Genomic DNA, 264,924 nt, shown 5'->3' with positions numbered 1-264,924 from the left:
CTCTCACACCGAATGGTCTGAATGAGTTTAACAGCTACCTGGCATTCTTGTAAGTGTCACAAGGGTACTATTCTTTTTCTCCAACCGTCATATATTTCAGATAGCTTGAATGGATCTATGGGACACCAATAACCCACTGCTCTTTGTTAGATTTTTTATTATACTTTCCTTTTTTGGCTATTCCTCTATCCCATCAAGTATTAATCTATTATGATAAAATTACTTGTGATCTTTACCCCTTATACTTTATATATTCACTAATTAATCATAACACACAATTTTTTAGGTTATGTTTATCTTTATTCTCTTATATCAATCTTAGTTATCCAAATATTTTAGGCACTATAGTCTAGTAGTAAGGGCGGTTTTTTCACTGTTTGACTTAGTTGTAGTTTTACGCATATCACGGACATATGATTAGTTTAGTTTGCACACATCACATTTACTCGTAATATATTTTTGTCCCAAACTATATTTATAGGTAAATATTCACAGTTCAATTGAGCACATACACAATTATATTATAAATTATTTTACACATACATGACATTATTAAGTTCACTCACACCTGTCACTTTATCTCACACCTTATAAGCACCAACACTTAACATTACTTATTCACATCATTGTTCACTGTATTGAGGAGATTATAGTTTATACATTAATCACTATATGTAATTTGGGTTGTTTTATTTACTCAAATATAAATATGGTCAATACGGAGTGACTTAGACCATATTTTTTGATAATTTTTATTTGCATAGATTTATGAGAATATATATTATGGGGTAGGAGTGACCTACAAATATTATTACCTTTCCCAAAGAGTTTATATACGAGGTTATTGCTATTTGAAACAGTGACACTTTAAGGATGCGTGGGTGTTACTTAGGGATCACATTCCTTTATCATTAACTTCAATTATGGACGGTCAGTAGTGCAACTGACCTTCACATATACTAGCGCTTACATACTGATATGAGTATTAATTATTCCCTCTAGTGAAACTTTAGATAATTTTTATGTTACGCAATACTAATTTATTTATGTTCAGCTTTGGATTAATCTTAACAACTAAATAAGGTGTTGACAGCCCGGTATTAGTAAGGGTTAATTATTAAACAACTTGTCCCGACACTTTATCTTCCACAAACCGATACACTGATAAGCTGTACTACGAGTCAGTCCAAATCCTTGGAATTGATTGGTCAGCCAAACATACACACCTGTATTTAACAGGAACTGTGTCACATGTGATTACCCTCGTGACCAAGCTCTAGCGGCGAAACGCACGTCGGGACGGACGGGACGGATGGGTGCTCGTGGCTGTACGGCGCAGCATCCTCACCACAAGTTTGTACCCGATTCGGGAATCTATTGAATGTGGTTTATTTATTTATTTTGCTGGACAGTGCGCGCTTTTTTTATAATGGACACGCACGCTCCAAATCTGTCCCAATCCCAGGGACCATATTCCAAGTTATTACCCCCACAGACGCTATACCACTTGGATAGGAGCAGGATATTATTCTTATATAGCCTACATATTCTCTCTGCCTTAGAAATAGTCACGTTTACACTCTCTTCTTATGAAACGGCAGTCATGCTATGTACAACTTGTCATTGTTATTTTACATCGTAATAGTACTGCTGAGTTCAGTCCCTCATTCATTTTACAATCAGGCACCAGACTCATGCACTGTGGGGATTAGTACAATTTCCGTTTTCCCCTCCCATCCCCTTTTTTTTGGGTCTGTTTAAGTTAATTAATGACTTATTTATCTTGAATATATATTTTTTCTTTGTGTAATATATGTATCTTTATTTATGTGAAAATGATTCCCAATTTGCATCAGGGGATCCCCGCATATGCATAAATGTCTAATTTAATATAGTGAGTGGACATAAAAATACTCCTAATTTGCATCAGGGGAGTTCCCACATATGTATCAGTGTCGAATTTATTTTAGTGAGTGGATTGTTTATTTCTTGTTATTCTTGGGCTGAATGTCCAGACACTGCCAGTGAGGCGTTGATTTTGGGAAAGATAGACCATGTCAGCATAATATTTATATATTTTTAATGATGAATATTGAATATTATACATACAGCTGAGTTTTCATGTTTTTTTCATATATCACGTGACTTTTATGATGTGCTAAAAAGTATATAACATGATCTGATGGACAAATAATTCAATTTTGAACGTGACAACAGGAGATATAAAACATACTTATTGGATCTGCATACGGTCTGTCCGTATATTCCTATTGTCATTTTCCTTCAGTGTGTTGCTTTGCTTTATCTCTATTAACTGCGGACAATCTCTAGCCAGTAATTCTCTCATTGAGTGTCCAATGCGGGTAGTATGACACCCAAAAGCAGAAATGAAACCTGAGCAACGTCCCTGTTATTTCTGTTGTTTCTAAGGGTAAACTGCTTTCCGGTAATCTCTCACCCCTCACAAATAGCAATTTGCATAGGTGGGGAGCAGCAGAATGAGGAATACTAGGACTATACTTTCCTAATATTCTATGTTGGTTATGTCCTTATGTAATAAAACGATAGAGGGCTATACTCGGATATGTTCTATATGTCAGCGATTTATGTGCTGAATTGGTCAGAGACTACTATTTAGAGTGTTATAAAATATGAGGGTTCTGATTCAACACTAGATGTATTTGAATATATGACATCAAGGACACTCTATGTATCTACTTTGCATGTTCTAACAGTTCTGATGCCAGATACAAATATATGTATATATGTATGTCTTAAGTCTTGAATATTTCGTCCTCAATTTGGATGGATTAACAAATAATGATGTTTTCACAGTGACACTTTTTAGTTTACTGTTATATGCAGTAAACAAATCTTTCTGTTTTGTCTTATATGTATATTTTAATTTCTTGTGGATCTTTATCCGATGTTGTGTCTGTTTATACATGATCTATTCTCTATATTTTAATATATCCATTAAAAGTTAAGATTTAATTAATTATCTACAGAAGGAGTGCTCACCAAACAGAGTTTTTTCCATTTCTTTTTTTGACAGTCTTTAACCAACTCTAGTGAGCACCACCACTACCAATATAAATTTCTGAATTTTTTTTTTCCCTTACTACTCTTAGGAACAGTGGTTGTATTACATTTGTATAGATTTATCAATACATTACTGCCTGTGCGTCTTCACTTCCCAATTTTCCCTTCATTAACATTACATGGTCAATAAGTCGACATGCAAAATAGCCTTAAGGCTTCCATACACGGCACGATATCGGCACGATATAGGTGCTATAGCGTGCCGTGTATGGGCACGATATTGTACTTGATATTGTGCTGCACGCTCCTGCGATGTCGTACATCGCATCCCCAGATCTTCCTGCAGAACCATCTGATCTGGGATGCGATGTACGATTCCATTCAGATGAAGGAAGGGGAGGCCGGCGTATCGTGCGGTCTGCGGGGAAAGCACGATTGCCGGTGGTGACAGCACGATCCATCTGCCGACGGATCGGCACCTTTACCCTAATAATAAAAATAAATACCTGTCGATCTTTTGACCATGATGACCTTTTAAACCTGTCGACCTAAAGCACTACCCCTAATGACCCTGTCAACCCAATGCTTGTTTATCTTGTGGCTGTCTAGCTACCATCCAGATACCCATCCGACCATGAATGAGCTCATCAATAGTGCACTGAGCTCTCTTAGATAATAGTCTGTATCACCGTCATCTTGAAGAGCACGTAAGACATATGTAAGTAATTATATATAATATATATATATATAATCATTGGTTTTTTTAACTTGAATCTTTTCCCATCTTGATAACACGGTCACCTCTATGATGGTTCCGGCATGCGTGATAATTAATGGACGCCCAAAACAATTGAATTTCTCCGTCGGGCACCCATTAATTATCACAGCGCTAACAACAATTGAATTCCCCCCTATGTTTGTATAGTGTAAATAAACCATGAATAACATTAAACGAGTGAGGCGCCAATGGTTTTTTTTAAGTAAATTTCTAACCATTAATACCGATGGGACATACCCGTATCATTAATACCGATGGGACATACCCGGATCATTATTACCGATGGGACATACCCGGATCATTATTACCGATGGGACATACCCGGATCATTATTACCGATGGGACATACCCGGATCATTAATACCGATGGGACATACCCGTATCATTATTACCGATAGGACATACCCAGATCATTATTACCGATGGGACATACCCGGATCATTAATACCGATGGGACATTCCCGGATCATTAATACCGATGGGACATACCCGGGTCATTAATACCGATGGGAAAATACCCGGATCATTAATACCGTTGGGACATACCCGGATAATTATTACCGATGGGACATCTGCCTCTTGTCCTCCTGTAATCTCACAGGGATTGTGTTGACACTCTCTCATTTTCCCAAAGGACCCTACAGAGCTGCTACTGATCTGCCCCTTCTCTAACCATCCTCTTCCTGTAAAGATCACAAAACATATTCGAAGACGAGACTGGGATATTTATTAAAACAACTGGGTGTGGGGTATTTGTGGCTGATGACTGGAATAATGTTAAACTTCACCGTTTTAAATAATTTGCAGACTTTCCAAACCTTTGTTGGCTGCTCTGTGCCTTAAACTCATTAAGCAAAAGGCATTTCTTATAAAACACAAAGAGACTTGAGTGTGTACTGACTAGATATACTGTATGTAATAACTCACTTTAAAGGCGCCCATACGCAGAGCAGTTTGGCAGCTCTGCCTGACAGGCTGGGCATTTCTCAGTGAAATCTACCCATACACCTTTATACGTGGGTGTGACCAAATCCATTATCGAGTACTTTGTGTTGATTAGTGGGAATACATTTCAGGTAAATCCATTCTGATTCCATGTTATAACACAGCAAAATGTGAAAAAGCCCAAGGGGTGTGAATACTTTTATAGCCACTGTATGCTACCAGTTAATTAATACACCTATAGAACTGAAGGTCTGGTCTTCCCTATAGCAGCCTCTATTTTCCATAGAGCAACATATGGTCACCAGTACTCAGTTGCCTCCATTGTGTTATAGCATTAGATTATATTACTAGGCTAGTAATAATGGGGGGGTGCTACCACAGATCCAAAGTTATAATGGGGGGGTGCTACCACAGATCCTAATTATAATGGGGAGGTGCTACCACAGATCCAAAGTTATAATGGGGGGGTGCTACCACAGTTATAATGAAGGGATCGTAGCAGGTATCGGAGATACCTGCTGCGGTCCCTCCTTCATACATTCGGGGGATACTTAGTATTTCATTCGGGGGATACTTAGTATTTGAGGTAAACATGTGTTTTCGGGGATTTTACCTCAAATATTGAATGATAAATGGGCCCCTAATCTTTCAGAATATCCATAACATGCCTGTAGCATATCACTATTGTTTTAATATCAAGTCGACTTTTATTAGGTCACTTCTTTTTATCACATGAAATAATCTCGCTGCATCAATCCTATGTATCATGCCGCTATAATTATCATTGTATCACTGTGCCCTTATTATTAATTTTGGCCGCAGGAAAATACAAATCTCCCGTTATCAATCACATCGGGTTGTGTCCGCGGTATTTTAGAGAAAGGAAGTGATACCGTCTATATACTTTTAATCACAACATTGACCAGATTCATTACATTATTCAGACATGACAAACACTCGGCTACACGTGCCGACGTACGTTTCACATATACTGCTTTAACAAGGCAACCGGAGTCGGAATACAGGAAATCCTTAAAAAGGTCCTGCAACAAATCATTCTCTAGCATGGGTCATTTGAATTAAATTGGTCATAGTGTCCGTTAGTATCGATGTAATTAGCATTCCAATAGTTGTCCCTCACCTGTATCTCGGAGATTAACGGAAACACCCGAGCTGTTACTTATCCTTAGCTCATTTCAGCTCCTCTAATCTATTATATCCATTTTTGATTCCTATGGCTGAGTTCAGGACAAATAAATATCTATATTATGTGATGAAGAAAAAAGTTTTAATATATTATTATTAAAATTATCTCATCATATTCCCATTACATCTAATTGAATGATTGTTCATATATGAAGAACAGAAATTATAAATAGATCTTAAAATCGTCAATGCCATAACAATATTAATACTAATGTGTCACTCATATATAGATATATATAAACCACATAAATTTGTTGGAAGTGTGTGTTATGAATAAAGTGTATGTTATATGTGCAGAATAAATACAGAAAGTGAAAGTATACAATGTGCTAAAAAATAAAACAATGTGAATAACCTAACAAAGTGGAATAGTGTATATCTAATCCAAAAAAAAGAAATTATTGATTAGTGATATCAATTATAAATATTAATCAAGTAAATTATATAATATATAATAAAAACCCCATCAAATATTTATTAAATACTTCACTATACCACAATTAAAATGTGTAAGTGATCAGAATAATAATAAATAGAAAAAAATTAAATTTCTACTAAAGCATTATAAGTGAAGTGTAACGTGTATATATTTAATCAATAATTTTATAGTGAAAGTACAAAAAGTAGCAATGGGTTTTATTAAAAGTAAATAGATGTATAATAATTCATGTAGATTATATTCTTATGAGGGAAAATAATTGATTTACTGTCTCTTAAATTTATCCTAATGAAACAGACTAGGATTTGGTGGAATAAAACCACTTTTGAAAATAATCAGAAATTGGGGATTATTCCTAGAGGTTTTAGGCCTAAAGTTTTTCCGTCATATGAATTAGCAAATGACTCCCTGAAAGAAGCATGGGAAAAACTCTGACTCAATGTACAGTTGAATTAATATACATTCTTATAAAACACGATGAATTAACTTTGATTAAATGCAACCAAGAAATTACAACTTTTTGAGATAAACTGAAAAGATTTGAGAATCTGGAGAAGTTTTAACAGACCTATGAGAGATAAAAAAAGAAATAGAGCGATATGAAGGGACTATTATGGACATGAAGAGGAACAAAATAAAGAGAGACAAAAATTATTGCTCTAACAATAAGGTCTTTAAATGGAGAACAAAGCCATTAAGATGAGAATCCAAAAATGCATTCAATTATACTACATCAGAAGTTAAATCTTTTGAGGGAGAGGGATCTAGTAGTCATACCCAATATAAAAGTAGGATTTTTTTTAGACCTAAACCCAAGATATCTGAGAGCTGGTCCTGTAGGGAATTCAAAAGGACAAGGAGAGGTCAAGGGAGGAAGAAGGAAGCGAGAAGAAAGAGAATGGAAAAACGAACCGAGAGAGACAAAATTACAGGAAATAGAGATTGACACCAGTGATGCACTACGCATCATAAATTTAACAGAAAGAATTTTAAATAAAGATTAGACTAGTCTCCTCAACAAAGGTCTTTCCTACTCCCCTTTACAACATTTTGATCGCTTTGAAAGTGAGAAAGATCTACATCTATTTGGTCGTAAGATTCTTCTTAAAAAAATTACTTCAACAGAAAGAATATATAATAAATAAAACCCCCACTGTCTCAGAATATTAAAATATACAGGGATTCGGATTCTCTCAGGAAGATCTGATAGCTATATCTATCTTAGAAGAGCTAGAATCTGAAAATCAAATTGAGAAAGAACCTAATTCTTTTCGGACACAATTGAAAAAGAAATCTTAATTTTGTCCTGATGCCTCAATCTGTCCACAGGTGAAAATCTTTGTGGACTTAGGGCCTGATTCAGAGCCGGACGCTATTTGCGGACGCTCGTTCAGAAAAAGGGGCTGGCTATTTAAATTGAGCGCTCGCTCTTTGCGGTCTGTTGACGCCTCTATGTCTGAACGAGCGAACGAAACATGCGCTCGCTATTTTGTAAAGATGCCCCTTGGCCGCTCGCATCATACGTCATCTTCGCTATTTACTAGATTAATCGAGTATATCGAAAGGCGTATGAACTGCTTGCTATTCTTGTGGTAGCATTTTCCTACCGCAATCATGCGAGCAGTTCAGGCTAAAAGACAACCAAGTGACGTGGTCGATGATGCTGCTTTGTTAATTATGCACACCCTTAAAACGCCCGTTTTGACCGTTTGGCACGCCTGCGTTCGGATCTCCACTCCCCGTTTTCAAGCACCTTCCCCCCTGTTACCACCCCGCAAACGCCTCATGCTGTCACTCAAATTAGTAGGCATTCGCTATTTTTGCAAGCACACGATTTCTGACCGCACTGACTGGTTGGCGCATGCGCATTACAACCTATACGCATGTGCAGATGTGCGAACATCGCTCGGAGCGAACGAGCGGCCGCTTACGAGCGGCTCTGAATCAGGCCCTTAGTTTCCAAAGATTTGGATAGATTGAAAGAATCAAAGAGTGCTATATGTTTTCAAGATAATCTTACCAAAGGAGAATGTAAAGCCCTAAAATAGATCCAAGAATGGCAGGACATTATAGACAAGCCCTCGAACAAGGGGGGCAATATAGTCCTGTGGCCTAGGAAAATGTATATTGAGGAATTAAATAAACAATTACAAGATCCAACATGCTATAAACGCCTTATCTTTAATCCCTATAACAATTTTCTGAAAGCCTACACAAATCTACTACAAGGTGCATTCCAACAAGGAATCATAACAAAACATGACATGGAGTTCCTTACAGTAGAAGATCCTACAATTCCAACATTGTACTTACTTCCCGAAAGTACATAAAAAGGAAGTTACACCACCAGGAAGACCGATTGTTTCGGGCAATAACAGCTTGACAGAAAAAGCCAGCATCTTTGTGCATAGAAAATATGTTGTCTCATTACCATCATATATTAGGGACACCTTAGATGTCCTAAATAAGATACAAGACATTTCTCTTAATACGGATGTATGGCTAGCTAGTTGTGATGTGGAAAGTCTGTATACCAGTATAGATCTTGAGACAGGGATACAAGCTTCCAAGTACTTCCTTGATATGGATACTCCACAGGAGCTCAATGAATTCATTCTGACTCTATTGAGATTTGTATTGACGAAAAACTATTTTGTTTGCAATGAGTCTTACTACCTCCAGGTTAGAGGTACTGCAATGGGGACCACTTGTGCCCCCACATATACAAACCTCTACCTGGGGTGGTGGTAGAGAGAGAGAGTTTTTAATGACGTCAATGATATGTACATGGAGCACATTGCTATATGGCTCCATTACATAGACGACATTCTGATCATCTGGGAAGGTCCCAAACAACTCTTTGAAGAATTTATAGCTAAACTCAATTGCAATCAATTGAATCTCAAATTGACAATGGAAATGAGTCAAGATGAAATATACTTCCTGGATCTGAAGATCAAGTTAGATGGAGACGGCACTTTATCAACAGATCTGTTCCATAAAAATACTGCAACTAATAGCATTTTACATCCCAATAGTTTTCACTTACCTTCAACAAATAAAGGGGAATTTATGAGAATTAAGAGAAACTGTTCTAAACCAGATACCTACAGTATAAGTACCCAACTAACTAATAGATTCAAGTCCAAAGGTTATAGTAGTAAGACCATACAAAGAGCCAATAAAGAGACCGACATGAAGTCGAGAGACTCATTACTCATTCCTAAACAAAAAGGTAAGACCCGGGAAATGGAAAACAACATTAGATATGTAGGAACATTCAACCGGATCGGTATGAAATCCTGACACCAGAAGACCGGCACCAGTGAAGATCACGACAGCTGTATGTAAAGGTAAGTATTAACTATTCTAACCCCCCCTCCTAACCCTCCTTTAGGAAAGCCTAACCTCCCTCCCTAGTGCCTAAACCTAACCCCCCCTTCCCCGCAGCCTAAACCTAACCCTCCCAGGGGGGTGCCTAACCCTAAGTCCCCCCGGGAGCCCTAAAACCTAACCCTCCACCCTGCGGCTGTCCGCGCCCAGCCCAGCTTACCTTCATCCGTTATGCTGGGCTCCCGGCGTAGGTCTAATGACAGGCATCGGGATTTCGACGCCTGTCATTAGTACCTTGCCGGGATTTAACTGTCGGGAAGCCGGCGGTCGGCATTTCGACCGTCGGCTTCCTGACTGCAGCCCCTTTCAACAGTGAATGGAAATCTATCCATAAAATCCTGCAGCAACATTGGCATATTCTCATGACGGATTTAGATCTGAGACCGAAGAACATATAAATGAGTTGGAGAAGATCTAAAAACGTAAAAGATAAATTGGTCAGCAGTCATATGCAATCTCAAACTAAATCTTTGTACCATAGAAAAAAAGGACATTTTAAATGTGGTACCTGTAAGGCTTGCCAATACATGATAGAAGAAACTTCCTTTCATGATAAACTCCATAAAATCTGGAAGATCCAGAATTTTATTGATTGTAAATCTGCAGATGTCATTTACCATCTTGAATGCCCATGCATACTGGGATATATAGGCAAAACGATAAGACCACTAAAACAACGAATACTTGAACATGTTGGTTCAATCAGGAATGCCAAAGCTGATTCTATGAAATGTAAAAACGTAACCTCAGTAGCGAGGCATTTTTTGAGACAACATGAAGGTTCCCCGAAAGACATGAAGGCCTTTGCTCTTGAGAGAGTGAATTTTGCCAACAGACACTAGAGGACCAGCGGTACCTCTAGTCAGAGGTCTGACACGCCCCCTACAGAGGATTACCATCATCTGTACTGCTGCTGGTGTACAGGAAATTTTCCTGCTACAGCAGCCTGCTGACAGTGGCCATATCAGGCCTGGTCCCCAGACCGGGCCCTGCCCCCTGGCTTTGTGTGAAGAACTAGAAGTGTGGAGGAAGAGCAGCAGCGCGCTATTGCAGGAGCAGGGGAGGAGACCCAAATCAGCATTTTTTTCTTTGAAATCTTCTACTATCTACCCGACAGCTTTATATGTGCAGGGAGTTCTGTTCTCCAGGCAGTATATATATATATATATATATATATATATACATATATATATATAAATATATATATATATTCCCTGTATCTCCACCTCAGTGTCCCAGCCCTCACCCTCCCTGTAACCCCCAATCAGTGTTCCTACCCTCACTCTCCCTGTAATCCCCAATAAGAGTTCCCAGCCTCACCCTCCCTGTAATCCCTAACCAGTGTCCCCACCCTCACCCTCCCTGTGACTCCCCTCAGTGTCCCCGTCCTCAGCCTCCCTGTTACCCCCCTCAGTGTCCCCATCCTCAGCCTCCCTGTAACCTCCCTCAGTGTCCCTGTCCTCAGCCTCCCTGTAACCCCCCTCAGTGTCCCCATCCTCAGCCTCCCTGTAACCACCTCAGTGTCCCCGTCCTCAGCCTCCCTGTAACCCCCCTGAGTATCCCTGTCCTCAGCCTCCCTGTAACCCCCCTCAGTGTCCCCGTCCTCAGCCTCCCTGTAACTCCCCTCAGTGTCCCCATCCTCAGCCTCCCTGTAACCCCCCTCAGTGTCCCCGTCCTCAGCCTCCTGTAACCCCCTCCCTGTAACTCCCCTTAGTGTCCCCGTCCTCAGCCTCCCTGTAACTCCTCTCAGTGTCCCCATCCTCAGCCTCCCTGTAACACCCCTCAGTGTCCCTGTCCTCAGCCTCCCTGTACCTCTGGCATGTCTGACCATTCGAAATTTATTGATCGGTTGCTTGCAAACACTGTACAATTATCTGGCTGATCAGTTGATATTGAGTGGATTGGCCAGATATTTATATAGTAGCACAATCACCCTCAGTTTTCTCCATCACACAAAACGCCCAGTGTAAGTAACACAATCACCCTAATTTTTCTCCATCACACAAAATGAATAAGATAGAGGGGAACAAAGACATAGACATAGAAGGACAGGAGAGTGAGAGGGGGAAAAGACAAGGGATGGAAGAGACAAAGAAGCAGGATCAGAGAAAGAGGGTGAAGAAAATTATAGGAAGAAAGAGAAATAGTGATGGGGAGAGATATGGGAATGAGAGAACGGAAAGTGAGAGATGGAATAAAAAGAGGAATTAGAGGAGGAGAAACAGAGGAATTTCTATGAATTTAGTATGGATCCATCTTCTTCTATATTTCTACTGCAGGGTCCATAGGGTATCCACAGGATACCTTGGGGTATAGGCGATGGCGGCAGACATCTGGGCACCACAGAGTTAAGTTTTCAGCTTCCCAGGATGCACTGGGGTCCTTCTCCTATACCCAGCCCCCGAGCCTCAGGCATCTCAGTTTTCGTCGGTGCCTGGCTCGGAGTGGGAGGCACCTGTACAGATGGGGGTCTGTAAGGCCCCTGAAGTTTCTTCTAAGCAGCTGTGGCTGCACACTAATGAGTGTACAGCGTGGACAGTCAGTACTGACGTCCATGCCGTCACTCCTACACCCCGCTGGTACCAGAACGCCGGTACTGATCCGGGGATACTGGTAGGTAACTGGGGTCACAGCTAGCGGTGACCCCGGTTACCCGGACTGTGGCCGGATTTATGGGGGAATAAGGTAAGCGGCGGGGTCCCGCGGCGGGTCCCCGCTGAACTACACAGTCCAGAGTCCCCAGGCAGGGGGCTCCCTGGGGATTGGCTGCAGCGTGGAGCCAGGCCCTATACACCTGCGCTTCCACTACCCCCTGGGACAGCGGACCGGACGATGTCAGAAAACGTCTGGCGTCCTGGGCCTTAAATGCATGCCAGGGGAGCGCGCTTTCCCTGCATAGCAGCCGGCGCCTCCCCCGCTGCACATGGCCTTTCCACTGCGGTCTGGCATCTGCAAGCGCTCCTCCCCCAGACCAGCCTCCTTTTTGTTCTTTGCGGCCATTTTCTAGACTTGGCAAGCACTGCTGGACGCTGATAATGGCGGCATCGTGGTCTGGCTCCCCCTGCATACCTCTCCTCCGGCTACAAGGTCAGAGTATGCAGTGCTGTTTCCTACCAGGCTCATGTCTGTGTAGTTCATGAAGCGCTGATAGTGCAGGGTTTATTCTGCATTGTATGTGACTTAATGCTAGTACTGCTGTCTGTACTTTCACTTCTCTGTCAGCCATTTTAGCTATCCCTATCTTTTCTGCTAAAGCCCTTGCAGTGCGGTGTTGCAGGGTGTTATTACCTCACTATACATATATTTGTCAGTGTGGGGTGTCACATACAGCTCTGGTTCACTCATCATGTCTGACAGTGACCACGATTTTCCTCTTCAGCCAAAGTGTACTATACGTCTTGTACCACTGGTGGAGGGTGATGGCAACTCTGAGGGGCTATGTAAGGCGTGTTTTAGGCAAGCACGCCCTTTTTCTGTCACTGCACTTGTGCAGGAGCTGCCCTGGGCTTGTTTTACGAAGGCACTTACAATCCTAGTGGGCCAGCTGGCGACGCCACCTGCGTTTCCCCAAATGGGGCTTTCACAGCAGTCTATGGTGTTGTCCCCCATGCAGGGGTTCCCCAGACAGTTAGTAGTACCCCAGAGTCTCCCAATCTCGCCCCCTCAGGTCACTCAAGAGCCTGCGTGGGTTAGTTCATTGTCCACTTCGGTGCAACACCTGTCGGACGTTTTACAGGGGGAGCCATCATTGCGGCCGCACAAGCGACAGCTGCAATCTCAGACTGATCAGTATGATGGGTGACTAGAGCCATGGAGCGTTGGGCTGATACGTTGGAGGCGTCTCTGGACCCGGACTCATCACCGAACCAGGTGGAGTTGGCGGATAATCTCAGGGACTCAGCCACCTACATTAATGAGGCAGCCTTGGATATAGGCCTTCTGGCTTCTAGGATCTCCTCGGCAGCTGTGGCAGCTCGTCACACCCTGTGGTTGCGATCTTGGAAGGCGGATGCTGATTCCAAGAAGGGCTTGGAGGGTTAATCCTTTAATGGTGAAGTTCTTTTGGCCCTGATCTGGACAAAATTGTGGCTACGCTGGCGGCAGCTAAGTCTGCGTGCCTGCCATTGACTACAGTCCCATCAGGGTCGGGCTCTTCGTCCTTTCGGCCCTACAGAACCCAGAGTAAGCCCAGGGTGCAGTCCTTTCCGAGGCGGACTGCTGCCAAGAAAAAGACAAAGCCAAAGAAGCAGGCTTGGAGTACCAGACGTCCTGCTCCCAAGTCTGACGAGAAACCTTCGACCTGACGGGACGGGCCTCTCTTTGGGGGACCCCAAAGTGGGAGGCCGACTTCTGAAATTCGCCCAGAGCTGGTGTCTGACCACTTCAGACATGTGGGTAAGAGAAGTGGTTTCTCAGGGGTACGCCCTTTCCTTCTGCAGGAGGCCTCCCAGTCGGTTTTTCACCATGGGTCTTCAGTCCAACCAGGACAAGGCCCGGGAATTCAAGAAGGTATTGCGCTCTATGCTCCAGGCTGGGGTCATAGTGCCAGTTCCTTTGTCTCAGAGTGCATTGGGGTATTACTCCAATCTTTTTCTGGTACAGAAACCCAATGGGTCCTACCGGCCAATACTCAACCTCAAATCCCTCAACAAATTTTTGAGGGTTCCTCAGTTCAGGATGGAGACCCTGCATACCATCATTTTAGCAATGGAGCCTGGGGATTTCATGGTGTCGCTAGATATTCAGGATGCTTACCTGCATATTCCTATTGTCTCAGTGCACCAGCGTTTCCTCAGGTTTGCAGTGGTCAACGACCACTTCCAATTTCAGACTTTGCCCTTTGGTCTGGCCACAGCGCCTCATGTGTTTACCAAAGTTATGGCAGTTATGGCAGCTCACCTGCGGATGCAGGGGGTTCGCTTATTACTGGACGACCTCCTGTTGTTGGCGGAGTCTCCAGAGATACTTCAGCGCCATCTGCAACTGACAGTCTGTATTGCAGAATCACGGCTGGCTGATAAATTGGAAGAAGTCCTCCCTGGTACCATCACAGAGGATGCTCCACTTAGGAGCTCTGTTGGAATCCCAACATCAGAGGATCTTTGTGACGGAGGAAAAGATCTCTGTGTTACAGGAGAAGGTTCTCATCTGCCTGCGGAGTCGACGGGTGTCTATTCACTCGGCGATGAGGTTACTGGGTTCCATGGTGTCGATGTTTGACATGGTGGAGTTTGCCCAGTTTCACTCCAGACCTCTGCAGAAGTTGATCCTCTCCAGATGGAATGGGTTGCCCCAGCAGATAAAGACACAGACATTGGTGCTTTCCCCGGAGGTATGTCTGTCTCTGGCCTGGTGGCTACAGACTTCTCACCTGAACAGGGGGCGTCCCTTTTGGATAGCGGACTGGGTCCTTCTGATGACGGACACCAGTCTCCGTGGCTGGGGAGCGGTAATGAGTCCACACTTCTTCCAGGGAAGGTGGACCCCAGCAGAAACTGCTCTTCCAATAAACATATTGGAACTTCGGGCAGTGTTCAAGGCTCTCCAGCAAGCACGGAAGGTCCGTGCAGGTACAGTCAGACAGCGCCACCACAGTGGCTTACATAAACCGCCAAGGAGGGACACGCAGTCAGGCGGCTCTGACGGAAGTGTTCCGCATTCTGGCCTGGGCGGAAAAGCATCTCACTGCAATATCGACAGTGTTCATACCAGGAGTCCTCAACTGGGAAGCAGACTTTCTCTGCCGTCAAGACATGCATCCAGGAGAGTGGTCTCTTCATCAGGAGGTGTTTCAGCTACTGGTGAACAAGTGGGGCCTACCAGAGATAGATCTCATGGCCTCCCGACACAACAACAAACTGCCAGTGTTCGGGTCACGAACAAGAGACGCAAAAGCTTATCTGGTGGACGCCCTGTCGGTCAGTTGGACCTTCCAGTATGCATACCTCTTCCCGCCGTTCTCTCTTCTTCCTCGGGTACTACGCAAATTCAAGCAAGAAGGCGGCACGCTCCTGCTGATAGCTCCAGCGTGGCCCAGACGGCACTGGTACTCAGACCTTCGGAGTCTTTTGGTAGACACTCCGATGCTGTTGCCTCAACATCCGGACCTGTTATCTCAGGGTCCTTGTCATCATCCGGACCTGGGTCGGCTGTCTTTGACGGTGTGGCTATTGAGACTGCCCTCTTAAGGTCCAGAGGTTTTTCCAGCTCTGTGGTTAACACCATGCTACGAGCTCGGAAACCTTCTTCTGCCAGCATCTACCATCGAGTATGGCGTGCTTTCCTTCAATGGTGTCGCCCTAGAGGTTATGCTCCTCGGGTGTTTCGGTTATCAAGGGTGCTGGCTTTCCTACAAGCAGGTTTGGACCAAGGTCTTCGCCTTGCCTCTCTGAAGGTACAGGTGTCTGCCCTGTCTGTCTGGTTTCATCGTAGAATTGCTATGATTCCTGATGTCCGCACCTTTCTGCAAGGTGTATTACGTATCCAGCCTCCCTTTGTTCCACCTGTGGCGCCTTGGGATCTGGCTGTGGTCCTGAAAGCTCTTCAGGGGCCGCCATTTGAACCACTGGGCTCAGTGGATTTAAAGTGGCTTACTATTAAGACTGTATTCCTTCTGGCCATTGCCTCGGCCAGAAGGGTCTCAGAATTGGGGGCTCTTTCATGTCGACCTCCCTTTCTTATTTTTCATAGAAACAGGGCTGTGCTTCGCACTTGTCCTGATTTTTTTCCTAAGGTGGTATCTACTTTCCATATCAACGAGGAAATTATTGTGCCGGCCTTTAATTCACCGGACCTTTCGGCTGGTGAGGCCACCTTTTGACGTGGTGCAGGCCTTAAAACTTTATGTTGACCGCACTGCTTCTTTTAGGAAGTCGGACTCCTTGTTTGTCCTATATGGCTTCCGAAAGAAGGGTTGGCCTGCCACTAAGCAAACATTGGCAGGATGGATTCGCATGGCTATTTCTGAAGCTTATGTTCATGAAGGCCTTCCAGTTCCATCTTCTGTTAGGGCTCATTCCACGAGGTCTGTGGGTCCTTCGTGGGCAGCTAGACGTGGTGCCTTGGCGGTTCAGCTGTGCAAGGCTGCCACATGGTCATCTGTCCATACTTTCGAACGGTATTATGCATTTGATACCTACGCCTCTCAGGATGCTTCCTTCGGGCGGCGGATTCTCCTTTCAGCACAGGAGCGTCCCCACCCTTAAAGGATACTGCTTTGGGACATCCCCAAGGTATTCTGTGGATACCCTATGGACCCTGCAGTAGAAAATAAGAGATACGGTAAGAACTTACCCTTGTTATCTCTATTTCTACGAAGTCCATAGGGTTCCACAGGACTCCCGCCCTGTCGCGCCTGTACTGCAGATGGGCTTTGCTCTGGTCACCGGTTTTTCCGTCTCCTTCTGGTGAGAATGTGATTTCTTGTGTGTTCCAGACTTGCTTCTCTCTCTTTGTTCTCCTCCTCCGGCCTATGGCTTGTGACGTAAATGAGATGCCTTAGGCTCGGGGACGGGGTATAGTGGAGGGACCCTAGTGCATCCTGGGAGGCTGAAAACTTAACTCTGTGGTGCCCGGATGTCTGCCGCCATCGCCTATACCCCAAGGTATCCTGTGGAACCCTATGGACTTCGTAGAAATAGAGATAACAAGGGTAAGTTCTTACCATATCTCTTATTATTTTGGACCTGATTCTGAACCTGGGATGTAGTTATGAGACCGGCAGCTGCATGGCCACTGGTCTCAATCCCGACAGCGGAATGCCGGCAAGGAATTTAACATAGGCATTGAAATACCGACACCAGAACGCCGAGGACGCCAGCCCGAATGAAGGTAAGTCCGGGGCACCCTTAGCGTTAGCCACAGGGGGGAGGGTTAGAATTTTGGACTCTAGCGTGGTTAGGGTTAGGTTTGGGGGTGGGGAGATTAGGGTTAGGCACCCATAGGGGGGAGGGTTAGACACCCCCTGGGGGAGGTTAGGTTTAGGCACCCCCCCCGGGAGGGTTATGGTGTGCTGAGGGGGGTCAGGTTTAGGCACCCCTGGGGGGAAGTTAGGCACCACTAATGGAGGGTTAGGGAGGAGGACAGGGGAGGGTTAGGATACTTACTTGCCCCAGTCGGGATCTCCTCCTGTCAGGCATCCGCTGTCGGGATTTGAACCGGCGGCTAAACAGTCCCATTCCCTGAAACTGACACAGATACAGGTGCTCTTGTATCATTTGCTGCAACTATGTCTACGTCTTTATGCTGCTAAGTATCTCTTCCCTGGTGTACAAGTAAGCGCCCAAATTTACAAGGACTGAGACGCCCACTCGCAGCACCTGAAGTTGCTACATTACCTGTGGCAGGTGCAGTTTCTCCATCTGAGTAAGGCCATTGCCAGCGAGTCCACACCTGGGTTTTTGTCAGCGCTCGTCTTCGGCGCACACCCTCCGTGCTTCTATTATGGAGGGGGGCACCACTGCTCTTTATGTGCACAGGGCACCAAAATGTGTAGTAACAGCTCTGCTTTGGTGTGCACGGATGTGTCCTTCTCTGGGTTCAGCACCACTGCCCTAAAAAAATCCTACAGTGATCACTATCTAATCCTCTACAACTGCTAAGCTAGTGCTTGCGAAAATGCCTTCCCTTTTCTTTGGGTGTGATCTACACCAATGAAGTGCCAGCTTTACCTAACAGAACCAACCAAATACCAAATGTTTGACTATGGCACATGTTTAAATCCCCTGCAGGATGCACTCTTTTGTGTGTATTTTAATGCAGAGAATGCTGTACACTTTTATGTTGGTCTCATATTACTTATATGTGTAAGAACATAAACTAAACAGTGGGAAGAGTCTGGAATAGTAAGGGGAAGAGCCTATGCCAGGAGCCAGATGCTGACGTGAGGTGGGCCTGTGTGCTTTAAAATGCCAGGGCCTATTTATAGTCCCAGTCCGGCCCTGGCTTGTAGTGGTATTGGCATAAGAGGGGTTTCACAACTCTATCATCCCATGCTTTGATTTTTACTTATGGATCTTCTTTCTTCTCTCCCTAAAGTGCCATACACATACCTGTATCTGTTCTTTGATTTTATCTGATCAAGGTCCTTGCTCACCACGTTCATAAAATTCCAATCCTCCAGGCAAATATTATATGAGGGATAAAAATGAGATTTCTTCCTACATACCACTCCTTTGTTACTACTTACAGCCATGGTGGGGTTCTCTTCAGATAGGTCTTCAAGTGTCCTAAGGGCCTCATCATCCTCAGGTGTAAGCTGAACCCCAGGAATAGTTGTTAAATTCTCCTTTTTTTAAGATTCTTTCTGAGCTTAAAACTTGGTCAGTAATAATTTTTCATCTAGACAAATGTAGATTAGTTTCCCACTGAAACCTCTGGTGGGTGAGAAGGATGGACCTCTTTTCAGGGAATCAGTATGAAATACCGACAGTCAGGATCCTGACAAGGTTAATATACCGACACTTGTCAGTATGCTAACCCCCCCTCTCCCTACCCTAACCCTCCCCCCTATTGCCTGAAACTAACCTCCCCCTCCCTGCACCCTAACCCTCCCCCCTCTCCCTACCCGAACTCTCCCTCTTTGGTGCCTAACCCTAACCTCCCCGCACCCTAAACCTAACCCCTTAGTACCTAATCCTAACGCTCCCCCTAGTGCCTAAACCTAACCACCCCCCCCCCACCCCATTACTTAGCTTCAGCTTTCCGCCGGTTGAGATGCCAGTGCCAGGATTCTGACCGGTGTCGGTATTCTGGCGCCAGTAATGTAAGCGTCGGCACCCTGGCCACCGAGATGCCTAATGCATACCCTTTTCAGGATCTGAGCTTGTATGGGTGTCAGTAAATGATCTGAAGATTAATGATTTGTAAATTCTCTTCATTTTTCACATGTCCCTGTTGTTCCTGGTACAGTATCTGTTTCGTGTGTTAGTATTTCCCATTTTGGACCTTTCCTTGGCCCCAACCCCCACCCCCCTCATTTTCCTCTTGGTGGTCGACTTTGTGGATTACGAGTAACCCCTAAAAAAGGTACAAAATCAGTGTTGGAACTTGGATGTACTCCTGTGTGGTTCCCTTGTTGTCTTTGGTCAAAGAACTCTTCACCTCCTGATATCACTTCTGAGGATGTACAATATGGGTATCAGGGTTATCAAATGTGTACCTTCGTCCTATGAGACAATTCTATTTGAAAATGGGACCTCCAGTAAAGTCTTTTATCTCTGTGTGCAGTAGGGGAGAGAGCAGTGCTGGAGGAGAGAGCAGTGCTGGCAGTGCTGGGGGAGAGAGCAGTGCTGGGGGAGAGAGCAGTGCTGGGGGGAAAGAGCAGTGCGGGGGGGAGAGAGCAGTGCGGGGGGGAGAGAGCAGTGGTGGGGGAGAGAGCAGTGCTGGAGGAGAGAGCAGTGCTGGGGGAGAGAGCAGTGTTGGGGGAGAGAGCAGTGCTGGGGGAGGGAGCAGTGCTGGGGGAGGGAGCAGTGCTGGGGGAGACTGTGGTACTCAGATTTTTGTTTTTACAAGGGTGTTATTTGTACAGTATAGCCAGTATTTTATAGTTTCCTACCTTCTGTCTCCTGTCTAGGTTGCTGTGCAGGCTGCTTGTTGTTGCAGATGCAGATGCACACAGGGCAGACAGAGGTGGTCTTGGGAGAGGGCCGCGGATGTAATGGAGGCAGTCACCACCGACAGTCTCCGCAAAGGCTTATGGGAGGAGCTGCTGCGGCTGGGCATGTGCAGCAGCTCTCCCATCAGCCATTTTTCTTTAGCTTCAGTGAGCTTCTGCTCGTGCACAGAAGCTGTAATGCTGCCCGATTGGAGCCAGACTGGCGGCCATTAAAGGGAAACGGCCCAGCTGCCCAATCCGCCCCAGTCTGTCACCTACAGACACCCCCTGCTGCATTTTAGATGTATGGCATTGCACGGGCCCTTGTGTGCGGCTCTGCATTCCGTACCATCTCTGAATCAGGTCCTATATATGAACATACGTGTGACTAAAGCTGAGCACACACTTGTAGATACAGAATTTGTTCGAACGACAAACGATGTATCGGTAGCGAATCGGCAAGTGTGTACACCCAATATATCTGTGAACGATGTCATTCAGTCATATCAGATCGGCCCAGCAGCACAGCCAAGGCCGATATATATCTTGCCGATATATATCGTCACATCTGGCTGCCTGTCTTGGCGACCCACTGACTGCCCGCACATTGGCTGCAGGGAACGCCGATACTGACATCACAACTGCCCACATTTAAATGCCCGCCCAGTTGTGATGTATGTCCATTCATATCGAGCGGTCGATTGTCAAGTATCAGCGTGAGGGCCTGTCGCCTGCCCAGTATATTCAAGTCCAGTGAGTGATTTCAGCTTTAGCTGGTCCTGTAATGACAGATATAATAGTTAAAAGACAATTGCTACCTGCAGGGGGCGCTCCCTGACAAGAAACACAGCCTAATGTTTATTTCTCTATTTACTGCACTAGAAATTTCAGCTAAATCTACACTATAAGAGGCACAAGAGTTTATCCATGAGATATTCACCCTTATTTTTTATTAAAAAAATGTTGATTGAAAATCTAAACATGTCAGCAGGGAAATCTGGATATTCCATAATTGTCTAAAGACTGCTCCACAGAGCTTGCAATCAAATTTTATCTATGCCTAAACAGTTTAAATAATTGTTACAGTCACTTGCTAACTATGCCTATTGATAAATGGTGAGGAGGAGAATAAGAGGGAGGGTGGGATCTGGCTTGTTTTAGGGGGGGTCATTGGGGTTGGTAAGAGAGATTTTGGGGAGGGACCATGTACAGCTCACTATTAATATTGGGTCTGTATAGCTGATCTCTCTGCTTGCTCTGCGTTGGGCTTCCTGCCTCTGTCTGGGAAGTCTGTGTACAGTCGGTCACAATGTCCTCCTCGCAAAGACTGGTTTTGGTTCTTGGGGGCGCTGGCACGGTTGGATCAGGGATTGTGAAATGTCTTCTGGAAAAAGGTAAGAAAGACAGCATGGCGATAGGTAGTACTTGGCGAGCGCCCACCGATCTGGCCATAGGCGACAGTGTTGGGGGGACAGAGACGAATTCACAAACATGGGCAGCATTTGGCCAGGCAGTTTACTTGGACCATCTGCGTATTCGCTATTGTGTTTGTATTAAATCTGGTATTGATCTTTAGAGCACATTGTGACCCCGATATGATTCCTAATCCTCTTTGTGGCAGGGTTCCAGGTAGCTGTGATCTCTAGGGACAATTCCCGCTTGGAGAAGCTGATAAGTTTTGTGCCAGGAACCCACAGAGACAACCTTCTTACCCTGCTCGGAGATGTGGGTAAGAGATGGGGAGTAGAAGCCAAGGGACAATGTACCACTGGTGCCAACCTTTCTTGTGTTATGTACATTATGTGTATAAAAGGGAATAGAACTCTGAACCGCATCTTACAATACAATATTTTGTTAATGCACATTTCCCTGGCAGTTTCCCTGGGTCTAAGCTTTCCTACAGTATTTCATCCACCTTATGGCGCATCTGTTCCCCACGGTCAGATGATAGAGGACTTCCATCGCTGCTTCTCAGTGATAGGAATTATACTGTGATCTCTTCCCCTGTCTGTACTATACTGGGGGTGCCTGCGGAGCTGTCTGGCTATTTCACCCGTCTGTATTTGGGTTTTGTGCAGGCTCCGAGGAGGGGGCGCAGCAGGCGGCAGCTGCTCTGATCAGCCGAGTGGGAAAGGTGACAGATGTGGTGTCCTCGCTGGGGTTCAGCTGGTGGCAAGGAGGTCCACCCCACACGCAGTCATTGCTGGAGCTGCAGAGGGTAAGGTGGTAACACGCCGATAACAGAGTCAGCACATAGTGCACCTATGGCAATAGTCCTGTCTTGAGTCATGAAAAGTAAGCTGGTATTGACCATAACATCAGAGGAGTACTGTGAGTACTGAGCGTTCATAGCACAGCATGCCAGCGGCTTCACCTTACAATTTAAGGAGCTAATTCAGACCCGCTCGCATGATGCGATCGCTCGCAGGCAAAAAGTGGCCGGATAGTTAAATTACGCGCTCGCACTGCGTCGCGTGATGACGCCAACTGTGTGTTAGTGAGCTACGGCAAAGTGCGCTCGCAAGTGTCTGAAGGCGCCCCCTTGCCACTTGCAACACACGTCATCTCCGGGAAATGAAGGATTAATCGGGACCATCAAGAGCCATCGGAGCTGCTCGCAGCCCTTGGGGTTGCCTTTCCCCGCCGCAAGCACTGCGATCAGTGCGGGCTGAAATACATGCAGGTGACGTGTACCATGATGCTACATTGCTAATTATGCACGCCCTTTAAACGGCGTTTTGGTGGCCTGACACGCCTGCGTTTGCACATCCACTACCCCGTTCACAAGCACCTTCCCCTGTTACCACCCACAAACTGCGCTGTCTGTCACTCAAAGCAGCGACCTGATAGTGGCTTACGAGCAACCAAAATCAGATCGCAACGAATGGCCTGCGCATGCGCACTGCGAATTATATGCATGTGCAGATTGGCAAAATCCGCTAACAGCAAGCGATCGCAACTAAGCTAGCGGGTCTGAATCAGGTCCTAAGTGAGAGAAGACACTTGCAGAAAGGAGAGGCACATTGGGAGATGGGACATCCAGGACATAGAGTGCAGTCACATAATATGGTTTATAAGGGAGCCAGCTCTGCAGGCGATCAGAATGAATAATAAGATGCCAGGAACTCACTCTAGAGCAGAGGTTCCCAAACTCCGACCATTACAGTTCACGGTTTAAGAATATCCATGCTTGAGCACAGGTGACTTCATTAGAACCTCAGTCAATTTGATTTAACCATCTAGAGTCAAGCATGGATATCCTTAAAACCTGGACTGTAACTCTGAGTACCCTGGTCAATGTTTTGACAAAGGCGATTACATCTTGGAAAGTAAGATTGTGCCAATCATAAATCCCTTACCACAGCAGAACGCCATTGTTTTTGTCCCTGTCCTGGTAATCCTACTCACACACTAGGTTTGGGGGTAGGTGTAGGGGCATCTGCAGCAGGGTAACAGGACGTCATTACACTGGTTTCAAGGTCCAAAAGTCTAATAGACATCGAGCAAAAGAGAATATGTTTTTGCCTTCATATGTCCTGTATAGGTGCTGGAAACACTTCTCCTCAGTACATTCACCTCCTGGAAGGCCTTCTTCCCACTGGTAAAGGATAACCCAAGTGGCACATACACATTTATCACAGGTAAGGTGACTTATCAGCATTAAGGGGTCTATGTACTAAGCCTTGGAGAGAGATAAAGTACCAACCAATCAGCTCCTAACTGTCATGTTACAGGCTGTGTTTGAAAAATGTCAGTTAGGAGTTGATTGGTTGGTACTTTATCCCCATCCACTTTATCTCTCTCCAAAGCTAGTATATAGACCCCCCAGGTATCTTATTAAACTATTTGTCTACTGCAGTAAGACTAGAACCAGCTATTGTTCTCCCGTTGCCAGTAGAGTCACATGATACACACCCTGCCATATATTTATCATCTACCGCCCCATCACTTATAAACCCCTAATGCTGTGCCAATGTTTGTCTGAAGTTTATTACATCACCACAGGGGGCGCCGGTGAACGCTTACTTATGCCTGGTACGGGGTTCCTGACTCTGGGGGCGGCTGGGGCTCTGGCGTTTTCCCAGGTGGTCCGTGAGGAGTATCCTGATGTTGCTTGTAAACTAAACGAGGTTTGTGACATAATGGATGATATTATAATGGAGGTGAAGGAGAAGAGGGACTGAAGTGGACTAAGGGCCAAGACTCAGATATATATATATATATATATATATACGGTACTGCGCAGCCGCAGGGAAGTGCCTGAGCAATACCGTGCAGCTAATATGCTAAGGCAGCAGGAGGCGCCCGCGGGTAAAAAGACGCCTCCAGCCGGCATCTCAGGTCCGAGTGCTGCATCCGAAGATGCAGAATCGGATCAACATTGTGACCATTGGTTGCAATGTTTCCGGTATCGGCCACCAGAGTAATCTGCATTCTCCGATCCTGGCCTTGGCACACCCAGCAAACAGGAATGACACACAGGCTGGCACCTCCCCCTCCTCGCCCCCAAACGGCCGCAACATGGCAATCATGGTACGGCTTGGGGGCACTGCGTGCGATCACGCAGTATTCATTCTGCACATGCACAGAACGGGCCCTGCGCCTGCGCTCCACCGTCGGAAATCAGGCCCTAAATTGGATTCTTTAAAGGCCTGATCAGAGATGGACGCTAATGCGATCACAGCTCCGAAAATATTCTAATGGTTCCAAAGATCACCCGAGCATAGGGACGCCCACCGCTGCGTATGACGTCGCTTACCTGCGTAAATATCGGTAACATCGACGCACATCGAGCAGCCACTTTGCCCTTGCGGCAATGGTCTGACCACACAGAGGGCTCTCATGCTGCGTGTGCACTCGCATTGGCTAATTTATGCACGCCCATGTAACTGCGTTCAAACGTACAGACGCGCCTGTGTGTTTTCCTGACCACCCCTAAACGCTGACAACCTGTCACTCACTTTGCAATGGATTTCTCTGCGCATCCGTAAACGGAATGCAATCGCTGCACACACGTGGTGCGGATTATACGCAGGCGCAATGGGCAAACAATCGCTCGATCTACGTAAATATCGCCATTGCTTAAATCTTAGATTCTGTCCCTAAGTCACTATGGGCCAAATTCAGAATTATGAGTAAGAGCAAAAACAAAAAAAGAGAGCAATTTGCACCCTGGTAAAACCGAGGCAGGTGCAAGCCTACAGGGTCTACAGTAAGTCCCAGGTGTAAGCCTACAGGGTCTACAGAAAGTCAGAGGTGCAAGCCTACAGGGTCTACAGCAAGTCCCAGGTGTAAGCCTACATGGTCTACAGTAAGTTCCAGGTGTAAGCCTACAGGGTCTACAGCAAGTCCCAGGTGTAAGCCCACAGGGTCTTCAGCAAGTCCCAGGGGTAAGCCTACAGGGACTACAGCAAGTCCCAGGTGTAAGCCTACAGGGTCTTCAGCAAGTCTCAGGTGTAAGCCTACAGGGACTACAGCAAGTCCGAGGTGTAAACCTACAGGGTCTACAGCAAATCCCAGGTGTAAGCCTACAGGGTCTACAGCAAGTCCCAGGTGCAAGCCTACAGGGACTACAGCAAGTCCCAGGTGCAAGCCTACAGGGAGTACAGCAAGTCCCAGGTGCAAGCCTACAGGGAGTACAGCAAGTCCCAGGTGTAAGCCTACAGGGTCTTCAGCAAGTCCCAGGTGTAAGGCTACAGGGTCTTCAGCAAGTCCCAGGTGTAAGGCTACAGGGTCTTCAGCAAGTCCCAGGTGTAAGCCTACAGGGACTACAGCAAGTCCCAGGTGTAAGCCTACAGGGTCTACAGCAAGTCCCAGGTGTAAGCCTACAGGGTCTACAGCAAGTCCCAGGTGTAAGCCTACAGGGACTACAGCAAGTCCGAGGTGTAAGCCTACAGGGACTACAGCAAGTCCGAGGTGTAAGCCTACAGGGACTACAGCAAGTCCGAGGTGTTAGCCTACAGGGACTACAGCAAGTCCGAGGTGTAAGCCTACAGGGACTACAGCAAGTCCGAGGTGTAAGCCTACAGGGACTACAGCAAGTCCGAGGTGTAAGCCTACAGGGTGTACAGCAAGTCCAAGGTGTAAGCCTACAGGGTCTACAGTAAGTCCCAGGTGTAAGCCTACAGGGTCTACAGTAAGTCCCAGGTGCAAGCCTACAGGGTCTACAGTAAGTCCCAGGTGCAAGCCTACAGGGTCTACAGTAAGTCCCAGGTGTAAGCCTACAGGGTCTACAGTAAGTCCCAGGTGTAAGCCTACAGGGTCTACAGCAAGTCCCAGGTGTAAACCTACAGGGACTACAGCAAGTCCGAGGTGTAAGCCTACAGGGTCTACAGCAAGTCCCAGGTGTAAACCTACAGGGACTACAGCAAGTCCGAGGTGTAAGCCTACAGGGTCTACAGTAAGTCCCAGGTGTAAGCTGGGGTAATTGTAAGCCCCAAAACTAATGATAACAGTTGCAGCTGCGGATGGAAAAATAGTGGGCGGCGTGACCATATGGATAAAGATAGAAGGATGTTCGCATTAGCATATGGTACGACAGTATATACGGCTGCCATGGACGTCTGCAGTTTGCGGCAACCATTAAATAATCTTTTCCTATGAGAGATGTATCAAAGCATAGCGAGATAAAGTGGAGAAATTGACCATAGCAGCCAATCAGCTTTTAACTGTCATTTTGTAGACTGTACTAGAGAAATGATAGCTAGGAGTTGATTGGTTGCTATGATAGGCAATTTCTCCACTCTATCACTCTTGAAGGTTTGGCCCATCTCCCACTATTCCTCCAACAGAAGTCTTACTTAGGTTTCTTCTTTCTTTCCACTCACAGGTAAAAATCAATATGGGAGTGGCCCTGCCGGAGCGCCTCGGGCCAGGGTACGTGAGTCACTTAGAGGTGGGGGAGGCAATCGCTTCGCTAGTGGAAAAGAGGCGAGTGTCCCACTCAGTCCTGTGTGCCAACTCCACCACTGACCTCAAGACTCTTATCTTGGAAGGGAAGCTGTGAGCTTCGGGGCAGGTCCTGGTGTATAAACCTCTGGCACCCACCCTTCGTATACCGTGACAACCCCAATCACTGACCGTGCGCACATCTCCATTACTCAACATCCTGCCTGGACCACAAGCAGCATCAACAGGCACTTCACAAACCCAACCAGAGCTTCACTATACCACCACCTTCCACCTTCTGGTAATCATAAATAACTAATACTATAGCGCATAACATAGATCTACTTGGCTCAGAGTTTAAGCTTCAACTCATTGTGGAACCAAAACAAGATATTTCTCCTGGCAGGGCAGCAGTGTTTCAAACCAGTTTCTTGACTTGTGGAACTTAACTGAACGATCCGTTGAGGAATATCTCTAAGCCATTACTAGTCAGCCCTAACTATACTCATCTCTGGACGTACTGTGTACTAAATATCAATGTTAGAATTTTTTTTGTGTTTGTTTTGTAGCATTTTCCACACACTATTTATAAGTTCAGCCTGGACTTGCAGCCTGTATACCGGACAATCGAGTTGTGGATTGGCCTTTGTGTAGGCATTTAATAATATTTAGAAGCCATTCCACGACCCGCTGCTATAATCTCTTGACCTCTCCCACAGAGAGGCCTCATCTTTACCAGTCTCATCTCAGATGGATTATTCTGTGTCCCTAAAAACATACAAAGTAAAAAGTCACACTTCTCAATAAATATGTTACATGTCACGTGTACTTCCAGCGGTGTTACGGAGTTAGATAGTCTGTTTATTTGAGCCGTGATAGACTGCCCTGAAAGCCTCTGGTTGCTGTAGAATTCTGATGCATGGCAGTGCATGCTGGGACTTGTAGTCACAAAATAGAGCTGCAGGTCCTCTGAGTCTGCTTTAGATATGACTTCTATACCGAAAATTGTTTGGAGACTGGATGGGAATAAAATGAACAGCGACAGGAGATTTGTCAGAGTTTGGTTTTAGTGAGCCCCTCACCTGCCTCATCGCTCCCATCAGTCTGCAACCACAGCCTGGCCGGGAAAAAATTTGTACTTCACACACTGTACTCAGATCCAGGGGTATATTTCCGAAAGGTCGATTTTGTTCGAATTAAAATTGATTACAATCAATCGACATTGATGTTATGGTTCCGGGGCTAAATCACACATTCACTAACAGAAAATGTTTGATTTGGTTTTATAAGTATTAGTAAATGTGTGATTTAGCCCCAGAAGCACAACATCGATGTTGATTGATTTTAAATCGACCTTTAGTATATATACCTCTCAGTGTCTCTTCTAGAAGTCAGGATATATTGGATAAAAAAAAAAAAATTATATACCTTCATGTAGAGAAATGTATAAACCTATTAAATATATGTAGAAACCATGTACCCTTTTCAATGTACTTTTGCGAATTGAAAGTTTCTGACTTAATGAGAGTCTCAGCTATGGGACACATTCATTATTAATTGGAGAATGAAATGCACCAGGTGGGTACTACAGCCCTCTCTAGAGGTAACTAATCCTATAGCATAGAGCAGTGGTTCTCAAACTCAGGGCCTGATTCAGAGCCGCTCGTTCGCTATGAGCGATGTTCGCACAACTGCGCTTGCGTATGGGTCGTAATGCGCATGCGCAAACCAATCATTGTGGTCGGAAATCGTGCACTCGCAAAACAGCGAGGGGCTGCTAATTTGATTGACAGAATGTACCGTTTGTGGGTGGTAACAGGGGAAGGTGCTTGAAAACGGGGGAGTGGAGATCCGAATGCAGGCGTGCCTAACGGTAAAAAGGGTGTTTAATAGGAGTGCATAATTAGTAAAGGAGAGTCATCGACCACGTCACTTGGTTGTCTTTTACCCTGAACTGCTCGCAGTAATAGATCACGTGTGATGCGAACGGTAAAGGGGCGTCTTTACAAAATAGCGAGCGCATTTTTCGCTCGCTCAGACATAGAGGCATCAACAAACCGCAATGAGCGAGCGCTCAATTTAAATAGCCGGCCCCTTTTTTGGAACGACCGTGCGCAAATAGCGTCCGGCTCTGAATCAGGCCCTCGGTCCTCAGGACCCACTCAGGTCATGTTTTCCAGGTCACCCAGCAGGTGCACAGGTGTAGTCATTACTCTCTGACACATTTTTAAAAGATCCACAGGTGGAGCTAATTATTTCACTTGTGATTCTGTGAGGAGACCTGGAAAACATGCACTGTTTGGGGTCCCGAGGACCGAGTTTGAGAATTTAGCAGTGTGGATATGAGGGGACTAAGGATATCCCTGAATCAGGATATGCTTCACATACCGCTTATCACCCGTGATACTGATAGATGCTCTTATTCTGTCTTACTACCCTAGGAATAAACATGTAAGTGGATCCTGCTTAAGAACAGAGGAATTACTATGGGTGCCAGATAAAATATCGAAATTCACATAATTTCACAATGTGGCAGAACCCCCCACACCCTATAAAACAATACTTCCAGATATAGTAATGCAAACTTTCCTTAGACAAGAACAAAATAGTTCCTAATGCCCTAAAAAGTCTCAGCAGGAAGGAACCCATGGAATGTTCCCAAATAGTTCTATTGTCTTGTTGCTAAACACTGAGAAATTCTGAAATCCTTCATAAGAGAAAAAAGAAAATCACAAATAGTAAAAGAAATAAGTTTATTACAAGGACAAAAGTAACAAGCAGGCTCTCCAAGAACCTCATTCTTGAGAAAGGCAACACATAAGATCTCGAGAGTTTGTGGTACTACTAGTCCCAACAAGCCAGGACTTGCAATTCCACATGAGCCTGATAGCCGGAGGTTGCCCTGTTCATGCCCTAGACACCAAATTGAAGCAAAAATATAAATATTGTAGTGCTGTAGAGCTTTTACTTAAAACAGCTCTGGTAACGCATGTAATCATTACTAAATAATCATTATTAGTTGCTATTGTGTCCTTGTGACTTGCTAGCATCTTCAGAGTATGTCCAAGCTGGGTTCCGGACTGTAGATAGACAGTAAAAAGGTTGACACCAGATGTTAGACAGTCAATTGGTCGACAGTGACAAAAGGTAGACACACTAAAGGTCAACATGTAAGAAGGTCGACATGGTCAAAAGGTCGACACAGAAATGGATAACATGATTTTTTTTTTCTTTAGGGTTAGGCACTTGTCAGGCACATACCCCGACGTTTAGGGTTAGGCACTAGGAGGGAGGGTTAGGGTGCAGATTAGGGCTAGAAAAAAATAAATGTGTCGACCATTTTTTGTATGTGTCGACCTATTGACAATGTGTACATGTCGACCTTCTTACAAGTCGACCATTTGACTGTCTAACATATGTTGTCTACTGTATCTAGACACTGTCGACCTTTTTACTGTCCATCTCTTAATCCACAGCAGCCCAAGCTAACCCATTATAAAGCTCAGTGCCAGGGCAGTCCCATTATTATAGCAGTCTCAGCATATACAGCAGAGCGTGTAATGTAGGTGATCACAGCAGCCCCCGGTGTGGAAATGCTGAGATTCTAGAATGTATACTAAGTTTGTAAGTATACCTATGTATCAGACTCACGGACATGATCAAATGCATTGTATATGGAAATTAAATGAGTATTTATACTTTTTCTATTTCACATTTGCGGGTTTCAGACCAGCAGTTTCAGAATATCTTTATTTACAGAGATAAGGTGCCTAATACAGTTAGAATAGTCCACAGGACAGATGCAGCTGTAACATAAATAGTATTTTATCCTTCGGCAGTGAGAGGTGACAGCGGTACAGGAAGTGTCGCCAGATAGGCCAATGCGCTCTGCAGGGATGTCAGACAGTATCCCTCTTCTCCAATCAGAGAGCTGGGAAACAAAAGAAGGGGAAATGATGGTTAATGCTTCTCAAGTGATAATATAGACATTGAATAAAGGAGCTCTGTACAGACAGGTCAGCCAGTTTGCCGGGTGTGGTAAGTATTACCGCCGGACGCATGACCGGCAGTACAAATCCCGACAGCGGCTGCCCGGCAAGGGTGAAAATCCTGATTGTCCTAAGGTAAGTATCGCTAACCTAATTCCCTACCCTAACCCTCCCTTAGGGGTGCCTAACCCTAACCTCCCCCCCCCAAGTGCCTAACTCTAATCCCCCCTGTAAGTGCCTAAACCTAACCCCCCCCCTTCCCCGCCGCCTAAAACAAGAGATATGGTAAGAACTTACCTTTTGTTATCTCTGTTTCTACGAAGTCCACAGGGTTGACCTTGGGGTATAAGTTGGGAACCAAACCCGGGCACCACGCAGTTAAAGCTTTTAGCTCCCAGGATGCCCTTGGGTCCACTCTCCCTATAACCCCACCCCCCAAGCCAGAGGCACCTCAGTTTGTAAGTAGCCAAAGGCCGGAGGAGGAGAGAAAAAGAGAGAGAAAACTGGAACACTCAATAACCATACTCACAGAAATGGGAGACGGAAAACCGGTGACCAGCCACACAGCCCATATGAAGCAAGGTGCGTCAGGGCGGGCACCCTGTGGACCCTATGGACTTTGTAGAAACAGAGATAACAAAGGTAATTTCTTACCATATCTCTTGTTTTCTACTTCAGGGTCCACAGGGCTGACCTTGGGGATGTCCCAAAGCAGTTCAACCAAGGGTGGGGACGCTCCTGTGCTGAGAGGACAATCCGTAGCCAAAAAGGAAGCATCCTGAGAGACAAAGGAAACCAATGCCTAGAACCTTAAAAAGGTGTGGACAGAAGACCACGTGGCCGCCGAGTAAGGCGCCACAGCGAGCCGCCCACAAGGGTTACATGGCCCGAGAAAAAACAAGCATCAACAACAGAAAGGCCTACCCCTGGGTAGGCCCCTGAAGAAGACATACGAGGCCATCCAGCCAACATCTGGCTATAGGCCGGCCATCCGTTCCTGTTAAAACCAGAAATCTCAGACCACCAATAAGGAGTCCGATTTCCGTAAGGAACCTGAGCGGATCACATAAATCCACAGAGGCCGGACTACAATCAATGAGCCCACCCCAGTCGAGAGGACTGGGGACTGAATGGCCGTACCATAAGTTCCAGAATAATATGGAACCTAAAAATCACTAAGAAAAAACACAGGGTGAGAGCAACTCACACCCTGACATGATGCCCTCCAGAAGATGGAGCCACATGAGAACGCTCCCAATTCCGACACTCTGAGAGAAAGAAAGAGAGCCAAAGCAATAGACCATGTAATGGCTATCAAAACCAGCGGTTCCATGGACTGTCCCCGGAGGGAACGAAGAAACACTACTAACTCCCAAGGAGTCCCTAGGGAGGACAAATGGAGGCATAATCCAGAAAACACTCCAAAGGATGAACTGGATACCAGAGCGGAGCAATTCCATATCTTAATCATACTGACAGTGTAGAGATCCGCACTGACAGGAAGGCCAGGCCGAGGGTGCAACCCAAGCCAGCCGGAAGGAATGCCAGAATATCAGGAAATCCTGGACACCGGAGGATTGTACCGACAGGTACAATACCATAAGAATTATGGCTGCCACAGTTTGTGGTAGGTCCCAGCAAAAGCTGATCCATGTGCTCTAATCATTCCAACGATGACAAAGCCATTGAAGCCGTAAGACCACTATAGGGACGCAGTCAAAGACAAACGACCCAGGTCCAAGGCAAAACCAAGGACCCTGAGATAATAGGTCCGGGCAGTGAAGCATCAGGAATGGAGTATCGATGGAGAGACTCCGAAAATCCAAGTACCCCTGACATCTGGGGCAATCAGGAGCCACCATCAGGAAAGCATCTCCGTCACGATTGACAACTTCCCTCGAGGAAGAATGGAGACCGGAGAACACAGGTACTCAAATTGGAAGAACCACTTCACCGACAAAGAGTCACTGAAGGTTGCTTCAGAATCCCCAGAGTTGGACTGTAACACCATAGTGTGATAAAGTCAGAAGGCCAGGAGGGTCACCTCAGGGGGTCCCCCCCTGCTCACCAGGAGATGAAACCTCTCTTGGGGAAGAGACTAGTCCCCGGGATGCACGTCGTGACGGCTGAGGACTTGAAATGAACGCTGCAGAGATGGTCGGGAGGAGACCCTCGGACTATGTCCGAATGTGTGACATACCTGTCATTGCCACCCAACGAACAGTGTTGCCAAAAAGGAAGCCACTGCCCTGACCCTGTTGGACTGAACTTTTTCAGGTTCACCGGGAAACAAGAGTTATGCCAGAGTGAAGGCCCAAGACAGGCTAAAGTTCCAACAAGTTAATTGACAGGGTGGAATCGACAGACGTCCAACTGCACTGAAATGGATGCAACCCCGACACTGTCCTTAGCAAAGAATACCCTGGACGAGATGACCATAGCCACCCGGAAAGGGACAGACTTGCCTCCGGAGAGAGCATCATCGTTTGAACAGTGATCCGACAGAAAAAACTTGTTCTATCTGGAGATAAGCCAATTACAGAAAGGCCTGGAATGGTACTGAGCCCATTCCACCCTTCCAAAGGCAGACACTGAATAGTGGACCATGCATCCCAGAGTGTAAAGACATATGTCGACTGCGTAGACATCCATGTACTCTAATGGAAGAGTGGAGATGCCGTCTTACGCCAGAAGAATTCTCAGATTCTGAGAATCCAGCAGGGCTCCTAGGTGAAGAATACCCAGAGAGGGATGCAGGGAGGATTTTTTCCACGTTGATTAAACGTCTGCACCCTGAAGAAGCCACGGTCATCCTGACCTGGCTGTAAAGTACCCCGGCGATCCTGCTAAGAGCAGGAGGCCGTCCAGGTACAGGAGCATTGGGATATACTGAACAGGAGAACTGTCAGAAAATCCAAAACGCTGGTAAACCCCTGTGGGGCTGAGGACAGTTCCAACAGGCAGAGCCCGAAAAATTGTAAGTGCTGTGATACAGCAAACCTCAGTCCATGCTGAGGCAAGGTCTCTGTAAGTACCCGTAGGCACACGTCCTGTATATCCAGTGATACCATCAAGTCCCCAGGTTCCAAACATAGGGACTGCCTCCTGAGCCTAGGTAGCTTTAGGAACTGGTTCAGGGAATTGAGACAGAGAATAGGCCAAAGAGGACCATTCAGCCACTGCACCAGAAAGAAAGCAGAATAACCAGTCCCTCGCTGAGAAAGTGGGGATGGCCCAATTAGCTCCGCTTACTGCAACAACTGTATAGCTTTCTGGATTTGTTTGGCCCTGTTCGGGTCTGAATAAGGGCCTGCGTACCATCACCTGGAAAGAGGCCGCCTGAGCAAAGAGAGGGCGTACCCTCCTACCCACATAGCCGCGGCAACTTGACACTAGTACCGGGCGAACTGAGAAAATCGCCATCTCCCAGTGGTAGGCCTGTCTCGTCAGGCTGAAGATATATCCGTAGGCTCAGAAGCAGGATCAGCTGGCAGTCCAGGCCTGCTTGGTACTGGATATGTCGGCCCTCGTAGAGGCCGACAGTCTATGAAGAAACAGACCTGTAGGCTGACCCAGAGGACAAAAAGACTGAACAGACAGTCTGAGGCCTTGTAGTGGGCATGGCTGAAGGCGGTAAACTTGTACTGCCAATGTTACTACAATCCTTTCAAGGTCAGGACCGAACAAGATCTACCCTATAGATGGTATCTGCACCTCTGCATTCCCAGAGCGCAGCCATAGGGTATTACGGAGGATACAGTCGCAGCCGGAACTCTGAAAGTTAGGAGACTGATATCCAATATAGGCATTTCCACCTATGACAACTGCATATATTACGTGAGCGACCAAATACATTTGAACCCCAGACGTGTTGGAGGGGAAAAACATTACAAATGCATCAGCTCAGTATGCAATAGTATTAACCAACCATGCTATAACCATGGTAGGATGGGTCACAAGCCCTGAAAGCAAGTATACTGATTTCAGGCAGAGTTACCCCCCACGGATCCGAAGAATCCGACCACGCAGGAATGGGAGGTGTCAACGTCTGTAATCAGACGAGTAACACGCCCATCCACCCCAGGAGGGACTCGTGATGACCTTCAGGGAAATTGGGACAGGAGGCCAAACACTTTGCAATACCTCGTATCTGGCAACAGCCAGAGTCCCGCCATGCGATCCACCCGCTAGTCAGCAACAGAGAACCCCAAGGCACGCAAGACTGAGGGTGTATGATACAGGTGCAGGTCAACATTCACTCTAACCAGAATGGACCTGCTACCAGCCCCAAAGCAGGGATAATAATACCTGAAATAGGCTTCCCCCCGTGTAAGAGGGAAAGAGCCCAAAACAGTATCCAGTTCATGGCAGAGCCAACTGGGAAGTAACCACAGGGCGTCAACCATGCCACTTTGCGTGTCGTAGAAAACGACATCCACCCAGGGTGGCCGTGGGAATCCCTGTAAGGGGAATGACAGACTATGGTGGCACCAGGGGGAATTCATATACTGCGAAAAAAACCCTGTAGGGAGCGGTAGTCTGTGTCACAGGGGAAGAGTGCAAGAAACTGCGAGATACCCTGAGATGAAAAAGGGCAGCATGGTGAAGTAACCCCAACTGAGGTACAACAATGGGGCCCCGCCCGGCGATCCGCAATTGAGAGGATCCCGAGAAAACAAACCGCCCAAGGGGGTCGTGAAAGGGGCCGGCACCAGATGACGCCACACACAGAACCCTTTATGAAACAAATCCTCCGCACTAACACCTGCAGCACATGACTTGCAGGATAGTAAAAAAAAATGGGTGTAGTATAACACTCTATCTCCTGGTCAGACATATCTGACCAATCTTGCGGAAATATCAAGCAGCGCTATACTGGTCCTGACTGATGCCAAAATTAGCCGCAGGGACCCATTTTCAGCGTATGCAACACACAGTTCCATCTAAAATGTGGCAACGTGCAGCACGCAACAGTATGTGACAAACCTCACAAATATTAACGAGTATATAAATGTGAGGTCTCAGAACCACCCTAAGTACAGCTGTATTAGGGAAGATAAAGAAAAGGGATAGATATATACTGACAGGTGAGAGAATTAAGTACAGACAGTCAGCACTAGCATAAGTCACATACAATGCAGATATATATAGATATATACACACATAAGCATGACATACAATATACTGCATTATGTCACTGCATTCAACTTACCCAGATTCAGTGTCTGGGAAGGCTACAGCGCTGTGTACACTGACCTGATGGTGAGGTACGCAGGGGGACAGGACCAACTGCCATCTCCAGAGATTTCTGCTGCACCACAAGAAAATGGCCGCTGGAGACCTCAGAAGAAGCGTGGTCCGCGGAGGAAGCAGCTCAGCGACGCCAGACTATACATACTGAAAGGCGCGCTGAGCTGAGGGGAGGAGCCGCTGTAACAGGGAAAGCTTCCTCCCCTGGTTGGCTATTAACCCCCCGGGACGCCGGCTCCCAGCACCGATCAGTAAGTCCCTGGTGGTCTAGTGGACACACGGGGTATGGGGGGCCCGCCGCCACTGCCGGCGCCTCCGGTCTGTCCCCAGACCTTACCTGCTCCCCGTGGATCCGGCAGCAGTCCTGGGCGCCCGCAGAGTCCGGCTAGTACAGACTCTGGGGTCCCGCTGAGATCCCCAGATCTGTACTGGCGTCTCAGCGCCGGCGGGGTGACGGAGCGGCAGCTTAGACGTCCTATGGACAGTCCGACGCTGCCGCTCTAAAAGTCCAAAGTAAAAATAAAAAACTCTGTTCTTACAAAAAAATATAAAGCTTAGGGGCTGTTAATCAGCTCCCCACTGCACTAAACGGTGACCCAACTCCGGCCGGGCACCAACTTAAACTGAGGTGCCTCTGGCTTGGGGGGAGGGGTTATAGGGAGAGTGGACCCAAGTACATCCTGGGAGCTAAAAGCTTTAACTGCGTGGTGCCCGGATTTGGTTCCCAACCTATACCCCAAGGTCAACCCTGTGGACCCCCTATGGACCCTGAAGTAGAAACCTAAGTTTCCCAGGGGGGGGTGCCTAACCCTAACCTCCCACCGGGGGTGCCTAACCCTAACCCTCCCTTCCCCTAGCCTAACCCTCCCGGGGGTGTGCCGAGCCCTAAACCTAACCCTCCCCCCCGCGGCTGCCCACGCCCGGCTTACCTTCGTTTGGTATGACGGGCGTCGGTCTTCCGGCATACCGTCGAGTTTTCAACGCCTGTCATTAGTACCACGCCGGGATTACATTATCTTGAACCCGGTGGTCGGGATTTAGCCCGTCGGCTTCCGGACTACATCCCAGTTTGCCACATTCTGTGCTGTCCTATTAATATTAGAACGTAATGACAGATCCGGTAGCGCAGTACAATACTGAGTTACGCTGGAAGACGCAGACCAGTAGTGGGTCCTACGTGTGAACGCTGCGGAGGAAATCTATATTTTGTTCCTTCACTAATAAATCCATTGGCCAGGACTTCAGTTCCTGCATTTCTGAGTATTACCGCAAGTTTGGTCCTGTGAATGTAACTTCCCATTAGATTCTCTTTACAGCTCCATAAAAAGCAGATTTATTGTGAGAGGGAGCGAGCGGCAAAACCTGAAAAGGGCAGAGGTGTTCCGCGCCACCAAGGATTACGTACGATTATCATCAGCAGCTCGTATATATTTTCCTATGGGGCAATAATCTTCCACTCTGCTTTGTACAGATCTGCTGTCAATCCTGGTCAAAGTCAGGGTTTGGGGTGTACAGGGGGTGGGATGGGTAGCCCCGGTAAGCCGATGCAGCAGACAGATAGGAAGGACTGTACGATCAGCGCTCTGCAGTATTAATATCTCTGAGACAATTGGGAGAGAGGTACATAGAGGACGACACTCCAGCAGGGATGTAGTTTGGAAGCAGACGGTCTAAATCCTGACCGCCGGCTTCCAGACATTCTAATCCCGGGGTGGTACTAATGACAGGCGTCTAAATCTAGACGCCTGTCATTAACCAGACGCAGGAAGACTGACGCCCGGCATCCCGATCGAAGTGATGCCGGGTGCGGACAGCCGTTTTAGGTTTAGGGCTCCCGGGGGGATTTAGAGTTAGGCACCCCTCTGGGAGGGTTAGGGTTAGGCTAGGGGAAGGGAGGGTTAGGGTTAGGCACACCCGGGGGGAGGTTAGGGTTAGGCACCCCCCGGGAGACTTAGGTTAAGGCGGCGGGGAAGGGGGGGTTAGGTTTAGGGATCCCGGGGGGGGACTTAGGGTTAGGCACCCCTCTGGGAGGATTAGGCTAGGGGAAGGGGGGATTAGGGTTAGGCACCATCGGGGGGAGGTTAGGGTTAGGCACCCCCCTGGGGGACTTAGGTTTAGGCGGCGGGGAAGGGGGGGTTAGGTTTAGGCACTTACAGGGGGGATTAGGGTTAGGCACTTGGGAGGGGGAGGTTAGGGTTAGGCACCCCTAAGGGAGGTTTATGGGTAGAATTAGATTAGAACATACTTACCTTTTGACAATCAGGATTTTCACCCTTGCTGGGCTGCTGCTGTCAGGATTTGAACCGCTGGACGCATGTAATACCTACTACACCCCTCCAGCAAACTCCTAGTAATGGGCCATTAACCTTGGTGAAGAACCAGATTAAATTCACCAAATGGTCCCAGGCCCCACTGCTTGACTTTAAATAGTTAATTTCTTGCCCTTTAATAGTATTTATTGCGGTCTAAACATTCGGCACATGACGTTTGGGCTATGGCCAACGGACAATAAAAACAATTTGTCTATTGCAAATATAAAACTTGTCTCAACCGTTTAGTAACAGCCAATAACCACAAGCAGAGGATTAGTGGCATCACAATGAGTCTGTTATAGAGCACTTGTCTGTAATTGAAAGCAAATGTATAATAAGCTAAAAGAAAGGAGACAATTTCATGCCTGTTTTTTTTATTTTAATGAAGGAGAACAAAGAAAAGATAGAGGGGGGGATAAGGAAGAACGCTTGAGGTTCTCTTATGTCTTTTGGACCACGGCAGGAATGTAATGTTATGAGGTTTAAAGCAGCGAAAACTAGCCGGATCGTGCCTTTATCTAATTGCCCATTTTCAATCAGGCAGCAAAATCCCCGAAAAAACAAGAGATATGGTAAGAACTTACCTTTGTTATCTCTGTTTCTACGAAGTCCATAGGGTCCACAGGGTTGACCTTGGGGTATAGGTTGGGAACCAAATCCGGGCACCACGCAGTTAAAGCTTTTAGCTCCCAGGATGCACTTGGGTCCACTCTCCCTATAACCCCGCCCCCCAGCCAGAGGCACCTCAGATTGTAAGTAGCCAAAGGCCGGAGGAGGAGAGAAAAAGAGAGAGAAAACTGGAACACTCTAGAACCATACTCACAGAAAAGGAGACGGGAAGCCGGTGACCAGTAACACAGCCCATATGAAGCCAGGTGCGTCAGGGCGGGCGCCCTGTGGACCCTATGGACTTCGTAGAAACAGAGATAACAAAGGTAAGTTCTTACCATATCTCTTGTTTTCTACTTCAGGGTCCATAGGGGGTCCACAGGGTTGACCTTGGGGATGTCCCAAAGCAGTTCAACCAAGGGTGGGGACGCTCCTGTGCTGAGAGGAGAATCCGTCGCCAAAAAGGAAGCATCCTGAGAGGCAAAGGAAACCAATGCCTAGAACCTTAAAAAGGTATGGACAGAAGACCACGTGGACACCTAGTAAGGCAAAACAGCCGAGGCGCCACGACGAGCCGCCCACGAGGGTTACACGGCCCGAGAAAAAAACAAGCCTCAACGACAGAAATGCCCACCCATGGGTAGGCCCCTGAGGAAGACATACGAGGCCATCCAGTCAACATTTCATTATAGGCCGGCCATCGTTTCCTGTTAAAACCAGAAACCGCAGACCACCAATAAGGAGTCCGCTTACCATAAGGAACTTGAACGGATCACATAAAGCCAAAGAGGCCGGACCACAGTCCATGAGGCCACAACAGCCGAGAGGACTGGGAACTGAATGGCCATACCATAAGTTCCAGAATAATATGGAACCTAAAAACCACTTTAAGAAGAAACACAGGGCGAGAGCAACTCACACCCTGACATGATGCCCTCCAGAAGAGGGAGCCACATGAGAACGCTCCCCATTCAGACACTCTCCTGGTTGATTTAAACACCCTGAGAGAGAGAGAGAGAGAGAGAGCTTAAACAATAGACCATGTAATGGCTATCACAACCAGCGGTTCCATTGACTGTCCCCGGAGGGAACAAAGAACCACTACTAACTCCCCAGGAGTCCCTAGGGAGGATAAGTGGAGACATAATCCAGAAAACACTCCAAAGGATGAACTGGATACCAGAGCGGAGCAATTCCATATCTTAACCATACCGACAGTGTAGAGATCTGCACTGTCAGGAAGGCCAGGCCAAGGGTGAAACCCAAGCCAGCTGGAAGGAATGCCAGAATATCTGGAAATCCTGGACACCGGAGGATCGTATCGACAGGTACGATACCATAAGAATTATGTATGCCACAGTCCGTGGCAGATCCCAGCAAAGTCTGGCCTATCTGCTCTAAACATCTCAATGAAGACAGAGCCAGGGAAGCCCGAGGACCACAGTAGGGGCGCAGTTAAAGACAAGCGATCCAGATCCAGGGAAAAACAAGGACCCTGAGACAACAGGTCCAGATAGTGAAGCAGTAGGAACGGAGCATCGAGGAGGAGACTCCGAAAATCTTAGTACCAGTGATGTCTGGGACGACCTGGAGCCCCCAGAAGGAAAGCCCCTCCGTCTCGAATTAAACTTCCGAAGACCTCGAGGAAGAAGGGAGACCGGAGGACACAGGTACACAAAGTGGAAGGACCACTTCACTGACAAAGAGTCACTGAAGGTAGCTTCAGTACTCCTAGAGCTGGACTGTAACACCGGTAATGTGTGATCGAGTCAGAAGGCCACGGGGATCAATCCCCTCAGGGAGGCCCCCTCTGCTCACCAGGAGTTGAAACCTCTCTTGGAGAAGAGACTAGTCCCCGGGATGCACGCCGTGACGGCTGAGGAAGCCCGCTTCCCAATGGAGAGCTCCGGGAATAAACACCGCAGAGTTGGCCAGGAGAAGACCCTTGGACTATGTCAGAATGGGTGACATTCCTAACATTGCCACCCAACTACCAGTGTTGCCTAGATGGAAGCCACTGTTGTGACACTGTCGGACTGAACCTATTCAGGTTAACCGTGACAAATGGGTTAGGCCAGAGTGAAAGTCCAAGACAGCTTAAAGTATCAACAAGGTAAGTGGCAGGGCAGAAGCGACAGACGTCCAACTGCCCCGAAATGAATGCGGACCAGACACTGTCTTTAGCAAAGAACACCCTGGACGAGATGGCCATAGCCACCCGGACAGAGACCAACTCGCCTCCGTAGAAAGTATCATCGTTCGAACAGTGATCCGATGGAAAAAACTCGATCCATCTGGAGGGGAGTCAATTATGGCAAGGCCTGGAATGGAACTGAGCACATTCCACCCTACCAAAAGGTAGACACTCTGGTAGACCGCGCATCACAAAGAGTAATGACATATGTCGACTGCGTAGATATCCGCACCCTCGAAGTTGAAGAGTGGAGATCTTGTCTTACGCCAGAAAAATTCTCAGATTCTGAGAATCCAGCAGTGCTCCCAGATGAAGAAAACCCTGTGAGGGATGCAGGGAGGACTTTTCTGTGACGAGAAGAAGCCCCGGTTATCCTGACCTGGCGGTAAAGTACCTTGGTGATCCTGCTAAAAGTAGGAGACCGTCCAGAGAAAGGAGCATTCGGATACACTGAACAGGTGAACTGTCAGAAAATCCATAAAGCTGGTAAACCCCGGTGGAGTTGAGGACAGCCCCAAAAGGCAGAGCCCGAAACTTACAAGTGTTGCTGTGGCACAGCAAACCTGAACCCATGCTGATGAGAGGGCTCTGTATGTACCCGTAGGTACGTATCCTGAATACTCGGATATACCATAAAATCCCCAGGTTCCAAACATCGGATGATGGAGCATGGACGATTCCACCTGAGTCAAGGCACCGTTGGAATCTGATTCAGGGATTTGAGACAGAGTATAGGCAAAGGAGGACCAGTCGGTCACCGCCCCAAAAAGAAAGTAGAACAACCAGTCCCTCACTGAGATAGTGAGGTTGGCCGAAATAGCTCTGCTTACCACAAAGACTGTATAGCTTTCTGGGATTGTAAGGCCCTGATCAGTTCTGAAGAAGGGCCCGTGTACCAATGCCTGTGAGGAGGCTGCATGAGCAATGAGAGGCCGTTGAGAATCAGTACCTCACTCTGGAAATTCCCCAGATGTAGACCTGTCCCGTCAGGCTGAGGGTATATCCTCAGGTGTAGAAACAGGGTTGTCCGGAAGTCCAGGACTGCTCGGTACTGGATATGGTGGCCCCCGTGGAGGCCGACAGCCTAGGAAAAAACAGGCCTTTAGGCTGACCCTGAGGACAAAAAGACTTAACAGAGTTAGTCCGAATGTAGTGGGAGTAGCTAAAGACGGTATCTCCCCATTAGTGATACTGCCAATGATGCAACGATCTTGTCAAGGTCAGGACCAAACAAGAACTTCCCCCTGGAAGGAGTGTGCACCTCTGCTTTCCCATAACGCAGCCATAGGGTACTGCGGCGGATACAGATGCCGCCGAAACCCTGAAAGTTAGAAGACCGGCATCCCATGAGGTAATCCCACATATGACCACTGCATATTTTGTGAGCGGCAAAAAGATATTTGAACCTCAGACGTGTTGGAGGGGAAAAACGTCACAAAAGCATCACCATGCGATGGCCATGGTAGGACGGGCAACAGGCCCTGAAAACGAGTACATTGATTTCAGGCAAAGTTACCACCTACGGATCCGTAAAATCCGTCCAGGCCGGGATGGGAGGCGTATTAATGCCTGTAACCCGATGATTAACATACAAATCCATCCCAGAAGGGGATTTCCATTACTTGTGAGGACCCTCAGGGAATGGGAAACAGGAGGCCTTTGTGACTCCTCGTATCTGGGGACAGCCAGACTCCCGCTATGAGATCCACCCGCTGGGCAGAAAACGGGAGATGTATGATACAGGTGCAGGATCGACATTCTCTATATCCAGAATGAGCCTGGCTACCAGCCCCAAAGCAGGGATAATAATACTTGAGATCGGCTCCCCCCCATGTGAGAGGGAAAGAGCCGAATATACCATCCAGTTCACGGCAGAGCCACTGGTCAGTAACCACAGGGCGTATATCACGCCAATTAGTATTTCGTATAAAACGACATCCACCAGGGTGGCCGTTGTGGTAATCCCTGCAAGGGGAATGACAGACCGATGTGGTATCGGAGGTAATTCATGTACTGTGAAAAACCCCGGCAGGGAGCGATAGTCTGTGACACAGGGGTAAATTGCAAGAAATTGCGAGATACCCCGAGTTCAAAAGGGCAGTATGGTGAAGTAACTCCAAGCGAGTGACGACAATGGGGCCCGCCCGGCGATCCTCAAAGGAGAGGATCCTGAGAAACAACGCCCTTTAAGGGGGTCGTGCAAGGGGCCCGGCACCAGATGGTGCCGCATACGTAAACCTTTCTGAGTTAAAATCCTCCGCACTAATTCCTGCAGGCTATGACTTGCAGGATAGCAATAATGGGTGCAGTATCGTGTGCAATCTCCTGGTCAGATATATCTGACTATCTTGACGGAAATATTAAGCAGCGCCATACCGGTCCTGACTGACGCTAAGATTAGCTGCAGGAACCCATTATCAGCGTACGCAACTCACAGTTCCATCTAAAATATGGCAACGTGCAGCACGCAACAGTATGTGACAAACCTCACAGATATTAACAAATATATATATGTGAGGTCTCAGAACCACCCCAGGTACACCTGTATTAGGGCAGATAAAGAAAAGGGATAGATATACACTGACAGGTGAGAGAAAAAGCAGACAGTCAGCACTAGCATAAGTCACATACAATGCAGAAAAATATATATATACATACATAAGCATGACATATAATATACTGCACAATGTCGCTACATTCAACTGCCCAGATTCAGTGTCTGGGAAGGCTATAGCGCTGTGTACACTCACCCAAAATGGCCAGGTACGCAGGGGGACTGGGCTCACTGACATCCTAAGAGTTCTGCAGCACCACAGAGAGAAAATGGCCGCTGGAGACCTCAGAAGAAGCGTGGCCCGCGGAGGAAGCAGCTCAGCGATGCCAGACTGTATTATTGAAAGGCGCGCTGAGCTGAGGGGAGGAGCCGCTAGACAGGGAAGGCTTCCTCCCCTGGCTAGCAATTAACCCCCCGGGATGCCGGCTCCCGCTGCCGCTATAATCCCTGGTGGGCTGTGGACACGCGGGGTATGCCTCCATGGAGGGGGAGCCCGCCGCCACCGCTAGCGCCTCCGGTCTGTCCCCAGAGACCGGAGGCATAAGGCTGCATGTACACGCGGGTCACCGCAAGCGGTGACCACGCGACTTACCTGTCCCCGTCGATCCGGCAGCAGCCCAGGGATTCCTCCAGAGCCCGGCTAGTACAGACTCTGGGGTCCCGCTGCGATCCCCAGATCTGTACTGGCGTCGCAGCGCCGGCGGGGTGTAGGAGCGGCAGCTCAGACGTCCATTGGACAGTCTGATGCTGCCGCTCTGAAGAGTAGTAAAAAAAAAATAATAAAATAAAACTCTTTTAAGCTTAGGGGCTGCTAAGCAGCCCCCCTGCAGTAACGGTGACCCGACTCCGGCCGGGCACCAACTTAAACTGAGGTGCCTCTGGCTGGGGGGCGGGGTTATAGGGAGAGTGGACCCAAGTGCATCCTGGGAGCTAAAAGCTTTAACTGCGTGGTGCCCGGATTTGGTTCCCAACCTATACCCCAAGGTCAACCCTGTGGACCCCCTATGGACCCTGAAGTAGAAACAGGGATTTCTAAGGACTCGTACCCGATTATTTCCCCCCATATTGAAAGAATGTTATAGGTTCCACATGTGCTTCCTCAATATGTGGTTATGGGGATGAAGAGTTGAGGCGGCAAACTATTAAAGGGAGGTGCAGACGCCCCAGGTTTATAGAAAGAAGCAGCGCTAACAGGACTGGCGGGTAACAATTACCCTGGATGATAAATACCAGAGAGGTCTAATAATGCTCCAGGAACTAATGGGAAGAGAATCGCGGCTCACCAACTAATGTCTATAGGGGAATAGCTCTAGCTAAGGTAAGCTTCATTAGACGTATAATGCAAGAGGAATCAGTATGCAAGGTGGTAGTAATGCAGGATAGTAAATATTAAGAAAATAAAGCATTAAGACAATAGAACAATGAGAAGTATTATAAGGGACAGACCAGCAAACCTACAGCACTATTTCAAAAACAACTGAAATCTTTTGTGAAGTTCCTCTGGAAAAAATACAATTTGCTGAGCAGTCACTAAACTAAAATCCATCATACACTTAAGGTGGGTACACACTATACAGCTATATCTGCAGATGATGGTCATTCATACACACTGACCGGCCATCATCTGTGTCTTGCTGAGGGTCCTGGCGGGCGGGGGCGTGTCCCACTCCCCCCCTCATGGCTGCCGCTGTGTGTGTACGGGCAGGTACTGACATATCGCAGGTACACACTGGTACATCAATTGATCGGCCAATGAATCTGTCAGTGTGTACCCAGCTTAAATGAGCCTCCAGGGCATCCAATAATTCCTGGATTGGGTTTTACCAGGGCCGAAACTAGGATTTTTGTCACCAGGGCAAGGCCATAATTTGGCATCAATTCCCCCCCCCCCCCCCCCCCCAAGAAAAAACAACAACAAAGAGGACAAAAAGGGTGTGTGGTTTCATGACATATTAATGCCCCTTACAACACATTATACCACACAGTAATGCCCCTTACAACACATTATGCCACACAGTAATGCCCCTTACACATTATGCCACAGTAAGGCCCCCCAGAACAGACAAATGTAACACACTGGATTGGGTGCGCAATAAGAACTATTAAAAAACTGACTTTCACATTACTTGGACATCTCCCAATAAGCCAGCTCCCTTCTCTTATCTGCCGGGGTTACAAGGTGGGCGAGCTTAGGGCGGCGCAGGACGGGGCTGCCAAATGCCGGAGAGTGGCGTCGGTTGCGAACCAATCGGAGCTCGTGGACTGAAAACCGCTGCCGGTCCGTGAGCTCTGATTGGCCCGCGTCTGGCGCCACATTAGACTGACAGCGGCGCTGTGTCTCTAAGGGCTGGGCTGCAGCCGGCTGCCTGAAGGTCCCAGCGTGCGGCTCCAAACCCACATGTGCAGCTACTTGGCAACACACACACAACCCCCCACCCCACCTTGTCAGCCTCTCCATGGCGCCCCTTCAGTCCGGCGCCCAAGGCACATGCCCCCTTTGAGTCGACCATTTATGTGTCTACCATTCCCTGCCGACTTACATCTATGCCAACCTTTTGTGTGTCTACCATTCCCATGTCGACCTTTTGCACTTGCCGACCTACATCTATGCCAACCTTTTGTGTGTCGATCTTGGGTACATGGAATGATTCACAACCAAATAGAGATCAGATATTAAGACGGGTCAGGGAAATGGGAGTCTGTGCAACTAGCTCAGGACAACAAAGGTCAGACAATAAAGCTGTCACAACAGCGGACATGTCGCACAGCTTGCTATGCGCTAATGACATCACGCTTATTACTTACTGGTAGTACAGAATCAGTAACAAATAACCTGTCACACTAACAAACATATAAAAGCCGGAGAGAGAAGAGATGAGGCAGGTAGTAATAGTAGTAGGGACTCACCCCTCATGTATAAACTCCTCCAGCGCGGCACACTCAGACAGCAAATGGGACATGCGGCTTCTCAGCACTACAAATGCCAGGATGGGCAATAGGTCATCCGCTCCACTGGAAAAGGTCATAGGTTAAATGTCACAGCTTAGAACCAGTTTAATGACTTATACATAAGACAATGCTCAGTGCATGATGGGTCAGAAAGTAAGATTGACAAATTTAAAGTGGTCTCCTTTGTGTTACTATTGGATGTTGATAGCTGGAAATAGAGCCAATTATAATCGTGTACACGACTGAGTGCCCGAAAGTTTCCCTAAATTGAACACTGTGCAGTTTCCGGTTGATCCTGAAAGAGCCACTGCAGGGGGCAAGATGAGATCATTGCTACCTGAAACACATATTACAAAAGTAAGTGCCCTGTTTAGTTCTGTTGTTTATGATTTGTGCTTGTTGTGGCTATGCCCTCACCACATGTGCCCCGCTGGATGGCATCGCTATGTATGTGTGCGCATGGAGGCGGGTGGAGAGAAGGGCTTATGGGGAGTCGTATTGGGCACAGGGAGATGCGGAGAGGTTCTTTTGTGTCTGTGTTTGGGGTCACGACATGTCTGCCTTGCTGTGGAGGAGGGACGGGACACACACAGCTCTGATGCTCAGGTGGGGAGGGGGCTGGATTATGGAGAGGTCCTCGTGTCTGAGAACAGAGAGGCTACATCAGGAATTAGGTCTTCAATGTTTCTGGGGATAAAGCACATAACAGTGTCCTGTGTGTCTGGGGTCACCACCCCAAAGCTATGTCCTGCTGTCTGGGGTCACTGAGGGGCTGCTCGCGATGCTGATGTGTCTGGATGTTCGGGTCTTCCAGTCTCATTATGAGCTGACAGTTGCCCTCAGCGACAGAGGCTGCTGTCTGCGTTTACCCCTCCCACCGCGAGGGACTTGTCTGTGTTCCTCTGTGTTACCACAGTCCTATGCTATCACGTGTTGTGTCTGCAGCTTCTGGCTGCTCCTAACCATCCCGGCCCCCCTCCTCCCGCTCACTGTATGTAACCCTGCTCATCAGCTCTCCTGCTCCATTCTTCTCTAGGCACTCTCTCCATGGCCAATATCGGTCTGGCCAATACATCAGTATATTTCTATTCTCCATGTACATTTGAGCGCTCTCTTTTTCTCTATTCCCTAGCTTCTATGGACTGTCCTAGAAGTGCCTGCAGCTCCCATACTAGAGCCTCCCGCTCACATCAGCCTGACTGCTCTCTCCTGCTGACTCATTCACTTCTCTCACTTCCACTCCAGGTCCTATCTATAATGCCAAGTGTCCTATACATCAAAAATATCCTGCAACTGTGGAACTACACAACTCAGCATGGCCGGCCACAGTTTCGCTATTAGGGCATGCTAAACCTCTGGCAGGGCATGCTGGGATGTGTAGTTCTGCAGCAACTGGAAGGCTACATGTTGAATACCCCCTTCTTATATCACCAGCCAGCTGCTGTTACTCTTCAGCCACCTCTGCTCTGTAACTATTTAACCTCTTCTAGACCCAATCTCCCACTCTGATCGCACTCTCTGCCCTATACCAAGTCCTATTTAGTAGCTCAAAGCCGTGATCACCAACTTTACTCTTCCTCTCCCGAGTCTGCCTCACTGACGACTCCCTTCCTGGTCTGACGACTCAGAAATGACCAAGGATCTGAGACTATAGCCTCAATCTTATAGAGTCCACTGTGCCCTGCACAACACAACCTTTCCCTCTCTCCTTTATCTAGTGCACAACACTACTAATCCTGCTCTGTGTCCTCCCCTTTCCCTGCAATGTAAGGATGTATATCTGACAGCTGATCAGGAAGAGATATAAGCCCACATAGATTCTCTTTAGAGAGACGGATTTGCGCAGGGCCGTCTATCCTAGGCGGATAATAGAACGGGCTGATGGAAAGTAGAACATCCTCCACCGTCCCCCTTTCCCTGCTCTGTAATCTGCCTTAATAAACCCCTTTTACTCCCCCTCCCCATAGCGATCAGAGATCTGCACATCGGCTTTTAGCTCTCCTCCGTTCAGCATAAAGGGAACACAGTAGAAGAGGAATGACAGAAGAGGAATGACAGAAGAGGAATGACAGCCCGTTTGCACAGACCCTTATATGATTTTATTTATGTAAACTAGGAGCTGCCTGTAATTATTATTTCCCTCTTTCCCGTTTATATTGCTCCCCATCGGAAAGTTTTACACCCTCAGGAAACTTTGTGCTTCTGACCCCTCATTCATAAAGACTGACCTGCGGATTCCTTATAAGCTCACCCCAAATTCCCCGACCCCTCTGTTTATTTCTTCCTTTGCTAGTAAACTGCCGTGCCCTCTCCCCCCCACTACCTCACTGGCTGCTCCCTTCCCCTGCCCATTCCTTTACATGGTTCCATTTCTTCCCCATCTTTTGTCTCTCTGTGCTAATTGGAGCAGACAGCCGCTGTGCTTGGGAGCTGCTGCTCTGCAGAGTAACGCAGCCCCCTGTGCTCTGCAGGACGAGCCATGTTGTGCTCGAGACTGTCACATCTCATCCATCTGTAAGGATCCCTGCGGTGCCTCTTATCTGTACCCAGTAAACATCATGGACTTGGCACAACCTGTGCGCACGAGGAGGGAGAGAGAAACAGGAGAGCGAGACACAAATATACAGACACAGGACAGGTCACACAAGAGATAGGGAACGCCATGGCTGCTTCATCTCACACCGTGTGGTCCGGACGACCCTTGACATGACCTTTGCTCTTAAGCTATGCCCAAACGGCAGATACTCACATGGCAGTAGTTCCGGGAGTGGTGCTGTACTCCTCTGTGCACTCACAGATCCCTCGCAGGGTCTTCACTAACAAATACAAAAGCATGTACATATTATATCATCCCCGTCCTGCCCAGATATCCTTACTTACAGCACTACCCAATGCAAGTCTCTCCTCTAGATTGGTTGGCTTTCTGGATTTCACTGAGAGAGTATCGCTGTTATCTTTCACACATGTGGTTTATGGTTTATATACTGTATACTGCACAGTGCAGGTCTCCCTTATGGTTAGTAGCCAGTATTGGGGTAATCAGTACCTAATGGGACCAGTCCGTGAAGCTCAGTACGCAATACAGTAGACCGTGAAACTACTGAAGATGTACATTCACCTCCGAATGGGATGAATAGGAAGTTACAGTACCAATATTTTAATGCAGCCATAGATCAGTAACAGTCATCTATTAATTATACAGGTCATTAAAGTCAACTCCGTGGACTTCTTAAACTTTGGTCTACTGTTGTCATCTAGCAGTTGGGTGCTGCCCTTTGCCAGCTATGAGCCAACTGAAAGGCTAAAGGTGCCCACACACATAGCGATATTTTACGCGATCTGGCCGATTCCGATGCATTGGAACGACAGATCGTGTAAAATATGTATAAATCGTGAGGAAATCGTGAGTCCCCACTCACGATCATGATGCGATGCGCGTCCCTGCAGGTCGCACATCGCATCTTCAGATCTGCCATGCTGAAGGGCAGATCTGACAATCTCAAGTCAGGATGCCCTGGAGTAGTTAGGAGGCACGATAGATCGTATGTCACATTGGCAGCTTTTTCAGACCAAATCGTGTGCAGGACTGCCGGGGAGCTCCCGGGGAGTGTTCAGGGGGAAATCGTGTACATTGGGAACACATCGGTATGTGTGTGGGCACCTTTAAACTTCTTATTAGTAACCATCCAGCAAAAGTGGAAGTTCATCTGTGGCCTACACTCAATAGGTGAAGTCATTCTGTGGTGGGCTGCAGTTATAGCTATGAGAAGGAGACTGTAAATTCAGTACTAGTAACTGCTGACATCGCCAGGGGGCACTCCGTTGGGACACAGAGGAGGGAGCCATCTGGTACACCCTGAAGTTACCAGTTACTAGGGACCTGTGTGTAGGTGAAAGACGAGCTCACTATGAAGGGGTAAAATGTGGATCGTTACCGATGCATTCCAGCTTCCGCTGTGGAGTCCGCTGGTGGCACACTTGTTCTAGATCTTCTACTGCCGCTCTGTAGGGCTCCTTCATGTCTTGGTGGTACAGCTTCTTTGAGACCCCTACCACAGACGGCCCAGCCGTGCTGTATAACTCCATGATGTGGAGGAGGGATTCCTCCTGGGCAGACAGCACCTGCCTGAGAGAATGAGAAACGCATTAATAACTTAATATTGTTCCATATAACCTATTTAACAGCAGGGATCATTTTCATTTTTGCTATGCTCCAAATTACCATACTACACGTTATAGTGTAATATCGGCACCTCACAGTGATCTAGTCAACCAGTGATCCACCAAGGAGCTTATCGCAATGAGGGATCCACTGCTGAGAATAGGTCACGGTAATCTTTAACACCTAGCAGTGGTCTAATCAAATGCAACGGACCATCACTAATCATACTCGGAGTGGATCTACTTGTCTGCACATGGCAGTGATCCACTAGTGAGCTTCTCAGAGTGATCTACTCCCCTACACAATGCACTCAGGGCAGGAGACGCTCTCTGCCCGTCACCGTTTTCAGGCCTTTGGAAGACATGTGCCCAGTGTTCATGGAGTTTATGGGAAACCTGGCAGGGATGGTTACCTGTAGAGGGACACTAGCGCTGGCCACAGAGCTGGGAAGAAGCCTTCTTCTAAGCATTCCAGACACACGTCCTTAATGTTCGGGGTTGAAGGAAGATCCAGAGAGACCAGAAAGGAAGACAGCAGCAGTTCTGTGTATAGGGGGAAGAAGCAACAATGGGATGTAATGTAATACTATGACCAATACATCAAAGGACACAACCAGTCGTCAACATTTGGCAAGCAACACATTTAGTAAATTGCTGGTAACGCAAACAGCATTACCCCCCTAGACCGCACGTTACATAATACACATAAATGATCATTCTAAATTGATCAATTTCAAATTTATAGCATGGGAATAGCTATAGTACGGGATGTAGATAAAATGCCGACCATCGGCATGCTGGGTGATGAAATCTCTGCGCCGGAATCACAACAAGAGGAGAGATGCCGACGCCGGGATACCGACAGCCGGCATGCCTATGGTAAGTACAGTGGGAGCCCTTAGGTCTTAGCAGCGGGGGGGAAGGTTAGGTTTAGGCACGCCGGGGGGTTTAGGGTTAGGCTACGGGAGGGGGGAGGTTAGGTTAGGGTTAGGCTATGGACAGGGGTGGGTTAGGCACCACTGGTGGGGGGGTTAGGTTTAGGCACTATGGGAGTAGGGTTACATTTAGGCACTAACCAGGAGGGTTAGGCGGTTAAGGAGGGAAGGTTAGAGTACTTACCTCTCCCCTGTCGGGATTCTCAGCATGAGGATGCCGCTGTCGGTCTTTTGACAGCTGGCATCCTGAGTGCCGGGCTCCCATACCCAGCCCTATAGTACAGCTACATGATATAAGCAGCCCTGCAGCACCATTTATTTTCTCAATGATGAATTCAAAACAGATAGTGTGTTTCTCTCCCAAATGGTGCAGCTTATGCGGCAATCACCCACCACCAAAATTCAATATCCATACAAAATAAAAGAAAAAGTGCAGTCAAGTCAGGGTAGATTTAATGCTTCCACCAATAAATGTCCAACCGGAAAAGTCGATGAATTATTCCAGTCTACCAACTGTACCGTAACTTCAAACTAAAGAGAATTCTCGTGTGTAGCAATCCAGAAACTGTATGATCATTAATCCTTTACAAGGTGTACACCTTGCTAAAGACTTATGTTGAAACGCGTCGGTGGAGGTTTGTGACTGCTGTCTGTCTGGGACCTGTAGAAGGGGGGGTTGGGGGTTGGCAGATGTAACATGTGCAAAGAGATTAGATTTGGGAGGGGTGTGTCCTAACGCCAATCTAAATTGCAGTGTACAAATAAAGCCTTTCCAGCGTTTGTGGGCTACATGCAGGAGCAGCCGCTATTTACCCTGCATGCAATAACAATAAATATATTTGCACCCTTTGCATTGCTGCATGATTAGTTCCAGATACAGATTTTTAAAACATTACTAACTATCCTATTATCTATCGGGGCATAAGTTTCACAATGGCCGTCCATCACCTTTACATCATACTTGCCAATTCTCCCTCATTGTCAGAGAGACTCCCTGATATAGCAGCAATCTCCCTGAAGAGTCTAGTAATCTCCCTGATGGCACCTTACCCCCATTATGTAGCTGTTATGTTAAAAAAATAACAGAGCTATACATTCAAATGGGATCATTAGTATCATTTCCCTGTATTGGTCATAAGACACAATGATCCCTATGGCTACATGTGTTTTCTGTAATGTATCAGTGTGTTTTCATGAATAGATCTTACTAACTACTTTGGGGCTAATTTACATGTGGATGTAAGTCAGTGTCAGGACACGCCTCTCAGATGTAGCCGTACACGCCCACCTTATCACCACGCTCATAGGTGCTGCTTTCACAATCTCCCTGACAAGCTTTATCAGAAGTAGGCAAGTATGGGTTACATTTTTGTAAAAATTACGTTTGAGACTTTTTACGGGTGTCCAGAATAAAACTTGAAAATAATTTCTAGATTTTACTTTAAAATGTCCTCAACATATGCCCGTCCATGTGTACATAACCTTGTGACTATACTGCCCGTCTTCCCCTGTAGGATGTACCAGTGGCAGATTGCCCCCGCACCACGCACACGGCTTAAATTCTCACTTTCACACACTGTCAAGTCATCGCCGGGATCCTGTGCTGCCCCCTGATGGTAGATCATGGTAATGCCTTGGCCTGATCTATGATCACTCACATGCTCTCCTGTTACAATTTTGCCTGTCTGTGATACTGTTAAAATGAAATTGAGCCTTTCAGAGCCTAAAAGGTTAATGGAAAAGAAAGACAATTTTTAGGGAAAAAGAAGTAAAAATAAAAAAACAACACCCTGGTTGCATAAGTGTGCACACCCCTAAGCTAATAATTTGTGGAAGCACTTTTTGCTTTTTTTAGAGAAGTGAAAGTCTTTGAACAAGTCTCTATGAGGGTTTTTTGCAACAAACACAACTGTTATAATAAGGCCATAAAGTCTCATCAGACTATGGGGGAGATGTATCAAATCTTCTAAAGAGGAGGAGTTACCCACAGCAACCGATCAGAGTCGGGATGTCGGCAGCCGGCATCTCAATAGTAGGTTTATTAACTACATCCCCCCAGTGCACCAAGGCGATCCGAGAGAGGATGCAGCAAAAAACACTGCAATGAAATCCTACAGGAACAGCCGACCTTTATTTTGTGTCCATCCCAATCACTGCCATTGCTGGCAGGGGTATGCCAATGACCCTCATGTTCTTCCCTAAGCACACTCCATGTCACCAGTGCTCCGCTCCCTGGTCTACTTCTCCCATACAGCCAATCCTCTCAGCCATACTTTGGGTACAAGATCACAGGGTGCTGAATGAATTCCCATTCACCTGTGATCTGTCCCACCCAGTCTCTGGCGCTATGTAAATGTTGAGTACTTATGCTACTGTCTTCCGCTGTGTATTGTGCTTATGCTCTGATACAATGTTACTTTTAAATGTTTCTAGGTTCACCCTGTACGGCGCTGTGGACACTTTGTGGCGCCTTATAAATGAAAACTAATAATAATACTTGCAAATATTATTTTCAAGATGTTTGGGTAACTCTGAACAAACCGGGAGCCCCATTATGACAGGGTGGGCACACTTGCGCAACCAAGGTTTTATAGTCTGTTATTATCACTTGCGCTTGGTGGCCAGGTCACACTGGCGCTTGGTGGCCAGGTCACACTGGCGCTTGGTGGCCAGGTCACACTGGCGCTTGGTGGCCAGGTCACACTGGCGCTTGGTGGCCAGGTCACACATGCTTTTGGTGGCCAGGTCACACATGCTTTTGGTGGCCAGGTCACACTTGGGTTTGGTGGCCAGGTCACACTTGGGTTTGGTGGCCAGGTCACACTTGGGTTTGGTGGCCAGGTCACACTTGGGTTTGGTGGCCAGGTCACACTTGCTTTTGGTGGTAAGGTCACACTTGATTTCAGTCTGCACATCACAAACAATGTTAATATGGGTGCGTGGACCTTGTATATACTGTACATGGGTTGCAGTTACAAAATGTACAGTTTCTATTTGATCAAATTTACTTTTAGTGGCCCTATATAGATCTATCGCTAAACTAAGAGCCAGCAAAATAAACTAGAGGCCTGCAGGTCCAAGGGCAAATTTTGGGCCTGGGCCCTACTCCCTTAACCGGCGGGATCGCATGTGATGCGACTCGAGCCAGCAGTGCCTCAGTTGGGAACGCCACTTCCCCCGGTTTTTGCAGAAGAGATCTGTTCTGCACTTGTGCCGAACGGATCTCCCCCCCCGACTTCGCGGACCCCCCTTAAGTGATGCAGCAGTCTGTGACCGCTGACATTGTGCCCCAGAATGCTGTGTGAACGGCACTCTAGGATGCATGTGCCAGTTATCACAGTGCGAGGACGGGAAATGAGTTCCCCTCTAAGCACTATGTGGCTGATCTCTGCAAGTGCTTCAGCAGGAGGGACGGATTATCAGTCCCCCCGACACACACTCCGATGTGCTCTGCATATGGGGGCTGGGGTGGGGGTAACATGGATCTAACATCAGTGGGAGTGGGGCTAATAAAGAGAAATATGACTCTGGAAGGGGGTAGAATAATAATTAAAAAAAAATTATACTGGTCATAGGGAAGGAGGCGGAGGAGGGGGGACAAAGAAGAAGGGTCTTTTACAGGGGGGAGGGTTGGTTTAGAAAACAGTGATTTTTTTTACTATTAATGGGGTGTGGGGGGGTATTATTCTTAGGATTTATAACCACTGGAGGGGTCTATTGCCTATAGGGGGTGGGCAGTCATTTTATATTGAGGCCCAATTTTTAAATAAAATATTTAAATATATTATTACAAATAATTTGTAAACTTTATTAAATAATAATAAAAAAAAATAACAACCATTTCTGAGCGGTTTTATGGAGGGTGGGTGGGGGAGAATGTCAGTTAAGGGGTTAAAGAATGACCAAGATGTAAATGATCTAAAATGAACCCTAAAGCTAAAATACATCATTCAAAGGAAGCTGATCCCATATATATTTATATTAGGCCTGTCCCCTCTGCTGCTCCGTCCCCGTTCTCTGCCACCCCCCTACCATCTCTGCTACTGTCACCCACCGCTTCATCTGTACCACCCCCTTCTCCATCATCTGTGGGCATGTTGGAGTTGGCACGGGACAATTGCTATATAGAGAACAGGCTTTGCCTCATAGTATGAATCCTCATCAGAGGTTTTCTGCGGAGCAGGTCCTCCTACCTGTCAGTCACTCTGTCTATGCTGCTAGAGAAGCACCTTCCCCTAAACATTATGGTGAATGATCTCTTCAAACAAACCAGATGTCGCCTGTATATTCTTCACCTCATCATGGTATATTCTGATGACTAGTACTCAACACATATGCCAGGGGTGGTAACGAGAGGCACTTTCAGTAGCTGTGGAACTACATATCCCAGCATGCCGTGCCCCAGTTTTGCTCTTAGGGCATGCTGTGATGTGTAGTTCAACAGTAGCTGGAATGCCACAGGTTTATGCTGTTGAATAGAATACAGACCAGTGGTTAGAGAGAAATGCCAGGCCCAACTTGATTCATAATGAGCTACCTTAGGTCCAACCTGGTGGTTAGTGGCCAAAGCCTGGCCTAACATGCTGCAGACACACGCTTACAACACATACCTCTGGCATTGTGAACCTCTTTCACCACGACCTTTAAGTGCTGTGATGCCGTCAGTCTCTGCAGTGCCTCTGGGCCCGTGAGGTGTGTAGGGGACAGTAACAATTCCAAGTCCTCAAAAGAGCTGTCAATGTTTTTATTCTCCTTATCCCCGTCTGTCTGGCTGCTCCAAGGCCGTACTCTGCTCTCCAGCCCCTCTCCTACCGAGCGGCTGTGCTGGATGGAGGGTCGGGGAGATTCGGGGAGGCAGTGTAAACTCTGCGACGCTCTCAGAGGAGAAGTGCTGGGGGCTGGGAAGGAGACACAGTCCGCAGGGAGAGACCGGCGACAAAGCTTGGAGGCTGATTTTTCCTGAGTGACGTTACTGATAGCTGGGTATATGTGGCTGTATATTTGGCACTGGAGACGTATTAATAGTTTGGCAATCGGATGATCTGCGGTGCTGTGATATCGGAAGACACAGAACACAGAGCAAACACGTGAGACCGTTACATTCTTCACCTGACGCAATAACCCAGCATACATCAGCCAACCATTCTGTGACAGTGTTCTCCCCAGAAATTTTTCCCAGCCGGGTGGCATCCAAAAGTAGCCAGGTGGGGGCCTTCGCAATTATGCGCGCGCCGGGAAAGGGGGTATCTCCCTTACCAATCCAGCCCGACAGGTCTCAGGCTGCTCCCCCACTGGCACTCAGTCAAAAGTGCCCATTATGCAGTGCCCCCTGTAGTTTTCCCCTTTATGCATTGCCCCCTGTAGTTTAACTTTGCCCTTATGAATTGCCCTCTGGCTGAAGTAGTGCTCCTATGTAGTGCCCCCAGACTGGTCCCTTATATAGTGCCCCCAGGCTTAAATAGTGTCCCTTATGCAGTGCCCCCAGGCTGGCCCCTTATGCAGTGCCCCCAGGCTGGCCCCTTATGCAGTGCCCCCAGGCTGGCCCCTTATGCAGTGCCCCCCAGGTTTAATAGTGTCCCTTATGCAGTGCCCCCAGGCTGGCCCCTTATGCAGTGCCCCCAGGTTTAATAGTGACCCTTAGGCAGTGCCCCCAGACTGGTCCTGGCCCCAGCCCCAGCCCAGTACTTACCTTTACTTGCTGGCCGCTCGCGCTCCCGCTGCCTCGCGCTGACTGGATCTAAATAGATCCAGCAGGCGCGCGTGGCAGGCTCCTCACGTCGCGGGTGACGTCATGACGTCACCCGCGCAGTGCATCACTGTAAACGCTGGCCTCTGAAGCGATCAGAGGCTTCTTTAGCCTCCGGTCACTTCAGAGGCCAGCGTTCCACAGCGGGGGTCAGCGGGGAAAAGTGCCGGACGGCAGGCTGTTTCTGCCGGGTGATGCGCCCGCAGAAAACAGCCTGGGGAGAACACTGTGTGGTAACGTGACAAGCATGTAGAGGACACAGGATTTTCACTAAAGGGTATTCAACAAGCGTCCCCCCCCAATCTGCTGTGAAACTACACATCCCAGCATGCCCTACCACAGTCTTAGCATGCCCTAATAGCAAAAATGTGGCAGGGCATGCTGGGAAGTGCAGTTCCACTGTAGCTGGAAGTCTGCACGTTGAGTATCCCTGCTCTATGCCTCAAGGCAGGCAAATGATAGACAGAGTCTATTTCACAATTTGCCCCAGTGCTAAAGAGAACTAAATATTTGATACTCAACAGAGGAAGATGAACAGTACGGTCTTGCCTTTAAAATGTAGTTCTGTGGGAACTGCTTTGTTTACTGAGAAAATGAGACGTTGCTCACTACATGCTGCCATATATGTGTAAATATCCATACATTTCTTGTGAACACAGATTTCACTTTCTCTATCCAGGGTGCGGTCAAGGCTGCAATCGCTCCACAAATGTGGTGTAAACTAATATGATTAAAGGGGCTGACTGCCAACAGCCAAACTGCTAGATACAGACCAACTTTACTGGCTTTACAGTGGTGTTGACAGAGATCAGAGATGTTTAGCAGCTTTGATTTTGCATATCTACAGGTGGGAATGTGCCTCTGTCCCTATCAATGCACTGTAACACAATGGACAATTGCCTTACAATCAGCTAGCGGCAGAGGTGTAATACGTCCTATTCTGAACAGATTTACTCCCATCCCATGAATGACAGAAACTGCACAACAGCCAATGGCTGCACAGCAAAATATAAACAAAATCCAGTAAAAAAAAAAAAAAAAAGAGAAAGTTAAACTGGGAAGATTGTTCAGCGTTCCCAAGCCCAAGGAGTGCTGCCCCCAGTGCAACAGGCAGCCGTGACCACACCTCATCTCAAGCAGTGAGTACAAGTATCAGTTCACACCATGCAAGGGTTTATTACCTGAGGATCTGGTACATGTAGCTGGAAAGCAGGTCTGGGTCACTGGGATTGCTCTTAATCTTCGCCTTGCAGAGCTTTGGCCACTCCTGTCGTATAGAATCACAAAGAACACTTTTGGCTTTTGGGGTAGAGAGGTGCACTTAAACTTTTAAGGTAAACTGTGGGAAGATTATTATTATTCATTTACAAACCATGGAGGAAGCCACTTTATGGGCTGAACCGATAACCGGTCTATCAATTCACTAGGAACAAGGTGCTCAGTGAGTTCTCTGGTTCTTAGTGAACCCGACTGGCTGCCTCAGTGAGTTCTCTGGTTCTTAGTGAACCCGACTGGCTGCCTCAGTGAGTTCTCTGGTTCTTAGTGAACCCGACTGGCTGCCTCAGTGAGTTCTCTGGTTCTTAGTGAAACCGATTGGCTGCCTCAGTGAGTTCTCTGATTCTTATTGAACCCGACTGGCTGCCTCAGTGAGTTCTCTGGTTCTTAGTGAAACCGATTGGCTGCCTCAGTAAGTTCTCTGGTTCTTAGTGAAACCGATTGGCTGCCTCAGTGAGTTCTCTGATTCTTAGTGAACCCGATTGGCTGCCTCAGTGAGGTCTCTGGTTCTTAGTGAAACTGATTGGCTGCCTCAGTGAGTTCTCTGATTCTTAGTGAAACCGATTGGCTGCCTCAGTGAATTATCTAGTTCTTATTGAACCCGACTGGCTGCCTCAGTGAGGTCTCTGGTTCTTAGTGAAACTGATTGGCTGCCTCAGGGAGTTCTCTGGTTCTTAGTGAAACCGACTGGCTGCCTCAGTAAGTTCTCTGGTTCTTAGTGAAACTGATTGGCTGCCTTCACTGCGAAAAGGGACTGGTACAGTTTAAACTCACATGAACTAACACACACAACCACCATGTCACTGGTGCAGTTAGAAGCTTTCCAAGAGCTTCAGAATCCAAATCACTTCCTGACTCCCAAACTTTGTACAAGTTCTCCGGACTGACACGAAAAGGACATTTAACCCATTATCAGTTGTACTCACATAATCCTGTTCATATTCCAGGACGGCCGTGTACAGCCTCTTCTGCTCTTCCTCCTCTGGGGTCATCCGCTTGTTTTTGGAGAACCGTCTGCAGGTAAAACAGAGGCATAAGGAGGAGATGGCGGAGGACACTCTCCGGAGAACCATCTCTCACGTACCTGTTTGACTCTTCTTGAAGTCGCAGCCTGCGTTCCTCTGCTTTTCTCTGCAGCTGGGGAAGGGGGAGGTTAAGGAATTAACATATCTTAGCCTGAACCCAGTGCCCTGTAAAAAAAACTTCATTTAAATGAATGTAAATAGAAGGTAACACCCTATACCAGCAGCTCTCCCCCCTCCACCCCACAACACCTTTGAGCCAAAAGGATACAGTCTCTCCTCTGGCCTTAGCAATCACCAGATTCTCCATCATCTTTCGCTGAAGAGATAGTGTCTAGAGAGAAAGAATTATGATCACAATGAGCAGTCATGGACTATGGGCCTGATCTAATTAACTTAACAAAACTTTTCTCAGTAATCACCGTACATCTGCCGCTATTAGGGAACGGTCAAATCTAAAAGCTTTGAATGTGCTTCTTGGCCGCTTTGTATCACAAGACAATCTACAACAAATTTACGGTCTACGGCGTAATTCGCATTGTCGCATTCTGAAGTCTTCATACATTAATTACTGCTTAATGCTCTTCAAATGCATATTTAGGGGTAAATTTACTAAAGTGAGAGTTTTTAGAAGTGAGTTTTAAAAGTGATGTTGCCCATAGCAACCAATCAGATTCTACTTAACATTTAACGAGCACCTTCTAGAAGATAATAGCTAGAATCTGATTGGTTGCTATGGGCAACATGACTTTTAAAACTCACTTCTAAAAACTCTCACTTTAGTAAATTTACCCCTTAGTCTTAGGCTGTCCATACTAAAGGAACATTTCTCTCATGTTCTTCCACCGATCAGAATTGTACTGGGAACAGATGAGTCCATGCACGCCTATCCTCAAATTGCGCCAAATAAACCCATTTGGCGCTCCATGGAGTTTGCGACTAAGCTGCGGCCACGCCTCTTGCCACAGTATTTATCACAATTTATGCACCTCAGTCACATGGCCAAAATGGCAACGCACGGGTACCCTGGACAATGGCGCTGGCACTGCGTGCAGCTGCTGTGTGGGCCTCAGACACCCCTCTCCCTGTGACACTTTCCCTCCTATTGCCCACGATGACAAGTCATTAAAATGATACATTACTTAGCTCTTCATCTTTAGGATTGTTTGTTGCATGTTGCACTGATAACCAGCAAAAGTTTATTATTTCCAGCCTTACAAGTTCTCCATGTCTGTGTGTATTTGCTGGATTCCAAAAATGTGCATTTAAGGCCCCCTCCTCCCAGCTTCACGGCTCTGTCCTGCCTGCATGTCGTATCACAGAAGAAGGTTCAGGCTTATGCACCATCTAATCCTCCCCCTATGATTTCAATGTGATCTCTTTGGAAAGTGCAAAGAGAAAAAAAAAATTCCCTATGGGCTAAATGGGATGCAGTCAGGAGGCCGACGGTCGAAATGCCGTCCGCTAGCTTCCCGACTGTCAAATCCCGGCAGGGGTCTAATGAAAGGTGTCAAAAACCGACGCCTGTCATTAGACCTACGCCGGGAGCCCGACATAACGAACGAAGGTAAGCTGGGCGTCGAGCGCAGACAGCCGCGGGAGGGGGGGGGAGGGGAAGAGGGTTAGGTTTCAGGGCTCCCGGGGGGACTTAGGGTTATGCACCCCTCCGGGAGGGTTAGGCTAGGGAAAGGGGGGGTTACGGTTAGGCACCCCCAGGAGCCTTAGGTTTAGGCTGTAGGGGCAGGGGGGGGTTAGGTTTAGGCACTATGGGGGAGGTTAGGGTTAGGCACCCCCTAAGGGAGGGTTAAGGTTAGGGCGGTGGTAGGGTTATAGCATTACTTACCTAAATCCGCTGTCGGGATCTTCACCCAAGCTTGGCTTCCAGTGTCGGGATTTGAATACATACTGATTCTGGCTAAATGTGGCGATTTTCAAAGCTGCCGCATCTTCAGCGGTTTCGGTTGCTGGATTTAAAGGGGCAATTACAATGAATGCAAAACACGCCTAGAATTGTATGGACTACAATTGCCTCTTTAAATGCAGCATTCGAATAAGCTGAAGATGCGGCGGGTTTGAAAAGTGCCGACAGCCAGTTAAGTTATAAAGGAAGAATATGGGGGTTGGGGAACAAGATGTTGCTATAATAAGTTTTCTTTATCCATCTCTCATCTACACCTGTCGCCTTCCAACATGTAGCTGTACAGGACCCAACGTCATTCATGGAACCTTAGATGAGCACCCTCGCTCTGTCACCTACTGTCCACGGTCCACAGTATATAATATAGCACTTGCCAGTGACGTTTTCTGAGCCGCCTGCCTGGGGTTTAGTCTGGCCAGTCGGACCTCGTATGCTGCTCTAAGCTTCTGGTTTTCTATCGAGGCCTCCTCCAGGGGTGTAAGCTCCCTGTGGATAAAGGACAGGCACCACCAGTGAGCGGCTTTGCCCTCGGCCAGCTAGAAGGTGAATTCGATGGCTGACGACTCACTTTCTGTAGCTTTGAGCCTCGGCTGCTCGGAGCATTTGGAAAACCTCCGGACTTGGAAAAGAGTCCAGCTTCTGGACCTCGTCTGAGCAAGCTCTGCGGTGACCCCACATACGGCCGAGGGAAGGACGAGACCTTGTGGAGGTAGATGTTGTGCTAGTAGCAGGTGCGGTATTAGGAACATCGGTAGTGGCTGGAGGATCAGGGACTTCAATGATATGATTTTTCAGTGGAATTACGTCCACATCAGTTTTGCCTATAACAGGAATCAGAATCACACAACACAACGTGAATATACAACACACAGCAGGCAGAAAATTAAAAGTATGTCGCTTGATCTGATCATGCAACACACAGTCTGCAGTATTTTATAGATGATCGGATGCCAATTAATTACTTATTACACAATAAAATACAAAAGGTTTATTTTGCCACATCAAATACTTTACTTTGGAAAGGAATTCACTATCATAACTTCCTGCTTTTGTATAAAGTCCGAGATCAAGGTCTGCGGTTGTGATGTCCCTGCCGTCTGGGATGTGGATCCCCCTTAAAGGACCTCAAGCCACGATATACCTTGACTTGTATGAACAAACCACTAAAAATACTCGCAATCACATATTTAAATGTTCCAGCTGCTTAGAAGAACATAAGAGGTGGGGAAAGGGGTATGTACTATGTAGCCCTAGCACTGGAATGAATGAATCGGTTATCAGGAAGCAGGGTGTTCTCAGGAGTAAGACAATTGTGGACAGTGGAACACACAAGTGTGGTGCAAAGTACTTCTAAAGCGGGGCACACTAGACATCAAACATGTAAGAGCTCTATTACATTAAATCGTATTAGTTTATCTACAAACGTTTAGACCTACATCACAATTATGGCATACAAACAAAGAGACAGAGGGCCTGATTCAGCACTCCACTGCGATCGGAACTGCGATTCAGACCCATCGCAGAGTGGCTGGCAGGAAGTACCATTTGGGGGCAGGCGTGCCAGTGCATTTGAGCTCTGTTACAGGGGCGTGCATAAATTAGCCAATGCGATGCCATACGCAGCCTGTGCACTCACTGCGTGCGATGAGGTTAGCAATTCCTGAGTAAGGTCAGAGCTTGTGGAAGTGTGCGTGAGGCTACGATGGCACTCGATGGTTTCGCAGTCTAGATAAGTATTACGGATGTGTGTAAGGTAAGGTGTAGTGCTATGACGGCATAGCGATCGCAGAGGATTAGCATACTATTGCCGTGAGACTGCGTGCGTAATCGCTATAGCAATCGCATTTGTGATCCTTGCTAAATCAGACCCGAAGAGGACAAACTGTCCTGCTGGGTTATAACTTAATGCAATAATTTAAACAAGAACATGGATGTCAGTAGAACCCCCTGCAGATTGCCCTCAAAAAAAGATAAAACAAATAGGATTCTCTTAATATCAGTGTTCTGACAATATAAGAGATTAATGAAAGAAGGTGAAAAAATAAGTGAAAATAACGTAAGGACCTAGAGAAGACAAAAGGACACTCAGTTTAAAATAAAGGACACCCACTCACTAATAAACAATATGTTTTACATATGAATAATTATTCTATCTCTAGGGGGTATATTTACTTAAGTGCGAGTTTTTAGAAGTGGAGATGTTGCTAGTTAAATGAGAAGTAGAATCTGATTGGTTGTTATGGACAACATCTCCACTTCTAAAAACTCGCACTTAAGTAAATATACCCCTAAGGGTCAAACAACATAAGTCAAAGTATAATAATCTGTTTCAATTAAAGCACAAACAAGGTGTGCACTGCTGAAAACACTACTAGGTGTAATGTAATGAAATGCTTAATGAGAATGCATAAAGCTTATTCAGTCATAAATATAAAACAATTGAAACACAAAAAAGAACATGCACTGCTGAAGGCACTAATTAATGTAATCAGGGTGATTTCTTAATAAGCAAGCATAAAAAGGTTATTCAGCAGTATAGGGTCATCAATACAACACAGGTAAATGGCCTGATTCAGAGCCGCGTGCAAAAAGCGAGCGCTCGCTCTGAATCAGGGCGGCCGCATGTTTTTTAAAACCGGCCTCCTGGCCGCTCGCATAGCCGTGGGTTACCACCCACAGCTTTTGCGAGCGGCCAGGTGATGGTCGCAATGGTCGTGACCAATGAACTTCTGGGTCTAATAGAGCCGGAAGCTCACCACTGACATCACTCGTGATGTCAGTGGGGCCGCCCCGAAACAGCAGGCGTTCCTTTCGGGAACGCCTCCGTTTGGCCAGCCACCCCCCCCACCCGCCTACCAAACGGGGCGAGCTGTCGATCAACATCGGCAGCCGCCCCTTTTGGATGCGAGCGCCGGAGCGAGTGATTTCTCGCTCGCTCCGGGGCTCGCGCACGCCGCATGTGCGCACTGCACGGCCATCGACCCACTTGCGAGCGGGTCTGAATCAGGCCCATAGTTCATATATTTACAGATAAGGCATGTTTTCAGTATATCCCAGATTTTGGCCCATTATAATACATTTTATAATCAGGGTCTGTTCTAAATAAAATGCTTAATGGAAACACATTGTTCCTTATCTGTTTAAACCCTTGTTGTATTTGACAGAATTATGATAGGTACAAACATTCAGTGGTATAGCCTTATACTGTCCACCTCTGTATCAGGCCAAGAGAGAGAGAGAGAGAGAGGCAGCCCCTTCACTTGTATTTTACCCCCCCCACGGACTGGGTCCCACGGACTGTGTGGAGAGCCCCACGGTGGACAGACCATCAGGCTGTGGTTCAGGGGTCAGCACTCAGCACTGGATGGGAGAAGGGGCATAGGTGTCGGCAACTGAAGAACTTGTCTTGAAGCCGATGCGCCGCCCTCTGGCAGACTAGAGGCAGAGCGGCCGTGGGCCAGCCAGTGACACAGTGACGTACCCAGCTGCTGCAGCTTGATTCCCGCAGCTTTCACTGTGTGTTTTTTTCTTGCCTTCTCTGGGGGGCGGGTGTAGATGGGTTCCACTGCTGGGGGTCAGCAGGTATTACCAGGTGGAGATACAAGACCAGGCCCCCTCTCCAGGACAGCCTCAGCGGGCTGCCCCTCAGGTCCCGGCGCCCTTAGGCAGCTGCCTAATGGAAGCGCTGGCCCTGAGGACATTGTATAGAGTGGAAATGGTGTCCTTCAAAATATACAACTCAACTTGTTGAAGTTGAAATCCAGGATCTGAGGGCGAGGCCTCCAGTGGGAATCGGTATGAAATCCTGGCAGTCGGGATGCCTGCGGTCAATATACCGACAGCGGCATCCCGATGCTCAGGAACCCGATAAGGGTCCGGTAAGTATGGCAACCTTCCACCCCTGATCCTCTGTTCCTGCACCCTAACAATAATCCTCCCCCACCGTAACCCTCCCCCTTGGTGCCTAAACCTAACCCTCCCCCCTTGGTGCCTATACCTAACCCTCCCCCCTTGGTGTCTAACCCTAACCTCCCCCTCCCCTAGTCTAACCCCCCTTGTGATGCCTAAACCTAATGCTACTCCCCCACGGCTAAGACTGAACCAGCCCCGCTATAAATTTGATCGGCATCTCGGCTGTTGGGATTCCGGCGTCAGCATCTCCATTACTGATGGTATTCCAGCACCGGTCTTCTGGCCGGGTAGTGGCATCCGGCACCGGGATTTCGTCAGCCGGAATGCCGGCTGTAGGTATAATAACTGCATCCCCTCCAGTGGATGGGCGTGGCATCATGGTGCTCCCCTGCTTTCAGCACTATAAGGGCATGGCCAGCCTCCCGGACATGCCGGGCTGACCCCAGGCTCTCCCAGCACAGATGCCGTCTGCATGCGGTTGGCATTTATTTATCCGCTGGATAAAAGTGCGTCCCCCCATCCCCACAGGACACAGCGACAGGACAGTCCCCGAAAGGCAGGAAATATGCTAATAAACCAACAATCTATTCTAGACAATATCTGTGATATGTAACAAAACATCTGGGGGAACGGAATCTTCTATATCAAGTGGAATCCTGGAACAATATATTATCTGCGCCTTAGCAATGAGATCTTGCCATGCAGTTGCTAAGACAATGTTGGTACTCACCTAGTTTATCAGCGGTCATCCGTGCCCTCTCCAGACACTGCTCTGCCAACTTCAGCATCTTGTGGGAGTCTGAGTTCAGAGCGTCACTCGCTGCCAGAAAGAGAAGAGATTTAAAACAAAACAAAAAAATACAGAGGGAATATGAAGCTCTTTGGCCTGATTCTGAGCTGCACATAATGACGCGGCACTCCGGACGTCCATCATGAACAGAATGTGAATTACATTCCAATGCGACTATACGTACACCCTAATGCACACACATCTATGCGATCGTACCACCCCACTCTGAAGTACGCCACGGCAGCCGCCATCATCCACACTTACACCATGCCATGTGCAGGAGACCAATCTAAGTTTGGCGCCCAGAATTCATACGCAGTAACTCTGGCAACGCGCCCGCGGCATACCCACGAAACAGTCCTCTGGCGTGTGTTCACATTGCTGCAGCCCAGTAACCACCCAGAAATGACCACTTAGCGCCTTCAAAGAAACGGTTTAGATGTGTACAACCGTGAGTCACGTGTACCTTCACATTGTACGCAGCCCCCGACGCACGCGAGAAATCGCAGCCGTATTCTAAGTATTCGTGCGACTCACAATCAGGACTCCTGTCTGGAACCAATCCTAAAACAAACATTACCCTGAGATAATAGAGTACAGATGTTCAATAGCAACAGTTCCCAAACTCGGCCCTCAAGACACATTAACAGCCCAGGGGCTGAATTGAATTGTTTCCAGCCCGACGGAGCTATTCAATTGTTGCTCCTGACGGGCGCGATCAGCTGACAGCGCTCCAATTCAGCTCGCAGCCCCAGGGGGGTGCGAGCTGAAATGGGCGAAAAGTGACCTGTTTGTGCGCCCATACAGCACTTTTCGCAATTGCGCCCAGCACTTTGGTAGGGGGAATTCCAATTTACACGGCTAAACCCGACCACTTTGGGTGCGATCAGCGCAAAAAAATAGCGCTCCGCGATCTCCCGTCACTTTAGACAGGAGATCCGGACTGCGAAAACAATTGAATAACACCCCAGGTGTTAAAGTTATACATGCTTGAGCACAGGTGACATATTTAGTACCTCATTCATTTTAATTTAACCAGACATAGATATCCGAAAAACCTGGACTGTTAGAGTGCCATGAAGACCGAGTCAATTACGGTAGGCTGATCCTGCTCGCGCCTCTATAGGCTGCGAGCTGAACAGCCGTCTGCGAGTTTACGCGCGTAGCCTGCTGGCTTCTGTGCTTGATTGAATACGCCCCCATGACTGCGATTGTGTGACAGCAAGCGCTACGTTGTGATCTTGCAAAGAGAGGACATTGTGTAACCTCTGCTGTGTCTGACGAAGCTGCAGGAAAACTAGTAACACATGAAATGGACAATACAAAGCTTCTAAGTGATGGTAATAACTGCGCGGCTGAGGGATTCCCAATAACTCCCATCTGTCACACTTAGGGAGATAACAACAAAACTAGACGGGGTCAGTATTGCTGTACAAGATATAGTTAAGGTACCACAGCGAGGATGAGAACAGCATGATGTACAACCATACCGTATAGCAATCTGCAACACAATAACAGGCAGATGATATCAGCTAATAACCACTGAATGCGCTATTTAACTCTGCAAGTAAACTGAATAACAAGAGCATGATCCTGGCTATCTGTATAACAAAAAAAGGGATGCAGTTATCATACCTACAGACGAAATCCCTAATGCCACTACCCGGCCAGAAGACCGGCACCAGAATCCCGACAGTAGTGGAGATGCCAACACCGGAATCCCGACAGCCGGGATGCCGATCGTAGGTCTTAGCCGCGGAGGAGGGGGGGGGGGGGTGTTTTAGGGTTAGCCTTAGGCGTAATGGGGGGGGTAGGGTTAGGCACCAAGGGGGGAGGATTAGGCACTAACAGGGAGGGTTAGGATCCAGGGTGGGGGTTAGTGTTAGGATGCAGGAACAGAGGATTAGGGGGAGAAGGGGGAGGGCTACCATACTTACCGGACCCTTGTTGGGATCCTGAGCATATCGGTATATTGACAGCAGGCATTCCGACTGCCGGGATTTGATTCTGATTCCCATAGAAACATTAGCGTATGGTATATGGAGGTTTGGAAAAGTGTGACCCCCTGGGGCTCCCATAGTAATACTTAGAGGTGATGCGAGTACTCGGGGCATTCCCATTGTGAGACAATGCAGGCGTATTGAGGCTAGATGTATGAGGAGACATGGTCACAGGGCGGTGTAGGTCTAATGAGGTCTATGCAATATGCAGAGGAGCAAGGTTGTGTGTACAGAACACGACCACACGTTTTACCGGACAGAAAACAAGAGGAGCCACAAAGTCACCTGTATGCTCAGCTTCCTCAGCCAGCACCTGAGAAATAAAGTTCACACTCCTCAAATATCCCATATAGGCCTCCTATAGGAAACAAAGAGCTCAGGTTAGTTTACAGACTAGACCTGATCATACACATGCATGGGAACCTCAGGTACAGGGCAATGACAGCCGATTTACAGAAAGGGTCACTGATATGTCTATTTCCATAAACCCTAAGGGGTAAATTTACTAAGGTGCGGGTCTATAAAAGTGGGGGTGTTGCCCAAAGCAACCAATCAGATAGCGGCTGACATTTATCTTGTACAATCTAGAAAATTATAGCTAGTAAGAGGTCGCCTCTATACCTCATCCTGGGTGGTGGTTTGCATCATACTGTGCTGACACAATGTCCTGGAGGCACCATATGTGATGTTCTGACATCCCAAACACATACTGACCTGTCATGACATCCTTCACATATGCTGTCCTGACAACCCTCACATATAAATATGCCTTCATAGTGTTCATTCTAGCACCCTGCACCTGTCACAACCCATGCAGTTCTTCTTTCCTGCCGTCCGACATCTCTCACATCTGCTGTCCCGACATCCCTCACATCTGCTGTCCCGACATCCCTCACATCTGCTGTCCCGACATCTCTCTCATCTGCTGTCCCGACATCCCTCTCATCTGCTGTCCCGACATCCCTCTCATCTGCTGTCCCGATATCCCTCACATCTGCTGTCCCGACATCCCTCACATCTGCTGTCCCGACATCTCTCTCATCTGCTGTCCTGACATCTCTCTCATCTGCTGTCCTGACATCCCTCTCATCTGCTGTCCTGACATCCCTCTCATCTGCTGTTCTGACATCCCTCTCATCTGCTGTTCTGACATCCCTCACATCTGCGGTCCCGACATCCCTCACATCTACTGTCCCGACATCCCTCACATCTGCGGTCCCGACATCCCTCTCATCTGCGGTCCTGACATCCCTCTCATCTGCTGTCCTGACATCCCTCTCATCTGCTGTCCTGACATCCCTCTCATCTGCTGTCCTGACATCCCTCTCATCTGCTGTCCTGACATCCCTCTCATCTGCTGTTCTGACATCCCTCTCATCTGCTGTTCTGACATCCCTCACATCTGCGGTCCTGACATCCCTCACATCTACTGACCTGACATCCCTGTCATCTGCTGTCCTGACATCCCTGTCATCTGCTGTCCTGACATCCCTCACATCAGCTGTCCTGACATCCCTGTCATCTGCTGTCCTGACATCCCTCACATCTGCTGTCCTGACATCCCTCTCATCTGCTGTCCTGACATCCCTCACATCTGCGGTCCTGACATCCCTCACATCTACTGACCTGACATCCCTGTCATCTGCTGTCCTGACATCTCTCACATCTACTGACCTGACATCCCTCACATCAGCTGTCCTGACATCCCTGTCATCTGCTGTCCTGACATCCCTCACATCTGCTGTCCTGACATCCCTCACATCTGCGGTCCTGACATCCCTCACATCTACTGACCTGACATCCCTGTCATCTGCTGTCCTGACATCCCTCACATCAGCTGTCCTGACATCCCTGTCATCTGCTGTCCTGACATCCCTCACATCTGCGGTCCTGACATCCCTCACATCTACTGACCTGACATCCCTGTCATCTGCTGTCCTGACATCCCTCACATCTGCTGTCCTGACAACCCTCACATATAAATACGCTGTTCTGACAACCCTAACTATTGCTGACCCCCACCCTCATTCAGCACCCTGTGCTCACCCGGTGCCGGTTCCCAGTGTCCATTTGGATGGCTCTGTTTGCCAGCTGCATGGCTCTCTGCAGCGGCCTCAGAGCCCCGTCACCGGCCGAGCAAGCCATCACTGAGACGGGAACTGACAGAAAAAAAATATTCGAACAAAAACCTTCCGGAACCTTTGGATCGGAGCCATGCTGCACACCCGGAGTGTAAACACAGCGTACACCGCACGGAGCTAATCACTCATGGACCTAGAGAACGACCACAGAGACGGGAAAGTTGCCCACAGCGCCCTTTACTGGCGTTTGTGTATAATGGCAGCTATTTCACAATCACCACTTCTTATTATAATTAATTAGTTTATATTTACTTTTTGCCTGAGAATGTTGTAGTAATCAGTCAGAGTGACCACAGGACACTTCTCATGCCATTTGCTAATTAGAGCCTAATTCAAACCCAGTGGGGCACTTAGGTAACACATTTGTTTGGAACTCCTTAAGGCCCCCATACATCAGCAATCTGAAAACCACAATTGAACAATTTGAAGTTTTATTGCCCGATCTAAGGATTTCCCAATCGAGCAATCTGCGCCCATACACTACAGATCTTTTTCAGTGATTTGCAGATCGATTGCAGCAAACACAGATCTGGCAATCTTGAAAGGTCCATCATTTAAAGGCCCCCATACATCAGAGATGGATTGCAGCAATCGTGCAATTTGCAATCGATTGTGTATAAAAATCTGAAATGTATGGGCTTCACAGATCGCAGATTGCAACCAAAAAGTGATTGGAATTGTTTAATCAGATTGTCCAACATGTTGGATTTCACAGAGGGATTGGGGCTGTAGATTGCTAGTGTATGGACATGATCAGCAGATTTGAAGACTGTTTCTAGCAAAATGATGGGCCTTTCAAGATTGCCAGATCTGTGTTTGCTGCAATCGATCTGCAAATCACTGAAAAAGATCTGTAGTGTATGGGCGCAGATTGCTTGATTGGAAAATCCTAAGATCGGGCAATAAATCTTCAAATTGTTCAATTGTGGTTTTCAGATTGCTGATGTATGGGGGCCTTTACTGGTAACGGTCTTCAAATCTGCTGATCATGTCCATACACTAGCAATCTACAGCCCCAATCGATCTGTGAAATCCAACATGTTGAACAATCTGATTAAACAATTTCAATCACTTTTTGGTTGTAATCTGCAATCTGTGAAGCCCATACATTGCAGATTTTTATACACAATCGATTGCAAATTGCACGATTGCTGCAATCCATCTCTGATGTATGGGGGTCTTTAGACCAGGCTGAGCGATCTCCCGACATGCCTGGTGTGCTGGATGAACGATATTGTTCATCCACACACCAAAGATATCACCAACGATGAACAACCAACGATCGCAAACCCCTATGGAAAATGCACAATATCGTCCAGATTGGCCTGCATGCATGCCCGATGGTCGATATCGTTATCATCCAGCGGGAGCGCGCATCGTTGGTCGTTCATTGCATACATAAAGAACAATATGAATGATATATATCGTTGAACGTTATCGTTCATATTGTAACAATATATCGTTCTTTGTGTACGCACCTTAACAGTCCAGGTCTAAAGAATAGCCATACTTGAGCACAGGTGACTTAATTAGTGCCTTAGTTATTTTGATTTAACCATCTGTGCTTTAAGCATAGATATCACTATAAACCTGGACTGTTATACCCCTTTTCCACCAAAATTCCGGGTCTGACCCGGAGTTGGAACAGGGTTCCTATCCGGATCAGACCTTGAATTTGACCCTGAATTCCCAAGTCGGCGCCGCTCACACTGCAGTCGGGTCTGCATAGACCCGGCTTTTTGGCGTGAAAGTGGATGCTTAGAAATTACGTCATCTCCAAGCGCCACTGAAGCCGGACCAATCGGCCGGCTTGCGGCGCACTGCAGGTCATCAAGACCCGAAGTGCACGGTACACACAGCAGGGTTTCACGGGTTACTCCCGTGTTAAACCCTGCTATTTACTTGGGTTGGATTGCCGGGTCACTCGACCCGGCGATCCAACCCTCACCCCTTTTACACCAGGGAGATGCCCGGGTTAACCCTGCAATAACCCGGGTTTTAGCTCCGGTGTAAAAGGTGTATAAGTGTACCTTGAGGGCCGAGGTTGGGAACCACTGCCTTAGACAAAAAAAAAAAAAGTACAAATCTGGTTAGACTGCAGAGGTTCCCAACCATGGTCCTCAAGGCTCCCCAACAGTTCAGGTTTTAGAGATATCCATGGTTGATCACAGGTGACTTAATTAGTTCCTCAGCCAATTCGATTTAACCACCTGTGCCATACTTCTCCCGATTTTTCGGGTAACCCCCGCACCCCCGAAAGAGTTGGCAAATCTCCCGCATCCCGCCTACTTCCTAGTGAAGTGGGCAGGATGGGGAGATTTTCCGAGCAATTTGTAGGTCCGTAGGGGGAGGGCAGGGGTAAATGACGCGAATCGTGGATTTTAGCCCCGCCCCCTCCTCACGGACCCACAAATCACGGGGTTTTCCTGTAAAGGGGCAGGGCCTACTGGCAACTATAGTCAGGCTCCGCCCCCCCCCCTCCCCCCCGAAGATGAGAGCAGCAGGTCCTCCCCGGCTGCTCCCGGAAAGGTGCAGTGAAAAGTCAGTGAGTATGACCTGTGCTCTGAAACCTGGACTGTTGGGGAGTCTTGAGGACCACGTTTGGAAAGCTCTGGGTTAGAGTAACCCTGGCCTCCACTGAGCCCTAAGCAGGAGTCTAACTCTAAACTGTACAATGGATACTCTGGTTCTGCGTGAAGCTTGAAAGTTGTGGATCAGGTACTTATTGCAGGGTCGTAAATGGCAGTATTTGCGCTCTGCTCTTCGCTATGTTTTGATAAACCTCACAGCAGCAAAGTATTATAATGATCGGCAACACTAGCACCACAACAGCGGCTAATGAGCTAACGCAGGCAGCGCTCGTGTATCTGAGCTCTGACAGTGACCATGTCAGTATATTGCACCGGGGGTGAGATGTGTGTAGTATAGGCGATGATGTCATCATGTCCAGCATTTACAGCGTCTACAATCATAATGTCCAGACAACAATGTTGATAGTTATGATACCGACATTGTTGAAATGTCGACATAGAACAAGTTGACGTGCGGAATGTCAATATGTTCGCAATGTCGAAATCTGAAATGTTAAATGCCGACATTCTCAGAATAACGACAGTTACGATTAGGCTGTGGCAGGTGAGATTAGGGTTAGGCAGCGGGGGGGGTTAAACTGCAGGTAGGGCGGGTTAGTGTTAGGCTGCGGGGGTAGGGTTAGGCTGTGGCAGGTGAGATTAGGATTAAGCTGTGGGGGGGGGTATGCTGCAGGTAGGGCGGGTTAGTGTTAGGCTGCGGGGGTAGGGTTAGGCTGTGACAGGTGAGATTAGGGTTAGGCTGCAGGGGGGATTAGGCTGCAGGAAGAAAAGCTAGGGTTAGGCTGCAGAGGGGGAGTTAGCCACTAGGAGGGGGGTTAGGGGCATTACTCACCGCTGGATGCCAGAAGTCATCATTGTGTCATTGAAGAACCCGGAAGACACCCCTGGAGGTGTCGGACCCACCGAATAAAGTATTTCACAGCTGGACCATCAGGAACTTTTTGACGACATTTGGATCATGTCAACATTTCATCTGTGTCAACATGACGAATGTCTAGGTGGTCAATGTCGACATGACACCGATGTCGACATGCTGTATGTCGACAAAACATACCAAACCCAGATCCAGCCCAGTTAGTTAACAACTGAAAGGAAGATTAGTCCATGCATAACCCTTATCAAATTATTACATATTCAAGGGTGTAGCCGACATCATGAAAATTATAATTATAATAATAATTTTATTTATATAGCTCCTTTCTCCAAAAGGACTCAATGCTCAATGTGCTTTGGGACCATGATGCAGGGACCATGATGCCGTTGGGGTAGTTTAGAGAGATATGAAAAGCAGTCAGCATATTGCTGGTAGAAAGCACATGATAACAGATTGATAATATGGAAGCAAAAATGGAACACTTTAAACTTCTTTAAAATGAATGAGAGTGATAAACTTGTAATTAGACTAGCAATAGTAATTGATTATGCTAATTATCCTTCACAGTATCATACTGGCGCACTAATGACGTCTTCTCTGGTGATATTCATGGCAGCATAGTTAGTTTTCGAGGCGATAAGGTCCTTTTGTGTCGTGCTGTGTAGGAAACTGGTAGACAATACCATACAATGGGGGTCATTGTCTGGAAAGTTTACAGCTCCTTCTATATACTTTGCTGTTCAAGTTATCACCTTTAGTGGCCAATTTATCATTGGTGGCAGCGAGGTCTGAAAATGAACATTCATTATTGCTGCGTATCACAGAGTTTAGAAGGACGGATATTCTGATAAATAGCTGTCCCGGCGAATGCTAAACCCAGTAGACTCACTGCTGACCACAGCGGCGAAAGTCTACTCTGAGTGTTCCTGAGCATCCGCAGTAAAAGAGCCGGTGGGATCCCTCTTTGCAGTCTGACAGACATTTTTCCATTAGAAAGAGCGTACTATCCCCATCTTAAGGGGTTAGCTGTCAGAGACGAGCTGTGAAAACTTTTGGGAGCTTGATAATTACGTTATTGCTATGTCTCCATAGATTAGGCAGGGACAGCAGTAAGCTGCAAATTTGACAAGAACGCAGGGGATATCTATGCTGATATTACTTAAATAATGCGGAAACAATTGTTTCTGCATTTTTTAAGTATTTTCACCATTTAGAAATGGGTTAACGGAGAGGATAACATGATTATCTCTCCATTCATTTCTATTCAGCAAGCATAAAAAACATTAACATATTCTATAAATCTTTACTTTGTATAATGCCATCTCAGAATGGCGTTAAAATAAGAAAATCCTTAAATATCTTGAAAACTGCAGGTACAGAAGGAAATATTCCCATCAGTCCCAGCAGGATCTTGAAAATCCGCCCCAATCTCCTCGCCTATTTCACCCTGACTTAAGGCCCCCATACATGGTGCGATATGCACCTTGCGATACGACGGCCGACATATGAGGTGGTCCCCACACACGGAGCGACGGGTGGCCTACCGCCCAATATGCCGGCACCCCTCACTCACCCGCATAGCACTGCATGGGATTGTACATCGCTCCCCCCAGATCAACTGAACATGCAGTAAGATCTGGAGGAGCGATATACGATCTCACGGGATCGCACACTGGCCGATATAATAACCGCACACAGAACGATATAGCAGCGATATTGTTCCAATACGTCGGATCGGCTGCTATATCGCACCCTGTATGGGGAGCTGACCGTGCGACGTGACGAGGGATCCGACGTCCAACATATTGTGCGGTCCCCACACACGATGAGATCGGGTGGCCGACCGCCCGATATGACGGCTCTCCCCCTCCCCCACACAGCTGCATGGGATCGCACATCGTATCCCCAGATCAAATGAACCTGTAGTAAGTTCTGGAGGAGCGATGTACGAACCCATCATGCCCATGCACGGAACGATATAGCAGCGATATCTAACCAATCTGCTTGATCGCACCGTGTATGTCTTTTTTTTTGTCATTCATATAGATTCTATTTTTGGCCTCTGACTTTATAGGCACAGAGCTCCCTGCAGTATTACTCGGCCCGGGCCGCTAGGGGGAGACATGTCCGCCAGTCCTCCCATTGCTGCTGATCTGAGGCCTCGGGCTGGATGGCGGCTCCCAGGCTCCCGCTGGGGGGGTGAAGCCGCGGGATGAAGCGGGACAGGCGTGGGCAGAGCACGGCCTGTCATCGGAGGACCTCACGGAGTGTCCCCAAGGAAGTGGTCGGAGCCCTAAAGCCGCCGCCGACCTTGGAGCCGACAGCAGGTGAGAGCCATAGAGAAAACTGGGTGTGATTAGGATAACCATCAGTAACTTTCCCAGGGACCTCCAGGCGGAACTGATAGGTGGGAGCTGCTTCAGAACCTCTTGCCATGCAATCCCCTTCATCCCTCCAGTCCCTTGCAGCAGTGACTGATGAATGACAGCACAGTAGGTTCTGCAGCACTGGTAGATTGACAGCAGAGCATGTTCTGCAACAGCTGTATGGTTTATTTGCACAGCAAATGCCCTCTGTTATTAATCCTAAAGCCCTCCCTGCCCACCTCTGGGTTATAGGGGCCTATTTGTTACCTGATAGCCCCATGTTAATTATGAGTCTTAGGGGTCTATTTACTAAGCTTTGTTAGGAGATAAAGTGACTGGTGATAAGGTACCGGCTAATCAGCTCCTAACTGCCACTCTTCAAATACAGCCTGTGACATGGCAGTTAGGAGCTGATTGCCTGGTACCTTATCAAAGTTTACCTTTATCTCCTATCACAGCTTAGTAAATAGACCCCTAATTTGTGAGCTGTAGCGGCAGATATAAATGCAACCGAACATCTCAGTATTGCTCGGCTTCCAGGACAGATGCTGTGAAACGCCGCTGTCCCGTGATCCTTAAAGGTCTCACTTTCGCCGCTACTTATTTGTGGTGAAAGTTTACACTAACGGGCAGTTTTAATGCAGAGCAAGGCCTGGCGGAGGCAGATCCCCCTTCACACTCCAAATCTCCGGACCCCTAACAGTGCATGTCTTACAGATCTCCTAGTTGGTGCCCTTGTGTATTTATTACTGTCTGACACATTTTAAAAAGATCCACAGGTGGAGCTAATTATTTAAATTGCGATCCTGAGGAGATCTGGAAAACATGCACTGCTAGCGGTCCCTGAGGACTGGAGTTTGGAATAATTACTTAAACAGTCAATGAATCATTACAAAAACAGAAGTGTGTAAATGCAGTTTTATAATATTAGCAACATTTCTACAGAATTCATAAACACGTTGTGGTCCTTCTACCTCCGTACAGGAAACTTAATACAGACAAATGTAACTTATTTCTGTGTCTTTCCGCTCAGGTATTGGAAGAACCTTAAGCACTGGTTATTGCCGGCTTTGCCATGGGAAATTCTCCTCCCGTAGCCTGCGCCAGGCCTTCGGTAAGGTGCCGGTTACTTGTCGGAGCTCAGAGAAGCAGAGACGGACCGACCAGGTGTTCTTTGCCGACTTTCATCAGCTGGTTGGGGTGTCAGTCCGACAAGACCCCAGACTGCCCCAGTTTGTGTGCAAGGACTGCCACGCTCAGTTCTACAAGTGTCGCAACGTGCTAAGGACCTTCATCCAAAGAGTCAACCTCTCTCCCACCACCCCTCACAGCAACATGACAGGGTGGGTCATTCCCTTCTTGTTTTTCCTGCATTAAACAACAGCTGAACGCAGACAGTGCAATTTTCTTACAACTGTTAATGTACAATGTGCTATTTAGTCTTATCTCTCATTCTGTTCTTTACCTATAAAGCAGATCATATGTAGAAAAATGAAGGGGGCTTATGCAGATTTGGATGTGCGTCTGTTTGCACATCACATGCGTGTTCTCGCTCTGCACGTGACCCGGGTTATAGTATACGCAAGTACAAGCAATGCAGTCATACGCGTTTTAGTTACATCTACACTTGTGACTGAAGCAGAGAGAGTGTGATGGCTATATAGGGTCCTATGGTTACTTGGATGGAAGCATAAATATTTCTACTTCAGGGTCCATAGGGTATCCACAGGATACCTTGGGGGTATAGGTGTGACGTCAGTCGCAGGGCACCAAAGAGTTAAGCTTTCAGCCTCCCAGGATGCACTAGGTCCCCCTCCTATACCCCGCCCCCGGGCCAAGGCACCTCAGTTTAGTTTGGTGCCCGGCCGGAGTCGGGTGCACCTGTTGGAGTGGGGGCTAGAAGAGCCCCTGAAGCTTATTCTTCATGCAGCTGTGGCTGCACATCTGGATGAACAGCATGGACAGTCAGTCCTGACGTCCATGCTGTCTTCCCTACACCCCGCCGGTACCAGAACGCCGGTACTGATCCGGGGATGCTGGTGGGCGTCTGGGGTCACAGCTAGCGGTGACCCCAGATGCTCCGGACCATGGCCGGATTCAAGGGGGACAGAGGTAAGCAGCGGGGTCCCGCGGTGGGTCCCCGCTGATCACATGGTCCTAAGTCCCCAGGCAGGGGGCTCCCTGGGGACTGGCTGCAGCGTGGAGCCAGGCGACCAACCTGCGCTTCCACTACCCCCTGGGACAGCGGACCGCAGCAGAGCGGTAGCGCTGCGGCGTCCCAGGGGTTAAATGCATGCCAGGGGAGCGCGCCTTCCCTGTCTCACAGCCGGCGCCTCCCCCGCTGCACACAGCCCTCTCTGCATGCTGCCGACTGGTCCTGTGGCAGCGCTCCTCCCCCAGGCCAGCCTCCTCTCTGCTCCTCGGCGGCCATCTTCTCCAGAACGCATGGTGAACGCTGCTGGAAGCGCTGGACGGAAGCATCGTGGTCTGGGTCCCCCCGCATACCTCTCCTCCGCTGTGGTCAGGTCTGTGTATGCAGCGCTGTGTCCTACCAGGCCCTGTGTCTGTGTAGTTGAGTGATCAGCGCTGTTAGTGCAGGAATTGTTATTTTTCTGCATTGTATGTGACTGTGCTAGCGCTGCTGCCTGTAATCTTTTCTTCTCTAAACTGTTAGCTTTATTACTGTCCCTGTTCTTTCTGCTAAAGCCCTTGCGGTGCGGTGCTGCAGGGTGGTCTCTCGCCTATTTAATACTTAATTGGTGAGAGAGGTCACATACGTGGTGCCATCATGTCTGAAAGTGATTTTCCCCTCCGGCTACAGTGTACCACGTGCAAAGTACCGTTAGCGGAGGGGGAGGGTAGCGCGGAGGGCCTTTGCCGGCAGTGTTTGTCCATGGCGCGGCCTATTACGGTTACAGCACCGGTACAGGAGCCGCCCTGGGCTTGTTTCGCTCAGGCGTTAACAGCTTTAGTGGGCCAGTTAGCTCCGCAGCCCGCGTTTACTCCGATGGGTTTGTCCCAGCAGTCTGTGGTGTCGTCACCCATGCAGGGGTTCCCACGACAATTGGTGGTACCCCACAGTCTCCCTATTTCCCCGCTCCCGGGTTCTCAGGAGCCAGCGTGGGTTAACTCCCTGACAAGTTCTGTACAGCACTTGTCGGATGTGTTGTAAGGGGAGTCTGTGATGCGGTCTCATAAAAGGCCGGTGGCGTCTCTGTCCGCTCCTTATGAGGATGACGAAGGGACGTCTGATGATGGGGAGATTCTAGATCCTTACGATCAGGAACCTCTCCATACTAAGGACGCTGATGCTAAGTCCAAAGTATATATTCCTGGACTTATTCGGGCGGTCCGCACAGCCTTGGTGATTGAGGACGAAGTTCCCCCAGCGGCTAAATCTAAGTATGCCTTTTTCAAAGATGTGAAGGGCGATGCCACAGTCTTTCCTCTTTCGGGTCAGTTGGTGGACCATTTAGAGGAGGCGTGGAAACAACCTGGCAAAAGATACCAGCCGCAGAGACGCCTGGCGGTGGCTTATCCGTTCGCGGATAATTATTTTGCTAAGTGGGAATCCCCTCCACAGGTGGATTCTCACGTGACCCGTCTTGTCCGTAGTGCCACATTGCCGATGCCATCCATGTCCTCCCTTAAGGATGCTACGGACCGCAAGGTAGAAATCTGCCTGAAGTCCGCTTATTCCCTTGCAGGGGGGGCAGCACGGCCGGCTATGGCCATTTGCTGGGTTGCCAGAGCGATGGAGCGCTGGGCGGATTCATTAGAGGCTTCTTTTGAATCCGACTGTCCGGCCGATCAGGCGGAGTTGATTGGCAATCTCCGTGATTCGGCCACCTACATCAACGAGGCGGCTCTAGACATTAGTACTCTGGTGTCTAGAATTTCTTCAGCAGCGGTAGCTGCTCGTCGCACCTTGTGGCTGCGATCCTGGAAGGCGGACGCAGATTCCAAGAAAGGTCTGGAAGCGTTGCCGTTTACCGGAGAAGTTCTCTTCGGTCCGGATCTGGATAAGATTGTGGCCACGCTGGCGGCAGCCAAATCTGCCTGTCTCCCGTCGGCCGCTGCTCCTTCTGGTTCGGGACCATCGTCCTTTCGGTCATCTAGGGCCCAGGGCAGGCCCAAACCACAGTCGTTTCCTCGACAGGCTGGCCCTAAGAAATCGGTCAAGCCCCGGAAGCAGGCATGGAGTACCAGACGTCCGGCCCCCAAGCCAGATGACAAGCCTGCGGCCTGACGGTCCGGGCCTCCCTTTGGGGGATCCCAGGGTGGGAGGCCGCCTGCTACAGTTCGCCCAGTGTTGGTCGACCACTACGACAGACACTTGGGTTCTGGAGGTGGTTTCCCACGGATACGCCCTCTCCTTCCGGCACAGACCCCCGGCTCGCTTCTTCACCACGGGTCTCCCATCAGACCGGAACAAGGCTACGGAGCTGCGGAAGGTATTGCACACTATGCTCCAGGCTGGAGTTATAGTGGCGGTTCCATTCTCCCAGAGGGGCCAGGGTTTCTATTCAAATCTATTTTTGGTACAGAAACCCAATGGGTCATATCGTCCGATACTCAACCTCAAAGCACTCAACAAGTCTTTGCGGGTCCCGAAGTTTCGGATGGAGACCCTACGGTCCATCATTCTGGCGCTGGAACCTGGGGACTACTTGGTGTCATTGGACATACAGGACGCTTACCTGCATGTCCCTATTCTTTGGCGCCATCAACAGTTCCTCAGGTTTGCAATCAGCAGCGACCACTTCCAGTTTCGGGCGTTACCTTTTGGCCTGGCAACAGCACCACGTGTTTTCACCAAGGTGATGGCGGTCATGGCGGCTTCTCTGCGGCTGCAGGGAGTCCGCATGTTGCCGTATTTGGACGACCTGTTATTGGTGGCAGGATCTCCAGAGCTCCTGTTACGCCACTTGGACCTGACCATTGCACTGCTGCAACGGCACGGCTGGCTAATCAACTGGCAGAAGTCCACTCTAATCCCGTCTCGGAGGATTCTGCATCTTGGAGCCTTATTGGACTCGGGACAGCAAAGGATCTTCGTGACGGAGGACAAGATCTCTGCTTTACAGTCAAGGGTGCGCAGTTGTCTGCACAGCCGCCGGGTGTCCTTACACTCGGCGATGAGGTTACTGGGCTCCATGGTGTCGGTGTTCGACATGGTGGAATACGCCCAGTTTCACTCCAGACCTCTGCAGCACCTGATCCTGTCCAAGTGGAACGGGCTGACTCAGTCTCTGAAGTCCCAGACGATTGTGCTCACCCAGGAGGTTCGCCTGTCCCTTACGTGGTGGTTACAGACGACCCACCTCAACAAGGGACGTCCGTTCTGGGTTCCAAATTGGGTCCTGTTGACAACGGACGCCAGTCTTCGGGGCTGGGGAGCAGTTTCGGGTCCACACTTGTTCCAGGGCAGGTGGACGCCGACAGAAGCGGAGCTTCCAATAAATATCTTGGAACTCCGTGCGGTCTTCAATGCTCTCCAGCAGGCACAGCGGTTTCTCCAGGGTCGCCCGGTGCAGGTCCAGTCGGACAACGCTACCACCGTGGCCTACATAAACAGGCAAGGAGGAACTCGCAGTCGGGCGGCTCTCGTAGAGGTCTCTCGGATCCTGGTTTGGGCGGAGCGCAATCTTCCGGCCATATCAGCGGTCTTCATCCCGGGAGTGCTCAATTGGGAGGCGGACTTTCTAAGTCGCCAGGACGTTCATCCGGGGGAATGGTCCCTGCACCCGGACGTTTTTCAACTACTGGTGGACAGGTGGGGTCTTCCAGAAATCGACCTCATGGCGTCCCGGCACAACAACAAGTTGCCGGTGTACGGGTCTCGCACAAGAGACAAAGGGGCGTCTCTGGTGGATGCTCTGTCCGTCCGGTGGACGTTCCGGTTCGCATACCTGTTCCCTCCGGTCTCCCTTCTTCCACGGGTAATCCGGAAATTCAAACAGGAAGGAGGGACGCTCCTGTTGATAGCTCCCGCGTGGCCCAGACGGCACTGGTTCTCAGACCTTCAGGGTCTGTCCGTGGACATTCCTCTGCGGTTGCCGCTACGACCGGACCTTCTGTCTCAGGGTCCTTGCCTTCACCCGGACCTGACTCGGCTGTCTTTGACGGCGTGGCTGTTGAGACGGCCATGCTGAGGTCCCGGGGGTTTTCCAGCTCTGTGGTGCGTACCATGTTACGAGCTCGGAAACCGTCTTCCGCGAGGATATACCATCGCGTGTGGCATACGTTCTTCCAGTGGTGTCGACCGAGAGGTTATGCACCGCGGGAGTTTCGTCTGTCTCGGATTCTCGCCTTCCTGCAAGCGGGACTAGATCATGGGCTTCGCCTTGCTTCTTTGAAGGTACAGGTTTCGGCCCTATCTGTCTGGTTTCACCGTAGGATTGCTACAATCCCGGATGTGCGCACCTTTATGCAGGGTGTTCTCCGCATTCAGCCGCCCTTTGTTCCACCTGTGGCGCCTTGGGATTTGGCTGTGGTCCTGAGGGCTCTCCAAGGACCGCCGTTTGAACCACTGGGCTCAGTGGATCTTAAATGGCTAACAGCTAAGACTGTTTTCCTTCTGGCTATTGCTTCGGCCAGACGTGTTTCTGAGTTAGGGGCTCTTTCTTGTAGACCCCCTTTCTTGGTTTTTTATGGGAACAGGGCAGTGCTCCGCACTCGGCCCGAGTTTCTTCCCAAAGTTATTTCCCAGTTTCATATTAACGAGGAAATAGTTGTTCCGGCCTTTAACTCACCGGGTCTTTCCGTGGGTGAGGCCTCATTGGATGTTGTGCGGGCCTTAAGGACTTATGTTGACCGCACTTCTTCGTTTAGGAAGTCGGACGCTTTGTTTGTCCTCTTTGGCTTCCGTAAAAAGGGTTGGCCTGCTTCAAAGCAAACTTTGGCAGCCTGGATCCGTATGGCTATTTCTGAAGCTTATCTTCATGAAGGCCTACCGGTCCCTCCTTCTCTGAAGGCTCATTCCACTAGGTCTGTGGGTCCTTCGTGGGCAGCTCGACGTGGTGCCTCGGCAGTTCAGATCTGCAAGGCTGCTACGTGGTCTTCTGTCCATACCTTCGTGAGGTATTACAGGTTTGACACCTTCGCCTCTCAGGATGCTTCCTTCGGGCGGCGGATTCTCCTTTCTGCACAGGAGCGTCCCCACCCTTAAAGGATACTGCTTTGGGACATCCCCAAGGTATCCTGTGGATACCCTATGGACCCTGAAGTAGAAAATATGAGATATGGTAAGAACTTACCCTTGTTATCTCTATTTCTACGAAGTCCATAGGGTTCCACAGGACTCCCGCCCTGTCGCACCTGTGCTGCAGATGGGCTTTGCTCTGGTCACCGGTTTTCCGTCTCCCTCTGGTGAGAATGTGATTCTTGTATGTGTCCAGATCTTTGTTCTCTCTCTTCCTTCTCCTCCTCCGGCCTATGGCTTGGTAACTAACTGAGGTGCCTTGGCCCGGGGGCGGGGTATAGGAGGGGGACCTAGTGCATCCTGGGAGGCTGAAAGCTTAACTCTTTGGTGCCCTGCGACTGACGTCACACCTATACCCCCAAGGTATCCTGTGGAACCCTATGGACTTCGTAGAAATAGAGATAACAAGGGTAAGTTCTTACCATATCTCATATTATTGTATGTTTCTAGGTGTATCATGTGCAACAACTATAGGTTTGTGCAGTTGTAACCTGTTCATGATTACAAGTAGTAAACCAGGCGTGCCCAGATGCCATCCCTTCTTTAGCGTCCATCTTTGCACATGGCGAATGTGCCCATTTTTCTATGCATGCTTCTTTGGAACGACCTACGCCCGATTTACTTCCAACTTTTTGTATCTGGCCCTTTGTGTTGTATTCAATGCATTTGACCTGGGTAAATGCAATGGGGAATCCTGTATTAGAGAAAATGGAAGTAACAATCGTTAGTGACGGCATAGATGCGTGTACAACTCTGTATATGGGCAGATATACCCATCGAGTTCTATGCACGAATACAGGGGTAACTGAGGCCGACGAGTGTTCAACTCCACGATGCCTTTACGTTAGTAGCTCAGGAATATCCTCAAGAACTGCCCAATTCTATGGCCAGTAACTTGTTTGTATTCCAATCTCCTGACCTCCCGTCTTTATAGTAACGATGAATGCTCCAGCTTTATCTGTATGTTATAGTAGCCGATTACTGACATGAAATAAGGGCCTGATTCAGAGCCGCTCGTAAGCGGCCGCTCGATCGCTCCGAGCGATGTTTGCCCAACTGCGCATGCGTACGGATCGTTATACGCATGCGCGAACCAGTCAGTGCGGTCGAAATTCATGTGCTCGCAAAATAGCGAATGCCTGATAATTTGAGTGACAGAATGAGGCGTATGTGGGTGGTAACAGGGGAAGGTGCTTGAAAACGGGGAGTGGAGATCAGAACGCAGTCGTGCTTAAAGGTCAAAACGGGCGTTTTATGGGTGTGCATAATTAAAACAGCAGCGTCATTGACCACGTCACTGGGTTATTTTATAGCCAGAACTGCTCGCAAGATTGTGGTAGCAAACACCAGCCACAAGAATAGCGAGCAGGTCATACGCTGGTCAATGTACTCGATTAATCTAATAAATAGCGGACATGACGTAGGATGCGAGCGGCCAGGGGGCATAGTTTCCCAAAAAACTGCCGCAAGTTTGGTTCGCTCGTTCAGACCTAGAGGCGTGAACAGACCGCAAAGAGCGAACGGTTCATTTGAATAGCCACCCCTTTTTGTTGAACGACCGTCCGCAAATAGCGACCGGCTCTGACTCAGGCCCTAAGGCTACAATCCTTTTTATAAACTACTTGTTGTATTTTATTTTTCTTTGGGTTCAGTACAGTTGGCTTTGCAATCTATGCAGTGATCTATGGAAGGGTGGGGTGAGCGATATATTGAGAGTGAAGTAAAGCTGTACTGCAGTAATAATACGTGTAGCTGGAGTATAATAGTATCGTTCTGTGACCATAATGATCAGCGTTTCTCATTGTGTAAACTTGTGTTTCCGCAGCAGAATTCACAACCCTGAAGGTGTTACCACAGGTCTGTGTTCAGGTAAGAGGGTGGAGTATTACATAGAACCATTTTCCAACTAGATACCTGTTTATGTCAGTAAATATGACCCGCCTCGTGCATTCCTTCTGTGTATGTGAGATAGTACATGCCCCTAATAACTAGCTCCAACAACTTCAGGCAAAACTTGGAAGTGCTGACACTAAGCAGCTGATGGTCTCCGGTATATAGTATTACCATTGCTCTATGTAGTATTACCATTGCTCTATGTAGTATTACCATTGCTCTATGTGGTATTACCATTGCTCTATGTGGTATTACCATTGCTCTATGTGGTATTACCATTGCTCTATGTGGTATTACCATTGCTCTATGTGGTATTACCATTGCTCTATGTGGTATTACCATTGCTCTATGTGGTATTACCATTGCTCTATGTGGTATTACCATTGCTCTATGTGGTATTACCATTGCTCTATGTGGTATTACCATTGCTCTATGTGGTATTACCATTGCTCTATGTGGTATTACCATTGCTCTATGTGGTATTACCATTGCTCTATGTGGTATTACCATTGCTCTATGTGGTATTACCATTGCTCTATGTGGTATTACCATTGCTCTATGTGGTATTACCATTGCTCTATGTGGTATTACCATCGCTCTATGTGGTATTACCATCGCTCTATGTGGTATTACCATCGCTCTATGTGGTATTACCATCGCTCTATGTGGTATTACCATCGCTCTATGTGGTATTACCATCGCTCTATGTAGTATTACCATTGCTCTATGTAGTATTACCATTGCTCTATGTAGTATTACCATTGCTCTATGTAGTATTACCATTGCTCTATGTAGTATTACCATTGCTCTATGTAGTATTACCATCGCTCTATGTAGTATTACCATCGCTCTATGTGGTATTACCATCGCTCTATGTGGTATTACCATCGCTCTATGTGGTATTACCATTGCTCTATGTGGTATTACCATTGCTCTATGTAGTATTACCATCGCTCTATGTAGTATTACCATCGCTCTATGTAGTATTACCATCGCTCTATGTAGTATTACCATCGCTCTATGTAGTATTACCATCGCTCTATGTAGTATTACCATTGCTCTATGTAGTATTACCATTGCTCTATGTAGTATTACCATTGCTCTATGTAGTATTACCATCGCTCTATGTAGAAGTTAGAGATCAGCAGTTTTTATATTGTTTGAATTATTTAAAGCTGCCCAACCACCGACATAACGGTAGTCAACCTGTGGCATCCTAACATGCGTTGCCAAGGTTTAGCGTGCCCAAACAGCAAAACTGTGGCAAGGCATGCTGGGATGTGTAGTTCCACAGCAGCTGGTGTGCCACAGGCTGACTACCCCTGTACTAACATATCCCCTCCCCGTAAGTCTGAGTCCTGGGGGCTGCTTGGTGTTTTCTTTCTTGGGTTACAGACCCAGCCGAAAACTAAAGTGAAGATGGAGGACCAAATGCAAGTTGTTTAGGATTGGTCCTTCTGATAACTTCGCCCCCCAATTTCCAGATGGTTCACCTGATTGGCTGCACATAGCAGACCCCAGGGCTCCGACTAGGGGTGAAGTGCATGTTATAACTATATTTTCCTAGGTGGTAGTACAGCTTTAATATGTCGCCAACATTTTACTATGTATAAGCTTTCAAATATAAGCCCATTTAATCTGTCCTTGGAGATATATAGGGCCTCATTCAGAGGCGGTCGTTAGATGCAAGCGGTCGCTCTGAATCAGGGCGGCCGCTTGCATCCTGAATGGCCGCCTCCTTGTCGATCGTTAAGCTGTGGGTTAACACCCACAGCTCTAACGACCGACATGGGTGATGGTCGCGATGGTCAAGACCATCGTGGCTTAACGACCAGACCCTAGGGTAGGGTCTGGGCACTCGTAAGCCCCAGGGAGCTTCCTGCTCTGTTTGAGCAGGAAGTTCCCCACTGACATCAGCAATGATGTCAGTGGGGCTGCCCCCAAACGGCAAGCGTTCCGATTGCAACCCCTCCGTTTGGCCGGGAACGCCCCCAGCCCGCCCAGCAAACGGGGCGATCTGTCACTCAACATCGACGGCTCGCCCTGTCTGCTACGAGACCCCTAACGACGGAGCGCCTGTCGTTAGCCGGGTCTAGCACATGAGCACGACGGAGCTGGCTTCGTCGTGCGCATGCGCTGTGGGGCAACATGGAGTCGGTTGTGAGCGCAGACTCTGAATGAGCTCCATAGTTCCCTTGTCCTCTGTGTTAATCTAGAAGTTGGGAGAGGGGGGTTATTTAGTTCAGTGAGCATGCACAGAACGTTCTCTAACTTAATTTGTTTTATATAAGACAAAACGGGTTGTTTAAATACAATTGTGTAATTAGGGAGTGAGGGGAGGCGGAAACCAAGAGTAGGGGAATACCCCAGTAAGCACGAGCCATGAATACGTATATTGCATATTTGAATTAAATAAAAAACAGAAAAACTCTTTTGGTAGTTTAATGTGTTACCAGTCTGACACCGCTTTGTACTTCCAGATCTGATCACCTCAAGCCCTGACTGCCTACATAGCCTGCTAAACTGGACCCATAGCCATGCTGGCGGCTGTTCATCCGTGCCCAGCTTGCAGCGGGTACTTTCCACACAGTACTGTGGCATCATTCGGGCAGTGTGGGGATGTGGAGAGGGTCACGATTACATTATGGAAACAGACTCTGAGTGCACCACTCCTGATGCCCAGCACGATGCTGATATTCCAAAGGTGCCCAGTGGTAATGGAATACACCCAGCCAGCACAGATACAGACATCGTTCCCTTGGAATACACCCTACCAGATACAATGGATGCCACTCCTCCTCTTCCTGATACCGGCAGGGCAGGTACTCCTCCTGCAGCCCAGAGCAGGTCACCGGCTCAGTTCCCGGAGTCCGCAGCACCACTGTGTCCTGAACCGGACTCTGTGCATGGTAAGAGTTGTCTCTTGTGGCTTTTATAATAAATGATAGCTAAAATCTGATTAGTTATCTAGCACATTCTGTACAAAGATGGCTATAATCTGATAGGTTGCTATGAGCAACACCTTCATTTGTCGCTTTAAAAGTTTGATAAATCTCTACCTATGCATTCATTCCTTTCTTAGGTGCGATCTTGATTATCAGCAAGATGGTAGCAGTAGGAGGGCGCAGGGCTCTTTGGGCGTCACTTTTGCCACCCCACGGGCCCTGCTTCTGACTTCAGGGTGCCTGGAAACAGCACCCTGCACTAATAGATACGGGCATCGCTCGTTTCCTGACCCGGCCCTTTGCTCATGGTTGGGATGGCCATTGCCCCTCAATGGCTTCCTCCCGATGATTAAGAGTTACCATCAATGGGGGAGGTCTGATGGCAAAATCCCATCGCCTGTGAGTACTGCGTATGCGGAGACCCGAACCTGGTTTCCATTCAATGGCTAAAAGCCATCGATTGGTTAACTTGTCTATGGCTATCCCTAGCCTATGATTTTCTGTAGAAGCTGTAAAATGCTAACTTGTCCTAAGTATTATATGACCGTTGCCCTCCTGTTCCCAGTTTATTATCTTCATATGGGAGGAATGATCTATAAATAGCCCTTTCAGTCCAGCGCACTGCAGAGTGCAAGCTCTGACACACAGCTCAGCCGCGAATGCATCTAACGATCTTTATCGATGCTGTGTTGAAGCTCTGCCAATTTCCATGAACCTGTCTCCGTTCCGAGCACTGACGGCGTGGGTGGTGAGCATAACGAGAAGCAGAGAATATTCTGTCGGGTGTAAACACATCACCAGGTTCAATCAGATTTGAATAGAAATATTTGTCACTATTTATGCTATAAATCAAAAGGGCATGAATTATTTCTAGGCCTATTTACTAACCTGCATGGGAGATATTAGACTGACTTTTTTTTTTTTTTTTTTAAATGAAAGTTCAATTCTCCATTTGCCGAAAAATTAGAATGGAACGTTACTATGGTTTAACCCATATTCACTGCTAGTTGTTCAGGGGCATTTTGTCACTTAGGCCTCATACCTATTGCCATTGGTTTCATGCGTTTTTAGAACCAGTGCGTGCTGATTGGTTTAATAGTAGAACCTGTACCCACTTATGTGTTACGGGCATTTGGGTACGTTGCACTTGGCACAACACAATATGTTCTACTCAGTGTGTTTGGAAGGTGGATCACTTAGGGGGCTCAACCGCAAGTTACTTAAGGTGCCCACACACATAGCGACATTTTAAACGATTAGGCCGATTTCGACGAATCGTGACGACGAATCGGGTAAAAAAAGTACAAATCGTGAGTTTATACTCACGAGCATGATGCCGATGCGCGTCCCTGCTCGTCGTACATCGCATCTTCTGATCTGCTGTGCTGTAGGGCAGATTAGCCAATCTGGGATACAATGCATTGGCTGCAAGATAGATCTTTAGTCTGATTGGACATTTTTAACTCCAAATCGTGATCACGACGGCAAGGGAGCTCCCGTGAAAGTTCATGAGGAAATTGGCCATAAAATCGTATCGTGAGGACATCGGTATGTGTGTGGGCACCAGCTGCCGCATACATCACCGGTCGTAGTCATCATTGTCGGGTGTGATCAGACTGTTAGATAGCAGCTTCCTACTCTGTTCCATTCTGTATTCCTTGATTCCTCCAGTGTCCCCTGCGCTGAGCTACCCGGGAAGCAGGGTGGAGAGGTGCAGGAGGTTCTTGAGCAGCTCATTATCGGCTGGTTGCCAGAGGTAAAGCTGATGGCCTCAAGATTTCTCTTTAACGTCGCTCAGGGGTGGAAGGTGGACACAATGATTCACTCAGCCTCATTCTATCTGCTGGACCTTTTACCTCTTCCGTCACTACTTTACTAACAAAAGACCAGGAGAGTGCTCTGCTGATCTGTCAGCACCGGATTGGACCAAGTGATGGTCATGTGATCCATGGTTGCATATAATCTGTGGCGACTGCCACTCTGTTAAGGTGGGAAAGTCACCCCTTGCCATGGCTCACAGCTCACATAGTGCAGACTGCAGGTCCTTTGGGTTCCTGACTGTAGATAGACAGTAATTAGACTGACAATGTCTAGGTAGATACCAGATATTAGACAGACAAAATTTCGACAGGGTCAAAAGACTGACACACAGAAGGTCGACATGTAAGAAGGTCGACACATGATTTTTTGGGGGGAGAGGGGTTGGGGGTTAGGTACTAGAAGGGACGGTTAGGATTAGGCATCGGGAGGGAGGGAGGGTTAGGGTGGAGATTAGGGCTAGAATTGTTTTTTTTTTTCTTTTTTAAATCATGTGCCGACCATTTTTTTTTCCTTTTTGTCGACCTTTTGACCCTGTCGTCAATTTGTACCTGTTGACCTTCCTACATGTCGACCTAACATCTGGTGTCTACCTAATTACTGTCTCTTATACCTCACCGAGGTCCTTTATGGGACAGGACGCATGGGGCTGAGGCCCAAACTCTGTAGGACGACTACATGATCCTATTTACACAGCATCCGAGCAAACACTGTGTTCTCTGATTGGAGGAAATGACTACGTAGAGATTGGAAGGATCCACCTGTTCTGGCCCTGACTTCTCTGGATGTCGCTTAACCCCAGCGAGCCTTTGGCTTCAGGGAAAATTAATTATTGGTACAGATTTACCTACCCAATAATAATGATAGTAATATTTAAAAATAAATTTATTAAAGGCATGCAAATAATTTCATGTGTTCCTGAGCGGTGCCAGTTACCTGGGAGGTGTGTTCTGTTGTAATCGTGCAGGGACGTTCCTGGTCTTGCACCTCAGAGGATTTACATTAACACAACCATTTTTCAAGTTTTGGCAGACATAGAGAATACATTGGATGGTTTTCTGAGAAACTTTTTTTTTTTTTTTTTTTTTTTAAGCTGTTCACATTAAATATATATATGGACACTACTTATCACATGTATGGTGGTGGTTTGCCCGGTGTTTGTTTAACATGGGAAGATGCATAGGTTTTACATTGCCTTTGGCTAAATTGCAAAAGACACATGGCCTGATTCAGACGCGCTCGCAAGCGGGTCGATGGTGGCCCAGTGCGCACGCGCGGCGTGTGCGAGCCCCGGAGCGAGCGCAAAAAGCACTCGCTCCGTGGCTCACTACAAAAGGGGTGGCTGTCGATGTTGATTGACAGCTCGCCCCGTTTTGTAGGCGTGGCCGGGGGGTGGCTTCACAAACGGAGGCGTTCCCAAGCGAACGCCTGCCGTTTGTAGGTGGCCTCACTGACATCACCAATGATGTCAGTGAGAGAGCTTCCGGCTCTATTAGAGCCAGAAGCTCTCTGGGGCTTGCGGCCACGAGACCCTACCACAAGGGTCTAGTCGCAAGCCCGATGGTCGCCCCAGCGCCCGCACTGATTCAGAGCAAGCGCTCGCTTTTTGCGAGCGCCTCTGAATCAGGCCCACAGTACATTATTTCTCAGCAGAATAAGAAGTCATTGAATATAGTAACATAATATATGAAATGACAGAATTACAGCCTAGTTTGCCTATTGATGCAGATGAGCATTGCAAAGAGCCGCTATCACAGACGACACGTTGAGGTGTAACTTTTTGTGTTTCTTACTAAAGCACAAAGTGGAAGAACATCTCCGACATGTAATGATCTGGCGAAGGAGGAAGGCAGCGACCTGTCAGATGGGTGAGGATTGGCTTGTGTGTGCCAGACTGGTGTGTGGTGGTCAAGGTTGTGTTATCCAGGTAAAAGGAAGATGTTCGTGTCTGAGGAACTGTCTCTCTCTTTTACACAGTGACTCCCAGAGCAAAGATGACGGCGAGGAGAGGGGAGACCTGCTGTCTTCAGACGACTCCTTTGAACCGTACACGGAGAAGAGGTAATGCCTAAACCCTGTATTTGTTTTATATTCTCATCATAAAGATTATTTCCATGTATTTCTGAGAGGTGCCGCTTATCTGGGCGTTGTGTTCTGTTGTCATCGTGCAGTGACGCTCCTGGTCCTGCACCACAGACCATGGATTACGCTTAGGTTTCCTTGTTCATAACTGCAGACAAACACTTTGGGGGTATATGTATTCAGCCTTGGAGAGAGAGATTAAGTGGATGGAGATAAAGTACCTACCAATCGGCTCCTGTCACATTACAGGTTGTGTTTGAAAAATGACAGGAGCTGATTGCTTAGTACTTTATCACTAAGGCTTAGCACACTTTGCTCATAAAGAAACCAATATCACAAGGCACAGAAAATGTTTCTTCTCTTCACTGAAAAGCCCTGGTGGCAGAATGCCCATGTACTGTGGCATAGAGTGCAGGCCAGGGGTATACCATACTATAAAATGACAAATGGCACACCTCAGTCTCCTGGCTGGAAGACCTTGGCATCATGCAGGCCTGTGTGCCACAGCCATAAAGGAAATAACCTGTGTATAAATTTCTGATATAGGTTCCTTTTACTCGTTCTTGTTGGCTGTAGGGGTGGGTGAGTGGTGCCATTGTCAGCAAGGACTAGGGGGTTGCACTGTTGCAGCCCGGTGGTACCTGCATTTGGCTTGCAGCATCCCTAGAGACGGCATCCTGCAGCCTAGAGAGCTGCCATAGAGCCACGCTCTCCGCTTCTTCTAGGTCCTGTGCGGTCCCACCCCCTCGCCATGACATCACATGTCGGAGGGAGGAGCTGCAGCCCTGTATTCACATTCTGAAATCTTACCCTGAAAACTAGCCTACGGACATCTGAGGGCTCTGGATGCTGAGATAGAAACCAATCGTCACATCGATTCAAGCAGTAAACTTGGTGTCTCTTCAGCATCTCCGGGCCAAGGCTCCCCACTCTAGCAGCATGAATTGATATGGACCTGTCTTTGTACGTTACAGAGTTCAATGCAGGTGGGCTGTAATTGCTCCCCCATTGCGTGCGCAGAACTAATTGCATACGGTATGCAGAGTTGTATGTATCTGTCCGGTGTCATCATCAGTGTGCACTATTCATGTTGCAAAAGGAGGGCTGTGTGGAAAACTGGCATATTTACACTTCTATGGGGTTGATTATATTGTTTGTCAGTGCAGGGAGACAATGTGTAATGCGTTTCTGTAGTGCTGCACTCATAGGAGATCATATACAGATGGTGGTTCCATCTCCGTTATAGAAATCGGTCACTGTCTATATGCACGTAGGCCCATGAGAACGTATTGTCATTGGCGTTACTCATGTTTTGTCAATTGTCTGACTTGGTTCTCTTGTAGGCTTCCTCTTAGAAGGAGCACCCCTAGAGGGGGCAGGAAGGCACAAGAGCCCAGGGAAAGGAAGAAGCCGGGGCCCAAACCGGGCTGGAAGAAGATTAAACGAGAACGGTTTGTGTTTCATCTCTTTTCCTCAACATTTTAGCAGTGACTAATTGGACAAAAGTCTTTGTTACCAGAGAGGATGTAAATGTAGGGTAAGGCATGACAAGTGCCGTCATTGATCGTTGATATAATAAATGGAAATAGTCTTAGACCTCTATGCTCATTGGGTTCATCCCCACTTTAGGGTCAACATCTGTTGATTCTAGATTAGCTGTTTTGCAGTTCAGCTCCTAGTGCCCCAAGTATTAATGCTTGTAAGGGCACAAGGTTTGTACAAGTAAATGGTTTCACCTGCGCAATGGGGAAGTGTATAAGGGAGCCCTGGTGTGCAGCAGCACACTCGCTCCAAGAGGAACCATAGCTGCTTCTAAGCACTCAGCCAGCGACCATTTGATTGACGCACTGTATGTGATGTTGTGGGAAGCTGTTGATCAGGGACAGTGGGTGGGTCAGAGCTCCAGTAACACTGTACCCATGGCCGCTCGTGACTGAGTCTCACCAGAGATCTGTCCTGTTTTGCAGGGAGGAGCTGCCTACCATATACAAGTGTCCTTACCAGGGCTGCACTGCAGTGTACCGAGGCGCAGATGGCATGAAGGTAAAATGAATGGGGAAATGTTTCATTACAGGCATCATGAGATGACCAACTGAAATGTTAACACCACCAGTCACTTTGTTAAAGTTGCATTTAACAGTAAATCACAAGTCAAAATTATAAAATGTTCTCTTAAAGGTCCATTTAATATTGCAAAAAATTTGATTTTTACTCACTGTAAAATCTCTTCCTTGGCGTCCTCCTCTGGGAGATGACATTACTTCTGGGTTATGCGTAGTGAGGCGTGGAGTTGGGCACTAACTAATTAAGACTGGCTCCCAACCCCTATATAACCCCACGTCTTCCACTAGAACCTCAGTCTATGTTTAACAAAGTCGGAGAAAGACCCACGGGAGAACTGAGAAACTAGAATCCAACAGGTATCTAGTATGAAACCAAACAAGGGAGGGGTCCCGGCATCCCCCAGATGGACTCCAAGGGAGAGATTTTACGGTGAGTGAAAATCGAATTTCCTTTTTCATCCATCTGGGGGATGCCATTACTTCTGCGATATATCAAAGCAAGTCAATTAAGGAGGGGGGAGCTTTGAAACTGACCTCTAGGAATTTTCCGACGAATATTGGCGTCCCTTGCACCAAATGTATGAAAGCGGTAAAAGTATGTACAGATGACCAGGTAGCTGCTTTGCAGAGCTGCTCAACTGCAGCACCATGCCGTACAGCCCAAGAAGCCCCGACAGCACAAGTCGAGTGGGCCGGAACCGTCACATTTAAGAACAAATATGCTTGCCGAGTGGCAGAAGTGACCCATCTAGTGATGGATCCTTTCGAGGCTGGCCAGCATATTTTTGGTGCATCAATCAACACCAACAGGGAATCAGTACGCCTCAAAGACGCAGTACGGTCCAAGTAAATGCGTAACACACGTACCACATCCAACAGTGTTAAGGAAGAAGCTACAGTGATCACTGAATACTGCCGAAAAGCCGGAAGGACAATATCCTGGTTAATGTGGAAAGCCGATACCACCTTCAGAAGAAAGGAAGGTTTAGTGTATAACACTACCCTATCCTCATGAGAGAAGCGGAGATTTACAGGAAAGAGCCGCTAAGTCAGATACTCTTCTGCCCGAGGCAATGGCTAAAAGAAAAACAACCTTCAAAGTGAGATCGCAATTCTACAGATTCCAAAGGCTCAAATGGTGCCTTTTCAAGTGTCTTCAAAACTAAATTCAGGTCCCAAGGAGGAACCGGTGGGACATAAGGAGGCTGTATGCAAAGAACCCCCTGCATGAAGGTTTGAACTTCAGGAATGGAGGCCAATTTTCTCTGAAACAGGATCAATAGGGCTGAAATTTGTCCCTTAAGAGAGGACAATCTAAGACCCTTAACCAACTCCTCTAGCAGAAAAGACGAGATGAGACACCCTGAACCTTTCAGGTTTCAGCTTGTGTTGTTCACATCAAGAAATATCTCTTCCATATTCCATGATAAATCTGGGAAGTAACTGGTTTGCACAACAGATTCTGAAAACCCTTTGGCCCTCAAGATATTAGATTCAAAAACCATGCTGTCAAAGCCAAGCGAGGCAAATCTGGGTGACTGGCATGGACCCTGAAGCATCCGCCAGCATGTTCCGAAGAACTGTGTACAAACGACAGCGCAGTCAGTCTGGATCCACCAGAATGACCGACCGTGCCACTAATCAAATCCGCAAAATTAACCAACTGTAACATTACCAGAGGAGGAAAGATTTATCCCAGCTGGAACACCCAAGGTGCCATCATGGCATCCATCAGAGATGCCTGAGGATCCCGGGACAGAGATCGGTACCTTGGAAGTTTCTTGTTGAGACGAGAAGCCATTAGATCTATGTCTGGAGATCCCCATCTAGAAACTAATTCCGCAAACTTCCTGGTGTAATTCCCATTCCCCTGGATGCACACTGTGGCGATTTAAGAAGTCTGCCTCCCAGTTGTCCACCCCTGGAATGTAAATTGCCGAAATAGCTGGAACCCAATTTTCTGCCCAATGAAGGATGTGAGAAACCTCCCTCATTGCTTGTTTATGTAAACAACTGCTGTGGCATTGTCGGATTTGGATTCGCACTGGTAAGATTCTTATAAGGGATTGAGACAGATCTATTGCATCTGCAGAGATAATCTGAACATCTGCCTATTTAATTGAAGGTCTGGTTTCACCCATCGATGAAGCAATTGGTTTTGCAGTGGTCGGGCATGAAATTTAGTGAAAGGAACGGCTTTGAATGAAGCCACAATTTTCCCAATAGCTGCATATAACTCTGAGGACTGCGATATGAGACATCTGTAAAAAGACATTAAACCTACCTCAATATTCCTATATGAGGTGTGGGGTCATCAACATCTTCTGCAGTAGGGCATCGACATTTTCAGTTCCAGGCTCTGCCATTTGGTTTGCCTATCGCTCCGAGTCTTTACAAAGGTTGTGGCACACATGATCTCCCTACTCAGGAGTGGGGGGGATAAATGTGTTGGCTTATCTGGACGATTTGTTGCTAAGGGCACCTGCAATAGCCCTATTGCAACAACATCTTCAGATTACCTGTCATGCTCTAGAGATTTTGCTGGTCCATCATCAATTTTCCCAAATCAAAATTATTTCCATTTTGGGATGGTATTTTTTGGGTCTTCTCTTCGACACCAAGTGTCAGAGTGTTTCTTCTGCAGGCAAAGATTCAGGATCTTCAATCCAAGATAAGGACCATATCAAGGATGCCTAACTAAAAGCTAGGACCTAGCTAGTGCCTTACTCCAAGGCACTAAAAACAAGACTTATCCAATAATCTGGATTGGAATGAATCCAAGTTTCCCTACTAAAAACAAGACTGAGGTTATGGTGAAAGGGGAGGGGTTATATAGGGGGTGGGAGCTAGTTTAAATTCGTTAGTGCCCGACTCCACATAACCCAGAAGTAATGGCATCCCCCAGATGGATGGAAAAGGAATAAATAGTGTTTGCTCATTCTCTCAATATTTACAGCTTTCTGTATACCTTTTTATACTTAGGCAGTGATCTGTAACCATATTTAAACCAACAAACAGAAGTTTGTATGTAACTAGTATAAAGCATGTAAGAGATGTGATCTATACAAGTCTGATGAAAAGGTGCCAATGTGATATATTCTCCTTTGCTACCCCAGCATAACGGCACACTGATACTTGGCTTCCCTGCTGGAAATGGTTGAGCACCATCGATTTAGATATCAGACAAGTGTTTAGACTTCTTTATGAATTTGGGTATACCTGTATATTGTATTCAGTAATCTTTTAGATTCCATTTCTTTTAAACAAAGAAAAATTGTAATCTGACTAATCTGCTTCCGTCTTCTATAGAAACACATCAAGGAGCATCATGAGGAAGTGCGAGAACGTCCATGTCCTCATCCCGGCTGTAACAAGGTGTTCATGATAGACCGTTACCTGCAGCGGCACGTCAAGCTCATCCACACGGGTGATTTGCAGTTTGTGTGACTTACTAAGGACCCTTATAGCACCATTGGGCAGGTGTACGTAACATGACTTGTTTAATTCTCTTACCTAGAGGAGAGGAATTACATCTGCGACCAGTGTGGACAGGCGTTCAAGCAGAGGAAACACTTATCTGTGCATCAGATGAGGCACTCAGGAGCTAAACCCCTACAGTAAGTGCATCAGATGATGAGGCACGCGGGAGCTATACCCCTACAGTAAGGGCAGATCTGTGCATCAGGTGAGGCACTTGGGAGCTAAACCCCTACAGTAAGGGCAGACCTGTGCATCAGTTGAGGCATGTGGGAGCTATACCCCTACATTAAGGGCAGATGGTGAGGCACATGGGAGCTAAACCCCTACATTAACAGCAGATGGTGAGGCACGTGGGAGCTAAACCCCTACAGTAAGGGCAGATCTGTGCATCAGGTGAGGCACACGTGAGCTATACCCCTACATTAACGGCAGATGGTGAGGCACGTGGGAGCTAAACCCCTACAGTAAGGGCAGACCTGTGCATCAGGTGAGGCACGTGGGAGCTATACCCCTACAGTAAGGGCAGATCTGTGCATCAGGTGAGGCACGCGGGAGCTATACCCCTACATTAAGGGCAGATGGTGAGGCACGTGGGAGCTAAACCCCTACATTAAAAGCAGATGGTGAGGCACGTGGGAGCTAAACCCCTACAGTAAGGGCAGACCTGTGCATCAGGTGAGGCACGTGGGAGCTATACCCCTACAGTAAGGGCAGATCTGTGCATCAGGTGAGGCACAGGGGAGCTATACCCCTACATTAAGGGCAGATGGTGAGGCACGTGGGAGCTAAACCCCTACATTAACAGCAGATGGTGAGGCACGTGGGAGCTAAACCCCTACAGTAAGGGCAGATCTGTGCATCAGGTGAGGCACACGGAAGCTATACCCCTACAGTAAGGGCAGATCTGTGCATCAGGTGAGGCACGTGGGAGCTAAACCCCTACATTAACAGCAGATGGTGAGGCACGTGGGAGCTAAACCCCTACAGTAAGGGCAGATCTGTGCATCAGGTGAGGCACACGGGAGCTATACCCCTACAGTAAGGGCAGATCTGTGCATCAGGTGAGGCACGTGGGAGCTAAACCCCTACAGTAAGGGCAGACCTGTGCATCAGTTGAGGCATGTGGGAGCTATACTCCTACAGTAAGGGCAGACCTGTGCATCAGTTGAGGCATGTGGGAGCTATACTCCTACAGTAAGGGCAGATCTGTGCATCAGGTGAGGCACGTGGGAGCTAAATCTCTACAGTAAGGGCAGATGGTGAGACACGTAGGAGCTAAACCCCTATAGTAAGTGCAGATCTGTGCATCAGGTGAGGCAGGCGGGAGCTATACCCCTACAGTAAGTGCAGGTTGGGCTTAATTCTGGCCGAATATACTATTACACCCTCATAGTAACGAGAACTGCACGTATACATTCCCCTATGATGGGTAGCTGGGCAATGACCCTAACCTATAAATTATGGCGATTGCTTTGTGCAAGGAGTACACGCAGTAATTAGGGTTGAGTTTTTGGCTAACTCCTATGACGTGGAAAGTTAATCACTGGCCTCATTATGTTACCATAGGAGCAGCTATCCAACCATGAAAATGTTGCACTTTTATTTTTAGTTCTAGCTCTGAATGGTAATCTAACCTCAGAAAAACTGTAACTAGCACACGCAGATCACCATGACGAAACGTAATATTGTGATGGCACCCATCCCTGTTGTTGGACTGAAGAGGCATTTGCCCGCCAAACTTTTTCTAAACAGGGCACAACATTACCATTGGTATCTGTGCCAGCATCCCTCTTCTACAGTGAAAGCTACATATTATGCTGCTGGATCTAGTTCCAGCAGGGTTTCAAGGTGGGTGGAGCAGAAATGTCTAAATTGGGTGCTGTGTCTACCAATCATATGTAGAGTGGTTACAAGGGGCATGGTCTAATCCACTTTCTTCCCTCACCAGATGTGAAGTGTGTGGTTTCCAGTGCAGGCAGAGGGCGTCACTGAAGTACCACATGACCAAGCACAAGGCCGAGGCAGATCTGGAATTTGCATGTGACCAGTGCGGGAAAAGATTTGAGAAGGCGCACAACCTCAATGTGCACATGTCTATGGTACATCCACTCACCCAGAGCCCTGCAAAGCCCCCGGAAACAGAACCCGACACCCCCTCAGGGACTACGGAAACATTAAAGCCAGAACTGGCACAACAGCTCCCCAGCTGAGAACGCTGTGGAAAAAAATAATAATTGTAGAACTTTACACTTTTTATATTGTTTTTAAAGGTTTTATTGTACAGGGCATAGAGTGCATCCACCACTTGCATTGTTCTTACACAGTGAACTTAGAACAGGCTCTAGTCCCTTGGGGGAGTGTCCTCTGCTTTTTATCTGAAGTGTAGCCCCAGAGGAGAAACAATTCGCTGCAGAGCAGTGCTAACGTCTCTTCTGGGAGCTTAAGGGTCACTTACCATTCTAACATAACCACAGGTAGATAATTTATGATATTAATAGGTATGGAATTATTTGAATAAATTATTTACACAATAAACAGTTGCTGGGTTAGTCCTCCTTTCAGCAGAACATTATAACTGTTTACGTGCAGGAATAAAACATGCACCACTCCAAACGGCAGCCCTTAGAAGAGGTCGGGCTCATCATATAAGTCGTCGTCATCATGTGATGGTTGGAGAAAGTTCTTCAGCAGCGCAGCTAGCTCAGGGTCCTTCTCCTCCCAAGACTCTGCAACCTACAGATAGATCAGGTCACTTACACTTCAATCAGTAGTAAGCAAAACATGGGTATATAGAAGATTGTAGGGAAAAGCTGTAGGGCCATATAAAAGGAACATGTCATCAGCAGGAAACAGGGTTCCAAACTCTCAACTAGAAACGGTATCTACAGAATACAGGAGCATCCAGAATATCTCCCTTAAGAGAGTTCTCAGGGGGCTTTAAAGTTACACTAAAAACAAGAGATATGGTAAGAACTTACCTTTGTTATCTCTGTTTCTACGAAGTCCATAGGGTCCACAGGGTTGACCTTGGGGTATAGCTGGATCTGGATCCACGGGCACCACGCAGTTAAAGCTTTGCTGCTCCCAGGATGCACTTGGGTCCGTCCTCCTCTATACCCCGCCCCGGCCACAGGCACCTCAGTTGGTAAGCAGCTAAGGCCGGAGGAGGAGACTAAACAGAGAGAAGGAAGACTGGAACACACAAGAAACCATACTCACAGAAATGGGAGACGGAAAACCGGTGACCAGCCACACAGCCCATTTGAAGCCAGGTGCGTCAGGGCGGGCGCCCTGTGGACCCTATGGACTTCGTAGAAACAGAGATAACAAAGGTAAGTTCTTACCATATCTCTTGTTTTCTACTTCAGGGTCCATAGGGGGTCCACAGGGTTGACCTTGGGGATGTCCCAAAGCAGTTCAACTAAGGGCGGGGACGCTCCTGTGCTGAAAGGAGTACCCGGCGCCCAAAGGATGCATCCTGAGAGGCGAAGGTGTCAAACGCATAAAACCTCAAAAACGTCTGAATTGAAGACCAAGTAGCCGCCTTACACAGCTGAACAGCGGAGGCGCCACGTCTAGCAGCCCAAGAGGGACCCACAGAACGAGTGGAATGAGCCTTAACAGAGGCTGGCACAGGTAAACCCTCCTGCGCATAAGCCTCACAAATAACTGAACGAAGCCAACGGGCTAACGTTTGCTTGTTGGCAGGCCAACCCCTCTTGTGAAAACCGAAGAGGACAAACAAAGAATCCGACTTCCTAACCGAAGCAGTCCGGTCCACATAGATTCTAAGTGCCCGGACCACATCCAAGGAAGCCTCACCAGCAGAAAGATCAGGTGACTGAAAAGCTGGCACAACAAGTTCCTGATTAATGTGGAACTTTGAAACCACTTTGGGCAAAAACTCAGGACGCGTGCGGAGCACTGCCCTGTCCTGGTGAAAAATCAGAAAAGGAGGGCGACAGGAAAGCGCCCCCAATTCTGAAACCCTCCTGGCCGAAGCAATTGCCAGGAGAAAAATGGTCTTAAACGTCAGCCACTTGAGCTCCACCGACTCAAGCGGCTCAAAAGGAGGACCCTGCAAGACCCTCAGTACCACCGTCAAGTCCCACGGAGCCACCGGAGGCACGAAGGGAGGCTGGATCCTGAGAACACCTTGGAAAAAGGTGTAAACATCTGGCAGTGTAGCAATCCGTCGCTGAAACCACACGGACAAAGCAGACACATGAACCTTCAGAGAGGCCAGGCGTAAGCCGAGGTCCAAACCCGATTGAAGAAATTCCAAGATTCTGGAAACCCGGAACACCTGCGGATCATAGTTTCTGGATTCACACCACTGAAAATAAGTGCGCCACACCCTGTGGTAAATCCGCGCGGAAGCAGGCTTGCGTGCCCTAAGCATGGTACCAATCACTGAACTGGAGAAACCCCTAGACCTCAAGACGGCTGTCTCAAGAGCCACGCCGTCAAAGACAGCCGACCCAGATCCGGGTAAAGGCAGGGCCCCTGAGACAACAGGTCCCGATGCTGAGGAAGAAGGTACGGAGCGTCGATGGAGAGGCACCTCAGATCGGAGTACCAAGGACGTCTGGGCCACGCCGGAGCCACCAGCACGAGCGTGCCGCCGTCCTGCTTGAATTTCCGCAGAACCCGAGGAAGTAAGGATATCGGAGGAAACAGATACGCCAGGTGAAACGTCCATTTCACCGACAGAGCGTCTACCAGACAGGCGCCTGCGTCTCTTGTCCTTGACCCGTAAACGGGCAACTTGTGATTGTGACGGGAGGCCATCAAGTCCAGCTCCGGCAGCCCCCACCTGTCCACGAGTAGCTGAAACACCTCTGGGTGAAGCGACCATTCCCCGGGATGCACATCGTGACGGCTGAGGAAGTCCGCCTCCCAATTGAGGACTCCGGGAATGAAGACTGCCGAGATCGCTGGAACGTGACACTCCGCCCAAGCAAGAATGCGAGACACCTCCGACATTGCTGCCCGACTGCGAGTTCCCCCTTGGTGGTTGATGTACGCCACCGTGGTGGCGTTGTCGGACTGCACCTGAACCGCCCTTCCGTGAAGAGCGGGGCCGGACGACTGCAGGGCCCTGTACACAGCCCGCAGTTCCAGGATGTTGATGGGGAGAAGTGCTTCTTCCGCGGACCAACGACCCTGAAGCGATAATGAGCCGGTCACTGCCCCCCAACCCCGAAGACTGGCATCCGTCGTGAGTAGGACCCAGTCCGGGATCCAAAAGGGGCGCCCCTCGACCAGATGCGCCGTCTGAAGCCACCAAGCCAAAGACTGCCGAACCTCCGCGGACAACACCAGCATCTGAGAGCGGATCCGGTGAGGTAACCCGTTCCATTCCGATAGAATCAGCCCCTGCAGGGGCCGGGAATGGAACTGGGCAAATTCCACCATGTCGAATGTCGACACCATGGACCCCAGAACTCTCATAGCTGAATGGACCGACAGGCGGCAACTGCTCAGGCAACTGTGTATCTGCAGCTGCAGGGAGGAGACCTTCTCTGGAGTCAGGAAAATCCGCTGCTGACGAGAATCCAGCAGGGCTCCCAAATGAGCCATCCGCTGTGATGGAATCAGGGAGGACTTCCAGTTTATCAACCACCCGTGTGCTTGAAGACAAGCAATGGTCAGGTGGAGATGTCGAAGAAGCACCTCCGGGGAGCTCGCCAGCAGCAGAAGATCGTCCAGGTACGGCAACAGACGTAGACCCTGACCCCGAAGGTGGGCAGCCATAACCGCCATCACCTTGGTGAACACCCTCGGAGCCGTGGAAAGGCCAAAAGGCAACGCCCGAAATTGGTAGTGATGGTTCAGGATAGCAAACCTCAGATACCGCTGATGTGCCGGTGCTATGGGCACATGGAGATAGGCGTCCTGGATATCGAGGGAGACCATATAATCCCCGGGTTCCATCGCCAGAATGATGGAACGTATCGTTTCCATCCTGAACCTGGAAACTCTGAGGTATCTGTTCAGAGACTTCAAATTCAGGATAGGGCGATGAGAACCATTGGGTTTCTGTACCAGAAACAGAGTAGAATAGTACCCCGTCCCGCGCTGAGACTGCGGAACGGGAACAATGACCCCTGCTTGTAGCAAGGATTCTATAGCTACCTGAATCTGACCAGCTTTGGTCTTGTCCAGAGAAGGACTCGCACAGAAAAACTGGTGGGGCGGCCTGAACCGAAAAGACAGGGCGTACCCCTGAGAGACTACTTCTCGAACCCAGGCATCCGTGGTGGTATTGTGCCAACACTGGGCGAATTGGAGAAGTCGGCCTCCCACTCTGGGGTCCCCCAGAGAGAGGCCCGTCCCATCAGGCAGCAGGCTTATCCTCCTGCTTGGAAGAAGGGCGCCGAGCACTCCATGCCTGCTTCTTGGGCTTGGGTGCGGCCTTGGTCGCCGAATGTCTCGGGAAGGACTGGCCCTTGGCCTTACCCTGAACCCGAAAGGACCGAAAGGCAGAGCTCCTCACTTTAGCCGGCGCAGAGGCCGAAGGGAGAAAAGCCGACTTGGACTTAGCCAAAGTATCCACTATTTTGTCCAAATCCGGACCAAGTAGTAAATCACCATTAAAAGGCAAGGCCTCCAGACCCTTTTTTTAATCTGCATCAGCCCTCCAGGACCTCAGCCACAGGGAGCGCCGAGCAGACACCGCTGCAGCCGACACCCTAGAAGTGAGCAGGCTGGCATCCAAAGACGCTTCCCCAATATAGGAAGCTGCATCCCGCATCTGTCCCACTAACGCTCTCTGGATATCCGGAGCCTCATCAGGAAAGGTATCCTCCAAGGCATTGGCCCATGCCTCAATGGCTTTAGCCACCCAGGAGATAGCCATGGACGGGCGAGCCACCGCCCCGGAAAGAGAATAAATGGACTTTAAACAAGTCTCCACCTTCCTGTCCGTGGGATCCTTCAAAGAGGAGATAGACGGCAATGGCAGCGTCGCGCTTTTGATCAAGCGGGTAACGTGGGAATCCACCGCCGGCGGAGTTTCCCATTTCCTGCAATGAGCTTCAGGAAAAGGATAGTTCGCCGCCAACCTCTTCTGTGGATGGAACCTCTTACTAGGTAATTGCCAGGCCGCCGCCATATGATCCGATAATTGATCAGACAGGGGGAACACAGTTGAGGTCACCTTGGCCTTTTTAAAATTAGGAAACTTCGACCTAGGAGCCGGCGCATCATCCTCAACATGTAGGATAGCCCGCACCGCCCTAACTAAGGCTGGAACATTAATGGAGGACTTAGCTTCCACCTCCTGCCCCATGACATCAGAGTCAGAGTCCTCATGGATTTCTCCATCATCTGAGGACACTTCCGAGTCCGACAACTGCGCAGCTAGTGAACTCACAACCGGACATTTAGACACCCTTGGTGGCACATCACCTTGCAACATGGACTGAAACGCCGAGGATGAAGCCGCCAGACTCTGTACGGAGCTGGATAGAACATCCACCCAAGGCGGAGGAGCCGTCGGAGCAAAACTCTGCAAAGGCACTACAGACTGACGCGTCCCTGGGGAAGACTGCACATACACAGGCAGTCCCGAGTAAGGACCCACAGTCTGGGCCCCGGGGGAAGACCGCAACATTTGTGGAACCCTCGGGGAATGGGGGATGGTGGGCTGCGGTAACGCCCTAGAAGGGACCGCTGATGGGACCGATAACCGGTCCGCAATAGACGCCAGCACCTGTGAAAACATCGCCCAAGGAGGGTCCTGTGATACAGGGGGGTTGGAGGGGTCCGGTACCAGCTGGCACCGCCCGCACAGACCATCCTGAGATAAGTCCTCCCCATCAACTCCAGCAGCACAACGTCTGCAGGAAAATAGCACAGGAGCCACAGAGCGCTCAGTCTCCTCATCAGACATGATACCGTAAATCACAAGAAATAGGTATCACCAGAGGAATTACGGTTTTAACACCCGCGCACTCACCAGTATGCGACACAACAGCCCAGATATGGTACTGTGTAGCACACAACAGTATGTGACTGACCCCACAAATACGTGTTTTATATAAGTGAGGGTCTCAGAAAAACGCCCTTCCCCCACACACCTGCCGGGCCGTAGGAGAAGGAAAGGGATAGTTATAAGCTGACAGTAAGGAGAATAAGTCACAGACAGGCAGCACTAGCAATAGTCACATACAATGCAGAAAAGTTAGTACTCACTGCATCTTCCGCTACAATCAACCGCCCAGATTCAGTGTCTGGGAGGGCTATAGCGCTGTGTACACTGTCCTTTTGCAGGGAAGAGGTACACAGGGGGACCGGTCCACTTGATACCGCCTGGGAGTCTGCGATGTGCCAGTAAAGATGGCCGCCGGAGACCTCAGAGGAGGAGTGGCCGAGAGATAAGAGCAGCTCAGCGACGCCAGACTGCTTGTTGAAAGGCGCGCTGAGCTGAGGGGAGGAGCCGCTAGACAGGGAAGGCTGCCTCCCCTGGCTAGCAATTAACCCCCGGGTTGCCGGTCCCGCTACCAGCCTGATACCCTGGTGGTCTAGCGGACACGCGGGGTATTCCTCAATTGAGGGGGAGCCCGCCGCCGCCGCTAGCGCCTCCGGTCTGTCCCCAGAGACCGGAGGCTCCTGACTGCATTGAAGTATCCGCGGCCCGCCGCACGCGGCGACCCGCGGCTTACCTGATCCCCGTCGCGTCCGGCAGCAGTCAAGGGAGTCCCCAGAGCCCGGCTAGTACAGGCTCTGGGGTCCCGCCGCGATCCCCAGAGCTGTACTGGCGTCGCGGCGCCAGCGGGGAGAAGGAGCGGCAGCGTGGACGTCCTAAAGGACAGTCTGATGCTGCCGCTCTAACAGTGTAAAAAAAGTAGAAAAAAATAAAAAATTTCTCTTTTAAAATAAAGCTTAGGGGCTGCTCCTGCAGCCCCACTGCGACAGGGTGACCCGACTCCGGCCGGGCACCAACTAAAACTGAGGTGCCTGTGGCCGGGGCGGGGTATAGAGGAGGACGGACCCAAGTGCATCCTGGGAGCAGCAAAGCTTTAACTGCGTGGTGCCCGTGGATCCAGATCCAGCTATACCCCAAGGTCAACCCTGTGGACCCTGAAGTAGAAACATACATTGCAACACATTCCTGCCTCTACTATGGCCACTAAGAGCATCCCACACTGATCCTACCACCAGTACTGAAGGCACTTCATAACTACCAGTAGGGTCAGACCTCTACCGCCTCCTTCCTTGGATTCAAAGCATGAATTACATGCTCTATACACTACACCCTTCTGCTAAAAGAGATACTGACAGTATTTGAATGAAAGGACACCCATCTCCCTTTTACTACCGAAGGAATCTCATCTGCTTTTTAGGAAAGAAGAGGACGGGACTATGGTTTGCTACTTCTATCTTCTAAGTCACGCCTTCATTTCCACTTTCTAGATCTGAAGCACAAATTAAAAAGGCCCTGCCTCAAACCATTAAACAACGTCCACTCCACTGGTGGACTAGAAAAAAAATAAATCTCATTGATAAATGAGGCTGGTTTGGCTTCCACAATTCTAGACTAGTCCTAAGGATGGATACCAGTGCACTTGGCTAGGGACAGAGGTGCATCCCTAACATGTCAAGGTCTCCGTGTTCCCAGCAAGAATACAATATTCCCATAAATATCTTTGAGGTACGAGTGGTGTTCTGAGCTCCTAGTTCATTGGCTAAGAATAAAATGGTGCCTCCCCAGACAAGAAGGATAGGGCCTTGGTAAGGTTTGCTCTTTTTTGAAAAAGGATCATGAAATCTGCCCTTACATATACACAGCAGAAGTGTCAGATTGAATAGATCTCTCAGGAGGAAGGCGAGGTGGCAAAGGATTCCGTCCAACAGGAATTTTTATTCCTGGTTTTTGGGGAAGATTCCAATAACCGAGAAAGGGATTTAAATAGAGCAGAGGTTCTCAAACTCAGTCCTCAGGACCCCACACTGGTCACATTTTCCAGATCACCCAGCAAGTGCACAGGTGTATTCACTACTCATTGACACATTTTAAAAGATCTACGGGTGGAGCTCATTCTGTTAGGAGACATGGAAAACATATCCTGTTTGGGGTCCTGAGGACAGAGTTTGAGATCCTGTTATCTATGGTTATTCTGTGTCCTAGTGGAGACATATACACCATTGTTCTATACACTGACATTAAAGGCCTCTAAGAAAACTGCAAGTGATGAAGAAAAAATCTCTCCTTTTCCTTGCACTTGTATAGTATTGTATTCATAGGGGGCGATTCAAATGTTTCTCACACCCCCTTCTGGTCGTCTATACAAATAGGCGCCCAACAGAGCAATTTGGTTGTTTCGCTGTTTGCCCATTAGTACTTAACGTGGCTACAAGCACCGGGTTTAGCCGCTCAAGGTGGCTAAACCAGTCTAAAGAAGTGGTCAGAGCACCCAAAAAATAAGTTATGGTGATCCAGCTCCCAGGATGCCTCACCATTCTCCACATATACGCCGGCCACAGGCATTCAGTTCTGTAAACAAGCCCAGGCAGGAGAAGGAAAGAGGAGAAGGAAGAACAATCGTACACCAAACACACTCTCAGCAAATGAGGGAATTTGTGACCGAAAAAAAAATTACCCAATGAAGCCAGGTGCATCATAGTGGGTGCCCTGTGGACCCTATGGACTACCAAAACTCTTTTTTTCTTCAGGGTCCATAGGGATCCACAGGAATACCATGGGGATGTCCTAAAGCAGTTCCCCTAAGGGTGAGGGATGCTCCTGAGCAGAAAAGAGAACTAGTCGCCCAAAGGAAGCATCCTGAGAGACAAAAGTATCAAAGGCGTAAAACATAAGAAAAGTGTTGACAGAAGACCACGTGGCTACCTTGCACAATTGTTCAGAAGAGGCACCATTACTAATCGCTCACGATGGCCCCACAGATCAGGCAGAATGTGCTGTCGCCATGTTTGGGACAGGGAGATCAGCCTGTGTGTACACCTGAGAGATAGTCATACAGTGCATCCGGAAAGTATTCACAACGCTTCACCTTTTCCACATTTTGTTATGTTACAGCCTTATTCCAAAATGGAATAAATTGTATTTAACCATCAAGCCAGAGTCTGTTTGTTAGCTGGCCATCCTCGTTTGTGAAAACCATATAGCACAAAAAGTGCATCTGATTTTCTGACAGTTTGTACACACCACAAATATATATGGAGAAAACGAACCACATCCAGGGAGGCTTCAACTACAGAAAGGTCTGAAAACTGAAAAGCTGGAGCCACAATCTCTTCATTCACATGAAAACGGGACACTACCTTAGGAAGGTAACCCTTCCTTGTACAGAGAATAGCTCTATCCTGGCGAAAAATCAAAAATGGGGAGCGACAAAGAAACGCTGCCAAATCAGAGATTCTGCGTGCAGAAGAGATAGTGAGGAGAAAAAGTGTCTTCGCTGTCAACCATTCCAAATCAACAGAGTCCAGAGGTTCAAATGGAGAAGCTTGTAGCCCCTTGAGAACTAAAGACAAATCCCACGGTGCTACCGGTGGGACAAAGGGTGGCTGAACTCTGAGTACCCCCTGAAAAAAAATTATACCATCCGGCAAAGAAGCAATCTTTCTCTGGAACCAGACTGACAGTGCAGAAACCTGCACTCTCAGGGTGGCCAGGTGGAGATCAAGGTCTAACCCAGCCTGGAGAAAAGCAAGTGCCCGGGAAACCCTAAAAACCTTAGGGTCATACTCTCTGTGTGAATACCATTTACCAAAAGAATGCCAAACTCTGTAATAGATGCGGGCAGAGGAAGGTTTTCGTGCCCTAATCATCGTTTGAATCACAGAACTGGAGAAACCTTTGGCTCTTAAGATGGAAGATTCAAGAGCCACACCGTCAAAGACAGACTGGGTAAGTCCGGATGTAGACAGGGACCCTGCACTAACAGATCTGGCCACAGAGGAAGAGGAAACGGAGCGTCTATGGATAGATTCCGTATGTCGGTGAAACAATGACATCTGGACCAAGCAGCAGCCACTAGTATTACAGTTCCGCCTTCCTCCTTGAATTTCCTGAGGACCCTTGGAAGGAGGGAATCGAAGGAAAGAGATATGCCAGTTTGAACTCCCAATTTACTGCCAATGCTTCCACTAAGGCGGCTGAGGGGTCTCTGGTCCTGAACCTGTAACTGAGGACCTTGTGGTTGTGATGCGATGTCATGAGGTCTATGTCCGGTAGGCCCCATTTGTTCACTAGGAGTTGAAAAATCCCCAGGTGAAGAACCCACTCTCCGGCGTGTATATCCTGACGACTTGGGAAGTCCGCTTCCCAGTTGAGGACTCCGGAGATTAATATTGCAGAGATAGCCGGAAGATGACGTTCTGCCCAGATCAGAATGTTTGTCACTTCCCTCATGGCTGCGTGACATTGTGTGTCTACTTGATGATTGAGATAGGCTACTGTGGTCACGTTGTAGGACTGAATTTGGACCGGCCTGCCCTGGAGCAGGTCCTGTGCCATGATGTGTGCTTTGTATACTGCTCAAAGCTCCAGAATGTTTATGGGCAGATGACTTTCCTTATTTTTCCATCTTCCCTGAAAGGTGTGATGACCAGTCACTGCCCCCATCCGCTAAGACTGGCGTCCGTGGTGATAAGCACCCATTTTGGAATCCAATGGGTGCCCTTTGTCTAGATGATCCTTTTGTAGCCACCACAAGAGAGAGACGAACCTCCGGAGTGAGAAGGATCCTCTGGGACTTTATTAGATGATACTATCCGTTCCACCGGGAGATGAATCAATTTTTGCAGAGGCCTGGAGTGGAACTGAACATATTCCACCATGTCGAAGGTGGATACCATTGACCCCAGGACCTGCATCGCTTATAGAATGGATACCCTTCGATTGTGTAGCATTTTCCGAATTTGCAATGATAGGGCCGCAATCTTGTAATCTGGCAGAAAAACACTTTGTGTCTGAGAATCCCAAAATGCCCCCAGATGTACCATCCGCTGGGTTGGAGAAAGAGAGGATTTCTTCCAATTGATGATCTAGCCGTGCATCTATAGACAGGCCATGGTCAGTTGGAGATGGTGTTGTAGAACAGCTGGAGACTGTGCCAAATATCAGGTGTCCAGATATGGTAGTATTCTGATTCCCTGACGCCTGAGGTAGGCCGTCATAACTGCCATTATTTTGGTGAAGACCTGAGGGGCCGTTGATAGACCAAAGGACAGTGCCTGAAATCTGTAATGTTGTTGCAGGACAGCAAACCGTAGAAATTGTTGGTGGGATGATGTAATAGGCACATGCAGATACACATCCTGAATGTCCAGGGAAGCCATAAAATCCCCAGGTTCCATTGCCAAAATAATTGATCGAAGAGTCTCCATATGGAACTTGGGTACACGGATGAACTCTTTGAGGGTTTTCAGATTTAGAATAGGGCGATAAGACCCATTCGGTTTCTGAACTAAAAATAGATTGGAATAATATCCACTTCTTTGTTGACCCACAGGAACCGGGATTATCACCCCAGCCCACAGCAGGGAGTAAATAGCCTCCTGGAGGGCCAAGGCCTTTATATAATCTGATGGAGGATCTGTGCAAAAGAACTCTGGGGAGGATGCCTCCAAAAAGTGAGGGCATACCCCTGAGAGACCACTTCTTGGACCTAGGCGTCTGTTGTTGTTTGATGTCAGTAGTCCGCAAATTGAGGAAGTCGGCCTCCCTCCATATGATCCCAGGAGTTGGCCTGCCCCATCAGGCAGAGGGTTTGTCATCCATCTTAGAAGCTGGACGTCTGGCCGGCCAGGACCTTTTAGTTTGCTGCTTGGTTGTCCTATGAGAACTAGACGGCCTAGAGGAAGACTGTCCTTTTGCTCGTCCCTGAGAACTAAAGGACTGAAAAGAAGACTGCCTAGACTACAACGTAGCTGTTGATGGCAGACTTGCAGATTTTGAAGCTGCCAGAGTAGCTATTATCTTATCTATTCTACTCCAAAAAGTATATTCCCCCCCCAAAAAATGTAAGGATTCCAGAGCCTTCTTTGACCCTGTATCTGCTTTCCAGGACCTTAACCAAAAGGGCCCTACGCGCAACAACCAAAGGTGCCGATGCTTTAGAAGCCAGGAGCCCAGCATCTATTGCAGCTTCTCCCAAATAGGAGGCCGCTTCCCGTATGTGGGAGATATGTGTCAGCTGTTCTCTGGTAGCATTTGTTCCTCAACAGCCTTGGCTACCCAAGCCCCAGCCATAGCTGGTCGAGTAACAGCTCCAGATGATGAAAATACTGCTTTAAGACATGTTTCAAATTTTCCTATCTGTAGGATCTATAAGTGAAGATGCTAACGGAATAGGCAACATAGCATTCCTGACTAAATGTGTCACATGAGCATCCACAGTAGGAGGGATTTCCCACTTAGTACATTCAGTAACATTAAACCGTTTATCCAGGTTACTCCACGCCTCTTCCATAAGTTCAGTGAACTGCTCAGATTTAGGAAACTCAGCTTTTACCACCTTCTGGTGTTTAAACACTGGAGTCTGCTTTCCAGGAAAGATATCTAACCGCCCTCACCAAAGAAGTAACATCCTCTGTAGAAGGATGGTCCTCCTCTCCTGAGCTAGACCCCGGAGAAAAACCCTGCGCATCATCTGATTCCTCCGATGATGTGTCTGATTCTATATGCTGAGCAGACTGATAAAAAGATAACCTCCGCTTAGGCGCCTTAGTGACTACTGGTCTGTTCGCCGACTGAGCCATACTCTGACTTGAGTGGGCATAAACATCCACCCAGGAAGGATGTATAGGGGGAGCAAACATAGCATGCTGTGGGTATCCCATTAACGGAGGGGGATGCAGTCAGGAAACCGACAGTCAAAACGCCGACCACCGCCTTCCCGACTGTCAAATCCCAGCAGGGTGCTAATGACAGGTCGACGTTTCAGGGCTCCCGGGGGGACTTAGGGTTAGGCATCCCCCGGCAGGGTTAGGCTAGGGGAAGTTAGGCACCCCCGGGGGAGGTTAGGGTTAAGCACCCCCCCTGGGAGACTTAGGTTTAGGCTGTGGGGACATGGGGGATTTGAACTGCCGGTCAGACGCCCGGCGGTAATACATACTGATTCCAACGGAGGCAGTGTGGGAGTAGCCAAAAGATCCACTAGCTGCGTCATCACCTGAGACAAGGAGGACACCCAAGATGGCTCCTGCACAGGGCTGGTATACTGGACTGGTGAAGTGCTTCTTTAGAACAGACAGGGCACAAACCATCCTTTATAAAGTCCTGAGGGTATAAGCTTGCCAAACATTACATAAAACCAGCACAGGGACCTCTGCCTCCTTGTTTCCCTTTTGACATATCAATAATAAAGGTAACAGTGCAATGTAATGCGACAGCCTTCACGGATAACAAGTAAATGTGAAGTACCAAGGAAAACCCCCCACACACCTGTAACAGACGGATGAGGAGAATAAACATTGATAGTTATAACTGACAGTCAGAAGATACTGCCATCAACACAGCAGCTAGCAAATAGTCACATACAATGCATATATAACTAAGTTGCCATAGAACCTGTATCAACTACTCAAACGCGAGGCTTGGTAGGATATATATACCTGACCTGCTTCAACAGTGCACCGATAATGAACGGTGAGCGTGTTATATGCACGAGGAGGGTAGGAGGAGCGGACCCAGACGCGGGAAAACCTTTGATGGGTCGGGGGAGGAGCTGCCGGGGGAGAGCCTACCTCCCCTAAGCTGCATCAACCGGCAAGGTACGCTGGCCTCAAGGCATCAGTAGCATCTGCTGCCGATCCACTGTGTCAGACGATAAGGCCCTGTGGTCTAGTGATGGCGCGAACGGCCCCGGGTCCTCACTGCAGCAGCTTCCGGTGTGTCTCTAGCGCTAGAAGCAAGGACTGCCACGCGCGATTCCCCGTAAGCGAGGAATCACCTTACCTGACATCTCCGTGCATCCGGTTGCAGACTGGGCCCCAGCATCGCTGCTAGCAAGCTCTGCCGTGACCCGCCAAAATCACCAGAGACGTTACTGGTGGTGCGGCCCAGTGGAGGTAGACTGAGTCGCAGTGCATGCGTCTTAATTCAGACGCTTAGCACTGCTAACTCAAAAACAAAAGTAAAACAAAATAAAAGCTTGGGACTGCCTGAGCAGTCCCGTGACAAAGGTGCGTCTGAATCCCGTCGCACCAAACAAACAACTGAATGCCTGTGACCAGGGGCGGGGTATATGTGGAGGAGGACCGTAAGGAATCTTGGGAGCTGAAAGCTTAACTGTTTGGTGCCTGAATCACTCCAACCACATTATCCCCATGGTATTCCTGTGGATCCCTAAAGGACCCTGAAGAAGAAAAAACAGACTTTCTTTTTCAGGGTCCATAGGGCTCGACAGGGAGACAATGTGGTGTAGGTGGTACTTGGAGGACCGGACACCAACAGCAAAGCTTTTTTCTATCCCAGGATGCTCCGGTCCTTCCCCTTATACCCCGCCCAGAGCCTAAAGGCAACTCAGTTTAGTTGGTGTTCAGTGGGAGCTGGATCACCGTTAGAACAGCGGGGCTGCTTTTAAGTTTTATGATCTATTTTTTACTACAGAGCAAGCAGTGCTAGACAGTCCCCTGGACATCTGCACTGCTGCTCCATCACCCCTCTGCGGTGGCGAGACTCCAGCCATTGGCTAGGTACTCTCGACAGGGCTCCGAGGGGACCTAGCTAGCATGGCTCCTCGGACCCCAGCCGGGACTCAAAAAGACAGGTAGGGCGGGCTCCGCATCTATGTGCAGTCTTAACTCCAGTCTCAGGAGACAGACCGGAGGCACTGATGTGGACACTGGTTCATCCGGGACTCCACGAGACCACCAGGGCATAACCTATACTGGCGCAGAGGACCACTATGGCAAGGGACCCTGTGGTTAATGTCAGCATAAGGGAGAAGGTTCTCTCTCAGCGGCCCCTCCCCCAGCTCAGGGTGCCATTCCACTGCGGTCTTGCTGCTCCTCCCTCACCCTCCGCCCCCTCAGAGACTCAAGGCAGCCATTTTCTGCAACAGCCTCAGGTCTCCGGGAACGCAGGGTACGGTCTCCCTGTATACCCCTCCCAGGAGATAGGTTATACAGCGCTATTTCCTACCAGCCACTGCGGTCTGTGTAGTTGAATTTAGTGCCCACTGCAGATAACTTGTATGCTCTGCATTGTATGTGACTTGTGCTAGCGCTGCTGTATGTTTATTTTCCTTAACTGTTAGCGAATACCTTTCCCTTTCTTTCATTATAACCCTGGAATACTAAGGTATAGGGGGTTCACTGTACCTCACATCTACCTGTATTTGTGGGAGCTGTCACATACTGTATTTCTACTTCAGGGTCCATAGGGGGTCCACAGGGTTGACCTTGGGGTATAGCTGGATCTGGATCCATGGGCACCACGCAGTTAAAGCTTTAGCTGCTCCCAGGATGCACTTGGGTCCGTCCTCCTCTATACCCCGCCCCCGGCCACAGCACCTCAGTTTGAGTTGGTGCCCGGCCGGAGTCGGGTCACCTGCGCAGGGGGGCTGCAGGAGCAGCCCCCAAAAGCTTTCTATTTTTATTTAAAATAAAAAAAAAGAAGAGCCTGTTAGATTTTTATTTTAAAACAGAGGCTCTAGTGTGGCAGCGACGGGCTGTCTATGCAGACGCCCACGCTGCCGCTCTCTTTCCCCGCTGGCGCCGCTGGCCTCCCGCCGCTGGGGATCGCGGCGGGAGGCCAGAGTCCGTACTAGCCGGACTCTGGGTCCCTCCCTGGACTGCTGCCGGAGTCGCCGGGGACAAGGTAAGCCGCGAGTCGCCGATTAGCGGCGGCTCGCGGGTTTTGCCTGCAGATGCAGTCCTTTGCCCCCGGTCCTAGGGGACAGACCGGGGGACGCTAGCGGCGGGCTCCCCCTCTGAGGAGGAATAACCCGTGGGACCACTAGACCACCAGGGATATATGGCAAGCGGGATGCCGGCAAGCCCTGGGGTTAATATGCTAGCCAGGGGAGGAAGCCTTCCCTGTTTAGCGGCTCCTCCCCTCAGCTCAGCGCGCCTTTCAGCACGGAGTCTGGCGTCACTGAGCTGCAGCTACTCGGCCACTCCTCCTCTGAGGTCTCCAGCGGCCATTTTCTCACAGTGGCAGCGCAGATCTTCCGGTCCCCCTGTGTACCTCTCCCCTGATTAAGGACAGCGTACATAGCACTATAGCCCTCCCAGACATTGAATCTGGGCAGGTTGATTGTAGTGGAAAGGTGCAGTGAGTATATCTTCCTGCATGGTATGTGACTTTTGCTAGTGCTGCCTGTCTGTGCTTATTTTCCGCTTACTGTCAGTTTATACCTATCCCTTTACTTCTCCTACAAGCCCTACAGGTGTGTGGGGGAGGGGCGTTTCTACTGACCTCACTTATATAGATCACGTATTTGTGAGGTCCGTCACATACAGTTGTGTGCTACACAGTGCCGTATTGTGGGCTGTTGTTTAGCACACCGGTGAGTGCGTTTTCTTCTGCCCTGTTGCCAGATATATTTTTTGACTATATAATATATTCTGTCATGTCAGACGAGGAGGTTGAGCGCTCAGTGGCTCCGGTGTTGGCCTCCTGCGGACGCTGTTCTGCAGGAGTAGATAGGGAGGATTTGTCACAGGATGGCCTGTGTAGTCGATGCCAGGTGGCTCCTGGTCCATCCAGACCTTCTCTGGCGCAGGAACCACCGTGGGCGATGTTTTCTCAAGTGCTGGTGTCTATTGCGGACCGTCTGTCGGTCCCGACTGCTCTCCCTACTAGGTCGTTGCCCCAGCCGACCATCCCCCATTCCCCGGGTGTCCCGCAGTTATTGCGGAGTCCTCCTGGGTCTCAGTCGGTGGGTCCCTATGCGGGGTTGCCTATGTATATACAGGCTTCCCCTGTGCCGCAGCAGCCTGTGGTACCTTTTCAGGCCCCTATGGTGACTCCTCCACCCTGGGTGGATGTGCTCTCCAACTCCGTGCAAAATTTGGCGGCCGCTTCCTCGGCTTTTCAGTCAATGTTGCAGACTGACATGCCTTCTAGGATTTCAAAACGCCCACTCATGACACGGGCTGCTCAGGTATCGGACTCAGAGGGTTCCTCAGATGATGGGGAGGTCCCTGATGACACTGACTCGGACGCCTCGGTCCAGGAAATGGATACCAAGTCGTCCATTAATGTGCGAGCACTAGTTAGGGCGGTGCGAGCTATTCTTCTTATAGAGGATGAGGCACCGGTTCCTAAGTCGAAGTTTCCTAGTTTCAAAAAAAACTAAGGTGGCTTCTGCGGTGTTTCCCCTGTCGGATCAGTTGACGGATCATATGGCGGTAGCTTGGCAGGCGCCCAGTAAGAGATTCCTTCCTCAGAAGCGGTTGGTTTCTAATTACCCCTTCCCTGAGGCACATTGTAAAAAATGGGAAACTCCACCGGCGGTGGATTCCCATGTCACCCGTTTAACTCGGGGCGCCACCTTACCATTACCGCCGATATCCTCGCTGAAGGATCCCACGGACAGGAAAGTTGAGACTTGCTTAAAGTCTATTTACTCCCTCTCCGGGGCGGTGGCCCGACCGTCCATGGCCATCTCCTGGGTGGCCAAGGCCATTGAGGGGTGGGCCAATGCATTGGAAGATACCTTCCCGGACGACGCTCCGGATGTCCAGCGGGCGTTGTTGGGACAAATGAGGGACGCTGCTTCTTACATTGGAGAAGCTTCTTTAGATGCTAGTCTGCTGACCTCGAGGGTATCGGCTGCAGCGGTGTCTGCCCGCCGATCCTTATGGTTGCGGTCCTGGAGAGCGGACTCTGATTCAAAGAAAGGTCTGGAGGCCTTACCTTTCAATGGGGAATTACTATTTGGTCCGGACTTGGACAAAATAGTGGACACCCTGGCTAAATCCAAGTCGGCCTTCCTCCCTTCGGCGGCACTGCCTGCTAAGGTTCGGAGTTCGGCTTTTCGTTCCTTTCGGGTTCAGGGTAAGGCGAAAGGTCAGTCCTTCCCGAGACAGTCTGCGAGTAAGACGGCCTCTAAACCCAAGAAGCAAGCCTGGAGTGCTCGGCGCCCTTCTTCCAAGCAGGAAGATAAACCTGCGGCCTGATGGGACGGGCCTCCCTCTGGGGGACCTCAGAGTGGGAGGCCGACTTCTTCTATTTGCCCAGTGCTGGCACAATACCACCACGGATGCCTGGGTTCGAGAAGTGGTCTCCCAGGGGTACGCCCTGTCTTTTCGGCACAGACAACCCCACCAGTTTTTCTGCACAAGTCCTTCTCAGGACAAGACCAAGGCGTTACAGGTTCAGGAGGCTATAGAGTCCTTGCTGAAAGCAGGGGTCATTGTTCCCGTTCCTCATTCACAACGAGGGACGGGGTATTATTCGTCTCTGTTTCTGGTGCAGAAACCCAATGGTTCTCATCGCCCTATCCTCAACTTGAAGTCTCTGAACAAATTCCTCAGAGTTCCCAAGTTCAGGATGGAAACGTTACGTTCCATCATTCTGGCGATGGAACCGGGGGATTACATGGTGTCCCTGGACATCCAGGACGCCTACCTCCATGTTCCGATAGCATCTTCACACCAGCGGTATCTGAGGTTCGCTATCCTTCAACACCACTATCAGTTCCGGGCGCTACCCTTTGGTCTCTCCACGGCACCGAGGGTGTTCACGAAGATTATGGCGGTCATGGCCGCACATCTTCGGAACCAGAATGTACGGCTGCTGCCGTACCTGGACGACCTCCTGTTGCTGGCGAGCTCCCCGGAGGTACTGCTTCAACATCTCCACCTGACGATCGCTTGCCTGCAAGCACACGGGTGGTTGATAAATTGGAAAAAGTCCTCCCTGATTCCATCACAGCGGATGGTTCATTTGGGAGCCCTGCTGGATTCGCGTCAGCAAAGGATCTTCCTGACTCCGGAGAAGGTCGCCTCCCTACAGCTGCGGATACGCAGTTGCCTGAGCCGTTGCCGCCTGTCGGTCCATTCGGCTATGAGAGTTCTGGGGTCCATGGTGTCGACATTCGACATGGTGGAATTTGCCCAGTTCCATTCCCGGCCCCTGCAGGGGCTGATTCTATCAGAATGGAACGGGTTACCTCACCGGATCCGCTCTCAGGTGCTGGTGTTGTCTCCGGACGTTCGGCTATCTTTGGCTTGGTGGCTTCAGACAGCTCATCTGGTCGAGGGGCGCCCCATTTTGGATCCCGGACTGGGTCCTGCTCACGACGGATGCCAGTCTCCGGGGTTGGGGGGCAGTGACCGGCTCTTTGTCGCTTCAGGGTCGTTGGTCAGCGGAAGAAGCACTTCTCCCCATCAACATCCTGGAACTGCGGGCAGTATACAGGGCCCTGCAGTCGTCCGGCCCCGCTCTTCACGGAAGGGCGGTACAGGTGCAGTCCGACAACGCCACCACGGTGGCGTATATCAATCACCAAGGCGGAACTCGCAGTCAGGCAGCGATGTCGGAGGTGTCTCGTATCCTGACTTGGGCGGAGGGTCACATTCCAGCGATCTCGGCGGTCTTCATCCCCGGAGTCCTCAATTGGGAGGCGGACTTCCTCAGCCGTCACGACGTGCATCCCGGGGAATGGTCGCTTCACCCAGAGGTGTTTCAGCTACTCGTGGACAGGTGGGGACTGCCGGAGCTGGACTTGATGGCCTCCCGTCACAATCACAAGTTGCCCGTTTACGGGTCAAGGACAAGAGACGCAGGTGCAAGTCTGGTGGACGCGCTGTCGGTGAAATGGACGTTTCACCTGGCGTATCTGTTTCCTCCGATATCCCTGCTTCCTCGGGTTCTGCGGAAATTCAAGCAGGACGGCGGCATGCTCGTGCTGGTAGCTCTGGCGTGGCCCAGACGTCCTTGGTACTCCGATCTCAGGAGTCTCTCCATCGACGCTCCGTACCTTCTTCCTCAGCGTCGGGACCTGTTGTCTCAAGGGCCCTGCCTTTACCCGGATCTGGGTCGGCTGTCTTTGACGGCGTGGCTCTTGAGACAGCCGTCTTGAGGTCTCGGGGCTTCTCCAGTTCGGTTATTGGTACCATGCTCAGGGCACGCAAGCCTGCTTCAGCACGGATTTATCACAGAGTGTGGCACACTTACTTTCAGTGGTGTGAGTCCAGACATTATGATCCTCAGGTGTTCCGAGTTTCTAGGATCTTGGAATTTCTTCAGTCAAGATTGGATCTCGGCTTACGCCTTGCATCTCTGAAGGTTCATGTGTCCGCCTTGTCCGTGTGGTTTCAATGGCGGATTGCAATATTACCAGACGTTCACACCTTTTTCCAAGGTGTTCTCAGGATCCAGCCTCCCTTTGTGCCTCCTGTGGCTCCTTGGGACTTGGCGATGGTGCTACGGGTCCTGCAGGGTCCTCCGTTTGAGCCTCTTGAGGCGGTGGAGCTCAAGTGGCTGACATTTAAGACGGTTTTTCTCCTGGCAATTGCTTCGGCCAGGAGGGTGTCTGAATTGGGGGCGCTTTCCTGTCGCCCTCCTTTCCTGATTTTTCACCAGGACAGAGCGGTGCTCCGCACTCGTCCTGAGTTTTTGCCCAAAGTGGTCTCGAAGTTCCATATTAATCAGGAACTTGTTGTGCCAGCTTTTCAGTCCCCTGATCTTTCAGCTGGTGAGACTTCCTTAGATGTGGTCCGGGCGCTTAGAATTTATGTAGACCGGACGGCTTCGGTTAGGAAGTCTGATTCCTTGTTTATCCTCTTTGGTTTTCACAAGAGGGGTTGGCCTGCCAACAAACAAACGTTAGCCCGTTGGCTTCGTTCCGTTATTTGTGAGGCTTATGCACAGGAGGGCTTACCTGTGCCAGCCTCTGTTAAGGCTCATTCCACTCGTTCTGTGGGTCCCTCTTGGGCTGCTAGACGTGGCGCTTCTGCTGTTCAGCTGTGTAAGGCGGCCACTTGGTCTTCAATTCAAACGTTTTTGAGGTTCTATGCGTTTGACACCTTTGCCTCTCAGGATGCATCCTTTGGGCGCCGGGTACTCCTTTCAGCACAGGAGCGTCCCCGCCCTTAGTTGTACTGCTTTGGGACATCCCCAAGGTCAACCCTGTGGACCCCCTATGGACCCTGAAGTAGAAAACAAGAGATATGGTAAGAACTTACCTTTGTTATCTCTGTTTCTACGAAGTCCATAGGGTCCACAGGGCGCCCGCCCTGACGCACCTGGCTTCAAATGGGCTGTGTGGCTGGTCACCGGTTTTCCGTCTCCCATTTCTGTGAGTATGGTTTCTTGTGTGTTCCAGTCTTCCTTCTCTCTGTTTAGTCTCCTCCTCCGGCCTTGGCTGCTTACCAACTGAGGTGCTGTGGCCGGGGGCGGGGTATAGAGGAGGACGGACCCAAGTGCATCCTGGGAGCAGCTAAAGCTTTAACTGCGTGGTGCCCATGGATCCAGATCCAGCTATACCCCAAGGTCAACCCTGTGGACCCTATGGACTTCGTAGAAACAGAGATAACAAAGGTAAGTTCTTACCATATCTCTTGTTATCTGTGTTCCGCACTACACTGTGCCATATTGTACATTTATCTGGGTTGCTCACTGCACTGTGCCAGATTGTGTGCTATATTATCCTTGCAGCTATGTCTAGCAAAGGCAAGAACAACAAGCACAAACAAAAATCCGGAGAATACCACTCTGCGCTCACCCAAGATATAGAATTTACTTATCTTCAATATGAAGTCCTGATCTTGGGACCTCAAATCCTTTTTATATTGGACACTTTATATGATAGGTGTGGGATGTATGTTCCAATGTTGATGAATATGTGGGAACATAAAACATAGAAAACAATCTAGTGCAGACAAAAAACCAGAGAGACAAAATTTCCCAAAAAATAAAAGTGTTTTAATTGGTATATTAAAACACTTTTATTTTTTTGGAAATTTTGTCTCTTTGGTTTTTAAATGTGCCTTTTTTTCCATTTTAATATGGACATATGGAGAGCATATACCTGAATGGACTATATATGTATTAATTTGGGGTAGATCATATACACCCCTATATGTGAATTATTGTGTACTCAAGTGAATTCTTATACGTCTGCACTAGATTGTTTTCTATGTTTTATGTTCCCACATATTCATCAACATTGGAACATACATCCCACACCTATCATATAAAGTGTCCAATATAAAAAGGATTTGAGGTCCCAAGATCAGGACTTCATATTGAAGATAAGTAAATTCTATATCTTGGGTGAGCGCAGAGTGGTATTCTCCGGATTTTTGTTTGTGTTAATGTAATTTTGGTGAGGATAACACCAAGGAGATTTACCCTTTAGCAGCCTTTGTAGCGCAATTGTTGGCAGATATCACCTTCTACATTCTTCTAAGAACAACAAGCAGCCTGCTGCTACCACTCTGGTTTCTTGTAAGTCCTGTTTAGCAGGCTTAGCTTCAGAGGATCTCATTCAAGATGGTCTGTGTGCATCTTGTTATACGGCACCTAGTCCATCAGCCCCTGCATCCTCTCCTCAGGACCCCCCCGGGCTTCTTTTTCACAGGTGTTGGCAAAAATTGCAGACCACCTAGTGGTCCCTGTGGTAGCTCCCCCTATGGGATGGCCACAGCAGTTACTCCCTGCAAACCCTTTGCCTCCCCCATGGGTAGATGTACTCTCTACCTCAGTGCAGAGTCTGGCGACAGCCTTTCAACAAATGTTGCAAAAGGAGAGACCCTTACCTAGTAAACCTACTAAGCGTGCTGTGTTATCTTCCTAGTCCACCCAGCTATTAGATTCTGAGTTATCATCTGGGGAGGCAGAAGGCCAGATCTCTCTCACTCTGGCTCCCCATCGGGACATGAGGAGCCCCCCTCTAAATTGAATATACCTGCACTTGTGAGAGCTGTAAAATCTACTCTTCAAATAGAAGAGGTAGAACCCACTCCTCGGGCTAAAGAGACACTCTTTAAGCGACAGAAGGTAGTTTTGACAGAGTTTCCTCACTCTGATCACCTATCTGATCTAATGAGTGAAGAATGGAATATGCCCAGTAAAAGGTTTCAGATGACTAAATGCTTGATTTCTTTTTACCCTCTTCCAGCTACTGATTGCACTAAATGGGAAGTTCCCCCTGCAGTGGATTCCCACGTGACAGGCCTGGTTAGGAACGCTACCTTACCTATCTATATCCTTAAAGGAGACTACGGATAGAAGGATTGAAGCTTGCCTGAAGTCTATATGCTCTCTTACAGGAGCTATTACTCGTCCTGCTCAGGGCTACGGCCTGGGTGGCAAAAGCCATTGAGAGTTGGGCAGAGGCCCTAGATGATACATTTCCCTCTGATGCTTCGAGGGAACACTGTTCTACATCTCTCACATTAGGGATGCAGCCTCCTATTTAAGAGAAGCGACTTTGGATACTGGTCTCCTAGCTTCCAAGGCATCTGATACTTCCGTGGTAGCCCGCCGTATTGTTTGGCTTCACTCATGGAAGGCAGACTCAGACTCTAAAAAGGCTTTGGAGTCGCTGCCCTACTCTGGGAAGATCCTGTTTGGCCCAGAATTGGACAAGATTGTGACTACCTTGGCAGCTTCTAAGACGGCGTTCTTGCCCTCTGCATCTACTATGATGCCTCGGATGTCATCCCCAGAGGAAAGCTAAAGGTCAGTCCTTTCCACAGCAGTCGGGATCCACAAAGGCCTCCAAGCCTAGGACCAAACAGGCCTCCAAGCCTAGAACCAAACAGGCCTGGGCTACTAGATGTCCACCTACCAAATCTTAATACAAGCCTTCAGCCTATCGGGGGGGGCCTTTCAATGGGGGCTCAGAGGATGAGAGGCCGACTTCTTCAGTTCGCTCAGTTCTGGAGTCAAACCACCACAGATGCCTGGGTACAAGAAGTGGTCTCCCACGGATACGCCGTCTCATTCCTGGGGCGGCCCCCCCAGCAGTACTTTTGCACAGGACCTCCATCGGACCCCTGCTCCTCCAGAAGGCCATTCAGTCCTTGTTGCTCTCGGGGGTAATAATTACGGCCCCCTCATCACAGCGAGGGATGGGTTATTATTCTACCCTTTTCTTGGTTCAAAAGCCCAATGGGTCTCATCGGCCTATCAACCTCAGGTATCTGAACAAGTTTCACCTCCTAGCGCTTCCCCAACACCACATGCAGATAGGTAATGAGGCAAAAAAACTTATAATCACCATAAAACAACTCCACTTGTTATGGGACCATATAACCATGTAGATAAATCTTGCAGTCTCTAGTTATAATAAGACTTGAGTTTCCTTATCCTCCAATGTTTAGTGCGCTGGTCACAGCAAAGTGTCACATATGGGGATATAAAAAGAATACAAACATAGTGTAGATCCAAATAAAATGAGATATACTTTTAATTATAAATTGCACTCACAAATGACAAATAAAAATAGAGCATGTAAAGATCCATACAACATGGCACAGCAGCAGCATGTACATGAACTCCCTCCTTGGATTCCTTAGATGGTAAAAAAGGGGGGGCAAAGATACCTGCTCCGGATGCAGTACTATGCCTAAGGTAAAACAGGTACAGCCAAACCTCTGCCAGTGATAGATATTGTCCTTAGAGCCCATGCTTAACGCGTTTCAGACCTCTTGGTCCTTCCTCAGAAGCGTATTAGGGGCTCATTCTTGCAGCATATATATACCCTACCTAATCAACCTAACATGGTAACACACTACCGCTAAATCGGCACTCAGTGTGTGCGCATGCGCACTCGCAAACATGTCCCGGGGTTAAGGATTTTTAAACCCCCATCCTTTGATTCATCAGGAAGTAGCTTTAAAAAAGAGTGGGAACCTATCCTTGAGACATGTTCTTTTTCTTTAATTGATTTAATTATCAAGGAAAGGAGGAATATATTATCCAAATTAAATGAGGAGATAACCATACTACAGACTATGGTACATCCTTATAAGGACTCAAAGGATTTTAGGGCACTAGAGAATGTCCTGATGTCAAAAATAAATAGAAGCACTGGATAAAAAACAAAAGAAATATATGAGGGATATGAACCTGACACCTAAAGAAAATAAACTAACTGCGATTACTTTAGATGATAATAATACTATGGAAAATAGAAAGAACTATGGGAGATTTAAAGAGAGGATACCATTGGTAAAAAGGAAATTCTATGAGAAATATCCATTAAAAGCGAATGATTTTCCCTTTAGTAATGAAGGAATTCCACATGGAGAAGGGTAGGGAAAGAGCAAAGACCCCAAAGGAATAGATGGAGAAAAGATAATGGTAACAACAGATATAATATGGAGTCTAATAGAAATTTAAACATAAATACGTTTAACCATTATACACCCTTGGAAGACCTTGAGACTAATGGTCCCTCTTTTTTAGGGTGGGAAACGAGAACACTGAGGAGACACAGGTTTTAGTGAATAAGAAGAATAAAAATAAAAAATCACAGAGGGAAGAGAGCCGGTAATCATAGGCGAAACAAAATTATTGATAAAAATAAATCATTAGGGCTGAATTTGAATAAAAATAATGAAAGTAAGATTTTTAATTTGTCAGGTAGAACATTAACAAAATATGAGGAACAAGTCCTTAAAAAGGGCTTCAAATTTGCACCGTCGAATCGACCAACTTCATTTAATTTGTTTTTAGATGTACAAAAATATACTCGTAAGCTTGCTATTAAACGTTTCTTTTTGAATAAAGAAAAGGAAGGGGACTTGGGTCCTACGCAAAATATAGATGAGCAATCAAATTTTAAACCCCCATCCACGTTCAATCCAGTGCACTCGAGAGGGAGTTTTGTGGAGTGTTTTAACAAATTGGTATGTGAAGGGATTGAGAAAATTATAGAAAAACCTAATAAAAGTGCTAAACAGAAATTAAATCTCACTAAAAAAGAATTTGAAGCTTTACGTTCTTTGAAAGAGGATAATGAGCTTATCATCAAACCAGCCGATAAGGGTGGGGTGTGGTCCTTATGAACAAAGAAACTTATATGGAAGAAGTGCTTAAACAATTAAATAATGGTATAACATATAAAAAGCTAAAAAGTGATCCTACATTAAGGATCCAACAAGCTCGCAGTGAATTAGTTTTAAAAGCACTCAATGATAATGTTATTACAAAAAAAGAATCAGAATTTATAATAATTAAAGATCTTTCTATACCTACAATATATATATTGCCGAAAGTTCATAAGGACCCCCTCTACCCTCCAGGCCGGCCTATAGTCTCTGGCTGTAATAGTATTACAAGCAATTTATCAGCCATGATTGACTTTTATTTGCAGCCTTTGGTCCAAGTGACCAAAGCATATTTAAAAGATACCAGTGATGTGTTACGTAAGGTTTCAAATTTAAAGTGGCAGGAGGGAGATATTTTATGTAGTGCGGATGTAAGCACTTTATATACCATTATCGATTTGCAAAAAGGATTAGAAGCTGTTATTTTTAAAATTTTAGTAATTACAGTGAACATTTGAAGTCTTTTATGGTGGATGGTATAAAATTTATTTTAACTAATAATTATTTTTATTTTAATGGGGTGTTCTATCTCCAAGTCGTCGGCACTGCCATGGGCACCAGGTTCGCCCCCAGTTACGCTAAATTGTTCATGGCGTACTGGGAGGACCAACACATTTGGATTGATGGTGTTATGGTGGCGGGCCTGGTGTCATGGCAGCGCTACATAGACTACGTATTTTTTATTTGGAGAGGAGGTGAGGAACCCCTTTTAAAATTTTGCACAGAGTTGAACATTAATACTTTTTCCTTTAAGTTTACATTTGCACATAGCACTTTAGAAGTCTCTTTTTTAGTTCTCCTTATTTACATAAAAAATTGATCTATTAATACTAGGAACTTTAGGAAACTAACTGACTCAAATGGATACATTGAAAAAACTAGTGAACATCATCCCAATTGGTTGGATGGCCTCCCCTTCGGTCAGTTCCTAAGAGTTAAAAGGAACTGTACAGAGGATGAGATTTGCCAACAACAGCTGGATGAACTCTCAGATCGCTTTAAAGTAAAAGGATACTCGGAGGAACTTTTAGAAAAAGCAAGAGATAGAGTAGAAGCGATCCAGAGAGCTGACTTAATTAAGGAAAAAGAAAAGGATAATTCAAAAGAAAATTTTCAATGGGCCTTCATCACAATACAGTTCCTCTTATAAAGAGATCGAAAAAGTTGTAAAAAAACATTGGAATATACTGAAACAAGACCCGATTATTGGGGATAAAATACCAGAGACCAAAATTTATATATAGGAAGGCTCCCTCTTTAAAGGACAAACTGGTCAAAAGTAGTATAGAGATGGAGTTGAGACAAAGTATAAGAACTAAGGGCTTCCATCGTTGTGGAAGCTGTCTTATGTGTAAAACTGTAAGATCAAGTGCAAAAAAAGTTACTGATTTTACAGTTAATGGTATAAAGTATCCTATTAATGAATTCGTCACATGCCATTCTAAAAATGCAATATATATTTTGGAATGTTCTTGCGGCCTATTCTATGTAGGTAAAACGAGTAGAAATCTGAAAACGAGATGGTCAGAACATATTTATAATATCCGTAAGGGATTGGAGACCCATATAGTCTCTAAACATTTTAAACAATTGCATAACTCACAGGAATGCCATATAAAGAATGTCTTAGGCATACAGGTTATTATGCCTAAATGGCGTACTAGAGATTTAGAAAAAAGGTTGTCCCAATCCGAGATGAAATGGATTCATCAATTAAAGACCCTTGTACCCAGGGGATTGAATGGTGATTTCGAATTGAAGTGTTTTTTTATATTGATATTATTCTGGTATATGTTTTATTACTCGTTTTAATTCTCTGCAATTTTTTATTTAACTTATATATTTTTTCTTTTTTTTACATATTTATATTTATCTCATCTATGTATGGACGTTATTTATGGACCCAATGTCATCTCCCTGATGGGATTGATGAGTGAGGACGTTTTTAATACAATATGGAGGTCATCCTGATCGTAAGATGGGATAATCATGAGGATTATTAATTTTTATATTCTATGACTCTGGAATGCATGATACGCATCACTTCTAGCTATATGGAGGCTATGGAATGTATAAATCTGGTATCCGCGTGAAGTGCTACTTTAAAAGCAGCTTGGAAAGCAAGGAATCTGTTACTTCCGGGTCCGCGGAGGCTGTGGAACGCACGACATGACGATTTCCTGCTGTGTGGAACGCACGGCCATCTTACTTCCGGGACATGTTTGCGAGTGCGCATGTGCACACACTAATGAGTGCCGATTAGCGGTAGTGTGTTACCATGATAGGTTGATTAGGTAGGGTATATATATGCTGCAAGAATGAGCCCCTAATACGCTTCTGAGGAAGGACCAAGAGGTCTGAAACGCGTTAAGCGTGGGCTCGAAGGACGATATCTATCACTGGCAGAGGTTTGGCTGTACCTGTTTTACCTTAGGCATAGTACTGCATCCGGAGCAGGAATCTTTGCCCCCCCTTTTTTACCATCTAAGGAATCCAAGGAGGGAGTTCATGTACATGCTGCTGCTGTGCCATGTTGTATGGATTTTTACATGCTTGATTTTTATTTGTCATTTGTGAGTGCAACTTATAATTAAAAGTATATCTATATATTTATTTGGATCTACACTATGTTTGTATTCTTTTTATATCCCCATATGTGACACTTTGCTGTGACCAGCGCACTAAACATTGGAGGATAAGGAAACTCAAGTCTTATTATAACTAGAGACTGCAAGATTTATCTACATGGTTATATGGTCCCATAACAAGTGGAGTTGTTTTATGGTGATTATAAGTTTTTTTTGCCTCATTACCTATCTGCATGTGGTGTTGGGGAAGCGCTAGGAGGTGAAATACACCTTTTCTCTATTGTGTATGATCTTTTGAGTAGTGGGTGTTTACTCGATTGTATTTTCACCATTGCTGCATCCCTGATTTTATTGCGCACTTACGATCAATATTTTTTTCTATATCTGAACAAGTTTATCAGGGTGCCCAGGTTTCGTATGGAAACCCTACGCTCTATTGTCCTAGCTATGGAGCCTTGGGACTTTATGGTGTCTCTGGACATTCAGGACGCTTACCTACATGTACCTATAACACCCTCTCATCAACAATATCTCCAGTTTGCTGTCCTACAGCAACATTACCAATTTCAAGCACTGCCTTTTGGGCTTTCTACAGCTCCTCGGGTCTTTACCAAGATCATGGCAGTTATGATGGCCTATTTTCGTCATCAGGGGCTCAGACTGCTCCCGCATCTCTTGCTCTTAGCAAGCTCCCCAGAGATTCTTCACGGCCATCTACAAGTAACCATTGCCTTTCTACAAACGCACGGTTGGCAGATCAACTGGAAAAAGTTTTTCCTGACCCCTTCCCAAAGAATGGTACATATCAGAGCCTTCCTGGAGAGAATCTTCCTAACAGCAGAAAAAATCTCTGCACTACAGCACAAAGTATGCAGGTTACTCAAAAGTCACCTAGTGTTAATTCACTTTGAAATGCAGACCTTGGGATTTATGGTGTCCACCATCGATATGGTGAAGTTTGCTCAGTTCCACTCCAGGGCCCTACAACACCTGATCCTCTCCAGGTGGAATGGCCTGCACCATCTGCTCAGATCCCAAACGATGGGCCTCTCTCCGGAGGTCCGTCTGTCCCTATCCTGGTGGCTACAGACGTTCCACTTAAACAAGAGTCGCCCCTTTTGTATCCCGGACTGGGCACTCCTCACCACGGACACAAGCCTCCACAGGTGGGGCGCAGTGACCGGCTAGCACTCCTTCAAAGGACGCTGGACTCCAGCCGAAGCGATCTTACCAATCAATGTCCTGGACCTCCAAGCCATCTACAAAGCCCTCACCCTGGCTCAGGATATTCTTCAGGGCAGGCCAGTACAAGTATAATCCGACAATGCCACAGCAGTGGCCTACCTCAATCACCAAGGAGGCACTCAAAGTCAGTCAGCGATGGCAGAAGTGTCACGCATTCTCACATGGGCCGAACGCCATCTCCGCAGTGTTCATCCTGGGGACTCTCAATTGGGAAGCGGATTTCCTCAGCAGTCACGACGTGCATGCAGGGGAGTGGTCTCTACATCCAGAAGTCTTTCAGTTCCTGGTGGACAAATGGGGTCTACTGGACATGGACCTCATGGCCTCACGACACAACCACAAGCTTCCAGTGTACGGGGCCAGGACAAGGGACCCCGACGCAGCCTTAGTGGACGCATTATCTGTGAGGTGGAACTTCCATTTAGGGTACCTCTTTCCTCCTGTCTCCCTTCTTCCTCGGAAGTTCAAGCAAGGAGGGGGCACGGTCCTGTTGGTAACTCTGGCTTGGCCCAGACGCTATTGGTACTCCGACCTTCAATGTCTCTCCATAGAGACGCTCCTCTCCAACTTTCTCTACGACCAGACCTGTTGTCTCAGGGTCTCTGTCTACATCCGAACCTAGCCCATCTGTCTTTAACGTCTTGGCTCTTGAGACATCCCTCCTAAGGTCTAATGGGTTTCCTAGCTCTGTGGTCCAGACCGTGCTCAGAGCGTGTAAACCGGCCTCTGCCAGGATTTATCACCTGGTATGGCATACATATTTCCAGTGGTGTGCTACTAGAAACTATGACCCTCAGGTTTTTAGGGTTTCTCGAATCCTTGCCTTTCTTCAAGCTGGTTTGGATCTCGGACTCAGTCTAGCCTCTCTGAAAGTGAACATCTCTACTCTGTCCATCTGGTTCCAGCACAGAATTACTCCTCTGCCAGATGTTCACACCTTCCTGCAGGGTGTTGTCCGTATACAACCTCCTTTTGTCCCTCCTGTGGCTTCATGGGATTTGTCAGTAATTCTCCACGTACTTCAGGAACCTCCATTTGAACCCCTGGATTCAGTAGACATCAAATGGCTCACTATAAAGACTCTTTTTCTTCTGGCTAAAGCATCTGCCCGTAGGGTATTGGATTTAGGGGCACTCTCCTGTCGCTCCCCAATTCTGATATTGCATCCGGACAAGGCTGTTCTTCGAACGCGCCCTGGCTTCCTTCCCAAGGTTGTTTCTCGATTCCACCTTAATGAGGAAATCGTGGTTCCGGCCTTTCAATCACCAGACCTCTTGGCAGGTGAGGCCTCTTTGGATGTGGTCCATGCTCTGAAGATCTACGTAGACCATACTAGTTCCATCAGAAAATTGGACTCCCTCTTTGTCCTATATGGATTCCACAAGAAGGGATGGCCAGCTAACAAACAGACTCTGGCCAGATGGCTTCGCATGACTATCTCACAGGCTTACACACAGATTGTCTTTCCTGTGCCGACTACAGTATCTGCTCATTCTACTAGCTCTGTGGGTCCATTGTGGGCAGCCCAACGTGGCACGTCTGCCAAACAACTACGCAAGGTGGCCACATGGTCTTCTGTCCACACCTTTCTTAGGTTCTATGCCTTTGGTACATTTGCCTCTCATGCTTCCTTGGGGCACCGGGTTCTCCTCTCGGCTCAGGAGCGTCCCCGCCCTTGAACAACTGCTTTGGGACATCCCCATTGTCTTCCTGTGGAGCCCTATTGACCCTGATGAAGAAAATGAGTTATGGCAAAACTTACACTTGTTAACTCTCTTTCTACGAAGTCCATAGGATCCACAGGGCACCCACCCTCACGCACCTGGCTTCTATAGATTTCTTCTCTTGGTCACTTGTTCCCTTCTCTGTGTGAGAGTGTGATTCTTCAGTGTATCAGTCCTCCTCCTCCCCTATCCTGCCTTGGGCTTGTTAACAAAACTGAGTTGCCTTCAGGCTGTGGGCGGGGAATAGGGGGAAGGACCGGAGCATCCTAGGATAGAAAAAAGCTTTGCCGTTGGTGTCCGGTGCTCCAAGTACCACCTACGCCCCATTGTCTTCCTGTGGACCCAATGGATATTGAAGAAATAGAGTTAACAAGGGTAAGTTTTACCATAGCTCTCCTTTTCTCCTTCTTCCACTAGAGTACACTAGCGTTACACTGGAGTATAGACGGGTGATCAGTGGAGCCTATAACTTTAAATCAGAAACTACAGTCAGGTGCATAAATATTGGGACATTGACAGAATTTTCATATTTTGGCCTCTATTCACCACCACAATGGCTTTGAAATGAAACAAACAAGATGTGCTTTAACTGCAGACTTTCAGATTTAATTTGAGGGTAATTACATCCAAATCAGGTGAACGGTGTAGGAATTACAACGGTTTCTATATGTGCCCCCCACTTTTTAAGGGGCCAAAAGTAATGGGACAAACTAAACAATCCTAAATCTAACTTTCCCATTTTTTTATACTTTGTTACAAATCCTTTGCAGGCAATTACAGCCTGAAGTCTGGAATGCACAGACATCACCAGACGCTGGGTTTCATCCCTGGTGATGCTCTGCCAGGCCTCTACTGCAAATGTCTTCAGTTCCTGCTTGTTCTTGGGGCATTTTCCCTTCAGTTTTGTCTTCATCAAGTGAAATGCATGCTCAATCGGATTCAGGTCAGGGGATTGACTTGGCCATTGCATAACATTCCACTTTTTAGCCTTAAAAAACTCTTTGGTTGCTTTTGCAGTATGCTTCGGGTCATTGTCCATCTGCACTGTGAAGCGTCGTCCAATGAGTTCTAAAGCATTTGACTGAATATGAGCATATAATATTGCCCGAAACACTTCAGAATTAATTCTGCTGCTTTTGTCAGCAGTCATATCATCAATAAATACAAGGGAACCAGTTCCATTGGCAGCCATACATGCCCACGCCATGACACTACCACCACCATGCTTCACTGATGAGGTGGTATGTTTTGGATCATGAGCAGTTCCTTTCCTTCTCCATACTCTTCTCTTCCCATCACTCTGGTACATGTTGATCTTTGTCTCATCTGTCCATAGGATGTTGTTCCAGAACTGTAATGGCTTTTTTAGATGTTGTTTGGCAAACGCTAATCTGGTATTCCTGTTTTTGTGGCTCACCAATGGTTTACATCTTGTGGTGAACCCTCTATATTCACTCTTGTGAAGTCTTCTCTTGATTGTTGACTTTGACACATATACACCTACCTCCTGGAGAGTGTTCTTGATTTGGCCAACTGTTTTTGAAGGGGTTTTTCTTCACCAGGGAAATAATTCTTCTGTCATCCACCACAGTTGTATTCCGTGGTCTTCAGGTCTTTTGGTGTTGCTGAGCTCTCCGATGCACGTTCTTTCTTTTTAAGAATGTTCCAAACAGTTGATTTGGCCACACCTAATGTTTTTGCTATCTCTCTGATGGGTTTGTTTTGATTTTTCAGCCTAATGATGGCTTGCGTCACTGATAGTGATAAGGTCTTTGGATCTCATATTGAGTCGACAGCAACTGATTCCAAATGCAAATGTCACACCTAGAATAAACTCCAGACCTTTTACCTGCTTAATTGATAATGAAATAACGAGGGAATAGCCCACACCTGTCCATGAAATAGCTTTTGAGTTGATAGTCCCATTACTTTTGGCCCCTTAAAAAGTGGGAGGCACATATAGAAACCGTTGTAATTCCTACACCGTTCACCTGATTTAGATGTAATTACCCTCAAATTAAATCTGAAAGTCTGCAGTTAAAGCACATCTTGTTTGTTTCATTTCAAAGCCATTGTGGTGGTGAACAGAGGCCAAAATATGAAAATTCTGTCAATGTCCCAATATTTATGCACCTGACTGTAGGTGTCTCCCCGTAGCTGTAGGCGTCCGAATGGAGCAACCATTGAATTGCTCCATCCAGCGCCTATTCGTATAGACGCCCAGTGGGGGGCGTCTAAAACAATTGAATCGCTCCCATAGTGTTTTATTTTATGTTCAATTTATTACTAATTTGAAGAGTACTGTTACAAGTAACCAAACCAGAATAGATGCACACGTGTTCTTATACACTACTACTGCATTCCTGCCAAATAGCCCTTAATGCGACAGGTCCTGTCTAACTCTGCTTGCATCAAGCGTCTTTTTTGCCCGATAACACGTCCTAGTCGCTAACAGATGCGACAAACCGCTCCCTGAGACTGCACTGATTAATTTGATATGCGACACTTGTATACCTGTCTATGAATGAGTCTGAATCTATGGGCCTGATTCAGACCCGGTCGCTATCTGCTACGCTCGCTAGATGCGTATGCAAATTTTTCAAAGTGACGCCACGGAACGCGATCGCTCGCCAAGACATAAGCACGCCCACCATGTCTTAGCGTGAGGCCACTTTGTGTATGCGTACGCCCAATCGCACAGGCAGAGATGCCCACCAGCAACACGTCATCTCCAGGAAGTGTATTAAAACATTGGTACATCGAGCACCATCGGATGTGAACGCAGTGCTTGTGAGGTTGCCTTACCCTACCGCAAGCATTGCGAGCAAATCAGTGTAAAAAAATGGCAAGTGACGTGTACTATGACGCTGCCTGTTAATTATGCGCCCCTCTAAAACGGCGTTGAAACACCCGGGCACGCCTGCGTTCGCATCTCCAATTCCCCGTTATTAGTGTCCTGCCCCTGTTACCACCCACAAACGGCCTCTACTGTCACTCATTACCCTGGGCTGCCTTTGCTGGGCGAGCAAGCGGTATGCGATCGCAGTGATTGTTCGCGCACGCGCAGAATGAAGCGTGCGCATGCGTGTACGCAGAACATCGGGCCGCTTGCGAGCACACGCATATAGCGAACGGGTCTGAATCAGGCCCTATATACGAAGTGCTACGATGCAACGGCCACAGGTTATTTTTTTCCACGCCAAGGACTGATCGGCTTCGTATACAAATACAGTTGCACACAAATATACAAGTGTCAAATTAATCAGTGCTCTCTCAGGATGTGGTTAGTCGCATCCGTTAGCGACTAATGGCCGTATTCAATTAGAGGCGAAAAGTGCACTTTGGAGATAAGTTTCCGCGGATTCGGACTTTCCACTTGTTTTCAAAGTATCTCCATAATCAATTCCAGGTCGATTTCGCTTAAGCAGAAACTCAATGCAATGTAATATACAGAAAAGTATCTCCTAAGAATAGTAGGTGAAAAAAAGTGCAAAATCTTTATTTTGGGGTGCAAACGTGGGGAAACGACTCAGAACCCTTGGGGCAGCCCCCAAAGGGCAAATCAACAAAAAATAAAAAACAAAATTACCTCAGAACACCCCAAAGAAGTACTTTTGTTTTGGGGGCGAAAAATTAAAAAGTGGGGGGACAAGCATAAAAACTAGCGAAATAGACTTCTTGGGGGTCTGCATGGATGGGTCAGGTGTTTTAGGGATTACAGGTGCATGTAGCAGGTGCGTTTCTGGCGTTTTTTAAAAGTTCACTTTAGAGACATAAAAACATGCTAGCACCCATTTTCAAGTACCCCAAATTTGACAGGACTACTTATTTTCACCAAAAATACAGCTTTATGCCATTCTTCACCACTTGTGCAAACATGCGAATAAGAAACAATTTAAATTAGTTAAGTACCCCAAACACTTTTATTTAGGGATATTAGTACACATCTACATTGATTCCCTATGTTAGTGCATATTTTATTGGGGTACAGACCGATTTCCCCACTTCTGACAGTACTTTCCGCCTGTTCCGCATTCGCCGCTTTCCGTTTTCGCGTTTAGGAATTGAATAGGGAGAAAAGCGGGGACGCGTGCGTAGTTTCCGCCTCTGAAACAGGCGAAGGAGGCGGAAAGTCGGACAGGCAAAACTTTTCCAACTTTTCGCCTCTAATTGAATACGGGCCTAAGACGCATTTTGCTCGGCACAAGCTGAGCTACACGGGACCTGGCGGCTCACTCGTGCCAGGCGAATTGAAGCGAGCTGCATGAGAACGCATCTGTACAACTCTTCCAGTTCAGGCCTGAAGTATGTAGTGACAGCAATGCAAACAAAGAGTAATTTATTCTAAGGACATTGGGGAAAAAACAAGAGATATGGTAAGAACTTACCTTTGTTATCTCTGTTTCTACGAAGTCCATAGGGTCCACAGGGTTGACCTTGGGGTTATAGCTGGAACAGGATCCATGGGCACCACACAGTTAAGCTTTTAGCTCCCAGGATGCACTTGGGTCCTCCTCTATACCCCGCCCCCGAGCCACAGGCACCCCAGTTGGTAAGCAGCCTAGGCCGGAGGAGAATATGGAACAGAGAGAAGGAAGACTGGAACACACAAGAAACCATACTCACAGCAATAGGAGACGGAAAACCGGTGACCAGCCACACAGCCCATTTGAAGCCAGGTGCGTCAGGGCGGGCGCCCTGTGGACCCTATGGACTTCGTAGAAACAGAGATAACAAAGGTAAGTTCTTACCATATCTCTTGTTTTCTACTTCAGGGTCCATAGGGGGTCCACAGGGTTGACCTTGGGGATGTCCCAAAGCAGTACAACTAAGGGCGGGGACGCTCCTGTGCTGAAAGGAGTACCCGGCGCCCAAAGGATGCATCCTGATAGGCAAAGGTGTCAAACGCATAGAACCTCAAAAACGTTTGAATTGAAGACCAAGTGGCCGCCCTACACAGCTGAACAGCAGAAGCGCCACGTCTAGCAGCCCAAGAGGGACCCACAGAACGAGTGGAATGAGCCTTAACAGAGGCTGGCACAGGTAAGCCCTCCTGTGCATAAGCCTCACAAATAACGGAACGAAGCCAACGGGCTAACGTTTGTTTGTTGGCAGGCCAACCCCTCTTGTGAAAACCAAAGAGGATAAACAAGGAATCAGACTTCCTAACCGAAGCCGTCCGGTCTACATAAATTCTAAGCGCCCGGACCACATCTAAGGAAGTCTCACCAGCTGAAAGATCAGGGGACTGAAAAGCTGGCACAACAAGTTCCTGATTAATATGGAACTTCGAGACCACTTTGGGCAAAAACTCAGGACGAGTGCGGAGCACCGCTCTGTCCTGGTGAAAAATTAGGAAAGGAGGGCGACAGGAAAGCGCCCCCAATTCAGACACCCTCCTGGCCGAAGCAATTGCCAGGAGAAAAACCGTCTTAAATGTCAGCCACTTGAGCTCCACCGCCTCAAGAGGCTCAAACGGAGGACCCTGCAGGACCCGTAGCACCACCGCCAAGTCCCAAGGAGCCACCGGAGGCACAAAGGGAGGCTGGATCCTGATAACACCTTGGAAAAAGGTGTGAACGTCTGGTAGTATTGCAATCCGCCGTTGAAACCACACGGACAAGGCGGACACATGAACCTTCAGAGATGCAAGGCGTAAGCCGAGATCCAATCCTGACTGAAGAAATTCCAAGATCCTAGAAACTCGGAACACCTGAGGATCATAAAGTCTGGACTCACACCACTGAAAGTAAGTGTGCCACACTCTGTGATAAATCCGTGCTGAAGCAGGCTTGCGTGCCCTGAGCATCGTACCAATAACCGAACTGGAGAAGCCCCGAGACCTCAAGACGGCTGTCTCAAGAGCCACGCCGTCAAAGACAGCCGACCCAGATCCGGGTAAAGGCAGGGCCCCTGAGACAACAGGTCCCGACGTTGAGGAAGAAGGTACGGAACGTCGATGGAGAGGCTCCTCAGATCGGAGTACCAAGGACGTCTGGGCCAGGCCGGAGCTACCAGCACGAGCATGCCGCCGTCCTGCTTGAATTTCCGCAGAACCCGAGGAAGCAGGGATATCGGAGGAAACAGATACGCCAGGTGAAACGTCCATGTCAGCGACAGCGCGTCCACCAGACTTGCACCTGCGTCTCTTGTCCTTGACCCGTAAACGGGCAACTTGTGATTGTGACGGGAGGCCATCAAGTCCAGCTCCGGCAGTCCCCACCTGTCCACGAGTAGCTGAAACACCTCTGGGTGAAGCGACCATTCCCCGGGATGCACGTCGTGACGGCTGAGGAAGTCCGCCTCCCAATTGAGGACTCCGGGGATGAAGACCGCCGAGATCACTGGAATGTGACCCTCCGCCCAAGACAGGATACGAGACACCTCCGACATCGCTGCCTGACTGCGAGTTCCGCCTTGGTGATTGATATACGCCACCGTGGTGGCGTTGTCGGACTGCACCTGTACCGCCCTTCCGTGAAGAGCGGGGCCGGACGACTGCAGGGCCTTGTATACTGCCCGCAGTTCCAGGATGTTGATGGGGAGAAGTGCTTCTTCCGCTGACCAACGACCCTGAAGCGACAAAGAGCCGGTCACTGCCCCCCAACCCCGGAGACTGGCATCCGTCGTGAGCAGGACCCAGTCCGGGACCCAAAATGGGCGCCCCTCGACCAGATGAGCTGTCTGAAGCCACCAAGCCAAAGATAGCCGAACGTCCGGAGACAACACCAGCACCTGAGAGCGGATCCGGTGAGGTAACCCGTTCCATTCTGATAGAATCAGCCCCTGCAGGGGCCGGGAATGGAACTGGGCAAATTCCACCATGTCGAATGTCGACACCATGGACCCCAGAACTCTCATAGCCGAATGGACCGACAGGCGGCAACGGCTCAGGCAACTGCGTATCCGCAGCTGTAGTGAGGCGACCTTCTCCGGAGTCAGGAAGATCCTTTGCTGACGCGAATCCAGCAGGGCTCCCAAATGAACCATCCGCTGTGATGGAATCAGGGAGGACTTTTTCCAATTTATCAACCACCCGTGTGCTTGCAGGCAAGCGATCGTCAGGTGGAGATGTTGAAGCAGTACCTCCGGGGAGCTCGCCAGCAACAGGAGGTCGTCCAGGTACGGCAGCAGCCGTACATTCTGGTTCCGAAGATGTGCGGCCATGACCGCCATAATCTTCGTGAACACCCTCGGTGCCGTGGAGAGACCAAAGGGTAGCGCCCGGAACTGATAGTGGTGTTGAAGGATAGCGAACCTCAGATACCGCTGGTGTGAAGATGCTATCGGAACATGGAGGTAGGCGTCCTGGATGTCCAGGGACACCATGTAATCCCCCGGTTCCATCGCCAGAATGATGGAACGTAACGTTTCCATCCTGAACTTGGGAACTCTGAGGAATTTGTTCAGAGACTTCAAGTTGAGGATAGGGCGATGAGAACCATTGGGTTTCTGCACCAGAAACAGAGACGAATAATACCCCGTCCCTCGTTGTGATAGAGGAACGGGAACAATGACCCCTGCTTTCAGCAAGGACTCTATAGCCTCCTGAACCTGTAACGCCTTGGTCTTGTCCTGAGAAGGACTTGTGCAGAAAAACTGGTGGGGTGGTCTGTGCCGAAAAGACAGGGCGTACCCCTGGGAGACCACTTCTCGAACCCAGGCATCCGTGGTGGTATTGTGCCAGCACTGGGCAAATAGAAGAAGTCGGCCTCCCACTCTGAGGTCCCCCAGAGGGAGGCCCGTCCCATCAGGCCGCAGGTTTATCTTCCTGCTTGGAAGAAGGGCGCCAAGCACTCCAGGCTTGCTTCTTGGGTTTAGAGGCCGTCTTACTCGCAGACTGTCTCGGGAAGGACTGACCTTTCGCCTTACCCTGAACCCGAAAGGAACGAAAAGCCGAACTCCGAACCTTAGCAGGCAGTGCCGCCGAAGGGAGGAAGGCCGACTTGGATTTAGCCAGGGTGTCCACTATTTTGTCCAAGTCCGGACCAAATAGTAATTCCCCATTGAAAGGTAAGGCCTCCAGACCTTTCTTTGAATCAGAGTCCGCTCTCCAGGACCGCAACCATAAGGATCGGCGGGCAGACACCGCTGCAGCCGATACCCGCGAGGTCAGCAGACTAGCATCTAAAGAAGCTTCTCCAATGTAAGAAGCGGCGTCCCTCATTTGTCCCAACAACGCCCGCTGGACATCCGGAGCGTCGTCCGGGAAGGTATCTTCCAATGCATTGGCCCACCCCTCAATGGCCTTGGCCACCCAGGAAATGGCCATGGACGGTCGGGCCACCGCCCCGGAGAGGGAGTAAATAGACTTTAAGCAAGTCTCAACTTTCCTGTCCGTGGGATCCTTCAGCGAGGATATCGACGGTAATGGTAAGGTGGCGCCCCGAGTTAAACGGGTGACATGGGAATCCACCGCCGGTGGAGTTTCCCATTTTTTACAATGTGCCTCAGGGAAGGGGTAATTAGAAGCCAACCGCTTCTGAGGAAGGAATCTCTTACTGGGCGCCTGCCAAGCTACCGCCATATGATCCGTCAACTGATCAGACAGGGGAAACACCGCAGAAGCCACCTTAGTTTTTTTGAAACTAGGAAACTTCGACCTAGGAACCGGTGCCTCATCCTCTATAAGAAGAATAGCTCGCACCGCCCTAACTAGTGCTCGCACATTAATGGACGACTTGGTATCCATTTCCTGGACCGAGGCGTCCGAGTCAGTGTCATCAGGGACCTCCCCATCATCTGAGGAACCCTCTGAGTCCGATACCTGAGCAGCCCGTGCCATGAGTGGGCGTTTAGAAATCCTAGAAGGCATGTCAGTCTGCAACATTGACTGAAAAGCCGAGGAAGCGGCCGCCAAATTTTGCACGGAGTTGGAGAGCACATCCACCCATGGTGGAGGCGTCGCCATAGGGGCCTGAAAAGGTACCACAGGCTGCTGCGGCACAGGGGAAGCCTGTATATACATAGGCAACCCCCCAAAGGGACCAACTGATTGAGACCCAGGAGGACTCCGCAATAACTGCGGGACACCCGGGGAATGGGGGATGGTCGGCTGGGGCACCGCCCTAGTAGGGAGAGCAGTCGGGACCGACAGACGGTCCGCAATAGACACCAGCACTTGAGAAAACATCGCCCACGGTGGTTCCTGCGCCAGAGAAGGTCTGGATGGGCCAGGAGCCACCTGGCATCGACTACACAGGCCATCCTGTGACAAATCCTCCCTATCTACTCCTGCAGAACAGCGTCCGCAGGAGGCCAACACCGGAGCCACTGAGCGCTCAACCTCCTCGTCTGACATGACAGAATATATTATATATCTGGCACCAGGGTAGAAGTAAAACGCACTCACCGGTGTGCTGAACAACAGCCCACAATATGGCACTGAGTAGCACACAACTGTATGTGACGGACCTCACAAATACGTGATCTATATAAGTGAGGTCAGTAGAAACGCCCCTCCCCCACACACCTGCAGGGCTTGTAGGAGAAGTAAAGGGATAGGTATAAGCTGACAGTAAGCGGAAAATAAGCACAGACAGGCAGCACTAGCAAAAAGTCACATACCATGCAGGAAGATATACTCACTGCACCTTTACACTACAATCAACCTGCCCAGATTCAGTGTCTGGGAGGGCTATAGTGCTGTGTACGCTGTCCTTAATCAGGGGAGAGGTACACAGGGGGACCGGTCCGCGTGCTCCCTGAGATCTGCGCTGCCACTGGGAAAATGGCCGCTGGAGACCTCAGAGGAGGAGTGGCCGAGGAATCTGCAGCTCAGCGACGCCAGACTGCGTGCTGAAAGGCGCGCTGAGCTGAGGGGAGGAGCCGCTGACAGGGAAGGCTTCCTCCCCTGGCTGGCCATTAACCCCAGGGATGCTGGCTTCCCGCTTGCCGGTTATCCCTGGTGGTCTAGTGGTCCCACGGGTTATGGGGGGGGCCCGCCGCCACTGCCAGCAGCCTCCGGTCTGTCCCCCGGACCGGAGGCTAAAGGACTGCATTTAAGGCATTCCGCGCGCCGCCGCTAGCCAGCGACGCGCGGCTTACCTGAATCCCCGGCGACTCCGGCAGCAGTCCTGGGAGGTAGACAGAGTCCGGCTAGTACGGACTCTGCCCTCCCGCCGCGATCCCCAGATCAGTACTGGCGTCGCGGCGCCAGTCGGGGATCAGAGCGGCAGCGTGGGCGTCTGTACAGACAGCCCTTCGCTGCCGTCTGTAGTAAAAATAGATTAAAAATAAATAAAATTTAACTTAAAATAAAAGCTTTTGGGGGCTGCTCCTGCAGCCCCCCTGCGCGGTGACCGACTCCGGCCGGGCACCAGCTTACACTGGGGTGCCTGTGGCTCGGGGGCGGGGTATAGAGGAGGACCCAAGTGCATCCTGGGAGCTAAAAGCTTAACTGTGTGGTGCCCATGGATCCTGTTCCAGCTATAACCCCAAGGTCAACCCTGTGGACCCCCTATGGACCCTGAAGTAGAAATTAAGAATATATATGGCTGGCAAGAAAGAAAACGAATATCAGTAAAGGATGATACGATCTAAACACAGGTTTACGTGCAAGCAGAGGAGTATACTGTACTGAGTCAACATATTGTAAGGATTGCTGTGTCTCACCTGGGGCAGCTGGTTCCTGAGTACAGTGCTGGGCTGTGGGGACTGCAGAATGCATCTGAGCAGGAACTGGCGGCCACTGCTGAAGATATCATGGCTATCCATCTGGGTAGAGAACATGAGGAGTCAGTTCTAGGACTCAGTAGCTAGACATTATAATTGTTATATATTGCTGTCCCAACTATCTGAAAGATCTACCTGTAGGGGATCAGCGAGAGGACTGCCGTCTAGAAAGAGCTGAACGAGCTTGGCATACATCTTTAGCGCCACAGACAAAAAGTCATGCTGCTTGACAGCACTTTCTAATGGAAGAGATGGGGCCAGACTGCAGACAAAATCGGATATGGTAAGATGCGGTGATGGCTGATAGTAAATGAATTAACAGTTTGGCAGAGTTATTGACAGCACAACTATTTGTGTTATTGTTCCAGCATGCAAGCTCTTCACATTACCTGAAGAAAGCCAGGGGAAGGAGACGGAGACACTGGTCAGACGCAGTTTGGTGAAGGCTGTTTGTGATGGAGCCTGGCAGACACAAAAAAAACAAAAAGGCTTAAATTATTATTCCTTACCCTGCCCATAATGAGCAGAAGTGTGGCGATTCCACAAGTAGATCTGTTATGCCTTACCCTGCCCATAATGAGCAGAAGTGTGGCGATTCCACAAGTAGATCTGCTATGCCTTACCCTGCCCATAATGAGCAGAAGTGTGGCGATTCCACAAGTAGATCTGTTATGACTTACCCTGCCCATAATGAGCAGAAGTGTGGCAATTCCGCAAGTAGATCTGCTATGCCTTACCCTGCCCATAATGAGCAGAAGTGTGGCGATTCCGCAAGTAGATCTGCTATGCCTTACCCTGCCCATAATGAGCAGAAGTGTGGCGATTCCACAAGTAGATCTGCTATGCCTTACCCTGCCCATAATGAGCAGAAGTGTGGCGATTCCGCAAGTAGATCTGCGATGCCTTACCCTGCCCATAATGAGCAGAAGTGTGGCGATTCCACAAGTAGATCTGCTATGCCTTACCCTGCCCATAATGAGCAGAAGTGTGGCGATTCCGCAAGTAGATCTGCTATGCCTTACCCTGCCCATAATGAGCAGAAGTGTGGCGATTCCACAAGTAGATCTGCTATGCCTTACCCTGCCCATAATGAGCAGAAGTGTGGCGATTCCACAAGTAGATCTGCTATGCCTTACCCTGCCCATAATGAGCAGAAGTGTGGCGATTCCGCAAGTAGATCTGCGATGCCTTACCCTGCCCATAATGAGCAGAAGTGTGGCGATTCCACAAGTAGATCTGCTATGCCTTACCCTGCCCATAATGAGCAGAAGTGTGGCGATTCCGCAAGTAGATCTGCTATGCCTTACCCTGCCCATAATGAGCAGAAGTGTGGCGATTCCACAAGTAGATCTGCTATGCCTTACCCTGCCCATAAAGAGAAGTGTGGAGATTCCACAAGCAGATCTGCTTATGCCTTCATTTTGTTTATTAATTAACCATTATTAGTGTGATATAGCGCATGCATACACATCAGTCCCTGCCGCAGTGGAGCTTAGAAGCTATATTCTACCACATGGACACGCACAAGGTTCATTTTGGTCAGAAGCCAATCAGAGCCATAACTAGACTTTCTGGTCCCCTGTGCCAGAAGGAGCATTGCCCCCCCCCCACCCCCCCTCCTTTTTCAAACAGGGACATAAGATAGTGCACCTGAAAAAGGGCCATGGCCTCATGGGGAAGGGCCAGGGAAGAGATAGGAGAGGCCAGGAGATGCTGGGGATAAAAGAAGAGGAAGCTACAAGTGAGAATGATAATAAACACGAAAAGTGACAGGCCCGAACAGTGCCCCCTGCCCTGCGCCATGGCACAGGCCGCACCACCCTAGTAACGTCCCTGAAGCCAATAAACCTACCAGTATGTTTTTGGAGTATGGGAGGAAACTGAAACATCCGATGGAAAGCCACACAAAAATGGGAAGAACATACAAATTCCACATAGAACTGAACTCATGACCTCAGTGCTGTAATACTGACCACTATGCCACTGTACTGTCCATAGAAACCTTATCACTACTGCTGGTAAAGAGATAACAACGGAATTGGAGCACCAAAATCTCATTAGATGGAGAACGTGACAGATTGTGCAATGTGATGATCCCTCAACTCCATTTCTCTGCAATCACGTTTTCTACCCACTCACGTTTTTCCTCGGACAGCTGGAAGGTTGTTACCCAATCGCTTCCCCTTTCTTCCAAACAGCGGATAATTCGCAAACAGTTTTCCACCGCCCCCTTGTGTTCAGCTGAGCGTCCCTAACCAGCAGTCACACAAAAAAGTTACACAGAATGGTCAGTTTTGTGACATGCAGAACATAATACATTGTAACCGTTCTAGAGCAGGAATTATTTCAGTAGCCTAAATGAAGATATTCACCTTTAGTATAACCGGGATGAGATCCAGGACGGAAAAAAAGAGGGAGGAATCCAACAGCTGCAACACAAAGGTGGAAGTTCACACTTAAAGCAAGCGCACAATACTGTTTGTAGCAGTGGTTTCAAAACTGGGTGCCGCGGGTTGGTGGTCCAGGACCAAATTAAATTATCTATCGTTAACGTGAGAGGCAAAACCAGTGCTGAGACTGCCAGTCATAAATTATGTGGACTTGCAGAACCCTGTCCACCACCACATAACTGACCCTAAGTATGACAGGTAAGCACACAGCACCCATGGGTGCTGTGAAAAAAATGCTCATACTCTAGGGCGCCGCGATTCAAGAAAGTTTTGGAAGCACTGGTCTGTAGCATCCAGGCACAATATGCAATACAAACACAGAGAACGAGATCATATTGTGTCGGATATTCTCAATGGCTCACACTGAGCTTTTTGCTTCCTACTAATTTCCCAAAACAATTTGCAATCACTAGGGTTTTCCATGGATTATCAAAACAATGAACCACAACACCCATCCGCTCCCTTATTGTATAGCCTACTGGATAAATAAAAATAACGCTTTCATTTGCCCTGCGTCAGACTAACAACCCCCCCCCCCCTCCCCCCAGTCATCGCTTTCCCCTCACCTGCACAGACTGTTTACTAAAGCTACTGAGTACTTCTACAATCTTCTTGTGTGAGGTTCTCTTCCTCCAGCAGGTGAAATGCAGGAAGGCAGCAGAGAGCCAGATGGTGTCAGTGAGTGGCAGCGATCTTCCATCAGAGAGGCAGCTGGGGAACAAAGATATACAGTTCAGTATACATGTATGAGATAGTTCTTGTCCATCACTGGCAGACCTGTGTATTTCACACATAACCATGGCTAAATAGAATGAGGAAGCCAAGTAAACCGGTCTAACCTATCCACATCAGCTTGTATTGTCCTTAGCGTCTCAATTTCCTTAGGCAAGTCACCTCCAAGCAGGTGGTTCCACTGACACCTGATGGCTGGTTCCAGTTGTGGCCACCAAAGCTTTAGAAGAGAAAGAAATCCTTCGTTAGCTTCTTTGCGAATATTTAATTAACCCATACATGACAAGGATGGAAGAAGGCATACCGCGGCAGAGGTTAGGATGATGGGGCACCGTGAATAAGCTGCAGTGAAGATGGAATTCACCGCTTCACTAGGATCCTCGCAGTGCGCACTGGAGCCCAATACGCCCTGTCAAACAGCAAAGAGGCATGTAATCTGTGAGCGTCCGCAACAGTGGTATGCAATTAATAAAAACAAGAGATATGGTAAGAACTTACCTTTGTTATCTCTGTTTCTACGAAGTCCATAGGGTCCACAGGGTTGACCTTGGGGTATAGCTGGATCTGGATCCATAGGCACCACGCAGTTAAAGCTTTAGCTGCTCCCAGGATGCACTTGGGTCCGTCCTCCTCTATACCCCGCCCCCGGCCACAGCACCTCAGTTGGTAAGCAGCCAAGGCCAGAGGAGGAGACTAAACAGAGAGAAGGAAGACTGGAACACACAAGAAACCATACTCACAGAAATGGGAGACGGAAAACCGGTGACCAGCCACACAGCCCATTTGAAGCCAGGTGCGTCAGGGCGGGCGCCCTGTGGACCCTATGGACTTCGTAGAAACAGAGATAACAAAGGTAAGTTCTTACCATATCTCTTGTTTTCTACTTCAGGGTCCATAGGGGGTCCACAGGGTTGACCTTGGGGATGTCCCAAAGCAGTACAACTAAGGGCGGGGACGCTCCTGTGCTGAAAGGAGTACCCGGCGCCCAAAGGATGCATCCTGAGAGGCAAAGGTGACAAACGCATAGAACCTCAAAAACGTTTGAATTGAAGACCAAGTGGCCGCCTTACACAGCTGAACAGCAGAAGCGCCACGTCTAGCAGCCCAAGAGGGACCCACAGAACGAGTGGAATGAGCCTTAACAGAGGCTGGCACAGGTAAGCCCTCCTGTGCATAAGCCTCACAAATAACGGAACGAAGCCAACGGGCTAACGTTTGTTTGTTGGCAGGCCAACCCCTCTTGTGAAAACCAAAGAGGATAAACAAGGAATCAGACTTCCTAACCGAAGCCGTCCGGTCTACATAAATTCTAAGCGCCCGGACCACATCTAAGGAAGTCTCACCAGCTGAAAGATCAGGGGACTGAAAAGCTGGCACAACAAGTTCCTGATTAATATGGAACTTCGAGACCACTTTGGGCAAAAACTCAGGACGAGTGCGGAGCACCGCTCTGTCCTGGTGAAAAATCAGGAAAGGAGGGCGACAGGAAAGCGCCCCCAATTCAGACACCCTCCTGGCCGAAGCAATTGCCAGGAGAAAAACCGTCTTAAATGTCAGCCACTTGAGCTCCACCGCCTCAAGAGGCTCAAACGGAGGACCCTGCAGGACCCGTAGCACAACCGCCAAGTCCCAAGGAGCCACAGGAGGCACAAAGGGAGGCTGGATCCTGAGAACACCTTGGAAAAAGGTGTGAACGTCTGGTAGTATTGCAATCCGCCGTTGAAACCACACGGACAAGGCGGACACATGAACCTTCAGAGATGCAAGGCGTAAGCCGAGATCCAATCCTGACTGAAGAAATTCCAAGATCCTAGAAACTCGGAACACCTGAGGATCATAATGTCTGGACTCACACCACTGAAAGTAAGTGTGCCACACTCTGTGATAAATCCGTGCTGAAGCAGGCTTGCGTGCCCTGAGCATGGTACCAATAACCGAACTGGAGAAGCCCCGAGACCTCAAGACGGCTGTCTCAAGAGCCACGCCGTCAAAGACAGCCAACCCAGATCCGGGTAAAGGCAGGGCCCCTGAGACAACAGGTCCCGACGCTGAGGAAGAGGGTACGGAGCGTCGATGGAGAGGCTCCTGAGACCGGAGCACCAAGGACGTCTGGGCCACGCCGGAGCTACCAGCACGAGCATGCCGCCGTCCTGCTTGAATTTCCGCAGAACCCGAGGAAGCAGGGATATCGGAGGAAACAGATACGCCAGGTGAAACGTCCATTTCACCGACAGCGCGTCCACCAGACTTGCACCTGCGTCTCTTGTCCTTGACCCGTAAACGGGCAACTTGTGATTGTGACGGGAGGCCATCAAGTCCAGCTCCGGCAGTCCCCACCTGTCCACGAGTAGCTGAAACACCTCTGGGTGAATCGACCATTCCCCGGGATGCACGTCGTGACGGCTGAGGAAGTCCGCCTCCCAATTGAGGACTCCGGGGATGAAGACCGCCGAGATCGCTGGAATGTGACCCTCCGCCCAAGTCAGGATACGAGACACCTCCGACATCACTGTCTGACTGCGAGTTCCGCCTTGGTGATTGATATACGCCACCGTGGTGGCATTGTCGGACTGCACCTGTACCGCCCTTCCGTGAAGAGCGGGGCCGGACGACTGCAGGGCCCTGAATACTGCCCGCAGTTCCAGGATGTTGATGGGGAGAAGTGCTTCTTCCGCTGACCAACGACCCTGAAGCGACAAAGAGCCGGTCACTGCCCCCCAACCCCGGAGACTGGCATCCGTCGTGAGCAGAACCCAGTCCGGGATCCAAAATGGGCGCCCCTCGACCAGATGAGCTGTCTGAAGCCACCAAGCCAAAGATAGCCGAACGTCCGGAGACAACACCAGCACCTGAGAGCGGATCCGGTGAGGTAACCCGTTCCATTCTGATAGAATCAGCCCCTGCAGGGGCCGGGAATGGAACTGGGCAAATTCCACCATGTCGAATGTCGACACCATGGACCCCAGAACTCTCATAGCCGAATGGACCGACAGGCGGCAACGGCTCAGGCAACTGCGTATCCGCAGCTGTAGGGAGGCGACCTTCTCCGGAGTCAGAAAGATCCTTTGCTGACGCGAATCCAGCAGGGCTCCCAAATGAACCATCCGCTGTGATGGAATCAGGGAGGACTTTTTCCAATTTATCAACCACCCATGTGCTTGCAGGCAAGCGATCGTCAGGTGGAGATGTTGAAGCAGTACCTCTGGGGAGCTCGCCAGCAACAGGAGGTCGTCCAGGTACGGCAGCAGCCGTACATTCTGGTTCCGAAGATGTGCGGCCATGACCGCCATAATCTTCGTGAACACCCTCGGTGCCGTGGAGAGACCAAAGGGTAGCGCCCGGAACTGATAGTGGTGTTGAAGGATAGCGAACCTCAGATACCGCTGGTGTGAAGATGCTATCGGAACATGGAGGTAGGCGTCCTGGATGTCCAGGGACACCATGTAATCCCCCGGTTCCATCGCCAGAATGATGGAACGTAACGTTTCCATCCTGAACTTGGGAACTCTGAGGAATTTGTTCAGAGACTTCAAGTTGAGGATAGGGCGATGAGAACCATTGGGTTTCTGCACCAGAAACAGAGACGAATAATACCCCGTCCCTCGTTGTGAATGAGGAACGGGAACAATGACCCCTGCTTTCAGCAAGGACTCTATAGCCTCCTGAACCTGTAACGCCTTGGTCTTGTCCTGAGAAGGACTTGTGCAGAAAAACTGGTGGGGTGGTCTGTGCCGAAAAGACAGGGCGTACCCCTGGGAGACCACTTCTCGAACCCAGGCATCCGTGGTGGTATTGTGCCAGCACTGGGCAAATAGAAGAAGTCGGCCTCCCACTCTGAGGTCCCCCAGAGGGAGGCCCGTCCCATCAGGCCGCAGGTTTATCTTCCTGCTTGGAAGAAGGGCGCCGAGCACTCCAGGCTTGCTTCTTGGGTTTAGAGGCCGTCTTACTCGCAGACTGTCTCGGGAAGGACTGACCTTTCGCCTTACCCTGAACCCGAAAGGAACGAAAAGCCGAACTCCGAACCTTAGCAGGCAGTGCCGCCGAAGGGAGGAAGGCCGACTTGGATTTAGCCAGGGTGTCCACTATTTTGTCCAAGTCCGGACCAAATAGTAATTCCCCATTGAAAGGTAAGGCCTCCAGACCTTTCTTTGAATCAGAGTCCGCTCTCCAGGACCGCAACCATAAGGATCGGCGGGCAGACACCGCTGCAGCCGATACCCTCGAGGTCAGCAGACTAGCATCTAAAGAAGCTTCTCCAATGTAAGAAGCAGCGTCCCTCATTTGTCCCAACAACGCCCGCTGGACATCCGGAGCGTCGTCCGGGAAGGTATCTTCCAATGCATTGGCCCACCCCTCAATGGCCTTGGCCACCCAGGAGATGGCCATGGACGGTCGGGCCACCGCCCCGGAGAGGGAGTAAACAGACTTTAAGCAAGTCTCAACTTTCCTGTCCGTGGGATCCTTCAGCGAGGATATCTCCGACAGGGGAAACACCGCAGAAGCCACCTTAGTTTTTTTGAAACTAGGAAACTTCGACTTAGGAACCGGTGCCTCATCCTCTATAAGAAGAATAGCTCGCACCGCCCTAACTAGTGCTCGCACATTAATGGACGACTTGGTATCCATTTCCTGGACCGAGGCGTCCGAGTCAGTGTCATCAGGGACCTCCCCATCATCTGAGGAACCCTCTGAGTCCGATACCTGAGCAGCCCGTGCCATGAGTGAGCGTTTTGAAACCCTAGAAGGCATGTCAGTCTGCAACATTGACTGAAAAACCGAGGAAGCGGCCGCCAAATTTTGTACTGAGTTGGAGAGCACATCCACCCAGGGTGGAGGAGTCACCATAGGGGCCTGAAAAGGTACCACAGGCTGCTGCGGCACAGGGGAAGCCTGTATATACATAGGCAACCCCGCATAGGGACCCACCGACTGAGACCCAGGAGGACTCCGCAATAACTGCGGGACACCCGGGGAATGGGGGATGGTCGGCTGGGGCAACGACCTAGTAGGGAGAGCAGTCGGGACCGACAGACGGTCCGCAATAGACACCAGCACTTGAGAAAACATCGCCCACGGTGGTTCCTGCGCCAGAGAAGGTCTGGATGGGCCAGGAGCCACCTGGCATCGACTACACAGGCCATCCTGTGACAAATCCTCCCTATCTACTCCTGCAGAACAGCGTCCGCAGGAGGCCAACACCGGAGCCACTGAGCGCTCAACCTCCTTGTCTGACATGACAGAATATATTATATATCTGGCACCAGGGTAGAAGTAAAACGCACTCACCAGTGTGCTGAACAACAGCCCACAATATGGCACTGAGTAGCACACAACTGTATGTGACGGACCTCACAAATACGTGATCTATATAAGTGAGGTCAGTAGAAACGCCCCTCCCCCACACACCTGTAGGGCTTGTAGGAGAAGTAAAGGGATAGGTATAAGCTGACAGTAAGCGGAAAATAAGCACAGACAGGCAGCACTAGCAAAAGTCACATACCATGCAGGAAGATATACTCACTGCACCTTTCCACTACAATCAACCTGCCCAGATTCAGTGTCTGGGAGGGCTATAGTGCTGTGTACGCTGTCCTTAATCAGGGGAGAGGTACACAGGGGGACCGGTCCGCGTGCTCCCTGAGATCTGCGCTGCCACTGTGAGAAAATGGCCGCTGGAGACCTCAGAGGAGGAGTGGCCGAGTAGATGCAGCTCAGCGACGCCAGACTCCGTGCTGAAAGGCGCGCTGAGCTGAGGGGAGGAGCCGCTGACAGGGAAGGCTTCCTCCCCTGGCTAGCATATTAACCCCAGGGCTTGCCGGCATCCCGCTTGCCATATATCCCTGGTGGTCTAGTGGTCCCACGGGTTATACCTCCTCAGAGGGGGAGCCCGCCGCCACCGCTAGCGGCCCCCGGTCTGTCCCCTAGGACCGGGGGCAAAGGACTGCATCTGCAGGCAAAACCCGCGAGCCGCCGCTAATCGGCGACTCGCGGCTTACCTTGTCCCCGTCGACTCCGGCAGCAGTCCAGGGAGGGACCCAGAGTCCGGCTAGTACGGACTCTGGCCTCCCGCCGCGATCCCCAGTGCAGTACTGGCGTCGCGGCGCCAGCGGGGAAGGAGAGCGGCAGCGTGGGCGTCTGCATAGACAGCCCGTCGCTGCCACACTAGAGCCTCTGTTTTTAAAAAAAAAAATCTAACAGGCTCTTTTTTTTTTTTTAAATAGAAAGCTTTTGGGGGCTGCTCCTGCAGCCCCCCTGCGCAGGTGACCCGACTCCGGCCGGGCACCAACTCAAACTGAGGTGCTGTGGCCGGGGGCGGGGTATAGAGGAGGACGGACCCAAGTGCATCCTGGGAGCAGCTAAAGCTTTAACTGCGTGGTGCCCATGGATCCAGATCCAGCTATACCCCAAGGTCAACCCTGTGGACCCCCTATGGACCCTGAAGTAGAAATGCCCGTGATAATGTGGCTCTAGCGGACTGCCTTACCCGGAAAAAGTGAGTGGTGATGTCATACGGAAGAGCATATCCCCTGTGGCCGATGTTTTTCTGCAATATAAAAAGGAGAGGTGCGTACTACAGCCCAGAGATAATTCATTTATGTGACCTCCTCCAAATCAGAATATACTAACTGCCTTCTACACACTAGAACCTTCATTCCTCACCAATGCATTGTTGACAAATTTGAAGAAATCCTCGCAGCTCAGAGTAGTGTCGCCTCCTACATCGGAGCATCTGCTGACCAGCAATGTGGAAGGGAGTCCAAGAAGAATCCTATACAAAGTCACGAGCAGGTTAAGTAGAAATGAAGTACAAACTCAAACTAACCAGATAGCGCTTTGGCACGTCAGCTCCACTGTGATTAAACCAGGGCATTTATTAATCACTGAGGAGACACAATTAAAATGATAAAAACATACAGACACCATACAGATAGCTTATCACCTGAAACCAATAGCTGCAAACCAACATCGGCTTACAGCGCTTACCTTGAGAAAGCCCAGAAAGGTGATGTGCTATGTATTAGGTTTTTATTGTTCCTCATCTCTTAAACCATATAAACAGAATGAAAACACAACGGAGAATGCACTTGAGATCAGCTTTATAACATACTAGCTGGAGTACCCGGCGTTGCCCGGGATTTTAAGAATGTTTGTTTACACATCATCCTCCAACCAACCTCTCCTTAGGCAGGCCTCACGAAAAGTGTGACAAACTCCTAAGGTCTTCGAAGGAAGTAGGACCTGTAACGGTGTAAAGCAAACTTCGGAGATAGAAGCATTCAAAATTTGTCGGATGTACAGTGTAAACACGGCCAAGAGCTTCTGTTGCTCTGATACCAGGATGACCATCTACAGCGACTCCCTGTTTTCTGCGCATAAAAACTTTTCGAGAAGCATTCCATATGTAATATTTTGGCAGCTCACAGTACAGCAGGGTCTTTATCATATTGTCACAGTTGGAAGAAAGAGGTCAATGTTGTTGCGTAATTTGGTATAGTCAGAGAGCTGAGAATGCTGGCAAAGCCTGCTAAAGCTCTCTTCGATAATAAACATTAAGAACATGACAAACATGACCAAACAAAACGCTCGCTCCAAGGCCCTAGCCTTATGCTGCGAGGCCCGACAATGAGCGTACAGCAAAAACAGGATTTTGGTACTTACCGATAAATCCCTTTCTCCGATTCCACAGGGGACACTGGAGTTCAAGACAATGGGGTATAGACGGTGGTAGAGTAGAGCCTGGCACCTTAAATAATTTAGAAGTGTGACTGGCTCCTCCCCCTCTATGCCCCATCAGCCCCAGTTTAAGAACTGAGCCCGAGAAGAGACGGAGGACAACAGGAAAACGAGGAGAAGGAGAAGACCACAGAACAAGACCGACTGAAGGAGAACAGAGGAAACCACTGCAGGGAATCATGCAGTCACACAACCATAGAAGGAACGAAACAACTGGCAGGTATGCAGCGCTGGGCGGGCGTCCAGTGTCCCCTGTGGAATCGGAGAAAGGGATTTATCGGTAAGTACCAAAATCCTGTTTTCTCCTTCATCCACTAGGGGACACTGGAGTTTAAGACAGTGGGGACGTCCCAAAGCCAACCTCCTGGGTGGGAAGCGCGGAGAACATGCCAACCCTTTGGCCAACCGAACAGGGACCGCCAAGAACCAGAGGTTCAACGGAAAGGCAAGAGCTGAGGATCAAGTGTCGTGAGCCAGGAGACAATCAGAACTCCCTGCGGAACAGACACAGAAATACCACAACTTACAGCGTAAATAGAATGGAATAAGCGGCTGGCGAGAAAACACCCTCAGGTGAGAAGCATCATAACGCTGTAAGCTCAGCTGAAAACAGACCAAGCCGGACTGTTGGGAGCAGAGAACTCCAACCCGAATCCATATGAGAAGGGCAGTAACCCGAGAACAAAACTCGAGAAAACCGTACCAGATTCGGAAACAGAAAGCTGCAACAGTCGCAGATAGCAGAATACCAGCACTGTTGGACATAGTCATAAAGATACAAGTATAACGATACCAATCTACAGAAACAGAGCTGATCCTGTCCACAGACTCCTAACAGAGTATGCAGAGAGGTAAAAGTCAAGGCCGAACAGTCACCATCAACCATTCTGGAAGTCCAACTACTACAAAGTTGTAAACCAGCGGAAGGGAGAGACCATAGAAGTCTCCAACGAGTGGAGATCACACTGGGAATGAGGCCGAGGCAGCTTCGAGAGGATTGAGATTACAATACCTGTCAGAGGGTCAGACAGCAGAACAACCCATTCTGAAAACAGAGTAGAAAACAGCGACTGAACACCTGCAGTCGAAAAGCAAATCACAGCCACAAACTCCAAAACAACAAACAACTTCCAACATGATGGAAGTGCGTAGTCAGTACCAACCGCTGGCCTGAACATAGGGTGAACAACCAGGATACCCTAGTAGTTATAGAGCACGGATGCAACAGCCACGCAGGAAGCTACCAATATAGGGAAGCATTCCATACCACAAGGCTAGAGCACTAGGACAACCCTGAAGGTACCAGTCAGGTACCCGTCAATGTGATGAAAACATCCACAGAGACTGAACAGGAAATCCACCAGGCCCCCTGCGTAGGACATATTGACTGTCACACTTTAATGTAAAGATGTGCACTAGACCCTCAAAGCGCTTCAGTCCATAATCCCAACCGATCTAGTAGAAGAGTGTCACTAATCTCAATGTTGAAACTATGCATCAGGGAAGCTCTAAAGTGTAGAGCCAACTGATTAAAAGAGCAGATGGCTGCTAGGACCGCAGCTAGGGTGCATAAGGGAGAAAGCGGCTATGCAATGACAGGTTGAGCATTAGTGGGGTAAGCCCGCTTACCTGTGAGCGGCCAAAAGCCCTCTGGACGCTATGTAGAATGTCACTGACCTTTTTCATCTCACAGCAACCTGCCCCGTCAGGTATAGGGAATAGCTTCAGTGGGCTAAGACCCAATGCTCTACAGCACGGACTTCAGTCTGGAGATGTTGCAGTAGAAAACACTGTATAAACTAGCAAAATGTTAGTGGAGGCAGGAAGGTCGTTCAACAGGACTCTATACCTGAGCTTGTTATATTAGGGATGTGTATCCATATAGACATTATACCTATACCACAAAATGGTCTACTAGTTTAAGTATCAGTACATTAACACTTATAATGGAGAAGTGTGTATTACGCCCATCAATCTAATAAAATCCAGGCCTGACCCTGCCTATATCGGCGGGGGCCCTAGGCCTTCATGTAATTTAACAAATGAATCCCTGATTACAGAACAGAACCTGGATTCTCTATGTACAGATAGAATGTACCTAGGGGCCCTTTAGAGACTCATGTTATTGAGATATGTGACAAGACAATAATATGGAGTACCGGAATCTATACTGAGAAGGGTACCTGTACATAGACAGAGTGCATTAGTTATCCCGAGAAAGGAAGGGACATATCTGTAGTGATAACCAATAGGGTTAAAAACCAGGTTTTGCCAATTATTAGAAAAACAAGAGATATGGTAAGAACTTACCTTTGTTATCTCTGTTTCTACGAAGTCCATAGGGTCCACAGGGTTGACCTTGGGGTATAGGTTGGGAACCAAATCCGGGCACCACGCAGTTAAAGCTTTTAGCTCCCAGGATGCACTGGGTCCACTCTCCCTATAACCCCACCCCCAAGCCAGAGGCACCTCAGTTTGTAAGTAGCCAAAGGCCGGAGGAGGAGAGAAAAAGAGAGAGAAAACTGGAACACTCAATAACCATACTCACCGAAATGGGAGACGGAAAACCGGTGACCAGCCACACAGCCCATATGAAGCCAGGTGCGTCAGGGCGGGCGCCCTGTGGACCCTATGGACTTCGTAGAAACAGAGATAACAAAGGTAAGTTCTTACCATATCTCTTGTTTTCTACTTCAGGGTCCATAGGGGGTCCACAGGGTTGACCTTGGGGATGTCCCAAAGCAGTTCAACCAAGGGTGGGGACGCTCCTGTGCTGAGAGGAGAATCCGTCGCCAAAAAGGAAGCATCCTGAGAGGCAAAGGAAACCAATGCCTAGAACCTTAAAAAGGTGTGGACAGAAGACCACGTGGCCACCTAGTAAGGCAAAACAGCCGAGGCGCCACAGCGAGCCGCACACGAGGGTCACATGGCCCGAGAAAAAACAAGCATCAACAACAGGAAGGCCTACCCATGGGTAGGCCCCTGAGGAAGACCTACGAGGCCATCCAAGCCAACATTTGGTTATAGGCCGGCCATCCTTTCCTGTGAAAACCAGAAATCTCAGACCACCAATAAGGAGTCCGATTTCCGTAAGGAACCTGAACGGATCACATAAATCCAAAGAGGCCAGACCACAGTCAATGAGGCCACACCAGCCGAGAGGACTGGGGACAGAATGGCCGTACCATAAGTTCCAGAATAATATGGAACCTGAAAACCACTAAGAAGAAACACAGGGCGAGAGCAACTCCCACCCTGACATGATGCCCTCCAGAAGAGGGAGCCACATGAGAACGCTCCCAATTCAGACACTCTCCTGGTTGATATAAACACCCTGAGAGAAAGAGAGAGCCTAAGCAATAGACCATGTAATGGCTATCACAACCAGCGGTTCCATTGACTGTCCCCGGAGGTAACGAAGAACCACTACTTACTCCCAAGGAGTCCCTAGGGAGGACAAATGGAGGCATAATCAAGAAAACACTCCAAAGGATGAACTGGATACCAGAGTGAAGCCATTCCATATCTTAACCATACTGACAGTGTAGAGATCCGCACTGTCAGGAAGACCAGGCCAAGTGTGAAACCCAAGCCAGCCGGAAGGAATGCCAGAATATCTGGAAATCCTGGACACCGGAGGATTGTATCGACAGGTACAATACCATAAGATTTATGGCTGCCACAGTTTGTGGTAGGTCCCAGCAAAAGCTGATCCATGTGCTCTAATCATTCCAACGATGACAAAGCCAGGGAAGCCGTAAGACCACTGTAAGGACACAATCAAAGACAAACGACCCAGGTCCAAGGCAAAACCAAGGACCCTGAGACAACAGGTCCGGGCAGTGAAGCATCAGGGATGGAGTATCGATGTAGAGACTCCGAAGATCCAAGTACCCCTGACATCTGGGGCAATCAGGAGCCACCAGCAGGAAAGCATCTCCGTCTCGATTGAAAACACTTCCAAAGGCCTCGAGGAAGAAGGGAGACCGGAGAACACAGGTACACAAAGTGGAAGGACCACTTCACCGACAAAGAGTCGCTGAAGTTTGCTTCAGAATCCCCAGAGCTGAACTGTAACACCATAGTGTGATAAAGTCAGAAGGCCATGAGGGTCACCTCAGGGGGGCCCCCCCTGCTCACCAGGAGATGAAACCTCTCTTGGGGAAGAGACTAGTCCCCGGGATGCACGTCGTGACGGCTGAGGACTCCCGCTTCCCAATGGAGAGCTCCTGAAATGAACGCTGCCGAGATGGTCGGGAGGAGACCCTCGGACTATGTCCGAATATGTGACATACCTGTCATTGCCACCCAACGAACAGTGTTGCTAAAAAGGAAGCCACTGTCCTGACCCTGTCGGACTGAACCTTTTCAGGTTCACCGGGAAACAAGAGTTATGCCAGAGTAAGTTAATTGACAGGGTGGAATCGACAGACGTCCAACTGCACTGAAAAGGATTCGATCCAGACACTGTCCCTAGCAAAGAAAACCCTGGACGAGATGGCCATAGCCACCCGGACAGGGACCGACTTGCCTCCGGAGAGAGCATCATCGTTTGAACAGTTATCCGACATAAAAAACTCATTCCATCTGGAGATGAGCCAATTATGGAAAGGCCTGGAATGGAACTGAGCCCATTCCACCATGCATCCCAGAGTGTAAAGACATCTGTCGACTGCGCAGACAACCATGTACTCCTAATGGAAGAGAGGAGATTCCGTCTTACGCCAGAAGAATTCTCAGATTCTGAGAATCCAGCAGGGATCCTAGATGAAGAATACCCAGAGAGGGATGCAGGGAGGACTTTTTCCCCGTTGATTAAACGTCTGCACCCTGAAGAAGCCACAGTCATCCTGACCTGGCCGTAAAGTACCCCGGTGATCCCGCTAAGAGCAGGAGGCCGTCCAGGTACAGGAGCATTGGGATATACTGAACAGAAGAACTGTCAGAAAATCCAAAACGCTGGTAAACCCCTGTGGGGACAGTCCCAACAGGCAGAGCCCGAAAAATTGTAAGTGTTGCTGTGATACAGCAAACCTCAGCCCATGCTGAGGAAAGGTCTCTGTAAGTACCCGTAGGCACGCGTCCTGTATATCCAGTGATACCCTAAAGTCCCCAGGTTCCAAACATCGTATGATGGAGCATAGGGATTTCCTCCTGAGCCCAGGTAGCTTTAGGAACTGGTTCAGGGAATTGAGACAGAGAATAGGCCAAAGAGGACCATTCAGCCACCGCACCAGAAAGAAAACAGAACAATCAGTCCCTCACTGCGATAGTAGGGATGGCCTAATTAGCTCCGCTTACCGCAACAACTGCATAGCTTTCTGGATCTGTAAGGCCCTTGTAAAGAGGGCGTACCCTCCTACCCACGTAGCCGCGGCAACTTGACACTAATACCGGGCGAACTGAGAAAATCGGTATCTCCCAGTTGTAGGCCTGTCCCGTCAGACTGAAGAGATATCCGTAGGTTCAGAAGCAGGATCGGCTGGCAGTCCAGGCCTGCTCGGTACTGGATATGTCGGCCCTTGTAGATGCCGACAGTCTACGAAGAAACAGACCTTTAGGCTGACCCAGAGGACAAAAAAGACTTAACAGACTTAGTCTGAGGCCTTGTAGTGGGCATAGCTGAAAGCGGTAAACTTGTCGTTAGTAATACTGCCAATGTTACTATAATCTTGTCAAGGTCAGGACCAAACAATATCAACCCTAAAGATGGTATCTGCACCTCTGCATTCCCAGAGCGCAGCCATAGGGTATTACGGAGGATACAGTCGCAGCCGGAACTCTGAAAGTTAGGAGACTGGTATCCAATATAGGCATTTCCACCTATGACAACAGCATATATTACGTGAGCGACCAAATACATTTGAACCCCCGACGTGTTGGAGGGGAAAAAACGTTACAAATGCATCAACCCAATATGCAATAGTATTAACCAACCATGCTATAGCCATGGTAGGATGGGTAACAACTCCTGAAAGCAAGTATACTGATTTCAGGCAGAGTTACCACCTACGGATCCGAAGAATCCGACCACGCAGGAATGGGAGGCGTAGTAACGTCTGTAATCAGACGAGTAACACGCCCATCCCCCCCAGGAGGGGCTCGTGATGACCCTCAGGGAATTTGGGACAGGAGGCCAAACACTGTTGTAACACCTCCTATCTGGCAACAGCCAGAGTCCCGCTATGCGATCCACCCGCTAGTCAGCAACAGGTAACCCGAAGGCACGCAATACTGAGGGTGTATGATACAGGTGCAGGTCAACATTCACTCTAACCAGAATGGACCTGCTACCAGCCCTAAAGCAGGGATAATAATACCTGAAATAGGCTTCCCCCCGTGTAAGAGGGAAAGAGCCCCGAACAGTACCCAGTTCACGGCAGAGCCAACTGGGAAGTAACCACAGGGCGTCAACCACGCCAATTAGCTTTTCGTAGAAAACGACATCCACCCAGGGTGGCTGTTGTGGTAATCCCTGCAAGGGGAATGACAGACTATTGTGGCACCAGGGGGAATTCATATACTGCGAAAAACCCCTGCAGGGAGCGGTAGTCTGTGTCACAGGGGAAGAGTGCAAGAAGCTGCGAGATACCCTGACATGAAAAGGGCAGTATGGTGAAGTAACCCCAAGTGAGGTACAACAATGGGGCCCGCCCGGCGATCCGCAATTGAGAGGATCCCGAGAAAACAAACCGCCCAAGGGGGTCGTGAAAGAGGCCGGCACCAGATGACGCCACATACAGAACCCTTTATGAGTCAAATCCTCCGCACTAACACCTGCAGCACATGACTTGCAGGATAGTAAAAATGGGTGCAGTATAACGCTCTATCTCCTGGTCAGACATATCTGACCAATCTTGGCGGAAATATTAAGCAGCACTATACTGGTCCTGACTGATGCCAAAAATTAGCTGCAGGGACCCATTTTCAGCGTATGCAACACACAGTTCCATCTAAAATATGGCAACGTGCAGCACGCAACAGTATGTGACAAACCACACAAATATTAACAAGTATATAATTGTGAGGTCTCAGAACCACCCCAAGTACAGCTGTATTAGGGCAGATAAAGAAAAGGGATAGATATACACTGACAGGTGAGAGAATAAAGTACAGTCAGCACTAGCATAAGTCACATACAATGCAGATATATACATATATACATAAACATGTCATATAATATACTGCACTATTACACTGCATTCAACTGCCCAGATTCAGTGTCTGGGAAGGCTACAGCGCTGTGTACACTGACCTGATGGTGAGGTACGCAGGGGGACTGGACTCACTGCCATCCTGAGAGATTTCTGCTGCACCACAGAGATAAAATGGCTGCTGGAGACCTCAGAGGAAGCGTGGCCCGCGGAGGAAGCAGCTCAGCGACGCCAGACTATGGATACTGAAAGGCGCGCTGAGCTGAGGGGAGGAGCCGCTGTAACAGGGAAGGCTGCCTCCCCTGGCCGGCTATTAACCCCCGGGACGCCGGCTCCCTGCACCGATCGTTAAGTCCCTGGTGGTCTAGTGGACACACGGGGTATGGGGGGCCCGCCGCCACTGCCGGCGCCTCCGGTCTGTCCCCTGAGACCGGAGGCACAGGACTGCATTTGAAATGCGCGGATCACCGCAAGCGGTGATCCGCGACCTTACCTGCTCCCCGTGGATCCGGCAGCAGTCCTGGGCGCCCGCAGAGTCCGGCTAGTACCGGCAGCTTAGACGTCCTATGGACAGTCCGACGCTGCCGCTCTGAAGAGTCCAAAGTCCATGAAAAAACTTTGTCCCTAAAAAAATAAAATAAGCTTAGGGGCTGCTAATCAGCTCCCCCTGCGCTAACGGTGACCCGACTCCGGCCGGGCACCAACTTAAACTGAGGTGCCTCTGGCTTGGGGGTGGGGTTATAGGGAGAGTGGACCCAGTGCATCCTGGGAGCTAAAAGCTTTAACTGCGTGGTGCCCGGATTTGGTTCCCAACCTATACCCCAAGGTCAACCCTGTGGACCCCCTATGGACCCTGAAGTAGAAATATGCATACAAGTAATGGGAATATATCAGTATATATACACCCGTACATACAGATAAACATAGTTGCATAAGAAGGCCATCTCTTTGAAAGGAAGAGTAGTGCCAACATAGCAAGTTAACTTGTCAGACTCCGGCATCGGGAGATCAGCATGCTATATTTATATATGTCCTGCTATATCCTGCATTCTCAGTGTCTTATAAGTTTGCTACCAAGTGCAAAGTTAAAATAATCATAGATCACCCTAAAGGGGGGCGCCATAGATAGGGACTAACAAGAAGGAACTATAACCCCAGGAGGATGTAAGTACATATCTTTATATACAAGAAGGCCCCAGTCATGTATAGGGTTCATAATAGAAGCAATGTCTATCACTATGTAAGCTGCAGAACATGACTCTAGTCTACAGAACCACCATTTAATATATATATATACACACATATATATGGATAAGCTGACAGCTTTGGTAATCGCAGGCGGCTTCCCATCCGTGGAAATATAGGTACGTACACACACACACATACAAATCCTTAGGGAGAGATGGTGTAAAGCGGAGTTATTGTACCAACTACTGGATGAGGAGAGTCCAGACTTCAATTGCAGAATCCTTCTTTTAAATAAGCTAGGTACCAGACATAAAACTGATAACAGATCCTACCTCTGCCTTATAAGGATAAGAAGCGATATATATATCTCCACATATGCATACCTACATACAAGATTAGTAGGTGACGATAATATTTAAAATTAGAACATGAGCAATACACGTATATGTTCTATAGCAGGGCTTAGTATAATTACATGTGGCTTACCTCAACGCAGGGAGACTGCTCAAGTGTTGCGTGTAGCCATCAGCCTGCTACGGTGTAATGGGCAGGATATTTTATCAGCGTGCTGTCCCAGACTGGTATCGAACCTGGGACCCTTCTGTTACTGGAGTGCTCGCCTTAATCAGTTGAGCTATATATGTGTGCAGAAGAGTAACAATCCACAAATTTAAGGGATTACTGTCCCCAAAAAGTGAGCTGTATTCTAACAGAGCCTTCCCAACATATTAAAAGGGAGACCTGTCCCTTGGGAAAAACCACAGCGCAATCCCCCCATCTAAACAGGGGATAAAGGCCTGCTGTTGTTATTAACACAGCTAAAGAAGTGGCCGTCCCGGCCTCTAATGCTGGGCCACAGGGATGGTAAGCCCAATATGGGATTCTCGCTCCTGAGAATGGATGGTTCGGGAGGACCTGACCCAAGGCCTGCCCCCTCAGCCAACGCTGGGTTGAGATCCAACCCAATGGAGAGTTCTCCTCACCCACAGATATCGTTTCAATATTTTTGTATATGTGCTGCCAAAGCGTGCACTGGAACGCTTGTCACCCTTGCGCAGTGTGCTAATTAACCTCTCTGGAATAAGGCTTGTCCATAGACCACCTGATTAGCAGAGTAGAAAAAAGGTATACACATACATACACTATTATATATACACACATATATATATATATATATATATATACATACACACACACCCTATATGGGATTACATATACATCTACATACACACACACAACACGTACATTATAGGCGCCGGGACACGGGGAGCGATCTGCAGAAGTGACAGAGATGACTCTTACACTGCGCTAGGGTAAAGTTATACCGCGCTGTGTGCGCAAAATGTCCACGCTAGCCTGGAAGAGTCCCGGCTAACATAAGCTGTCCCCTCAACAGAACCGCATAAAGCGGAGTCATAGTGCACCTGCTAAGCGCAAGGTTGAGGGAGGGGCAGCAAAAGGCTAGACATATCCATCAGAGCAGCAGGTGTTAGGGCAATGAGCTATACTGCTGTGGAGGGCGCCGAAGCGGCTTATACACAAGTGCCCCGAAGTAGCTAGCGCCGGAGCTTATACATTAAAGCACCGCCTCAGCAGGCTAACAGCTACGCTGTTATAAAACACACACAAGCACAGGGAGAATATACAAACTCCACACAGGGCCATAGTGGGAAACAAACCCATGACCTCAGTGCTGTGAGGCAGCAATGCTAACCATTACACAGTCTGTGCTGCCCTGTTAAATATATACAGGCTGCCTCAGTGCGACTGGCGCTGTACCTACAGTGAGAGCTCCAGCGCTTTTTGTAAGTGATAGCGCAGTCAGCCGTCTGTCACTTACCTGACCTACAGTTAACGGAGCTTCAATACACATCTCCCCCTTGTGGGGGGAGGGGCAGGAGACCCGGACTCAGCCGGCTACACCTAGCGGCGGGACCCTTTTCTTCCCCGAGCAGGAGTGAGTCAGCGCTGTGCTACACAACGGACCACTCTTAATAAAAGAGGGAGTTGTTTATATTGTAAGCTGTCCCCTCTCCTTAAGAGGGAAGCGCGCTCCCTTGCAGGCGCTGGTCCGCGCTGCATACTCTTAAAAGGACACCTCTCCTGCTAAGCAGGAGAGGAGAGTGTCAGCTGATGTCCACTGCTCCAGTGAAATGACTCAGCGCTGTGCTTGCCGGCTATTGCTGCTGCGGAGCAATAAGGGGGAGAACCATTACAAATGGCGCCGCTGTTGCAGGACGCGCCATAAGTGTTTGTTTAGGGCGGGTCTCGACGCCGGGTCCGTGCGCTGATTAAGACAGCGGGACTTATTAGCCACAGCAGCCCGCCTTGTGTGAGGAGGGCAAGCGCGATCGGCGCTGCTAACGAGCTCTCCTATGCAGCAGCGCCGACAGCCACGCGGTGCACACAGCGCGGCAGTGAGGAGGGAGCCCGACTATAATAGGCGCCGCTAGATTGCATGACGCGCCTCCAGCAGCCCCAGCGACGACCGGGGCTGTAATTTGCGCCCTCGTGACTACAGCACCTGGTGACCCCCTTGACCTGAAGATCCGAAGTCGGGGAGAGGGTGGTGCGGGGGGAGGGGAAAGTCGGGCCCTCCTAACAGTGACAGTGTCACTGAGCCCAGCTATACTTCCACTGCTCCTGCTAATCAGGAGCAGTGGTCATACTTACAGCTGCTGCGGCCGGGATGCTGGGCTGAGGGGGCGGAGAGGAACACATGCCGGTGTCAGCAGTGGCGGGTCTTCTCGGGGTCCGATGACTCCTTTGTGTGTGCCCCCTCCTCAGGGTCACCGGACACAGGCTGCAGTAGCCGTGTGGTGCCCTTCCCGGCGGCTCCCACGTAGCAGGCAGACTGCCACAGCAAGCAGCCTGCCTGTCCTCAGTGTTAAATAAAAATTAAAAAATATGAAAAAGGCTGGAGACAGCCTGATGTGCGACCGGCTCTCTCGGGCACATTCTAAAAACTGGGGCTGATGGGGCATAGAGGGGGAGGAGCCAATCACACTTCTAAATTATTTAAGGTGCCAGGCTCTACTCTACCACCGTCTATACCCCACTGTCTTGAACTCCAGTGTCCCCTAGTGGATGAAGGAGAAAATTGTGTTTTTAAATTAATTAAAAATGAACAGTAATTAATTTAAATTTCAAATTTTTTTAGTTGCCTTGGACGCGTTTTAAACGCTCGTATGTAAAATTTCACAATCTTGGATTGTAAACTGTGGATTTGTATAGAAAGACAGAAGGACACATTTTCGCTTTTATATAGTAGACTAATGTGAGGTTCCGTAATGTGTAGCATAGACCTCATTTCAGATTGATTATGTATACCAATAAGCTGCTGTCTTCTTCTAGTTCATAAATTACCCAACACAGAAAAGTAAATTGCAGGAGCGTGAATTTTCAGACCACCAAACAGAAGCAAAATGTGTCTTGCTATTTTCTGCAAATTGTAACCTTTCCATTAAAGGTAAAATCATACCTGTAACACGTTGCAAGGTCACCTTGCGTTCTAAGTCGGGCACTTGTGTCCATGATGTTAGACGAGGATTCTAACTTCCGATAAAACACTTTCAACAGGAAACTAAGGCAGCTGACCTTGCCCGAACGCGATGGACTCATCATCATGTCACAGACTAACTCCTAAGAATTGGAAAAGAAACATATGAGATTAGCAGGAGTATACAAACAGGAGAAATACAGGCAGAGGGGATGATATTTTTTGTTTAGGACACTTGGAAAATGAAGCCTTATCCACAATCTGTGTCTCCCTACTGAAGAAAAAGACAAGATCTCTGTACCAGACTCCTTTAGCAATTGGAAGTCATAAGCAGATTAAGTGCTAGAAACGTTTGTATTTGTCAGTTTAATGACTTACCTGTAATCGGCAAAGGATATCTGCAATGCCTGTGTGACTGCCAGGTGGATTGCCAAAGCTAAGCTCAGTTCTGAAAGAAGATATTACTGCATTACATTTGCACTTATATGTAAGATGCTAGTTACTAAATTGTGTCTGCTGTAGAAACTGATGGTTGATGATAGTGATACCAGGTGAAATTCTTACTTGCAGCAGAACTGTAGCACAGCATCAACGACCACGGAACAGGCCCTCTCCAAATCGCTGCCACATCCATCAGCAGCAGCAGAGAACTCTGGCAGAAAGCAGTAGTTGATAGCCCAGCGTTGGTATTCCTGTCTGCATAGTAAAACCACATTGTAAGAAAGGTTTACAACAATTGCTAAAGATTAAAACAGATATGGGCTCACCTCTCCGTGTCACTCAGAGGGTCTCTCTCAGGACTGAGAGCCATCTCCCACAGCAGCCAATCAGACAAGGAAAACTAAAACAGAACATTGGTATGAAAAGGTTTAGGTTCATAAAATCCTACTTAATACCGCAGTGTAATCTTTTACTGGTGTGTTACTGTGTTTTGTAATAATGACATGCTAACTATCTCTCTGTTTTCCCCTATCTACTTAGCTCGATCAATAACATCTTGGCACAACCACGTTAAAAAAGCTGCACTGCCATCTCGGTAACAGATTTTATGAAGGTGCCCACTTCTCCCACTAGTCGGAGCACCATGTTTTCCAAGGCTGTGCCAGATCAATAACATGTAAATCGGCAAATCTATTTTCTATGACACTTTTACAATGAGGGTTTGTGATTGGTACAAGCTACCGCCTGTTATCATCCAGGGCTGTAAAGGAGATTAGGAACCCCAGATAAATTAGCTGCACTGCGGAGCACACTGAGGATAAGGGCCCTTTAATAGTGCGGCTTTAATGACTCTCCAATAAAAGCCACTATATATTTGCTTTGTCATTACTACATACTTCAAGCCTAACCTGGAAGGGTTGCTGTCTCAGCAGTTGCTGCAAGCGACTCTGACGCCACAGGGTGATCGCTGCTTCTTTCCAGCCGGCCGAAGGAAGGTGCAATGAACGGAAAAGATGCGGAGTATCCATCTCCTCCTCTGTCATCACCTCTTCTCTGGTTTCCAGGATCAATCTGGGAGAAAGGTGCTGCAGCTGGGAGCCGGGAAGACAAACACTTCAGGACTCATGTATGCAAATGAGAGGGACCATGTGTTTAGCGCCATTCTAGCTGCATAACAAGCAGGCGGTCCCCATGGCTTTTGGTAAAATGATAGAAAATGTAATTGAACCACAAAGTCATCTAGATAACTCTTATCTGATATTATGAAGGTAACAGCACAGGTTTGTATGGAGAATCTCTTTAATCAAAAGTAAGGGAGGGTTTTACAAAGTACTAATTAATCTACACACCTGCAGTTCCAAACAACTTTAACTACTTGCCTAATGTGGTCGCATCACTTGCGACCACGCCAAGCTGTGCGCTGTATGTCAGTCAGAAACGCACACTGGGTGGATGCCGGAAGATAATCTTCCAGCAGTCGCCAGCGGCAGAGGGACCTCCTGGCCCCTCTGCATCCCTGTACCCTCCCTCATTATCTGCTATGCTGCCAATCACTGCGAATTGGGCAGCCCGGTAGGGGTGTGGATTAACAGATAGACAGTAAAAAGCCCTAAACTTCACCCTAACTCTAACCCTCCCCTTGATGCCTGACCCTAACCCTCCCTTCCTGGTGCCTAACCCTAACAGTCGGGGTAGGTGCCTGACCCTAACCATCCCTTCTAGTGCCTAACCCTCCAGTAAGTGCCTAACCCTAACCCTCCCTCCTGGTACCTAAACCCTAACCATTGGGGTAAGTGCCTAACACTAATCCTCCGGTAAGTGCCTAACTCTAACAAAATAAATAAATCATGTGTTGACCATTTTCATGTCAACCTTTTGTAATAGTCGACCAATTGACTGTCTAACATCTGGTGTCTATCTAGACACTGTCGACCTTTTTACTGTCTATCTATAGACCGGAACCCGCCCGGCAGTACAGTCCACCATGCGGGTACAGAGAGAAGCAACCGCCGGGGAAATGTAAAAGAACTAGCCCTCAGCTACTCCAGTGTATACACGTCAGCTGTATAGAGGAGAAATGTAAAGTCGCAATGGTCCGATGTTTGTTATTCCGATATATCGCCTGTCAATTTTTTTTTTTCTAAATCTATAAAAATAAAATTGTGTTGGATAAGTTTAAAATAGATGTTCTTGACCAAATTCAATCATAAAAAAAAAACAATTTCCAAAGCATTATTTGGAAAACATATTAGCCAGCTAAGTGGTTAAGGGCATCCCCAATACGTATGCCATCATTATAGAATTGAACCCAGTAACCAAGTTAAATAAAAGTAAAAATTCTTTAGCTCTATCTAATAGTTATTACAGAGCTACTGGTTTTAGAAATGTTCTATTTCGACAAAACTCTACCTAGACATCGAATTTATTTCTAGAGGATTTGTGTAAGGAAAAAAGAATTACCTTACGCAGGAAGAGCGGAGGAATGAAGTCAGAGGAGGCCCCTGGAGAAAGCAACATAAACCTGGCGCAGGCGTAGGAAATGGCCACTGTACAGAACCTGAAGAACAGAAGAATATGAAGAGGTAAAGCAGGGACTCGTGTGGTACGTACTCATCTGTATCTACCATTATATTCCGTAACAGCTATCAGGGAAAATTATGGAGCACATGTAACCTGCCAATCAATCTCAAAGCCCCAAGCAATTGTGAGATCTCACCTGAGAACTACACAGACGGAATCTAAGCACCGAGGGCTGAGTAATATTACCCAGAACTTCTCCAGAGACTGGACATTGGTGCTAAGAGACGCAAGTGATGTCCGACACTCGTGTAAATGTACGGCGAAAGCGGCAAGTCCAACCACGTGGGGGTCTTTCAGATGCGGAGCCTAAAAAAAACCCACCAGGATCATATGATGGGAAAGAAAATAGTCTTCTTCTTCTGAATACTAATAGGTCAAGTTGTCTTTTCCGAAATCTCTACGGCTAAGGAAACACACCTGGTGACGCAACAGCTGTAGGGTTCTGCTGAGCACTACAAAAAGGGTCCTGCGGTGCCCACACAGCATCTTCACATACAAGGTGGGCCAGGGTCCCTGCCTGTGGGAGAGAAACCAGCCACATGTATTACGCTAGCACACATACAGGCCACTACAGAACGGCAGCAAAGTGCGAGATGATTACCGGTCAGGCTGATTGGTACTGGAGGCCGCCATTATACACTGGCAAAAGGATGTGAGAAGCAAATCAGCAACCTGGATAAAAAAATAAAAAAAAAACTTCATTATAGGATGCAAAGTAAATGGCAGAATAATGAGGTGTTCTAAACCTGTATTGAAAAATTCAGAATCACCGTCAGTTCCTGTGGCTCCAGCTTTTCTGCAGTTTCAGAGAAGAGAGACTCTGACGTCACCGGAAACGCATCTCCATCGCTGCTCCCCATTACTGACGCCAGTCTGTCGGAGATCACAGCCACTTGAGAGGAGACCTCTGAGCGGAGAACAATTTATTACACATAGATGTAAACAAAGTTCTCACAAGACGGGAAGATAATGGTGTTTAGCCTGGTGTCATTCATCTGTTCGTTACGTGTTGTGCTATCAGAAGCCAGCCGATCACTGTCCTGTGTTTAGGAATGTGGTTCTGTTGATGGAAGACTCTGAATAGTGATATTTAGAAATTATTTCGTACCATCATATCCTTTTGCATCTGTGACGAAGGACCTCAGTTCCCACAGTGCGGATTGCAATCTCGCCATGGGTTCCTCATTCATAGACACATCCATCTTCTCATTTCCTAATGGATAGCATTCATGAGCATTAGGTGTCAAACCCAGTGAAACATTATATTTACATTGTGCATCTTTAGGTCACAGAGCCCATAGCGGCTAGGGAATAGGCATGAGAATTATGCCACATACTGTTCTATACCTCATTCCCCCGTCAGCTTTCTTATTACATCATATATTCTCACACATCGCGAGCACTCGCCAGGCCAGGACACGGAAACAAGGGCACGACTAAGAAGTCAGTATACAGCAATATCCAGGACAAGGCAACCTTATTCACTTTGACCTCTAACCTTCCAAAGGGCTGCACGTTACTGTTAATATCATTGGTTATTTACAGAAATACATTTGATCAATTAAAGAAACACCTATCTATAATAAGATGAGTTGGGTATGAAATGCTGACACCGGAAGCCCGACAGAGGAGAATATCGGTGGAGCATGTAAGTACCCTAACTCTACCCTTCTCCCCCCTTAACCCTCCCTTAGGGGTGCCTTACTCTAAAACTCCCGAATTGGTGGCTAACCCTAAATCCCCTAACCCTAACCCCGCACTCTAAACCTAACCCTCCCGGTGGCTGCCTAGCCCTAACATCCCCCCAGTGGCACCTAACTACCCCTTCCCCTAGCCTAACCCTAAGTCCCCCCCGGGAGTGACTAAACCTAAAGCCCCCCCCCCCGCAGCTGTGAGCTAAGGACGGCCGCACTTACCTCGATCGGTCTGGCATCGGGATTAAGATAGGCATCAGTATTTCGACACCGATCTTAAGTCCCTTGTCGGGCTTCTGCTGTTGGGATATAGACCGGTGGCCTTTAGTCCGTCGGCCTATAAACTACTTCCCAATAAGATAACAGCAGGACATTTAAATAAGCCTTACAAGCTATAACAAACAAATATGACAACAAGCAGAAAGGAGCTGGGGGACGCAGGTGAGGGCTTGGAGGGATGCCCATCACTGATCTAGGATGACTCTCATGCCGTTCCTTATATCTGCGCGCGAGGCATGCACTTATACTTAGCATTCCCTTCTCCAAGTGTCACGCTTGGCGCTGGGGGAGTGGAAACTATGGGTCCGGGTTGCGGGAGGAAACGAAGGCGAGGGGCCTGGATATATGTTCTCCTCATCCACAGCTCTCGAGTGTTGACGAGACCTGGGCAATGGTGCGGAGTCTAACCCACAGGATGGTGTTCGCCAGTGACCCCTCCAATCGGGATTTGGGCTTAGCTGCACCCTGTGAGCAGGTCGCGGTCCTTTGACCAGGTACCCGAGCTCAGTGGGAATTGGAGACACAAATAACCGTGGCCCTAATAAGAGATGCCTAAGGTTTAAGGCACTGTGGAGTGATCCACAAACAATGTAAAGAAGTCTGGCAATACTGTAGCACAAAGTTCACTAGTGACACGTTTAACACACAGGCAGATATGGTAATTCACTGTTGTATGAAGTTCACTAGAGGCTCGTTTAGCACACAGGCAGATGGTAATTTAACTGTTGCACCTGGTTCACTAGAGACTTGTTTAGCACACAGGCAGATGGTAATACACTATTGCATGAAGTTCACTAGAGACACGTTTAGCACACAGGCAGATGGTAATACACTGTTGCATGAAGTTCACTAGAGACACGTTTAGCACACAGGCAGATGGTAATTCACTGTTTCACAAGGTTCACTAGAGACACGTTTTAGCACACAGGCAGATGGTAATTCACTGTTGCACAAAGTTCACTAGAGACACGTTTAGCACACAGGCAGATGGTAATTCACTGTTGCACACGGTTCACTAGAGACACGTTTTAGCACACAGGCAGATGGTAATTCACTGTTGCACAAGGTTCACTAGAGACACGTTTAGCACACAGGCAGATGGTAATACACTTTTGCAAGAAGTTCACTAGAGACATGTTTAACACACAGGCAGATGGTAACTCACTGTTGCACAGGGATCACAGTAACGTCTTGGCACACAGGCAGAGATGGAACACACTGTAGAGGAAATAGAACGCCAGGAACCTGGACCGGAACTCAACTAGGGACTAGGAGACATCCGTTGTTCAGGCAGTTTGCAGAAAGGTGGAAGCAGGCTATATACCCCACAGAACCCTTTGATAGGTGCACAGCGATCAGCTGACGCTCACCTATCCCAGGCCAGAAGTACAGTCACATGGGCCGACTGACATGGCGGCGCCCATGCCGGGAACCCCGAGTCCAGACACCGGACCGCCCGCAGTCCCCTACGCACGGGGAGAATGCTCAGCGTCCTCTCAGCCGCCGCGCCAGCTGCCCGACCGCCCGGGAGATCAAAGGAAGCCGGCGAGGAGGTAAGGCCGCGCTGATCCCCGGCAGAGCACTGACACCAAGGCTGTAGAGACAGTCAAACAAACACTGCTTTATGTTTCACCCCCAAGACGGACTGAGCCTCAGCCATGCCATCCAATACACAATTATGTTTAATTAAATAATGATATATTTGAAAGGAAACTGGACCTTAGGGATACAGGGCCTGATGTAGAGTTGTACGCTATCCTCATCGTTCCTGCGTCTTTGGACGCAGCAACAATGTAATATTTGAATGCTGCTGGAGACAAAAGACGCCTGCTGACAGCATCGCAGATCCGAGAGCTGCTTCCAAAGATGCAGCATCAGATTACCATGGCGACCATCGGTCACGATGGTCGCAGTCGTCATCATCTGAGTAAGCTTAAACTCACTCAGAATGGGCTGACCGTGCTCCTAAACGGCCACAGCATGTCCATCAGACCCAAAAACCCCCAACAAGGAGTTTGCCACTTAATTCAAGACCTGCACTATATCTGACATTCCTCTACTTCTATATGCCCGCAGGTGGCTCAGCCCACAGGAGTAGGGTGATTCTGCCCTATGGTGCCTCTAGTGGGCATTGGTTATTTTTTTTATGTTTACATTTTTAAGTTTCTCTTTAACGTTTCAACCACTGCAGCAATTGGCAGCATACATACAGATATACCATCCCAGGAGCTGGCTAAGGAGGTGCCATTCCAGTACTTCCAACTGCCTCCTAAACCTGTCCCCTACAAGGCATTGTCACCAGTGAAAAGCCAGTCACTGCCATCGCAGGTAGTGACTATGGACCCGAGCTGTGGTGCTATTGGGAACTGTGGCACAGAAATCACTGAGAGAGGAGATTATAGTCCCAGTAAGAACCCTGTAACCGAGGTCCATGCACACCGTTAACATACAGAGTCTATACCAATGCAATGGATAGGACTGTGCCTCGGGGAGGGTGCTAATCCACTGACACCAGCACCCCCTCCTTGTTACTCACAGACGCAATCCCCTAAAATCTGCAGCTCTCTCTGTGTGAAAGTAATAGAATAGACATTTGCTTCTGCATGCCTTCATCCTTCGAGTTATCGGTGGGTATCCTGCTCTATCATTGTAGGTTCACTCTTTCTTTCTATGTGCTGGGGCGTCATCCGTTATGGTTTTACTGGTTCAAAATGTCAAGCTAAATTGACTAATGAAGAGTCCAGCATGCCCTATGTACAGCATGCAAGGCTGAGGGACACACATGTCCATGGTTTGCACAACTGACCTAGCAGAACCACCCTCAGCTAAATCTTTGTTTCAGTCTGTTGTGAGAATACCCTTTGCTAGTTCCCCTCGGGACAGGCTGAAACCTGGTAAACCAGGGATTTTCTCTTTCATTCAAATACTTTTGGCCAGGAGTCTTCGGTACAGCAGTGACGCCACTGGTGGGGATGCAGTTTATAGACCGGTGAACTAAATGCCGCCGGTCTATATCCCGATGCGAGAAGCCCGATGGGGGACTTCAGATGGGCGTCAAAATACTGACGCCTATCTGACTCCCGACGCCAGAATGCCGAAGGACAGCCCGGACGAGGATATAAGTCTAGGGCATCCTTAGCGTTAGCCACGAGGGGGGTTCGGGGCTAGGTTTAGGGAGTGTAGCAGGGTTAGGTTTTGGGAGGGGAAGGTTAGGGTTAGGCACCCCACCAGGAGAGTTAGGTTTAGAGTGCGGGAAGGGGGGATAAGTTTAGGCACCCCCAGGGGAGAGTTAGGTTTAGGCACTACCCTGGGAGTTTGAGAGTTAGGCACCCCTAAGGGAGGGTTGGGGGGGTTAGGGTACTTATCAGCCGGCGTCGGGATCTTCTGCTGTCGGGCTTCTCGTGTCAGGATTTGAACCGGCGGCTAAACAGCCCCTTGGAGGACCTTGGGCACAATGCTTGGCAAAATCAGTGCATGGTAAAGGGTACCTAGTCTGTACCAAGGATTTTAGAGTCCGTCTGTACAGTTTGGCTGCATAAACAGCAGAGAACTGCATTTGTCACTCCACTCCTAGTAATGGTGAAACTCGAGTTTCCTCTTGAAGTGGTTGAGGATTTTGAGGATACCTTATAAACGGACAAGGATCCCTCTGGAGAGTGAGGTGGAGACACTTCAGTGTGGGTCATGCAACAGGCTCTTAACTTTCAGGATATCATGGAAGCCGACGTTTCAGAGGAAGACGTTCCTGTGTATTTCTATCTTCTCACCAGACCAGCTACATGCTAAAAGCAGACAGTATTTACCCTGCATGCAAATAAATGTATTTGCCCCCCTGAATTGTACCATGGTTTGTTCCAGGAGCAAGGTAACTCCTATTTTTAGCTTTCCTTCCAAATCTGAAACAAGGCCTTCATTCTCAAAGGGTTCCGATCTCGGCCCTCTCAGAAAAGAGTGGCACTTTTTACCGGAAGCGCCGACAGACCTGAAACTTCCATACAGTCCACTTCTTGTGAATGTAACACTATCATCATTACTAAACACCCCAGTTATACCCTGATTACCATACAAAGTCATCACTTCACAAATACATTAACATAATCTCACCTTCCAGCTTCCGGTGTTTCTCCAGCTCACAAGCATCTAGATAAGCATTCAGCAGAGCTGTGGGAATCTTATCGGCTCTGTAGCAAAACAGATGCAAAAACCGATGTGACTGAGCAAACACCCTCTTTATAGGGCTGCATTATATATTAGTGCTATATCATTAAAAGGTGCATAAATATAAGCAATGCAAGCAACAGGAAATGTAACGTCCATAGGGTTATTTTGTTCCCATACTATTAATATGTACATAATCCTGAACATCCCATGAAAACAAGAGATATGGTAAGAACTTACCTTTGTTATCTCTGTTTCTACGAAGTCCATAGGGTCCACAGGGTTGACCTTGGGGTATAGCTGGATCTGGATCCACGGGCACCACGCAGTTAAAGCTTTGCTGCTCCCAGGATGCACTTGGGTCCGTCCTCCTCTATACCCCGCCCCGGCCACAGGCACCTCAGTTGGTAAGCAGCTAAGGCCGGAGGAGGAGACTAAACAGAGAGAAGGAAGACTGGAACACACAAGAAACCATACTCACAGAAATGGGAGACGGAAAACCGGTGACCAGCCACACAGCCCATTTGAAGCCAGGTGCGTCAGGGCGGGCGCCCTGTGGACCCTATGGACTTCGTAGAAACAGAGATAACAAAGGTAAGTTCTTACCATATCTCTTGTTTTCTACTTCAGGGTCCATAGGGGGTCCACAGGGTTGACCTTGGGGATGTCCCAAAGCAGTTCAACTAAGGGCGGGGACGCTCCTGTGCTGAAAGGAGTACCCGGCGCCCAAAGGATGCATCCTGAGAGGCGAAGGTGTCAAACGCATAAAACCTCAAAAACGTCTGAATTGAAGACCAAGTAGCCGCCTTACACAGCTGAACAGCGGAGGCGCCACGTCTAGCAGCCCAAGAGGGACCCACAGAACGAGTGGAATGAGCCTTAACAGAGGCTGGCACAGGTAAACCCTCCTGCGCATAAGCCTCACAAATGACTGAACAAAGCCAACGGGCTATCGTTTGCTTGTTGGCAGGCCAACCCCTCTTGTGAAAACCAAAGAGGACAAACAAAGAATCCGACTTCCTAACCGAAGCAGTCCGGTCCACATAGATTCTAAGTGCCCGGACCACATCCAAGGAAGCCTCACCAGCCGAAAGATCAGGTGACTGAAAAGCTGGCACAACAAGTTCCTGATTAATGTGGAACTTTGAAACCACTTTGGGCAAAAACTCAGGACGCGTGCGGAGCACTGCCCTGTCCTGGTGAAAAATCAGAAAAGGAGGGCGACAGGAAAGCGCCCCCAATTCTGAAACCCTCCTGGCCGAAGCAATTGCCAGGAGAAAAATGGTCTTAAACGTCAGCCACTTGAGCTCCACCGACTCAAGCGGCTCAAAAGGAGGACCCTGCAAGACCCTCAGTACCACCGTCAAGTCCCACGGAGCCACCGGAGGCACGAAGGGAGGCTGGATCCTGAGAACACCTTGGAAAAAGGTGTAAACATCTGGCAGTGTAGCAATCCGTCGCTGAAACCACACGGACAAAGCAGACACATGAACCTTCAGAGAGGCCAGGCGTAAGCCGAGGTCCAAACCCGATTGAAGAAATTCCAAGATTCTGGAAACCCGGAACACCTGCGGATCACAGTTTCTGGATTCACACCATTGAAAATAAGTGCGCCACACCCTGTGGTAAATCCGCGCGGAGGCAGGCTTGCGTGCCCTAAGCATGGTACCAATCACTGAACTGGAGAAACCCCTAGACCTCAAGACGGCTGTCTCAAGAGCCACGCCGTCAAAGACAACCGACCCAGATCCGGGTAAAGGCAGGGCCCCTGAGACAACAGGTCCCGACGCTGAGGAAGAAGGTACGGAGCGTCGATGGAGAGGCACCTCAGATCGGAGTACCAAGGACGTCTGGGCCACGCCGGAGCCACCAGCACGAGCGTGCCGCCGTCCTGCTTGAATTTCCGCAGAACCAGAGGAAGTAAGGATATCGGAGGAAACAGATACGCCAGGTGAAACGTCCATTTCACCGACAGAGCGTCTACCAGACAGGCGCCTGCGTCTCTTGTCCTTGACCCGTAAACAGGCAACTTGTGATTGTGACGGGAGGCCATCAAGTCCAGCTCCGGCAGCCCCCACCTGTCCACGAGTAGCTGAAACACCTCTGGGTGAAGCGACCATTCCCCGGGATGCACATCGTGACGGCTGAGGAAGTCCGCCTCCCAATTGAGGACTCCGGGAATGAAGACTGCCGAGATCGCTGGAACGTGACACTCCGCCCAAGCAAGAATGCGAGACACCTCCGACATTGCTGCCCGACTGCGAGTTCCCCCTTGGTGGTTGATGTACGCCACCGTGGTGGCGTTGTCGGACTGCACCTGAACCGCCCTTCCGTGAAGAGCGGGGCCGGACGACTGCAGGGCCCTGTACACAGCCCGCAGTTCCAGGATGTTGATGGGGAGAAGTGCTTCTTCCGCGGACCAACGACCCTGAAGCGATAATGAGCCGGTCACTGCCCCCCAACCCCGAAGACTGGCATCCGTCGTGAGCAGGACCCAGTCCGGGATCCAAAAGGGGCGCCCCTCGACCAGATGCACCGTCTGAAGCCACCAAGCCAAAGACTGCCGAACCTCCGCGGACAACACCAGCATCTGAGAGCGGATCCGGTGAGGTAACCCGTTCCATTCCGATAGAATCAGCCCCTGCAGGGGCCGGGAATGGAACTGGGCAAATTCCACCATGTCGAATGTCGACACCATGGACCCCAGAACTCTCATAGCTGAATGGACCGACAGGCGGCAACTGCTCAGGCAACTGTGTATCCGCAGCTGCAGGGAGGAGACCTTCTCTGGAGTCAGGAAAATCCGCTGCTGACGAGAATCCAGCAGGGCTCCCAAATGAACCATCCGCTGTGATGGAATCAGGGAGGACTTCTTCCAGTTTATCAACCACCCGTGTGCTTGAAGACAAGCAATGGTCAGGTGGAGATGTCGAAGAAGCACCTCCGGGGAGCTCGCCAGCAGCAGAAGATCGTCCAGGTACGGCAACAGACGTAGACCCTGACCCCGAAGGTGGGCAGCCATAACCGCCATCACCTTGGTGAACACCCTCGGAGCCGTGGAAAGGCCAAAAGGCAACGCCCGAAATTGGTAGTGATGGTTCAGGATAGCAAACCTCAGATACCGCTGATGTGCCGGTGCTATGGGCACATGGAGATAGGCGTCCTGGATATCGAGGGAGACCATATAATCCCCGGGTTCCATCGCCAGAATGATGGAACGTAACGTTTCCATCCTGAACCTGGGAACTCTGAGGTATCTGTTCAGAGACTTCAAATTCAGGATAGGGCGATGAGAACCATTGGGTTTCTGTACCAGAAACAGAGTAGAATAGTACCCCGTCCCGCGCTGAGACTGCGGAACGGGAACAATGACCCCTGCTTGTAGCAAGGATTCTATAGCTACCTGAATCTGACCAGCTTTGGTCTTGTCCAGAGAAGGACTCGTACAGAAAAACTGGTGGGGCGGCCTGAACCGAAAAGACAGGGCGTACCCCTGAGAGACTACTTCTCGAACCCAGGCATCCGTGGTGGTATTGTGCCAACACTGGGCGAATTGGAGAAGTCGGCCTCCCACTCTGGGGTCCCCCAGAGAGAGGCCCGTCCCATCAGGCAGCAGGCTTATCCTCCTGCTTGGAAGAAGGGCGCCGAGCACTCCATGCCTGCTTCTTGGGCTTGGGTGCGGCCTTGGTCGCCGAATGTCTCGGGAAGGACTGGCCCTTGGCCTTACCCTGAACCCGAAAGGACCGAAAGGCAGAGCTCCTCACTTTAGCCGGCGCAGAGGCCGAAGGGAGAAAAGCCGACTTGGACTTAGCCAAAGTATCCACTATTCTGTCCAAATCCGGACCAAATAGTAAATCACCATTAAAAGGCAAGGCCTCCAGACCCTTTTTTGAATCTGCATCAGCCCTCCAGGACCTCAGCCACAGGGAGCGCCGAGCAGATACCGCTGCAGCCGACACCCTAGAAGTGAGCAGGCTGGCATCCAAAGACGCTTCCCCAATATAGGAAGCTGCATCCCTCATCTGTCCCACTAACGCTCTCTGGATATCCGGAGCCTCATCAGGAAAGGTATCCTCCAAGGCATTGGCCCATGCCTCAATGGCTTTAGCCACCCAGGAGATAGCCATGGACGGGCGAGCCACCGCCCCGGAAAGAGAATAAATGGACTTTAAACAAGTCTCCACCTTCCTGTCCGTGGGATCCTTCAAAGAGGAGATAGACGGCAATGGCAACGTCGCGCTTTTGATCAAGCGGGTAACGTGGGAATCCACCGCCGGCGGAGTTTCCCATTTCCTGCAATGAGCTTCAGGAAAAGGATAGTTCGCCGCCAACCTCTTCTGTGGATGGAACCTCTTACTAGGTAATTGCCAGGCCGCCGCCATATGATCCGATAATTGATCAGACAGGGGGAACACAGTTGAGGTCACCTTGGCCTTTTTAAAATTAGGAAACTTCGACCTAGGAGCCGGCGCATCATCCTCAACATGTAGGATAGCCCGCACCGCCCTAACTAAGGCTGGAACATTAATGGAGGACTTAGCTTCCACCTCCTGCCCCATGACATCAGAGTCAGAGTCCTCATGGATTTCTCCATCATCTGAGGACACTTCCGAGTCCGACAACTGCGCAGCTAGTGAACTCACAACCGGACGTTTAGACACCCTTGGTGGCACATCACCTTGCAACATAGACTGAAACGCCGAGGATGAAGCCGCCAGACTCTGTACGGAGCTGGATAGAACATCCACCCAAGGCGGAGGAGCCGTCGGAGCAACACTCTGCAAAGGCACTACAGACTGACACGTCCCTGGGGAAGACTGCACATACACAGGCAGTCCCGAGTAAGGACCCACAGTCTGGGCCCCGGGGGAAGACCGCAACATTTGTGGAACCCTCGGGGAATGGGGGATGGTGGGCTGCGGTAACGCCCTAGAAGGGACCGCTGATGGGACCGATAAGCGGTCCGCAATAGACGCCAGCACCTGTGAAAACATCGCCCAAGGAGGGTCCTGTGATACAGGGGGGTTGGAGGGGCCCGGTACCAGCTGGCACCGCCCGCACAGACCATCCTGAGATAAGTCCTCCCCATCAACTCCAGCAGCACAGCGTCTGCAGGAAAATAGCACAGGAGCCACAGAGCGCTCAGTCTCCTCATCCGACATGATACCGTAAATACACAAGAAATAGGTATCACCAGAGGAATTACGGTTTTAACACCCGCGCACTCACCAGTATGCGAAACAACAGCCCAGATATGGTACTGTGTAGCACACAACAGTATGTGACTGACCCCACAAATACGTGTTTTATATATGTGAGGGTCTCAGAAAAACGCCCTTCCCCCACACACCTGCCGGGCCGTAGGAGAAGGAAAGGGATAGTTATAAGCTGACAGTAAGGAGAATAAGTCACAGACAGGCAGCACTAGCAATAGTCACATACAATGCAGAAAAGTTATACTCACTGCACCTTCCGCTACAATCAACCGCCCAGATTCAGTGTCTGGGAGGGCTATAGCGCTGTGTACACTGTCCTTTAGCAGGGGAGAGGTACACAGGGGGACCGGTCCACTTGATACCGCCTGGGAGTCTGCGATGTGCCAGTAAAGATGGCCGCCGGAGACCTCAGAGGAGGAGTGGCCGTAAGATAAGAGCAGCTCAGCGACGCCAGACTGCTTGTTGAAAGGCGCGCTGAGCTGAGGGGAGGAGCCGCTAGACAGGGAAGGCTGCCTCCCCTGGCTAGCAATTAACCCCCGGGTTGCCGGTCCCGCTACCAGCCTGATACCCTGGTGGTCTAGCGGACACGCGGGGTATTCCTCAATTGAGGGGGAGCCCGCCGCCGCCGCTAGCGCCTCCGGTCTGTCCCCAGAGACCGGAGGCTCCTGACTGCATTGAAGTATCCGCGGGCCGCCGCACGCGGCGACCCGCGGCTTACCTGATCCCCGTCGCGTCCGGCAGCAGTCAAGGGAGTCCCCAGAGCCCGGCTAGTACAGGCTCTGGGGTCCCGCCGCGATCCCCAGAGCTGTACTGGCGTCGTGGCGCCAGCGGGGAGAAGGAGCGGCAGCGTGGACGTCCTAAAGGACAGTCTGATGCTGCCGCTCTAAAAGTGTAAAAAAAGAAGAAAAAAAATAAAAAATTTCTCTTTTAAAATAAAGCTTAGGGGCTGCTCCTGCAGCCCCACTGCGACAGGGTGACCCGACTCCGGCCGGGCACCAACTAAAACTGAGGTGCCTGTGGCCGGGGCGGGGTATAGAGGAGGACGGACCCAAGTGCATCCTGGGAGCAGCAAAGCTTTAACTGCGTGGTGCCCGTGGATCCAGATCCAGCTATACCCCAAGGTCAACCCTGTGGACCCCCTATGGACCCTGAAGTAGAAATCTATAATAAATTTCTCCATCCTCCTGTTATTCACATTTATACTGCGTTACAAAGATCTTAAGTCACACATGTGAGGGTAATATACACATATAAATACAAAGCAATGAATTATTACTCCACAGCACCAGGTGGTGGTGGACTAATACAGCCTGTCCTGATAATGTCCTAGACCACTGTTTCCCCAGCCATGTCCTCCTGCCCACTCAGAGTCCAGACATTAGGGATATCCCTGCTTCAGCACAGGTGGGTAAATCAAACTGTATGAAGTAATAATGAATCCACCTGTACTCTTGCATGGATATCCTTAATACCTGGACTGTGGACCGGGTTTGGGAAACACTGTGTAGGCCATACAACATCTCTATGACGGTCCATTCTGAACAAAGGGGAGGCCCAGGATGGAATTGGTATGATTTACTGCCGGACACATGCCCGGCGGTTCAAATCCGGACAGCGGCAGCCCGACAAGGATGAAAATCCTTATCGTCCCCAGGTAAGTATTCACTAACCTATTCTACCCCCTAACCTTCCCTTAGGGGTCCCTAACCTCCCCAAGTGCCTAACCCTAATCCCCCCCTCTAAGTGCCTAAACCTAACCCCCCCCTTCCCCGCTGCCTAAACATAAGTCCCCCGGCGGGGTGCCTAACCCTAACCTTCCCCCCTAGTGCCTAACCCTAATCCCTAACCTTCCCCTCTAAGTGCCTAACCCTAATCACCCCTCTAAGTGCCTAAAGCTAGCCCCCCCTTCCCTGCCACCTAAACATTAGTCCCCCAGGGAGGTGCCTAACCTCCCTCCCCCTAGCCTAGCCCTAACCTCCCGGGGGGGGGGGGGGTGCCTAACCCTAAGTCCCCCCAGAGGCCCCTAACCTAATCCTCCCCCACCGCAGCTGTCCGCACTCGGCATCCCTTCGATCGGGATGCCGGGCGCCAGTCCCTCGCTGGGATTAAGCAGTCGGGAAGCCAGCTGTCGTGCCCCAGGACACCCCGCCCTGGGGCACGATGTGTTTGCTCAGTAGATGCAGCTATAGTATGAGCAAAGTATGAATGTGGTACTTTCTTATGCATTTGATTATAAAACGTAGCAGCTTCCCATCCATTTAACAAGTCGCTCTCACCTTTTCAGAGCGTCAATAAGTAACATGTGTGAGTCTGGAACCTCTGGGAGCTGAAAGATACAAGTAAGCAGCCCTGACATAAGGCGACTAATTCAGACACATTCAATTTAATAACATTATTACTGCAGGAAACAATATAGCCACCACCCGCCCTGTTTCTGTGTCGCTCTATTCTGAATCACTTCATCAGGAAAGAAATATGTACGGACCTGCAGGTGCATCAGTCCCCATGTTCAGTTTTTGCAGATGGACAGATCGGAGACAGAAATTCACATAGGGATCGTTAACCATTGCAAGGTGGATAACAGAAGAGGGAGGGAGGCATGTAGTGAACGTTCCACTATCTCTATGTCATCATGCACTTTGAAAAGACGGTCATGCCCATTGTATGGGTGTCTCTCCTATCGGGAGGCAGAATGTGTGCACATATCCTAATTGTAATTTACATGCAGACTCCAATCTGGCGCTAACACGGCTATAAACTGGATTTCTCCTTCATCCACTAGGGGACACTGGAGTTCAAGACAGTGGGGTATAGACGGTGGTAGAGCAGAGCCTGGCACTTTAAATAATCTAGAAGTGTGACTGGCTCCTCCCCCTCTATGCCCCATCAGCCCCAGTTTTTAGAATGTGCCCGAGAGAGCCGGTCGCACATCAGGCTGTCTCCAGCCTTTCTCATATATATTTTTAGTTATTAGACAAGCACTGAGGACAGGCAGGCTGCTTACTGTGGCAGTCTGCCTGCTACGTGAGAGCCGCCGGGAAGGGCACCACACGGCTACTGCAGCCTGTGTCCGGTGACCCTAAGGAGGGGGCACACATAATGGAGTCATCTGACCCTGCGAGGACCCGCCACTGCTAACACCGGCATGTGTCCGGGTTCCACGCCGCCCCCTCAGCCCAGCATCCCGGCCGCAGCAGTCCGTAAGTATGACCACTGCTCCTGATTAGCAGGAGCAGTGGACGTTAGCTGGGCTCAGTGACATGCCGCTAGCGGTCACTGTTAAGCCCGCCATTTCAGCGGTGCCATTTGTAAAGCGTCTGTGGCTCAGCGTTAAGGCGGCTCTTAATTATTGCTCATGTTCTTATTTAGAAATATTACTGTCATCTCCTGCACGCAGGTAGTATAGCTTAGGCACTACCTGCAGCAGGGAGTGCTTTAGCGTGGTCTCCTATCCCCTCCACATCCCACGCTGGGAGTCCTTCAGCGCAAACGGTAGGGATGCCTGTCACTGGATGATAGGAGTATAATGATGGCTGGTTTGCTAGCAGAATGGGAACTAGCCCAATCCCCTTTTATTTTTGAACTATAACACCGCGTTATGAGGTTCTGAGAGGGGCCAGTTATTCAGCTGGTGCACATCCCGGCTAGTAGCGCTGTGCTGACGAGACACAGTCCTGCCAATTGCAGCGCCTGCTATTACCCCCTGTCAGACTTCCCCTTGGAACTGCCTCACCGCATCTATCACAAAGGGTGCCTAGCTTCATCTAAAGTCTGAGCTATCTCATGGTATACTAGCTAGTATAGTATTAGCCACTGTTCTGGTGCTGTGGCCAGAACTTATGGTTATAGCATACCCTTCACTCAGGGTTAGCTCTTTATTTTTTTTTGGGTCCCTTCCCCAGGCTTATGCCTCACATTGGCTTACCTTTGAGAGGAGCAGTACTCTTCCCATGCATATATGTGAAAACCATATACTACATTATAGGCTGCTCTTAAAACCTTTTTTCATTCTGTGCTCACGTTAGAGGGTATGCATATGTGCATCTATATAGATTTATATCTTCTGTGCTCCATTCGGTGGCTCATACAAGAGGAAGTTAGTGATGCGCGGCTAGTGCGGTGGTATTACTGCCTCACAGCATTGAGGTCGTCTTTTTGATTCCCACTTCAAAAACGGGTTCATCTGGAGATAAAATGGCTCACCTGATAAGGCGAGTACACCAGTAACAGAAGGGTCCCAGGATCGAATGCCTGGGTGGTATTAGATTGGTGGGCATAATACGCACTTCACCATTATACATATTTATGTAAGGACTTACACTAGCGGACCATTTTAGGGGTATATGTATGGTCTAACACGACTATACAGATACACATCCCTTATGGAACAGGCTCAAGTATAGAGTCCTGTTCTACGACTTTCTTGTCTCCACTAACATTTTGCTAGTTTCCACAGTATTTTATGCTGCACATCTCCAGATGGATGTCCGTGCTGTAGAGCATTGGTCTTGGCCCACTGAAGCTACTCTCTATTCCTAACGTGGCAGGTTGCTGTGTGTTGGTAAAGGTCAGTGACATTCTACATAGCGTCCAGAGGGATTCTGGTCGCTCAAAGGTAAGAGCATACCTCACTGATGCCTAGGAAGAGGCTCATTTTTCATGCAACCTGAAATACATAGTGTTATTCTCCCTAATGCACCCTAGCTGCTGTCCTAGCAGCCATCCACTCTTTTAATCAGTTGGCTCTACACTTTAGAGTTTTCCTGGTGTGTGGGTGCATCGTTACAACATTGGATTAGTGACACTATCTACTAGAATCTGTTGGGGTTATGGACCGAAGCGCACCTATGGGCTAGTGCACATCTTTACATAGATGTGTAACAGTCACTATGTTCCACGCAGGGGGCCTGGTTGGGCTTTCTGTTCTATATCTGTTGATATTTGATCACACTGACAGGTACCTGACGGGTACTTTCATGGTTGTCCTAGTGCTCTAGCCTTGCTGACTGGATGCTTCCCTATCTTGGTAGCTCTCCCTGGTTGACTGTTGCATTCGTGCTCTTTTACTGGTAGGGTTCGGGCCAGCAGTTGGTACTGACTAGGCACTTCCATCATGTTGGAAGTTGTTTTCTTTTTAGCGGCAGCTTTTCAGTTGCTGTTTTATCCCTGTTTTCAGTATGGGATGTACTGCTGTCTGACCCTCTGAAGGGTCTTGTAGTCTCAATAATCTCTATTTCGACTCAGGCCCAGTGGGATCTCCACTCTTTGGAGACTTCTATGGCCTAACCCTTCCGCTGGTTAACAACTTTGTTGTAGTTGGACCTCAAGGAGGGTTCAGGGCGACTGTTCGGTCTAGTCTTTTGACTCCCTGCATACTCTGTTTGGAGTCTGTGGACAAGTTTAGCTCTGTATATTGATATTGTTATACTTCTGTATATACGATTTATGTCCAGCTGTGCTGGGATTCTGCTGTCTGCACCTGTTGCAGCTTCCTGTATAGCCTCTAGTACGGTTTCTCGAGTTTGTTCTTGTTTACGGCCCTTCTATGGATTCTTGTTGGGGCTCTCGGCTGCCAACGGTCCGGTTTGGTCTATTTCAGTTGAGATAACTGGTTCTGACGTTTCTCAACTGTCTTTGTTCTCTCGCCAGCCGTTTTGTTCCTTTTGACTTAACCTGTACGTTATGGAAGTTTCTATGACTGTTTAGCAAGGAGTGGTGTTTGTCTCCTGTGCTCTACGACACTTAATCCTCAGCTTCCGCTGGGCCTATGGTTCTTTGCGGTCCCTGTTTTGGTTTGGCCAAGGGGTCAGCAAGTTCTCCGCGCTTCCCACCCAGGAGGTTGGCTTTGGGACGTCCCCACTGTCTTGAACTCCAGTGTCCCCTAGTGGATGAAGGAGAAAATAGGATTTTGGTACTTACCGATAAATCCCTTTCTCCGATTCCACAGGGGACACTGGACGCCCGCCCAGCGCTGCGTACTTGCTGTTTTGTTTGGTTCCTTCTATGGTTGTGTGACTGCATGGTTTCCCTGCAATGGGTTCCTTTGTTCTCCTTCAGTCGGTCTTGTTCCGTTCTGTGGTCTTTTCCTTTTCCTAATTTTTCTGTTGTCCTCCGTCTCCTCTCGGGCTCAGTTCTTAAACTGGGGCTGATGGGGCATAGAGGGGGAGGAGCCAGTCACACTTCTAGATTATTTAAAGTGCCAGGCTCTGCTCTACCACCGTCTATACCCCACTGTCTTGAACTCCAGTGTCCCCTGTGGAATCGGAGAAAGGGATTTATCGGTAAGTACCAAAATCCTATTTTTGTGTTCGTATACTCACCACTCTGGGGGCAAGCAGTGCATGTAGGAAGCGAGATGTAAAATACGGCCGACGAAAGATGCTTTAAACAGAAACAAAAGAAAACCAAAATCATTTGAGAAACTGAAGACCGTAAACTATGAACTTGCCACATGTCTGTACAGTAAATAAACTCATACAGAAAAATTAGGTTCATCTAACTTGCAAGACTTTCACAAAATATAAAAAAAGCAATACATCTTTTTTATAGTTTACCTTCCCGGCATAACTTGTCTGAATCACAGCTTTCGCCCGTTTTCCGGTGTTTAGGAGCAAATGGCTGATTGTCGTATTACCGGATTTTCATTCCAACCAACCAACTAGTTGGATGATTGGAGGAAAGTTGGTCTGGTGTATGGCCGGTATGCAGTCGGGAAGCCGGCGGACCTAATCCCGACAGCCGGCTTCCCGACTGCTTAATCCCAGCGAGGGTTAAATGACAGGCGTCTAGTTATAGACGCCTGTCATTTTATCAACGCCGGGCGTCCGGCGCCCGGCATACCGATCGAAGGGACACCAGGCGCGGATAGCCGTGGGGGGGTGGGTTAGGTTTAGGGTTCCCGGGGGGGACTTAGGGTTAGGCACCCCCTCCGGGAGGTTAGGTTTAGGCTAGGGGAAGGGGGGGGATTAGCGTTAGGCACCCCCAGGGGGGGCTTAGGCACCCCGCCGGGGGACTTAGATGTAGGTGGCAGGGAAGGACGGGGTTAGGTTTAGGAACTCAGAGGGGGGATTAAGGTTAGGCACTGGGGGGGAAGGTTAGGGTTAGGCGCCCCTAAGGGAGGTTTAGGTGGTAGAATTAGGTTAGAGAATACTTACCTTGGACGATTCTGATTTCCTCCTCTGCTGGGATGCCACTGTCGGGATTCCAACCGCCAGGCACGGGTAAAGCGGTAAATCATACAGATTCCGTATGGCCATCTTTAGTTCCAAAAATCTATTAACATTAAATAGGTACTAAACAAAAAGATCACCCAGGCGCAGATAGGATATACTGTAATTATATAGTGTCTATTAAAATAGTCTTTGACAGAATAAAATTACAAGTCCAAAGCCCAATACTAAATCGTTTGAACTCCAAATGTGAGTCTTTATCAAGGTGTCCACCTTGATAAAGACTCACATTTGGAGTTGAAACGCGTTGGTAACACTGCTACAAGGCTGCAATCCAGGAGGTGGGAACGTTTCAGAGACACCAGAGTGTGCTGAGCATACCACGGAATCCTGTTCCCAGGAAGTGCTATACAAGTGACTTTAGGTGTGCTCTGTACACCAACACCATCTGGTACGCCTTGAATTTTAAATTATCCTGTGGATGTTCATTTACTTTGTTTTATATTTAATATTCCATTAAAAGGTACTACAATATGATAGTCTCTCTCCCTTCTCTTTTTATATGACCTGATGTGGTATATGGAAGTGTGAAGACCATTCTACTACTGTACCTGTGTTGGAAGTTCATGAAAATACACCCTCACCCTAATCAACTTTGGATTTAGTATTGGACTTTGGACTTGTAATTTTATTCTGTCAGAGACTATTTTAATAGACACTATATAATTACAGTATATCCTATCTGCACCTGGGTGATCTTTTTGTTTTGTATATATGTTATTTGGATATTTTTAGGAATTATCCACTGTCACCCTTTGGCTGCAAAAGTGAAGCGCTGTGTTTTCATCCCATTATTCTATATTAAATAGGTACTGGCCGTGATAATCTGGTTAATGTCTGGGTTATACAGATATGTGACACTTTAATCCTCAAGCTTCCTCACCTGACATCTTATGCCGCGTATCCACTAGACGAAACAATGAACGATTACGATATCGTCCAGTGGATATGCCGCTGGTCGTTGACGACGTGGCTCATCGCCCAAACCTGCTGCCCAACCTAACGATATCGTCACTTTGTGCAGGTTTGGAGAAGAGGATGGCTGCCGGCTCTGAACGATAGATCGGTCAGTGTGTGCTCAATGTCGTTAAGCAGCATATTGTGTAGTGGATATGCGCCCTTAGATGTTACTACACAGAGCAATTGTACTACAAGGGAAGAGAAAATTAAATATAGGATTTACAGTAAGTGTGAAAATCCCAAGTCCAATCAGAGACACAGGGGTAATAGTACAGGAGCTTGGGCACTTTATATTTCCCAACAAAGGCTGAACCTCCTACACCTCCATAGGCCGGCAGGGACTGTATTATTCTAACAAACGTGGTTTATTTGTTGTAAAACCCGGCGCTTCTGAAAGTGTTTATGCCTGATATTTAAAAGGGCAATGCTTTTGCTAGCAAGATAGGGCCAGCAAAAGCATTGCCCTTTAAATATAGTGTATAAACACGATCAGAAGCCCCGGGTTTTACTTTGCGACGATTTGTAAATAAACCCCAAAGCCTCAAGGACAGAACCAGGAGTACAGAACAAGACAGAGAGAAGAAAACAAGGTTCTTCATTAACATGAACAAGAACCCTAACAAGGAGAACAGTGATGAGGAAAGACTTAAGGCTTTTTAATAGTAGTTGTCTATATTGTTCCAGAAGTACTGGACAGCTGCAGCAAGGCTTATGTCTAAAAAGACACATGTTAATTCTGGGATGTGAAATGAGCTTAAGGGCACTTATTTTTATAAATTGAAAGATAGTGGTCCTTTCTTCTATGCCCCAGCTCAGGCAGACTCCATTCCTTTAGCCAGCTGCGGGATTGAATGCCCGGCCTAAGGCACTGAGAATAGTCTTAGTAGGTAGCAGGTCGGAATCACGTATTCTGTATTTCCTGGTGGATGGCCCCTCCCCCATGACCATCCACCATGAACTCTGGGCCTAATTCAGACCCGCTCGCGAGCGCTGAGCGCTCGCAAGCGGGTCGATGTTGCCCAAGTGCGCATGCGCACGACGGAGGTGGCTCTGTCGTGCACATGCGCGAGACCCGAATAACGACGGCCAAGCCGTCGTTATGGGTCTCGCACCGAAGGTGATCGATGGTCTCGCAATCGATGGTGATTGACAGCACGCCCCCTTTGGTGGGCGTGCCGGGGGCGTGTCTGCTCAGACGGAGGCGTTCCCATGGGAACGCCTACCGTCTGGGGCCAGCCCCACTGATAGAGCCAAAAGCACTCCAGGGCTTGCGGCAGTGAGACCCTACCACAAGGGTCTCGCCGCAAGCCCGATGGTCGCGATGGTCTTGACCATCGCGACCATCATTTTGGCCGCTCGCTATAGCTGTGGGTGGTCACCCACAGCTATGCGAGCGGCCGGGAGGCCGCTCCAAAAACTAGGAGGGATGGCCCTGATTCAGAGCGAGCGCTCTGTCAGAGCGTCCGGCTCTGAATCAGGGCCTCTGTTCCATTCCCAATCAGTCTATAGTGCTCCTTCTCTCTTCTGGTGTTGGTGTGAGCCCTATGTCCATTTCTGTCAAACTGGTTGGTCTAGGAGCGATCAGGCTGCAGAATAAAACTTTTTGAACGACAGTGGACTTTGTCACTTTGTAGACCCGCCATGAGAGGACACTGAGCTTGGCTGCCAGCTTACTGATGTCTGAGTGAAGCATAAAGGTGTGGCTTGGAGAGCAGGACAGATCTCCGTTGGATGGCGACTACAGCTCTATTAGGGTAGTGTTGCCTAGTACTCAACCAGTGCAGTAACTCCCTGACTGTTATTACCTGTATTCATATATCTGTGTGACCTGTACATATATAATAGTACCTCCGCTGCCGGCTCCAGCCATCCCCCCAGCTGCCATATAGCTAGTGACCGTGAAAATAAAGTACAATAATAAAATGAGTTTAATAAATACGAGCTATTGCAGAGAAATTTAAAGTGCCCAATCTCCTGTACCTCAATACCCTAACGGTTACCCAGGGATGAAAATATAATTTCTGATGCTTATACCTGATAGCGATTCTATTTGTAGAATAGTTCATAGCTACAAATAATGGGGTCAAATACATTGTTCTTGGGGAAAAGAGTAGTTCCATAGACATACATTATTTTTAGGTGTATGATTATCAGATTCATTTTTCACCCTACTGCATTAATAACCAGTTTAGAAATGGGCACGGTTAGAGCAACCTATAATAGACACAGCTCATCCATTGTTGCAGAGCTGCACAAAGTATTTCAGAGATGAGCTGATCTTATGAAGCACTGATGCGTCTCCCTCGTAAAATTGTGTGGGGACAGCGCTACAAGTGACAAGGAAAGTGGCAGGATGTGAGGGGGGAACACTGGCCCTGATTCAAAGCCGGACGCTCTGACAGAGCGCTCGCTCTGAATCAGGGAGTCTTTTTTTTTTTTTTTTATGGAACGGCCTCCTGGCCGCTCGCACTGCTGTGCTAATGCGAGTGGCCAGGATGATAGTCGTGATGGTCAAGACCATCGCGACCATCGGGCTTGCGACGAGACCCTTGTGGTAGGGTCTCGTGGCCGCAAGCCCAGAGAGCTTTCGGCTCAAACAGAGCCGAAAGCTCTCCCACTGACATCACTTGTGATGTCAGTGGGGCCGCCCCCAGACGGCAGGCGTTCTCATGGGATACGCCTCCATCTGGGCAGCCAACCTCCCGGCCCGCCCACCAAAGAGAGCGTGCTGTCACTCAACATCGACAGCACGCCCCCTTTGGTGCGAGCCCCGGAGCGAGGGATTGCCTGTCGCTATCCGGGTCTCGCGCATGCGCACGACGGAGCCGGCTCAGCGCTTGCGACCGGGTCTGAATCAGGCCCAGAGTCAGCAGGAAGCCACAAACAAAGTTATAGAATGGAATAAGAGGCACAGAGTATATAAGGAAATGAGCGATGTGTAGCGAGGACAAAGCTGCAGGTAACAAGGGTAATGTCATGATGTGAGGAAGAGAGAGGAGACAGCAGGTAGCCACAGACTGACAGTTATATAGGAGGAGGAGCGGGGTTCACCAACAGCACACAATAGCAATAAAAAGCCCCTAACATATAGGACAAAAATTCCACAGTGTAAACTAAACCCCAATTACCTCGCTTCCATTACACTGGCTGGTATCTTGCCTGTATTCTCAAATATTCGTACAGCTTTCTCCACATCTTGCTGTGCCTGAGACTGGGTCTGCAGCGGTGGGTACACACAGAGACGCTATTGCAACTGGCTGAATTCGTAAAAACAACATCACTGAATAATTACACTACGGAACTAATTTATAAATGGTTTCCCTCTATCTGATGGACTTAGGCTGACTCACTTAATTTAAGCCCAACCCACATCAATATTTAATTTTTTTTTTTAAAACACACAAAGATGCACTTAAATCACAATTCCCATTAAAGAGTGAAATTGACCTACATGTTTTTTTTTTTTTTTTTTTATGTCCTTATAGAACTGAAATGTCATAAAAATCTGACATTGCAAACATCACAGTGCATTCAAAAATAGATTCAATCTGTTGAAGATCAATCACTTTAAGTTGTTGGCCTAAAAATCGTCCTTCAGTACATACTGTACAGTTAATCATACATTTATACTCCCTACTGTAGTTCTAGTTTATTATCCAAATGGGATCTCCTGATTGAGGTCAGGGTACGATTTCATTTGAAGCTCGATCCTTTTCATAATTATGCCTTTGAATAATGGTTTTCGCAAATAATTATGGTAAACAATAAAAAAACGGAGGATTTTATTGTACTCACCATAAACTTTGCTTCTCTTGATCCATTCAGCAGGCATTGCTGTACCCTGGGGCATAGCGGACTGGTGCTGGAGTAAGACAAAAAAAAGCCTACAAACTGCTACGCTCTAAGCCCCTCCTCTCTATGTTCCTTAGTTTCTTTATTAACAAAGACTAATCAAACTTAACTATAATAAGACAAGAGAAGTAAGAAATTGTGTAGGGATCAGTGTCCCCCAAATGGATCAGGAGAAATAGATTTTACAATTAGTAATACTGTATAAAATCCTCTTTTCTCTTGTTGGAAATGTGTGTACACAGGGGCGGTGGTATGGCACAGTTATGTACACACCAGCAGATGCCTTATCGCTACAGACTGCCCAGTTCTTAACCATTATGTTGGTTTATTGGAAGATATAGGAGGTACAGCTGTACTTATTGTGATACATGGTTTAAATGGAGCGGAGATTGAGTGGAGCGGGGGTGTTAAAGATCACCAGTCGGTGACTGTAAACAGCTTGCGGCTAGCGGTGCAGGATTATAAAACAGCTTAACATGCCGTGTCTATCAGAGAGATGTCCGTCTCCCACTGTGTCACTCTCTCACAGTAACAAGATGGACCGAAGACCAAACGGAAGCCCGGCACAACTGTTCCACTGATGCGTCCTGCCGTGCCACCCAAATGGCACTGACCAACCAGGTGGAATGAGCCGTGAGCCAATCAGGGATTGGAACACCTTCCGTAACATAGGTCTGGCGTATGGTAGCAATAATCCATTGTGTGACCGGCTACTTTGAGACTGGCCAACCTCTCTTTTTTGCATTATACAGAACCAAATGGCTTCCGTCTTGTGTAAAGAATAGCTATCCACATAGATCTGTAATGCTCGCATCACTTCTAAAATCATTCGTCTCTGACAACAGTTCCAGCTAAAAAGGTGGGATGACAATTTTTTGATTTAAGCGTTGCCTGGAAATATCTTTAGGTTGGAAGGAAGATCTCTTATGAAGGACTGCTCGTTCTCTATTTGGAAGAGAAAACAAGAGATATGGTAAGAACTTACCTTTGTTATCTCTGTTTCTACGAAGTCCATAGGGTCCACAGGGTTGACCTTGGGGTATAGCTGGATCTGGATCCACGGGCACCACGCAGTTAAAGCTTTGCTGCTCCCAGGATGCACTTGGGTCCGTCCTCCTCTATACCCCGCCCCGGCCACAGGCACCTCAGTTGGTAAGCAGCTAAGGCCGGAGGAGGAGACTAAACAGAGAGAAGGAAGACTGGAACACACAAGAAACCATACTCACAGAAATGGGAGACGGAAAACCGGTGACCAGCCACACAGCCCATTTGAAGCCAGGTGCGTCAGGGCGGGCGCCCTGTGGACCCTATGGACTTCGTAGAAACAGAGATAACAAAGGTAAGTTCTTACCATATCTCTTGTTTTCTACTTCAGGGTCCATAGGGGGTCCACAGGGTTGACCTTGGGGATGTCCCAAAGCAGTTCAACTAAGGGCGGGGACGCTCCTGTGCTGAAAGGAGTACCCGGCGCCCAAAGGATGCATCCTGAGAGGCGAAGGTGTCAAACGCATAAAACCTCAAAAACGTCTGAATTGAAGACCAAGTAGCCGCCTTACACAGCTGAACAGCGGAGGCGCCACGTCTAGCAGCCCAAGAGGGACCCACAGAACGAGTGGAATGAGCCTTAACAGAGGCTGGCACAGGTAAACCCTCCTGCGCATAAGCCTCACAAATAACTGAACGAAGCCAACGGGCTAACGTTTGCTTGTTGGCAGGCCAACCCCTCTTGTGAAAACCGAAGAGGACAAACAAAGAATCCGACTTCCTAACCGAAGCAGTCCGGTCCACATAGATTCTAAGTGCCCGGACCACATCCAAGGAAGCCTCACCAGCAGAAAGATCAGGTGACTGAAAAGCTGGCACAACAAGTTCCTGATTAATGTGGAACTTTGAAACCACCTTGGGCAAAAACTCAGGGCGCGTGCGGAGCACTGCCCTGTCCTGGTGAAAAATCAGAAAAGGAGGGCGACAGGAAAGCGCCCCCAATTCTGAAACCCTCCTGGCCGAAGCAATTGCCAGGAGAAAAATGGTCTTAAACGTCAGCCACTTGAGCTCCACCTACTCAAGCGGCTCAAAAGGAGGACCCTGCAAGACCCTCAGTACCACCGTCAAGTCCCACGGAGCCACCGGAGGCACGAAGGGAGGCTGGATCCTGAGAACACCTTGGAAAAAGGTGTAAACATCTGGCAGTGTAGCAATCCGTCGCTGAAACCACACGGACAAAGCAGACACATGAACCTTCAGAGAGGCCAGGCGTAAGCCGAGGTCCAAACCCGATTGAAGAAATTCCAAGATTCTGGAAACCCGGAACACCTGCGGATCATAGTTTCTGGATTCACACCACTGAAAATAAGTGCGCCACACCCTGTGGTAAATCCGCGCGGAGGCAGGCTTGCGTGCCCTAAGCATGGTACCAATCACTGAACTGGAGAAACCCCTAGACCTCAAGACGGCTGTCTCAAGAGCCACGCCGTCAAAGACAGCCGACCCAGATCCGGGTAAAGGCAGGGCCCCTGAGACAACAGGTCCCGACGCTGAGGAAGAAGGTACGGAGCGTCGATGGAGAGGCACCTCAGATCGGAGTACCAAGGACGTCTGGGCCACGCCGGAGCCACCAGCACGAGCGTGCCGCCGTCCTGCTTGAATTTCCGCAGAACCCGAGGAAGTAATGATATCGGAGGAAACAGATACGCCAGGTGAAACGTCCATTTCACCGACAGAGCGTCTACCAGACAGGCGCCTGCGTCTCTTGTCCTTGACCCGTAAACGGGCAACTTGTGATTGTGACGGGAGGCCATCAAGTCCAGCTCCGGCAGCCCCCACCTGTCCACGAGTAGCTGAAACACCTCTGGGTGAAGCGACCATTCCCCGGGATGCACATCGTGACGGCTGAGGAAGTCCGCCTCCCAATTGAGGACTCCGGGAATGAAGACTGCCGAGATCGCTGGAACGTGACACTCCGCCCAAGCAAGATTGCGAGACACCTCCGACATTGCTGCCCGACTGCGAGTTCCCCCTTGGTGGTTGATGTACGCCACCGTGGTAGCGCTGTTGGACTGCACCTGAACCGCCCTTCCGTGAAGAGCGGGGCCGGACGACTGCAGGGCCCTGTACACAGCCCGCAGTTCCAGGATGTTGATGGGGAGAAGTGCTTCTTCCGCGGACCAACGACCCTGAAGCGATAATGAGCCGGTCACTGCCCCCCAACCCCGAAGACTGGCATCCGTCGTGAGCAGGACCCAGTCCGGGATCCAAAAGGGGCGCCCCTCGACCAGATGCACCGTCTGAAGCCACCAAGCCAAAGACTGCCGAACCTCCGCGGACAACACCAGCATCTGAGAGCGGATCCGGTGAGGTAACCCGTTCCATTCCGATAGAATCAGCGCCTGCAGGGGCCGGGAATGGAACTGGGCAAATTCCACCATGTCGAATGTCGACACCATGGACCCCAGAACTCTCATAGCTGAATGGACCGACAGGCGGCAACTGCTCAGGCAACTGTGTATCCGCAGCTGCAGGGAGGAGACCTTCTCTGGAGTCAGGAAAATCCGCTGCTGACGAGAATCCAGCAGGGCTCCCAAATGAACCATCCGCTGTGATGGAATCAGGGAGGACTTCTTCCAGTTTATCAACCACCCGTGTGCTTGAAGACAAGCAATGGTCAGGTGGAGATGTCGAAGAAGCACCTCCGGGGAGCTCGCCAGCAGCAGAAGATCGTCCAGGTACGGCAACAGACGTAGACCCTGACCCCGAAGGTGGGCAGCCATAACCGCCATCACCTTGGTGAACACCCTCGGAGCCGTGGAAAGGCCAAAAGGCAACGCCCGAAATTGGTAGTGATGGTTCAGGATAGCAAACCTCAGATACCGCTGATGTGCCGGTGCTATGGGCACATGGAGATAGGCGTCCTGGATATCGAGGGAGACCATATAATCCCCGGGTTCCATCGCCAGAATGATGGAACGTAACGTTTCCATCCTGAACCTGGGAACTCTGAGGTATCTGTTCAGAGACTTCAAATTCAGGATAGGGCGATGAGAACCATTGGGTTTCTGTACCAGAAACAGAGTAGAATAGTACCCCGTCCCGCGCTGAGACTGCGGAACGGGAACAATGACCCCTGCTTGTAGCAAGAATTCTATAGCTACCTGAATCTGACCAGCTTTGGTCTTGTCCAGAGAAGGACTCGTACAGAAAAACTGGTGGGGCGGCCTGAACCGAAAAGACAGGGCGTACCCCTGAGAGACTACTTCTCGAACCCAGGCATCCGTGGTGGTATTGTGCCAACACTGGGCGAATTGGAGAAGTCGGCCTCCCACTCTGGGGTCCCCCAGAGAGAGGCCCGTCCCATCAGGCAGCAGGCTTATCCTCCTGCTTGGAAGAAGGGCGTCGAGCACTCCATGCTTGCTTCTTGGGCTTGGGTGCGGCCTTGGTCGCCGAATGTCTCGGGAAGGACTGGCCCTTGGCCTTACCCTGAACCCGAAAGGACCGAAAGGCAGAGCTCCTCACTTTAGCCGGCGCAGAGGCCGAAGGGAGAAAAGCCGACTTGGACTTAGCCAAAGTATCCACTATTCTGTCCAAATCCGGACCAAATAGTAAATCACCATTAAAAGGCAAGGCCTCCAGACCCTTTTTTGAATCTGCATCAGCCCTCCAGGACCTCAGCCACAGGGAGCGCCGAGCAGATACCGCTGCAGCCGACACCCTAGAAGTGAGCAGGCTGGCATCCAAAGACGCTTCCCCAATATAGGAAGCTGCATCCCGCATCTGTCCCACTAACGCTCTCTGGATATCCGGAGCCTCATCAGGAAAGGTATCCTCCAAGGCATTGGCCCATGCCTCAATGGCTTTAGCCACCCAGGAGATAGCCATGGACGGGCGAGCCACCGCCCCGGAAAGAGAATAAATGGACTTTAAACAAGTCTCCACCTTCCTGTCCGTGGGATCCTTCAAAGAGGAGATAGACGGCAATGGCAACGTCGCGCTTTTGATCAAGCGGGTAACGTGGGAATCCACCGCCGGCGGAGTTTCCCATTTCCTGCAATGAGCTTCAGGAAAAGGATAGTTCGCCGCCAACCTCTTCTGTGGATGGAACCTCTTACTAGGTAATTGCCAGGCCGCCGCCATATGATCCGATAATTGATCAGACAGGGGGAACACAGTTGAGGTCACCTTGGCCTTTTTAAAATTAGGAAACTTCGACCTAGGAGCCGGCGCATCATCCTCAACATGTAGGATAGCCCGCACCGCCCTAACTAAGGCTGGAACATTAATGGAAGACTTAGCTTCCACCTCCTGCCCCATGACATCAGAGTCAGAGTCCTCATGGATTTCTCCATCATCTGAGGACACTTCCGAGTCCGACAACTGCGCAGCTAGTGAACTCACAACCGGACGTTTAGACACCCTTGGTGGCACATCACCTTGCAACATGGACTGAAACGCCGAGGATGAAGCCGCCAGACTCTGTACGGAGCTGGATAGAACATCCACCCAAGGCGGAGGCTGCAAAGGCACTACAGACTGACACGACCCTGGGGAAGACTGCACATACACAGGCAGTCCCGAGTAAGGACCCACAGTCTCGGGGAATGGGGGATGGTGGGCTGCGGTAACGCCCTAGAAGGGACCGCTGATGGGACCGATAACCGGTCCGCAATAGACGCCAGCACCTGTGAAAACATCGCCCAAGGAGGGTCCTGTGATACAGGGGGGTTGGAGGGGCCCGGTACCAGCTGGCACCGCCCGCACAGACCATCCTGAGATAAGTCCTCCCCATCAACTCCAGCAGCACAGCGTCTGCAGGAAAATAACACAGGAGCCACAGAGCGCTCAGTCTCCTCATCAGACATGATACCGTAAATCACAAGAAACAGGTATCACCAGAGGAATTACGGTTTTAACACCCGCGCACTCACCAGTATGCGACACAACAGCCCAGATATGGTACTGTGTAGCACACAACAGTATGTGACTGACCCCACAAATACGTGTTTTATATAAGTGAGGGTCTCAGAAAAACGCCCTTCCCCCACACACCTGCCGGGCCGTAGGAGAAGGAAAGGGATAGGTATAAGCTGACAGTAAAGGAGAATAAGTCACAGACAGGCAGCACTAGCAATAGTCACATACAATGCAGAAAAGTTATACTCACTGCACCTTCCGCTACAATCAACCGCCCAGATTCAGTGTCTGGGAGGGCTATAGCGCTGTGTACACTGTCCTTTAGCAGGGGAGAGGTACACAGGGGGACCGGTCCACTTGATACCGCCTGGGAGTCTGCGATGTGCCAGTAAAGATGGCCGCCGGAGACCTCAGAGGAGGAGTGGCCGTAAGATAAGAGCAGCTCAGCGACGCCAGACTGCTAGTTGAAAGGCGCGCTGAGCTGAGGGGAGGAGCCGCTAGACAGGGAAGGCTGCCTCCCCTGGCTAGCAATTAACCCCCGGGTTGCCGGTCCCGCTACCAGCCTGATACCCTGGTGGTCTAGCGGACACGTGGGGTATTCCTCAATTGAGGGGGAGCCCGCCGCCGCCGCTAGCGCCTCCGGTCTGTCCCCAGAGACCGGAGGCTCCTGACTGCATTGAAGTATCCGCGGGCCGCCGCACGCGGCGACCCGCGGCTTACCTGATCCCCGTCGCGTCCGGCAGCAGTCAAGGGAGTCCCCAGAGCCCAGCTAGTACAGGCTCTGGGGTCCCGCCGCGATCCCCAGAGCTGTACTGGCGTCGCGGCGCCAGCGGGGAGAAGGAGCGGCAGCGTGGACGTCCTAAAGGACAGTCTGATGCTGCCGCTCTAACAGTGTAAAAAAAGAAGAAAAAAATAAAAAATTTCTCTTTTAAAATAAAGCTTAGGGGCTGCTCCTGCAGCCCCACTGCGACAGGTGACCCGACTCCGGCCGGGCACCAACTAAAACTGAGGTGCCTGTGGCCGGGGCGGGGTATAGAGGAGGACGGATCCAAGTGCATCCTGGGAGCAGCAAAGCTTTAACTGCGTGGTGCCCGTGGATCCAGATCCAGCTATACCCCAAGGTCAACCCTGTGGACCCCCTATGGACCCTGAAGTAGAAATACAGAACTTTAGATGACAAGGCTGCTAACTTTGACAATCGTCTTGCTAATGAAATAGCGAAGAGAATGGAAACTTTCCTCGGAAGAAATCTGAGCTACACTGAATGGAGAGGTTCAAATGGCGCTTTCTGCAAAGCCAATAGCACCAAGTTTAGATCCTAGGGTGCTAGGGGTGGTACTTAAAAAGCCCTAATATGTAGGACTCCTTCAAGGAACATCTGAACTTCTGTGAAAGTTCCAATTTCCATAAAAAAAAAAAAATTATAAAGCTGACGCCCGAGTGTTTAGAGAGGCTAGCTGCAGTGATGTACGGCGAAAAAAAAGGGGAAGAAGATGCATTAATCCGCACAAGTCTAAATTTGGTTAAAAGCCACTAATATGCCTTTATTATATTAGTCTTTTATAAAGTAGCAGGGGGTGCTATCTCAGACAACAATTAGTACAAGAAAAGAACTAGGAAAACAGAGTTGTTCTTTTAGTTGATGCACAATTATAAAAGAGAACCTTTTTTATTTGCATTCAAATGAACCAAAAAACACAGTCTGTGAAATATTAAAAGGACACAAAATGTGAATAAAGTTCTGAATAGTAAGTATAGTAGACTACAGCGCCAAGTGAACTAAGAACACAATTTGCTTTTTCTTAAAAATTATATATATACATATAAAATCGCAGGGAGATAAATATATGGTAACCAGGATAAAAGCACTCCCTAATGGTATAGGTGTCAGCTCTACAGTAATGTGATAACAATGGTGATTTGTTAAAAAACTTACATAGAGAAAGTGAAACTGATAAAAGAGCGACCAATGTGCTAATAAATACTTTGATAAAGTGCAAAATAAATCAATAAATAATGTGCAAATATGCAAGACTGAAAATATGTGCAAATAAACACAAATAAATGTGGTAGCGAATTATTATAAAGTGCATATAATTTTGTATAAATGACAAATATAAATAAGATAAAAAAGGGGTAATTTATTACAAATAACAGCTGACCCTAATATATAGGGCAGTACAATACAATTAAAAAGTGGAAAAAAGCACATATAAAAAACAATAAAAGGGGTAGGAATAAGGAATAAGAGCTTATCTGGATCGCAATTAGGTAAGTTCATGTAAGGCTGGAACCAGGAGTCTCCAACACGTTTCGTCCGTAAGGTGGACTTCTTCAAGGGATGTACCTCTCCTGTCTGGGACCTGATATATATACCCCTTCAATAAGGATGGTGGGAGGTGCTTACAATTATGACCACTTCCGTTTTTTTTTTTGTTTGTTTGTTTTTTAAAACTAAAAAAGGTTATTCAAACATCGTGGCTAATACCCTAAAGTTCATTTATATAAGTAGATCGCTTCCACAGTGTGGAAGCGATCTACTTGTGTGCAGCCTCTTGCGTCACTTCGGTGTAACGCGAGTGAATGGGCGGAAGTGACGCAAGAGGCTGCATCAAACAGGGCGGAAGTGAGGAAGCGGACATCACGTGACGACTAGGCTCATTCAGCATAAAACACCAAAAAAACTAGTTTCAGTATCTAAAATCACACACTGTGGAAGCGATCTACTTATATAAATGAACTTTACCTTAGCTATGTATTAGCCACGATGTTTGAATAACCTTTTTTAGTTTAAAAAAAAAAAAAAAAACGGAAGTGGTCATAATTGTAAGCACCTCCCACCATCCTTATTGAAGGGGTATATATATCAGGTCCCAGACAGGAGAGGTACATCCCTTGAAGAAGTCCACCTTACGGTCGAAACGCGTTGGAGACTCCTGGTTCCAGCCTTACATGAACTTACCTAATTGTGATCCAGATAAGCTCTTATTCCTTATCCCTACCCCTTTTATTGTTTTTTATATGTGCTTTTTTCCACTTTTTAATTGTATTGTACTGCCCTATATATTAGGGTCAGCTGTTATTTGTAATAAATTACCCCTTTTTTATCTTATTTATATTTGTCATTTATACAAAATTATATGCACTTTATAATAATTCGCTACCACATTTATTTGTGTTTATTTGCACATATTTTCAGTCTTGCATATTTGCACATTATTTATTGATTTATTTTGCACTTTATCAAAGTATTTATTAGCACATTGGTCGCTCTTTTATCAGTTTCACTCCCAAAGTTCTGAATAGTGTTTAAAAAATATATGAATCCGTACCGTACAGGTCCACCTATTCGTTAATGGTGTATGTACTATCTATATCTCCTTCTCACTTTATTATGTCACTATATATTGAGTTAAATTGTGCTTCCACTCTCATAATTCAGATCAGCGTTTTTATTTACTCTGTGTTTTTTATTTATATGTTTCTATCAATTCTTATATGGTTTTACACATACATTAATAATTTCCCAATTTTATATTTCTCAGAGAGTAGGACAGAGATTCTATTGTATTCTAATGTATCACAGTTCGGTCAGCCAGATTGCAATAAATAAGATATTGTATCCACTGATAGAGTTCTCATTTGGATATTGTATCCACTTTGCAGTACACCTATATTACAGATAGTCTGAAGACTCTCCTAATTGTCAATCATGAATGTATCAGTCTGAGGGCAAAATTTACTAAAATGTGTTTTTACTGTGGTTTGGCGGCGGTTTTGCTATCTGCAGATTTACTAAGACCAAAACTGCCATCAAAACACATTTTAGAATAGAATAGAACAGGGCTGTCACTTAGAAAACTGCTGCAAAACCGCCCCCAAACCCCCGGGGTTTAGAATAGAATAGAAACTGCCACCAAACCCCCGGGGTTTAGAATAGAATAGAAACCACCACCAACCACTGGGGTTTAGAATAGAATAGAAGCCGCCGTCAAACCGCCGCTTAGTACATTTTGCCCAAAGTCTGTTATTAGGCTTCAAACAAATCCTGAAGAGGTATTAAATCTTCAAACTGTTCCACATTATTTGTTTATAATCCATTTATATAGATATAATAGTCAGGGCCGTAACTAGGGTTGTGCGGCTGGTGCCATGGCACAGGGCAACGCAGGGCAGGGGGCGCTGTTCAGGCCTGTCATTTTCCTGTTTATTATCATTCTCACTTGTAGCTTCCTCTTCTTTTATCCCCAGCATCTCCTGGCTGCCCCAGGTGTACCCCTATCTCTTCCCTGGCCCTTCCCCATGAGGCCATGGCCCTTTTTCAGGTGCATTATCTTATGTCCCTATTTAAAAAAGGGGGGGGAGGTGGGTGCCAATGCTCTCTCTGGCACAGGGCACCAAAAAGCCTAGTTACGGCTCTGATAATAGCTTATCACCAGTCTATCGCCTCGCTGACTTAAATATATGATTTTCAGATCTTCTATATCAGGTTCACACCTCAAAACTGACACCTTTTTCTTTATCATAAATGAGCAAATCATATATACTAATTATTAATACAAATACAATATATATAATTTGATGTGCTCAAAAATATATGTGCTCTTCATCAAACCAATGGATAAGATCTCTCAATACATCGATAGGAGTGAGATCCTATATACACAGATAAATATCTGTTCATTCACTATCGATGTAGAAACAGTAATATATATTTTTTTTACATTATACGGTTACTAAATCTTGATGTATTTACAGCACTTATTGATACATAAGTATAAACATGGAACTATAGGAACTGGAATAGAGCGCCTTATATGCTTATATACCCTTATATATACAAAAACGGTATTAAAGTGCCTACTGAAGGCTGGAGGCTCCTATTCTCTACCCATTCATGAACTTGACATTTTTTTTATCAGATAAGCTATATTTTTTATCCTTATTTACGCTGATTTTTTACGGTACTTTTATATATATATATATTTATGTGCGTTTCTTTGGTTTTTATGTATTTTATCCTTCATGTGGAAGGATATTATTGTTGTCTTTGATTAAAATTATTTTATACTTTTTAATTGACTTGTTTGCACTTTCATAACTTTGCACTTTAATAATTAATGCACGGTTGCACATTTTCATGAAAACCAGAAATCTCAGACCACCAATAAGGAGTCCGATTTCCGTCAGGAACTTGAATGGATCACATAAATCCACAGAGGCCGGACCACAGTCAATGAGGCCACACCAGCCGAGAGGACTGGGGACTGAATGGCCGCACCATAAGTTCCAGAATAATATGGAACCTGAAAATCACTAAGAAGAAACACAGGGTGAGAGCAACTCACACCCTGACAAGATGCCCTCCAGAAGAGGGAGCCACATGAGAACGCTCCCAATTCCGACACTCACCTGGTTGATATAAACTCCCTGATAGAAAGAGAGAAAGCCAAAGCAATAGACCATGTAATGGCTATCACAACCAGCGGTTCCATTAACTTTCCCCGGAGTTAACGAAGAACCACTCCTAACTCCCAAGGAGTCCCTAGGGAGGACAAATGGAGGCATAATCCAGAAAACACTCCAAAGGATGAACTGGATATCAGAGCGGAGCAATTCCATAACCTAATCATACTGACAGTGTAGAGATCTGCACTGTCAGGAAGGCCAGGCCGAGGGTGAAACCCAAGCCAGCCGGAAGGAATGCCAGAATATCTGGAAATCCGGGACACCAGAGGATCGTATCGATAGGTATAATACCATAAGAATTATGGCTGCCACAGTTTGTGGTAAGTCCCAGCAAAAGCTGATCCATGTGCTCCAATCATTCCAACGATGACAAAGCCATGGAAGCCGTAAGACCACTGTAGGGACGTAGTCAAAGACAAACGACCCAGGTCCAAGCCAAACCCCAGGACCCTGAGACAACAGGTCTGGGTAGTGAAGCATCAGGAATGGAGTATCGATGGAGAGACTCCGAAAAACCAAGTACCTCTGACATCTGGGGCAATCAGGAGCCACCAGCAGGAAAGCATCTCTGTCTCGATTGAAACACTTCCTCGAGGAAGAATGGAGACTGGAGAACACAGGTACGCAAATTGGAAGAACCCCTTCACCGACAAAGAATCACTGAAGGTTGCTTCAGAATCCCCAGAGTTGGACTGTAACACCATAGTGTGATAGAGTCAGAAGGCCATGAGTGTCACCTCAGGAGGGCCCCCCCCCCCTGCTCACCAGGAGATGAAACCTCTCTTGGGGAAGAGACTAGTCCCCGGGATGCACGTCGTAACGGCTGAGGACTCCCGCTTCCCAATGGAGAGCACCTGAAATGAACACTGTCGAGATGGTCGGGAGGAGACCCTCAGACAATGTCCGAATGTATGACATACCTGACATTGCCACCCAACGAACAGTATTGCTAAAAAGGAAGCCACTGTTCTGACCTTGTTGGACTGAACTTTTTCAGGTTCACCGGGAAACAAGGGCTATGCCAGAGTGAAGGCCCAAGACAGGCTAAAGTTCCAACAAGTTAATTGACAGGGTGGAATCGACAGACATCCAATTGCACTGAAATGGATGCGAACCAGACACTGTCATTAGCAAAGAATACCCTGGACGAGATGGTCATAGTCACCCGAAAAGGGACAGACTTGCCTCCGGGGAGAGCAGCATCATTTGAACAGTGATCAGACAGAAAAAAACTTGTTCCATCTGGAGATAAGCCAATTATGGAAAGGCCTGGAATGGAACTAAGCCCATTCCACCCTTCCAAAGGCAGACACTGAATAGTGGACCATGCATCCCAGAGTGCAAAGACATATGTCGACTGCGCAGACATCCATGTACTCCTAATGGAAGAGTGGAGATGCCGTCTTACGCCAGAAGAATTCTCAGATTCTGAGAATCCAGCAGGGCTCCTAGGTGAAGAATACCCAGAGAGGGATGCAGGGAGGACTTTTTCCCCATTGATTAAACTTCTGCACCCTGAAGAAGCCACAGTCAACCTGACCCGGCTGTAAAGTACCCCGGTGATCCTGCTAAGAGCAGGAGGCCATCCAGGTACAGGAGCATTGGGATATACTGAACGGAAGAACTGTCAGAAAATCCAAAACGCAGGTAAACCCCTGTGGGGCTGAGAACAGTCCCAACAGGCAGAGCCCGAAAACCGTAAGTGCTGTGATACAGCAAACCTCAGTCCATGCTGAGGCAAGGTCTCTGCAAGTGCCCGTAGGCACGCGTCCTGTATATCCAGTGATACCATAAAGTCCCCAGGTTCCAAACATCGTATGATGGAGCATAGGGATTGCCTCCTGAGCCCAGGTAGCTTTAGGAACTGGTTCAGGGAATTGAGACAGAGAATAGGCCAAAGAGGACCATTCAGCCACCGCACCAGAAAGAAAGCAGAACAACCAGTCCCTCGCTGAGAAAGTGGGGATGGCCCAATTAGCTCCGCTTACCCCAACAACTGTATAGCTTTCTGGATTCGTAAGGCCCTGTTCGGGTCCGAATAAGGGCCTGCGTACCATCACATGGAAATAGGCCGCCTGAGCAAAGAGAGGGCGTACCCTCCTACCCACGTAGCCGCGGCAACTAGACACTAGTACCGGGCGAACTGAGAAAATCGCCATCTCCCAGTGGTAGGCCTGTCTCGTCATGCTGACGATATATCCGTAGGTTCAGAAGCAGGATCGGCTGGCAGTCCAGGCCTGCTCGGTTGAAGAAACAGACCTTTAGGCTGACCCAGAGGACAAAAAGACTTAATAGACTTAGTCTGAGGCCCTGTAGTGGGCATAGCTGAAGGCGGGAAATTTGTACTGCCACTGTCAAGGTCAGGACCCATCAAGATCTACCCTATAGATGGTATCTGCACCTCTGCATTCCCAGAGCGCAGCCATAGGGTATTACGGAGGATACCGTCGCAGCCGGAACTCTGAAAGTTAGGAGACTGGTATCCAATATAGGCATGTCCACCTATGACAACTGCATATATTACATGAGCGACCAAATACATTTGAACCCCAGACGTGTTGGTGGGGAAAAAACATTACAAATGCATCAGCTCAGTATGCAATAGTATTAACCAACCATGCTATAGCCATGGTAGGATGGGTAACAACCCCTGAAAGCGAGTATACTGATTTCAGGCAGAGTTACCACCTACGGATCAGAAGAATCCGACCACGCAGGAATGGGATGCATAGTAACGTCTGTAATCTGACGAGTAACACGCCCATCCACCCCATGAGGGGCTCGTGATGACCCTCAGGGAATTTGGGACAGGAGGCCAAACACTGTTGTAATACCTCATAACTGACAACAGCCAGAGTCCCGCCATGCGATCCCCCCGCTAGTCAGCAACAGGGAACCAGAAGGCACGCAATACTGAGGGTGTATGATACAGGTGCAGGTCAACATTCACTCTAACCAGAATGGATCTGCCACCAGCCCAAAGCAGGGATAATAATACTTGAAATAGGCTTCCCCCCGTGTAAGAGGGAAAGAGCCCAAAACAGTATCCAGTTCACGCAGAGCCAACTGGGAAGTAACCACAGGGCGTCAACCACGCCAATTTGCGTTTCGTAGAAAACGACATCCACCCAGGGTGGCCGTGGGAATCCCTGCAAGGGGAATGACAGACTATGGTGGCACCAGGGGGATTTCATATACTGCGAAAAACCCCTGCAGGGAGCAGTAGTCTGTGTCACAGGGGAAGAGTGCAAGAAACTGCGAGATACCCTGAGATGAAAAGGGCATTATGGTGAAGTAACCCCCAGGTGAGGTACAACAATGGGGCCCACCCGGCGATACGCAATTGAGAGGATCCCGAGAAAACAAACCTCCCAAGGGGGTCGTGAAAGGGGCCGGCACCAGATGACGCCACACACAGAACCCTTTATGAAACAAATCCTCCGCACTAACACCTGCAGCACATGACTTGCAGGATAGCAAAAATGGGTACAGTATAACGCTCTATTTCCTGGTCAAACATATCTGACCAATCTTGGCGGAAATATCAAGCAGTGCTATACTGGTCCTGACTGATGCTAAAATTAGCCGCAGGGACCCATTTTCAGCGTATGCAACACACATTTCCAACGAAAATGTGGCAACGTGCAGCACGCAACAGTATGTGACAAACCTCACAAATATCGACGAGTATATAAATGTGAGGTCTCAGAACCACCCTAAGTACAGCTGTATTAGGGCAGATAAGGAAAAGGGATAGATATACACTGACAGGTGAGAGAATTAAATACAGACAGTCAGCACTAGCATAAGTCACATACCATGCAGATATATACATATATACATAAACACGTCATATAATATACTGCACTATTACACTGCATTCAACTTACCCAGATTCAGAGTCTGGGAAGGCTACAGCGCTGTGTACACTGACCTGATGGTGAGGTACGCAGGGGGACTGGACTCACTGCCATCTCCGAAGCTCTGCTGCTGCACCACAAGAAAATGGCCGCTGAAGACCTCAGAAGAAGCGTGGCCCGCGGAGGAAGCAGCTCAGCGACGCCAGACTATACATACTGAAAGGCGCGCTGAGCTGAGGGGAGGAGCCGCTGTAACAGGGAAGGCTTCCTCCCCTGGCCGGCTATTAACCTCCCGGGACGCCGGCTCCCAGCGCCGATCAGTAAGTCCCTGGTGGTCTAGTGGACACACGGGGTATGGGGGGCCCGCCGCCACTGCCGGCGCCTCCGGTCTGTCCCCGGAGACCGGAGGCACAGGACTGCATATTAAATGCGTGGATCACCGCAAGCGGTGATCCGCAACCTTACCTGCTCCCCGTAGATCCGGCAGCAGTCCTGGGCGCCCGCAGAGTCCGGCTAGTACAGACTCTGGGGTCCCGCTGAGATCCCCAGATCTGTACTGGCGTCTCAGCGCCGGCGGGGTGACGGAGCGGCAGCTTAGACGTCCTATGGACAGTCCGACGCTGCCGCTCTGAAAGTCCAAAGTAAAAATAAAAAAACTCTGTACTTAGAAAAAATAAAGCTATGGGGCTGTTAATCAGCTCCCCACTGCACTAAACGGTGACCTGACTCCGGCCGGGCACAACTTAAGCTGAGGTGCCTCTGAATGGGGGTGGGGTTACAGGGAGAGTGGACCCAAGTGCATCCTGGGAGCTAAAAGCTTTAACTGCGTGGTGCCCGGATTTGGTTCCCAACCTATACCCCAAGTTCAACCCTGTGGACCCCCTATGGACCCTGAAGTAGAAATAGATGGGGCAAGTCTTGATTGCAGAAAGGCCCTTGAGTTAGCAGATATTTTCTCAGTTGTACTCTCCATGGAAGAACAATTACCATTGAGATGAGATCTGCATACCCCGTTCTGCATGGCCAGCCTGAGGCAATAAGAATAGCTGGAACTCTTTCTCTCTTAGGTTTCTTTGAGCACTTGAGGTATCATGGGAAGGGTTAGGAACAAATACACTAGTCTGAATCTCCAGGGTACCGTCACTGTATCCACTAGGGATGCTGCTTGGTCCTTGATGCCCGCACAGTAAAAGTCCACTTTGTGGTTCCACCAAGAAGCCATAAAATCGATCTCTGGTTGACCCCACATCTCCTTTATCAATCTAAATACTCCCGGGTGAAGGGACCATTCACCAGGATGAATATCTTGATGACTTAGAAAGTCGGCCTCCCAATTTTCTATTCCGATATGAAGGTCTCAAATATTACTGGGAAATGATGTTTTACCCATTTCACTATTTTGGCTGTCTCCTTCGTGGCTAGCCGACTCTTTGTGCCTCTCTGGTGAGTGATATATGCTTCAGAAGTGGCATTGTACGACTGTATTTTGACTGACCTGCTGAGGAAGTTTTGAGCTCTTTGCAGAGCGTTTACAATGGCTCTTAATTCTAGAATATTTATGGGTAGTCTGGTTTCCTCTTGAGATCAGATACCCTGAAGTCTTAGAGATAAGGTCACCACCACCCAATTTCTGAGGTTGGTATTTGTGGTGACTACCGTCCACTTCCAGATGCATAAAGCAAGTCCCTTGTTAAGGGTTGGGAATTCAGCCAGCATAACAGCAACTGACAAGTCCGGGATGACAGTCAAACTATCTGTGTTGTCAGGACTGAATTCGACCAAAACCACTTGGCCAAGATTTAACAGCTGAAAAATTTGAGTGGAGCAAGCAAACTGTATTGCTTCGAAACCGGATACAATTTTCCTGATCAGCTTCATGTACAGGAGATAAACTCTTTTGGAAGTTAGTAATATCCTGACTTGGTTCTGAAGTGATCAATTATTTTCCTGAGGGAGGATCACTGGCAAGAGGTGTGGAAAAGGAGCCCCACAAAAAAGAATCCTCTGCGTTGGGATTAAACTGGATTTGGGATAATTGATTATCCGTCAGTGCAATTCCAGGGTCTTTGTTGTAAAAATGCAAATTATCTGTAACAAGATATGCTGACCCTTCTTTTACCAGAATGTCATCTACATATAGAATGAGAGTCAATCCTTTTGCGCTCAAAAGTGCTGCCATTACCAACATGATTTTTGTAAAAATCATGGGAGCCATGTCCATGCTGAAGGGAATAAGCTCTGAAATGAAATTTGTCCTTCCCCCATAGAGCTCTGAGGGCCATCCCAAATGGGGACAGGAAGTTATATGCGTCCTTTATGACCCGGTAGGTCAAAAACTCATGTTCAATAGAATATATAAAGGAACAAATGGATTCCATCCAGATTTTTTTATTCTTAAGTGCAGATTTAGATCTTTTAAAATTAAACATCGGTCTGAAATTCTTGTCAGATTTCTGAACTAGGAATACTGTAGGTGAGACTAAAAACGCTGACTGCGCTTCTCCAGGATTGGAATTACTTCCTCTGAAGTGAGCAGTTGAACAGCCTCTGACGTCTTGTGGACCACGTCTGACGAACGCTCTAATGACCACCTCTGTAGACGGGGTTCCGACCTCTGACATATGATCCCTGTCCTCTCCTGTATGGCTGAAAGGAATGAAACCTTCGTCCTCTAGATTTCGGAGTGTTTACAGGCAAGAAAGAATGTTTTCCTCCAGTGGGCTGAGAAATAATTTGATCTAATTCCGACCCGAAGAGTACTGCACCTTTCTAAAGGTAGGGCTTCAAGAGTCTTTTTGGACTTTATGGGGGAAATGTAATAGCCTGAGAGGTGCATGTATCTGTGCGATTCCAGTGAGCCCAGCTGGGGACGACAGCCATCCCGGTGTTCCCGAAACACCCATCAATGAATATAGAAATATACAAATGTGCCATTCTCTTAGGAACCAAAAATAAAAACGGAGGAACAGTCAGAGGAGGAGAGGAATAGAGAAAAGGGGCTTAAAGCTCAGCTGCTTGTCGTTTTTTTATGCCTTACTCCAGCACCAACTCACTATTATACTGCAAATAAAGCACCAAATTTGGGAATAAACATTTACACAGAAAATAAAAAAATGTAAATTTTAAACGTCGAACTCTCTTGGTGAAATTCTTCATACATCGTACAATAAACTGCTGCAATGGGAGTACAGGAAATGTTGCGTGCAGTGATTTTATGAATGTATCAGGCATTAGATAATGGTCAGACATTAGGAGGTGGTCAGACATTTCATAAGGTGTTTTTGACAGAGGGAAGCAAAGATCACTGTTACCAGACATACTTAATCCTGAGTAAACAGTGTGTTACCTTCAATTAATCTGAAAACACACCATAAATCGTTGTTGTTGAGATTTCCAACATTCATAATTGAGGCAACAGTGCCCCCTGCTGTCTATTAATATTTATGTATATTTCCAAATATGACCTTTATACCTGTTAAAATGCTTATGTAGGAGTTTTTCTCTTAGAGAGCAGCCTATATAAACTGTAAGTTAAACGTAGTATGGGGAAGAAGAAGAAAACTCTCTTGTTGGGGGCACTCGAATGTAAAGGTTATAATAAGAATAATATATAAAAAATAACTTTTATTAGATATATTTTAAAATACCAAAAACAAGTCTGAGCCTGTTACTTATTGGCATTACTGTTGGAATAACAGCTATAAATTATCACAAGCAGAACACGAACATACATAGAACATAAGACAACATATAATACAATACTTATCACAATTATGTAAAGCTAAGTGAAATATTACAAATAGGTCTATAATTCTCTGTCTCATACAATATTGAGACCTATATAAAACATATACTAGTTCAATGACCTCATAATGTCGTCATAGCACAATGGCTAATCAGAATTACGGCAGAAGCATACAAGCAAATCTTCTAGAAAAGAATGTGATAATAACCATACAATATTCAATATAGGTTACGTGAGATATCACAGCACAATAACACTGAACAGTAATCAGAGAAATACAATGATAAGGGGGTCAGATGAAATAATAGCTGACCCTGCAAATATCAAAATGAATATAAGTAAATCACAGGTTGTAATGAGAGGCAGATCACACGTAGGTCGCCTATGATGCCACCCAGGTACTTGTAGACAGTAAGGTTATAGGAAAAAGTAAAGCTACTCCTTTATGTGGAGTTTACAAAATAGCAGCTGCTGCATGCCATTGTATAACCATTGAATGGCATGTGAGCGTACTATAAAGGTACTCCCAGGGTAGGGAATAAGTACAATGAGTATCTGCTGTTGGACTGCGTTAAAAAGAAGGTCCTGGTGTAAACATTGCAGGAACCTCTAATAGGCGCACCCCAATGAGAGTACTCATAGAGACAATAGTTATCGTAATGAAATAACACAGCATAGGTTTGCGATCTGTGCTGCTGCCAGTCATATACCAAAGGTAGTGGTGAGTGGTGGGAAACCCAGATCGCATATGCAGTGATAGGAAGAAAGAGTATGAGGGTAGCTGCACTATGGCTAGTACAGGACAAGTGGAGCTCTGTTGCCCTAAAGGTATTGCAGGGTCACAAACTTGTCTCTGTTAAATAAAGCCACTCAGTGCGCTAAAGAAAGTGTAGTATGAAAAGTACCTGAGCGCTCACCTCCAGGGAGCCGGTGTGTAGTATAGAAAATCTGCCACTAGAAGAGCCTGTCAGTATGCTGCCATGACGAATCCCGCCTGTACACAGCCGGATTCGCGGGTCTGAGACGCGCGTTTCACTGTCGCTTCCTCAGTCAGATGCATGTGGACTGTGATACACAGGTGATCTTTAACCTGCGTTATGACCAATGGGAGAGCAGGTGCTGTGTGTTGCAGATGCAATACCCTTGTCAATAGGTCCAAGTGTTAACTCCCTCTATTGGTCCACAGCAACAGGAGGGAGTGAGTCATAGGAGGGGGGAGTGTTTGGGTTAGATGAAGCTCATAACGATCAGGCTAACAGGCTAAGGTGGAAAACCTGACTAGTAGCTGAAGTGTCTGTCTTGCAGCAAAAATAGTTATGCAAAAATGCTAATACCAAACATACAGATATATAAATAGTAGATATAAATAAGTGTGTATAAAGTGATTAGAATAAAGAGAATGATACCAAAATAAAAATAAAAATATATTAAAAAAAATAATTAAAAAAAAAAAAAAAATATATATATATAAATATAAAGATAATAAAAAAATATATAAAAATATTAACAATAATAATAACAACAATAATAATAATGAGTAGATAATAAATAATTAATAAATATATGAATATGAATGGTGATGTGACGACAGTGATATATTCTAGAAAAGTGTATACAAATGTGAATACAGATTGTGTGCAGAAATACCTTGACATAAGTTGACATGAAGTATAAGGTAAATACCAAAAGGATATGTTGGATGTATAGAGTGATCAGGAATTAAGGTTATAAAATTGATGAAACATCAAAGTGATGAGAACATGGCTAAGATAAACAAATGAGAAGCCAAATGAAAACAGTGTGGGGTAATGAGTATTCAATAATAATGCTGAGATATGTATTTATACATAGAGAATAAGTGTATGTGGAGATGGTGGGAGAGAAAAAAGTGTAAAAAAATATATAAAAATATATATATTAAGAAATATGTGAAATATCAAGTTTAAGAATTGGTCACTAAAATACTAAAATGATGTCTGTGTTGGAGTTAAGCTTCCAATGATCGTCCATTGCTGCTTGCATATAAAAATTAGTCAGACATGACATAAGTTTTAATGAAAAAATACCTCTCAGAGAAAGATACTGTAGTTGATCATTTCATTGAGTCCATTAGGGCTCACAGTATTGAGTCTAAAGGTCCAGTTGCTTTCCCTCTGTAGTAATATTTTTGTCAGGTTGCCACCTCTTATGCCCAATCTAATATGTTCTAGCCCAAAGGCTTTCAGATGTTGTGTTGTTCCATTGTGGTATTTTAAGAAGTGTCTGGCGACTGATGTCAGTTTCTACATTTTAGTGAGGACGCTTCTTGCTTTTTTGATATTCCCCACGTGTTCTAAGATTCTCTGTTTAAAGATGCGACTTGTCATGCCTATGTACCTAAGGTTGCAACTGCACTCCAAGCAGTATATAACCCCCATAGCATCACAGTTGATAAATTGTGTTAGCATGATAGTCTGGCCATATCTATCGATAACGTTATCTTTTTTGGTGATATAGCCACAGGCTTTACACTTACCACATGGGTAAGTACCTTTTAATTTCATCTGCCTTCTGGGATTTCCTACAAAATGGCTCTTTACCAGTCTATCCCTGAGATTTGGGGATCTTCGCCAGCTAAAGGTGGGTTTACTCTCCAGAGAATTTCTCAGATCATCATCCATGAGTAAGACATGCCAATGTCGTGTGACGATTTCCTGCAATTCTCGCCACTCATTACAGTAATTTGTAATGAAACGTACTTGGTTTTTTGTTTCACTAGATTTGTTGTTGGAGAAGATCAGGGTCTGTCTATCCGTTTTGAGAGCCTGGTATTAGGCACTCTTAATCATTTTCCTACTATAACCTCTGCTTAGGAGGTGTTCAGAAAGACCTTGACTTTTGCGCAGAAAGGTCTCATCAGTTGTGCAATTTCTTCTGAGTCTCAGAAACTCACCCTTAGGTAAGTTTTTGATAGTAGGCGGAAAGTGAGCACTATTGCAATGAAGAAGACTATTCGTAGCTGTTTCTTTTCTGAATAGTTCTGTTTGTAGGTATCCATTCTCATTAGTAAAGAGGTGAAGATCAAGAAAGGTAGCATTATCTCTGCTAAAGGTATATGTAAGTTTCAAATTTATTGAGTTTTTGTTCAACTCCTGGATAAAGGTAAGTAGGTCGTTCACATCTCCCTGCCATATCATAAAGATATCATCAATATATCTTAGCCAGGTGGTTATATGGCTGGTAAATCGTTCATTCGACTCTTTGAAGACAATTTCCCTCTCCCACCAACCGAGGAACAGGTTGGCATATATCGGTGCACATGCTGCACCCATCGCCGTTCCTCGGATTTGGAGGAAGAATTTGTCATCAAATGTAAAGAAATTTTTGTAAAAGGATGAACTCCAATAAATCCAGTAAGAACTTTTTAAACTCGTCCATCCCCTCCATCTGTAGGAAATATCGAATTGCTGAGATGCCGATGTCATGTTGGATACTCGTGTACAAAGATTCCACATCTAAAGTGACCAATAATTGGTTTTCTTCAAGTTGTACATCATGTATCTTTTTGAGGACATCCCTAGTATCTTGGACATAGGATGGTAAGGTATCGACGTGATGTCGTAAGTGTTGGTCTAAAAAGATACTGGCTTGTTCAGATAGTCCCCCAATTCCCGAGACAATTGGTCATCCTGGAGGGTTGTGAATGTTTTTATGCACTTTGGGTAGCATGTAAAAAGTGGGTGTTTTAGGTTTGTCCACAATTAAAAAGGCGTGTTCTTGTTTGGTAATGACGCCTTTTGTGAAAACATCTTTGACAAGTTTATGATATAGTAAATTATATAGTTCTGTGGGATTGAAAATCATTTGTTTATAGCAGGTTTTATCATATAATAATGATTAAGAGTGCCTAATACCAGGCTCTCAAAACGGATAGACAGACCCTGATCTTCTCCAACAACAAATCTAGTGAAACAAATAACCAAGTACGTTTCATTACAAATTACTGTAATGAGTGGCGAGAATTGCAGGAAATCGTCACACGACATTGGCATGTCTTACTCATGGATGATGATCTGAGAAATTCTCTGGAGAGTAAACCCACCTTTAGCTGGCGAAGATCCCCAAATCTCAGGGATAGACTGGTAAAGAGCCATTTTGTAGGAAATCCCAGAAGGCAGACGAAATTAAAAGGTACTTACCCATGTGGTAAGTGTAAAGCCTGTGGCTATATCACCAAAAAAGATAACGTTATCGATAGATATGGCCAGACTATCATGCTAACACAATTTATCAACTGTGATGCTATGGGGGTTATATACTGCTTGGAGTGCAGTTGCAACCTTAGGTACATAGGCATGACAAGTCGCATCTTTAAACAGAGAATCTTAGAACACGTGGGGAATATCAAAAATGCAAGAAGCGACCTCACTAAAATGAAGAAACTGACATCTGTCGCCAGACACTTCTTAAAATACCACAATGGAACAACACAACATCTGAAAGCCTTTGGGCTAGAACATATTAGATTGGGCATAAGAGGTGGCAACCTGACAAAAATATTACTACAGAGGGAAAGCAACTGGACCTTTAGACTCAATACTGTGAGCCCTAATGGACTCAATGAAATGATCAACTACAGTATCTTTCTCTGAGAGGTCTTTTTTCATTAAAACTTATGTCATGTCTGACTAATTTTTATATGCAAGCAGCAATGGACGATCATTGGAAGCTTAACTCCAACACAGACATCATTTTAGTATTTTAGTGACCAATTCTTAAACTTGATATTTCACATATTTCTTAATATATATATTTTTATATATTTTTTTACACTTTTTTCTCTCCCACCATCTCCACATACACTTATTCTCTATGTATAAATACATATCTCAGCATTATTATTGAATACTCATTACCCCACACTGTTTTCATTTGGCTTCTCATTTGTTTATCTTAGCCATGTTCTCATCACTTTGATGTTTCATCAATTTTATAACCTTAATTCCTGATCACTCTATACATCCAACATATCCTTTTGGTATTTACCTTATACTTCATGTCAACTTATGTCAAGGTATTTCTGCACACAATCTGTATTCACATTTGTATACACTTTTCTAGAATATATCACTGTCGTCACATCACCATTCATATATTTATTAATTATTTATTATCTACTCATTATTATTGTTATTATTGTTGTTATTATTATTGTTAATATTTTTATATATTTTTTTATTATCTTTATATTTATATATATATTTTTTTTTTTAATATTTATATTTTTATTTTGGTATCATTCTCTTTATTCTAATCACTTTATACACACTTATTTATATCTACTATTTATATATCTGTATGTTTGGTATTAGCATTTTTGCATAACTATTTTTGCTGCAAGACAGACACTTCAGCTACTAGTCAGGTTTTCCACCTTAGCCTGTTAGCCTGATCGTTATGAGCTTCATCTAACCCAAACACTCCCCCCTCCTATGACTCACTCCCTCCTGTTGCTGTGGACCAATAGAGGGAGTTAACACTTGGACCTATTGACAAGGGTATTGCATCTGCAACACACAGCAGCTGCTCTCCCATTGGTCATAACGCAGGTTAAAGATCACCTGTGTATCACAGTCCACATGCATCTGACTGAGGAAGTGACATTTTCTTTATTCTAATCACTTTATACACACTTATTTATATCTACTATTTATATATCTGTATGGTTGGTATTAGCATTTTTGCATAACTATTTTTGCTGCAAGACAGACACTTTAGCTACTAGTCAGTTTTTCCACCTTAGCCTGTTAGCCTGATCGTTATGAGCTTCATCTAACCCAAACACTCCCCCCTCCTATGACTCACTCCCTCCTGTTGCTGTGGACCAATAGAGGGAGTTAACACTTGGACCTATTGACAAGGGTATTGCATCTGCAACACACAGCACCTGCTCTCCCATTGGTCACAACGCAGGTTAAAATCACCTGTGTATCACAGTCCACATGCATCTGACTGAGGAAGCGACAGTGAAACGCGCGTCTCAGACCCGCGAATTCGGCTGTGTACAGGCGGGATTCGTCATGGCAGCATACTGACAGGCTCTTCTAGTGGCAGATTTTCTATACTACACACCGGCTCCCTGGAGGTGAGCGCTCAGGTACTTTTCATACTACACTTTCTTTAGCGCACTGAGTGGCTTTATTTAACAGAGACAAGTTTGTGACCCTGCAATACCTTTAGGGCAACAGAGCTCCACTTGTCCTGTACTAGCCATAGTGCAGCTACCCTCATACTCTTTCTTCCTATCACTGCATATGCGATCTGGGTTTCCCACCACTCACCACTACCTTTGGTATATGACTGGCAGCAGCACAGATCGCAAACCTATGCTGTGTTGTTTCATTACGATAACTATTGTCTCTATGAGTACTCTCATTGGGGTGCTCCTATTAGAGGTTCCTGCAATGTTTACACCAGGACCTTCTTTTTAACGCAGTCCAAAAGCAGATACTCATTGTACTTATTCCCTACCCTGGGAGTACCTATATAGTACGCTCACATGCCATTGAATGGTTATACAATGGCATGCAGCAGCTGCTATTTTGTAAACTCCACATAAAGGAGTAGCTTTACTTTTTCCTATAACCTTACTGTCTACAAGTACCTGGGTGGCATCACAGGCGACCTACGTGTGATCTGCCTCTCATTACAACCTGTGATTTACTTATATTCATTTTGATATTTGCAGGGTCAGCTATTATTTCATCTGACCCCCTTATCATTGTATTTCTCTGATTACTGTTCAGTGTTATTGTGCTGTGATATCTCACGTAACCTATATTGAATATTGTATGGTTATTATCACATTCTTTTCTAGAAGATTTGCTTGTATGCTTCTGCCGTAATTCTGATTAGCCATTGTGCTATGACGACATTATGAGGTCATTGAACTAGTATATGTTTTATATAGGTCTCAATATTGTATGAGACAGAGAATTATAGACCTATTTGTAATATTTCACTTAGCTTTACATAATTGTGATAAGTATTGTATTATATGTTGTCTTATGTTCTATGTATGTTCGTGTTCTGCTTGTGATAATTTATAGCTGTTATTCCAACAGTAATGCCAATAAGTAACAGGCTCAGACTTGTTTTTGGTATTTTAAAATATATCTAATAAAAGTTATTTTTTATATATTATTCTTATTATAACCTTTACATTCGAGTGCCCCCAACAAGAGAGTTTTCTTCTTCTTCCCCATACTACGTTTATCTATACTCTCATGGGGAGCACCTCCACACTTGATAATATTTTTGCTTGACACCTATACTAGGGTTTGATATTTATAATTGTGGATTTTCATTATTCTTTTGACTAATTATATACAATATATTATATCCTGTGCTCAAACTATATCCCCCTATTCCCCCCCTTCCCTGGTCATTTATGTATAAACTGTAAGTTGCCAGTAAAGAATCAGCCTTTTGCCATTCTCTCAATGTACGAGATTCCAGCTCCAAGGTGCTGGAGGGGCTCCTGGGAAGGAAACCATTTATGTTCTGAGTAGATGATCTGACAAGCAAGTTAAGTGTTAATAATTAACTTTTTCTTTTACTTTGTAATAAATGTATTTTTAACTAATATATGTTTGTGTGGCTTGATTAATGTCTTTGTATCCAAGAATCTTATCTCGTTCCCCTAAGAACAACTGCATATCATGTTGGATAAAAATCCCAACTTTCAATGATTTATCATTTTTGCAGGGTTTGCACGGTGTCATGTAAATGCCATGGCAACCACAGTCACATGGCCCATGATGTAGTTAGCAGAGAGGATTTGAAACACCATTCTGAGCTCTATCTGCACTGTAAAATCATCGCTTTCTTGTTCTTTCGTGTTGCGAGTGACAGGCACAGACATGAACCACCACGTTCTGTAGTTCTGCAACCCACAAGCTGCCGGACAATCGCCGCAGTCCCATCGCATGATCCTGCTGCAGCGAAGAGAAAGATCATCTCTTTAGTGGTCTACAAATTTGCTCCCTGCATCTTATATTGCAGGGAGCTCCAATGTAGCACTCCAACAGTAGTTGCAGCCATACTATCTTTTGTCAGAATCGGTTTTCCTGTTCTGAGTTACTTCTGGCGTGACCACTGAATGGATACTGACCTAATCTTTTGTTAAAGCCCCGATCTATGCCTGAATACTGAGCCTGTACTGATTTTATCTGCCAGCTGCCTGCTTTAGAATCTGCCTGGACACTGACCTTGTCTGCTAGCTGCCTGCCCAGGACTCTGTCAAGATACTGGCCTGGCCTGTTAGCCACCTACCCTAATCTCTGTATGGGTACTGCATCCTGCAGTGCCAGTCCTTCAACTTGGTTACGCTACCCTTCTCTGGAAGAGCTGGATACATGCTGTCACATGAATCCCACAGAGAATGCTGGTGAGACCTGTTTTAGTTACCTGTTCTGACCACGGTTCACCACTGTCAGTTATGTCAGACTCCAATATATCTTGCGTCAATGTTAGAGATGGCATAAGCCCCTACTACTAAGTATTAAGTCCTGGTGGAAACAGAGTATTGGTAAGTATGCTGCGCTCTATGAAAAAGGGGCCTGCTTATAGGTGCACCTAGTTCTAGACGACTCATTCCAGCTCCTGCCGTTTGGCTTCACATTTCCCTTTTGACATCATGACATGCTGTGTGTCTGAGTATGTGACTTGCAGCCATGCTTGTCTGAGCTGAACAGAGATTTTCAAAAGGAGATAATGACCTGTAGGGGGATGGCTGAGATAAATGCTAAAAGGGTACTTAACTAGTTATTTAATGGGAGAAAGACTTCTGATCTTAAAGCAGCAGTAGAAGGGTTATCACTTTTACTAATATACCACAGAATGAAGGTGCTCTACTATACCTGGTCTTTATCTAATCCTGCTGAAAGGTCCTCATACAAGCCCATGTCTTCAATGGAAACCTGCAAACAGATAAACAATGCATACAGTGTAAATGACTACAAAATAATCATCCAGCTCTCTACTAACAAATTCCAGGGGTGGCACCTTCATGTCTGCAAGTCGGGTCTTGGCCAACGTGATGTACTCCATCAGCAAAGAACGAAATTTCGTTGGCACAAATGGTGGATGGAGAATATGCACCTGAAAGGATTTGGAAAGTCGTATATGAATATGTAGTATGCATCACAATATATAGCACATTTTGGATAAGTGAACAAAGTGGGGGCTATAAACAAAGTACAAAAAATAAAACTGTACATCTCACCTTTAAGTACTGTGGTGATTCATAGGGTACCAGGTCAGAGAGAAATTTTAACAGGAAAACCAATGACTTCTTGGTGGTGCCCTGGTGTGAGCTGACAGCGCCGAAAGTGCACTAAAAAAAGACAAAAACTTCAGCTATTTCTGATAAATTATTCTACTCTGATATCCCACAAAAAGAGTAAACACACACACCACCCAAAACCAGAAGCTTGCTGACCTTGAACCACTCCATGTATGAGATGAAAGCGGCAGGACCCTCTAACGCTGCTTGCCGAGCAATGAGGAAGGCCGTGATCAAATACTCCAGCTCATAACTTTCAAAGGCTTGTGACAGGAGACGGCCCAAAAGATCTGGAGCAAGGCAAGAGCAACAAAGGTAAAGTGGATTTATAAACTTATTTCAAAAAGCCATGCTGTCACATTGGCCAAGATTTAACTTTTCTAGCCTCTAGGCGAATATTGCTGAACCTATATAACTTTACTTTTTTTTAAAAGAGAAAATAAAAGAGACAAGAAGGAAAAATAAATAAAGAAAAAAGTCTACAGAAAAGTTCAATGAGAACACTGTAGAATCCAACAAAAAAATGAGACACACAGATGATAAAAACAAAGATAAATCTAAACAGACTAACCCAAAATCTAGAAATTTTAGAAAAAAAACTGTGCCAGTGGAACATATAACTATCTATAGTCCAAAATGTATTGATTAATCAATAGAGGAATGGCTATATTAAACATACCAATTTATTACTAAACATATACATATATACTGATATGGACTGGCACTCCAAGTAACGTGCATAACTTCTGCCGATGCCCTCACAGCAAATCAATGGTAGAAGACAAAAAGTGCGGCACTCATGGCATGTGACAAAAAATGACAAGACGCGGTGTCTAGAATCAACGTTTCAGTTCAATGAGAACTTTTTTCAAGATATATATCTAATATATATATATATAAACACTTACAATAATGGTAGCAGCATAAGAAATTGAGCAAGTTGAAAGAATATACACATAAAAAACCACAATAAAAAGTATTGGTAAATAAAAAGACTTTTAGCCTTAATCACATGTAGAATAGTATAAACATCGGGGACTCCTGTGATAAATAATATCGATATGTAGATAGTTAAGTCTTTTTGGGATATCAATGTAGTTGTTTTCAGAGAGAAAGTCCATATTTATATTTCAAATAGCGAGCTTGGATAAATCACTGATTTTACCTCACAAGCTCAGATTTTGATAACATTTGGTATATGTAGAGTATATATGTAGTCTAAGAAAAATACAAAATATTATTTAAATATATCATGCCATTTCCAAAATCTGTCAAAAACGCACAACCAGCATATTTTCAAATCACCATAGCAGCTCTACTAATTAAGATAGAGAGATGGGAGTGGTGTCATTTTACTTTGCTTTTTATGCCATTTCCTATGATATACAACACAATAAGCTTTGTGAGGAAAATCATTTCCCAAATTCAAACTGAATTTTTTGATCATGATTATCTCAAAAAGCGCGTCAACAAAAAAGTTCTAAAAATTTGGGTTCATAGTTAAAAATATATTTAAAGTAAGGTAGTTTATTAAAAAAAAGCTGGGTGTATTACAAGCACTAATAGGTAATAATAGATTTGATGGCTTCATTAGCTTAATTATATAAATCAAGTTGAATAGAAATACTTGACATTGTGTTAGTCAGTCAACAATGTTAGCTGAAGATAGTTTGACAATGCCTCAGTGGTTTTTAAAGTGTCATCAGGAGACATGACATAGTACATCAGGCTTCCTTGGGTAGAAGAATGATGGTGAAGGTCCAGCTGGATGAAGGAAGGTCAATTTAAATTCGTCTTTATCTTCATTCTTGACCATCACAGAAGCAAGCCACCATTTCTTGTTATACACAATGGTTATATAGTTATTTATTTGTGTCAACTGGAGTTTGTCTAGAGATCTTGTAACGAATACTGTAGATGATGTTGTGGCCTTAGAAAAGGTTTTCACAGATATTTTTGATGTACTTGAATCAACAGGTATAAAAGCATGATACTGTTGTGTTCCCTGAATAGTTACTGACCGGCTGAAACGGTCATTCAAAAATGTTTCAGACTCAATATAGTCTTCTCGCTTGTGAATGTCAAACTAATTCCAGATATATTTTCTACTGCCCATTCATAAAGTTGGAGAGGCGTGAGGATTTGGTTTTCATATGGACGTTGTAGGCTGGCTCTAACTGCCAGTCTCTTGACTGTGCCGCCAACTCCATCACAGAGGCCTTTCCCATGCGCCGTGGCCTGCAATACTGAGCACGATTCCTGACCATTGATTCATGAGAACAATGACTCATGAGCATGATTCATAAACAATGTGTTAACATTATTGAAGATCATTATTTATTTTCTTGCAAGCATCATTCATTGTTTTTTTAGTTAATAAAGTCAAATAGGAACTTTTATAATTAGGCCTACAATATTTGAATTTTTGTAATTTCTTTTAATTACTTTTTGACAATCTCTACATGCGAGAATGTATAATATCTATATTATATATTCTCACATGTAGATATTGACAAAAAGTAATTAAGAGAATTTACATTTAATTCAAATATTGAGTGTTGGGCTAATTTTAGTTGTTCCCTCATATAACTGGATTTATAAGTAGGCCCTGATTTTTTCAAACGTAGTGCCTACTCCAGTTTAAAATCATTTTTAACAATGAACCCATTATCCTCCCACTTTTAAATTTTTAAAAACTATTTAAAATTAGTATAGACTATTTCCAGAAATGTTTTAAACTTTTTTGTCGACGCATTTTTTGAGATAATCATGATAAAAAAATTTAGTTTGAATTTGGAAAAAGATTTTCCTCACAAAGCCTATTGTGTTTGTATATCATAGGAAAGGGAATACAAAATACAGTAAAATTACACCACTCCCTTTCTAGCTTAATTAGGAGAGCTGCTATGGAGATTTGAAAATATGTACGTTTTTGACAGATTTTTGAAAGCTTTACATATTTTGGAAATGGCATGAGATATTTAAATAAAATTTTGTATTTTTCTTAGACTGCATATATGCTCTCCTTATACCAAATTTGAACAAAATCTTAACAAAAAAGTGTGTTGATTTGACACAAAATGGCCCTATATCTATATAGTTATATGTTCCACTGGCGCAGTCTTTTCCTAACATTTGGTCAAATCTTTGCCTACGGACTTTTGGCAATAAGTCCTTAAAGGCACGCTGCAGGTGGGATATATATTTACTTAAATCATTTATTTCATTAAGCTTATTTAAAACATTTTGGTTACTACTGATCTTTGACCAGAATAAGAGATTATTTCACCCAATAACTCTTAGCTCCAGGATTTGGAATGTTTTACACTCTCTGTGTAACCCAAAAGCTAAACATTATCTACTACTTCAAAATGTGGAGGTATTGCCCATATAAGTCACTGAGATTCTAGCTTTCATTTAGTAGAAAGTAATGATATCTAGAATCCAATTGGTTGCTCTGGTTGCACCTCCACTTGTCCTCCTTAGAAGGTTTGACAAAAATTTGTGCCGCAACCATGGATCCAGACATGAGGGACCTCAGATCAGTGTATAAGCACCACATTCTTTGGCATCCTCCTCACCTTTCACCAGCTGCTGAGCCTCAAACTGGCAAATGACCAGGCAGGAGACGCAGGATAAAACATGGTGCCAGTTGACCTCCTGTGTGTCCAAAACTCTCTGTATGTGGGAAGTTAACTTTTCAGGTCTGAGCAAAACAAACAACTGTGTGGAAACAAAGGAGAAAGTTGCGTTCAGGGTCATCGTCTGGACCAAATGAGATGGACATTTATTTTATTTTATATTTTTTTGCTTTCAGCCTCCAACTTTATAACATGATGAGCTATATATATCCAATTGGAGAGCTGCAGTCAGGGAGATTTTGCACACACAATAACACACATGCACACCAACCAGGGGTGATGACATCATAGCTCCTGAGGAAACATACAGTGCATTCACAGGTGTGTGCTGATGTCATCGCACACACGACTTCCAAGCAAGCTGGGAGGACAGGGGGAGCTTTAGAACAAGAACGAGTGTCCTCAGTAGCGTTCTCTTCTTTTAAAGATGGTGGACGCAGCCAGAGGCATCTCCCCCCTTCCACCGACATCTTCAACAATTTTGGGATTAAGGCAATATGTAAACTTTATATGGGGGACACGATCATTACATATGGTATATATATGCAATATATATGGTACATAGGGCCTGATTCAGATACGGACGGAAATCCTGTCTCGACTGCAATTGCGTACGGAGCAGACTTGCAAAATTATGCTCATGACTTAGCTGATGTCTGGTGCGCGGAGATGCCCACCTCCGGCTTATGTACAAATGCAGAAATAACAGTCGCCCACAGAAACTTCCGAGTAGGCCTATGCTGTCTCAGACTCAGCAGGTCTCCGAGACGCCGGGGTCTTTTTCAGCTGTGAATTAATTTGCAGACACCACTCACTAGTGCACGCCCTGAAACCGGTCCCGACATGCCTGCGTTTTATAAACCACCCACCATTACCTCCCCCAAACACTGACTGCCTGTCAATTTGCGAATAAATCCAGTCTGATTCAGACCCGCTCGCTAGGATTCGTTTGCTCGTAGCTACCAATGGTTCGCATTGTGCGCATGCATCGCAGTGCGCGAACCAGTACGAGAGATCGGGAAGCGTTCACTGCTGCGCATAGACAGCCCAGCAGAGTGAGTGACAGGAGAAGCAGTTTTTGGGTGGTGACAGGGGCTGGCCAGTAGAAACGGAGGTGTGGAGGTGCGAACGCAGGCGTGCCTGTGCGTCTTAACGCCATTTCAAAGACGTGCATAATTAAGAGGCAGCGTCATCATTGTACAAGTCACCTGGCTTGAGTTTACACTGAAGTGCTCGCAGTGCTTGCGGCAGCGTATAGTCAACCACAAGCGCTGTGATCACATCCGATGTACCGATGGTTACATACACTTCCTGGAGATGACGTGCGCGTGGGCGTCTTAAGACAGGCTGGTGGGCGTCTGCATACACAATGCGATAGCACGCCAAGACATAGTGGGCGTACTAATGCCTTGCCGTGCAATCGCCTGCCTTTCCAAATTGGGTGCAAGCGAACGCGACTAGCAAGCGGGTCTGAATCAGGGCCCAAGTTCACGATCTGATGGGGATATAGGAGGAGCACAAACAGTTTTGTATTTATTTAAAGTGCCAAAGTTTTACTGGAGGCTCTATATCCCCTTCGTCCATTACCCTCAACAGGATGAAAAGAAAAACAATTCTATGGGCTAGAATCACTATCTGCACAAGAGCTTACACTCACTTTGCGGTACAAATCTGTCAGCAGTGGGCATGTTTTCACAAAACTCCAACTGCCCTGTCCCCGTATGGCATCAGATGCTATAAAAAAAACAGCAGAACAAAAAAAAAAATCTGATTAGACAAGGATAGAGGACATTACGATTTAATAAAACACCATGTTAGTCATTTGTCACTCCAGTTAAAACGACAATTTTGACAAAATTTTTTTAAACAAAATTAAAATCAAATGCATATAGAAAAAACTTTTTGTTTCAGTGCACCAAACTCCACCTAAGCAGAGGCTGCTGCGGTCTTTTATAATAGCCTACAGCAGATGATGTAAGGCCACAGATCTTTTATCCATATATTTACAAATTCAATGTGTTTGTGCCCAAGGACGCTAGTCTGTTATCATCCAATCCTGCACCATGGGAGAGACATAACAGGCATCTGTATGAACATCTATCTACACACGTCAGTTGCCAACACTCTGCAAACGATCAAGACCATTCAATCAACATCTCCAGACTTTCAAACCTATTCCAAGCCCTAAATTTTATAGTACCAAAAACAAAACTATAAAGATTCCATATAATAAAATGTCATCTGAAATTTAAACTTCTAGTGACTATGGGCCTGATTCAGAGCTGAACGCTCTGACCAGAGTGCTCGCTCTGAATCAGGGCCCTCCTCCCTGAAAATGGAGCGGCCTCCTGGCCGCTCACATAGCTGTGGGTGACCACCCACAGCATATGCGAGCGGCCAAAAAGATGGTCGCGATGGTCTTGACCATCGCGACCATCGGACTTGCGACGGAGACCCTGTGGTAGGGTCTCCCTGCCACAAGCCCTGGAGTGATTTTGGCTCTATCAGAGCCAAAATCACTCCCACTGACATCACTAGTGATGTCAGTGGGGCCGGCCTCAGATGGTAGGCGTTCCCATGGGAACGCCTCCGTCTGGCAGACACGCCCCTGGCACGCCCACCGAAGGGGGCGTGCTGTCAATCAACATCGACAGCACGCCCCCTTTGGTGCGAGACCCGGAGCGATGGGGAGCCCGTTGCTCGCTGGGTCTCGCGCATGCGCACGACGGAGCTCCCTCCGTCGTGCACATGCGCAGTGGGGAACATCGACCCGCTTGCGAGCGTACTGCCGCTCGCGAGCGGGTCTGAATGACCCCCTATATCCTAATACAAACAAAACATGTACAAACCCTATGGCCCTGCACTCCAGTGCTGCAGAGGTTAATAATACTGTAAGTGACCACCTTATATCTAATAGCATATAACAAAACAAATCAACCTCACTTGCGCACTGGATTGTTCCAACAAGTCAACAAAAGTCCATCAAGGGAATTGTCCATCAAGGGACATGGGACTATTCCCTTGATGGACTTTTGTTGACTTGTTGGAACAATCCAGAGCGCAAGTGAGGTTGATTCGTTTTGTTATATCCTAGTGAATATAACTTATTACCTAGCAAAGGGTATATGACACAATCATGGTCTTGGCAAGTGCCTGAAGGTGCCATCATTATGACTACATCTGCAGCGTATCAGCAATTCATTGATCGAAACAGGCAGTCAGATCTCATATAACCGCAAGGAGCATCCGTGTTTCGGTTCATTACATTATACATACCTTGATGTATGTCACAAGCCGTCCAGACTCTCCATTCTATGCTGACTAGTTTGTATTTTCTTTGCTCAAGACTCTTTGATTTATCAAATGTGCCAGCAACATCTGTGTGTGCACAGACACATCAGCTTAGGGAGTTGTACGGCAAATGAATGGGGCACGGCTTAAGAAGCTAAAATTATGCCCTGTTCTTAAATGTTACATTCTTTCATATTGTATTTTGTGTTGTTGATAGTTATTTTGCTGCTATTATTACATATAACTTTCTGCTCAGCCACCTCGGCCTCCTGAGCCCCAAGCTAAACCTTTACCCACGCAGTGAAAGCTTTAAGAGAAACTTTGGATGTGTATAACAAGAGATATGGTAAGAACTTACCTTTGTTATCTCTGTTTCTACGAAGTCCATAGGGTCCACAGGGTTGACCTTGGGGTATAGCTGGATCTGGATCCACGGGCACCACGCAGTTAAAGCTTTGCTGCTCCCAGGATGCACTTGGGTCCGTCCTCCTCTATACCCCGCCCCGGCCACAGGCACCTCAGTTGGTAAGCAGCTAAGGCCGGAGGAGGAGACTAAACAGAGAGAAGGAAGACTGGAACACACAAGAAACCATACTCACAGAAATGGGAGACGGAAAACCGGTGACCAGCCACACAGCCCATTTGAAGCCAGGTGCGTCAGGGCGGGCGCCCTGTGGACCCTATGGACTTCGTAGAAACAGAGATAACAAAGGTAAGTTCTTACCATATCTCTTGTTTTCTACTTCAGGGTCCATAGGGGGTCCACAGGGTTGACCTTGGGGATGTCCCAAAGCAGTTCAACTAAGGGCGGGGACGCTCCTGTGCTGAAAGGAGTACCCGGCGCCCAAAGGATGCATCCTGAGAGGCGAAGGTGTCAAACGCATAAAACCTCAAAAACGTCTGAATTGAAGACCAAGTAGCCGCCTTACACAGCTGAACAGCGGAGGCGCCACGTCTAGCAGCCCAAGAGGGACCCACAGAACGAGTGGAATGAGCCTTAACAGAGGCTGGCACAGGTAAACCCTCCTGCGCATAAGCCTCACAAATAACTGAACGAAGCCAACGGGCTAACGTTTGCTTGTTGGCAGGCCAACCCCTCTTGTGAAAACCGAAGAGGACAAACAAAGAATCCGACTTCCTAACCGAAGCAGTCCGGTCCACATAGATTCTAAGTGCCCGGACCACATCCAAGGAAGCCTCACCAGCAGAAAGATCAGGTGACTGAAAAGCTGGCACAACAAGTTCCTGATTAATGTGGAACTTTGAAACCACTTTGGGCAAAAACTCAGGACGCGTGCGGAGCACTGCCCTGTCCTGGTGAAAAATCAGAAAAGGAGGGCGACAGGAAAGCGCCCCCAATTCTGAAACCCTCCTGGCCGAAGCAATTGCCAGGAGAAAAATGGTCTTAAACGTCAGCCACTTGAGCTCCACCGACTCAAGCGGCTCAAAAGGAGGACCCTGCAAGACCCTCAGTACCACCGTCAAGTCCCACGGAGCCACCGGAGGCACGAAGGGAGGCTGGATCCTGAGAACACCTTGGAAAAAGGTGTAAACATCTGGCAGTGTAGCAATCCGTCGCTGAAACCACACGGACAAAGCAGACACATGAACCTTCAGAGAGGCCAGGCGTAAGCCGAGGTCCAAACCCGATTGAAGAAATTCCAAGATTCTGGAAACCCGGAACACCTGCGGATCATAGTTTCTGGATTCACACCACTGAAAATAAGTGCGCCACACCCTGTGGTAAATCCGCGCGGAGGCAGGCTTGCGTGCCCTAAGCATGGTACCAATCACTGAACTGGAGAAACCCCTAGACCTCAAGACGGCTGTCTCAAGAGCCACGCCGTCAAAGACAGCCGACCCAGATCCGGGTAAAGGCAGGGCCCCTGAGACAACAGGTCCCGACGCTGAGGAAGAAGGTACGGAGCGTCGATGGAGAGGCACCTCAGATCGGAGTACCAAGGACGTCTGGGCCACGCCGGAGCCACCAGCACGAGCGTGCCGCCGTCCTGCTTGAATTTCCGCAGAACCCGAGGAAGTAAGGATATCGGAGGAAACAGATACGCCAGGTGAAACGTCCATTTCACCGACAGAGCGTCTACCAGACAGGCGCCTGCGTCTCTTGTCCTTGACCCGTAAACGGGCAACTTGTGATTGTGACGGGAGGCCATCAAGTCCAGCTCCGGCAGCCCCCACCTGTCCACGAGTAGCTGAAACACCTCTGGGTGAAGCGACCATTCCCCGGGATGCACATCGTGACGGCTGAGGAAGTCCGCCTCCCAATTGAGGACTCCGGGAATGAAGACTGCCGAGATCGCTGGAACGTGACACTCCGCCCAAGCAAGAATGCGAGACACCTCCGACATTGCTGCCCGACTGCGAGTTCCCCCTTGGTGGTTGATGTACGCCACCGTGGTAGCGTTGTCGGACTGCACCTGAACCGCCCTTCCGTGAAGAGCGGGGCCGGACGACTGCAGGGCCCTGTACACAGCCCGCAGTTCCAGGATGTTGATGGGGAGAAGTGCTTCTTCCGCGGACCAACGACCCTGAAGCGATAATGAGCCGGTCACTGCCCCCCAACCCCGAAGACTGGCATCCGTCGTGAGCAGGACCCAGTCCGGGATCCAAAAGGGGCGCCCCTCGACCAGATGCACCGTCTGAAGCCACCAAGCCAAAGACTGCCGAACCTCCGCGGACAACACCAGCATCTGAGAGCGGATCCGGTGAGGTAACCCGTTCCATTCCGATAGAATCAGCGCCTGCAGGGGCCGGGAATGGAACTGGGCAAATTCCACCATGTCGAATGTCGACCCCCATGGACCCCAGAACTCTCATAGCTGAATGGACCGACAGGCGGCAACTGCTCAGGCAACTGTGTATCCGCAGCTGCAGGGAGGAGACCTTCTCTGGAGTCAGGAAAATCCGCTGCTGACGAGAATCCAGCAGGGCTCCCAAATGAACCATCCGCTGTGATGGAATCAGGGAGGACTTCTTCCAGTTTATCAACCACCCGTGTGCTTGAAGACAAGCAATGGTCAGGTGGAGATGTCGAAGAAGCACCTCCGGGGAGCTCGCCAGCAGCAGAAGATTGTCCAGGTACGGCAACAGACGTAGACCCTGACCCCGAAGGTGGGCAGCCATAACCGCCATCACCTTGGTGAACACCCTCGGAGCCGTGGAAAGGCCAAAAGGCAACGCCCGAAATTGGTAGTGATGGTTCAGGATAGCAAACCTCAGATACCGCTGATGTGCCGGTGCTATGGGCACATGGAGATAGGCGTCCTGGATATCGAGGGAGACCATATAATCCCCGGGTTCCATCGCCAGAATGATGGAACGTAACGTTTCCATCCTGAACCTGGGAACTCTGAGGTATCTGTTCAGAGACTTCAAATTCAGGATAGGGCGATGAGAACCATTGGGTTTCTGTACCAGAAACAGAGTAGAATAGTACCCCGTCCCGCGCTGAGACTGCGGAACGGGAACAATGACCCCTGCTTGTAGCAAGAATTCTATAGCTACCTGAATCTGGCCAGCTTTGGTCTTGTCCAGAGAAGGACTCGTACAGAAAAACTGGTGGGGCGGCCTGAACCGAAAAGACAGGGCGTACCCCTGAGAGACTACTTCTCGAACCCAGGCATCCGTGGTGGTATTGTGCCAACACTGGGCGAATTGGAGAAGTCGGCCTCCCACTCTGGGGTCCCCCAGAGAGAGGCCCGTCCCATCAGGCAGCAGGCTTATCCTCCTGCTTGGAAGAAGGGCGTCGAGCACTCCATGCTTGCTTCTTGGGCTTGGGTGCGGCCTTGGTCGCCGAATGTCTCGGGAAGGACTGGCCCTTGGCCTTACCCTGAACCCGAAAGGACCGAAAGGCAGAGCTCCTCACTTTAGCCGGCGCAGAGGCCGAAGGGAGAAAAGCCGACTTGGACTTAGCCAAAGTATCCACTATTCTGTCCAGACCCTTTTTTGAATCTGCATCAGCCCTCCAGGACCTCAGCCACAGGGAGCGCCGAGCAGATACCGCTGCAGCCGACACCCTAGAAGTGAGCAGGCTGGCATCCAAAGACGCTTCCCCAATATAGGAAGCTGCATCCCGCATCTGTCCCACTAACGCTCTCTGGATATCCGGAGCCTCATCAGGAAAGGTATCCTCCAAGGCATTGGCCCATGCCTCAATGGCTTTAGCCACCCAGGAGATAGCCATGGACGGGCGAGCCACCGCCCCGGAAAGAGAATAAATGGACTTTAAACAAGTCTCCACCTTCCTGTCCGTGGGATCCTTCAAAGAGGAGATAGACGGCAATGGCAACGTCGCGCTTTTGATCAAGCGGGTAACGTGGGAATCCACCGCCGGCGGAGTTTCCCATTTCCTGCAATGAGCTTCAGGAAAAGGATAGTTCGCCGCCAACCTCTTCTGTGGATGGAACCTCTTACTAGGTAATTGCCAGGCCGCCGCCATATGATCCGATAATTGATCAGACAGGGGGAACACAGTTGAGGTCACCTTGGCCTTTTTAAAATTAGGAAACTTCGACCTAGGAGCCGGCGCATCATCCTCAACATGTAGGATAGCCCGCACCGCCCTAACTAAGGCTGGAACATTAATGGAAGACTTAGCTTCCACCTCCTGCCCCATGACATCAGAGTCAGAGTCCTCATGGATTTCTCCATCATCTGAGGACACTTCCGAGTCCGACAACTGCGCAGCTAGTGAACTCACAACCGGACGTTTAGACACCCTTGGTGGCACATCACCTTGCAACATGGACTGAAACGCCGAGGATGAAGCCGCCAGACTCTGTACGGAGCTGGATAGAACATCCACCCAAGGCGGAGGCTGCAAAGGCACTACAGACTGACACGACCCTGGGGAAGACTGCACATACACAGGCAGTCCCGAGTAAGGACCCACAGTCTCGGGGAATGGGGGATGGTGGGCTGCGGTAACGCCCTAGAAGGGACCGCTGATGGGACCGATAACCGGTCCGCAATAGACGCCAGCACCTGTGAAAACATCGCCCAAGGAGGGTCCTGTGATACAGGGGGGTTGGAGGGGCCCGGTACCAGCTGGCACCGCCCGCACAGACCATCCTGAGATAAGTCCTCCCCATCAACTCCAGCAGCACAGCGTCTGCAGGAAAATAACACAGGAGCCACAGAGCGCTCAGTCTCCTCATCAGACATGATACCGTAAATCACAAGAAACAGGTATCACCAGAGGAATTACGGTTTTAACACCCGCGCACTCACCAGTATGCGACACAACAGCCCAGATATGGTACTGTGTAGCACACAACAGAATGTGACTGACCCCACAAATACGTGTTTTATATAAGTGAGGGTCTCAGAAAAACGCCCTTCCCCCACACACCTGCCGGGCCGTAGGAGAAGGAAAGGGATAGGTATAAGCTGACAGTAAAGGAGAATAAGTCACAGACAGGCAGCACTAGCAATAGTCACATACAATGCAGAAAAGTTATACTCACTGCACCTTCCGCTACAATCAACCGCCCAGATTCAGTGTCTGGGAGGGCTATAGCGCTGTGTACACTGTCCTTTAGCAGGGGAGAGGTACACAGGGGGACCGGTCCACTTGATACCGCCTGGGAGTCTGCGATGTGCCAGTAAAGATGGCCGCCGGAGACCTCAGAGGAGGAGTGGCCGTAAGATAAGAGCAGCTCAGCGACGCCAGACTGCTAGTTGAAAGGCGCGCTGAGCTGAGGGGAGGAGCCGCTAGACAGGGAAGGCTGCCTCCCCTGGCTAGCAATTAACCCCCGGGTTGCCGGTCCCGCTACCAGCCTGATACCCTGGTGGTCTAGCGGACACGCGGGGTATTCCTCAATTGAGGGGGAGCCCGCCGCCGCCGCTAGCGCCTCCGGTCTGTCCCCAGAGACCGGAGGCTCCTGACTGCATTGAAGTATCCGCGGGCCGCCGCACGCGGCGACCCGCGGCTTACCTGATCCCCATCGCGTCCGGCAGCAGTCAAGGGAGTCCCCAGAGCCCGGCTAGTACAGGCTCTGGGGTCCCGCCGCGATCCCCAGAGCTGTACTGGCGTCGCGGCGCCAGCGGGGAGAAGGAGCAGCAGCGTGGACGTCCTAAAGGACAGTCTGATGCTGCCGCTCTAACAGTGTAAAAAAAGAAGAAAAAAATAAAAAATTTCTCTTTTAAAATAAAGCTTAGGGGCTGCTCCTGCAGCCCCACTGCGACAGGTGACCCGACTCCGGCCGGGCACCAACTAAAACTGAGGTGCCTGTGGCCGGGGCGGGGTATAGAGGAGGACGGACCCAAGTGCATCCTGGGAGCAGCAAAGCTTTAACTGCGTGGTGCCCGTGGATCCAGATCCAGCTATACCCCAAGGTCAACCCTGTGGACCCCCTATGGACCCTGAAGTAGAAAGTAGACATATTTCTCCCCAGGGCTTTTTTGATAGGCGTTATACCAGGCATGACTTGCAGAGTGCACTAGTGCTGAGCATCGGAGGGTGCAGTGGGCAGCAGAGGTGTTCAATGAGTGGAGTCGCACCCACTGGAGAGAGAATCCCGGTCAGCCCCTAGACCCCGGCCCATCCTGCACTGGAGGCAAGCTGCAGGCTTTGCAGACTCATAGCCTCCCACTCTGCAGCCCGCCGGGTAATGGATGAGATGAAGGGTGCACGGTGGGCTGTTGCTTGCCTCCTGTGATGGGGTTCTGCCCACCCGATCCACACACCCTGATCCGCCCGGCTTTAGGGAATGTCTGAGGAGAGCACTGATACAGAGTTAAACATAAAGCAGTTTGCAATGCATATCTTGAGTGAATTAACACTGCCCATGCTCCGAAAGGGAGCGCACATATATGTGGCTCTGCAGGCCCATGTGCATTTTGCACATATCCAGACTCGTGACTGGAGAGGCGGAATGGAGTATGAAGGAGCGTTCTAATGGAGGCAAAGTTCAGAGAGTGCGTGTACATGCAAATGTGGCCCAAGCAGAGAAACTCCCAAGTGTATAGACGCCTGATAGGAACTGTATCTTTTGCACCTACTACAGGACAACCTATTGCACTACGCTACACATAGGACAACCCTGTAGCTGTAGCCTGGGCTTTCATGGACAATACCTTTCAGTTTTGGCTTGTAGACAAGAGTCTGAGTCAGTGTGTGCACAAAGAAACCCTCCAGGGATTCTGGAATCAGACGGGCTCTGTACCTGAGAGCTTTATAGGCAAGTAACCTGCAGAAACACAAGTAAATATAAATAAATAAATATATATATATATATAAAATATGTAACATGTAATATTTATAGCTTTGTTTCAAAGCAGACGTGATGATGCAATTACTTCCATACCAATGTCGCTCGACTCCTGGCTTGTATGACTGATCGTTTTTAGCTTCAGAGATGGCACCAAGTAGCCCTATAACAGAACATATCACTCATTATGATTGGAAATGTATCAGACACAGTGTACCTGGGTCCACAAAAACCCACTAAAGCCGGCTGTACACTGGGCTGGAACTTTGGCCTTTCTGCAATTATGTATTTGTGGCGCATTAGGCCTACACCTTCTTAATTAGCCGGTTGCTTGTATCTGCAACATTGGTTCACACTTCAAATAAGGTGCACATTTTGCCTGGGTGTAGAGCAAGTAACCAGGCAAATACAACTTTCTCTTTCATCCATGGAAGACGCTGGAACCGTGGGGTATAGGTGGAGCTGTAGGAGCCTGGGCACCAAAGAGTTAATGTTAAAACCAGCACAGGGTCCTCCTCCCCTATACCCCACCCCCTGCCTGTAACAGACAGATTTTCTTTCATGTCCGAGGAGCTGGGCACAGGTTTAGTTTTTTTAAGCTAAATTAAGAACGCCCCTTTAAATACAGTCTCCGCCCCCTGGATCTCACTTATATGATCTTCTCCTACCACAGCCCTGATTTTGCATACAGTGCATTCACCTTAAACCTGAACAGCAGCTCTCTCAGCAGTCACTAAATGTTTGCGCCACAGCAGACGCAGTTATCTTCGTGCGCTTCCCCGAAATATAATATTAGTGCAAATGGTATAAGCACTGAAGAAGGCGCAGCTTTGCACAAGACCGGTATTTTAGCTGGGGAGACTACTTTTTTATTCTGCATGGGGTTTGGTATTTTACGTTGACAGTGACCAAGCCGACATACACGTCGACATGGTCATAACTTAGATGGAGAAGGTATCGACATGGTCGTCATTTGGACATTTACCATGTCGACACTGATGAAACGCCCCCAATGTTTTAAGGTAAACCCAACAGTCATGTCGACATTTCAATTTGTCGGCCTCTTCTATGCTGACATTTTGTAGTTGTCGTCATTTATTATGCCGACATCATAAATGGCGACATTCTGATGTCAAAATTATGACTGTCGACAGTTTCCGTCGACAATATGACTGCACATCCTGCATATAGGAGAAAGCAAGAATACAACCTGTCTACACCCACGGATAATCTGCTCCACCATGATAATGCGAGATTGCTATTCCTGCTACACTATTCTCATAAGCTACTGTAAGGTTACATTGCTGACTCTGTAAATTATTTTTTTCCATTGCTTTCAAATATTGTCTTGTAATAACAAAAAGCCTGACTGCCAGAAATCTTCTACACACTTACATGAAAGCATTGTATCCAGGATGGAGCGCGAAATCTGCAACAAGAAAATAGGATTCACTGGCAGAAAGTATTCTTAAAATACACCTGTGGAAATCTAATAATAATAATAAATTGCTTTACATCAATCATTTTGGAGTGTTCAGAATTCTTCCCAGAAATAGCAGACTGACAGAAAGCTCTTCCAATCAGCACAGTCAACAAATCTGTAAATTAAGAAAAAAGCCAAAAATGTGAGGCGGAAAAACACAAATGTTACAAAAGCATGTGCCAATATTAATACATATTTTCTGATTCAACAACAGGGTAATTAAACATTAAGTAATGCATGTTGATTGTTCTAAAATGGCACCTCCAATTCCTTGCGCGTGCCACTGGCTCCAATATGCAAATGAGCGAGGAGACGGGTTTTGTAACACTAGTCTAAAATGAAAGATCACCTTTCCATGGTGATAGGGGGAAGCGGGGTAAATGCACAGACTTCATTATTCTTTTACATTTTCACTACGTAAATCTTATTTCACATTTTAATAAACACGGATTTCTAATTATACTGCTATAGGTTCAATTTAAAATTGCTTCAAGGCAACAATACTGACAACATTCTTAAATATGTAGTGGCTGCATTCCCTATCCTTATGATACATAACATAGTGACAAACGTACTAGATATCACCTGTTCCAGAAACTCCTGATCAGCACTTGAGTGTTCCATGTGCAGGAACAGTGAGCGGATCTGGCTGCAGAACCAGTCCACTGCACGGCGTGGGTCCCTGCAACTGGGAAAACCCAGACCAAGTATTAGAAGATCTGTTTACATTTCTACTATAATTACTGATACCAAACAGGCAATGCCCACTTTTGCCATTGTCAATAAAAAATCAGCTAGGAAACATCACAATGATATGATTCATAATATTTATTATGGTATATAGTTAAGATATGTTGATGGCAGGCTGTATGCGTAGGCAGCAGCTATTCCTGTGTATGAACGTTTTGCTGGACTAATGCTCTACATCACTAGCTAACACAATGCCCAAACTATAAAATATAGGAACATACTGCACCCTATAGAACTGTTGTTTCTCTGTTGTGGAACTAGATATGGAAATGTCAGCTATTTGGTGCCTTGAGACCTTCCCCAAGAACTGAGCCATATAAAGTCTGATGTGGGTGGAATTTAGGGCCTAATTCTGAAATTAACGCTAATGCAATCACAACTGCATTTTCTCATGGATCTCAGTTGCTTAAATATGCTAGTGCCTTCCAAAGCATACAGAGTAAAGGGACACCCACTGCCAACTCCCCGTATCCGCCCTAGGACGCGCAACAGCGTAAACATCAGTAACATCGACGCATATTGGGCCGTCACGCAGCATGTGAAACACTGCGTCTCTCCTGACACGTAAGGAGCTCTCATGCTGCGAAGGAGATCACAACGGCTAATTTATGCAAGCCCATGAAACAGCGTTTAAACAACCCGACACGCCTGCGTTTTTCTAACCACCACACCCCATTACCACCCCCAAAGGCTGACTGCCTCTCACTCACTTTGCGAGAGGTTCCTCTGTACGAGCGTGATAGCAATGCAATCGCTGCACGTACGGTGTTCAAGCACGCACAATGGCAAACAACCGCTCGATCTGCGTGAATCTCAGCATCTGGTCATTAAGGTGGATACACACTTAACAATATATCGCTCATGGAGCATATTGTTAAGTGTTTCGTCTTGTTTGCCCGGGCTCTCCCAGGAAAACGACATTGGGCATACACACTGAACAATATCGTACAGCAAAGTCACCCTGCACTTTACCGAACATACAGTGCCTGACGATATTGTCAGGCTGCCCTGCATGTTGGGGCAATGAAAGACATCGTTACCGATCTGCGGGAGCGCTCATCATTAACGATAGCGTGCATAGTCATACATACATGCGGCAATTTAAGCCTTCTGGAAACTGGGTGTGGATTAACAGATAGACAGTAAAAAGGTCGACAGTGTCTAGATAGACACATGGGGCCAAATGTAATAGGGTGAGAGTTTAGAAAATGTGAGTTTAGCAGTAAACTTTCACACTTTTTAAACTGGGCCCATGTAATAGAGTCTGAGAACATGCAAACTCACATGTTTTTAGACTCAAACGCTCATCCAGATGTTTCTCTATTTTGAAGATAAAACTTGACCAATGTGAGCGTTTACTGCTAAACTCTCACATTTTCTAAACTGTAAACTTATTACATTTGGCCCCACATGTTAGACAGTCATTAGGTCGACTTGGACAAAAGGCAGACAGGGACATAATGTCGACACAGCAAAGGTAGACATGTAAGAAGGTTTGATATGTACAAATAGTCGACAGGGTCAAAAGGTCGACAAGAAAATGGTCGACTCAAAAATGGTCAACACATGATTTTTTTATTTTTCCTAATCTTCACCCTAACCCTCCCTTTGGTGCCTAACCCTAACTGTCGGGGTAGGTGGCTGACCCCAACCGTCCCTTCTAGTGCCTAACCCTAAGATAAGTGCCTAACCCACAAAAAAAATATGTGTCAACCATTTTTGTGTCGACATGAAAATCATGTCGACCTTTTGTACCTGTCGACCTTCTTACATGTCTACCTTTAGTGTGTCAACCTTTTGTCCCTGTGGACCTTTTGTCCCAGTCGACCGACTGACTGTAACATCTGGTTTCTATCTAGACATTGTCGACCTTTTTACTGTCTATCTATAGTCCGGAACCCCTGGAGACTTTGTTGCATTGAGTATGTTTCCAGTATCCTTTACAGAAGAGATATAACTGTAGTCAGCGCATCCACAGAATGCAGGCACCGCGCTCCTGAAAGTGGATAAAGGATAAAATATAGAACAGATATCTTCACTGCACTGGGTGATGAACAATGTAACCCGCTATTCAAAACTGATTACTGATCTTCTGTTTGATATTTTAACCCAGATGCTGTTAATATTTCCATTAAGTAGTGTACAGTACAATGCTGTTCATTCTGTCCCACTGGTATGTTAACTAATTCACATCATCGCCTAAGTACTCTATGCTCATTCACCAGGTGTGGTCTGTATTTGTTTACTTGTAAAACTGTATAAAATATCCCCGTTATTTCAACATCAACAAAAAAAAAAAAGCAGAGAAATGGTTTTAAATAAAATAAACAACTTTAATTATAAACAACCAATACATACAGCAGAAAACTTTATCAATTCAAATATTTTCAAAGTTACACCAACAACAGAATATTATGCTGGACACAAAGTTATATAATCGTAGCCAGGAACTATGAAAGATTAGTAATTATTAAGTAACTGTCCGGATATTGTAATTGTAACAATATGAGAGAGCCAGTAAAGCAGCATAAAGATAATTAGTAGTCACCGATGTTGATGCAATAAGGAAACCCTTCTCTGGGATGAACCAGTACAGACAGTCAGACACCCACCAATCACATACCCAATGTGGTGTTCTGTAATGATTTCTCTGATGATAGTAAACTGCATGCAATGCTCTCAACTTCACATGCACAGACGCCCCACCATCGGATATGTACATAAACCATCGGTTTTACGTACAAATTTGAATCAGGCCCAAAGTACTTAACCAATTGTTCCACCCACCAATGGGTGTCCCCCTTTCGGCATGAACACCCCCACCCCACACTCCCTATGGGGTTATGAACAGAAATCTGCAAGTCTGGAGACACAGGGCCTGATTCAGAGCCGCTCATAAGCGGCCGCTCGTTCGCTCCGAGCGATGTTCGCACATCTGCGCATGCGTATGGGTCGTAAAGTGCATGCGCCAACCAGTCAGTGCGGTCGGAAATCGTGTGCTCGCAAAATAGCGAGTGCCTGCTAATTTGAGTGACAGAATGAGGCTTTTGTGGGTGGTAACAGGGGAAGGTGCTTGAAAACGGGGAGTGGAGATCCGAACGCAGGCGTGCTTAAAGGTCAAAACGGGCGTTTTAAGGGTGTGTATAATTAACAAAGCAGCGTCATCGACCACGTCACTTGGTTGTCTTTTAGCCTGAACTGCTCGCATGATTGCGGTAGGAAAATGCTACCACAAGAATAGCGAGCAGTTCATACACCTTTCGATGTACTCGATTAATCAAATAAATAGCGGAGATGACGTATGATGCGAGCGGCCAAGGGACGTCTTTACAAAATAGCGAGCGCATGTTTCGGACGCTCGCTCAGACATAGAGGTGTCAACAGACCGCAAAGAGCGAGCGCTCAATATAAATAGCCAGACCCTTTTTCTGAACGAGCGTTCGCAAATAGCGTCCGGCTCTGAATCAGGCCCACAGTACCGTAAGTGCAGCATATGGCAGCACTTATTCACTCCATGAGGGAACTCGCGGCTAACAGGATCAACCCTTAATTTTTCAATATAGAAAACATTCGTATAAAAATACATTCAGAAGAACAAATACACCAATAAGAGCCAATCCTAATGTGCATTCTATATGTAGTGAGATAATGAACATAAGATGATCACGCATTCTAGAATGGTGAGTTTACCCCAATGGTTTTCCTCTGTCCTATAAATTACTACTACACAAATGTCAATCTCAACATTACCTCTCTAGCAAGTCCTCCAATCCCACGATATCCATATTCTGCAAGTGCCATATAGCCTCTAACACAGGAGGGCGCTACATGGGGCATGAAGCAAAAAAGAGTGATTTGAAAATGGTCTGTGTTATTATGGGGTACACCACAAAATAACAGCACTGGTGATATACAGATGTGTGCACACACATCTATCCTCCGTGTGCTACACATAACACAGGAGCTCAGTGCGACTCGGTAGCGCAGAGCATCTTTTGTGCAACTTTTTACCTTTAAATGCATCTTATTCACACAGCGATGCACATAGGACTCACAAGCAGCTTCTGCTGATTAAAATGATATGCGCCAACTGCGGGTGTATCTGCATGCGTTATACTACGTTACACGCAGCTGTGACGCTGTAACGTAGCGTTTTGCATGCAGATGCACCAGCAGTCGCACACAGAATATATAAGTTTAATCAGCAGAAGCTGCGTGTCCGCCCTGCATCCCTGTGCGAATAAGACACGTTTGAAGGTAAAAAGTTGCACGAAAAGATGCTCAGCGCTACCGAGTCACACCACAGCATGGCTCGACTAGAAAGGTGGTTTAATGCGCAAGGAGGCTAGAAGTATGAGGACACATCTGTATCAATAGAAGCTTTGTAATCAAATGTAGGCAGAGTTCAGTTGTCTCAAAATGATTGGCTTAAAAAAAAAAAAAGTTTATTAACATAATATAACAAAGACCAACACAACAAGCGATCGAAAGATGACATAACGCAACCACACTCCAAAAATCAGTGACGGGGTACATGTGAAAGCACAACAGCGTAATTGGAGCTTGTATCAGACCTGCACTGACCGCACACAAGTAGAATTATCAAATGAGATAAGAAACCTCTTTCTATTTAGGTCCTGGAAACAGGTTTATTAAAGGAACTATAATGTCTCAGAAATTTTCTTTTAACCACTAACGTTTTTTTTTTCCCGTCAAAACCGCACAGAAATTGTCGGGGGTTTTTTTATTATTATTTGATTAAGTTTAAAAAGTACTTTTAAATATATATTTAAATATTTTATTAAAAAAAAAAAAAGCCTTCCCCGTGACTTAGCACCGCCCCCTCACCTTAGCAGAGCGCAGTGTGGCGTGAGGACCGATCATCAGTTACCCCTGCTGCTACTGATCTCTGCACACGCAGAGATGAGCACAGGGGTCTCGAGGGGGAATTGTGTTCCCCTCCTCGCACTTTTACTATCAGCGCATGCGCCCCAGAATGCCGTTCGTATGGCATTCTGTGGCGCGATTCTGGAAATGATGTGGGTGGTCACAGACCACCATATCACTTCCAAGGGGTCCTGGGAGACAGAGGAGATCCGCTCAGCACTTGTGCAGAACGAATCTCCTCTGCTAAAGCTAGGAGATGGAGCAGCCTGGCGTGGTCGCATGTAATGCAACCTTGCCAGGTGAAGCACTTCTGGCTCCGGTCGCATTAAATGCGACCATAGCAGTTAAGTGGCTAATCAAGAGGCAGAGTATTTATGAACCCCACTGATCACCGGGAATTCCGTAATTAAAGTTACAAATATGTACATCAGATATCAATATTGAGTCAATCAGAGCAGCGAACACCACTAATCTAGACGGCTGCACTAGTTCTTGTAAGTAGTAGATCTCTCCGATGAGCTGATTTTTTTCATGGCAGTATTCAATAAAATAGAAGGCTCTCAATTAGCAAGCTGTCACCATTGCTGACGCAATGGAGGAGCATGCTTTAATAAAGGCTGCCATAGAAAAACCGTCCCACCAGGAGAGAGTTGCTATAACACAAGCACAAGTGGAATGATCCGTATTACCTGCACAGACTGAACGTGATATTAATATCGGAGGTATATATTGGACAGGCAGTCGCATGTTCTAAGGTAATTTATTTCCAGAATTCCTGGTAAAAGGTGTTTCCCTGGACTAACTCCCGACCCAAGCCACCATGCTGTGAGCAGTGGCGGGCTGGGCCGGGGGGCAGGGTGCCATGTGCCCCCCAGGCCGCACTGACCGTCACTGTGACACAGGCTGAGTTCGGTCAGCACTACACAAGTGGCAAACACACAGCCGCCGGCAGCTGTGTGTTTGTTTTGATCGGCAGCCAATGAGAGTCAGACAGACTCTCATTAGCTGCTGCTGCGCCCACTGCCAGAGCCGCTCCATTTTCCGGTTCCCGCAGTGGGCAATGGGAGAGACATCATGATGTCATGACGTCTCTCCCATAATGCAGAGCGGCCCGGCCCGGACAGACGGAGGAGCGAATGGCGACGGTGGGAGACCACTGCTGGGGGCACCTACAAGGGGGGGGGGACTACTACTACTGGGGGCACTACAAGGGGGGGGGCTTCTACTGTAGGCACTACAAGGGGGGAACCACTACTGGGGGCACTGCAAGGGGGGGACTACTACTACTGGGGGCACTACAAGGGGGGGGGCTTCTACTGTAGGCACTACAAGGGGGGAACCACTACTGGGGGCACTGCAAGGGGGGGGACTACTACTACTGGGGGCACTACTACTACTGGGGGCACTACAAGGGGGGGACTACTACTACTGGGGGCATTACAAGGGGGGGACTACTACTACTGGGGGCACTACAAGGGGGGAACCACTACTGGGGGCACTACAAGGGGTGGGGTGGACTACTACTACTGGGGGCACTACAAGGGGGGAACCACTACTGGGGGCAATGCAAGGGGGAGACTACTACTACTGGGGGCACTACAAGGGGGGGGGGTGACTACTACTACTGGGGGCATTACAAGGGGGGGGACTACTACTACTGGGTGCACTACAAGGGGGGAACTACTACTGAGGGCACTACAAGGAGGGGGGACTACTACTGGGGGCACTACAAGGGGGAGATCACTACTGGGGGCACTACAAGGGGGGGGGGGACTACTACTGGCTACTGGGGTCACTACAAGGGGGGACCACTACTGGGGCACTTCAAGGGGGGGGACTACAACTGGGAGGACTACTACTGGGGGTACTACAAGTGGGTGGGACTACTACTACAAGGGGGGACTACTACTGGTGGCATTCCAAAGGGGGGACTACTACTACTAGGGGCACTACAAGGGGAGGGGACAACTACTAGGGGCACTACATAGGGGGGAGGGGACTACCACTGGGGGCACTGCATCGAGGGACCACTGCTGGGGGCTCTATATAAAGGACAATACTGGGGGTACTGCATAGGGGGGAGACTACAACGGGGCCACTATTTAAGGGGCATTGCATAAGGGTTACCACTATTGGGGGCACTGCATGGGGGGTGGACTGCTACTGGGGGCACTATATAAGGGGAACTGCATAGGGGTACCACTACTGGGGGCACTATATAAGGGGCTTACTACTGGGGGCACAAGGGGCACTGCACAGGGGGGACCACTACTGGGGGCACTGTATAAGGAGCACTGCATAGGGGGGATCACTACTGGGGGCACTACTGGAGGCCTGCATAAGGGGGTTCTCTCCTGGGGCACTGCATATGGGCACCACGACGGGCTGCCCCTAATCTTTATTTTTACTTTACATTAATCCCATACGGACCCGCCTCCTCCCTGGAACACCTGAAGGGGGGGGGGGCCGTAGCACGCATGTTCTTCGGGCACCCTGGCTACACGCTACTCCTCTGCCAGGGCCGCCTGTATGCATTTGCCCCCCAGGCTAAAAGTTGCCAGCCAGCTCCTGGCTGTGAGTGCCCACCGGAGGGGATGGAGCCTGCCCGTCCTGACGGAGTTGCTGCAGGGCTACATGGCAGAAGTCCCTCACCAGAGGCCTCCGGACCTGGTGAAGTTTACCGGCTTTGGGGCATACTGTGTGGCATATCAATTTGGGGCATACTGTGTGGCATATCATCAATTCGGGGCTCATACTGTGTGGTATAATATGAATTGGGGGCAGGTATGGGCATGTGGTAGAATCTGATGGCCATTGAAGAGGAATGTGGGGTGACCTGATGGTATGTAGGGAGGTTAAGAGGCATTGAAGGGGCACGTGTAGTGGTCTATAGAAGTTTTTATATATTTTTTGGTCCTGGACGATAATCTGGCTCCTAAACTTTTAAGCTGGCTCTTAGATTTGGCAAAAATTGATTGTTGGTTGCTATGCTCAACACTTCCATTTGTCTTCTTTTGAAGGTTTGATAAATATCCCACATCTTGTTTTTACCAAAGCTAACCACCAACAATCAGTCTCATCTGGATCTGCTAAACAAACCAACACCTATATCCAGCAGATAAAAGACCTTTCTTTAAGGTAGGACTTCAATAAATCCCAATGACAATCACATCCTACCCTTGTACCACCTTTTCCTCCAGGCTGCTGCTGAATGCCCAGCATGATCCCTGTAAACACTACATGTGACCAGAGGCTCCCTACCATTGTAAAGAGCCGTCACACACTGTACTGCACTTACCTCTTGCTCCCAGAGCTCTTTTAAAAAAATCATGTGGCTGAAACAGTTTTCAGACAAAAGTCCCTTCAGCGTCTTCAGTAATCCAGTCAACCGCTCCTATATCAAGTTCACAAAAGCATAATGGTATAAGTAGGTACACATAAAGTGTCATACACCTGTCCATTCACAGATATCAGGTTACCACACCACGGATGGTCACCTAATGCAAGCAACAGCTAGATGAGGGAAAGCGATAGGAAAAACAAGAGATATGGTAAGAACTTACCTTTGTTATCTCTGTTTCTACGAAGTCCATAGGGTCCACAGGGTTGACCTTGGGGGTATAGGTTGGGAACCAAATCCGGGCACCACGCAGTTAAAGCTTTTAGCTCCCAGGATGCACTTGGGTCCACTCTCCCTATAACCCCGCCCCCCAGCCAGAGGCACCTCAGATTGTAAGTAGCCAAAGGCCGGAGGAGGAGAGAAAAAGAGAGAGAAAACTGGAACACTCTAGAACCATACTCACAGAAAAGGAGACGGGAAGCCGGTGACCAGTAACACAGCCCATATGAAGCCAGGTGCGTCAGGGCGGGCGCCCTGTGGACCCTATGGACTTCGTAGAAACAGAGATAACAAAGGTAAGTTCTTACCATATCTCTTGTTTTCTACTTCAGGGTCCATAGGGGGTCCACAGGGTTGACCTTGGGGATGTCCCAAAGCAGTTCAACCAAGGGTGGGGACGCTCCTGTGCTGAGAGGAGAATCCGTCGCCAAAAAGGAAGCATCCTGAGAGGCAAAGGAAACCAATGCCTAGAACCTTAAAAAGGTATGGACAGAAGACCACGTGGACACCTAGTAAGGCAAAACAGCCGAGGCGCCACGACGAGCCGCCCACGAGGGTTACACGGCCCGAGAAAAAAACAAGCCTCAACGACAGAAATGCCCACCCATGGGTAGGCCCCTGAGGAAGACATACGAGGCCATCCAGTCAACATTTCATTATAGGCCGGCCATCGTTTCCTGTTAAAACCAGAAACCGCAGACCACCAATAAGGAGTCCGCTTACCATAAGGAACTTGAACGGATCACATAAAGCCAAAGAGGCCGGACCACAGTCCATGAGGCCACAACAGCCGAGAGGACTGGGAACTGAATGGCCATACCATAAGTTCCAGAATAATATGGAACCTAAAAACCACTTTAAGAAGAAACACAGGGCGAGAGCAACTCACACCCTGACATGATGCCCTCCAGAAGAGGGAGCCACATGAGAACGCTCCCCATTTAGACACTCTCCTGGTTGATTTAAACACCCTGAGAGAGAGAGAGAGAGAGAGAGCTTAAACAATAGACCATGTAATGGCTATCACAACCAGCGGTTCCATTGACTGTCCCCGGAGGGAACAAAGAACCACTACTAACTCCCCAGGAGTCCCTAGGGGGGACAAGTGGAGACATAATCCAGAAAACACTCCAAAGGATGAACTGGATATCAGAGCGGAGCAATTCCATATCTTAACCATACCGACAGTGTAGAGATCCGCACTGTCAGGAAGGCCAGGCCAAGGGTGAAACCCAAGCCAGCTGGAAGGAATGCCAGAATATCTGGAAATCCTGGACACCGGAGGATCGTATCGACAGGTACGATACCATAAGAATTATGTATGCCACAGTCCGTGGCAGATCCCAGCAAAGTCTGGCCTATCTGCTCTAAACATCTCAATGAAGACAGAGCCAGGGAAGCCCGAGGACCACAGTAGGGGCGCAGTTAAAGACAAGCGATCCAGATCCAGGGAAAAACAAGGACCCTGAGACAACAGGTCCAGATAGTGAAGCAGTAGGAACGGAGCATCGAGGAGGAGACTCCGAAAATCTTAGTACCAGTGATGTCTGGGACGACCTGGAGCCCCCAGAAGGAAAGCCCCTCCGTCTCGAATTAAACTTCCGAAGACCTCGAGGAAGAAGGGAGACCGGAGGACACAGGTACACAAAGTGGAAGGACCACTTCACTGACAAAGAGTCACTGAAGGTAGCTTCAGTACTCCTAGAGCTGGACTGTAACACCGGTAATGTGTGATCGAGTCAGAAGGCCATGGGGATCAATCCCCTCAGGGAGGCCCCCTCTGCTCACCAGGAGTTGAAACCTCTCTTGGAGAAGAGACTAGTCCCCGGGATGCACGCCGTGACGGCTGAGGAAGCCCGCTTCCCAATGGAGAGCTCCGGGAATAAACACCGCAGAGTTGGCCAGGAGAAGACCCTTGGACTATGTCAGAATGGGTGACATTCCTAACATTGCCACCCAACTACCAGTGTTGCCTAGATGGAAGCCACTGTTGTGACACTGTCGGACTGAACCTATTCAGGTTTACCGTGACAAATGGGTTAGGCCAGAGTGAAAGTCCAAGACAGCTTAAAGTATCAACAAGGTAAGTGGCAGGGCAGAAGCGACAGACGTCCAACTGCCCCGAAATGAATGCGGACCAGACACTGTCTTTAGCAAAGAACACCCTGGACGAGATGGCCATAGCCACCCGGACAGAGACCAACTCGCCTCCGTAGAAAGTATCATCGTTCGAACAGCGATCCGATGGAAAAAACTCGATCCATCTGGAGGGGAGTCAATTATGGCAAGGCCTGGAATGGAACTGAGCACATTCCACCCTACCAAAAGGTAGACACTCTGGTAGACCGCGCATCACAAAGAGTAATGACATATGTCGACTGCGTAGATATCCGCACACTCGAAGTTGAAGAGTGGAGATCTTGTCTTACGCCAGAAAAATTCTCAGATTCTGAGAATCCAGCAGTGCTCCCAGATGAAGAAAACCCTGTGAGGGATGCAGGGAGGACTTTTCTGTGACGAGAAGAAGCCCCGGTTATCCTGACCTGGCGGTAAAGTACCTTGGTGATCCTGCTAAAAGTAGGAGACCGTCCAGAGAAAGGAGCATTCGGATACACTGAACAGGTGAACTGTCAGAAAATCCATAAAGCTGGTAAACCCCGGTGGAGTTGAGGACAGCCCCAAAAGGCAGAGCCCGAAACTTACAAGTGTTGCTGTGGCACAGCAAACCTGAACCCATGCTGATGAGAGGGCTCTGTATGTACCCGTAGGTACGTATCCTGAATACTCGGATATACCATAAAATCCCCAGGTTCCAAACATCGGATGATGGAGCATGGACGATTCCACCTGAGTCAAGGCACCGTTGGAATCTGATTCAGGGATTTGAGACAGAGTATAGGCAAAGGAGGACCAGTCGGTCACCGCCCCAAAAAGAAAGTAGAACAACCAGTCCCTCACTGAGATAGTGAGGTTGGCCGAAATAGCTCTGCTTACCACAAAGACTGTATAGCTTTCTGGGATTGTAAGGCCCTGATCAGTTCTGAAGAAGGGCCCGTGTAACAATGCCTGTGAGGAGGCTGCATGAGCAATGAGAGGCCGTTGAGAATCAGTACCTCACTCTGGAAATTCCCCAGATGTAGACCTGTCCCGTCAGGCTGAGGGTATATCCTCAGGTGTAGAAACAGGGTCGTCCGGAAGTCCAGGACTGCTCGGTACTGGATATGGTGGCCCCCGTGGAGGCCGACAGCCTAGGAAAAAACAGGCCTTTAGGCTGACCCTGAGGACAAAAAGACTTAACAGAGTTAGTCCGAATGTAGTGGGAGTAGCTAAAGACGGTATCTCCCCATTAGTGATACTGCCAATGATGCAACGATCTTGTCAAGGTCAGGACCAAACAAGAACTTCCCCCTGGAAGGAGTGTGCACCTCTGCTTTCCCATAACGCAGCCATAGGGTACTGCGGCGGATACAGACGCCGCCGAAACCCTGAAAGTTAGAAGACCGGCATCCCATGAGGTAATCCCACATATGACCACTGCATATTTTGTGAGCGGCAAAAAGATATTTGAACCTCAGACGTGTTGGAGGGGAAAAACGTCACAAAAGCATCACCATGCGATGGCCATGGTAGGACGGGCAACAGGCCCTGAAAACGAGTACATTGATTTCAGGCAAAGTTACCACCTACGGATCCGTAAAATTCGTCCAGGCCGGGATGGGAGGCGTATTAATGCCTGTAACCCGATGATTAACATACAAATCCATCCCAGAAGGGGATTTCCATTACTTGTGAGGACCCTCAGGGAATGGGAAACAGGAGGCCTTTGTGACTCCTCGTATCTGGGGACAGCCAGACTCCCGCTATGAGATCCACCCGCTGGGCAGAAAACGGGAGATGTATGATACTGGTGCAGGATCGACATTCTCTATATCCAGAATGAGCCTGGCTACCAGCCCCAAAGCATGGATAATAATACTTGAGATCGGCTCCCCCCCATGTGAGAGGGAAAGAGCCGAATATACCATCCAGTTCACGGCAGAGCCACTGGTCAGTAACCACAGGGCGTATATCACGCCAATTAGTATTTCGTATAAAACGACATCCACCAGGGTGGCCGTTGTGGTAATCCCTGCAAGGGGAATGACAGACCGATGTGGTATCGGAGGTAATTCATGTACTGTGAAAAACCCCGGCAGGGAGCGATAGTCTGTGACACAGGGGTAAATTGCAAGAAATTGCGAGATACCCCGAGTTCAAAAGGGCAGTATGGTGAAGTAACTCCCAGCGAGTGACGACAATGGGGCCCGCCCGGCGATCCTCAAAGGAGAGGATCCTGAGAAACAACGCCCTTTAAGGGGGTCGTGCAAGGGGCCCGGCACCAGATGGTGCCGCATACGTAAACCTTTCTGAGTTAAAATCCTCCGCACTAATTCCTGCAGGCTATGACTTGCAGGATAGCAATAATGGGTGCAGTATCGTGTGCAATCTCCTGGTCAGATATATCTGACTATCTTGACGGAAATATTAAGCAGCGCCATACCGGTCCTGACTGACGCTAAGATTAGCTGCAGGAACCCATTATCAGCGTACGCAACTCACAGTTCCATCTAAAATATGGCAACGTGCAGCACGCAACAGTATGTGACAAACCTCACAGATATTAACAAATATATATATGTGAGGTCTCAGAACCACCCCAGGTACACCTGTATTAGGGCAGATAAAGAAAAGGGATAGATATACACTGACAGGTGAGAGAAAAAGCAGACAGTCAGCACTAGCATAAGTCACATACAATGCAGAAAAATATATATACATACATAAGCATGACATATAATATACTGCACAATGTCGCTACATTCAACTGCCCAGATTCAGTGTCTGGGAAGGCTATAGCGCTGTGTACACTCACCCAAAATGGCCAGGTACGCAGGGGGACTGGGCTCACTGACATCCTAAGAGTTCTGCAGCACCACAGAGAGAAAATGGCCGCTGGAGACCTCAGAAGAAGCGTGGCCCGCGGAGGAAGCAGCTCAGCGACGCCAGACTGTATTATTGAAAGGCGCGCTGAGCTGAGGGGAGGAGCCGCTAGACAGGGAAGGCTTCCTCCCCTGGCTAGCAATTAACCCCCCGGGATGCCGGCTCCCGCTGCCGCTATAATCCCTGGTGGGCTGTGGACACGCGGGGTATGCCTCCATGGAGGGGGAGCCCGCCGCCACCGCTAGCGCCTCCGGTCTGTCCCCAGAGACCGGAGGCATAAGGCTGCATGTACACGCGGGTCACCGCAAGCGGTGACCACGCGACTTACCTGTCCCCGTCGATCCGGCAGCAGCCCAGGGATTCCTCCAGAGCCCGGATAGTACAGACTCTGGGGTCCCGCTGCGATCCCCAGATCTGTACTGGCGTCGCAGCGCCGGCGGGGTGTAGGAGCGGCAGCTCAGACGTCCATTGGACAGTCTGATGCTGCCGCTCTGAAGAGTAGTAAAAAAATAATAAAATAAAACTCTTTTAAGCTTAGGGGCTGCTAAGCAGCCCCCCTGCAGTAACGGTGACCCGACTCCGGCCGGGCACCAACTTAAACTGAGGTGCCTCTGGCTGGGGGGCGGGGTTATAGGGAGAGTGGACCCAAGTGCATCCTGGGAGCTAAAAGCTTTAACTGCGTGGTGCCCGGATTTGGTTCCCAACCTATACCCCCAAGGTCAACCCTGTGGACCCCCTATGGACCCTGAAGTAGAAAAAAGGGCAACTGAGAAGTTTCAGATAATTGTCTCACAGATAAAGAATACAAAAAATTATTACTTTAATGAAAAATACTAAAATATATCAAACCAAATTAATACGGTGTTTAAAATAATGGCATACTGCATAATGTCAAATAAAACATGTGTATGGCCACAGATTATTCCGCTAAGTGTCACTTACATGAAAAGGTCCGTCTTAGCCTCTCTTTAGTATGTGACAGGATAATCAACGCGTTTCGGTCTGAATGAATTGGGATTTCATCAGGGAGCTAGAAGTCCAATTTATTCAGCTGAAACTCAGACACACACACACATACACTTTTCATTTTATATTATGTATCATGTCATTATTTTAAACATTGTATTATTTTTGTTTACGTAAAGTACCATATTTGGGATACTTTATCTCTGAGAATTCTGACACTGCCATAAAAGATGTGTGTATTTCGTTTCGAATTTATTTAAATCAGTTATCTTATTCTAATGGATTCAATATTCACTGGAGCCTAAGTGATTTGTTGTTATCGGAGGAAAAGAGGCAACATGCAAATATTTAGTTTAACACACTTTTACTTTTCCTAGCAAGTACCCAGGAAATGTCCTAATGTCCAGCAACTCCAGGTTACCCTGGAGCACATATGGCTTCCCAAAGTTGCTTGGAACACCCCAAAGGCTCTGCAATTATAATTAACAGCCGTGATCACACAGAACTTCTTTCTAAAAGGACATAAATTGACAGCTCAGGGGGAACAGAAATTAAATTGAAAGAGTTAAATAGTTTTCCCAGTAAAGAGGATTGGAAGTTGTATCAAAGCTCTCAAAACGTATGATAACCTACAGAAATTTTGCTGTCTCACCTATGGAATTTTTCCAGCACTGTACACCGTTCATACCACTCAACAGTCCTGATTTTTGCAGAATATGCTGTCACTATTTACCAAATCAGGAAGGTCACAAAAAAAAAAGGAAAAAAAAAAAAAGAAGCTTTTCCCAATAAATTAGCAGACATTATGTAAATACATGAAACCAATCATTCCACAATAGGCTGGTAAACACATTGCTGCAATCTGTAAAAGTTTATCAATTGCTCATATCCCTGACCCAAAATGTCACAATAATATAACAGTGGAGGCCACTTGCCATCATAAATGATATTTTGATATATAATGAACTTCAGAGTGTGCCTTTCCATGTATGTGAATACAAACACCATCCAACATAACAAAATGACAATAGAAACCTTCTAAATACACTTAAGTATAATTATATGAGATGTTCCGCTCAAATTTTGCTGGAAAAAATCAGATCCTTAGAGACTTCTGCACAATGGATCAGTGGAATGCTCTGTTTCTTTGCCACTGCAGGTGTGTTCATGTGTACATAAATTTAACCGAGGTTTCGCATTCAATTGTGCTCACCCGCTGGTCCTGACTGAGCACCCCCTCCTGCGTGCTGTCCGCAGAACCACGGCAAATCTGTTGGATGTTGGAGACAGCTGCTTTGGCACCGAGTACATTAGGCGGGGAGCCCAAATGTAAAGCCTGATCTCGCAAAGTGGCGCCTTGAAGAAAACAAGATAGAAGGTTTCTATAGCGTATGTACTACACAATGGAATCAGGCATAGCAGTTGTACTATATGTTTATCACATAATAGTACATTCTTAAAACAATTTTGGGTTTTGGCGATGGTCTATGATGGTACGTGCAACATTCCTGACTAGAAGTAACATGGGTACCCTGGAAATGTATAGCTAGCTTACCAATAAAGGTCTCTGTAAGTAGAGTAGATTTCAGAGACTGTCTGGAGGCCGAGCTCTCGCTGATGGATACTTTCTTGCATGACGGAGCCTCTGCCTAAATGGTGATTAATAAACATATTTTAATCGAGTATTCAGGCACGTTTGTCTGTTACGCACGCAGTCTGGCTGCGATGATATGCTAATCCATTGCGATCGCTATGCCGTCGCAGCACTACATAAGGACGCCACCTTACCTTACACACATCCGTAATGTTTAGCGAGACTGCGAAACCATCAGTAACATGGAGTACCATCGCAGCTTCACGCACACAAGCCCTGACCTTACTCGGGGACTGCTAACCTTGTCGCACACTATGAGTACTCAAGCTACGTATTGCATCACAGTGGCTAATTTAAGCACGCCCCAGCAACGGCGATCAAACGCCCCAGCACGCCTGCATTTTGCAGACCTCCCCCATCCCAAATGGTACTTCCTGTCAATCACTCTGCGATTGGTCTGCGTAGTCACTGCGATCGCAGTCCCGATCACAGTGGCCAGTTCGTGCATTCGCAGAACGCAACAATGGGACGATTGTGTGCGTAATCGCAATTGCGATCCTTGCTGAATCAGGCCCTATGTCCATATAATGTAGGGAGTTGTCACATGAAGGGATGTAGACAAAATTAGCACATTAATAACTATATAAAATCCTGACACCAGGGAATACAATTATTGCTTTCTGTAGCTAAATTAGTGATGACATTGATTTTCGTACTATCCCACTTAATTTTACCATTCAAATTACAGTATGACATTCAAATAAATTGTTTGTAGAAGTAATTAGCATTCAGCGAATTTTACAAAAATGGATTTGGCATACACAAAATTCTGGGTATGATAACTACTGATAAAAGGGCTTATAATTCCATAGAGAACAGTTAAACCACAATTAAACATAATGTTCATAAAGCAAGTAATATACGTACAATAACAAGTTTACTATTCACTAAAACTGACATCTTTCCCATTCCATTACAGGTTTCTATCATTACCATATTAAAAAGGGACGAGCTTCTCTATCTCCCATCACTAAAGCAGAGTACACACAAGACGATATGTCGCCTGATCCGGCGGATCAGGCCAAAATATCGTCCACATCGGCCAGCATGCATGCATTATGACCGACCATGCGCCGTTCCGCGGGGTCGTTCATCGCATCGACAGATCGAGCCTCCATTCTGCTCAATCTGGTGAACGACCCCATGGTTGTGGAGGCGTCTGGAGAACGACATATCGGGCGGTTGTTCACCTGATTGTGTGGTGTCAAACGACCACACAATATGTTGTTCATCGCATTGTGCGTCGGCCGGGTACACACACCGTCTAGTGTGTGCCCGGCATAGGTGCCAGTGAAGTGTGAGGTAGTGCTAGAGCTGCAGTGATAGGCTTCCTGTCTGCTAGCTAACAGAGGGTCTGATTCAGCAAGGCACGCACTTGGCTGATGTTTGTGTACTGCGCATATAAATGCATCTCACTGCGCGTGCGCGAACTAGTCTGTGCGATCGGGTAAGCGTAGGCAGACTATACGCTGCGTGCACGCAGACCCATTCCGATATTGATTGACAGGAAGTGCCGTTTGTGGGTGGTGATGGAGGGTGGTCGGGAGAACGCAGGCGTGCCTGTGCGTAGGGATGCCGTTTTAGGGTCGTCCATAATTAAGCCAGTGCGGCGACAGACGCGGTGATGAGACTCCGTGCACACAGGAAGTTGCCAAGATCCTGCGCGAGGTCTGGTCAACCACTATTATGCAAATATGGTTGATGGTTGTCGATGTTACCGATGTTTCCGCTATCTTGCGTACTGAGCAGGCTTTGAGTAAAGGGAAATGGGCGGCTTCATATAGGGCTGGGCGTCTGCATCTCGTGCTGTTGTCTCCGTGCGTATGCATTCATTAGCATATTCTCGCAGCGGACAAGTGCGTGCGTCTGCTAGCGTGCGTTCCTTGCTGAATCAGGCCCAGAGATATTTGTGGATTTATGCTCCAGATAATGTCCAGTGACAATAAAACAATGCACTGGAATGGTATACTTTGGTATTGGAGCTATCATCTATATCAGGGATGGGGAACCTCAGGCCCGGGGGCCGTATAAGGCCCCTGGAATCATTTGGTATGGCCCATACAGCTTTTTTCTGCTAGCCTCATCTGGCCAGCAGGGTTCCTAGAATGGCACCCTGCAGCCAGAATCTATGCAGCAGTGCAGCCTGGAGCATCCTTAGGACACGTCAGATGGTCACACCGCTGCCCTTACAGCTCCCCAGAACTTCCTCAGGATACTCCAGACATTGCTGTAAAATGGTGGCCCCACCCGCGTGACATCACACGGAGGGGGCGTGGCCTGCACCAGGCCCACAAATAACATTATATATATCAGAATGGCCCTTGGCAGAAAAAAGGTTCCCCACCCCGATCTATATGCACAATTTTAGCAAAAAAGGCTATGTCTCTTGATACGTCAATAAACTTGAACAAAGCTGCATATAAGATAGAATGACGCATTTAAACCGGATATAAGATCATAATATAAAAAGTGCTATTTATACTCTCCAGTCCGTATGTCGAGAATGGCAAATGCAGAGTCATGACCACAGTAGTAACTATGCTACAGATGACTCCACAACAATGCCCCGAAGCCTGTGAACAATGCTGTCTGCAGACGTGTGTGTAAATAACATTGCAAGCTTTAATTGTTTTCACCTCAAACAGAAATTGATTCACATCCTGGTGACAGCTCAGCAGATACAAAGCAGCCTCCTGCAGTCTGTTACTGCTGCATTCAGGTTTCCCGTCTGGTTTCTTTGGTCGGTTGGCTGAAATATTGATCATTGAAAGGACTTATAAATACATAAAAAAATGCACTTTCATATGGGTTACAGTTAAACACTGGAGAACACTTTTGTGTGCGACTACCTTGAGGCTACTGCCCTTTGACAGCCAGTGTGTTTTAGCCCGGGGAATGCATCCCTTTGTAGTTAGCACACAGCAGTGTTAAATTAGCACTGTTGCCATATATACCAATGCCTGGATGCCCCTAGAATTAGGATGGTCAAGTGTACGTGGGAAAATTAGACAAATATAAAAGGCAATTAAACCATTCAAGTTACACGAGGCATCACTATTTTTGTCAGCTTATAATTACACACATCCTGTGATAGCGTTTGCGGGAGACTACATTTTTTGGTCAGGAATGACAGAACTTTGGACGGATTTCAGTTATTCTCAGGATTATTTGAGGCTATGAATACGTTGATGGATTTGTCAAATAAAACATTTTTTATTTACGTTTAGGTCTGTCTATAGCATAATTGTTTTACTGCATTTATTTACATTCAGACCTATTAACACTCCCCATAGCACTCGTGTTTTTCATGCTACTGTTGTTTGGCCATTTATTGTTATGCCTTACCATTGTGATTAACTTTTACACTCTGATTGTTCTCTTTTGGTTTGTGAAATTAATAAACATAATTTGCACTAATAAACAACAAATGTAGAGTTCAACAGAGTTTGTGTCTAAACTGTACGCTCAAACCATAACCCGAAAAAAGGCACATCTAGCTGAGCTGACAGTATATACAATATGCGTCCAGCTCGGCAAGGGCAGAATACAGTATGTGTCTGCTTTACTCCCGTAGACAGTGGCATTGTAATCCACCTGGTTTATGCCAAGAGGTGTAGTTCACAGCGGTCCACCAGTAAATGCTGAAATTACAGTACTCAATTTAGTACATGTCCAAACAGTGTTGTTATTAACCAATCAGGTTATATTCACCATGTCAAAGGAAATTGCACCAATATGTAAAGACAAAAAAGGCACACATTAGTGTCCTTCGCCTTTTAAAATTTTAAATAGATAAATGCTTTATTACTGTAGACCGATGCATTTTGCATGAAGACATCTAGACTGTACTTTGGCAGTGATTATACATCCTATCAAGCCTCTCCCAACCGGGCTTGATTTCATGCTTACAAGGGGTTGTAAGCGTAAAATGCTTCTGAGTTGGCATGGAATTGCATTATTGTTGCGCTTGCACAGTTGGGGATGGGCATCGGAAGCTGATGGTTAGCATTCATTGATGTTCCCGGCTCAATTTTTCCATTAGACGCCAGGATTGCGAAGACTGCCACCATCGCCTACCTCTTTCCGATGGCACATATCTTCAATGCAGCTGTGGCCGCGAGACCCTTTGTGTATGCACATATTCCTGTTGCCATCTGTGCACATTACCGCTGATGGTTCCCTTGTGATGGCCACATACCATTGCAAAGGATGCTTTGATTGATGGCTATCCCTAAGGTTGTTGCTAGATCCAAGTTGGAGAACAGACCTCCGACGTCACAACCACGTGACCGCTGCGGCAGGGCCTGTCCGCTACCAGTGTTATTATCCACGTGGGCATAGAGGTATATCAACCCGTGGTTCACTTTGCTCGCCACAGCGCCCGAAGCGTGGCGAGCGAAGGGACACTTTTGGCCCCCGTTCTAAACCTTGCCCCTCCCCCTTTTGCCACGGGTCACATGGCTGTGACGTCAGAGGTCCTGTAAAGCACCTCATTCTAGACCTAATCCCAAACTCATAACTCTTGTGGGGTTTTCTTGCCATGAAACTGTTTTATTTTTATAGTTTCATTGCTTTATTACACTATAACGTATGTACAGGGTACAACACAACGTTGTTCAATAAGTTGACTCAATTGTACAAAACTGGCAGCTTGGAAAATCATATTTCACTAATATAGTAGGGATAAAAAAAAATATATAAAAAAAACATGACCTTAAATAATGAAAACAAGTCTGATTGGCAATACAGGTTTGCTGTATAATTGTGCTACAGCTGTGTAATGTTAATCAAGTACATCAAGGTTTAGGTTAAATGAAAACATAGATGTGCTACATGTCAACATCATTTATGCACATACGTCTATGTGCCTGAACGCAAGGTGAGCAACCTGTGGCTCGGCAGCTGGCATGCTGGGACATGTGGTTGCACAAAAGCTGCCGAGGCACAGGCTGCTGGCCGCCTGTAATTGACCTCTGATGTAATGAGCTCATGCGTGTACCGAGCAGATCTGCTAGGCTCCTCTTCTGGCCTCGGGTGGAGGAGCCAGACACAGCGGACATCATTCCCACAGTCAGCAGCAGTTACATGATTATCAACTCAGTCACACATATGGAGAGGAGACAACTTCCGCCACACCTTAGCTCTGGAAACCGCGCTTTGCTCCTATTGGCTGACGACCTCTACGGAGCGTTTTTATTGGACGAACCCGCTGCCGTGCGTCGGGAGCTGTCAGAAATCTTTGACCTGATAAGGCGGCCATGTTGGTACAGGCAGCAGAGCTAAACAACAACAATAGCTGAAACAATAGCTGAAAGGTGCTGTCATTAATTATACGGGCTAGTGGTAATATTATTTCCTACATTTCAGTGTAATGACATTACTACTATTCAGAAACTTAGGTGAGGTGCACTGCAAGAATCAGACTGAATAACACAATACAGAAAAATACCGTCATATTTTTTTTATTTTGTTTTTTAAATAAAATGTGGTTTAGGCTGAACAGGTTTAGGATACATGAAGGCAAAAAATTACTTCTTTCCTAGTATACCAGACGGTATAATTGCACCCCCGGCAGCTGTTAACCCTGCGTCAGGCGCACCTCTGGGACTCCCAGGTTCGGGCGCAGTGCGCCTGACTGGCGCCCGTCATTTGCACCTAGTTAACTAAATTCTAACGCTCTTAAAGTGATTGGTGACCTTCATTAGGATGTACAAAGAGAATATATGGAAATCTGATTCACAAAGCCACATTTATTAACCTTAAAGCAAGTGAAACAAAAAAAAACCTAAATTTTAAGAGGCGCAGTGTGCCTAAGAGGCCACCAGGGAGAAACCTACATATTTCCGAAAAATACCCACAATCTTTGTAATTTTCATTCATAAAATGAGCAAAATACACAAAATTGTGAGAAAATAAAAAGAAATACGTACCTTCAAAAGTCGGACGAGTTCGGGCGCAATGAGCCTGAGAGGCCAGGAAGGTCACTACTGCACTCCACGCAGGCGGCGGGAAAACTGACTAGGGGGGTATCAAACAGCACCGAGAGATAGGAAGGTACTAGGAGGGGCATGCCCTTGCGGTGGAGAGGTGAGCGAGAACAGCTTTATTGCGCCTGGCAGGCCAGCTGCACCTGACGCAGGGTTAATATAGTACTACTACTAATTTCATTGTTTCTTATTGCTCGAATATTAGTTTTCTATAAATTTGCTGATGTTTGGGAAAGATCTTCTTTTTTTTTTTTTTACATTTGCTTTATATTTGACAATTTGCCTTTGTGCACAAATGTAACTAAATATGTTTTCAATAGTATAGAATGGATCATGTCTAGTGTAATAGTTGTCTCTCCGCCCTATATTTATTTTTCTTAGATCAACAAAGACAACCCATCCGGAGGTTCTCATAGTGGTATCCAACTGTGATTCATGGAATGGGGAGATGTAGTAAGCTCTGAAAAGTGATAAACTGCCAGCAACTCAGCTCCTAGCTGTCATGTTATGGCTGTTTGGAAAATGACAGGAGACGATTGGTTGGTAGTTTATCACTCTCCAATTTATTACTTTCCAGAGCTTAGTACATCTGCCCCAAGTGACTCTACCAGCGGAACGTGGGTGAGAAAAAAATGGGATGAGAGTCTTGCAGTATGCTTGCCTGAGCATTGACTTAAGCCCCAAAACCCTTATGTGGCCCATACAGGTGCGATTTTTGCACGATGTGGACGATTTCGATAATTCGTGCACATCATGTGTTGATTCTGTGTGTTTACGATTCTGATGCGCGTCCCCGCCGTTGTATAGCTGGATCGTAGATCTTACTGCAAAACCGTAAGATTGTGATCTATTGTGTAGAATGTGATACACATGTATGCATCGTATCGTATGATCGGAATGATCAATTGTTCACCATTTGACCACATCGTATGGAGAATTTCAAGGGAAGAATTTCAAGGGAAATCGTACAACACATCTTACGTCAGAAAATCGCACCGGCATCAGTTGTCCGAAAAAAACTGAATATTTTTTATCTGACAAGAAATGGTGAGATCCTTTCTGTTGGAACTTGGACACCTCATGTAATGGACACTTGCCCATGTCCAGGGGAGCCGAGGGAGTGAGGAGCGCCCAGACTTGTTGGAGCGGCCCAACGGGGGCCCAGATCCGAAGCAACCCCCCTCCCTCTGACCTGTCAGCAGCCCCACACATGCTGCTGTGTGCTGGGCTGCAGTGGGAGACTATTTGCTGCTGTCTCCTCTCCTCTGCCTGTGGAGGGGAGCAATCACACTAATTGCGCCTCTTGGGATTTGCGCCAGGCTAAGGGGGTTCACAGCACCCCCCTCTTTTCCCGGTCACACGCCTGTGACTTTAAGCAAATGCCACTACAAAGCCCTTCACTGGTGTACATCCATGTATCCGAATGTGCAAGGACTGAGACACACACTTTCAGCCACGGGCGCCGAGAGGGTGGGGAGAGGGTACTAATTACCTGGGCTTGTTGGAGGGACTCCCGGGGAGCAGCAGCAGTCTCCTGTGCCTGTGGGGGGAGCAATCACACTGATTGTGCCTCCTGCTGGATTTGCGCGGGCTGAGGGGCTTACAGCACCCTGGGCTGAGGGGCTTACATCACATGCCTTCCACAATTAGGCCACGCCCCTTCCTCAGGCTCGGGCCAGCTCTCTACGGCCCGGTTTTCTGTATCTGTAGACGCTGAAATTCCACTTGGTGCGTCTTTAGAGGCAGCATCAGTCGCACCATTGAAGCTTGCACCAGCCATATGGAGTCTATGCGTAGACACTTCAGCGACACCCCCGTGGCACGCTCATAACACAGACCATCTCCATGCATCTGAATAGTCACCGCCCAGGAACGCCCAATACATTTTCATATACTTCTCCGTGTGTGCAGCTGAAATAGCAACTGCGACTCTATATGAACACACTTGGACTACATGACCTGTGTGGCTTCGAGACGCATGCGCCACTACGTCCGACATAGACATTGCATGCGGCTCAGTACCAGGCCTGTGTGCACCTCCATCCTGAAAGACTGATCCTCATTGGAAAGCTATCCAGGCAGATAGCTTGGAGAATGTTGGTAATCTGAAAAGCAGTGATTCCAACGGGTTGGGTACAAGATGCCGGCTGTCAGAATCCCGACAGGGTTTAAGATACCGACAGCTGTTAATTAGCATCTTAACCCTATCCCTAAACCTAACCATCCCTCCCTGCACCATAAACCTATAGCTGTGTACACATTAAATGACGTGTGTACCCAGCGATGCATCACACGACCCCAGCGCCGATGACATATCGGTCGGTCCGTACACACTGGGCGATCCGGTGCCGACCGCCTGTTTTGCCGGCCCCCGCCACATAGCGCTGCATGGGATAGTCAGCTGCATTGCCTGATTTGACTGCATGTACAAAAGATCAGGCGATGTGGCTGACGACCCCACGGGAGCACGCACTACACGATGTAGTGAATACACACTGCACAATATTAACGATTTGACGTTCCGATGCGACAGAATCGGGCAAATCATTAACAATATCGTTAGCGTATACTCAGCTTAACCTCCCGCTCTAGTGCATAAACCTAACCCTCCCCCCCAGTACCTAACTCTAACCCTCCCCATAGTATCTAACCCCACTACTTACCGTCGGGATGCTGGCGTTGGGATTCTGACTGGTGTCAGGATTCCGGCACGCCGGGATATAAACTACATCCCGTTCCAACATGCAGATAGTCTGGAGTATGGGGGAAATATGGAAATATAATCTGGGACATTTCTGAAAACTGATAACAGCATAAAGGTGCTCACAGCAGCCAAACAAATGTGCTTTTATTTTCTATACAGTCCTAGAAAAATGTCAGGATCTGATTGGTTGTGTGAGTTACTCTTCTTTGCACATTGGTTTTCTTAAATGTCCATAATGGTATGTTCTAAGTACCCAACACACTGTTCCTTCTCTCACATATATTGGGTTTTACATTATTGTATGTATGTTAATAGAAAGTCACACAAAACTAGGACAAAATGGCTGCCTGTGATTTCACCGGAAACATAAGCGATAACATGGAGGCACAAATAGATGATGCAATAACAAATGCATGCCGTCCCCCCACCAACTGCTTACTTCCTCCCACTCCCGCCTCCAAGATTTTGCCCATGCTGCTCCCTACCTCTGGAACTCTCTCCCTCTCCCTATCAGACTCTCCAACTCTCTACAAATCTTCAAACGGGCTCTCAAGACCCACTACTTCATCAAAGCCTTCCAGCTCTCATCCTAACCCGTTACTACATGCACCTTCCTCCCTGTCTGTGTCACGCCTGTTTGTCTGCCCCTCCCCTTTAGATTGTAAGCTCTCACGAGTAGGGCCCTCTTCCCTCATGTGCTTCTCCTTATACTTTCATCTAAAGAAAAAACACCTAGCGCTTAGCAAGCAGGAGGGTCAAGTATTAATCAGGCAGTAAAAGAAAAGAGGCGACTGTCAACCTCACTTGTAAAAACAAAACAGTAATATACTGCGCTCTAATACTTATAATGGGACATAGGTATATCACAAGTTACGTATAAAAATGTACTCAATGATAAACAATAATTGTATTAAAAACGTACCATAAATCATATAATAAAATGAAACAATTACCACATGTTCCTCATATGACATTAAAATGACTGTATTCAAATTCATGTTATAAACATATGAAAAATACAATAATGAAATGGAGTTGATCAGGCCCCAGCAATATAAAAATAGTTCCAGACTGTGGTGTTAATTAGATCCACATAACTGATACTGTATCCAGGGGCGTATCTATAATGGGTGCAGGGTGTGCGGGGAACACGGGACCCTGGGTCCAGGGGGGCCCCGCATCGCACACCCTACACCCATAATCTTACCTCTCCGGAGTCCCACGTCGTTGTGGAGGTCCGGCACTGTAAAATGACTGGAAAATGGCCGTGGCGGCCATTTTCCTGTCGTTTGCGCATGCGCAGTACAGGGAAAATGGCCGTGGCCTGCAGACACTGTAGACTCTGGGCACACTCTAGTGCCCAGAGTCTATAACTCTGGCGCTGGCCGCACACAGCTCAGTGCGCTGCCGAGCGGAGAGGAGGGGGCCCGTGTCGGAGACTGCACACGGGCCCCCTCCTCACTAGAAACGCCCCTGACTGTATCAAATAGTATCTAAGTACTGGTTCCCTAGAGATTTTTTCTAGCAGAAATAATATGCAGCTTTAAATCCAGCTCTCCCTTAGATGGTAGGTGGCGATAGATAAAGATAAATAAGCCAGTCACAGTAGACTATTATAGTCACTGTTATATTAGCCAAACTCAGTCAGTGTGTAACAGAGCAGCCGTCTTATCTAGCCACAGGTTACAGTCTATATCGCCTCCGTTCATCAACTTTTAACAGTCCCTTATATATGTATACAAGTTGCCCGGGATTTGTTGGTAGCTGTCACTGGCAGCCTGTATCCAGTACTGTACATGTGAGATGGCTTATACACGGCATAGGGGAACGGCTGGGTATGCTGTAATGCCGCAATCAAGGGCGGCTCCCGTCTCTGTATTGCTAGCGGCGTGGAGTTATAGCGTGTAATAGCCGACAGTCGATGGCCGCGTGTATCCGCTCCGTAGTTGTGATCGGCTCCCGTCCTTGCAACAGTCTGACGGTAAGAAACTTACACTTGATAATAAATGTTGGTAAATGGCCACATGTAGGTTTGTAGTGGGCAGCTGGACATGAATGCAATCCCCGATGTTCCTGTTGGAAAGCAGCAATGCGTTTCGGCTACCACTGTAGCCTTTCTCAAGCTGGAATGATCTCCTTTATCCATTAGGCAGTATAAATAGCACCAAGACCGAATTCATTGAACAATTACATAATTAATTTTAACCATCGGTGATCTGTCTTTATGAGGTGATCATAATCATTCTCATTTGCCCTGAGAACACAGCTATTTAATTAGACAAAACATGTCAGTCTTGTTCACAAATCAGTATGTAGTAATAGAAATCTTATATATAAATCATTGGTATAATATAATAAATTAGTAGTTGTACACCATGTAATTTAATTTAATTAACAAATATATGCCAATTAAAAATCATAAAAACCAATAATGGCTAGTATACTGTAATTATTATTGTCCCAATTATTATTGTCATCTACTCTTTATTCTCCACAAGGGTACATACAGTGTCTTGCAAAAGTATTCACCCCCTTTGCATTTTTCATGTTTTGTTGCCTCACAACCTGGAAGTAAAATGGATTGTATGAAGGTGTGCATCATTTCATTCACAGAACATGCCTACAACTGTGAAGTGGTGTTTTTTTTTTATACTGTGAATCAAACAAAATTTCGGACAACATAACAGAAAACTTCAGCGTGCATAACTATTCACCACCCTAAAGTCAGTCCTTTATGATGTGATGATGCCTCTTGCTTAGTGGTGTTGCAGCCTCTGGGGCCTTTCAGAAAAGGTGTGTTTATACTGACAGATCATGTGACACTTAGATTTCACACAGGTGGACTTAATTTCACTAATTATGTGTCTTCTGAAGGTAATTGGTTGCACCAGAACTTTTGAGGGGCTTCATAGGAAAGGGGGTGATTACATATGCACATGCCAATTTTCAGAATTTTATTTATAAAGATTTTTTTTATATATATTTTTCTCATTTCACTTCACCAAACTAGACTATTTTGTGCAGATCCATCACATAAAATTCAGATTACAAAAAAAAAAAAAATGACAGGTTTTAATGCAACAAAAAAGGTAAAAATCCAAGGGATGTGAATACTTTTGCAAGGCACTGTAACACTTGGTTGCTGACTCCCTGTTACTTGGTATGATCGCTAATGCAGCAATGTGTATAAACCATATCCTTGTCCTGCATTGTATTGTACTGTAAGTCGCTGGTTTCTTGTTTGCTTATTTGTTTATCTACTTTGTAAGGCGCTGCGGAACACTTGTGGTGCCATATAAATAAAATATACTAATAATCAAATAAATTGTACCTTCAACAAATAAATTGCATTATTTAGTAATTAGGAATCTTTGTCAAGGTGCTTACTAAGAAGGAACTCAAGTGATTGTTGGAAATTCATTTTATGGTGGACGCATGCTGCAATAATATCTGCAGAACATCAGACAACTGGAGGAGAATGGAAGAGTGTGTAATTGGTAATTAACCTCTACTATGTCCAATAATAATAATATGATAAAAGTGTCATGAATAACAGCCCTAACCCCACCCCCTCTCCATAGGGCTTGGCCACGCCCATGATTGGCAGGGGAATACCTAACAATTCACTCACACATGCATCCGTGCAAATCAGGATGAAAGTCCTGATCACAGGACAGTCCCCTGA

At 47.8% G+C, this 264,924-nt stretch overlaps 4 protein-coding genes across 7 annotated transcripts; 2 read left to right on the top strand and 2 right to left on the bottom strand.

Moving 5' to 3' along the window:
- The first annotated feature begins 21,670 nt into the window (after nt 1-21,670).
- Nucleotides 21,671-28,520, top strand: LOC148502752 (L-fucose dehydrogenase-like). The gene is made up of 6 exons (XM_088449389.1): nt 21,671-21,791; nt 22,019-22,126; nt 22,476-22,615; nt 23,942-24,038; nt 24,403-24,527; nt 27,227-28,520. The coding sequence occupies exons 1-6, from the start codon at nt 21,707-21,709 to the stop codon at nt 27,401-27,403; spliced, it is 732 nt and encodes a 243-aa protein (XP_088305515.1). The 5' UTR covers nt 21,671-21,706; the 3' UTR covers nt 27,404-28,520.
- A 1,501-nt stretch (nt 28,521-30,021) lies between these two features.
- VPS9D1 (VPS9 domain containing 1) lies at nt 30,022-71,228 on the bottom strand. Its single transcript, XM_088449424.1, has 15 exons — nt 70,948-71,228; nt 69,187-69,259; nt 66,842-66,931; nt 62,768-63,020; nt 62,574-62,685; nt 60,553-60,615; nt 60,344-60,396; nt 60,186-60,273; nt 59,166-59,251; nt 56,849-57,288; nt 51,717-51,846; nt 51,078-51,268; nt 49,892-49,958; nt 47,101-47,205; nt 30,022-31,216 (listed from the first exon to the last, which is right to left on the bottom strand). The coding sequence occupies exons 1-15, from the start codon at nt 71,044-71,046 to the stop codon at nt 31,111-31,113; spliced, it is 1,956 nt and encodes a 651-aa protein (XP_088305550.1). The 5' UTR covers nt 71,047-71,228; the 3' UTR covers nt 30,022-31,110.
- Nucleotides 71,229-76,509: 5,281 nt separating this feature from the next.
- ZNF276 (zinc finger protein 276) lies at nt 76,510-101,211 on the top strand. Of its 2 annotated transcripts, none has more exons than XM_088449422.1 (11): nt 76,510-76,834; nt 77,907-78,216; nt 85,903-85,946; nt 88,451-88,879; nt 92,532-92,601; nt 92,711-92,794; nt 94,159-94,266; nt 94,783-94,858; nt 98,188-98,305; nt 98,396-98,495; nt 100,307-101,211. In XM_088449422.1, exons 1-11 carry the CDS (start codon nt 76,720-76,722, stop codon nt 100,566-100,568), a joined length of 1,716 nt encoding a protein of 571 aa, XP_088305548.1. In that variant the 5' UTR covers nt 76,510-76,719; the 3' UTR covers nt 100,569-101,211. The 2 variants fall into 2 exon arrangements, with proteins under 2 accessions (XP_088305548.1, XP_088305549.1); XM_088449423.1 differs by having other exon boundaries at nt 76,513-76,834; nt 85,906-85,946; nt 100,307-101,204.
- Nucleotides 100,567-257,685, bottom strand: FANCA (FA complementation group A). Of its 3 annotated transcripts, XM_088449419.1 has the most exons (44): nt 257,548-257,685; nt 255,185-255,297; nt 252,450-252,543; nt 252,108-252,250; nt 244,628-244,723; nt 240,193-240,266; nt 236,268-236,380; nt 235,725-235,807; nt 235,605-235,638; nt 234,306-234,372; nt 234,076-234,188; nt 226,966-227,067; nt 225,347-225,423; nt 223,630-223,771; nt 220,205-220,338; nt 219,989-220,099; nt 219,769-219,864; nt 219,624-219,683; nt 191,022-191,110; nt 186,025-186,085; nt 181,981-182,030; nt 174,435-174,511; nt 169,466-169,570; nt 169,128-169,264; nt 168,959-169,029; nt 168,775-168,874; nt 168,494-168,663; nt 168,238-168,334; nt 166,686-166,868; nt 166,104-166,177; nt 165,901-166,032; nt 165,715-165,784; nt 165,319-165,479; nt 152,422-152,530; nt 152,246-152,305; nt 146,066-146,170; nt 145,869-145,981; nt 145,596-145,740; nt 144,952-145,008; nt 144,719-144,830; nt 142,969-143,041; nt 142,715-142,841; nt 142,520-142,621; nt 100,568-101,091 (listed from the first exon to the last, which is right to left on the bottom strand). In XM_088449419.1, the coding sequence occupies exons 1-44, from the start codon at nt 257,609-257,611 to the stop codon at nt 100,981-100,983; spliced, it is 4,407 nt and encodes a 1,468-aa protein (XP_088305545.1). In that variant the 5' UTR covers nt 257,612-257,685; the 3' UTR covers nt 100,568-100,980. The 3 variants fall into 3 exon arrangements, with proteins under 3 accessions (XP_088305546.1, XP_088305545.1, XP_088305547.1); XM_088449420.1 differs by lacking the exon at nt 152,246-152,305 and having other exon boundaries at nt 100,567-101,091; XM_088449421.1 differs by lacking the exon at nt 226,966-227,067 and having other exon boundaries at nt 100,569-101,091.
- Between the last annotated feature and the right edge of the window lie 7,239 nt (nt 257,686-264,924).

This window comes from Taudactylus pleione, unplaced genomic scaffold (genome assembly GCF_031769625.1).
Source record: "Taudactylus pleione unplaced genomic scaffold, aTauple2 ptg000484l, whole genome shotgun sequence".
Classification (NCBI taxonomy): Eukaryota; Metazoa; Chordata; class Amphibia; order Anura; family Myobatrachidae; genus Taudactylus; species Taudactylus pleione.
Note: the sequence above shows the minus strand (reverse complement) of the source record. Positions and strands in the feature narration are given on the sequence as shown.

Bases quoted from the DNA above. Each gene is read 5' to 3' on its own strand.
- FANCA (XM_088449419.1), bottom strand. From the start codon at position 257,611: ATGATGTCCGCTGTGTCTGGCTCCTCCACCCGAGGCCAGAAGAGGAGC. The intron at 225,424-226,965 runs GTATGTATAATG...TTTTTTTTATAG, and splicing joins GGCTTGTGACATACATCAAG to CATCTGATGCCATACGGGGA. The intron at 186,086-191,021 runs GTAATTGGGGTT...TTCTGTTTAAAG, and splicing joins GCCAGTGTAATGGAAGCGAG to CATCTTTCGTCGGCCGTATT.
- VPS9D1 (XM_088449424.1), bottom strand. From the start codon at position 71,046: ATGGCTTGCTCGGCCGGTGACGGGGCTCTGAGGCCGCTGCAGAGAGCC. The intron at 62,686-62,767 runs GTGAGTCGTCAG...CTTTATCCACAG, and splicing joins GAGGCTCAAAGCTACAGAAA to GGAGCTTACACCCCTGGAGG. The intron at 60,397-60,552 runs GTATCCTTTTGG...CCCCTTCCCCAG, and splicing joins CTAAGGCCAGAGGAGAGACT to CTGCAGAGAAAAGCAGAGGA.
- LOC148502752 (XM_088449389.1), top strand. From the start codon at position 21,707: ATGTCCTCCTCGCAAAGACTGGTTTTGGTTCTTGGGGGCGCTGGCACG. The intron at 22,616-23,941 runs GTAAGGTGGTAA...TGTCCTGTATAG, and splicing joins CATTGCTGGAGCTGCAGAGG to GTGCTGGAAACACTTCTCCT. The intron at 24,528-27,226 runs GTTTGTGACATA...TTCCACTCACAG, and splicing joins TTGCTTGTAAACTAAACGAG to GTAAAAATCAATATGGGAGT.
- ZNF276 (XM_088449422.1), top strand. From the start codon at position 76,720: ATGAAGCGGGACAGGCGTGGGCAGAGCACGGCCTGTCATCGGAGGACC. The intron at 92,795-94,158 runs GTAATGCCTAAA...GTTCTCTTGTAG, and splicing joins GAACCGTACACGGAGAAGAG to GCTTCCTCTTAGAAGGAGCA. The intron at 94,859-98,187 runs GTAAAATGAATG...CGTCTTCTATAG, and splicing joins GAGGCGCAGATGGCATGAAG to AAACACATCAAGGAGCATCA.